This window comes from Perognathus longimembris, chromosome 1, assembly GCF_023159225.1.
Source record: "Perognathus longimembris pacificus isolate PPM17 chromosome 1, ASM2315922v1, whole genome shotgun sequence".
Lineage (NCBI taxonomy): Eukaryota > Metazoa > Chordata > Mammalia > Rodentia > Heteromyidae > Perognathus > Perognathus longimembris.
In genome coordinates this window covers 39,263,648-39,501,931 of record NC_063161.1, presented here as the reverse complement: position 1 = coordinate 39,501,931, position 238,284 = coordinate 39,263,648, and the positions used below count along the sequence as shown (strand labels likewise).

At 37.0% G+C, this 238,284-nt stretch overlaps 2 protein-coding genes and 1 long non-coding RNA gene across 3 annotated transcripts; 2 read left to right on the top strand and 1 right to left on the bottom strand.

The window, feature by feature from the left end:
- Positions 1 to 14,494: 14,494 nt before the first annotated feature.
- On the bottom strand, positions 14,495 to 40,728 carry LOC125361665. The gene is made up of 3 exons (XR_007212976.1): positions 39,759 to 40,728; positions 27,787 to 27,788; positions 14,495 to 14,548 (listed from the first exon to the last, which is right to left on the bottom strand). It is a non-coding gene; the product is annotated as an uncharacterized LOC125361665 (long non-coding RNA).
- Positions 23,126 to 75,521, top strand: Lemd3 (LEM domain containing 3). The gene is made up of 13 exons (XM_048360238.1): positions 23,126 to 24,690; positions 51,123 to 51,160; positions 55,041 to 55,107; positions 58,480 to 58,547; positions 64,967 to 65,046; positions 65,132 to 65,277; positions 66,468 to 66,569; positions 66,673 to 66,775; positions 67,852 to 68,030; positions 72,072 to 72,153; positions 72,902 to 73,007; positions 73,100 to 73,178; positions 73,390 to 75,521. The coding sequence occupies exons 1-13, from the start codon at positions 23,139 to 23,141 to the stop codon at positions 73,551 to 73,553; spliced, it is 2,766 nt and encodes a 921-aa protein (XP_048216195.1). The 5' UTR covers positions 23,126 to 23,138; the 3' UTR covers positions 73,554 to 75,521.
- A 14,320-nt stretch (positions 75,522 to 89,841) lies between these two features.
- Msrb3 (methionine sulfoxide reductase B3) lies at positions 89,842 to 206,246 on the top strand. Its single transcript, XM_048360229.1, has 7 exons — positions 89,842 to 90,005; positions 116,279 to 116,405; positions 134,628 to 134,736; positions 136,353 to 136,430; positions 157,045 to 157,073; positions 199,126 to 199,223; positions 206,013 to 206,246. Exons 2-7 carry the CDS (start codon positions 116,330 to 116,332, stop codon positions 206,178 to 206,180), a joined length of 558 nt encoding a protein of 185 aa, XP_048216186.1. The 5' UTR covers positions 89,842 to 90,005; positions 116,279 to 116,329; the 3' UTR covers positions 206,181 to 206,246.
- Positions 206,247 to 238,284: the final 32,038 nt, after the last annotated feature.

Sequence of the window (238,284 nt, the reverse complement as noted above, 5' to 3'; positions counted from 1 at the left end):
GAGGACAGCTTGGGAGACATCATCTCAAAAAAAAGTTGGGAGTGGTAGTGCATAACTGTTATCTAGGCTGTGAGGGAAATGTAAATAGTTGGGCCACAGAGCAGGACTGGCTAGGCCAAAAATAAGACCGTATTTCAAAAATAACCAAAGCAAGAAGGACTGGAGGCATAGCTTGAAAAACCTGCCAATCAAGCTCAAAGCCATAAATGTAGATCCCAGTAATACTAAAAGAAAATCTTAATTTAACTTAAAAAATGCATGTTTTAAGAAAAGATTGAGATGCTACTTTTCATTTAGGAACTCAATACAGACTTTGCTTTTTCTTCGCCAGTTCTGGGACTTGAACTCAGAGCCTGTGTGCTGTCCCTGATCTTCTTTTGCTCAAGACTAGTACTTGAACAACAGCACAACTTCTGGCTTTTTCTGAGTAGTTTACTTGAGATAAGAGTCTCATGTGCTTTTCTGCACAGGCTTGCTTTGAGTTGCAATCCTTACATCTCAGCCTCTTGAGTAGCTAGGATTATAGGTGTGAGCCACCAGCACCCAGCTAAGACAGACTTTTTAAAATGTTAGGTTTCTGCTAAAATACCAGGATTTATCCTAGGGTAATAATTAAAGAAGCAGGAAAATATTTATGGGCAAGGTTATTCTTTGCAGCACAATACAAAGGCAAAATCATTAGAAACAAGGCACATGCTGAACAAAGGGAGATGGATGAATATTATGCAAGTATGGATTATTAGCTACAAGGCTATGTTGACTATCCTGTGAAATGCTCATAGTACAGTGTTCAAATGAAAATAAGATGTAACTCTGTGCTTAGCAAACATCCTTATTTTTCATTCTATTTGGATGAGTATAATCTAATTGAAATGAAATTAGAGAGAGTGGCTTATGTGACAACCAACTGCAAACTGCATTCAATTTGCAGGTATGTTTGTACTTTGAGTGACAATTTTGAACCACAGATATAACTCAAATTTAGATTTTTTTCCCCTTTATTTCCACCTTGTTCCAGTTCCAATACTACATTTAATAATAACTAAAAACATGCTTAAATAAGGACTCAGATTTATAACCATGGAATTAATTCTTCATATCATAACCCCGTTTTATATAACTCCTTTTAACGATATAGATCTCCCAAATCTTTACTGAATGTCTGCCCCCAAGGAATTCACAGCCTAGCAGGGCACACAGGATTAAGTGCAGAGCTCTGAAGAAAACACAACTTGGAATTACCCCATCAGAATTTCAGTCTGGGCCATGTCATAACCACAAGTAAGCAGTCCGTGAAATTTTTTGCAGGAGATGTGGTAAGACATAAATTATAAAACTCAATTATGCAATCAGGGAATCATGAAAATCTTTTCTCATCAGGGTCTGAATGTTCTGTTGCATGTATAATAGTAAGTATATGTTTCCTGAGTTAGAATTAACATTGGTTTATCCTTTAAATTCTCCTTTTCAGAACAGACTTATGCATTGTTCTATGCATCTGCATAATTGTAAGAGTTTTATCAAATTGGTTACACAGAGAATGAATATTACAAAACCAGAGTTGGTGGTTAAAACAGGGGTGGCATTATCCTTAGAGGGGAATATGGGTATCCTATGCCTGCCTCTTAATGAGGGTGGGTTTCCATGATGAAGACTGAAAAGACTGCTTTAGAATGTTGTTAGTAAAAAATGCAATATAATAACATGGATACGAGCCAGAAATAAGATAAATAAAAATGATACAATAGGAAGATGTCACAATAATGAACTATTACCATCAAACTGATATTGGCTGTAGGATGCCAGTAAACTCGGTTGAAGGATAAAATTGAAATACCATATTGAGGGCTATTAGTAACTATGATGGAGCGAGACTTCCAGATCAAATATTTCGCTTTTATCACAGCATCTTACTATTCCAATTATTACATATTTTCATTTTCACTGAACCAACTGTGTATCCATATAAATTTCTTCTTGTCTTTTTCTTTTTTGAGGTGCTGGAGATCAAACACAGGGTCTTCTGTATTCTAGATATGCATTCCATCTCCAGCTCACATGCCATCCCAATCCTCAAGTGAAAATGTTCAATTCTTTTCTTTGCCTTGTTCTTTCAGAATATCTACCTGTTGCACCTCATTACCTTCCCATACAGTGTACCTCTATAGCTGGCCTAGACAGTACTGCCTGTGTTTGAGTACTACTTTTGACTCCCCCATTGGTGCCTAACCCTTATCACAGCATGCCAGATGTGAAGAATAGGAAATCCTAGGGTCTAATTTCTTTGCTCTGGCTTTGAAACTGACACACTCAGCTGTTGAAGTAAAAAATCAATCTCAACTTCTACCAAAAATGATGATGAAAATATGACAAACTTTTTCTTCCAATTTCCCATCACATTAAACAGGAAACGAAGTTAAGTGAAGCAAATCTTCTATGAATATATGGTCAAATAGAAGATATAATCAGTTTCTGTTGAGAAACAAACTAATACCCACCTGTAAATAGAATTTTAAGTATTATAACCACAAAACTTGATGATTGTTCGTGGACACAGTGACTGTGACTCGGGAACTAAAGTCGTTGAGGCGCCACTCATCCTTAGTTACCTAAATCATTTCTTATCAGGTAGAGGAGCAAGGGAATGACATTCTCAGGTATCCAAGCAGCTAGAAACTAGATTACCTTCCCAAATAAGTGTCCTAAAAGCCTGCTTCAGAAAGCTAAAGTGTCAACATCATTTAAACTCAAGAAAAGAAAATCGGTAGCTAATTGAGGTGATCAATAAAGTAAGTTAATTATATAGATAAATTGAATTTATACAGATGGTTTATAAATTTGGAATAGTTAATAACTCAAGAAAAGAAAATCGGTAGCTAATTGAGGTGATCAATAAAGTAAGTTAATTATATAGATAAATTGAATTTATACAGATGGTTTATAAATTTGGAATAGTTACTTGAAAGAAGTAGTTTAGGTTATATAACACAAAGACAACGATGTTCTAAAGGAAAAACCAAACCAGCCTAGAAGGGAGAAGCTTTAACAAAGAAACTCAAAGCCCTGGTGTTACCCGCTTCATGTAAGGGGGTAAGGAGATGATGAAGGTCTAACCATGGTTTAACAGAACTTCCACTTTCTTAATTATTGCAAAGAGAAAAAAAGAGAGAAAATGAATTGTCTGTATCCAAGAAAAGAGGAGTTTAAAACCCAGGAAATATAAAAATATATTTTATTTCTGTAAAAATATTTTCTATCATTTGCTGTTTCCCTTGTTTTTTTCTGGGTAAAGCAACCATGCCCTCATCTTACTCTCACCATAGACTTCAAGAACATTGTTGATAGGGCTGGGGATATGGCCTAGTGGCAAGAGTGCCTGCCTTGTATACATGAGGCCCTGGGTTCGATTTCCCAGCACCACATATACAGAAAACGGCCAGAAGTGGCACTGTGGCTTAAGTGGCAGAGTGCTAGCCTTGAGCAAAAAGAAGCCAGGGACAGTGCTTAGGCCCTGCGTCCAAGTCCCAGGACTGGCCAAAAAAAAAAAAAAAAAAAAAAGAACATTGTTGATAGATGATCTTATTAACTTTGAAGAAACAACTATCTCATTGAAGCTGGGTCAATCAGAGAGCGTCACCATTTTCTCCATCCAGTCATAAACTACTCCAGCTGGTAGGCAGGTAGCCTTGATTACTATGGTTTTGTAGTGAGTTTTAAAACTGAAAAGTGTGAGCCTTCTACTTGGTTTTACTTTTTCCAATGTCATTTTGTCTACACAGGGTCCCTTTGCATTTCCAAACTTTAGGATAAGCTTGTAATTTTTTTTCTTCTTTATTGTCAAAGTGAAGTACAGAGGGGTTAGTTTCACATGTAAGGCAAGTACATTACTTATCCAACTTGTCACCTCCTCCCTTATTTTTCCCCCATCTCCCCGCTCCCCAGTTCCCTCCTCCCCCATGAGTTGTACAGTTTATACCAGTTGGTTTTGTAAGTATTGCTTTTTCAGTGGTTTGTCTTTTTATCCTTTGTCTCTCATTTTTGGTATTCCCTTTCCTTGCCCTCGTTCCAATACACGTCTATACATTATCTGGGGTACTAAGATCAGTTACAGTAATAGCAGGAGTAAAATCACAGGAAGGGAATTTGAGAGAGCAAAAGTTACAGTTTCACTAGGTATGTTGAAATTAACTACAGCAATGATATACCACTTATTTCCATAACATGGTGTTCATTTCACTTAGCATTATCTTATGTGATCATATGGGCATTGCTATCGAGCTGTTGTGCTCTTCTGCTATGTTATCCTAGATATGTACTACTTATTCCCTACGAGGGAAACCATAAGGTTTATGTTCCTTTGGGTCTGGGTCACTTCACTTAGTAAGATTTATTTCCAAGTCCTTCCATTTCCTTATGAATGGGGCAGTATCATTCCTTCTGATAGAGGCATAGAATTCCATTGTATATATGTACCACATTTTCTTGATCCACTCATCAGCTGAGGGGCATCTGGGTTGATTCCATAAGCTTGTCATTTTTTACAAAAAAATTTTTTACTGATATTTTGGGAGACAAAATTGAGTTTGTAGATCAATTTAAGTCCTCCCTGCTATATCAGTTTAAATTTCCCCTTTAGTCAGGAGTTATTAAGGTGTTATTTATTTTTGTTGTTTCTCTGTTTTCATTACAATATGATTACAGTGTATCCTCTATTCAAAATCCACTTTCTAAATAATGATCTAAAGACAATTAAAATGATAATCACATATAAACACATATGTATCTGTAAATACATAGAGTATATATAGTACATTAAATTCTCATATAAGTTTTATTCAAGGGACTGTTTACAGTTTTTACTATTTTGGTTCTTTTGATTTCTAAGGAGTTAGGTTTATTTTTCTCTTTTGTGGCTTCACTGCTACTTTCTTTGCATACTTACATTCTGATCCCCTTTCTTGATACATTCCTATTTACCCATCTCCTATTAACTGCTAGTGATCCTTTACCTCAATCTACCATCAAGTGACTACAACTTCATGTCTCTCAGTTCAGATTACTAAAAGAGACAAATTTTTTATCTGAATGAATAGCAGACTGCCTGGCTTTGTGTGAGTTAATCATCTTTGGTCAAATCAGCTAGGGTAAGAGCTAGAGGTATAGGTTAACTGCCTATCCCTTTGAATGCAGTCAGTTATGAAGATTAAGAAAGGAGGTAAATTTGGGAGTGCCCATAGGTTACACTTTTATTTTTTTCATTTTATGGAGTTCATTTAAATAGGGATTGTGCCTTTGTGTTCCTCTCCTAGGAGTATCCTCCTTTAGTCTCACTATGTGTGAATGGCAATACATATAATTTCGATAAAATAAGAGTATTCCCCATAAGAGTATATCATTGGGTAAATGTATAGCTTGGAAATTAGTAGTTATTATCTTCCAAGAAACACCTAATAGGATTGGGAATGTGGCTTGGTGGTAGAGTGCTTATCCAGCATGCATGAAGCCGTGGGTTTGATTCTTCAGTACCATATAAACAGAAAAGGCTGGAAGTGGCTCTGTGGCTCAAGGGGTAGAGTTCTAGCCTTGAGCAAAAGAAGCTCAGAGATAGTGCTCAGGCTCTGAGTTCAAGCCCCAGAACTGGCACCAGAAAGAAAGAAAAAGAGATAGGGGGAGGGAGGGAGGGAGGGAGGGAGGGAGGGAGGGAGGGAGGGAGGGAGGGAGGGAGGGAGGGAGGGAGGGAGGGAAGATGTAATATTTCCTACTCACTAAGGATACATTTTCTCACCAAAGAAGACCTTGTTTTGAAGTAGTAATCCTGATTCTACTTGGAGTTGTTGGCCCCAGAGAAGCTGAGAGCTCATTTGTGTTTTCTCTGTCATGTTCTTGGGTTTCTTAAACTAGAGTCCAAGGATCATGTGCACTAAATTCTCCTGGGAAGATGCTTAGAATAGAGAAAGCTTCTCGATCTACTGAATCAGAATGTCTACAGAACCTGAAAGCGTGGGAGGAGTGGGCATCTGCATTCTAACATCTTCTCTAGGTAATTCTCAAGTACATTTGAGAGCCCACACTATGAAGTTGCTGAGGGAAGATTACATTTGTCTTATTTTAGGATTATATCATTGACACATGGGAAATAAATGTGTTGGAAAATCAATACATTATCATCTCCTATATCAACACATACATCTGATCATATCCAAATGTGTAACTGTGAGAAGGCTTAGTTTAAAAGTATTGATTAAATTATATCTTATGACTATAATACCAAGTTGTTTCTGTTAATCATTAAGAATACTCATAAAATAGCAAAAATTAGCGCATTATTGTAATACTCTTAATTTGGTACTGGGTTTTTACTCAACTCTTCATCTCTAGCCCTTTGGTTCTCGTTGTTTTTGAGACATTATGGTCTCCTTTTTTTCTTTGCCAGAGCTGGCTTATCATAAGTCTTGCTATTTATGCTCATACAGTGTCCGGGATGGCAGGTACACACAACCCTGCTAGATTTTTTCAGTTGATAAGGGTCATGGAATGGTGAACCCCCAGAGTCATAAGGATTACTTGTGTGAGCCACCATTGCCTGACTCACTATTATAATACTTTTAATAGTTTGAGTTTTCCTTCGCTTTTTTGGTGTGGTTGTGTTTTACTGTGTAATCCATGTTGGTTTCAAAATTATAATCATTCTATTTCAGCCTTCTGAATGCTGGAATTGCAGGTGTGTGCTACCATGCCTGGCTCTTTTGCTGCCATGTTAAATCTTTTTTTTTTTAGCTCACTTTCCCATTCTTCTTCTCTAAGTGGCATTTTTGTGTCCTATAGAATCCAGTTAATGACTGGATATCCGACTATTTTGAGATAGAAAACATTTGTATACATTCAAGCTTCCTATCTCCCCTCTCTCTCTCCCTCCCTCCCCCCTCGCTCCCTCCCTAACTCCCTCCCTCGCTCCCTCGCTCCCTCCCTCCCCCCTACTCTCTCCCTCTCTCTCTCTCTCTCCTCTCTCTCTCTCTCTCTCTCTCTCTCTCTCTCTCTCTCTCTCTCTCTTTCTCTCTCCCCTCCTTTTCTTTTGATGGCACTAGTGTTTGAAAATTAGACCCTCACCTTTGCTTGACTTGTTTGCTTGACTGGTGCTCTACTGCTTAAGCCATACCTTAAGCCTGGCTTTTTGCTGGTTATGTTGGAGATGGAATATAGCAGGTTTTTCTGTCCAAAGAGGGCACCCCTCCATGTCTCAGCCTCCTGAATACCTAGAATTACAGGCATGAGTCACCAGGCCTTGGCTGTTATTCATTTTTTCTTAGTTCCTTACTTCTACAATTCAAAACTTTAGAATAAAAAAACAAACACATGACTATGAGTAGGGACGTAAAACATAGAGGCTATATAAATAATTTGGAAGTCAATTCCTAGTGATTCCTCAAGATGGAGTTAGGAAATAGCCTTTATCTTCTTGTAAAATAAAAAGTGCTGATTTTATACTATTGTAGAACAAATATAATAGCAGGATTATGTTTTTTAATTTGTATTGGTATGAAATTCTGTATTTCTGACAGTCATAAGCATTTTCTTTCCTGTGTTATCAAGCCAAAATGTTATGACATTGGAGAGAGAAAAGCATGTTCCAGTTTTGCTCTCCTCCCACCTACTAGGTAATTTCCCTGTTTAACACAAGTCTTTCACCTATATGAATCATGTCCCAGCTTAAAATATACCAAAAATCCAGATATCTCTATTTTCCTTCACAACTATCATTCTGGTATGAAAAACTCAGCACTTGGCTGGATTACTGCATTAATTTATCTGACTTATTCTTCTATGCTTTCATCATTGCCTATTCTCAATGTGCCAGAATATTGCTTTGGATATGTATGAAATGTAGTCATATTTTTACTTAAAGCACTCCTCAGGGCCCTTAAACCTACCTACTCAGGTATTGGCCAATATCTTTACAATCACCAAAAAAAAAAAAAAAAAGACCTTACTTACTGTAATATATGGTAATCATGCAATAATTTTAATTAAGTAAAGGAATAAACTTAAAGAATCATTAATTCTCCTTATATTTAAATCAATGTCCTAATTTGAAAAAGGTACTTTGAGGATATGGCTTTGAGACTTGTAGTCTTGTAAATTTTCTCTACATAAATTTTAGTTATTTTAGTGCTCTTAAAATCTGGCACCACAATGTGATCATGGGGCTCCAACTTTTGTATAACCAGGGTTTACATAACCCAGCCTTTAATCGTCACAGCCTATGATTTCATTAGCCTTTTTTTTTTTGACAGCATGACATACTATTGGATTGTATTCTGTATTCAGTTAACAAAAGTGTCCATGTCTTCACCTAGAAACTGACATTAATTCAAATTACTCTCTATACTTAAGCAGTTGGCATTTTGAAACTATGTAGGGACTGACCCAAAATTATCCTCTTTTATAAAATTTGATTATTTTTGTTCATAGAAATTTGCATGAATGCCTCTAACTATCCAGTTTTGCTACTATGGTAACATGGTTATTCGTTAGTTTTTTCAACCATTACATTTCCCATCAATCTTTATCTTTCAACTGATGTGTAACATGGGAAGTTTTTTTAGCTGAAGTTGATAGGCCACTTTAGTGTTTTTTCTAATATGACTAACTGTAGAAACAAAAATTAAAGAGGATTACGAAGGTCTGGTACTCTATTTTTGTGATGTTAGAGAAATAAACTCTACTTCTTTATTTGGTCAGCTATTTAAAATGAGAAAGGTGATAACTTGTGTTTGTTATTCAATAGCATTATTTAAAAGTTCAGTGAGGTCATAAGCATTCCAAAAGCATGTTGATATAAAACACAGAAAGGCTTGCAGAAACCATAACTTGAGTTACAATCAGACTAACTTCTCTTATTCTGCTACTTGTTTTCTCTTCTATGGAAAAGAGAGATTGGTATGGAAGCTAGCATACCTGAGTTCTAATTCTAATTTTCTCACTAAATGAGTGACTTTGGACAATTAATAGAACTCGAAGGCCTTTATTTCCTAACATAAAAAGCAGATGAAGGGCTGGGAATGTGGCTTAGCAGTAGAGTGCTTGCCTAGCATGCATGAAGCCCTGGGTTCAATTCTTCATCACCACACACAAAAAAAAGCTGGAAGCGGTGCTGTGGTTCAAGAGATAGAGTGGTAGCCTTGAGCAAAAAAAAAAAAAAAAAAAAAAAAGCCAGGGACAGTACTGAGGCTGAGTTCAAGCCCCAGGACTGGCCAAAAAAAAAGAAAAGAAAAGAAAAAAGCAAATGAATATATATATATATTTTTTTCTAAGATGCTTCTTGGTTCTTAGAATCTTTAAATATTTGCTACAGTGGTCCACTCAAAAATTACACAGAACCAGGCACCAGTGGCTCACACCTGTAATCATAGCTACTCAGGAGGCAGAGATATGAGAATCATGGTTCAAAGCCAGCCCAGGAAGGAAAGTCTGTGAGACTCATATGGCCAATTAACCACCAGAAAAATGGAAGTGGTGCTGTGGCTTAAGTGATACATCACCAGCCTTGAGCTGAAGAAGAGCGGCCAGACCCATAGTTCAAGCCCCATAACCAACAAAGACCAAAAAAAAAAAAAAAAAAAAAACTACACAGATATTTTTATAAATATGCTTTTATCAAGGCGTATTTCTGGTGACTTTTACAATGGTTGTATTTCAAATAGGAACAGAGGTGCCGAATTGAAAGCAATCAAGGTTTAGTTCAAGTAATTCAAACAACATTTTGAGCTCAGCTAGAATTTTCTACTAACTGAACATAGGTTTTGTAACTCACACTTCCAACAAAAACTCCTAAGTTGTTGTGTTTTTTTTTGGGGGGGGGGGTCCTGGGGCTTTAACTTGGCTGAGGACTTCTGTGAGCTCTTTTGCTCAAGGCTAGCACTCTAGCACTTTGAGCCAGAGTTTCATTTCTGGTTTTCTGGTGGTTAACTGGAGAGAAGAGTTTCATAGACTTTCCTGCCCAAGCTGCCTTTGAACTGCATTCCTCAGATCTCAGCCTCCTGCATAGCTAAAATTATAGGCATGAGCCAGCAGCATGGGGCTTGTGAGTCTTAATAATAATAATACATCTTAATTAAATAAAATACCTACTCTTCTTATATGAAACTTAAAAACTGCAAGTAGTATCGACAGTAAATTCTTTCCTTTAGGAAAAAAGGAATATTTGAACATTTGTACCCTCAAAAAAGTTGTGAAAATAACTAAAGTAATTAACAGTAGAAAATGATGATACACTTTGATATCAACTCCCAAAAATTTTTTTGGTTGGTTGTGGAGCTTTAACTTTGGGCCTGGGCATTGTCCGTGAGCTCCTCAGCTCTAGGCTAGTGCTCTACCACTTGAGCCATAGCATGGTTTTCTGTTGGTGATTTAGAAGATCCCAGACTTTTCTGCTTGGGCTGGCTTTGAACCACAATCCTCAGATCTCAGCCTCCTAAGTAGCTACTATTACAGGCATGAGCCTTCAGCCTGGGCTCAAATTCTTCTTATATGAATCTTTGTTTTTCTTTCTTTGTTGTTGCCAGTTCTCAGGCTTGAACTCAGGGCCTGGAAGAAGAAAGGAAGAGAAGAAAAGTAAAGTAAAGAAAAGAAGAGGACATATAAAGGTAATATAAACCAAAGATTAAGAATATTATAAAACCTAAACTTGGTGATTCTGTATAGCTGTTTCAAGTGAAATTCTCAAAGCAAAGATGACATGAAATTTAAAGGATTTTGTTGAAAAGAACACACAATCATAAGCTGAAGTGTTTAGTTCTCTTTGTTTTTGCCATGGCCCACATGAGGAGGGACAAAAAGCTTTAGTATTAAAACACCTTTTGGAGGTCTGTGGTAAATGACAGGTAACCTTCTTTCCTGTCACTCCTTGAATGAAAAGAGTCAATGTAACAACAGACTATATTCTGAAGAGAGAGAGGAAGAACATCAGGAATTGCAAAAGAGATGACAGGAAGGCTGAAAGGCACAGAGTCTAGAGAAAGAGAAAAACTGTGCACAATAAAGAGAAAGCAGCCCACAGCTCCAATCCTGGCTTCTGGGGTAAAGGTAGTGTGGATGTCATCTAGGTAGCCCTGGTAACAGCAGACAGGTAGTCCTAGCCTCAGGACAAACCCACAGTTGCCTAAAGCCTTAAGTTCAGCAGGGAGATTTGGTATTACAGTGACTCTTTGTGGGTGGCAGATTAGGACTGAAGAAGAAAAAACCATCATTTACCACACCTCAGAGTGTTATAGCCTGTTACAGCTGGGTGTCATCTTAGAGGGGCCTATTATTTGAGAGTGAGCTCGTATGGTGCTATGAAATCAAGGCACTATCACAAGTCAGCCTGGGGACACCCTACTGTGTCTGGGTGAGAAAGTGCTATGGAAAGGCAGCTGTGAAGAAGAGCAGATCACACCAGGACTGAAAACCTTAAGCAGTAGGGTAGTCAGCTATGAAAGGCTCAGTAGTCAGTAATACCCCCTTCCCTAATCTGTAGCAAAGTTTGAGCCTTATTGCCTGAGGATTATTGCCCAGACTGAGCGTCCTGAGCCTATGACTAGAATATTTGTTTTGGTTTTTGTTGCTGAACTCAGAGCTCCACCCTTTAATCATGTACCTAGTACTTTCTGCCTTTGTTGCTTTTCAGTCTCATGTCTTTGCCCAAACCATCTCTAGGATGATACCCTCCTTCCTACATCTTCCAAGTAGGTGGGATTACAGCCATAGCATGTGGCATGGATCTCTTAGTTACCTGTCTTCTCTCTCCTGAAAGATCATTTACTGATGGACAAGATTGGAAAGCACTGAGACCAGCAGGTAGAATGCTGGATCCCTTTATTTCTCCCTTTCCACTGCAGCTTTCACTGCTCTGTTTGCTTCCCTCACTTTGATACACTCAGAGGGTACCCCTAGATTTATACATTTGCAGTCCTTAAGTGTACAAATTGGAAAATCTACAGCCAGTGGGAACCTTCCTGGCACATAGGCCACGGTGCTAGAGCTAGCACCGGTTACTAGATGCACAGAAAGGAAACTTCTAAGGAAAATGTAGCCCTGAAGCTGACAATTAAACCTTGACAGCCTCAGCTGCCAGCACACATAGAGCATCAGCCTGAACAAATAAGAAATACAATAGACTCCAGCTCTGACTCAATACTCCACTCCCACCTAGCTGATTCCAATATTAGAGAACCAGAAAGAAGCTTTTCCAATTCTTTTATTTTTTACTTTAAAATGTATTATATATTTCACTACTATACTTTTCTTTTTGGCAGTGTTATGGCTTGAACTCAGGGCCTGGGTACTGTCCCTGAGCTTCTTTTGCTAGTGCTCTACCACTTGAATCACAGTACTACTTCCAGCTTTTGTCTGTTTATGTCCTACTGAGGAATCAAACCCAGGGTTTCATGCATGCTAGACAAGCACTCTACCACAAAGCCACATCCCCAGCCCTACAAATTATTATTTTTTGGGGGGGGAGGGGCTTGGACTCAGGGCCTGAGCACCATCCCTGGCTTCTTCCTGCTCAAGGCTAGCACTCTGCCACCTGAGCCACAGCGCCCCTTCTGGCCGTTTTCCATATATGTGGTGCTGAGGAAATCGAACTGAGAGCTTCATGTGTAGGAGGCAAGCACTCTTGCCACTAGGCCATATTCCCAGCCCCCTACAAATTATTTTTAAAACTTTTCTTTTGATTTCTTTGCTCATCTTTACTTTTTATGTGTGCATTTTATAATCCTTAGGTAGTTGTATAAAAGGGTTTCAATTCAACATCTCAACTTTTGAGTATAATGCATTTTGATCAATGTTACCCCTTCCTTCATTCTCCCCTCTCTCCTCCAATCCCATCCATCCCTTTACGTTAGCTAGTTCCAGTTTTACCTATGTGCATTGACTATTATAACTGCGTTCATTTACCCCACCTCTCTATTCATCTCCTCACTTGTTTATCTTTATGTAATTTTTAAATTTTATAATGATTTTTAAACTTTCTTGGTTTTTACTTATTTTTATTATATTCTCCTATTTATCTTTTACTTTTATTTAATGTTGCTACTTTCTTCACTTTCCCTGCCTCATCATTTATTTCATTAATTTTTATTATTACTTTATCTTTACTAATTTTTTATCTTTGTAGTTTATTTTACATTAATTTGTCATTCTGTTTTCTGTGGTACTAGTAGTGTAGTAGTTGGATTTGGCTGATTTTAATTTTCTTTCTCTGTCTGATTTGTTTTGTTGCTGCTGCTGATACACAGAAGATTGTTCTCTCCGTGATACCAGGGATGGAACCCTCATAAGAAGGCTGTTCTCATAACTACAAAAGCAATACTTGCAAAACTGTTTGGTGTAAGTGAACTGAACACCTGGGGGGGGGAGGGAAAGGGGGGAGGGAGGGGGGCATGAGGGACAAGGCAACAAACAGTACAAGAAATGTATCCAATGCCCAACGTATGATACTGTAACCTCTCTGTACATCAGTTTGATAATAAAAATTTGAGAAAAAAAAAAGAAGGCTGTTCTCTGAAAATACCCCCAAGTAAAGGCTGCAGAGATGTCCATCCCAACATACAATCCTAAAGTTCATATGCTAAGCTCTAAAGAGCCAGTAGAATCCTGAGCAAAATAAGCAATGCTGGAAATACCACAATATGTAATTTAAAATTGAACTATTAAGCCATAGTAATAAAAATAGCATGGTACTGCCATAAAAAAGACATGTAAACCAAAAGAATAACATAAAAATATAGATAACTTTTGAACAAATGATGCTGGGGAAACCAAATATGCATATGTGAAAACAAGAAGCTGATGCCTATAAAAGCCAATATAAAAGCCAATATATAAAAGCCAATTCATTAAAGACATTAATATAAGACCTGAATTTTGATGTAGGCACAGGCAAAGACTCTCTAAATAATAGCACAGAAATAAGAGCAAGTATTCAGATTGATACAAAATGGAAAAAACGAGATTGTATCAAATTTTAAAAATTTCTGCACAGCAAAGAAAACAATGAACAAAGTGAAGAGACAGTTGACAGAATGAGAAGAAACAGTTTCCAGCTATTTATCTCAAAGTTGATATACAGAATATATGAAGAACAAAAAAATTTAATACTAAAAGAGCAAATAACTTAGTCCATAAATGGGCAAGTAAACTGAACAGATCATTTTCCAAAGAAGTACAAATGGCCAATAAATGCATGAAGAAATGGTTGCTCTCATTAGCTATAAAGCAAGTGTAAGTTAAAACAACACTGAGATTACATCTCAGCCAAGTAAACCAACCAAAAAAAAAACTAGCTATGTTCAAGGAAAAAGGCAAAATATTTTTTTTTCCAGTCCTGGGGCTTGGACTCAGGGCCTGCGCACTGTCCCTGGCTTCTTTTTGCTCAAGGCTAGCACTCTGCCACTTGAGCCACAGTGCCACTTCTGGCCGTTTTCTGTATATGTGGTGCTGGGGAATTGAACCCAGGGCTTCATGTATACAAGGCAAGCACTCTTGCCACTAGGCCATATCCCCAGCCCTGGCCGTTTTCTATATATGTGGTGCTGGGGAATTGAACACAGGGCTTCATGTTTATGAGGCAAGCACTCTTGCCACTTGGCCACATTCCCAGCCTGCAAAAGAATTTTTATATACTGTTAATCCAGCCACTATGGACATCAGTATGGAGTTGCCTTAAAAACATGAAAAGTGAGAATATGTATGATTCAGCTATGCCATTGCTGGGTATATATCAGAAGATATATGTCAATGCATAATAGAGATACCTGCATGTTATTGAGGGCACATTCACATAGTCAATTCATGTAACTATCCTATGTGCCCACAACAAATGAATAAAGAAAATGTAATATACATTTTTCAGCATTAAAGAATGAAATTGTCATTTGCTTAATCATCATGTTAAGCAAAATAAGCCACACTTAGAAAAACAAATGTCATTATGTTTTCTTACTATGTGGAATCTAGATCAAATAAAAGACAAAACCATGAAAGTAAAACGGGTACTACTTGGGTATAGGAAGGGGTTCAGGGAATAGAGAGGGAATAACAAAAGAGGGCAATGGAGGGATAAATATAACCAAAGTAGATAATATGCCTGCATGAAATGTCATAATAAAATCCATTACTTTGAACAAGTAATGCTACTATGAATAGTGCAATTCATTTTTGTACAATTATGTTAATCAACAACTAAAGGAGAAAGCAAATTACCTTTTCCTTTTAAATTATATCTAGAGCAGATGGAGCTAAAATCCTCTGTGTATACTTATACTTCACACTCAATTTCTAGACTCCTATCCTAATATGTTGCCCAAAAGTCTTAATGTCACACAGTAGCATATAGTATCTTTCTAATTCTTTCAATGCATTTGTATTGATTATCTACTGTGATTAGGACAATAAATACATAGTTGGAAAGGATGAAAATCACATAAAGACACAGACCCTAAGGAATATAGAATTTAGAGGCACAAATAAGGTAAGTACCCAAATACCCAAAATAATATATACAATAATAACTGCAAGAAAGTGTTTTCACAAAGTTTCATGGCTTTACTCCCACATGCAAGAGATGAAGAGGGTAAAAGTGTTTTAAAGATTGGATGATTCACCCTGTGCTATGCAATCTACTCACTTGGGAGAGCAAGATGAGCTAGAATGAACCATAAACTTAGGGTGAGACAATGGAGGAGCAGTTTGGGATTTCAGTCCTTATTACTTTTCACAAAGGACAAGTGGCAGAAATGTTTTGAAAGATCTTTAGTTTGGGCATCCATAGAGTTAGGATAATAACACTTTCCTGGTAGGGTGGGTGTGAAATGCAAATGAGCTTATGGAATGTTTTTGTAAACTAGGAGGCATTATAAAGGTTTAAAAAAGGTATTACTATACATAACTAGCTGTACAATCAGGAACTGCACTTATTCCTGCCAACTTTGAGAGTCTTGTCCATCAGATGTTAATGTGTAATAGTCTCCATAACTTTCAGCAAATGATTTAAGCCATTCTGCTCACTGCATAGAGTAGAATATAATTAACCATCATGGCATAGTCTGTTGTTTACTTGCTTACTGTGATTGGTCCTCACCTGTTTGAGTTATATATAGAAAAATAAAACAGATGCTCTCACTAAAAACTTTCTTGACTAGTTCTCACAGTAACATGGGATAAGAATTTAGTCCAACATTTTTCAAGACCATGTTGTATTTTCAGTCTGTTTATTCTGGCTTCTTCCTTAGAAGTGTTGATTTAAGAAAAACAAACTAGTGAACAGATCCTTAAGGCACTCTAAGAGAACTTAAGTGATAACATCAACATAATATTATGCCACTTCTTTGATCTGCTACAAAGTTAAGTGATATATCAGATTTATGTTTATGAGTTTTCTTTCCAATTGATATGTGTAGCAACAAGGTGAAGAAACAGGTAAAATGAAAATGATTTTGTTCTTTTCCATACCCTATTACTCTTTAGGGTGTAGAAAAGCGGTAACTGGGTTTATTTTTTTACATATATTATTATGTGACTTAAGAATTATCTGACTGTGTGAGTAAAGTCAGGTAACCTTCAACTTCTTCAAAGCTGAAGACCCACAAAACATACTCATTAGATTGTCAGAGGCAATTTTACCATAATACAATTAATTTAATGCAAAAGCCCAAAAATCTGAATTGTGAGAGCACGAAAAGCTGAGCCTTGAGACCCAAAAGGATTGTGAGTTTGGAAGACCTTCTCTCCAGTTTCAAGGAAAGGTCAATCAGTCCAGGCTTAACAGGAATTGAGATTTCTAGTGTGGGTATGGGCTAGTTCTACTCTAAACTTCCTGAGATCCTGGAGGTAGACTAAGGTTTATGCAAATTGTAAACTGTTTACCATTTAGCTTTCATTCCTAATATAAGTATGTCCTCTACCACTTGTATACAAAATATTGTCACCTGTTGATATGTGTGTGTGTATGTGTGTGTGTGTGTGTGTGTGTGTGTGTGTGTGTGTGTGTGTGTTCTAGTCCTGGGGCTTGAACTCAGGGCCAGGGCACTGTCCCTGAGCTTCTTTTGCTGAAAACTAGCACTGTACCACTTGAGTTACAGTGCCACTTTTGGCTTTTTCTGTTTATGTGGTATTGAGGAATGGAACCCAGGGCTTCATGCATGCTAGGCAAGCACTCTACCACCAGGCCACATTCCCAGCCATGTGATAATGTTTATATTTTACTTTCTGCACATACATCCCTATATGAAACCAATAAAAACCTTGGTGAATGGAACCTTGAGATCTGAAGCTGGAGGAAGGCCCAGGATCCCCTGAGTACCAGTTGCCCTGGTACTCCAAACCTCAATTCCACAATTCAGTCTCAGTTATTGCCTTGGTCAGGGTTCTGGTGGGTTAAGGGGCATGTGCAGGTTTTAACTTTAAGACAGCTAAAAAATTAATATCCTAAGAAGAAGACAGCATAGTAATTTTTTAAAGCAAGGCACATGAAAATAAAGTTGGGCATTTAGATGGATCTAGCAATGATTTAAGTTACAAAATATATGAACCATGTGTGGGGATGCATGACTGCTAACTCAGCTACTTGGGGGGGGGGGGCAGAAGCAGAAGAAGGAAGACTTTAATACCAGACTGGAAAAAATAATAAGACTGTCTCAAAACCAAAACACAACTAAAGTACTAGGGGTTTGTATCAAGTACTAAAACACTAACCTAACATATTGCTCTGGATCCAGCCATCAATACTATATTAAAATGTATGTATAGCTGGGTACAGCTGGCTCACACCTGTAATCCTAGCTACTCCAGAGGCTGAGGTATGAAGATCATGGTTTGAAGCCACCCTGGGCAGGGAAGTCTATGAGACTCTAACCTACAAGTAAGAACCAAAAGTCCCAGAAGTCTAACTGTGGCTCAAATGGTAGAGCACTAGCCTTGAGCACAAAAAGCTCAGGCACAGTGCTCAGACTCTGAGTTGAAGCCCCAGGACAGCAATCAAAAGTGTGTGTGTGTGTGTGTGTGTGTGTGTGTGTGTGTGAAATACTTGCTAGGACTGTGTCACAAATTCAAATCTGAACGTTTTAGCGATAATCTCAAAAGGGGGAAATGCTGCAAGTATTATAGTCTATTTTCTGTTCTTATATCAGAAGACTGGAGTCTGGGAAATTTATAAAGAAAGGAGACTTATTTAACTCCCAGTACTCCATAAATGGTAGAAAAAAACCAAGAGCAAGAAAGCACATATAGAAGATAAACAAGAGTGGTAGCTATACTTTTTTATAATATCCTTTCTAGGTAACTAATCCATGGTAAGAACTCATTTCCAGGAGAGGACATTAATGTGTCATAAGGGCTCTGGGTAGACCCAAACACCTCTCACTATACCTTCCTCTAATACTTCTATATTGCAGAATTGAGCCTTAGCATAAGTTTGGGTGGAAATACACCATATTCAAACCTTTGCAGTTCTAAGAAATGCCTTCTAACTAAGTTTTGATTTCCTTATTTAAAAGCTCTAGGTGCTGGGACAAGTCAGCACGTGCTTAGCTAATTTTTATCTTAAAAAAAAACATAAGGTTTTGTAATTTCTCATAAAATTCAAGATAGACTTATAATCTGTTGCTTTACTCTGAAGTACATACCCAAAATTATTAAAAATAAGTATTCAAACAGATACTTGTATATTATTGTTCACAACAGCATTACTCATAGCAACCAAAAATAAAAGCAAGCCAATATAATACATACATACACTGAAATATTATAAAGTCATGAGAATATGGCACTGATATACATTATACCATGGAATAATCTTGAAAACATGCTAAGTGAAAGAAGCCATAAAGCAAAGGTCATATAATGTTCAATTCTATTTATATGAAATACGAATAGCAGTTAAATTCACATAGACAAGAACTAGATAGGTGGTTGTTGGGGTTAGAGGGAGGGGTAAATACAGAGTGATGGTTTTAATGGAGAAAACATTTTGGAACTAGATAGAGGTTTCCTCAGTCAAATATTTGGAACCTAGGTGAGATTACAATCCCTGTTAGGTATGCCTTAAATTACCCAATCTGAAAGGAGTAAGAGTCATTAGCAAATGAGAAGAATGTCAGAAATGTCTGTTTATACACTCAAGCTAAGGGGAATTTCTTTTTTTTTCAAATTTTTATTATCAAACTGATGTACAGAGAGGTTACAGTTTCATACGTTAGGCATTGGATACATTTCTTGTACTGTTTGTTACCTTGTCCCTCATGCCCCCCTCCCTCCCCCCTTTCCCTCCCCGCCCCCCCCCGAGGTGTTCAGTTCACTTACACCAAACAGTTTTGCAAGTATTGCTTTTGTAGTTATTTCTTTTTTTTTTTTACCCTGTGTCTCTCAAATTTGGTATTCCCTTTGAATTTCCTACTTCCAATACCAGTAAACACGGTTTCCAATATACTCAGATAAGATTACAGAGATAGTGTAGGTACAACCATAGGAAGGTGATACAAGAACATCCTCAATAATAGAAACTACACATACACATAGGACGTTGAAAGTAGTTACAACTGTGATATAACAATTGTTTCCATAACATGGAGTTCATTTCACTTAGCATCATCTTATGTGTTCATAAGGGTATAGCTATTGGGCCTTGTGATGCTCTGCTATGGCTTGCTTAAACCTGTACTAATTATTCCCAATAAGGGAGGCCATAGAGTCCATGTTTCTTTGGGTCTGGCTCACTTCACTTAGTATAACTTTTTCCAAGTGCTAAGGGGAATTTCATACCCAGATAGTTTACCCCATTCATCATGCTCTCAATATCTTCAGAGATAAAGGTTATTTTTGTAGACCAAATGAAATCATGTATACAAATGTTCTTGTATACTTATATAATGTAGTTAATATTGTTCCTAACAGGTGGCAATAACATTTAACATGTAAGCAACCTACTTGAATGCCACTTTTTTTTAAAATAGTTTTTATAAGGGCTTGGCTGCTGCTGCTCTGTGTGTGTGTGTGTGTGTGTGTGTGTGTGTATGTGTGTGTGAGTAATAATGTTTGAATTCAGGAACTCATGCTGATCTTGGGCTTTCTTGTGGGAGTTGTATCACTTGAGCCACATTTCCAGTCCAGAATTTTGCTGCTTAATTGGAGATGTTTCTACCTAGGCTGACTTTGAACCTCAATATTCCAGATCTCAGCATTTTGGCTAGCTAGGATTGCAGGCATGAGCCACTTTGCCAAGTGTTGATGGCATTTTGTCAGGGCATTAAGGGATATTGACCATTGAGAAATGCTAGCAAGAGGCTAGGAATCCAACCAGGTTACACTGTTTCCTTTTATACTGGGGTTTGATCTTAGGACCTCTCACCATGGACAGGTTTTCTGAGTAGGTCCCCTCCACCTTTCTCCATGTTGTTAGTTTCAAGTAAAGGTATGGATGGCAGCCTAGTAAGCCATTGACAAGCCTGCCTGCCTCCCTCTCTACTCTCCTTTGCTCCATCACCTTCTTCCCTCCTTCCCTCTTGAATGTCATTTTCACACACCAAATTTATCATAAATACGAATTGTTTCCCAAATAGAGAATATTGTCACTTTTTTATTTTGCCAGTCCTGGCTTGAACCCAGGGCCTGGGCATTGTCCCTGAGCTTCTTTTGCTCAAGGCTGGCACTTAAATGGTGATTTAAGCCACAGCACCACTTGTGGCTTTTTCTGTGTATGTAGTACTAAGGAATCAAACCCAGGGCTTCATGCATGCTAGGCAAGCACTCCACCAGTAAGCCACATTCCCAGCCTGTCTACATTTTTTTTAAAGGAATAAGTCGAGGTTCTTAAATTGAGAGCCAAAGATTTGCCCTAAGGCACATAACTTGGAGATCATTCATTCTTAGTTCACTCCAAATCTTGTGAAACTCTAAATGTTTGAAATAACCAAGAACTGCGTTTACCAGAACCTTGATTTTATTAACTCTTATGTATGATTACTATTTGGGGAAAAGTTTGAGCACTATTATTTCTCTGTGCTAGTAGCATTTTATGCTCTGTATTGGAGTCATGCTACCAAAATACAGGCAATGCTTGGTGCTAAGTATATGTGAACCTAGTCTCATTTAATTCTTAAAAGCCTTCTGAGGAAGGTATTTTGTATATATAGAAATGAGGACTGAAAAAGACTGATTTGCTCAGTTTAGACAGAGATATAAGTAACCCAACAATCACTGGTGGAAGACATTTAAAGGTTCATGAAAATCAAGGCTGAATAGATAGACCTTTATGGTTCCTACCTGAAGAGCCAAAAAATGTGAAATAAATGTTGAAGTAAGAACAAAAGACACAGGACAGTGTCCCTATCTTCAGAGCTCTCAGCTTAACAATTTTGCATAGGTCCAACCAATTTGTAATAATTTGATTTCCTACCCAGATAGCTAGGGCACTAAATTTTGTGTCATTATCATAATCACAACTATAACATTATGCCAATCATTTTCATAACTGCTTATGTCATTGTTTCAAGATGTTTGTAATTTTTAGTCTGAATATGAAAGTTTTTTGAGGACATGGCATGATTTGGTAGAAGTCAAAATTTGAGGCTAAGTATTTTTCTGCTGTTGTATTAGGATGTTGAAAAGCTAGTATTTATGCATTTGGCTAACACTTTCCTGAACAAATGTATATAGTAGAATAAGATAAAGTAATTCTGGCAAAAATATTGTAACATTCAAAAAAATTGCCTGTCTTGGGGCTTGAACATAGGATTTGGGTGCTTCCTCTGCACACTTTTGCTCAAGGCTACTGCTCTACCACTTTGGGCCATAGCACCACTTTTGGTTTCCTGGTGGCTAGTTGGAAATAAGAGTTTCATGGACTTTGCTGCACAGGCTAGGTTTGAACCATGATCCTCAGGTCGCAGGCTCCTGAGTAGCTAGGATTATAGGTATGGGTCACCATCACCCAGCTCTTTCAGATATTTTGATAGGTGCTGACTTACGGCTGCTAAGATTCAAGATGTGCGAAGGACTTTCTGCCAGTCTCAGAGAAAAGAGAACCCGTCTTTACCTCTCCGATTCCTTAGAATGTCCAGATCCTAATGCCTTTTTTTTTTTTTTTTTACTATGTGGAAGTTTATCCACCTAATCAGGCACAGTTCCTATGTCAAAATATCCACCTCATACTCTTATAATTTACAATTCATTTACTCATTTAACAAATGTTTGTAGAGTTTCTACAAGTGCTGTGAATAAAACCAAAGGTTCCTCTGTGCAGGAAGCCAACCATTTAAAGAGATAATAAAATCAACTAATGCATGAGCAAATAAAGTATTTTAGTTAATAACTAAGCAACTATTGTTAAAGAGGTGTTAACGGAAATTAATAGGATGGGTGTATTTTTCTGTCATAAAATGAGGCTGATGAAGGCTTTCATTTCTTAAAATGATGACCTTGTGAGGTCATCCCGTTTTTTTCGAAAAGGAAAACCGTTAATAACTTAATAACCAACTAGTGGGTGAAGAGCTAGTAGTGTTGAAAATTGTATTGTGACAGACCTATCCCCTATCTTTTTGCAAAGTAAGAAAAAGCAGCCAACATCACTGCTTTTATTATTTTTTTTAAGTCAAGCTGATCTAAAATTGAAAGGGGAACCAAGAGTCAGACAACAAAATCACCCATCTGGTGTGGCTCTCAAAGATTTTTTTCATCTCTGGGCTTCCCACACCAGCAGGAATCTGGAAACGAACGCCATCGACTCCGAAGGCAGATTTTTCTTTTTCCACTGGTCGCTGCCCGGTGGCAGAAGCCTGGGAAGAAGAGGTCAAGGTGTGGACGGCTCCCGTGGATGGATGAATGGCTGGCTGTTCCAGAGCGGCAACCGAAGCAGACGGCCCGCAGCCTCGAAGGCGCGCGGGCGATCCGAGGTGAGCGCCCGGCCAGATCGCGGCGCGAGAGGATCGGCGGGCGGCGCGCGCCGCTCAGGTGGCCGCTTCCCGCTCAGGTGAGCGGGTCCGGCGCCTCCCATTGGCCGAGACGCCCGCGGCGCTGGGCGGGCGACGCAGCCGGGTCTAGTTCAGGGTCTAGGGCGGCGCGTCACTTCCGGTAGCGCGGAGCTTGTAAAACACCCTGGAGAGAAAATGGCGGCGGCAGCAGCGGCTTCGGCGCCTCAGCAGCTCTCAGACGAGGAGCTTTTCTCTCAACTCCGTCGTTACGGCTTGTCTCCCGGTCCCGTGACGGAGAGCACACGGCCGGTCTACCTCAAGAAGCTGAAGAAGCTTCGAGAGGAGGAACAGCAGCAACAACACCGGTCCGGGGGCCGCGGCCACAAGACGCGGAACAGTAATAACAATAACACGGCGGCCGCCACGGTCGCAGCGGCGGGTCCGGCGGCGGCCGTGGGTATGGGGATCCGGCCGGTGGCGGGCGATCTCTCCTACCTGCGGACCTCTGGGGGTCTGGGCCGGTTGTCGGCCTCGGGCCCGGAGAGCCCCGTGGCCGGGCCCGGCGGTGCGGCGGCCGCCCCCGCGGCTGGCAGCAAAGTGCTGCTGGGCTTCAGCTCGGACGAGTCGGACGCGGAGGCCAGTCCCCGGGATCAGGCCGGCAGCGGGAGCGGGAGCGGGGCTGGCCGGAGGGATCGGGCTGCACTCCAGTACCGCGGGCTCAAAGCGCCGCCGGTTTCCCTGGCTGCCGGCGAGCTGACGAACCCCATCCCTGCCGAGCGCAGGAAGCCCCATTCGTGGTGGGGGACCCGGAGGCCTGCGGGTCCGGATCCGCAGACCCCATCGGGGAAAGACGGCGCCGGGGAGGACGTGGAGGAAGACGGGGATGACCGCGAGGAGAAGGGGGACCCTGAGGCCGAGGAGCCACTCTGGGCGGGCCGAGCCGTGAACGGCAACCGGCTTCTCCCTTACTGCTGTCGGGAAAACTATTCGGACACGGAGGAAGAGGAGGGTGACGACGTGTCTGCTGCCCGACAGGTATTATTAAAGGACGACTCCCTTTCCCGGCATCGGCCCCGCAGGAGCCATAGTAAGCCTCTCTCCCCGCTAAATGCTAAATCTACCGGCAGCCGGCTGGAGACCTCAGCTCAGGGAGGGGGAGGACTGGCGATGAATGACAGGGCGGCGGCTGTCGGGAGTCTAGACAGGAGCCGCAACCTCGACGAGGCGGCAGTGGAGGCGGGAGGTGGTGGCGGAGGAGGAGGTGGCTGCGATCAAGTGGACTCCAGCCCCCTTCCTCGGTACCGCGTTGGCGCTAAGAAGCTGGCCCCGACCCTGCCCTCTCCACATCTTGACCCGGACTCCACCTTGGATGCATCCACAGGCTCTCTTAAAACCAATAACCATATCAGCAGTGGGGCCTTCAGCATGGACTCCCCCAGGATTTACCCCAACAGCCTCCCTCCCAGTTCCACTGTGGCCGCCCCTGCGTCACTCAGGATCAATCACGCCAATCATACGGGCTCCAATCATACCTACCTGAAAAACACATACAGCAAACCCAAGCTTTCCGAACCCGAAGAGGAACTTCTGCAGCAGTTTAAACGCGAGGAGGTGTCCCTCACAGGGAGTTTCAGTGCTCACTACTTGTCCATGTTTCTCCTAACTGCTGCCTGCTTATTTTTCCTAATATTGGGACTGACTTACCTAGGAATGAGAGGGACAGGAGTATCCGAGGATGGAGGACTCAGTAAGTATTGAACCCAGTGGGTCAGGTAACCAAGGAACTTTGCATTAGTGCACTCAGCCATTTTACATGTGGTCACCTTTACCTGCAAGAACGCAGTTAACACCGTTACAGCAATGCATGTGTCATCTTCCTTTAAGAAGGAACAGTATTAACATTATTAGAATATATCTCAAGTATTTCTGCATGATGTATTGTGAAATTCAAAAGAACAAAATGTTACTAGGCTGTTACAGGAGGCATTTGCGTGTACGTGTATGAGTTCATTTTCTTTTAGGCTTAAATAACTGCTGATGCCAGTTATTCATGACTTGAAACATTACACATTGTCAAGCAGCATTACAAATGCAGACTCCCCCCGCCCCCCTGCAGATTGTGGTAGGATTTCTAAAAGGCAATGTACTGTCTCCTAAAGTTCAGGTTAAATACTTTGTGGAATGCAGTATATGTATAAGTAATTCTGTGATTAGAGAGTAGAAAAATAGCAAGGTGTTGCCTTGATTGGTTTCCCATCCAAAGCACCTTCCTTCCATATTAAAAAAAAAAATGTTGTGTATTGCAATACAGGAACTTCTAGTCAGATTTAGTTGGGCAGTTTCGGGGCCCCTACAGTTTGCCTGCTAAGTGACTGCAAACAGGGATACTCATTCAGTCATTAAGTTAGCATAGCTGTCGAAAGTTAAATTATGTCTTTAAACACAAATATAGACCATCTTGTGTTCTGTGAAGGAAATAACAGTGGAGTAATTGGTGTGCTCGACTTTAGATTTAGATTGGATGATCAGAAGAATGTACTATCTGATGAGAGAGAGAGAGAGAGAGGAAATACAAATGGCCTTGAAGAGAAACTGGCAGTGATTACAAGGGGAAAGACTTTGAATTAAGCAAGAATCCTTCTGTAGGTTAGTGTGGTTGGAACTTTCCTAATCTATAACAATGCTAATACTAATTTTATGCTTATGACAATGGAAAGAAAGTGAATTAGTGTACAATAAATTACTGAATAATTGTCTCTTGGTTTTAGTTCCTTTTCCTCCTTTCCTCTGAAGATTTGCTGCTGTTTTCTCCTAATGTGAATTCACCATTCATGATTTGTAAAATCATGATTTTTGTAAAATTGGCTTCTTATAAATTTTATTACAGAATAGAGTGAAAGATGCAAAATCATGTAAGCTTGGATTAGCTATAACCAATTCCAAGATAGTTACATGATAGATTCTTACAATGTTGCTCAGTTACAGGAGTTAAAAGCACAGTGAAATCTAGCTCTTAACTTTAATTGGTTCCCTGAGAACAAGGGTGATGTGTCCTGTTCAGATATTTGTGAGGGAAGAAATAAGGGCAATACAACAAGTAAAGTTCACATCCACTAAATGACATTACCTATCAGCAGTACCTAGCTGCTTCTCTTTGTTTCTCTAAAAACTACATCTGTTCATTTTCTGTGATCTAAGTGCATACATTGTCTCATTTAGTTTTAACTCACAGACACAGATGGTTTTAGTCTCAAGTTTTGGACAAGGATGCTGAGACTCAAGTAAGTTAGGAAATATACCTCCAATTGAAGATTTAGTTTCAGAAATTTTTTTCTAGTGATAAAGCTAATTAGCACTCCAGTGTATCATTTGTAGAGTGCTTTCTAGAAAAAGATACTTTACTAAAAATAATTGAGCATTTGGTAGGACTTTATATAGAATTAACAATGAGTAAATTCTCAGTGTGACTCATTTTTTAATCGCTATTAAGGTAAATGGCTAATATTTTGTTATGAAGTAAAATTTTAAGTAGAACAGGATAGGAATACCTTGATTTTTGGTACTCCTCTGACATCCATATGGAAACATAATAAAATGTTTGTTATGGTAAATGTTAGGTAGGGATATTTGGAAGAAACAGTGGCTCATAGGTTAAGAAGATGGAGGTTCTTGGACTATGATCCTTACTCTCTGAGCTTCATTTTTATATGATAAATAGGAACAATAATATCTGCTGTCATAGAGGTTGTTTATTAAAACTAGGTAGATATAATTGAGAAGCTGAGATGAAATACTACTAAACTACAGTGTAGTGAAATACTTGTATTGTCTGTAACTGAATTTTAGTAGTACATTTCTTACCTATTTAATGCTTGGTCTGCATTGACTCCATCAAATACATATTGTAGAGATAGGTGCAGAAGTTGGAATCCGAGAATAGTGATAACCTGCCAGGTACTGGTGGTTTATGCTCGTGATCCCAATTACTCAGGAGGCTGAGATCTGAGGATTGTGGTTTGAAGCCAGCCCAAGCAGGAATGTCCATGAGACTTTTATCTTCATTTAACTGCCAAAAGCTGAAAGTAAAATTTGCTCAAGTGGCAGAGCAAAACTGCACAGGGGCCACACCCAAGTTACATTCAGACCCTGCACCCAAAAAAAAAGTACTTACTTTATACTTAATAGTTATGTATCCTGATGGAAAAAAATGCCTCCTATATTAGTTAGTCTAGTTGCCTAACGGTGCTAGGATTTCAAGAGTGAATCATTTTCATTCCTTATATTTATGTGTTCTGAACCGTTTGTCCTATTATGCTTAACCATAGGACTCATCTATCAAATAGTATGTTTAAGAAAATAGTTTTGCTTTGAGTAATAATTTTATGAGGAGATTGTAGGTTATGTTTAGTGAGCTTTTATTGTTAAAATTGTGCATGACATATAATAGATGAGTCTTTTAAACCTTAACCATTTTCTTTGAAAAATTTTTTTACCAATATTTTGCTAACTTCTACTAAGTCTTTGTTTCTATATCTGTAAAATTAGGGGATTAGATTAGATAATCTTTGATGTCTTTACAAACTCAAGGTTTAACATTCTATCTTTGGCCTGTCAAAACAACTCAGAGATCAACCTGTAATCAAGTTGTTTGTCCCACAGGTAATCATATCATGACAACTCACAAAAGGATTTAAAAAGGCAGAATAGATTATCTTAGGCTCATATGATCATTATTTAAAGACTATTCTTCAGTTACAAAATTCATGCTTTTTGTAGCAAATATGAATGGAGATGAAGCAAAAAATTTATGGACCTACATGCCCCTCTACCTGATTTCTCACACTCCTGGTATATGTGAATTTAAATGTTAGGTCTTTTCAAAACTTGCTTATTGTTTCTCTTATAAATACATTTATATCTATTTTCCTTCACCTTCAGGTGCCTACTATGTGATAAGAACTATTTTAAGCAGTAGAGGGAATAGACAACGATATGTAGTGGTGTCAAAGATGAAATGTCTTTTTCAGAGGTTACAGAAAAGAGTCTAGACAAACATAAGAATTTCTGTTAGTGAGAGGAAATGGTACTAATAGTTCTAGAAGATAGAAGTGGAGGGATATGTAGTGTCTTCATAGTTTTGGCAGACCTCTGAGGAGGTAACATTTGAACTGAGTTATAAATGACTTGCCTGACACAGCCATTGAAAAGAATAGCATTCTGGCAGATGTAACAGCAAATACAGTAACAGACTATCATGGTGAAGGATCTAAAAGAGAATGGCCAGTGTCCTAGGGGTATAGTGAATGAGAAGAAGAATGGTGTGCAATAAAGTCATAGGTTTGGCATGAACCAAATCATAATAGACTTAAAGACCTTGAGGTCTATCAAAAGGAATCTGAATTTTATGTGAATTGTACTATTCATATTAGACAACTTGTTTCTTCCCCTTCCCTTTTTGGTTATACTGGAATTTGAATTCTGGGCCATACGTTTGGTAAGCTGGCAGTCTCCATTTGAGCTAAGCTCCCAGCCCTGCTTTATATTGGTTACTTTGGAGATGGAGTGCAGCAAACTACAGTCCTCTAGATCTCACCAGAGTTGAGCTGCAACTTGTTTTCTTAACATTTTTATCATAAGCAATTTCTCTGTGTTCTAATGTTAAGTACAAAGATACAGTTTAAAAATCTATCTCCACAGGTCTCTTTCTCATTGTATAAAATGCTTAAGTCTCTCCTATCCAAAAATTGTTCCATTCTGTTCTGTTCCTCTTCTTGTCAGCCAAAGCATTCATTGTATTTTCTTCCAGCTCTTTTTTTTTTTTTTTTTTTTTTTGCCAGTCCTGGGCTTGGACTCAGGGCCTGAGCACTGTCCCTGGCTTCTCTTTGCCCAAGGCTAACTCTCTGCCACTTGAGCCACAGCGCCATTTCTGGCCATTTTTCTATACGTGTGGTGCTGGAGAATTGAACCCAGGGCTTCATGTATAGGAGGCAAGCATTCTTGCCACTAGGCCATATTCCCAGCCCTTTCTTCCAGCTCTTTACTGTCTGATTTAGCTTTCTTTCTTTTTTGCCAGTCCTGAGGCTTGGACTCAGGGCCTGAGCACTGTCCCTGGCTTCTTTTTGCTCAAGACTAGCACTCTACCACTTGAGCCCACAGCACCACTTCTGGCTTTTTTTCTGTATATGTGGTGCTGAGGAATCAAACCAAGGGCTTCATGCATGCTAAGCAAGCACTCTACCAGTAGGCCATATTCCCAGTCCTGGTTTAGCTTTCTTTACCAACCATTTCCATAACCTATCTCCACAGTTACTGCTTAGTTTCCTTTCTACATTCCTTTGGTACATTCAGTGTTTTGACAACTCCCTTCATGTAATTCTTCTTTCCAAACTTCTACATCAGTAGTCTTAATTTTGATATTCCTATCTGCCTGTGTTTTAAACATCTTTATTCTATAGAACTTTATTTTGGTGTTTATTCTCTTTTAGAAATTTATTTTTTGTTTAAATAGTTATACTAAGGTTTTCAATGTGTCAATTTATGAGTATATCTGTGCTTAAAACAACTACTTATGTAGCATTTATGTTAGGTATTACAAGTAATGTATATATGCAAATACTATACCATTTTGCCATGGTATAAACCATTTTACTTCAGCATCTGCAGATTTTGGTGTCCTCTGGTGCCTTGGTATCAATTCTTCATATGCTGAGGAACTGTTGTACATATACAGTGATTAACTCGTTTTTTAACTCAGCAACTAGTTTTCTACTCTGTACCTGCTAAGGATATTGAAAAAGAAACTCATTCCTGCAGAAGGAGATTCATTAAGAACTGTCTTCACTTAAGAATAGTCACAGAAAATAGTTAAGAAGTACATAGTATATGATGTGATGAGTGCTACATTTTTATAAAAAGAGAGAATGAAATCAATCAGAGGATCAAAAGCTCTGAGTTCCAGATTTGGACTTTATTCTGTAGGTTGAGCAGTTGTAATCCACAGAGGATTTGAAGCAGAGAACCCACATTATCAAATTGGTCTTTTAATGAACAAGTCCTGTATATAATGGGAGTTGTGAAGGTGGAGTGAAGGAATGTGATGATAAACATTGGTAGTATAGAACTTGTAGGATGTCTATAATGGAGGGTAAAATAGTATCAATGAATGAAATCTGTCTGAAAAAAATGTAGTTGGTAACTATTCTCTTTGTTTTCTGTATTCAGAGTCAGAGTCTATTGTGATCTTGAAACTGGGTGACAGAATTGAGATACCATTTAGAGGAATTGGAGCTGTTGAAGGGTCTGGTTTGGGGAAGGTAGTATAGAGATGATTTTATTGAGGATATATTTATTGTCATTAAAATGAGAACATTCTGTAGTATATTATAGGAACACAGGTTGCATGAAGATGAGAGATAAGTGCTGATGTAATCAATATTAGAATACCATTTAAATATTTCTTTTTTACATGTGTTTTAAATCTAACAGGATACATAGGGATGTTTGATTTTTTATGGCTTTAAAAATATTTTTACTTTTCCAAGTAATTATACAAAAATTTAGAATTTGGTATATGAAATTAACATGTATTTAAAAAATCGAAAAGTAATTATTGATTTCTCATTCTTGAAGTAAAAGCTGGTAATTTTCAGTTGATTACTTTTTTTTTTTTTTTTTTTTGGCCAGTCCTGGGCCTTGGACTCAGGGCCTGAGCACTCCCTGGCTTCTTCCTGCTCAAGGCTAGCACTCTGCCACTTGAGCCACAGCGCCACTTCTGGCGGTTTTCTGTATATGTGGTGCTGGGGAATCGAACCTAGGGCCTCGTGTATCCGAGGCAGGCACTCTTGCCACTAGGCTATATCCCGAGCCCCCAGTTGATTACTTTTTAAGAAAAAAAAATCCTAGACCTGTAAGGAATAGTCCTGTGAACCCCAAAAGTTCACATATACCAGTTTGATGATTTAAGAAATTAATCTACTTAATGAAAATAGTTTCATTTGGAAAATTTTCCTAGAGTAAAATTAGAAATCATCATATTGAAAATTTGGGGATGCCCACGGAGCCTAGCTTGAAAAAATATTGGAATAGAGAACCTACTGCTGACCCTTCTACTTGTTAGCTTTTTTTTTTTTAACTACAGATAACTTGCTAGTTATTGTAAACCTCAGTATCTTCATCTGTAAAGCAGTTAAATGAGACTTAATGAAATAATGCGTATAAGGTCCAATATGTGGCACCTAGTAATAAATAATAATAGCTAACCCTTGTATAATACCATATAGCAGTGAGCTAAACTATTATTTAATCCTCAAGCAATAGTGCTTATCACATTTTAGAGATAAACAGTGAGAAGTACGGAACTTGCCTAGGATAAAGTAGATAGTACTTATGTAAAGTATTGGAGCTCAGGTAGTAGCTTTTAGCCACAATGCTAAATTGCCTTTTTCTGTGTGTAAATATACCAGGATTGAGTATATCGTTCATTTGATTCTTTTTTCTTTTTCTTCAAAAAAAGACTGTGTTTTCCCTTTATACTTACATTTGTTTTAATGGAATGAAGCATTCTGTAATTCCAGAGAATAACATTTTAAAATTTTGTGCTTTTGTGATTCCTCAAAGTTGTAGTAGTTTTTTGTTTTGTTTTGTTTTGTTTTTTTGTCAGTGATGGGGCTTGAACTCAGGTCCTGGGAGTTGTCCCTGATTTCTTTCGCTCAAAGCTAGTACTCTACGGCATTGAGCCACAGCTCCATTTCTGGTTTTTGAGAGGTTAATTGGAGATAAGAGTCTTTTGGGAACTTTGCTGGCTTTGAACCATGATCCAGCCTCCTGAGTAGTTAGGATTATAGGCATGAGCCACTGGCACCCAACTTAGTTGTAGAGTTTTAAAATGGTTTCTTCTTAGTTTGTAATTATTCTATATTAAATTTAGCAGCTGAAAAAACATTTCATATAAATAGGTAACTCCAGTACAAAGAGATATTTAACCTAGTTCACACGTAGTTTTAAAAGAAGTACACTTTAAACTGTTATAAATCTCCTTCAAACTATGTGATAAACAGTAGCAGTAACTGTGAAAATATCTTTCAATTGCCGTATTGCTATTCTGATCTCAGTTTAATATCACTTGAATTTTTGAGGATGTAATTTGGGAACACCATCTAGTATTAACTGGTAATTGTTATAGCAATTATTAGGTTGTAACTTTAGATTTTGACTATATTCAGAATTTGTTTCTAACATAGATTTAAAGTGAACGAGAAGCAGTATAGTTGAGAGGTTACTTAGGATTTTGTTCGTATCACACTCTGTTGTTTAATCGGAACCATACAAATGGCACCAAAACAAAAAAAGGGGCCATTTAACTTATTTAATATTCTTTATATTTACTAAGTGTTGTAAAAATAATTTCAAAGAGTTGACTAGGAAGAAAATATTTGGGCTTAATTATTTGATTATCTAATATTCTGTAGTTAAAACTTACATTTTAAGCTGGGCACCAGTGGCTCATGCCTGCAATCCTAGCTGCTCAGAAGACTGAGATCTGAGGATTGTGGTTCTAAGCCAGCCTGGGAAAAGACTGTGAGACTCTTATCTCCAATAAACCACTCAAAAAAACGTAAAGTAGAGCTGTGGCTCAAAGTGGTAGAGTGCTACCCTTGAACAAAAAAGCTCAGGACAATGCCCAGGCCAAGTTTAAGCCCCACGACCAACAAAACAAGAAAATTTATATTTAAAAAATTGTGGTCCATGAGTTTGGCCTAGTGGTAGAGTGCTTCCTAGCATGCACGAAGCTCTGGGTTCTATTCCTCAGTACCATATACAGTGCCAGAAGTGGCACTGTGGCTCAAGTGGTAGAGTGCTAGTCTTGAGCAGAAAGAGCTCAAGGACAGTGCCCAGGCCCTGAGTTCAATCCCTAGGACTGGCAAAAACAAAACAACAACAACAACAAAAAACAACAAACTTGTGAATTCTTTAGAGCAGTGTGTTGCTATCAAGTGGCTAGCTAAAGTTTAGAAATAAGATTTAGCTCATTTGTCCTGAACTTAGTGATACATGTGCATCATCACTTAATCTCTTGACCTGAATGTGACATGAACAGAAAAAAAAAAATCCCTTAGGAACAAGTATCACATAGCAGAAAATGAATTTTGTTTTGCAGCTAGAAAGCCCATGTACATATGTGAATTTGTTGATTGTGGCTAATCCTGGAAAACACATTGTACTTCTGTAGGAATTCACCAAAATACAGTTCTCAAAACTTATTTGGGCTAGGAATATGGCCTAGTGGTAGAGTGCTTGCCTCTTATACATGAAGCTCTGGGTTTGATTCCTCAGAAGTGGCACTGTGGCTCAAGTGGCAGCGTGCTAGCCTTGAGCAAAATGAAGCCAAGGACAGTGCTCCGGCCCTGAGTTCAAGCCCCGGGACTGGCAAAAAGAAAAAACATACACACAAAAACTTATGTATAGAGATTGCCACTAAAGTTAATTAAGAGAGGGAATGTAGTTTCTTGTATATTCTGTTCAGAACCTTGGTTAAAGTCATCTTTCTTAATGACTTCCTGGGTTTATAATGATATCTCCCATGGGGTTACAACTTCCTGTTTGATTTAGTTCCTGTGAAGCAACATTCTTGAATTTCTTATCATTCACTAAGTTATTTGCTGAATACTTTGTGTGCCAGAAAATGTCATATTTTAGAATTATAGGAGTGATAGTTAACTTAGACTCACTGTTCCTCTATCCATCAGATTGTAGTTTGTATTCTCTTCCTAAATATGCAGTGACTAACCTTCAGGCTTGGGTTTGATTATCATACAGCAATGTTTGGAATTTTGTGAAAAATTTGTGCACATTTGTGTATGCCTTCTGGTAAAGTTACTGCAATGTATACTATACATAAAAGAAATGGTTGGAAATTTGCTGTCCCTGAGTTTTTTTGTTCAAGGCTAGTGCTCTACCACTTGAGTCACAGCTCCACTTCTGTCTTTTTTGGGGGGCTTACTTGGAGATAAGAATCTTACGATGGAAGTGTGGCTCAAGTGGTAGAGCACTAGCCGTGAGCCAAAGCAGCTCAAGGACAGTACTTGGCTCTGAGTTCAAGCCCCAGGACTGGCCAAAAAAAAGAAAAAAGAATCTTACGGATTTTCTTGCTGGGGCTGACGATTCTCAGATCTCAGCCTCCTAAGTAGATAGGATTACAAACACATGGTACCTATGCCTGACATAAAATCAGACAATTTTAATTGAGATACTCCAGTCTGTTTTTTTTTTTTTTTTATAAAGAACTAGTATGGTATTCTCTGTATAAGTGCTTTGAAGAAATTTGAAATTATATGTAATCTGTACTTTTTTTTTTTTGGCCAGTCCTGGGCCTTGGACTCAGGGCCTGGGCACTGTCCCTGGCTTCTTCCCGCTCAAGGCTAGCACTCTGCCACCTGAGCCACAGCGCCCCTTCTGGCCGTCTTCCATATATGTGGTGCTGGGGAATCGAACCGAGAGCTTCATGTGTAGGAGGCAAGTACGCTTGCCACTAGGCCATATTCCCAGCCCTGTACTTTTTTTGTTGTTGTTTTGTTTTTGTTTTTTCAAATTTTTATCAAACTGATGTACAGAGAGGTTACAGTTTTATACGTTAGGCATTGGATACATTTCTTGTACTGTTTGTTACCTTGTCCCTCACACCCCCCTCTCTCCTCCCCCTTAGCTCTGTACTTTTAATACTGTAAGTTATTATTGTTCTGATATAGTTATAATTTAAGCTATACATGTACAGACTTTGTGATGTTGGTATGGTTAATAAGTTATAGTAGAACTGGTTCATTTTGTAGTCCATATCAGTACTTTCAAACCTTTCTTGTAAACTGAGCAGATAAAAAGAAGTTGCTTTTTCATATTACTTAATTAGTGTTCTTCATGTTTCTACAACTGAAAAGAAACTTCTCTTTGTGTAGCTATATTACTATTATTGATAATAAAACAGAACTCGAAACTGAATTTTAGCCTTGCTGACCATCAGAACGTAGATTGGCTGATAGGAAAGTCAGAGCTGTGATATTTTACTTCAAAATGCAGCACAGATTTAAGACAGAAAACATTTCCTAAGAATGTGTACAGATAATGCTTGTAGTTGGTAGGAAAGAAAGGCTTGTCATGTACTGTTCCACTATTTTATAAAATAGCACAAAGTGCTCTTAATATCAAGGTGGAAAGGTAAGATATGTTTCTGTGAATGAACAGTAGTTAAGTGGAGGTAATCAAGAAACTGGGAGGTATAAACTAAAATGGATTTAATGAACCAGAGTATTTAAACTAGAAGGTATTTAAACTGCATTAAGCTAGAAGGTATTTAAACTGCATTAAGCTTGTTACTTTCTCTTACTTAGCTGGGCATCTGTGGTTTATACCTAGCTTTTCAGGAGGCTGAGGTCTGACAATTGTGGTTCAGTAACGGCCTGGGCAGACAAATCCAAGAGACTAATCTCCAACTAACCAGAAAAAGCTGGAAGTGAAGGTGTGGTTCAAGTGGTAGAGTACCAGCTTCGAGTGAAAAAGCTGAGCAAGAGTACAAGTTCAAGCTGGAGTATTGGCAAACACAAAAAAGCCAAAACATAACAAGAACAAAAAAGTTTGTACAGAGTACATAATGAAATTTTCATCTGAAACTTTAGCAATAATGTGGTTTGTTAGACCAGAGCTGTTCAGTAGAAATATACAGACACTTCAAACAGTTCTTCAAACAGTTCCATAGTTGCAAACATGTTCTCTTTCTCTCTCTTTGTCTCTCTGTCTCTCTGTCTCTGTCTCTCTCTCTCTCTCTCTCTCTGACACATGTATTTGGTTAGCTTTTAGGTTTAGCTTCCACATATGAAATAAATATGGCCTTTCTCCTGAACTTGGCTTATTTTTTTTTTTTTTTTTTTTTTTGGCCAGTCCTGGGCCTTGGACTCAGGGCCTGAGCACTGTCCCTGGCTTCTTCCCGCTCAAGGCTAGCACTCCACCACTTGAGCCACAGCGCCGCTTCTGGCCGTTTTCTGTATATGTGGTGCTGGGGAATCGAACCTAGGGCCTCGTGTATCCGAGGCAGGCACTCTTGCCACTAGGCTATATCCCCAGCCCTGAACTTGGCTTATTTTTAACATGATGATAACTACTTATACATATTTACCTGCAAATAACTTAATTTCATCCCCTCCCACTCCGACATAGGGCTTTAATTCAAGGCCTGGATGCTGTCCCTGAGCTCTCCTGCTCAAGGCTAGTGCTCTACCACTTTGAGCTGCAGCTCCACTTTGAGTTTTCTGATGGTTAATTGGAGATGAGTCTCACATATTTACCCGCCTTAGCAGGCTTTGAACTGCAATCTTCAAATCTCAGCCTCCTGAGTAACTAGGATTATAGGCATGAGCCACTGGCACTGGCTAATTTCATTCTTTATAACAGAATAATACTCCATTTTGTATATATACATTTTTATGTCAATTATCAGTTGTAGGGTATATGGGATATTCATATTATCTTGGCTGTTGTGAATAGTGCCTATTGATTTGTTGGGAGTTTAGTGTTTTGAGCTCTCCATATATTGTTTATTAATCCTTTGTCAAAAGTATAGTTGCCAAAATTTTTCTCCCATTCTCTAGATTGTGTCCTCAGTCTAGAGACTATTTCCTTTCCTGTGCAAATGCTTTTTTTGTCAATCCTTGCTCTTATTTGCTGGACAATTTGGAGTCCTGTTCAAAAAAATTATTGCTAATAGTAGTTTTTAAAATTTCATGTCTTATGTTAAGATCATTTATCCACTGTGAATCAGTGGTACAGTCTTCTGCGTGTGAATATGCAGTTTTCCCAAGAGTAATTGTTGAAGAGGCTGTTTTTCTTTTTTGCCAACATTTGTTTTGAAGTCCTTTATCAAAAACCAGATAGTTGTAGCTGCATGGAATCATTTTTGGGTCTTCTATTCCATTGGTCTTCATGTCTCTTTTTGTGCCAGTATCCTGGTATTTTTGTTACTGTGACTCTAGTATAGTTTGAAGTCTGGTATTGTGATATCTGCAGCATGACTATTTTTGCTCAAGATTATTTGGCTACTTGGGGGTCTTTTGTGCTTCCATGTGAATTTTAGGATTGAGGTTTGTATTTCTGTAAAGAATGACCTCAGTTGGACTTAGATGAGGATTGCATTGAATTGGTTTTGGTTGTACAACCATTTTCATGATAATAAGTCTACCAATCCATGAGTCTAGGAGGTTTTTTTTGCCAGTTCTGGGGCTTGGACTCCGGCCCTGAGCAGTGTCCCTGGCTTCTTTCTTGCTCAAGGCTAGGCCCTCTGCTACTTGAGCCACAGTGCCACTTCCGGCTTTTTCCATATATGTGGTGCTGGGGAATTGAACCCAGGGCTTCATGTAAGGGAGGCAAGCACACTACCACTAGGCCATATTCCCAGCCCTTTGGGAGGTCTTTCTTCTAATTGAAGCTGTTGTGTATGGGATTGTTTTCTTGCTTTTTAAAAAAAAATAAGTTGTGGCTGGGAATATGGCCTAGTGGCAAGAGTGCTTGCCTTGTATACATGAAGCCCTGGGTTTGATTCCCCAGCACCACATATATAGAAAATGGCCAGAAGTGGCACTGTGGCTCAAGTGGCAGAGTGCTAGCCTTGAGCAAAAAGAAGCCAGGCACAGTGCTCAGGCCTTGAGTTCAAGCTCCAGGACTAGCATAATATATATATATATATATAAAAGGTGATGGAAGGGGGGTACAGGTACATAAGGAAATGAGTACATTTCTTTTAAACACTGTTATTCTCCCTCATTTTCTCCCACTTACCACTCCCCACTCCCCTTTCCTGCAGCTTGTAAAGTTCATTTCTAACATAATATCTAGTGGGTATCATTGTTGAATTAGTTCACCCTATGTCCTGCTGTTTCTGTGATTATCTTGCCCCTCAATGGATCAGATAAGCTTATATACAAGACAAGGGTGCAGAAAAAAAGGAGAAATAACTTTTACCAAAACATACATATATATAGATATATACCACATAAAACTTTTATCAAAATAACTAAGTTATTGATCAGCACTCAGAACCAGAAAAGATTCAGAGAGCTCCACACTTATCAAAGCAGGAGCTGTGAGCTTTTATATTTGAACATTAGAAGGAAAAGAAATTACATTTGCTTGGTTTGGAAGGTCCCTAATTAGAATTTAGCAGGTTCTAATTGGTTAAGCTTAAGTTTCATTTTGCTGTTTACTTAAAATTGGGTTTTGGTTTGCATATAGAGGAATACTGCTTATAGTGACAGTCTTAGTTTTAAAAACCTCCTTATTTGCTTTAACAGTAGTGCTATTTCCTATCTCAATGTTAAGTTTAGGTTTTTATTGGCTATAGTAGCCAAATAGATTTGTTGTGAGAGATTGATTATATGTCTCATTTTTTAAAGCACTCATTCACATATACTTACTTGTATTCTCCAACTGTATAACATATTGAGCTTATAGAAGCTAACAGTAGACATTGTATGAGAATCTTAACATGGTCTGTTGTGTACTATCTATTCAACCCATTGTGTTTTTTGTGAAGCATGTTTTCTACTCTCAAAGCTCTGGATATAACCAATGCAGCAATGAAAAATCTTATTTATTCAGTTTACTATATGTTATTATGGCTTAACTTGTTTTATTCAGTAATACTGTTTTCGGCTTAATGATGACATACTGTAAAGCTTCTTAAATGACTTTTCATCTGTATCTGTTTCCTTCCAGAGCTAAAGTCTAGATAGATGTAACTTATAAACATTTTCATGATGTAACATTTCTTGTAAATTCAATGATAGAAATTATTTAGCTTCAGATATAGTTCTTATATTTGTTTTGGTTATACTTTGCTTTATTTGCTTTCTCTGTTTCCCCTCCCCCCTTTTTATTTGGTCTGCCTAGGACTTGAACTCTGGGCCTGGAAGCTGTCCCTGAGCTTTTCAGCTCAAGGCTAGTGCTCTGCCACTTGAACCACAGTGCCACTTCTGGTTTTCTGGTGGTTGATTGGATATAAGAGTTTCATAGACTTTCCTGCCCAGGCTGACTTTGAACTGTGATCCTCAGATTTCAGCCTCTCGAGTAGCTAGGATTACAGGTTTAAGCCTTCGGTGCCTGGCACCCTTTTTCTTTTTTTAAGTCAGAACATTGGTCCTTACTAAATTTGATGAATGGGATGAAAATTACCATTTAGTTTTTTCAGTCATACTCATCTCTTTGTTCTTCTGAATTTTTTCTTCTGTTTTAGTTTTTATATGTCTTCCTGCAACATAAAACTAAACTAGTGATAATCATTTAAAATGTTAAACATATGTATTGTAATTTAGAACATCATTGCTCTAGACTCTGTTTGATATTATAGTAGAATACTTGGACCTTGAGTTGTTTTATGAAGAAAAGAGATTTCTTACCATTGTGACTGCCAGTAGGTAAAAGATTAATGAGTTTGTATCTGAAGAACGACCTTCTTGCTGCATATTCCATAGCAGAAGGTGGACGAGCTAGCAAGTAGGAACATGAAAGAGCAAGAGAAGGTTTACTTGTTCTTAAACCTACTCTGATGAAGAATCCACTCCCAAGATAATCACAGTCATTCAGTTATGAAGACAGTCCTAATGCCCTAATTACCTTCTAAAAAGTCTTACCTCTTAGTAGGGTGGTATAGGAGATTCGATTGCCAACATATCAACATAAACCACAACCATTACTAAGTGAAAGACTTATTGTATTGAATTGTATGGGAAATTTGAGTTGCTTTATTGCTTTGAACTAGAGGTAGGCTTTACAATGGACCCAGATCACTTTTGTATTCCCTAATTCTCCTTAAGCAGTATTCATTCAGAAGAGACCTTGTTGTAATGTAGTTTCACTTGTAATATTATAAAGTAAACGTTGAGGAAATGTTATAGTCTCTAGTATGTAACAGTTGTTTAATGTCTCTTAGAGCAGTGAACTGTCATCAAGTTTAATAAATTACAGTATTTCATTAGCATAAATTCCTCTGGGTTCCACACTAGCAGTTGCACAGATGCTTGGTATTATTTATAGGTTTGTGTCTAACCTTTGCAGGTTGTCTTGTCTTTAGATTCCTCTTCACTTGTCACCGTGTAGTAGCATAATTCTTTAAGTGACATGTGTATGAAAATAGTTTTTAAGAAGAGAACTGCAGATTGCCAAGATTTTTGGACATTAAATAGTAGAGTAAGAAAAAGCTTCATGATTTAAATAAGCAGTCTACTCTTTTGCTTTAAATTATGTTCATTATATTACTTTTTTTTATTTCAGCACTGAATAAACAGGGGTATCTTTAGCTGGCAAAATTAGATGGAGGCAACAGCCTAATTATTTAATCTTGGATTTTTTGGCCACTGAGATATGTCTTTGTGGGAGAGGATAGGAAACTCATTAACTTTTATTTCCCATTTTAGTGTGAGTTGTTATTTTCTTGTGGTGTAAAACTCTTAGACTAAATCTTTTTTTTTTAATGACAACTTCAATTTCATTTATATTCATGAATATTTTATTCATATAAATCAAAGTAGTGTTATGAATCATTGGTAGGTAAATTCCATACAACTCAGTAAGTTATTGTAGAAATTAACCTGTGAACATTTGAAAACTAGGACATATATTTTGGCTATTTTTAATGTTGTTTCCTATTTTAGTAAACAACTTTAAATCCTATTTGCATTATTATGTGAGTATTAGAAATACAAGTATTAGTGCAGCCTTTCTAAAAAACCTTATATCACTATAATATTGATTTTTTTTTTTTTTTTGGTAAAGGAGGAGCTTTTCCATTTCACTTTTCTATTTTTGAAGAATTGACCTACAAAAAAAAAAGAATTTAAGAAAAATTTTAATTGTAAAGGTGATGTACAGAGGAGTTACAGTTACATAATTCAGGTAATGAGTACATTTCTTTTTTTTTTTTTTTGGCCAGTCCTGGGCCTTGGGCTCAGGGCCTGAGCACTGTCCCTGGCTTCCTTTTGCTCAAGGCTAGCACTCTGCCACTTGAGCCACTGCGCCACTTCTGGCCGTTTTCTGTATATGTGGTGCTGGGGAATCGAACCCAGGGCCTCATGTATACGAGGCAAGCTCTCTTGCCACTAGGCCATATCCCCAGCCCAGTACATTTCTTTTTGAACAGTGTCACCTCTTCCCTCAAGAATTTTTTTTGTTCAGTAGTAAACTGCTGCTTTAAAAATTGTTTTTTAATTGCTCTTTGTAGATACATATTTCTTTCTTTTTTAAAATTAAATTTTCTTATCAAGATGATGTACATAGGGGCTACAGTTACATATGTAAGGGAGTGAGTACATTTCTTGTCAAACTTGTTACTTCTTCCCTCGTTTTTCTCCCTTCCCTCCTTCTCAGTGCCTCCCCCCACCTGAGTTGTACAGTTTGTTTACCACATATTGTCTTGTATGTATAGCTATTGCATTGGTTTGCCTTTTATCCTTTCTCTCACTGTTTTGATGTTCCCCTCTCCCCTTCCCTAATTCAGATAAACATATATACAATACCCAGGGTACCAAAATCAAATACAATGACAACAGGGGATAAACTACAGGGAAGAAAAACTCAAGCAAAGAAATAATTTCACATAGTACGTTAAAAATAACAACAATAAAAAACCACTTGTTTACATGTCTTGGAGTTCATTTTGCTTAGCATCATCTTATATGATTATATGTACATGGTCATTGAGCTATTGTGATTCTCTGCTAGGTCTGTCCTAAACATACACTAATTATTACCAATGAGGGAAACCAGAGTCTATGTTTCTTTGGGTCTGGCTCACTTCACTTAGTATGATTTTTTTCCCAAGTCTTTCCATTTCCTTACGAATGGAGCAATGTCATTCATACAGAAGCATAGAATTCCATTGTGTATATATACCACATTTTCTTGATTCATTCATCTACTGAGGGACATCTGGGTTGGTTCCATATTTTAACTGTGGTAAATAACGCTGCAGTGAACATGGTTGTGCTGGTAGCTTTAGTGTGGCATGTTTGTGGTCCTTTAAATGAATATTTCTAGATTTTGAAGTGGTCTTCCACAGATCTCTGATATAATTTTTTTTATTTTAAAACTTTTTTTTTTTGCAGTACTTTTAGTTTTACAACTAAACTGAGTGGAAGGCACAGTGATTTCCACTATGTCCCCTACCCCTACATGTGGATGACTTCTCTTTTATCCCTTATCAACATGCCTCACCAGTGGTACAGCTGTTCAAATTGATGAACCTGGATTGATACATCATTTTCATCCAGAATCTTTAGGTCACCTTAAGGTTCACTCTTACCAGATATGTACATTCTAAGCATTTGACAAATTTTAACACATTTTTCCACCATTGTAGTCTCATTCATCATTCATAGTAGTTACAGTGTCCTAAGGATCCTCTGTGTTCTACCTATGTATCCCTTCCTCCCCTACCCCGAGCTTCTTGGCAGCCAGTGCTCTTTTTACTGGCTCCATCTTTAGCCTTTACTAGAATGTCGTGTTATCAGATAACATACAGGTTGTTGGTTTTTTTTCCGACTTAGTAATATGCATTTAAGCATCCACTGTATTTTTCTTGTGGCTTCAAGCTCCTTTTGTTACAATGCTGGATTAACATTCCACTATCTAGATGTATCACAGTTTTATCCACTTACCAATTGAAGGACATTTCAGTTTCTTCTAAGTTTTGGCAGTTATGGAAAAGCTACTGTATAATCCATGTGCAGGCGTTTGTATGGAAATACTTTTTACTCCCGATCAAGAAGCATGATGGTTGGACTACATTGGGAGAATATGTTTAGTTTTTTAAGAAACCACCAAACTTTCTTCCAAAATGGACATGCCATTTTTCATTCCCACCAGCAATGACTGAGACTTTCTGGCTGTTCCATGCCTTGTCAGCATTTGATGATATCAGTATTCTGGATTTTTGGCCATTCTGAAAGGTATGTGATGCAGTGGTTTCTCATTATTTTAATTTGCACAGTAACATACAAATTGGACATCTTTTCTGTATTTTTTTTTGTGAGATATCTGTTAAGTTCTTTGACTTTTTAGGTAAGTTTTCTTATTGTTGAATTTTAAGAATTATTTGTATACTATGTGTAATGATACTTTATCATATATTTTGCATGTGTTTTTTTATGCTGTTTTCTGCTTTTATTCTTTTGACAGTGTCCTTTGCAGAGCATAAAATTTTAGTTTGAACGAAATTCAGCTTCTCATTTATTTCATAGGTCATGCTTTTGACATTACCTATAAAGTCATTGGCAGACTCTAGGCCATCTTGATATTCCTCTGATCTCCTAGGAGCTCTACAGTTTTGTGTTTTCCATTTAAGTCTGCGGTCCATTTTCAGTTAATTTGTACTGAGGGCATAAAATGGGCCAGCTACATACTAAATACAAAATGATTTAATTATTCCCTTTTCTGTCTTCTGAAAGATTATAATTATAGGGAATTGGTATAAATTCTCTTATATTTTTGGTAGAATTTACCATTGAACCCATCTAGACATGATGCTTTGTGTTATGGAATGTAATTTATTATTGATATAATTTCTTAGCTTGGACATAGTCATTTTTTTTTCTGTTTCAACAGATTCTGTCTTTTAAGAAATTAATTCCATCTTGGATATCAAATTTGGGGACATACAGTTCTTAAGTTCTTCTTCAAATGTCCATAGGATATATAGTAATGTCCATTTTCATTTATAATATTAGTTTGATACTGTGTCTTCTCCTTTTTCAACCTGTCTGAAGTTTTTCTGAGTTCATTGATCTTTTCAAAGAGCCCAGTTTCCACTTGTTTTACATTTTTAACATCACTGATTTGTGCCTTAATTCTTACTGTGGTTTTCTTCTGTTTACTTGGACTTGTTTTTTAAAAATAATTTTTCTAAGGTATAAGTTTATAATTGATTTTTTTTATCTTTTTTTCTTCCCTAACACACTTTACGGGAAAAATAAATTTCCCTCTAAGCACTACTCGTGGTACGTCCCACATATTTTGATCAGTTGTGTTTTTATTTTCACTTAGTTCAAAATGTTTAAATTTGTCTTGAGATTTCTTTTTGACTTGTGTTATTTTGAAGTATGTTATTTAATCTAAAAGTGCTTTAGGATTTTCCAGTTTTCTTTCTGCTTGTTGTTGATTTCTAGTTTAATTCAGCTGTGATAGGAAAGTAGATATTGGGTTTCTTAAAGTGTGTTTTATGGCCCAAAAAGAGATGTGTCAAATGTTTTATGTGAATTTGGGATGAGTTAATATATTCCGCTGTTGTTAGATGAAATAATGTGTAGTTATCCCTTATATCCAGTTGATTTGTGTTGTTATTCAGTTCAACTATGTCCTTACCCACATTCTGCTGGGTAGATTTATTTTGTTAGAGGAATGTTGAAGTCTTCAATTTAATAATGGATTAATCTTCCTCTTCCTTGCAGTCTTTCCAATTTTTACCTCATGTATTTCCATTTTAAGTTGTTAGGTACATGCACATCTAGGCTTATGCTATATGAAGAATTATCCTCTTTATCATTATATAATTCCTCTCTTTATCACTGGTATTTTTTACTGCTCTGAAGTGTGTCATATCTGAAATTAATACTCTGCTGTCTTGCTAACTAGTCTTAGCATAGCTTTTTTCCCCTCATCTCTTTACTTTTTTATTTACTTGTGTCTTTATATTTAAGTAGATTTCTTGTAGACAGCATATACTTGGGTCTTGCTTTATGATTTACCTAGATCTTTTAATTAATTCATTTTGACTTTATATTCAAAGTGATTGTTAATAGAGTTCCATTAATAGCTATCATATTCTTTTTGTTTATTGAATTTTATATACTGCTTATATTTATTTGTTACTTTTGTTCTTTGTCCCTGTTTTCCATTTGGGAAATTTTTTTTTTGTTATTTTGCTTTTGTTTTGCTTTTGTGGCCTAGGTTTGTCTGAAACTTGGTAGGTAGGTAGAACACATTGGCATTAAACTCTCCTGCTTTTGCTTCCTTTATGCTAGGTTTATAGGTATGTAACATGGAACGTTCTTTTTTTATTGTGACCAATAACTGTGAGATTGAAAAGGAATATGAAGTTCTTTTTCATATTAAATAATAAGAACTAATCAATACTGGCAAATTTGAAAGCTAATTTTGATTTTTATTTTATTGAATATATTGTCTTTTGTGTGTGTGTGTGTGTGTGTGTGTGTGTGTGTTCTTAGTAACAGATACCAACATGTGAAGCTTTTTTATCTTAAAGAATCATGCACTAAAAAAATAGTTTAGAGAGGGTATTGTTGCTTCCTTAAAGTAGGCAGGTAAAAGCTGGAAGGTTCATGAGAAATGGAGAAATTTTAGAGTTCTGGCTCTTTTCTCATTCATTCATTGTTCTTAGATTTGTACCTCTATACTCCAGATAGGTGGGATTACAATGGAAAGATTATGAGTAGAACAAGGATGATACCAAAATGTACCTTGGACAAGTTATATAATGAGCTCTAGATAATTTTATTTGTTTGTTTGGTTTTGTTTTTTTGCCAGTTCTGGGGCTTGAACTCAGGGCCTGAGCATGTCCCTGGCTTCCTTTTGCTCAAGGCTAGCACTCTGCCACTTGAGCCACAGCTCCACTTCTGGCTTTTTTTCTATGTATGTGGTGCTGAGGAATTGAACCCAGGGCTTCATGTATAGGAGACAAGCACTTTACCACTAGGCCATATTCCCAGCCCGCTAGATAATTTTATTATAATTTGTTCAATATACAATAAGTAAACTATGCCTATCTTGTAGACTTAACTTCTATTTCTAAAAGCCAGAAAACAAATGGGCAAAATTTTTGTTGCAAAAAGAATGCCCTGCCTTTTCCACTGTATCCATTTTTAGATCAGTCTGGCTGATGGCAAAGTATAGAGATGTTTGGTACACAGGTGCACTGTCTAGCAGCTGTTGGAAATATTCCCTCATCCCCTCTTCTATTCCTTTCACCTTCTTCACATGTAATTATGGCCTGGTTAAACCATTAATGCTAAAGATGGGGTTTGAGAATTTGAATGTTCATGAAGAAGTACAACCCAGAGTCATTCAGGCAGATGAATTTAACTGCCTGGATGACTTTAGTTTTCTTAAGACCAAAACCTATCCTTAACGTCACAGAGTTAAAATTGTGAGAAGCTGCCTTTGGAAGCCCATGTCTATAGAGTTTATAGCCCTTTAAACTGAACTTCTTTTGGAAAGGGCTTATCTTTATTTCACAGTCTTGTACAACTATCAAAATCAGTGCCACATAATAGATATTTGATACGTTTGTGAATCTCTTACATTGCAAGATAATTCAAGTGAAAATGTTTAGATGTGATAAGGTACTGTGTTAGAAATTACAGCTTAGAAAACCTCATGGTAAACTTCCAAACCAGTGCTCCAGTGAATGGAGCACTATTGCAAGAGAAAGTGCTCTAGTGAACTTTACCATGCATAGTGCACTACCGATAATATCTTCCCAAATTGAATTAGAGAACTTATATTAAAGAGACATTTTTCCTTACCTAAAAATCAGCCCATTATTTTTTATCAACTGTTTTCTTGACCCATCATTCATTTTTATTTTATATCATAGGAGATTAAAAAATCTGAAAGCTTCCTTAAAACAAGAGGAAAAGCATTTTGTGTTGTTCTGTAATGAGAAGGACTCATGTACAGAAGTTTGAATCTTATCTCTTTGAATCCCACTTTATTAAACTATATTTACCTTACAATTTGATGTGCCAATATCTCTGCTCACAAGAATGAACTAATGCCTTCTTTAACATAGAGATATTGTAAGGATAAATTAGGTACTTTGGGGGTACATGGCAACAGTATATTCCCTGGCACATAGTAAAAACTCAGTACATGTAATTTACTTTTTTTTTCTGCAGTGGAGAGGGTTGTATGCTGATCAGAAGTACAATATCTTTGTGGCATTGATGAGACTGGTCCACTAAGAAATGGGGTGGGCCTTCAGATTTCCTTATATTCTACTCACCCAGTATCTTCAAGGTATTGAGATAGGAAAGGATTTTTGTAGTTTTGTTTGGGGGAAGAAACAAACACCAAATAATTAAATCATAATATATGGTGACCATAAAGAAAATGAGAATAAATACATAAGAGTTCTGAGAAGAGTGAGGTCACATTAAGTTAAGTAGTTACAGATTCTTCATGGTTTTATCATAGCAATAAACTGAGACCTCAAGATAGAATGAAGGAGAAGGAAAACATTCAGGTATGAAGACCAGACAGATAGAATTTTTTGGAGGAAGTATTTTTGTGCATTGTGTCTTCCAAATGCACACAATAGAAAAAATGTAAGCACAGAGTGAAGCTCTCTGTGTTGATACTGAGAAAACTGAGGGAAAAAATCATAAGTGTGCCAATTGCTGTTTTCTTGGATACATAAGTAGCAAATCATTCATTCATCTACATTTAAATCTGAAGGTAGGCCATACCTTATTACTTGGGCCTTTGTTTCAAAGCATGAGCCAGATAACAGATTCCAGGTTTGAGTTTTCTCCCTTAGAGAAATAAACAAAAATGTTCAAGCCCTACAGAATCTGTAGAATCTGTACCTGATGGCTTCTTAAATAACCTTACCAATTTCACTTAATTTCTCATTTCTTGTTTTCTCATCTACTCTTTCCAGCCATATTGACTTCCTTCCATTCTGGGAGTGACAGGTCAGAATTGCTACCACTTTACAGCCTTCATATACTTTACAGTCTTTTCAGATATGCACATGAAATAGTTCTTGTGCTATCTTATGTCTTATTTAAAATTTCTTTCTTCCTCCAGATATCAAGCATTATTTCTTTTGTTCTGCATCCAAAGCACATAGAATCAGATGGCATACTGTGTGTTTTTAACATTTGTTTGTTCACTGTCTCTTTGAACCTCTGTATAACATAAATTCCATGAGGAGCAAGGATGTTTTGTTGTTTTTGTACCTTTATTCACCACCAAATTTCCAGACACGCACAAAGTAAATATTTGTTAAACTATGTTTCTTCTGTGCTGTAAGAGAATAAGATCAATGTAGACTTTCCATTTTGGTTATTAGTAACAGAAAATGAAGTCTTTCTGACAGATCATCAGGGTTTTTTTTTGTTCATATAAACATAAGCTTTGAAGTGTACCAGCCTATAGAAGTGTTCACTATTTTTCTTTATCTGGAATTTGATAATGGCTTATAGATTTGATTTCAGCTTAAAGATATGCTAGAAAGTACACTTCGTAAAAGAATCAGTAAAACTAATAATGGTTTGAAATTGGTGAAGTTTAGAGAAGGATAATTGATATGTGTCTTGTTAAGTTTCACAACAATTAGTTCCTTGAGGCAAAATGTGGTCTACTTAAATAAACATTTTAGGAACTTCATTTTTAGTAATTTGGCTAGATTAAAGGAAAGATAAGTCAGACTATTAAGAAAAGTTTGATATATTAGAAATTTTGCAGTAAAAAACCAAAATAGTGGAGAAGAAATTGATAAACTGGGAGAAAAGGCAGTAATATAAAGCTGTTGGAGGCATAGGCTATATGACAATAACAGGTTAAAAAATAACTTTTAAGTATATGCCTTCAGGAGATGGGAGAATACATTTTGAAGTACCACCTTGGCATTACAATTTCAGGATGTGATAAGAACTATAATCTAATTTTGGTCTCTTGAGGAGAAACTGAACAATAAGGAAGTGGCAAAATTTTGCTGGCCGCTTCCCTTGAAATACTGTTTTTCCCTTTTTACAATTGTCAGTTTGGGAGGTAATGTTACATACTTTCACTAGAGGTGACAATAATTATGGATGAGATTTATTTTTTGTTTTTAGAAATAGTAAAATTTAGGAAAAATTAGGTAAGTGAAAATACTTTCAGAAATGTGAGGACTTGTATTTTACTAGAGTAGTTATTTTTGGTGACATATCCTTCTAAAACTACCTCAAGGATATTTTACTTCTATTATTAATTTAGTAGGTATGTCTGTTAATTTAGGAGGTGACAGTATCATTAGGAAATTCTTTTCACAGAGGTGCATAGGACACAAAGTATCCTCTTGGCCATTTAGATGTTAGTCTCTTAGCCTAATATATTAGAGGCAGAAATCTAGAGGGTAACAAAGGGCTGAGCAATATTTTACAACAAAACTATTGTTCTCAGTAGTCTCATACCTTCCCAATTGGTCCAAATATACCCTCCTCCAGCTTCTTGCAGAAGTTAACCCATTTACAGTATTAACATATACAGAAAAAACAAAGTAGATTTAGCCTAGGTGGCACAGACAACATTTCCAAGTACTAATACTGTGCTTGGCTCCAGTAGTATGAATGTGACTAACACATGGTCCCTGTTGTGAGACACTCAAAGTAGAGCAGTCTTGTCACAGAATATCTGAAATTTAGTTAAGCTTTGATAGAGATAATTGAAGAGCTGGCTTTCTATTGATAGTGCTGACAAAAATAATTTTGAATAAATCTGAAAAAGTAGTGTTTTCTGACCTTATCTTTAAGACCTGTTTTCCTTTTAGAAGTTCCTTTTATATATTTTAAAAAATTGTCCTTCATATAAAGAACAAGCAAAATACGTGTGTTTTTATAAAATATTGTTTGGCCTGTTTCTTGAAAGTCCATTGGTAAGGAACTTGGGGTAGCATATTAACCTAAATATAGCTTCATTTCAAATTGTCTAAAATTCACATTAAAATTAAACATGTTAATAAACATTTTTTTCATTCTTTTGTCTTGATTTTTTAGCACTCTATTTCATCTTTAAGGACTTTTTTTTGAAATATTTTCTCTAACCTTAAATCCTTTTATTGTGTAGAGAAATGGCTAAAAATCCATTCTCAAAATCTCTTTTGATAGCAGGATATATTTTTTCCCTAGCCTTAAAAAAAATTGTACCTTAGTAAACTGTTCTCTCACGTGAGCTTTCTTAGAATAAGGCAGTTCCTGGTTCCTATGGGACTTCCTGTTTTCTCAAATAAAAATAGAAAAGCATCTCAGAAAGGAAACCTGGTCAGTGTGAACTACTTTGTAAGACTAGTCTAAATAATAACCTGGATTATATGGTCTGTATAAAATATATAAAAGTTTTAAATATTTGAGATAATAGTAGATTCTGTCTGAATAACCATGTGATATATATTTAGCTAAAAACTTGTTTATATTTTGGAGATGGGGCTAAAGAGATTGTATGAAATCCTTTTTTTGTAATTTAATACTTGGTTGGAAATAAAGTATTTAAATTTTATTGATCTATTAAAGTTATTTTTTAATACTGAGACCTAATTCTTAGCTAGTTTATTTTGCCAAATGTTAGCAAAGATTAAGAAGGTTTGTTTTTTGTTTTTAGTTGGTCAGGGGCCTTGAACTCAGGGCCTGGGCACTGCCCCTGAGCTCTTTTGCTTGATATTAGTACTCTACCACTTTGAGCCACAGTTCCACTTCCTGTTTTCTGGTGGTTAATTGGATGTCAGAGTCTCACAGAATTTTCTGCCAGGGCTGACTTTGAATTGTGATCCTCATATCTCAGCCTCCTTAGTAACTAAGATTACAGATGTGAGTTACCAGTGTCTGGATGAAAAGATTTCTTAATCATTTTAAGTTGGCATTTTAAGTGAAAATTCAATTTAAAGAAACTTAGAGTCAAGTAGTTAACCAGTCTCAGTTCACTAATAATAATAATGGGTAGTATGTACTCAGAACATGGTAAATGATAGACATTATACTAAGCATTTCATAAAGATTTATCTCATTTAACCCTGACAACTATATAAAGTAGGCATTATTGTTATCCCTACTTTATAGAGGAGAGAAAACACATTTGAAGATATTAGCTTAAGGAGATACTGCTAAGCTGGAATTTGAGTTCAGAGCCTCTCACCAGAATAACTTGCTCTCAGTGGTTATGAAGTAAAGTACAAATTCAAGTGTGATTGGTAAGCATAGAAGTCTGAAAAGAAAAATACTACCCCAACTTTATCTTTTAGGTTTTTACTTTGATTTTGTTTTTGCATATTTTTATTCAGCTTTAGCAATGTACTTGTTGGCATTTTAGTGCTTATTTGAATTTTTATCCTTAAGTGATGCTAATAGCTCTTTTTTTTTCTTTTTTCCTTGATAGTAAAAAATCCCTTTGATGAAACATTTGGAGAAATACAAGTAAGTAAGAAAATACAGATATTTTATATAATAAAACTCTTAAGATACTAACAACTAAAATTACAGACATTTTTAAGTTTCTTTTGGTTTCAATACATGTTCGTATTTTGAATATTCCATAACTTATAAAATTAAATCTGTTCCTCATTTTCTTCTAAGAGCTGAACTGTTTATTAATGTGAAGCCAAATGTCAGGTAAACTGGAAGTCATCTTACCAAATGGCATGTCCTCTGTGTAAGGTCTTATATTTAAAGTCTACCTGTTGTCTTAGATTGTTGACTGTCTTAGCATTTGTTATCATCTTTGTCTTCATTTTGTCTTTTTTTGTTGGGTCTTTTTTTTGTTGGGCTATTCAATCATGAAAGGATTGAAACAACAAATTTATTGATGTTTATTTAAGATTCTTTTTCTTTTCAAAGGATGCCATAAAAATCCATTTTAAACCTATATGTATTTAAATTAAAATATTTCTCATTTGCTACATTGTAGGAACTTGGAAGGTCAATATAATTTTGATGGTTCATATCTATTATATATGTATATATGTGTATATATATATAAAACATTTGTTCATTTTTTTATTTTAGGAACTAACATTTACTTAGAAATCTGTTGTACTGGATAATGTATAATAAAATATAATCAGATCCAAAAGGTGGAATTTTGAAACAACAGTGTTCAGCAGTACTCTATAGTGACATTTATTTTTAAAAGGTCAACTTTATTAGTTGCAATATTGACTCTACAGTGCTACAGTATTATGAATTTAGTACAGTATACTCACTGAATAAGACTGTTTTCTTTGACTTAATTTCCCCCATGGCAAAACTGATTAATAGTAGTAATTATAATGAAGATAATGGCAGTTCACTTACTTCAAGTTCTTACTCAGTGCCAGGCACTATCCTAAGAGTTTACAACAATCCATTATCATTTAATCAAAGATATAATACAGTTGAAAATGTCCTTGAAGAGAAAACTAGTTTAGGAAAGAAGAGGGAATTTATTTTTTGGGGGTGGAGGTGGGGGAGCCAGTCATGGGCCTTGAACTCTGGGCCTGGGCCCTGCCCCTGAGCTCTTCAGTTCAAGGCTAGCACTCTACCACAGTGACACTTCTGGTTTTCTGTTGGTTAATTGGAGCTAAGAGTCTCATGGACTTCTCTTCCCGGTCTGGCTTTGAACCTTGATCCTCAGGTCTCAGCCTCCTGATTACCTAGGATTACAGGCATGAACCACTGGTGCCCGTTGAAGGAAATATTTAAAGGAAACAATATATGGGAGAATTTGTTAGACTCTCACCTTTTTTTCATCCCTAAAATGAAATGACTGTTTTAGCATAATTTGTGGATCTTACTAGAACAGACCTTTACAATGTAACTAATTTAAATTATAATTTTTTTTTTTATTTAATGCAAGGTCACTTATAATGTGTTTTTATCTATAGGTCTTTAGCAGAGTGATAGGCAATAGTTAGACTTAAGTTGAAATATTAGAAGACAAACTGAGAAGCATCACATCACCAGTAATAAAGTAACTTTAAATATTGATTTGTGTAACTTCAAGTTCACTGTTTAATACAGTATACTAGGTACTTTAATTGGACCAAGACCTTTATTTCTGTTGATCTGTGCACTTAGTAACATATTATAAAAACCTTACTTAGACCATAATTCATTTGACCATTTGGTATAATTTGTCTCTTACATAACAGTATAGACCAATTGGGTTAAATTTTCATCAGAAAAATAATTCTTGTAAAGAATTATAGTTAAGTTTTTTGAATGCTGAAATTCTTTGTATGAGGCTATATGTTATGTGTATGACAACCAGTTTTGTCTGGATAGGTTTGTTTTTATTTATTTTTGTACTTATCCAATTCAGATCTATATATCAAAAGATTGATTTCTAGGTCTCTTGTGTTCATTAAAGATGTAATGACAAAGAACAAATACCGGATGTTCAAATTGTTTTTTTGTTTTGAAAGAAAAGTGTGAATGGACATAATCAGAAATATAAGACAAAAATGAAATCAGTCTCTTTTCTGGATCAGAACCATACTTCAAAACTTTCAGCTACTTTAATTCCTTAGCTTAATCAGATTTACCTTACTTACCATAAATAACCCACACTATCATTGGAACTCTTGCTTATCAAGTACCATATTGAACCTTTTCATTGAAAATCATTTTGTAATATACTGTGTCATAAATACATAGCTTTTAGAATCTTGGATTTCAATACCCTTTACTTTTTGAAGTCTGATTTTGATGGTTTGGAATTTGGTCAAAGGAAAGATAAGAACTGAATTGATTCAGAATCCTGTTGACATAGAAGTGGAAGCCTGGGGCAGTGGGGAGAAAAATGGAGTGTTTAGAAAAATATTAGAAATCAAATAGTCAACTGAAGCAATAAATGTTTTATTTCTGCCCATCATATAACATAAGAGCAGAGACTTTATAGGATCCTAGAGCCTTCAATGAATTTTTCTTTCCTATTATTGCTGAGTAAAACTGCATTAACAAAAGCTTGTTAGTTGTCAAATACAAACTTGTCCTCATTCCCTGGACATACATAATAAAAATAAATAGATGAAGTTGTATGTCATAAAACACATAAATGTTACTTTCCTAATGATTTAATCTTGCCTGAATTTGATCCATGGCCATATTCATCCAGAAGTCCTGTTTTATGAGGCACATCAGGAAGGAAGGAAATAATAAAGACACAATCCTGATATGAGTTTCCAATAGTGTGATAAGTTGTAACCCTGTCTCTTAGCCTTCCTCATCATGTATATTGGTCTATCTTAGTTGCAGTTGCTGTTATTTTGAAGGTATTATTATTTTAGACTTCTTGGCAGGACATACAGACTGTACCATTGCTGTACTCCCTTTGAACTCCTTTCTACTTTCAGGCCATACTGTATATTCTGTTACTAGTACTGTTCCTAACTTGCACACGTTATATTTACTTACTTTCTTTCTCCCAAATTTTCAGAATGAGGTCACATTCTTTGTCCTGGTATCTAGAGCTCTCTGGCACTTAATTCAAACACCTTTTCCTGTAATTTTCTGACAGTTAAACTAGGCTGCCAGCTGTGTAAGAAAAATAACCAGTGCTGTCATGCCTTCATGCTTTTGCTTATAATATTCCTTCTGGTTGGAGTGCTGGTCAATTTCTATCCTTCCTTCAAACCTAACACTAGTCTCTGTTTCAAGTGGATCTTTCCTTCTCTTCCTCTTCTGTATTTTCATTGTACTTTGTAATTGCAGTAGAACACTTCATATATTTGATAATTCATTTTTATCCTTGAGAACAAGAGTCATCTTTTTTATTGGGTTTCTCACTTTGCTCTTGGAGAACAGTTTTTAACTTCTAGCTTTTAACTGCCTTGAATATTTGCCTTATCACTAATAATTTTAATTAATTAAATTCTTATTACATTTCTAATTTAATAACTACATTAATAGTTAATACTTTTGTATAGGATTATTTTAAAAGCTTAGGAAAGGATATGTGTCTATCTAATAATATTCGTGCCAACATGAAGGGAAGCTTGATGCAAAAGATCCTACCAGAACAACCTATAGAAGCATACTTTGTATATAGAGAGGGGAGTTTATTGTATGTGAGACCTTTTGTTAGCACTGATCTTTGTGCAGATTTCTTATGTTCAAGAAAGTAAAGCATTTAAAGTGATAACATCTAGATTTTTTAGATTAAAGTTCTTTAAAACATAGGGGCTATTATTTAAAAATGAATTTTTGTCTTTCAGATTATGTAGTTTCAGTGATTTTAAGTTCACTTCCTATTTTTCTTTTTTAAGAATGACGTTTTTCTTGAAATTTGATATTTCATAATAACTTCTTTTAATTTTAGGAAAGTGAAAAAAATCTTATGATGAGCACATTATACAAGCTTCATGATCGATTGGCACAGCTTGCAGGTAATTGTCTTATCACTGATATTCTAAAAATGTTTCATTAAATTTGCTATGTTAAAAACAATGTTCGTAGAAAGTCTTTCCTAAGTGCAGTGTTGTATTGTATTTGTGGAATATTTTTCATATGTTTTTATTACTTGCAAAGACTGGTGTATATTTTTCCTATCTGCCACATATATTAGATATTATATATACATTTTCCTATCTACCATATGTATTGGATATTATATGCATCATGCATAAATTATATGTGTATTTGATTATTACACATATTTATGTATATAATATGTAGTATTACATCATTTTAAAGTCAACCAAATCCTTCCCCTTTCCCCCAAACATTTCCCCAGTATTGTGGCTTGAATTCAGGGCCTGTTGTTCTCACTCAGTTTTCATATTCACAGCTGGCACCCTACTACTTGAGCCATGCCTCCAGCTTGGCTTTTTATTATTTTGGAGGTGGAGTCACATGAATTTTTCTGCCTAGGCTAGCTTTGAACCATGATACTTCAGTTTCAGCCTCTTGGGTAGCTAGGATTGTAGGCATGGGCTACCAGCTGTCATTTTCTCTATATTTTTATTATCATCAATTACTTGAATCAAGCAGGTTTCATCTTGACATATCTATAAATGTATAGAATGTACCTTGCTCAGAGTCACTCTGCAACTCCTCCTCCTCCAAGCCAATTTCTTTATTATGTTAATAGTAAGAAAATAATAGTAACACCACTAATAGTAACAATTCTGAGTGTTTAAATGTCAGTTGATTTGGGTAAACAATAAACTAATTGAAATCTTGGATTAACTATATCAATACATATTTTCTTCTGATGGCTGGATAGACATCGTTTTCTTGGGCAAATACATTATCCCAGGCTAATTTATTGAATTTGTTGTACATAAAATAGTACCAAGTTTATCATCTGTAAGCTGCCATGGCAGCATATCTGTGTATTACCTTCTTAACCTTCTGAAGTTACTTTACCTATAATCCAAAAGAAGAGATGGATTACCTTCTTATAAGCAGTTGTAAGAAAATTAAAATGGAGTCTGGTTTTAGTGGTACTCACTTGGAATCTCAGCTACTTGAGAGGTGCAGATTAACAGAAGATTGTGGTTTTAGGCCAGCATAGGCCAAAAATTTAGGGACCTCCTTAAAGACACAGGGTAAAAAAAGACAAACAACTACAAAAGCAATACTTGCAAAACTGTTTGGTGTAAGTGAACTGAAAACCTGGGGGGGGGGGGGGAGGGAAGGGAAAGTGGGAGGAGGGAGAGGGGGAAGGGACAAGGTAACAAACAGTACAAGAAATGTATCCAATGCCTAACGTATGAAACTGTAACCTCTCTGTACATCAGTTTGATAATAAAAATTTGAAAAAAAAAAACAACAAAACTATAATCCCAGCTATATGGGAGATGTAGGTAGGAAGATTGCAGTCTGAAGCCAGCCCCAAGCAAAAATGTGAAACTCTATCTGAAAAAAAGTAACAAAAAGCCTAAGGCCCAGAGTTCAAACCTCAATACTATGAGGGGATGGGAGAAAAAGGAAGTTTTCCAGTATTTTTTATATAACATCCTTTTGTGGAAACCTGATTGTAAGTAGAAAACTAATAGATAAATGAGACATTTCTCTGTTTTAATAGAAATATTTAGTATCCGAACAGTTCTCCATCCTCTCACCTTTTTTAGTTTTCTTGATTTGGATCCTTAAAACCTTTTTTTTATATTGACCTAATGGCTTTTATATTTATGTATTACAAGCTCATACATTTAGTTATGCACCTAGAAATATGTGAGGAAATCCTGACATTGCTAATACAAGCATTTATAGCCATCTCTACAGTGTTGTTTTATGAAGTATAGCTCTAACACAGTAGGTCAGCATAATCTGAGTTGTGTATTAGAGTTCCTTTTGTATTGTAGGGGTTGGTAGGTTTTTTCTTTGAAGTACAAGTTAGTAAATATTTTAGGTTTTGTGGGCTATATTGCCTCTCTGATGCAACTAGTCAGTTTTGCTATTATAGCATGAAAGTAACCATAAATACTATGGAAATTAATGAGCTTGACTGTATGCCAATAAAACTTGATTTATAAAAACCAGCAGCAGGCCAGATTTGGCCCTGTGCTGTAATTTAACTTCTGCTCTAGATTTACTGAAACTGATTATCTGAGGATTCATTGTAAAGTTTGAGGACTTGTTTACATAAAAGATACTCTTCCCTTCTTATAATAGTCACCCTTAAAGTCTGACTTCTTGAGCAACAATAAAGAAAAACATGGTTACTTTTATTATAGAAAATTTGGTAAATTTCCTCTAATTATTGTACTTTATGTTGAAAATCCTTAAAATATTTGGAAGAAACAGAACAGGGAAAATTATAATTTAAATTCAATATGAGGAAATTTAGCCTGAAGGAAAAGCCTTGAATTTTCTTCTTAAAAACAATTACAAGAAAAGACAAATAATCGTTTCCCAAATTTTTGTAGCATATCCCATTGTAGAACCGAAATCATACATAGAAACTTCTATCTAATTTTCCTATTCTGTATTAAAACAATACTTTAGGGATGTATGTGTCTTGTTAAAGATAAGCTTAGTTATACTCTGAAAATCAAAGTGTTGAGTACAATAATAAGTTCAGAATTGCTAGAGTCCTTGAATTATTGGCTTTATGAATAGATGTGCTGTGCTGAGCTGGGTGCTGGTGGCTCAGTCTTGTAATATTAGCTCCTTAGGAGGCTAAGATCTGAGGATCAAAATTCTGGCAGGAAAATCTATTAGACTCTTATTTCCAATAAACTACTCAGAAAGCCGGTGCTGTGGCTCAGGTGGTAGAGCACTGGCTTTGAGCAAAGGAAGCTCAGAGACAGCACCTAGGCCCTGAGTTCAAGCCCCAGGACCAGCCAAAGGGGGAAAAAAAAATAGATGTGCTTACAGCATGGCTTCAGTGGTATAGAGCCAGCTGAACAAGCACAAGGCTGATACTGACAAAGAGAAAACGGAGATAGAGATAGAATAGATATGTAGCACAGAGAATGTGTTGAATTTTTCTCCTTTAGGAATAATACCTGTAGAAGGCTTCCTTTGTGCCAAGGTCTTTTAAATAGCTGATCACTATAACAGGATGTTTACATTGGTTTACAATGAAGTTAGGAGCTTATAAGGTAGAGTTTCACTTAAAGGTATTGATTTATGTGAGGATTACTGCTTATTTAGGTTAGTTATTGGAATTCTTGAAGAAAATATAATATTCTTCTTTACTGTTTAGAATAAAACCTATAATTGTATACTTTTTAAAGTGAGAATTGTATTTCTTTTCTATTGAACAGCATTTTAGTGATTGAATATTAATAATATGTTAATCTTTCCAGGAGATCATGAATGTGGCAGTTCTAATCACCGAACACTTTCTGTCCAAGACGCAGCTGCATACTTAAAAGTAAGCAGTAAAATTAGAATGTTAATAGATTTATTTTTAAATTTTATATTTAAAAATTGCTACTTATATTAAAAGTATTTTGCATTTATTTTAATTATGAGGTTAAAAGCTTGGGGTTGCTGTTTGGTGTAATGTGAATGGATAAAATAAAGTAGAATTACTTGTCTTTTTGTTTTTTAAAAACATTCTGTTTAGGGCTGGGGATATAGCCTAGTGGCAAGAAGTGCCTGCCTCGGATACACGAGGCCCTAGGTTCGATTCCCCAGCACCACATATACAGAAAACGGCCAGAAGCGGCGCTGTGGCTCAAGTGGCAGAGTGCTAGCCTTGAGCGGGAAGAAGCCAGGGACAGTGCTCAGGCCCTGAGTCCAAGGCCCAGGACTGGCCAAAAAAAAAAAACAAAAAACATTCTGTTTAAGGGAGCCGGGCATGGTGGTGCATGCTTTTAGTTTCAGCTACTTAGGAAGCTGAGGCAGGTAGATAATTTGGAACCCAGGAAAGGGAGGAGAAGGAAGGAAGAGGAAAATAGTAGTAACAGGGAATTTGAGATATGTAAGTAGCATGTTAAATAGCAAGTGAGAATTCAGTCATTTATTATCATCTATTCTAGATCCCTTTCATCCCACTGTACTATGAGAATTTGCTTGTGAATTAAACTATTATTAGTAATCTTTGGGAAATTCTAGATGAAAAAGAAAGGCACTAGAAGATTAAAGATGAGTGGATATCATTCTGTTTTCTTAAAGGGGAAAATGGAATTTGGAAAACATACTAGAAAGCTTTATACCAGTACAATCCCAAAAGAATAATAAGGATGTGAGTACTAGCAAATAGAAATGTTAATCCTTACACGCTGGTTTGTGTGGATTCAGTGTGAATGAATCATATCATACAAATATAATTTCTCCCTTTTACTTCTCTTTTAAAATATTGTGGTTAAAAAAATACCTTACATAGCTGAGCACTGGTGGCTCATGCCTATAATCCTAGCTATTTAGGAGGCTGAGATCTGAGGGTTGTGGTTCAAAGTCAGGTGGGGCATGAAAGTCTGTGAGACTTTTTTATCTTCTGTTAAAAAAAAAACAACACAATAGGAAGCTGGAAGTGGAACTGTGCCTTAAGTAGTAGTGCTAGCCTTGAGCACAAATGCTCAGGGACAGTGCCCAGTCACTGAGTTCAAGCTCCAGGACCACCCCCCCTCACACACACACCCTCACATAAACCTACCCTACTGTCAGATAAACTGTGCTTCAAGTAGTAGTGCTAGTTGTGTGAACAAAACCATGACTCATTGTACAGCACTTCCTAGTTTTCTCCTTCCCAGACTCTTGACATCACCATTCTACCTTCTGTTTTGTTTTTTTATTAGTTTGACATTAGATACTCAGGTAGCTAAAGTCATGCAGTATTTTTCCTTGTCTGATTCTTGTTTCAGTTCACAGAATGTCATTGAAGATTATTCACATTGTATGACAGTGTTTCTTTTTTTGGCCAGTCCTGGGGCTTGAATTCAGGGCCTGAGTACTGGTCCCTGGCTTCTTTTTGCTCAAGGCTAGCACTCTACCTCTTGAGCCACAGCGCCACTTCTGGTCCTTTCTATCTATGTGGTGCTGAAGAATTGAACCCATGGCTTCATGCATGTAAGGCAAGCACTCTACTGCTAAGCCTCATTCCCAGCCCTGTATGACAGTATTTCTTAAAGATATTCCTTTCATCTTTTGGTGTTTGTATGTCTTCTTCGGAGAAATGCCATTTAATGTCCTTTTTAGAACTGGGTTATTTATTTTGCTATTGATTGCAGGAGTTCCTTACATATTTTTTGAATCCTTTATTAGATGGTTTGCCAATCTGATATCCTTTTTATATGGCTTACCAGTGCTTTCATTCCATATATTGTATTTCATTCTGCTTTATTGTTTCCTTTGCTGCCCATAGGCCATTTAGGTTGATGTAGTCTCTCTACTTTTGCTTTTGTTGCCTATAATTTTGCTATCAATTTAAGAAACCATTGCTCATATCCTGTGCCATGAAGTTCTCCCTTGCCCCTCCCACTTCCATTCTCTGATGCTTGAACTTAGATCCTGGGCACTATTCCTGAGCTTTTTCACTCAAGGCTAGCGCTCTACCACTTTGAGCCACAGCACCAATTCTGGTTTTCTGGGCATTAATTGGAAATAAGATTTTCTTGGACTTTCCTGCACCATGCCTGCTTTGAACCATGATCCTCGGATCTCAGCCTTCTGAGTAGCTAGGACTGCAGATATGAGCCTCCAGTGCTCCTGGCCTTTCCCTTTGTTTTCTTCCAGTAGTTCTATATGTTCAGGTGTTTGTTTTTTTTAAACCTTTAATCCATTTTGAGTTAATTATAGGATGAGGGTTCAGTTTTCCAAAAATCATTTGTTAAAGAGAATGACTTTTCCTATCCTGTAGTCTTAGTTCATTGATCAGATATAAGTGGTTTTAGTTCTGTTCTGTTCTGTTCTGTAGCCTATATACCTATTTTTATGCCAGTATGATTTATATTTTGCCATAAGTTAAGTTAGAAATTTTGAAGACTCCAACTTAATTTTTTTTCCCCTTGTAATTGTTTCGGCTACTTGGGACTATTTGTGTGTTTGAAGATTTTTTCCCCCTCCTATTTCTGCAGTAAATGACATTGAGATTTTGATGAATTTTTGTATGGATTTCTACTTCTTTGTGTCTTGATTTCTTTTGGCAATGTTTTCTATTTCTAGTATAGAAGTCTTTCACCTCCGTTTAAGAGATAAATTTACTTTCTCATTTAATTGCCTTAAAATTTTTTTTCTTCTGTATTTACTCTGAGTAGGATTTCTAATACTGTATTATGTTGAGGTAATTTCCTTTTATTCCTAATTTGTTGAGGATTGTTTGGGGTGTGCTTGTGGGGCTTGAAATCAGGGTCTGAATGCTGTCCCTGAGCCTCTTTGTGCTTAAGGCTAGTGCTCTACCACTTGAGCCATGGTGCCACTTCCAGTTTTTGAGTGGTTAATTTGAGATGAGTCTCATGGGGACTTTTCTGCTTAGATTGGCCTTGAACCGCTATCCTCAGATCTCAGCCTCCTGAGTAGCTAAGATTACTGGCTTGAGCCACTGGTGGCCAGCTGTTGAGGATTTTTGATGCTGTTATTGTGTTGATTCCTATCAAATGCTTTTTCTGATTCTATTTTGGTAAATTCTGTGTTTATATTTTATTTTTTATTAAGAAAATATCTGTGCATCTTTATGGGATACATGATGATGATTTAATACCTGAATACAGTGTGTAATAAGTAAGATTAAAAGTAAATAGTGGTATAATTTTTATCTTTTATTCTTTATGTGTGATGCCATTTTTATTTTATTTTAACTTCAGTGCTATTCTTTACATGGTTTATAGAGTTCATTAGGGAAGCCATTTGTGCCTAGAGCTTTCTTTGGGGGGAGAATTTTTTTCAATTCATTCAGTTTTTTAAAAATCTTGATTTTTTTTAAAGGCTATCCCTTTGTTTTCTTTGACTGTTTTCCTTTTTTTTTTTTTTTTGGTGGAACTGAGGATTGAACTCCAAACCCGATGCTTGCTCAGATTGATTGTGTGGTTGGTGCTCTACCACTTGAGCCACAAAGGAAAATGAAAGCCACCTTTGGCCATGCAGCCATTACTTACTAGATATTTCTTGAAAGTCTAGCCAGATACATGGCCATTTGGAGGAGGAAAAAAGACAAATGAGAGAGGGCTGATGGTCTGGGTGACAGGAGATAAAATTAACTTTCATAAACTGAAAATGAGGCCAAGTTGAGTGCCTTGTCTAGGTCACTAACTTGCTGCTTTTTTCTTTTTCCTTTTCTTTTGTGGTCTTGGTACTAGAGCTTGAACTCTGGGCTTTTAGCTTTTTCACACAAAGCAGACACTCTACTACATGAGCCACACCTCTATTTTGTCTTTTTGCTGGTTCATTGGAAATAAGAGTCCCCTAGATTTTCCTGTCCAGGCTAGTTTCAAACTAAATCCTCAGATCATAGCCTCCTGAGATGCTAGTATTCCAGGTGTGGAACTATTGGCTCCAGGCTAACTTGCTTGACCTTCAAGATGAAGGTCACCTGGCCCAACTTTGGTGTGAATGGATACTGTCCAGCAATGCCTATCGTCCCATGATGGAGGCTGTGGGCAGCCAGAAAGGGGGTCCTTAGCTTTAAGATGCCCACATATTTCAAGACTGAAAACCATGCACTAGGGGCACACACACCTGAGGACATTATTTTGTTTGATGAACCATCCTTAAGTCCTAGGATTGTGATGTATGCTGTGCACTTAATATATAGTTGCATTCAGTGTTACAAAGATTTTGTTGAGGGTATTATGTTTGTATTCATCAAAGATATTAGTGCATAGTTAACTTGTGGTATCTTTGTCTAGCTTTAATATAAGAGCAATGGCAATATCAAAATGATTTTGGATGTCTTCCTCTTCAGTTTTATTTTGGAAGAATTTGAGATGAGCTTCAGTTCTTTTTTAGTAAAGTAAATAATAAAATTTGAAATAAATTTGTATTGCTTTTTTTCTTAATCTGATTGAATTTTTTGTAGAATTAATTTGGTTTTACTGTTTTGTTTCATTTCAATTTTCTGTTTCATTTCCTTCTCCTCTAATGTAGTTTCTTTTTATTGTGGTTTCAAAAGATCTGATATGATTATAGTCTTCTTCAATGTGATAGGTGACCTGACATATAAACATAGAAAATGTTCCAATTTTACTTGATAAAAATATGTATTGTGGTTGGATACAAGTGGCTTATGCCTATAACCCTAGCTACTTAGGAAGCTGAGATATAAGAGCCTGGTTTAGATCCAACTGGGACAGATATATGCGAGAAATTCATTCCCAGTTAACCAGAAAAAAAAGCTGGTATGAAAGTCCCAGGCCCATAGTTCAAGCCCCATTACTAGCACAGACCAAAGGAAGAAGGTAGGAAGGGAGGGAGGGAGGGAGGGAAAGGGTGTACGTATACTTTTTGAGTGGAATGTTCTGTATGTCTGTTCTGTTGGCTTATAGTATTGTTCAAGTACTTATGTTTAATTTTGTAAACTTGTTTTTGTTTATGGAAAGTTAAGAGGTCCCTCTAGTGGAGTACTTAGAAAATACAAAACTTATTTTTTTTTTCATGAAAAAGCATACTGGTTATGTTAAATAATGGAAGCACTGTATGTTAATTTTTCTAAGAAATGATGTAATGAATGTTGGTTCTGCTCCTAAATTACCTTTCAAACCTGAAGAAATTTTTGACATCTTTGAACTTACCAGTTGTGTGGCTTGAACTCAAGGCCTGGATGCTGTTCTTGAGCTTTTGTGCTCATGGCTAGCTCTATTACCACTTTGAACCATAGTTCTTCTAGTTTTCTGGTGATTAATTGGAGATAAGAGTCACAGACTTTCTTGCCTGGCTAGCTTTGAACTGCACTCCTCATATCTCAGCCTCCTGAGTAGTTACGATTACAAACGTTAGCCACTGCATCTGATCAAATGCAAGTTTTTCTAAAGAAAAAAGTAGAATTGAAGTAAAGATTGACTTATTGGTTCTAGTTAGGGTTTTCGAGATGATAGGTTTGATGTATTCCCTTATTGTGATAATGAAGCATCCAGTTTTTTCATTTGTTCATCTGAAAATAATATTCTATTAAAAATGATTAACTCAGCCGAATGCTGGTGGTTCACACCTATAAATCCTAGCTACGCAGGAAGCTGGGATATGGAGGATTGTGGTTTGAAGCCAATTCAGGAAGGAAAAATCCCCATGACTCCAGGCCCAAAGTAACCAACAAAAGCAGGGCTGAAAGTGTAGCTGAAGTGGTAGAGTCCCAGCCAAGCCAATAAGTTGAGTGAATGGGTTGGGGGACTGGAGGAAGGAGATGAATAAATTCACTTATCACACTGATACAAATGATTTTTAAAAAATGACTTTTAGTGGCTTGGCATGATAACACATGCCTGTAGTTTCAGATATTGGAGAGGCAAAGGTAACAGGATTTTGGTTCTAGGATTGTGTGCCAGCAAGAGCAAAGTTAACATGAGACCCTATCTGAAAACAAAAAACACAAAAGCTAAAAGCAAAAGGACTTGGGCTGGGTTGAGATAGCACAAGTGCTAAAGTGCTTACTTTGCAAGTATGAAGCCCTGAATTCATCCCCACTGTTGCAAAAGCAAAACAAACACCTTTCAAACCTATAAAAACAATGAAAACAAAAATATAGCAAAATTTAACAGTGGTTATTTTAGAATAATGAGAAATGGTGACTTTCATTTTTCTTTAATATTTCAATAATGAATCATACATTTTAATTTACTATATAGCAAAATGTATTGTAGGCAACTTAAACAGTCAGTTGAATATATGAATACTTATTTTCTCTATTTCTCTTATTAGGATTTAGGTCCTGAGTATGAGGGTGTGTTTAATACTTCATTGCAGTGGATTTTAGAAAATGGGAAAGACGTTGGGATAAGGTAACAAATCTGATTTTCACATTGGCTATTTTGTACTTTAAAAGTAATTTTTGATTTTAAGTTTTACCTTTATTGTTTTAAATAGGTGTGTTGGTTATGGTCCTGAGGATGAATTAACAAACATAACTGATGTACAGTTCTTACAATCCACAAGACCACAGATGTCTTTCTGGTGTCGTTTTCGACGTGCATTCATTACTGTAACCCATAGGTTATTATTGCTGTGCTTAGGTAAGTTATTAGGATAAGAAAGATTTTTAGTTGCTGTCTAGAATTTTTTTTGGTGTGTCTGTATTTCATTAAATACCAGAGTTGAGAGAGGAGTAAAGAGAGAGGGAGAGGGGTGAAGGGGAGGAGAGAAGGAATGAGAGAACAGGAGAGAAAGGGAAGAGGGGAACGGGGCAGAGGAAGAGAGCAGAGGTAGGTAGAGGAAGAAGGAATAGAGGGGAGGGGGAAGGAGGAAAAGGGAGAGAGATAGATCTGTGGACCTGTCCCAGTGAACTATAGCACCACCTCTTAAAGTTTGCATAACTTCTCCAAATAGTGCCACCAGATGGTAATGTAGGCTTTAACACATGATCTTGATGGCGACATTTTATATTTCAACCATAGTAGTAAAGTTGGAGAGTTTGTTTCTAAGGGTTTTGAAAATAGTAATATAAGGAAAATCATCAAATATCAGAAAATCATCAAAATATCAGAAAAAGAGCAAGTATAGAAAATAGAGTTGGAAAGTAAAAACATTTTAGCTTATTTCAAAGATCAAATATAAGCTAAGCTGCCGTAAAGTACTTTAACAGAATAATTTTTGAGAATTAAGTTTTTTATTTTATGTTATTGAGTTTATGTTTTGATTGGTGATAGGAATTTAGGGGAAACTCATGTCTTGCTTTTTCTTCTCTGTACTTTAAAAATAATTAACTTTAAGATGTAGTATTTAGGGCTGGGGATATGGCCTAGTGGCAAGAGTGCTTGCCTCGAATATATGAAGCCCTGGGTTCGATTCCCAAGCACTGCATATACAGAAAATGACCAGAAGTGGCGCTGTGGCTCAAGTGGCAGAGTGCTAGCCTTGAGCAAAAAGAAGCCAGGGACAATGCTCAGGCCATGAGTCCAAGGCCCAGGACTGGGTGGGGGTGGGCATGGGAAGATGTAGTATTTATCAGTTTAATGCTGTAAAAGAGAAATGTGTTTATCAGGGAAATGAGTTTTTTATAGAAGTAAAACTAGAAAAATTTTAATGTTTTTTCTGTGATTTATGTATATATATGTACATATTTATTTAATTCAAGCCACTGTATTAAAGACTTGTTCTACTATTACTTTAGGGCAGATTAGACATTGATTATATAAGCTGTATTCAGTGTTACTGAAGCCCATTGACTATGATTTTTTAAATGCCAAATATGTGACTATTGCAGGTATAGTGATGGTTTGTATTGTTCTGCGTTATATGAAGTATCGTTGGACAAAAGAAGAAGAGGAAACAAGGCAGATGTATGACATGGTGGTAAAGATTATAGGTATATTTCCCAAAAATTAAACTATGTCTAGAGTACTTATACAATAAACTACAAGATAATGTCTTGTGATTAATTCATTTGTAATGTTGTCTTACATTGTCAGATGTTTTACGAAGTCATAATGAAGCTTGCCAGGAAAATAAAGATTTACAACCTTACATGCCTATTCCACATGTGCGAGATTCCTTAATACAGCCTCATGACAGGTGTGTTCAAAGCACTGTGAGTTGAAATAAGTTGGGATGTAGGTATCTTGAAACATACCAGATTGTAATTCTTCTCAGATCTCTTTTGCTGTACATGTTTTTTTTTTTTTTTTTGGCCAGTCCTGGGCCTTGGACTCAGGGCCTGAGCACTGTCCCTGGCTTCTTCCCGCTCAAGGCTAGCACTCTGCCACTTGAGCCACAGCGCCGCTTCTGGCCGTTTTCTGTATATGTGGTGCTGGGGAATTGAACCTAGGGCCTCATGTATCCGAGGCAGGCACTCTTGCCACTAGGCTATATCCCCAGCCCCAACTGTACATGTTTTTAGTATTAGAGTCCTTTTCTATTAACGGAGTCCTTTTCTTTCTAAATTCTCTTCTATCCACCAGCTTTTAATGGCATAATAACTGGACTTCTAAGTCATTTTTTTATCTTACACATTCTTTTTCCTTGTTTTTTTTTTTTGTTTGTTTGTTTTGTTTTGTTTTTTGCCAGTCCTGGGCCTTGGACTCAGGGCCTGAGCACTGTCCCTGGCTTCTTCCCGCTCAAGGCTAGCACTCTGCCACTTGAGCCACAGCACCGCTTCTGGCCGTTTTCTGTATATGTGGTGCTGGGGAATCGAACCTAGGGCCTCGTGTATCCGAGGCAGGCACTCTTGCTACTAGGCTATATCCCCAGCCCCAGTACACATTCTTAATTGTCATCATTTTCATCTTTTTTTCTTTAGTCTTATCTTGAAATGGATAATAGCAGTGGTGTTTTACTTTATCACTGAAGCTTTTTAAGTAAAAACTACCTTTTTGAAAATGGAAGATGATACCATATCCTAAAGCAGTATTCTTAACTCCAGTAGCATATCATCACCATTTCTGGCTTAGAAAAAGAGAAAATGTATATGCATGCTTCCCTTCTAAAGACAAATTCAGTAAATCTTAGGTAAAGAAAAGGCATTTAAGTCACCTCTTAAATTTTAATGATAAGAACAGGCAGAATTAACAGTAATCATTACTTTAGTTATTTACACTGCAAAAGATGACAGGCATGATAATAATAAAATTATCATTTTATTCACATAATAGGAAAAAAATGAAGAAAGTCTGGGATAAAGCTGTTGATTTCCTTGCTGCTAATGAGTCTAGAGTACGAACAGAAACTCGAAGAATAGGTGGTACAGATTTTCTAGTTTGGCGGTGGATCCAGCCTTCAGCATCCTGTGATAAGATATTAGTAATACCTTCCAAAGTATGGCAAGGTCAAGGTATGTATTATGATTATTATTGTGTATGTGTGTTTACCAGTACTATGGCTTGAACACTGGGTCTTTGAGTGCTTGCTCATGGCTGGCACTCTGCCACTTGAGCTCTACCTCCACTTCCAGCTTTTTGCTGATTAACTGGAAATAAAAATGTGAGGCTTGTCTTCCTAGTCTGGTTTTGAACCTTAGTTCTCAGATCTCAGCTCCTGAGTAGTTAGGTTTATAGGGATGAGCCATTAGAGCCTGGCAGCCTGGCAAATATGTATTTTTAAACAAAACAACAACAAGAAAAGGTATATAAATAAACAGGTATAAGTGATTTTTTTTCTTTTCTTTTTTCTTGTTTTTTGTTGTTGTTGGTATGGAGACTGGAACTCAAGGTCCTACACTTGTTTGACTTGCTTGTTCTACTGATGTTCTACTATTTGAGCCACACTTTGCTACTTTTTGCTGGTTAATTGGAGATGGAATTTTATAGAATTTTCTGCCTGGGTTAGATTTGAACTTTATTCCTCATAAGAAGTTTTATTACATAGTACTATAATAATATTAATGTTTCTTTGAACTTGCCTCTTTTGGGGGGGGTGGGGGCCAGTCCTGGGGCTTGGACTCAGGGCCTGGGCACTGTCCCTGGCTTCTTTTTGCTCAAAGCTAGCACTCTGCCACTTGAGCCACAGCACCACTTCTGGCTGTTTTCTGTATATGTGGTGCTGGGGAATTGAACCCAGGGCCTCATGTATAGGAGGCAAGCACTCTTGCCACTAGGCCATATCCCCATCCCCTTGCCTCTTTTTATTTAAAGCAATTAGTATTATTTAGCTGCATTCATTTTGTCTGATTTCTCTGCAAACAACACATACAACTTGTTTTACAACCAATTTATATTACATATAGATGTCAGCATAGTCAAAACTTTTAGCTCCCTTTCCAGTTTTTGTTTGACTCCCTCTTCTTACTAAGATTCCCCACCAGCATATCTACCCTTTTTAAGTATCTCTTGTAGTTATTTTTCCATACACTGATTGTTGATTTTGCTAGTCCTTGCACTTGAACTCAGGGCCTGGGCTTTTGCCCCTGAGTTTCTCTGTTCTCAAGGCTAGTGTTCTACCACTTGAGCCACAGCACCACATCTGGCTTATTGTGTTTATGTGGGACTGAGGAATCAAACTCAAGACTTCATGCATGCTAGGTGCACGCTACCACTAAGTGACATTCCCAGCTCTTTCCATAGATTTTTAAATGTCTGTGTAGTTTCAAAATAGATGCATATAGGGAGTTTTGAAGATTAGTTGCTTCGTATATTCAAACCTCTTGCTATAAAAAAGCAGAAAAACATGTAAGAAAATAGTAAATAATCTTTTTTTTCTACAGAACAAGTTTGTCAATATTTACTAAGCATAGGATTTGTAAAAAAAAATTGTTTTGGGATTGTAATTTTTAAAATCCCATTATAGTGGTATAACAGGGTCACACCTATAATGCTTTCTACTCAGAAGGCTGAGATCTGGAGGATTGAGGTTCAAGTCCATTCTGACCAGAAAAGTCAGAGAGACTGACTACAGAATAACCAGCAAAAACCAGTCCAGTGTGTGGTTCAAGTAGTATAGGGCCAGCCAAGCAAGCTGAGTTCAAACCTTAGTCCTCACCTCGACCCCTAAAAAAAAAAATCCAGCCCCTTTTTTCTCTAATTTTTCACTTCCAAATAGCTTAACTAATAAAGTACAGCCATGGCATAAAAATTATGCTTTGGTGTTGCTAAAACTCTCAACAAATTATTTCCTTTAAAGACTAGCTCTTTTTGAAACTTGCATTTTGGAGCTTTGGAATACCACTTTTTTTTTTCCTTTTCTTTTCTTTTGCCAGTCCTAGGGCTTGAACTCGGCCTGAGCACTGTCCCTGGCTTCCTTTTGCTCAAGGCTAGCACTCTACTACTTGAGCCACAGTGCCACCTACCATCATTTTCTGTTTATGTGTTGCTGAGGAATTGAACCCCGGGCTTCATGAATGCTAAGCAAGCCACTAAGCTACATTCCCAGCCCTCTTTTCTTTTTTTAGTCTCTTCCCTCTGGTCTTTTCTTCAATTTGTTTTTTTCCTTTGAGATTTTCTTCTTTTTCTCAACCTCTAGGTGTTGAAGTTTCTCCAGGCCATCTTGTCATTCTGCCTTTTCTTCTTAAACTATATCATGTGACTTCATTTATAGTGTGTGCATTAATTCAAATTTATATCTAAAATTTTATTTAATGGTCTGGTTTTCAGATGAACTGAGAACTTATCTTTTTTTTTTTTTTTTTTTTTTTTTTTGGCCAGTCCTGGGCCTTGGACTCAGGGCCTGAGCACCATCCCTGGCTTCTTCCAGCTCAAGGCCAGCACTTTGCCACCTGAGCCACTGCGCCCCTTCTGGCCGTTTTCTGTATATGTGGTGCTGGGGAATGGAACCTAGGGCTTCATGTATGGGAGGCAAGCTCTCTTGCCACTAGGCCATATCCCCAGCCCCAGAACTTATCTTTTCTAAGAGATGGCCACCACAAATTTAACAAGAGTGATATCTCCCATATTCTTCCTCTATTAATAGTAATATTCTTCAGTTCATTCTAGCATAAACCTACGAGTCGTCCTTAATTTCTTTCTTATCCTCATTCAATCAGTATGTTATGTCAGACTCTTAATATGTCCTGATTCCATCCACTTTTTTTTGTTCAGTCATGTGGCTTGAACCTCAGGGTCTAAACACTGTCCCTGAGTTTTTTCACTCAAACCTAGTACTGTATTTGAGCCACAGTGCCACTTCTGGTTTTCTGGTGGTTAATTGGAGATAAAAGTCTCATGGCATTTACTTCCTGGGCCAGCTTTGAACTGTAATCCTTAGATCTTAGCTTCATGAGTAGCTAGGATTTCAGAGGTGAGTCACCAGCACCTGGCTTTCCATCTGCATCTTTTTTTTTTTTTTTTGCCAGTCCTGGGCCTTGGACTCAGGGCCTGAGCACTGTCCCTGGCTTCTCTTTGCTCAAGGCTAGCACTCTGCCACTTGAGCCACAGTGCCACTTCTGGCCGTTTTCTACATATGTGGTGCTGGGGAATCGAACCCAGGGCTTCATGTATACGAAGCAAGCACTCTTGCCACTAGGCCATATTCCCAGCCCCCATCTGCATCTTTTAATCTGCACTATTGATTTGTCTTCTCCATCTCTATGATCTTCTTCTAGGGAGCAGTAATAATCTAACTGGTCTTTAATTCATCTTTGTATCTACCAAATTGGTTTTCCTCTTTAACCGTTAGTTTTAGTTATATAAGTATAATTTTTAAATGTCTTATTATGCTACTCATATTACAGTATTGACCTGTATGATCCTGTATTATCTAACATCTCTCTCCAGGTTTATCTTTATTCTTTGAACTGTAGCCACAGTGATTAGCTTTTATTCAATTGATTGTACCATGATAAGGAGTATACACATATCATCTGTACTTGAAATTTCCTTTATCCTCTCTTCATCCTGCGAATTTTAACTTTAGTTCAGTTCCAAACATAAAATTTACCTTGTTAGGAGAAAGTTTATCTGATAGTCTTGGACAAAGTGGTATTTTACAGTTATCAATATTTTCATTTCTTAAAACTAATCACAATTATAATTCCTTGGCTTGATACTGTTTATCATTAATTCCTAACAGAACTATAAATTATGACATCAGTGATTATTATAATCCACTAACATTTCACATAGGGGTCTGGCTCATAGTAAAGCTATATAATGAATTTTTTTTTTATGCCATCCCTGGAGCTTGCCTCAGGGCCTTGAACACTGTCCCTAGCTTCTTTTTGCTCAAGGCTAGCACTCTGCCACTTGAGCCATAGCGCCACTTCTGGCTGTTTTCTATATATGTGGTGCTGGGGAATTGAACCCCGGGCTTCATGTATACAAGGCAAGCACTCTTGCCACTAGGCCATATTCTCAGCCCATGAATATTTTTTGAATGAGCTGTCTGATTATCTTTTAACAAAGTGGAACAGTGTGAAGTAATAAAGTGAATTTGTTTTTTGTAGCATTTCATTTAGATAGAAGAAATTCACCGCCAAATAGTTTGACACCGTGTTTAAAGATTCGAAATATGTTTGATCCAGTTATGTAAGTATTACAATTAAGCATGCATATAGATATATATGATTTGCTTGGAATAGTTGAGTGAAAAATACATAGTATTCTTATAATGCTGTCTATAACTGAAAATTAGTTTTCCTTACAAATTTCTAACTATAGGAATATTATGCTTTTCTTCTATCTTTCGTTAAATTCTAAGCAAAGATTTGACCCAAAGACACAGATGTATAATGATTTATAACACTTTCCTCTCTCTTTGTATTCACTGTGAATCCTCACAATATAGATAAATGCTTGAGGCAAATTCATGACAATGAATACCTTTTACTAAATGTAAACTGCCAATATTTTTACCTGTGTAGATAATATGTATGGAAATATGTGCTTATATAAAATTTCCAATCTTGAATTGTAAAAAGAAAAAAAATCCCTGTAATAGGTAGACATTTTCCTCTTCACGTATGTTGTAAATTTTTTTGCCAGTCCTCGGGCATGGTCACAGGGCCTAAGCATAGTCCTTGCTTCTTTTTGCTTAAGGCTAGCACTCTACAACTTGAGCCACAGTGCCACTTCTGGCTTTTTCTGTTTATGTGGTGCTGAGGAACCGAACTCGGCTTCATGCATGTTGGCAAGCACTCTACCTCTAAGCCATATTCCCAGCCCCAGTACACAGGATTTTAAGCATTCCAATGACTCAGCCCCTTTGTTCTGCTGTTGTAAAGGTCAATGAAGACTGAGTGGGAATATTGTTGACTATTGTTTCTGTTAATTTTAGGGAAATAGGAGATCAGTGGCACTTGGCAATTCAAGAAGCAATTTTAGAAAAATGCAGTGATAATGATGGCATTGTTCACATTGCAGTAGACAAAAATTCACGAGAGGTAAAGTAACTTCTAGTATTGAACTCCCCATTTTGGATTTGTTGCTATTAAACTAAATTGTTATTTTTCTTTCTTTCTTTTTCATACCACAGGGCTGTGTATATGTTAAATGTCTGTCTCCAGAATATGCTGGAAAGGCTTTTAAGGCATTACATGGCTCTTGGTTTGATGGTAAGAAATTTGAGTATTACAAAGATTTTGAAAAAGTGATTATGATTTCATATTAAATGATACCAGATTTTATGTTGGAATTTGGGTTAGCACTTTAAGTAAATTTTAGTTGACTTCATATTTTGTGTTCATGAGTTTTTAATCACAGTTAATATTCTCCAGCTACTACATATTTTTACAGGTCTAAAATACTATTTTTATTTTACAACAGGGAAATTGGTTACAGTAAAATATTTACGACTAGATAGATATCATCAACGCTTTCACCAAGCTCTTACTTGCAACACTCCCTTGAAGCCATCAAATAAACATATGAACTCTATGTCTCATCTTCGCCTTCGGACTGGCTTAGCCAATTCTCAAGGAGGTTCCTGAAAAGACTTTCTTCACCCCTAGGACTATTATTTACAATAGGAAAATTCCTGTTTGGCTTCTTGTCTTCCTTTTTAAGTGCTTTTTGTATGTAATATTTTTATTGCAGAATACAGCTCTATTTGAAGGCTCCAGAAAATTTAAGGTTCCAAAGGAATTTAGCAGTGAGGCAGTAATGCTAAGTAGATAGAATAATTGCTCATTCAATTTTAGGAACTCAGTTAAGCCAGTGCGTTTAAAGTTTTGCATGAGGAATCCTGACTTTATAAAGCATTTCAAGATACGGTGGTTATATATTTGCACCAAAAAGTGTTTAGGTAACCACACAAAAGCATGGTGAAGAGGCTTTTTTATATTTCCATAATTTCCTGTGAACTCATTTGAATTTGTATACAGTCACCAACATAGTTCCTTGAAGGCTAATGTGATAGACCTGTTAATTTCCCAATTTAACCTTAGGTTTCTATTGCTTGTAAGAGATTGATTTGCTCCAGCTGGAATATGGGAAAATGTTTTTGGTTTTAATGGCTACGTATACCTTTAAGGGGATGATGTACATGTACTTCAACTGGCTTTTGTATATATGTATAAATTCTGATGGTAGTGAAAGTCGTGTTTTATGAGGATGTCTGCATAAGCAGTAAAATAAGCTTTCTATTTTATTCATAATCTAATTTGTGTATATATGTATGTGTATATTTGTGTATGTATATAGATGTGCGTGTATATACATATATAGATATATGTATATGCACACGTAAATATGTACATTTGGCTGTACTATCATAGATCAAACAGTCAAACACCTGGAAGTATTAGATACAAGTTTAAAATATCTTTTATAGATTTTATATTAAAATGTTTGAGTATGATTTGGGGTGAAAAGTTCTGACACCAGTTGTGTGGATTCAGATTTATGTGAGCAATAAAGAATAATTGGCAGATGGTGAAAAATATTTTGTGAAAGCTGTATTTATTATAAATTCTAGGGCTGTGACATAGTACTATTGGGATTAAGTCATTTTCCCAATCTATTTATAATTTAATGAAATGTTAATGTCCCTATTATATAGCAAGTTGAAATCGGGGCACATTGTTGCAGCAAAATGAATTAGGCAAATTATACATGAAATTTTGAGTCTTAAAAGTTTGCAATATTGTAATTGCAGGAATGACAGTTGGTTTGTGCCTCAGTATTTAATTTGTTTCCATAAAGTTACTTTATTACTGTTTATGATTTCAGATTAAAGTAGTTTCTGAGCAAGGTTTACTTGTAATCTAATCATAATTGGCTTTTTAAATAAACTGTTGATATATCATTGTCAGTCCAAGTGAATATGTGAAGCAGCTGGAATTATACCAAGTTTTGTTTAAAGTTGAATTTTCTTTTTGTTTCATTGTATGTGTGTTGAATTTGCAGCATGAACTTGCACAGATAATGCACGTTTTCTGGTTAAGTAAACATGATGCACACTATTCTGTAACAGAAAACCCTATTGTGCCTTACCTATGTGCTTTTGTGGGCACCATGTTTATGAAAAATAAAAAATGAGTTGTTATCTGAAGAGAATAAATTTTAAATTCTCAGTTTATGTCTCAGATTCTAGTGTGTGAAAATATAAGTATATAATATATAAAGTAACCAATTTTTCTGTATTCTATGTGCATCCTAATGATTTATCTGAGCTTAGTGACCCCCATCTTGTAACCTGTTGCAAGAATGAATGTAAAAATAATTGTGGCATTTTAACAGGTCGCCTTTTGATGCAGATGCATCTTTTTCTTGCTTCTAAACAATATTTTATGTAAACATTGTACATTTATTATTGTAATATGTACTATTATGCAGTTTATTTTACCTGGAACTGTTAAGCCGACCAAGATTCCTCCCTGCAAGACAGTTGGGAATGTGTATAATAATTAGACATTTGAGAAGCTTTGAAGCTTGATGTAATCTGTTACATGTCCTGTTTTAAAAAAAAAAAAAGAAAAACATTCTGATTAAAAAATACTAGGTTTTTTAAAAATGTGTCTTCAATTTTAAAATAATTTTTAAATACCTTGTGTCTATTTTTTTCTTACTAAGTTATGTGCCTTTAACTCTCTTTCATTTGGGAATCTCTGACTACTTACGTGCTTATAAAGATGAAGACCCTAATGTTCATCTTAATTATTTTCAGCATCTTACTTTTTCTTTATGAAAGTATCTTCAATCAACTTTCAAACATTTGGATCAAAGTGGGACAAGAATATATGTCAGCCACATCACTAAATAGTGTTTAGGTTAGCTACAGGTTAGCTACAGACTTTCTCAAAGATGTTCTCAAAGGCAATTTTGCACAAACTTTTATTTCACCATAGACCAATAAAAGCAGCTGTTGCTAGCTGTTTTGGATAGCTAGGCTATATATAGTCTTGGTGTTTTAATCAAGCAAAAAGACTTGATAGTCACATGTCAGAATAAGTTTGCTAACAAATTTGGCACTATTATACGTTAGGATAAAAGATAAACATACAGCCCAGTATTTAAGACTGTCACAGTATGAGCAAAGATTTGATGTGTCACATTCCCAGTAGTACCTTTTTTTTAATTAAGATTTGCCTAGCAGTTCTGTCTGTTCTTAGTGACATCAGATTATTATAGGTCACCTACATGGCTTCTTCACCCTTTTCTCCTAGACCTATCTCGGCAAGTCACTTCTTGCAGATGACTCATCAGAGGATGTTAAATCAAGCAGAATTTGACAGCCACTCTATTGGGAAGGATGCTCAAAAACAGGTACTTAACAATTAAGAATAACTACGAACTAGAAGTTGTGGTTGGAAGACACTCAGTGTTCATCCAGGAAACTCATTCTGCTTGCCCTAAGGCCCCATGGAGGAAGCTTCATGTCTAGAAAAGGTTTCTATACCTGAGAATATCTATTAGGGACCCAGCAGGGTAGATTTATTATGCTAATCTTAGATTTTAAAACCAACTGGACCTGTGTACTTAGATTGACTTCTTTTTCCATATGTCGATATTAGTGACTTTAACACATTTATGAAATTTGAAAGAGGGTAATTTTAGAGAGCATGGGAAAAACTGCAGAGAAATAGTGCTCATGCTGCATGTGTAAACTCTTAGCAGTTGGGGCTGAATAATTAAGTTCAAGGCAATAAGTAGAAGTAGGAAAGGCAGACAATATTAGTTTGTCTCATAGGGATCTAGGTTTACTTTGGTTTTTGGCATTTAAAGAGAGTTCAAGTGATAAATAGATGATTTACTAGGAAAAATATAAATAAAAGGCGCCTATAATCCTATGTACTTGGGAGGTTAAGATTAGAAGACTCAGAGAAATCAGCATAGTTAAAAAAGTTCACAAGATCGTATCTGAGTTACTCAGGAGGCTGAGCTCAGAAAGATCAAAGTTCCAAGCCAGTGTGGGGGAAAAAAAGATAAATATAGATGAGATGCATATTTGCCAGACCTCATTTCAACAGAAAAAACTGATGACACATGCCTATCATCCTGAATAGTGTAAGATAGGTGAGGCCAGTCATGGTCCAGACTGACCTTGGGCAAAAAGCAAGACCTTATTTCAAAAATAACAGCAAAAATGACTGGAGATGGTAGAGTACCTGAGTAGGAAACGGAACCCAGAACTCAAACCTCAGTACTGCCAAAAAGCTTTGGAGAGGCTGGAGGTATGTCTCACTAATAGAATACCTAAACCTGGCAAGTGTGAAACTCTTGAGTTCACACCCACCAAAAAAGAGGGGGGGAAAAAAAAAGAAAAGTTCCTCAAAGAATAGAAAGGAAAGATTTAAATAATATGAGTTAAAATTGGAAAAACATGATCAGATATTGAAGGAAGAATTAATGTAATTTTCTAATGTAGCAAATAATCTCTGACCATTTGGAGAAGATGAAAGATGGTAGGATGGATTTTGGTAATTTTGAGTTTGAGGTGCCTGTAGAATCACAGGCTTTATGTCTATATATCTTTTGTATCTGTATCTCATTTTTCTACAAATGCAAGAAAAATTCCAACCAATTTTGAGAAATCAACCACAAAACATTATGTAATCTTATTTTTTAAAGTAGAGATTCATCTGAGTCCCTCTTAGCACTTTATCCAACTATGTCCTGTAACAGAAACCCAAACTAAAGCTACTTGATCTATATTTAGATTTTATAAATTATTAGAACAAGTCAACATAATTGAAATTATTTTATAATTCCAATTAATGCAGATTGAAACTGCAGTTCTTCGGATGTAGTAACTGAAGTTTATGCAGTAACCATGCCAGTGGCTGCCATACCAACTGCAGGTCTTGACCAACTCATGTCTTCAACCCTGATCTATCTTATCTCAATTTTACAAATACCTATGATTATTGGCCAACCCTAGTTCTTATGGTTGCTTTTTTTGTTTGTTTATTTTGCATGGTAAGGGGCCTCAAGTTTTTGTCTGGGCTAGACTTGGGCCGTAAGTGTTCCATCTATGGCCCCAACATATCTGGGATTATAAGTGTATATGACCATGCCTGGCTCAATTGTTGAGGCAATCTTCCATAATGTTTGTTTATGCTTGAGCTGGCCTCAAACTGACCTCCATTTCTTGTATAACTGGGGACTACCGTTTAAATACAGACTTTTAGTGCTATATGTTTCCTTGTATGCACTGTTAAAGCTGCATCCTGTAAGTTTGGGTATATTGTGTATCCCATTTTTGTCATCTCAATACATTCCAGTTTCCTTTATATTTTTTAGTACTTCAGAATGTAGTTTTTCATTTTCATATTATTTGTGGATTTCACCAATTTGTTACTAATTTTAAATTCCATTCTATATTGTTTGAGTACATCCTCTGATTTCAACCTTTACAATCTAGGGGTTGTTTTGTCACATAGAATATAAACTATTAGGAATGTTACCATGTAGCTGTGAGCAGAATGTGTTGACACTTCCAGATCACTAGGAATCAAGAGATGTGTTGGGCCACCACTGGTCTCACATGGATGTCATTGTTTTGTCCTTTTGTGTCTTTTCTGGCCTCAGGATTGCCTTCCCTTATTACCTGATTAGTAATTTTTAAAAAGGCTTTTTTAAATGCTTAATCTACTATAAAGGGTGTTTCATAATTAGATTTTTAAGATGTTTTGTGCCACTGTATTCTGGAAATAAGTGATATTACATAATTCTTTACCTCTATCTTCAAGAATTATTTTTACTGTTAGTAAAAACAAAGCAATAACTGGCTATTGGTGCCTGATTGTTCAACAGGGAACACTGTTTTTGATGGTGAGTTGATAGACAGGTGTACAGATATTCCTGGAAATAAATTCAGCAAGAAAAAATGGCAGCACCTATGTGAGGAAAACTTAGATCAACGAAAACAAACAGAGGGATATATTACTTTTCCCTGATAGAATGAACATGTTCTTTATAGAATGTGCCTTTTCCTTTATCAAAGGGCTTAATACAATTCTAATGCAAGTCCCAAAAGATATCATTTCTAAGAATTTTAGGATATCAACTAAGAAAACAAGAAAGGTGTTTTTAAATTTGAAAGTGCTAAATAAGAATAGACTGACCCTCTCAGATATTAAAGCCAATTAAATCTATGCAGAAATTAGCAAGAATGTGTTAACAATGAAGTTAAAAGTTTGTAGCCAATGAGAGAATAAATGCCTGGAAACAGGAATCACATTTTCATCATAGTTTCACTACAACTTTTAATATGTTTGACTAGCATTATAAAATTACATAAGTTTTAGACATAACAAAAGTTAGATTAAAAATAGATTAAATTTCAGAAGTGACTTTTTGGTAACATTTTTTTGTTTTGTTTTTTGCCAGTCCTGCAACTCTACCTCTTGAGCCACAGCGCCACTTCATGTGGTGCTGAGGAGTCGAACCCAGGGTTTCATGTATGCTAGGCAAGCACCCTACCAATTAAGCCACATTCCCAGCCTGGTAACATTTTTTTGAAAGTATGAAATGATAATTTCTAAAATGAGGCCCTGCCTCATTTTTGCAAAATGGCATATTTTTCCTTTATGCACTCCATCTTTTTGTTGTCAACTTTCCTTCAGAGACTGGACTGGGCTTGGCAAACTCCCTGTCAGTGCTCATGACTTCAGCAGTTTTCTGTTATTTTTCTTGACTTCATGGAATCCTTTGCACTTTGAGAGGCTTACAAGTTTTGAAATGGTTTTGTATTGCACTTACCTGGTATTTTGGTCTGACAATTAGGAAGACATTGGCAAACATTTTAACAATGGACAAGGCATATTATCTGTGCAGCAGATAATATTCACTGAGATGTTGACTTTTTGAAGAGTACTTTAAATTTTTATTTAAGAAGTTGTACGAAGGAGTTCCCATTTAACCAAAGCAGTTTATGAATACAATATATCTCAATCACTGTCATCCCTTTTACCATTCTTACCCATCTTCCCTCCACCCACCCTTTTCCCTCATTCTTCTTAATTTTGTAGGATACACATTGGATTCTTGACTACGTTCTTCCCCCTTTTCCCCTTTGTATTTTACAGGTCCTGGGGCTTGAACTCAGGGACTGGGTGCTTGTCCCTGAGCTTCTTTGGCTCAGGGCAAGCACTTTACCACTTGAGCCACAGCACCACTTCCAGCTTTTTCTGAGTAGTTTATTGGAGACATAAGAGTCTCATGAACTTTTCTGTCTGAGGTGGCTTTGAACTGCATTCCTCAAATCTTGGCCTCCTGAATAGCTAGGATTATAGGCATGAGCCACCAGTGCCTGGCATCTCTCACCCTCCTTTTTTTTTTTAAGAATATTTTCTGTGATAGTCAACATAAGTGAAGTAATATAGTTAATAAATACTTAAATTATAAGGACTCTGATATACAAGAACTAAATAAAAGTGCCTTATAAAATTAGTGGGAAAAGGGAATCTTTCAATGAAAGTGAAAACATCTTAAAAGACTAGTTGCAGTACTAGATCTATGATGTTACTTGTGCTAGGGTCTGTGGTTCCAGCCTCCATAGAAGAGGCCCAGACCCTCCCACTTACAGTAATATAGAGGATCTTAATGACCTGGTATTTCCACAATATGGGAATCCCTCAGTTTCCTTAAAGAAATTTGACTGAGAAGGTATTGGATGCAAAAGTTTCATATGTTCCAATAACAACACATTCAGTAGTGTTCATCAAGTTCTATATTCTAGGGCACACTATAAAACAAGGGAGCAGGTAGATGGTTTCCTGATGCTTATTTGTGTGTGTCAGGAGGGTGCCAGCACTGGAGCTTGGGCACTATCCTGGAGCTTTTTCACTCAAGCATGGTGCTATACCACTTAAGCCACAGCTTCACTTCCAGCATTTTAATGGTTAATTGGAGATGAGAATTTCACAGACATTACTGCCCAGGCTGGCTTTGAATCATGACAGATGTCAGCCTTCTGAGTAGTTAGTAGGAGCTGCCAGTACCCAACTTGGATGTTTATTATTTTCTTCAGAGATCACTTTATTTGGCAGACACAGGTTCCTCTCTATCACTAGCACATCACCAGAGAACAGACCTCCCAAGTGATATCATGAGTGGGTTACAGACATGGCACTATACTAGCTTTTAGAGAGGCAGCATGACTTGGATAGTGGAGCTCAAGGCATAGTCACCTGCCATATATAAACCACTTCCTCCATTTAACCACACACTGTACAATTATCCATTCCCTGAGGACCAGTAATGTTTTTAAAAGGTTGGGAAATACTGTTCTAAGCAATGAACTGGGAACAATGAAAAGGTGAATATCATTATGCAGTCATTTAGTTTAGTCATTTAGCAGGGATGAAGAGGCACAGCTGATTTTTTTTTCTGATTCTTTGAATTCATGACAAATTCTATTTTTGTATTAGACTTTATGTCAGTCTCTTTATTAACTCTCCCACACATAACCAGGTAAGTTGTAGGAGGAATGAAGAGTTCAGAAATAGTGGTAAAATAACTAAAAGAAAGAGAAAAGTGTTTTATATGAAGGTAACCACAAAAGCAAACCATAAAGAAAAATATTACATCTTGTATTACAATAAAATTACTCTTATACACACAAATCCTGAGAGTAAGTTGAAATAAAGGGGATGGGAAATATTAGCACGTAATAATAGTCTAAAATATTCTCACATGAAATGACAAATGATATCAGGACTTGGTTTACAAATGAAGAGCTGCAAGTGGCCAGTAAATATGTGAAACATTTCAGCTACAAAATTAAATACAAGTTAATAAATCAATTCAGAAAGGATTTTTGCATATTAAACTTGATTACCGTTGATTGGTGTGTGATGGCATAAACATCGCCATAGACCAATTTACCAACCTGTAATAAAAAATGTACTATTCATACCACTTAACCTTATTTTTTAATTTTTAGGAATTTGTTCTGAAGAAATTATCAGAGATGACATGAAGATAAATGAAAGTGATGTTTACTGAAGCTACATATTGTGATAAATTAGGAGCAACCTAAATCTATAAATATGAGATTAACAATGGATTATCATATGGATTCCTGGGAGATTATTAAAATATGTCTGAAGAATATTCAAGACATGAAAAATAGTGTCTGTGTGATGCTTACAATTGTATATACAGTATCTCAAGTTTATCTCATGCAGGGCACTCACTTGGAAGAGACACTTATTTCCTCTGGCACCCGCAAACATGAAAAGTGACACTCAAGATGTAGATTTAACAGAAGGCTCTGGAATGAAGCTATGATAGCCTCAGAACCAGAGCAAGTCTCTAAAAAGAGACCAAGAGAAAGAAGCTGGTCTTCATTTTAGGTTATGATTTCAATTCCCAATTCCAGCACTGTCCCAAAAGCTAAAATAAAAAAAAAAATGATTTCAAGTGTTTACAATTGGTTGTTCCCCACTGGAAGAAGAAAGCATCAGTACTGTGGCAGAAATTGGCATTCATACAGGCAGTCAGTTTATTTTTGTAACTTTGACTACATGTTTAAGGCGCCATTGATTTTTAAATGTATGTTTCTATCTGAATGGACAAGAAATGTATTCATTACCTTAAGTATGTAACTGTAAGCCCTCTGAAAATCATCTTGACAATTAAAAAATACATTAATGCATTATACATGATTAAGCTCATGTGAAATTCAAATACTTAATGACTTAAAAGTTTTAAAAAAAAAAGGTGAACTGTGCTTAGAAGGAACGGAACTTATTTTAAACATAAAATTGGAGGAACTATTCAAAATTTAGCAGTGGACACCTGCCGGGCTAAGCTCTACCTCCTTCCGCGTGGAGGTCCTGGACCTGTTTGCCTCTCCGTGTGGTCCCCTATAGCCCTCAATGCATATCCTCTTACCAGTAGGAATTGACTGCGGGGGCGAGGTCCACGGATAGCCTTGGTCAGCGTGTGGTCGCAGGACACCCTGCCCCCTTCCCCATAGTTGCCAAGGAAGACAAGGACGCATTGACTCCCGGAGAAGCCTCAAGGGGCATTCTGGTTTATTCGAAGGAGGGGCTAACAGTCTTATACCAGTAATGACATGTGAAGGAGAGGGACTGGCCAGGTGCTAACGATAGGCTAATGAGCGCGTCCATCATGATGATGTCACAGACCTTCCCGCAGCTCCGCCTCTGGCTCAGCCAGCGCCATCACGACACACGTGCTCACCACCCGTGCTCACCACCGAGATGCAAGATGCGGGGGCTGGTTTGGCTTCGAGGTGGGATGGGCCACTAGCAGCCGCCCCAGGTCTTAAAGGAATAGCCATCCCCTACAGACACCTATTGAATTAATTCATTACAGACATCTAAATATTTACCTAAATTAGAATATCTTCACTCTGTTTTAAAATCTATCTCAGTAAGTGCATTTTGAATCACTGCCAACCTTTGGTAATGAAACTTGGACTTTTAGAGTTTTATCATTTCAGCACTTTGGAAAATGGTCATGTTTGCCTTGGTCAGAGACCCATGAGTTTTTAGACTTAGCAGGTATATAATGGTATTCCAAAACATCCTTAGATTCTTGCTTACAGAGGGTGAAGACAAAAGAAGGAGTTGAGGTTAAGAGCTCAGCCTAGGGAGTCAGCAGTGCTTATGTTTCAGTTTTGATATATAGTGATCCTGTGTGATTTATTAAAGTTATTGTGTAACTTCAGTCAAGTTCTTTAAAGACTAAAAATCAGTTTATTCATTTTTAAAACTAGTACTTGTGCTGATGACAGGATTAAATGAAATACTATAAAATGCCTGCTATATAATATCATAGTTACTATTTCTAAGCTGATCTATGAGGCCACTTGGCAGTAGGATCTATTTTTTGCCGCTTTTTGCTGTTCCCCCTTTGTGGTTCTTCACAATACTCACTTGGAGAGAACTGAAAATGTATCAGCTTGTGAGGTTTTCCTTTTTAAATCTTCCCTACTTCAGTAAGTAGAAAAAGGGCTGCCCTCCTTTCTAGCATGACTTTGATGTATCAAATAGAAAGGGACCAAGGTGGATGATTCTAGGAATACTAGATTAGTTTGACATGAGAAAGTCAATATAATTTGTCATTAACAAAATAGATGAAATAAATGACTCTCACAAGCAGTAAAAGCATCTGCTAAAATTAAAAAAATACATTTTTCACAATTCTTAGCAAACTAGGATTTGTAGTTGCTAAATCTGATCAAAGGTATTTATCAAAAACCTACAACAAACATCCTAATAATGCATAATTTTGTTATATTGGGTAATTAACATATTGATGCCCAGAAGTCCTATTCTTTTATTTCTGCAACTTGTTTTTCACTATTAACTCTTTTTCAAAACTATTCTATTTGTTTTTGTTCTTTTGGAACTAGTGTATTCTCTCTTTTTAAAATTTGGTTTGAAACAGTATACTTTATCTTTCATCTCCTCTAAATTATTTTACTGTTTTCTCCAACTGCTCTGTCTAAAATGTCTTCCTTGTATGCTTAGTGCTTTTGCTTTGAAAGGGTTAATATTGCCAGGTCTGGTAGCACAGACCTGCAATCCCAGCATTTGCAGAGTGGAGGCAAGATCAAGAGTTCAAGGTCCAACTACTCAGAAGACAGAGACAGGAGGTTCACAGTTGAATTCCAGCCTTGGGAAAAAGCTGGAACCCCCATCTTAAAGAAGAACCCGGTGATAGTGGAACATGTCTGAATCCCAGCTCAAGGTTAACCCAAGCAAAAGCAAGAGTACCTGAGTACTAACGAGCAAAAGGTGTGAGCCACTTGGTCCATTACCTGAGAGCACCCACCTGTAAGTGACACCACATACATAAACACCCCCACTCACACAGAAAGAGTTCAAGGCCAGCCTGGTTTACTAAAAAGGGGGGGACGGGCAGATGAGGAAGAGGGGGAAACAAAAATATCAGTTTCTTTTTCTTCAATGTAACACAGATCAGATCTCAAACATAACAGTTTTCAAAATTACCCTCCTTGGAACTAGAGTAGTGTCAGTCTCAGTCTGACAGGAGTGGACCAATTGTGCATTCCAGTGGCAAACTAAATCAAATGTTATTAAAATGTTCCTGTAATAGGTAATGCTGGTATAATATTTTAATCACAAACATCTTAGCATTTAATTTCACATGATGTATTCCTTGGGGTTCAGGTGCCTGACTGCCCTACTTGGAAGACAACAGGGGAACAGTGGAAGCGAGTGGGTAGCAGACAATGTGCCAAGAGCTACACACCTCTAAATATTCTTGGGACTTGTAGAATCTTAGTCGCAGATTCAAAGAGCTAGTTGATGGAAAAAGCAAAATGGCTCCAAGTGCTTTTCTTTGTTTTTCTCAAGGACTGCTCAATACATTTATGCAATTATTTTAGTTATTAAGCCGAATTTCTGTGTGCATGTATCAGTACTTGAACTCAAGGTCTCAAGCTTGGCTTTTTTGCTCATAGTTGGCACTATATCACTTGAGCCACATCTTTACTTCCAGTTTTGTTTTTCTTTTTTTCTAGATACTTGAGGATAAGCGCCTATCACAATTGTTTGCATGGGCTGGCTTGGAATTATTATTCTTAGATCTCAGCCTCTGAATAGTTAGAATAGGTGTGAGTCACTAGTGCCTGGACTGAAAAATGCACTATCACCTGGCTTATGAAATAAAGATTTTGGTGGGAAAATATTGCATGTGTAATTACAAATTTGAGGGAAATATATTTACTTTTATGTTCATTAAATGTATTAAATCTGGATATAATAAAGCATATACTCTGGTATTTGATTCATATACCAAATTCCTATTACTCAGAAAATTATTAAAGATTAATCCTGATAAATACTGCTGTTATCTAAGTTCATCATGATGAGATTAAAAATAACTACTTTTAAGAGAATAAAGTATTGTAGCACTCTCACTCCCCAAAGGTGTGTGTGTGTGTGTGTGTGTGTGTGTCCTTGGGGCTTGAATGCAGGGGCTTGAACACAGGGCCTGGGTGCTCTCCCTGAGATTCTTTGGCTCAAGGCTAGTGCTCTACCACTTGAGTCACAGTGCCACTTCTGGATTTTTCTGAGTAGTTTATTGGAGATAGTTTATTGGACTTTTTTGCCTGCGCTGGCTTCAAACCATGATCCTCAGATGTCAGCCTCCTGAGTAGTTAGGATTACAGCTGTGAGCCATCAGTGCCCAGCTTTCCCCAATGGGTTTTAAACTCATCAACTGGTTTTAAACAAAATGGTATTCTATAAAAGTTCGTTGAATATGAGTACTTTGAATATATTGATATATAATAAATAAATATAAGATATATGTATAAAACATAATGAATATATAATAAATATACAATAGAATAAATATCAAAGTATATGTTATAAAATAAATAAAAATATATAAATTATACATATTAGAATATATAGTACATATGAGTATAGAAGTGGTTCTTGATATGGTGTAGCTTCTGAATAGTAGCTTAGCCTAATATGTCAACTCTGCACTCGGAGCTAAACCAAAAGTATTTGATAAAAGCTCATTGAATATGAGCACTAACAGCTTTTCTTCCTCTGGCTGGGGCTTCTGAACAGTATCTAGGCCTAATGTGCCCATTCTCCACTTGGAATTGTTGGCATCCATTCAATTCCTTGGGTCATATGGAGAGGGCATCTTGAAGCTTTGTGCAGTGGTCAGGGGATTTTATTAAGGAGTCAAGAGCAGCATGTAAGAGAGAGGTTATGGCGTAGATACCGTGCTTATACATCCTTTTGAAAAGGGCTGCTCCAAGCTCACCCCACAAAAAACATCACAGCCTGCTGCTTTATTTAGCATAGCTGGCTATGCTCTGTTGCATGTGACCCCCTTGTCTTAGTCACAGCTGAGGTAGTAGTGGAGAGCAGGCATCTGGCACTTGGGTTGGCCAATTAGGTGGTGTATTGAGATAGACTCAAAGAAGAATGGTAATCGAATTTTCTGATTCTTCCCACATGGGGCATTTAATCTTGAGATACATGAAGACAGCTATGGGAGCAGAAATGGAAAACCAGGCAGAGGGACACAGAGCAATTTGAATTGGTTGTGCAACTTGAATTTGTCCTAAAGATTCTAAGCATATTTCATGCGGATTTGTAGCAGTAATACACTAAGCTGGCTCTACTGCCCTGAGAGTCACTTAGTTCATCTTTTTCTTCCCAACTCTGACTTCAGAGACATTAGATTGGTAGGCATATTTATGCCACAGGTCATCCTTACACTCCTGGGTCCAGATCTGGTTGTTAAATGTCCCCCAGCACATCACTGGGGGAATGGAGGGATGGTATAAGAAGTAGAAGAAGTAATAACTTCTACATTGTCCTTTGTTAAAACAAACAAAAAAAACATCAAAAACTAGTGTTTGGTTAAAATAATTATTACTGAGGTCATAATGAAAAGGAAAGTAGATAAAGCTTTGTGAGATATGTGATTAAAATTAGTGAGTGGTTAAACTACAAAACTCACAGGGTGGTGGTCTCAAGGCCACACCTTTCCTGTACCCTCTAGCTATCAAAGGCAGAGGCCCCATCTGTAAAACCCAAAAAGGATGACTAGACAGGCCAGTTACGTTTCTAGTTTTATCTCCACAGGTACTCAAAGTAACCTGAGTGCATGCCAGTGACTTAAAACCACTCAAAATCAGGGAACACAGTGTTTGAAGGCCCCTCTTTTTTTAATCTTGAGAAAACAGAACAGATTAATATTGCAGAAAATTCTCCCTCCCTCCATCCCTCCCTTTCTCCCTCCCTCCCTCCCTCCCTTCTTCCCCCTCGGTATCTGGACTGAGACTTGAATTCTAATACTATTGCACTTTATTTACCCATGTCTCAGTCTCCTGTATAAGCGGGATAAAAACAAGATCACAGGTATTTGTAAGAATTCAAACGAGATACCATAAGTAAACATCTAGTTCAGTGTCCAGCACTCAATTACCTCTAGTTTGGTTTTTTTTTTCTTCATTCCTTAAGATGTTTAAGTTAAACCTTTCGAATACCTGTTGATGGTGGAGTCTTGCCAGGTGCATCACCTCTCCACCGAAATGAACACAGAATTAGGTTATAATGACTTAGCATCTTTAGAACGTTCTAGTTTTGTATTTAATATTTTAAGTATAGGCAGAATTATTACCCTTTGAAAAATGTTTTTCTCTGTATATAGGGAAATCCTACATTCCAGCCTAAAAGTGGCTGTTCTCATGTGATTTATTTTTTAACATTTAGACTATGGGCAAAGAACTGTGCTAGGCGTTCTTGAAATAAGAAAAACAGATGTTTATTCAACATTTAAAAAAATACGAGGAAAGTGGGAGAATACTGAAGTTTCCTAAGTATTTCCTTCCAACTGTCCAGGTTCTAGGTTCCTAACTGGTTAGATTATGGGTTATTTAACATCCCTATTTGTTGTATTCAAATTTCTTTGCCATTGGTATACCCAGTTCCCATTATCACCTTGTAGTTAAAAGTGAAATCTTCCCATTTGCCATAAATTATTTATGGGATGGGATTTTATTCCCCTGCACCACATGTTTTAAGGAAAGCCATTTGCGAATGGACTTGTTTTTGGCTATGGGCCTTAATACTTTGCCAGAAATGAATTTGTTTTGAAATAAAGTTTCTGATGTTCAAATAAAGCATTTTCAAACAGTGTGGTGTGCAAATTATCATCACTTCTGTGCATGTTATAATAATCCACATTCTAAATCTGTTTGACATTTGCCCTTAAGTGTTTTGCATCAATAAATCATTTCTCTAGCTTCTTAATATATCCAGAAGTAAACATGTAACATCTGTCATCTTCAGGTCTTACCCCAATTGTTTGAGTAAAAAATATAGTGATTAAGACATAATTATGTTGTCTTGAAAAACTAAGGGTCATTTGGACTTGATTACTCAAGGAGTTAGGGCCAAAGAAATGTCAAGCAAACACATAGGCTCGGGCTTGTCATTAAACATCTGGGGGTTGAGGCATTGGTCACCAGGCAGTAGCACCTTTTGGGTAAATTTCAGTGTTGTGTTTTAGGCAATCTATAATAAACACATGACGAACCGTATGTGCTCAGGGAGAAAAACAAAAACCAAAAACAAACAGGCTGGAGATGGAGCGGAAGGTCGGTGGTAAAGTTCAGTCAGTAGCTATTGGAAAAACTTGTTCAGACACACAGCCTTCCTCGCTTCCATATATGGTGCTTAAAACAAGTTAGGGAAGAGCCCCTTTGCAATTCCAAGAAAACACACACACACACACACACACACACACACACACACACACACACACACCCCTGAGCCTCAGTGGTATTCTGTACTCTAATGCGCGTTCACGATGTATAGCAGATGGGCTCACTCTGCGTATAGGAACTGGAAGTGCCGCTCCCGTCTGACTTTCCCACACTTGGGTATCTTGCCAGAACTTTTCATCCCCTGACTACCGTAGCTCCCAGCTCCCGCGGGTCCGGGGCTCCGTGGCCTCGCTCTGGGCGCGGGTGTTTCTCTTTTCCGCGCTCTGAGGGTCTCGGGAGGAGAGGCGGAGGTGGGTGCTCGGCTCCCTCTCGGGCCCCGGCGTTGCGCCGGGCTGACCCGCGGCGGCCGGATCGCACCTCCCGCTGGCGCTCGGGGTCTGGCAGCCCTGGCGCGCGGCTGCGGCGAGAGAACAGAGGAGGAGGAGGAAGAGGAGGCGGGAGTTGGCGACCGCCGAGGCCCGGGCAGCGAGCCCCGTCCACGGCCGCGGCGCTCCGCGTTCCTCCCTCGCGCGTCTCCCATGCTCATATTTGGACTCGGCCGCCGGTGCCCAGGAATTTCCCGTCATGCCTCCCGCCGCCCCGTCCGCCGCCCGGAGCTGGGGCGGGAGGAGGGAGGCTCGGACCGCGGCGGCGGCGGCGGCTCACGGGCCTTCCATGCGCGCTCGGCGGACCCTCCCGCGCCCCCTCTGTCTCGGCCTCCTCGTCCTCTGCCTGGCGGCCGCCACCGCACACTCCGGTAAGTTCGGGCACCTTTCCTGGCCTCCCCTCACCCCTTCCTCCCTCGCTGAGTTAGGGGGGTCCCCGCGCGACCCGGACGCATCCCCACAGCTTCTTGCCCGGGACACCCCTCCCTCCACCGAGGAGGGGCGCCGGCGAGGGGCTCTGTGGAAGGAGCTCAGGGCTGCCTGGCGAACCCCCAACCTCAACCCCGGCCGCCGCGAGGCGCCTGGCCGCCGCGCTGACACCTTATCCCGTCCCCAGAGCGAACCTGAGCCCGCGGGCGCGGCGGGGAGGGGTCCCGCAGGGTAGCCCGCGACAGGCCCTAAGCGGGCGGCTGCCCCAGCTCCAGAGGGCGCGGGGCCCGCCTCAGGGCGCGTCCCAGGGTGGGGGTCACTCGGGAACCCCACTCCCCGCTTGCCGCTCCACGCGGTTTCCTCCCTCCCCCCGCCCCTGCCGCCCTGATAACGGGTCCCGGGCGTGGGAACGCTTCGCCAGGCCCGCGTCGCCGCCGCGCGTCGCACAGGAGAGTGGGGGCGCTGGGCGTCCCGAGGGGCGCGGCGCGGGGCGGGGAGGGGCGCTTCCAGGGTGCGCAGCCGACGCCTCGCGCCCTCCGCCCCGCGACTCCTGGCCAGGCTTCCGCGGGCCGAGTGGCATAGCCTAGGCCAAAACCAAACGGAACCAGAGCTTGCCAGGTACCCCTTCTGATTTTCTTTTAAGCAGGATAATAATAATAATAATAATAATAATAATAATAATAATAATAATAATAAAAAGAGCACCCAAGCGTCTACTTTTTAACTTCTGTACGGACCGTTTGCAAGCCAAACTATGCGAGAAGAAAATAAAACTAACTCCCTGCCCGGCTAGGTGTCTGTTAGAAACCATCAAGGATAGCAATTCTATAGCCTAACAGTTTGCAATGAGAATTTTCTTTGACTAATACAGAAAGTATTAGAGATTTTTTTTTAGAGTACATTTCTTCTCGAAGAGAGGAGCTTTTTCTTCTTTTAAAATAGACGTATCATAAACTTACTTGAAAAGTACATGTGTGGGGTTTAAGGTAGATGTGAAATTGCACGGACTCCCATTTGTGATGAGGAGTCATAAAATTCTTGTTTTTTTTTCTAATTCTGTCTAGCAAGGAAAAATGGAAATGATTTTTTTTTTTTTGTCTGAGACTGGGACTCGACCTGGATATCTGATGCTTTTACTCAATGGCTGGTGCTCTGCCACTTCCTCGAACCCCAGAAATAATCATTCTTGAGAGATGAGGTTACTTAGGAAATTTTACTTGACTACTGTTTTGTCTTGTCACCTGTAGTCTAAACTGTCAAAATAAGAACAAGAGCTGGCTAACTAGGACATGCAAATTAGTTGACAGCTGACTCCTGTAAGCGTAGATTATAGTCAGCACCCTTTGGTGCAGCAGAGGTAACAAAAATAGGTTTTAAACGGTAATTTTATCTAAAAATATCCAGTATACACAATTGTCAATTAGAATTAGCAGATATTCATGACATTTTACTAAAGGAACAGTTGAGACATAATAAGAAAGTTCAGCCTCATACTTGTTTCTGAATAATAGTGTTTTTCAAAAAGGACCTACTTTGTATAAATTCATAGTCTAGTAATAGCTTCTGCACCACATTTTGAGAAATGCAACAGGTTCTACTTCTGTATTTTATTGATGGACTTCTAAAAAAAATACGGGGCTGAATGATTGAGTGGATTATACTGAAAGGAATAAATGTTTGCCTTTTTTTTTTTTTTTTTTTTTTTTTGCCAGTCCTGGGCCTTGGACTCAGGGCCTGAGCACTGTCCCTGGCTTCTTCCCGCTCAAGGCTAGCACTCCGCCACTTGAGCCACAGCGCCGCTTCTGGCTGTTCTCTGTATATGTGGTGCTGGGGAATCGAACCTAGGGCCTCGTTTATCCGAGGCAGGCACTCTTGCCACTAGGCTATATCCCCAGCCCTGCCTTTTTTTTTTTTTAATCTCAGCTGTGTCTCACCTAATACTTGTGGTGAAGCAACCCCTTCAAGACCAAAATTCACTGTGTTGTGGTCAGTAATTTTGAACACTTAGTTTGTGTTTGGACAGTTTAAATATATGTTCTTTTAGTCTTGGTCCAGCTGATATATCAGTCTACTTTCTGGGACTTTTTTTAGAGCCCAGTGTCTGGATTAATTTTTTTTTATTAAAGTAAGTAGCTCTTTGACATTTAGATTTTCATCTCAGTGCCTAAATTGCCTATCTGCCAAGATTTAGTATATGTCATTTAGATTTTCCCTTCAATAGCAGAAAGTACTGCTTTTGTCTTAGAGTAAATGCCTGATTGCTCTTTGTGGGTAGTTAAGCGCAGGTCCTAAATCAACACACAGTTTTAAACTTCTAAAATATTCACTAAAGTGGCTGGGAATATGGCCTAGTGCTCCCCTTGTATACATGGAGCCCTGGGTTCAATTCCTCAACACCACATAGATAGAAAAAGCCAGAAGTGGCGCTATGGCTCAAGTGGTAGAGTGCTAGCCTTGAGCAAAAAGAAGCCATGGGCAGTTCTCAGGCCCTGAGTTCAAGCCCCAGGACTGGCAAAAAAAAACCACCCCCAAAATATTCACTAAAATATTAATCCCAATATTAAGTAAGAAAAACTATTTTGGTCAAAGAATAAGAATGTCTAAAGACTATCCCCAAAGTAGAAGTTACCATTTAACAAATAATATAATTAGCATTTATTAACTAAAAGGAGATTTTAAACCACCCAAGAGCAACTAAAATAATGCCTTTTAGTTCTGTCCTAATCTAGACACAGCACCTTTTTTTTTTTTTTTTTTTTTTGCCAATCCAGGGGCTTGAACTCAGGGCCTGAGCACTGGCCCTGGCTTTTTTTTGGTCAGGGCTAGCACTCTACCACTTGAGCCACAGTGCCACTTCTGTCTTTTTCTATATATGTGGTGCTGAGGAATCGACCCAGGGCTTCATGTATGTGAGGCAAGCACTCTGCCACTAGGCCATATTCCCAGTCCCTCACAACACCTTTTGAGTGTGTGCATATCTGTGTAACTAATTTCAGTGAGGAATTTGATTAATTTGATTCTAATGTTTAGCTTCCTTCTCTGCAAAATGATGAGGTTGGATATAGTTTCCATGTGTATTCTAACTCCAGGATCCTATAACGTTGTTTTTGTTTATGTAGCCCTGCAGAGCCACCCACTGCATCTCTTTCAAACTTGTGAATGTTGGTATGTGACTTGCTACACATGTTAAACTGGTCTCTCTATAGTCAGATTAGATGGGTGTGGATCTGGAGAGCGGAGATCTGCTTTAGGATTGTCTTGACACCACATACCTGAATAGATTTCCTTAATAGCAAGCTTGTGTACTTTCTTCCTTTCAGTAGCAGAAAGTACTGCTTTTGTCATAGTCAGTGCCTGATGGCTCTTGGTGGGTAGTTAAGCTCAGGCCCTAATACAATTTGATGTTTAGTTTTGGTCCTTGGTTCCATGTTAAAAGTACCAACCAGGGAAGACCTACAACTTTCTTGTGGTTGGGAAGCCTGTGGCTGGCTACCTGGAATCATTTCAAGTAAAATACCCTCTATTGAAAAGTCCCATTTCATTCTACCTCACAGAAGACTGCATTTCATCTACCTTTGGGATTTCTTTGGAAGTAATTGCATTGGATAGAATAAACAGTAACTTACTTAATTTGCCATTTCTGAGCATTCCTCATTGCTTGTTGTACAGGTATCTCGGGTTTATGTGGAATGTTGTATATTTTCTCCTTCCCAGAAATAATGAATTCTCCTTTGAAGATGTGCAGTCCTTGATTCCTTTATATTTGTTAGCATGGGATTCTGAAATTGTATTTATGGCTTTTAAGAAAGTTGAAGTAAAAAGAAAGTATAGAAAAGGCAGAGGAGCAATGAATTAGTCAATTGACTGCAACAATTCAGTTATTGTTTCATTTAAGTTTCTCTTGAGAATTATAGAAATGAACTTGAGCTAGTTTTAGCAAAAAGAAAGTAAAGAAGGAAGAAAGAATTTGTTGGAAGACTATTGGAAGCCAAATAAAGACAGATCATATTAGGGCCTATGAGCAGGGCCTGGAAAACCTGTAATGTTCCATCTCCAGCCTTTGCCTTTCTTTACTCCACTGTTCTCTCTTTGATGACCTTTATTTTCTTTCTTCCCCCAACACCCACCCTTTCTTATAGTTTTTCAGGATTGAATGTGGGTGATTGGTAACTCCTGAATATTCATGTGTCCCTTAACTCCATATATAAGAAAAGACAAAATTACTGAGCCTTGATCCTAAATTCCTGAGAGGAAGAACCTGATACCTACAGACCCGTAATTGATGAAGGTTTTTTCCTAGGGTCTCTTCCAGCTTTTGAGTTATTTATAATGTATATACAGTACAGCACATGTGTAGTATATGGGGAAGCCATTTACATAGTTTGAGTTTGCAATTCTTACACTTTACATTGTGGGCTTCTAAGTCTCTAAAATGTATGGCTGCTCTCCACTGCACTGTGTGTAGCAGTGTATGACTTCCTCAGAGGCACTGTCAAGGACCTTAGTACAGCTCATACTTGATGGAAGAATGACAAAAAATCGCCTGTGGGGACAAAGACAAATCAGACCACACACAGGAATTATAAGTTTAGTGTGCAATTGGATTGTGCAGACCCTGTCTGGTAACAACTACTCTGTTCTCAGACATGTATTTTTGTGAATTTACTGAATAAATGCTAAGCTGAAATAGCTCATTAGGATGCATTCACTTAAAACTACATAAAGCGATAGACATTCTAATAAAAATACTTTAGGTACAGAATGTGAGTTTAGGCTATTCCCTCTGCCTTGGACTCCTCTCATAAAGGTTGAGGTCCTTAAGGCCTCTGTCAGAATGTATTTTATGGAGGCTTCCTCATTTTGTAGAATTCATAATTTCCTTTTGCTTCTATAATATTTTGTACTTTGGCACAATTTTCACTACTCCATCTTAGAGTTAGATCCGTATGTATTCATCTTTTTTTCACTGGACTATGCGTTCTCTTAATCCAAGAAGATTTCTGGCAAGGCTCTTAATATCCTTTGTCCCAGATATGTTGATTTTGACTTTTCTAATATTTTAAAGCCTTTATGACGGCTTGTTTGCAACTACTATCTTTGCTTGATAGTGCAGCTCAGCTACATTGTTTTTCTTTTGTAGTACTTATCTTACAGAAACACTCTTAATTTCCTGTATGAGGACCAAATATATAAGGGTCTTCCTTCCTTCCTTCCTTCCTTCCTTCCTTCCTTCCTTCCTTCCTTCCTTCCTTCCTTCCTTCCTTCCTTCCTTCTTCCTCCCTCCCTCCCTCCCTCCCTCCCTCCCTCCCTTCCTCCCTCCCTCCCTCCCTCCCTCCCTCCTCCCTTCCCTCTCTCTCTCTCTCTGTCTCTCTCTCTTTTTCTCATACACACAAAGTCATTTTAGGTCTACTGTGTTTGAAATGCTTATAGGACAGTCCTGTGGAAGTGTGTAACATAGGTAGATATATGAGACTAGAAATTGGTACAAAGGGTGGGGAGACATCAAGGCTGGAAATAAAATATGTATGAGTAAGGAGGCCTAAAGAGCAAGGTAAGAAGAGAGCTTTGTTGGCTAGACCAAGAAGTGGGGAAGAGGAGAATCATCATAAGGAAGACAGAATTTGATAGCCCACTTAGCAGGTGGCATTCTGTCTGTGAGCTTTCTTTGTTAAAGGGTTAGTACAGTTGCTAACTCCACAGACAACACATGACAAACATTGGACAAAGAACTTTATCTCCAAAATGACCTAAATAAAATGTAAAACGGTTGCTGCTACTTTCTTACGCCACCTTCTGTGACTTCTCTTTCCTCAGATAAACATATACTTTATGGACACCTTTCATTGCCTTAGTAAGGTTTTTAACCATAAAATGAGTGCTGACATCTTCCTAATCTAAATTTAAAAAATCACTTATGCTGATTTATTTCCCTCCCTCTTCCTTTTCCAGGATGTTTTGCTTGTACTTTCCTTTCAAGTATCACATTCAAGGTTGACCTCCTTAATCCTCTAGAACATGGCTCTGATAGCCTGGGGCAGCATTGTTATCTGGATTGGTACAATTAGGTACATTGATTCAGACTTTCTGATACCTAACTTCCTAAAAGAAAGCCAGTCTTTTTGTTTAAAAAATTGGTGGCACTGGGTAGAACATAGACTCTTATACGTGCTAAGGAAGGATTCTATCATGGACTATGAGTTCAGCCCTTTGGTAATTTGTTTGTTTTTGCCAGTCCCGGGACTTGAACTCAGGGCCTGGGCACTGTCCCTGAGTTTCTTTTGCTCAAGGCTAGCACTCCACCACTTGAGCCACAGTACTACTTCTGGTTTTTTTCTGTGTATGTGGTGCTGAGGAATTGAACCCAGGGGTTCATGCATCTTAGGCAAACACTCTATTACTAAGCCACATTCCCAGTCCTGGGAATTTATTTTTATTAGAGATCTTTATTTACACAGATTGTAGAGGTTTAAAACACCTGGAGATGCCTAACAAGTAAAATACAAAAAGACGGATGGAAGTTCTAACTTCCAGAGCAATGGATATCCTGAGTCTGAGCTTCTGAAACCAGTACATTGTTGATAACATTTGTCTAGAATGGCACATTCATGAACAGCATACAATATCAAGAGTAATTTCTAACTCTAAAAAATGAGAATCCTTTCATATGCTGCTAGTGTGCTTTTAGTAGCATTACTACAGAAGCTCAACATACACTACAAACATCTGTGAAATTATCACAACTTCCTTTGTGTTACTAATGTATGCAGGTAAAAATGTATTTAAAAAGCAACTACAAACATTTATTTATTTATTTATCCCAGTCCTGGGGCTCAAATTCTGGGTGTGGGTGCTGGCCCTGAGCTCCATTTTGCTCAAGGCTGGCACTTTACCACTTGAGCCACAGCACCACTACTGACTTTTCCTGTGATTAATTGCAGGTAGGGTCTCACAGACTTTCCTGCTCCAGCTGATTTCAAACTGTGATCCTCAGATTTCAGTCTCCTGAGTAGTTAGGATTATAAGCCACTGGCACCTGGGTGCCAATGGCTCACGCCTGTAATCCTAGCTACTTAGGAGGGTGGGATCTGAGGATCACAGTTTAAAGCCAGCCTGGGCAGGAAAGTCCTTGAGTCCCTTATCTCCAATAAACCACCAGAAAACTGGAAGTGGCGCTGTGGCTGAAAATGGTAGAGCACTAGCCTTAAGTTGAAGAGCTCAGGAACAGCACCCTGGACCAGAGTTCAAACCCCACAACTGACAGAAAACAAAACATTTAAATAAGACTTTCTAACTACCAAGACATTCTTTTATATTCATAAAATACACTTGTAGAAATTATGTTATAGAATCTAGGGACAATTCGTTTCTTGCTTTGCACATGATCTAGGAGAATCCTAGACTGAACTTCTAGTGACTTGCCATCTCTCTTTAGAATTTATTTGAAAATTTGAGCTATACTGGAATTCTAGACTAAAAGGAAATTTCTTAAAAACATACTTAGCACAGTACTTGCCCATTTTATGCTTTATGCTAAAGCTGTGCTTTCCAGCAGTCTCTGAGGTTACAATTCAGATATGGGACAGAAATACTTTTAAAATATGTTTTTAGGTGTGAGGAGATTACAGTTATAGTGTAATTTTAAGGTGACATTTGGTATATGATTTCTATATACAGTCTACATTCTATATGTATGCATTCTATACATACACATTCTATATACCTACAGCAGTCACTGTTAGACTCTGACTCTAAATTATATAAATCCTTATAGTTACTATTTATTTTACTACAGACAAAAATTCCTTCAGTCCATATGTTAAATTGAAAACAGGCCTATGTTACATGGTAGAATCAATCAAGACATCCCTGGTATAAATCAGAGCCCTATATTTTATGTTTGTTTTTTCTCTTTTGTTTTTATTTTGTTTATTGTTTCTCTTTAGTTTTTATTGTGTCTTGTTGTCAGAGGATCTGAGATTGGATAGAGTTGATGAGAATGTAGTGCCTATTATACATAGGTAGATATATAATCTAGGAGATTAAATAGGCCAATGAGAGAGAGGCCACAAGTGGTCTTTTAGCTCTAGTCTCACAGTAATTGAAAACAAAACAAAACAAAAAAAATGCTCTCTCCCCACCCAAAAAAAAAACCCCCAAAGAACAGAAAATGGCACACTGTCCTTGTTTCTGACTTGAATATGCCTTGTAGTCACCCTGTCTTTGTGAATTAAGAGGGGAAAGAGTTGAGCCAGAGGATGAATACCTATAGACAATGCCTCTTGAAAAATTGCATATTTACGTCTTGTGTTTATGATTCTTGTTGAAATGGCTGCCAGTGCCCCTAGAAGAACATTGAATAATGAATGGGGAAATCAGGTGGATTCTTCAGACCTGTTCTCACCAGTCATAAGTTTCCCAGGCCCCAGTTTTTATCTCTGCAAAATTAATGGATTGAACTGAAAATACCTGATGTTGCTTTTTTGTTTCTTTGTTTTGCCAGTCCTGAGGCTTGAACCTCAGGGTCTGAGCACTGTCCCTGAACTTCTTTTTTTTTTTTTTTTTTTTTCCAAATTTTTATTATCAAACTGATGTACAGAGAGGTTACAGTTTCATACGTTAGGCATTGGATACATTTCTTGTACTGTTTGTTACCTTGTCCCTCATACCCCCCTCCTCCCCCTTTCCCTTCCCCCCGCCAGGCTGAACTTCTTTTGTTCAAGGTTAGCACTGTACCACTTGAGCCACAGCGCCACTCCTGCCCATTTCTGTTTATGTGGTACTGAGGAATCAAACTCAGGGCTTCATGAATGCTAGGAAAGCACTCTTACCACTAAGCCATATTCCCAACCCTTGATGTACCTTTTAAGGTTCTATAATATATGGTTGTCTAAAAATCTCCTAAGTAGCTTCCATAATTTTTTATTTTGGCTCTACCTGGCTTTGAACACACAGTCTCAAGCTGGCTAGGCAAGCATTCTATCACTGAACCACTTTTCCGGCACCCCCTACCTCTTCTTTGTATTGGCTATTTTCAAATAGGATCTTGCTTTTACCCCAGCCATGCATCTGGACTGTGATCTTTCTATATCTATTTTGCTAAAGGTGGCGTGACAGGCATGTGCCACCATGCCTAGCTTCTTCCTTGGAGATGGAGTCTCCTGAAAGTTCCCCCCAAGTTAACTGTAATACTTCTGACCTCAGCCTCTCATGTAGCTGGAATGTTGTACACCAGGGTGCCTTCACTGTGTGACGAGGTCTTGTGAACTTTTTGGCTGGTATGGCCTTGAGCCACAATCCTCCTGATCTTAACCTCTTGAGTAGCTAAGATTATAAGCTTGAGCCATTGTGTCTGGCTAGGCTTCTGTAATTTTAATGGAAATAATATAATTAATAAGTTATATAAAATATTTTCTTGTTATGTCTTGTTCACATTGGACAAGCTGTTTGTTTTGTTAAACTAAGAATGTTCCTTAAGTAATTTAATCTTATGCCTGTAATTTAATCCATAGGTAAAGTTACATAACCCCTTAAAATATTTAGGACTTATTTAAATGATAGATTACATGTATTCAAAGTATCTTATGAATATTTTTTCTAAAGAAATAACATTATACAATAGAATTTGTGTTTGTCTTTCCAAGTTTGTACTTGGAATTGCTTCTTTATGCTTGCAAATGTAGTTCAGAGGGGAAAACCTTTTTTTCAACAGAGAATGGGATTTGCCTCTGATTGTAAAAATATACTTGACTTTTAAAACTGGTTAATCTTACTACTGCAGAAATACTCACCATGAGTATTTGCTAATTTGACAAGTGAAAAAGTTTCTTTTTTTCCAAATGAAGTACTAAGTTTTGTCCTTTTTTTTGCAGAACATTTCACACACATTGAAAAACGTGCATGCTCTCACCTAATGTCAGAATGTAATGTCAAAGGTTCTTGTGTTGCTTTGGTCTGTCTTTGTTTCTTGGGTTCAGACAACCACAGTCCTGAATTTTATGATTTGTATTGAACACAAATGATAGCTAAGAAACTCTTGCTTTCTTTATACTGCTGTGATGGATCATGATTTTCATGTTCAATTTTTTTTTTAAATTTTCATGGCTTATTTTTTTCCTATTTGGAAAAATATACCTTCTTCATTGTGCTTCTAATTAAAAAAATTTTACTTTCAGTTTATGGTTTGGACTCTAGTCTTTTGATTTTCTATGTTAATTTGAACCAGTTTCTTCATGTTTGGGTAACAACATCCTCTTTTAAAAATATGTTTATAACTTTAGATTAATTGGTTAATAATCCTGAACTTTCGACTTTCCAGGTAAATTGCATGTGCCAAGTAATACCTTTTTATTAATTGGGCATGTTGTACTTGTTGATCAGAACTTCCTTTAATGCGAAACAACCAAGGGACACTACATGGGGGAAATAATCAAGTAAAACAAAGTTCTTGATGGTGATCAGAGACTACCCATTTTACCCAAGTCCAAATGACAGAACTTTATCATACAGAGTAAGAATCTCTGGATGCCATAATTTTCCTGTATAGCTTTAGTTTTTCCTACAGTAGTTAGTTTATCATCTTTTTATCCTTCATGGTGTAATTTTTAAAATAGTTTTAGCTTTTCCTAAGCTTTTGGATAATATCCAAATATCCCTTATTTAAAAGCATGCTCAAATTTCTCCTATAAAACAAAAAGTCTTTCACCCAGGGTCCCTGTGATCACTCTTTCACAAGTTGTTTATCTCTTTGCTATTTCTCTTATTTGTCATTCATCCAAAAATATGTGTTGAGCCTTTTTTACATGTTGTTGAGCACTAACTTGTCTCATCCAAGGAGGTGCAGCATAAAGCAGAGAGGCATAAGCCTTGTTCTCGGAGGCTTTCCTCTTCAGTTTGGAATTAATTTGTGCTGTTGTGAAGAACAAGCACTCCGTTTTCTGGTAGGAGCAAAAGAAAGCATTGTTAGAGTTTAGGGTCAAGAAGAGGGGCAGACCATATAGGGTTTTGGGGTTGTTATGAAAGTATAGATATGCTGTGATGAGTCTTTAGGAGATTTTAGGTAGGCATTGAAAAAATTTGACTGACATTTTCAAATCATTCTTTCTTCTGTATAGAGAATGGACTATAGAGACAAGAATAGGAGCAAGTAAACCTTTTAGGGTTTGGTCAGTGAATCAGACAGACAACTAATAATGATTTGAATCAGAGTAGTGGTGGCAGAATTGAAACCTTGCTGATGGACTGAGAAAAGCAAAGAATCATCCATATTAATGCCCTGAAACTTCTTTCAGTGTTTGGTCCTTATCTTTCTGACTTTAGGGTATTAGATACACTAGACATTCACTTTCTAGAAACAGTCCTTTCTAACTGTTATTGTTATATATGCAATCTTAGGCTAGTTATCTGTGTATCAGCTTTTTTACTTGTTGAATAGTTTTTTTTTACTTGTTGAATACTTTTTTTACTTATCATTGTATCTCTATTGTATATAGGTTACTATATGAGTTATGATCATTCAGTGAAATAAGTATATGTGAATTAATACAGCATCTTCAAAATTAATTCACAGTAGCATTAATAACTAACATTGTCATCGTTATAGTCAGCATCATTTTTGTCATGCTGGGACACTTTCCTTGGCTTCTCTGATCTTTCTGTGACTAGTGCTCCTGGTTTCGCTAGGTCTTTCCTGAATATCTCATCTTTAAATTTGAAGCTTTTGGGGGTTCTGACATTTTCATTTCTCATTTAATATATTCTCATAGTCTTACTCTATGGCTTCAGTTCCATCTCTTTAATAACTTCCCAATATCTATCCATCAGCCCAGTTTTCTATCTTGAGCTATAGCCCCTATATCTATTGCCTCTTTGTATCTCCACCATGGACATGTCAACAACAGAATTTCTTTTTCCAACTCAACTTCACCTTGTTTCTTACTAGTAAATAGTGCTGCCATTCATCAAACTGCTTGAACTAGAACTGTAGTCCTAAGTGTTAGGGGGGTGAGGTCAAGGGGAGCAAGGAAGATGAATGGAGACAGGAAGGGTGGGTGAATGCCATCATAATATTCAATGTGTATATGTAAAAAATGGAACAAGGTAAAGGTAAATAGACAATGAAAGAGGTAATGCTAATCAAGATGCAGTGTACTCACAAACTGACATGTTGAATTGAAACCCCTTTGTTTTACTCAATGATAATTAAAATGGTTTAAATCATGTCCTACATCAGTTCTTTTCAATTATTTCTGCAATAGAAATTAATCTCATTACTTTGAGTCTAATGTAACTCCTATCCATTTCATTTATGTTATATTAATCTTTTCTTGTTAGTGTACAGTGGCTTCCAAGATTTGCTTCTGTTAGCTTCATCATTATTTCCTCTTGACTCCTCAATTATACCTCCAGCTATGCTGTTCTACTTTCATAACTTTCAGTGAACTACACCCAACTCTTACCTTGGAGCCACTGCTCATCTCTTTTGAAGCCCTTCTTTTATCACTGTTAAACTTGGTTGAAAAAGCTTTTCTCATGCCCTAAACCTAGCTTATATCCCCCTGTTGTTTAGGATCTTTGCCTCTATGTGATCCTTACTACATTTGTTTATATTGTTTTCCCTTTTTACTAACATGTAAACTTCCAGGGACCATGGCATCTTGTTTCACTTTTTTCCTAGTATCTATTTGTTAAATAGAGTAAGGAATAAATCCAACATGGGCTTGTCCACCCTGGAGAATGAGAGACTTTAGTTTGATATTCACTTATTATTACTATTATTATCTTACTATTTTTACTCTTATTGGCAGTGCTAGGGTTTGTACTAAGGGTCTTGTGCTTGCTACATAGATACTCTACCACTTTAGCCATGCCCCCCAGACTTTCATGCTATAGCTGTACTGTTTTTTTCTTCTTCTTTGTTTGGTTATGGGGCTTAAACTTTGTCTTGGCTTGTCCTTGGCTCTGTCCCTGAGCTCTTTTGCCCAAGGCTAGTGCTCTACCACTTTGAGCCACAGCACTACTTCTGGCTTTTTCTGAGTAGTTTATTGGAGATAAGAGTCTCACAGACATTTCTGCCTGGGCTGGCTTTGAATCACGATCCTCAGATCTCAGCCTCCTGAGCAGCTAGGATGATAGACATGAGCCACCAGCACCTGGCACATTACCTATTTTTAAGTTAGGATCTCACCTACATGCCCAGGCCAGTCTTCATTCACAGATGGATTGTATTTTAGTATTGTTCACCCTCAGATGCTTTCTTTTACTCTTCGATTCCTCTAATACTCTTATAATTACAAACATGGATGGACCTATTTGTATTTATGTATATTTTTATTTTTTATGTTTAGCTTCCACATATGAGAGAAAATATGCAGCCTTTGTCCTTCTGAACCTGACTTATTTTACTTAATATGATGATTTCCAGTACCATCCATTTTCCTGTAACTGACACAACTCCACTTTTCTTTATGGCTGAGTAATACTCCATTGTATTTGTGCATGTACATATGTACATTTCTTGATCCATTCACCTGTTACAGCACATTTGAACTGTTTCCATAGCTTGCCTATTGTGAATAGTGCTGCAATGAACCATTGGTGTGCATGTACTTTTATTGTATCCTGACTTACATTCCTTCAGATATATGCTTTAGAGTGCTGGATCCTATGATAGTTCTATTTTTAATCCTTGAGGAAACTCAAGGACAGGACTTCATATGTGCTAGATTTCTGTTCTTGCTAGGAAAAAGCAAAATAGTATAAAGAGAGAAGCAGTCCAATGCCATGTTCAAGTTGAGCTCACCTTGAAAAGTCCATAGCCTGTCTCCATTACTCATCACATTGATTACAAAATATCCCAAAGAGACTCTTTCTTTGGCTAGAAGACATGGATCTCCTCTTTTGGTTAGATACCAAAGGGAGAGGAGAGTTACTTCAGTATCTTACTCAATGAATTTCTTCAGTTGGAGAGATTTTGTTCAGTTGAAAAACTGAAGAACTCAGTGAAAAAATGCAGCAGTAGAGCTTACTGGACATTGGTGACAGTAACTATACAACTTGTAGGTGGAGACTGGAGGGAGGGACTGGGAGAGAATGAGGGAGCAGAAGACACTGTACCAACGGCAATGTACTCATATAATTCTAATCCCTTTGTACATCACCTCTATAAGAACAATGAAGTAAATTAATATTAAAAAACTAAAGAACTCAGTTACAATCTGAAGATCTTATTTCCTGAAGACACTGGGAACTTCTTGAGAATTAATTACATTCACTGAGCTTTCTTACTGATCTAACAAGTCAGTTTGTAGGCCTAGACCATACAGACACAATGTTCTGATTTTTAAAAAGTAGTTGGGTGCTGGTAGCTCACACCTGTAATTCTAGCTACTTAGGAGGCTGAGATCATGGTTTGAAGCCAGTTGGAGCAGGAAAAGTACAAGAGATTCTTATATCTAATTAAATACCAAAAAGCTGGAAATGGAGGTGTGGCTCAAGTGGTAGAGTGTTGGGCTCGTTAGCCTCCCAGCTCGGGTACTTACTTCTTTCTTTCCACCCTCCCTTTCTCGCCCTCTCCCCTAGCCGTCTGACCTGCAGATAAGCTAGAGTGAAGCAGGGGAGTCAGCGCAGACCTGTCCTGCACGTGGCCTGGCCGCGGATGTGTGCCTGCCTCCTTACCACTAGAAGTCTGACATACACATGCCACCGGGTCAGCTTCTTAGAGCGAACTAACTTTATTGAGACAAGGACGATGGGAGATGATTCCGAGGGGAGGGGTTTGGCCAGGATGTCATAGGCTGAAAGGTATCACCTGACCCCCAAGAGCTAACGTCACTCGAGCGCGCCGAGCCAGGGCGGAGCTGGTAGGAGCCGGGCTGGCTAGGTTGGGAGATGCCTGGGCTGGCTGGAGTTGGGGGCTAGGTGCAAAGGCGAACCCAGAGAGGGCAGCTTGCTTCCGCATTCCCCCAGGGCTTGGGGATGGGCGGCAGGCCTAGGGGCCGGATCCTAACAGTAGAGTGCTGGCTTTGAGCACAAAAACTCAGGGACAGCTCCCAGGTCTTGAGTTCAAGCTGCAGGATCAGCACAAAAATAAATAAGAATGAAGGAAAGAAGAAAGTTAGTAAGGACGAAAAAATAGATTTACCCTAATGGTAAATAAAAATAAGTATGTGTCATTTTTAAGAGCCTAGGGATTGTGACTCTAGACCTAAAGAGAAGTAATTTTTGGAACAGCTAATTTTTTTAACCTGTTTAAGTAAACAATATAAACATAGAGATAACAATATAAACTTTTAAAATCAAGCTACAAGCACAGATTAGGCTGTTTCTGAACATACAGCAAATACTAACAACTTTACATTGTAAGACAAAATTATTCAGGAACTTAATGAAAGGATGGCTAATAAGATACTATAATAAAGTTGGTTTAATTTCAGAAATGCAAGGTTGGTTCAACATACATAAATAAACATAATATGGCATATAAACAGAATCAAGGATGAAAATCATGTGATTATTTTTATTAATTCAGAAAAAGCCTTTGACAAAATTAAATACCATTTATGATAAATAAGCTCTAGAGAAACTAGGAAGAGAAGGATTGTTCCTTAAATATAATAAGGGCCATAATAAACCTATAGTTTATATCATACCAAATGTGGAAAAACTGAAACAATTTCTTCTAAAGTCAAGAATGAGACAAGGGTGTTCACTCTTTCTACTCCTATTCAACATAGTATTGGAATTCTTGGCCAAAATAATAAGGCAAGGTAAACAAGCAAAAGTGATCCAAATAGGATAGGAAGAAGTTGAACCATCTCTGTTTACAGGTGGTATAATTGATCTGTTTTTTGGGGGGAGGGGGGCCTTGGACTCAGGGACTGAGCACTGTCCCGGCTTCTTTTTGCTCAAGGCTGGCACTCTACCACTTGAGCCACAGCACCACTTCTGGTTTTAGCTGTTTATGTGTTGCTGCTGAGGAATCAAACCCAGGGCTTCATGCTTGGTAGGCAAGCACTCTACCGCTAAGCCACATTCCCGCCCTATAATTGATCTTACATTTAAAGAACTCTGAAGATTTCACTCCAAAACTACTAGTGGATAAACACTTGCCAGTTATATCAAGGAATAAACCTAACCAAGGAGGTAAAAGACCTCTACAATGAAAACTATAAAACTTTGAAGAAGAAACTGAAGAAGATAGCAGAAGATGAAAACAAATCCTAATGCCCTCTTCACAGAACTAGAAACATTAATCCTAAAAGTTATAGGACATACAGAAGACTTCCAGTAGCCAAAACATTTTTGGGGATAAAAAGCAATGCTGGAGATATCATAATACCAGACTTCAAACTATACCATGGAATAAAAGTAATAATTTTTACCAGCTATACATCTGAAAAAGGATTAATAACCACATTATGCAGAAAGCTCAAAACACTAAGCTGTCAAAGAATCAACAACTCATTTAATAAATGGGTGAATGAATTGAACAATTTTCATTTTTTAATGAAGTAGTAGTATCATGTATATGATATGGGTTCCGTAAATATTGACTGGATTTATAAATAAAATTATAATCATTTTTCTGGAGATGGCATGAATTCAGAATTTGTTTTATAACTCCTTAGCAGGCCATATGTTTTAGTAGATTTATAAAGGTAATACTGAGAAGACCTGGTTGCAGTATTCTGATTGTTACTTTCAGAAATCTGTTGCAACTATTCTTGCTCAATTTGCTGCAATAGAGCAACATTATGCCTTTATACTATTTGTGTCTAGAAGTGCTAAGACATTGAAAAGCTGTATTTTCTAAGCATTTTCTTTACTCTAAATATATGTGTAAGTTAAGCATATTCCTCAGTTCATTTTTTAATCATCAGATATAGTAAACATTTTACTATACTTACCATATGACAAGCAATATACCAGCCCAACAGTTTCCAAGGGGTACACTGGATTCCTAGACCCTCTCCAGCGATTCAGTCAAAGCCATTTTCATATTAATACTAAACTGCTTTTTTCACTTTATTGATATTTGTATGAATGTTATAAAAACAAAAGTAGACAAAACTGCTGTGTCAAGACATAAAACTGCTGTTATTCTGTCTTTCACCAACATACACATTTGGGAAACATATGATTTCAGTTAAGAATGCTCTTGCCAGGCACTGTAATCTTAGCTACTCGGGAGGCAGGGATCTGAAAGAACATGGTTAGAGAAGAGCCAAGGCAAAAAGTTCCATAAACTTTATCACCAAAACAACCAGCAAAAGGAAAGTTGGAGGTGTAGCTCAAATGGTAGAGTGCCCCCCCTACCTACTTGAAAAAGTAGCAAAGTTTGTACTTTATTAAATTCTAATGGCTGCATGCATATAAAACATGCATATAAAACAATTCTGCACACCAAAGCACAGCTGTCTCCAGGGAAAGCATTTGTGCAATTATTTGAGACACCATTTTGCTTTAAAAAATGATCAAACAGACTATAGTTATTTAGACATGGGTAGATAACAGACATTTTCTAAAAAAAAAAGAAAAAATGAACAGTGATTCTGTTACCTAAAGGAAAACATTGATGGTGTTTATTGTCAATGATACATTTTGAACTTGCAGGTTAAAAAAATAAAATTTTGGAAAACCATGTCTCCTGTGAGTCTGATAGCTTCTCATTATTTAAAGACTTTTGTTGAAATACATGGTAATATTAATGAGTATAATTTGATACCATGTATTTGAAAGATCTATATAACCTAGTGAACCAGAATTTTCCAAATAAACTATTTCTAATGTGACAAAATAATGTGTAATGGTCAATGTCCATTCCAAATGCAAGATAGAAGAAAGGTCTTAATGTAACAGTATGAGAAATTAATTGATATGGTTTCAGTTGATCACTTGTTGACAATGGAAAAGTATCTACAATTATCTGTAGGGGTTATAAAACTAAAGCTTCCATATTACTATTTGTCTGTGAGGCTAAATTTTCTTCATGTATCTGTATCAGTTAACAATATATCACAACAGATTGATGGCAAAAGTAGAAATGAGAAATAAATCCAGTTGTTTTCCGTTAAATCAAACATTAAAGAGCTTTGCAAAAATGTAAAACTCTCCCTGGTGTATGTGTTTGGATAATTTATTTCACTAAAATATTATTTTTATAAATGTACTCAAGCTTTTAGAAAAAAAATGGTTATTTAAAAATTATTTTTAGCTGGGAGCCAGTGGCTCACATCTATAATCCTAGCTACTCAGGAAGCTGAGATCTGAGGATCACCATTCAAAGCCAGCCGGGGCAGATAAGAGTTCAGGAGACTCTTTATCTCCAATTAACCACCAAAAACCCCAGAAATGAAACTATGGTTCAAAATGGTAGAGCTCTAGCCTTGAGCAAAAGAAGCTCAGGAAGAGCGCCCAGGCCCTGAGTTCAAGCCCGAAGACTAACCAAAAAAGAAAAGAAAATCATTTGTAGTTATTATATATATATATATATATTTGTAAATATAAAATAGCAAATATTTCTTAGTTGCAGTTTCCAGTGTAATAGATACTAATAGGTATAACCATATAAACAAAAGTATTTGGAATCTATGAGAATGCTTTGGAGTTAAAAGGGTTCTAGGATTAAAAAATTGAAGAATGGGTAGCTCTATAGATATAAGAATGAAAGAATAAAAATAAAGAGTCCTCCTTCATATGTATTTTCCTTGTTTTCAGCCCTCAAATGTACCCCTGACATTTCTTTTCTGAAAGCTTGAAGAAATTCTTCTGAAATTTCATGGTACTTTATTTTTCCACTGTTAAGGAATTTAGCATATGTCTTATCTTCCCATTTAGGCTAATATATTTTTTGACAGCACAGACTATATCTTAAATTACACGTGCATGGCACACACACACGCACACACACACACACACAATTTCTATGTAGTAGGAACTTAGAAGGGAGAACTAAGTAACTTAAAATTCCATGCCTTAAAATCATTCAACTGTACCCTGGATATCATATATACATGTATTGGAACTAGGGAAGGGAAAGAGAATACCAAAATTGAGAGACAAAGGATAAAAAAGACAAACCAATGCAACAGCATTACTTACAAAATTATAGGGTATAAACCAGCTGTGCAACTAATGGGGGTAGAAGGAAATGGGGAGGGGGGAGGCGGGGGGGAAAATGAGGGAGGAGGTAACAAGTTGGATAAAAAACGTACTCACTCCCTTACATATGAAACTGTAACCACTCTGTACTTCACTTTGACAACAAAAAGAAATCATTCAACTCAGTAGTTTGAAAGACTGAAAAGTCTTAAAAGCTAAGGTTCTCTTGTTTCTTAAAATTAGTACAATTACAAAAGGATATTTGTTTAACCAAAAGCATGTCACCGGCCAATTGGCTATTGATAGTCAAACAGTAACTAAACTATCCACCTCTTTTCACTCAAGGAACAATGGTTGAACATAAACTATGTCAGACACTGTTCTGATAAGAACAATATTGGTATAGAATTTTATAGAAGACACTTCGATGCTGATCTGGGATGAAGTTCCTTCCCTTTGTAATTATAATGAAATGAGAAAAATAATAACAATGTAACTCCCGGGCTGGGAATATGGCCTAATGGCAAGAGTGTTTGCCTCATACATGAAGCCCTAGGTTCAATTCCCCAGCACCACATATATAGGAAACGGCCAGAAGTGGCGCTGTGGCTCAAGTGGCAGAGTGCTATCCTTGAGCAAAAAGAAGCCAGGGACAGTGCTCAGACCCTGAGTCCAAGCCCAGGAATGGAAAACAACAACAACAACAACAATGTAACTCCCTCCCAAACTATATTCTACTGAAAATTTTTTCATTGACTTCAGATTATCTTGATGCTACTGAATTTCTCCTCCTCCCCTCTGCCCCCCCCCCTACTTTATTCTAGTCCTGGGTCTTGAACTCAGGGCCTCAGCACTGTCCCTGAAACACTTTGTGCTCAAGGTTAGTGCTCTACCACTTGAGTCACATCGTCACTTTTTTTTTTTTTATGAGTAGTTTATTCGAGATAGAGTGTCATGGACTTTTCTACCTGGGCTGGCTTTGAACCATGATCCTCAGATCTCAGCCTCCTGAGTAGCTAGGATTACAGGTGTGAGCCACCAGCACTCAGAGTTAATTTCTTTTTATATTGTGGTCATATTCGTTTTTTAAAAAATTATTCTTACTTGATAGAATACAAATTTGTCAATTCTATGGGCTTTTGCACTTTGGGGGAGCATGTTACTACTAGCTTGTGGAGCGGCATTGAGGGAGACAGTTCTCTGAGAGAGATTGATAGTTATTAGAGAGGGATTTAACCTCTTAGGCTGATATTTTAAATCCACTAGTGCAATTAACTCCAATTTTTCTGGAGCTAATTGTGTGTGTGTGTGTGTGTGTGTGTTACTGAGGAATTGAACCCAGGGCTTCATGCATGCTGGGTAAGCACTCTACCACTAAGCAACATTCCCAGCACCTGGAGCTAATTATTAACTTCGTAAATCCTCTGGGTTTTCTGTTTTAGCTTCTGGTATTTTACTGTTCATCTTCTGGGGAAAAAGTAAAAACAAAAATAGTCCACACCAAAAGACTGGTGAACATTTAGTCAAATTTTATATGTTAGAATTTTATTTTTTGCAATAGGGCTTTTAAACCAGGTTGCATTTGCAACTTTCCACCTTTTTATAGAAACTGCTAATAAGTGAAAAACTAAAGATTTTTAGTTTAGATTATTATCTTTAAATGCTATTAGTAGTTGAGCTGGCAGAGCCAGCATTGGAAATGATGATCCTGATCAATCACCTCCATTAACTCAGTAATTTACAGAGTGAGTGTTTGCTCAGTAAATATTGTTATGCACCAGATACTGGGAAATGAAGACTGAAAACGTCTATGTACTGTTATAATCTAGTTGTTATAATCTAGAAGAGGAGGTAATGAAAGCAAATCAGTGTCTTGAAAATTGTCAGGGGCGGTTATCACCTGCTGGGCACTACAATAGGGACTAGAACTGGAGAGGTTAGGAGTGATGGGTGTTGGGAGTTGTCTTCATCCTAGTATTAGAATGAAGACAAGGAGTTAGAAGTAGGAAACATAATTCCCCTTTCTGGGGAATTATGAGCATGTTGGCAGGAATGTGAAGTGAGGTTAAATGGGAAGAAAGAAAGAGTGGTGAGAGAAAGGCTGATGAGTTAGGCAGCAGCTAGATATGGAATTTCAGATCCATTGTTTAAGAATTGGGACTTTGGGGCTGGGGATGTGGCTTAGTGGTAAAGTGCTTGCCTAGTATGCATGAAGCCCTGGGCTCGATTTCTCAGTACCACATAAACAGAAAAAGATGGAAGTGGTGCTATGGCTCAAATGGTAGAGTGCTCCCTAGCCTTGAGCAAAAGAAGCTCAGGACAGTGTTCAGGCCCTGAGTTCAAGCTCCAGGACTGGCAAAAAAAAAAAAAAAAAAAAAAAAAAAAGAATTTGGATTTTATCCAAACAATGTGTTCTGTGGGATAGTGATAGGACAGAAAGGGGCTTTTGTATGATCAAAAAAATTTCAGAAACTTGAGATAAACAAATACATTTCCTAAAGTTCTCTCTGATGTAGGTGGATTGCATTTCCATTCCTGTTTGACTACTAAGCTTGTTTGAAGGCTTAACTTGTGTTTCTCAGGACATGGTTTAGAAAATCTTATGCCATTTTGATGATTTGTAAGTCATCAAAACGTCTTAATTAATGTAATTCAATTTATTCAAACACATAATGTCATACTCCTCCATTAGATTCTGTTCATAGAATTTTAAAACACAAATAGTTTTCAAAATTCTGTATCAGATATTCTAGGAGATAGAATGATGCATGTAGATGATGTAACTATTTGAGTCAGAAGCAATACAAAAACGAGGAAGTGGGCTGGATGCCTTTTCTTCAGGCCTGTGATCCTATCTACATGGCAGGCTTAGATCAGAGGTTCACTGTTCAAGGCTATCCCATGAAGAAAGCTCTATTAGATCCTCTTCTCAGTCCTTAGCTGAATAGAGTGTCACACCTGTCACCCTAAGGTATATGGGAGGCTGAGATCAGAAAGAGCGAAGTTCCAGGCTAGCCAGTGCAGAAAAGTTTTAAGAGATTTCCCTCTCCATGGAAAGGGAATCTGGATATGGTGGTGTTGCCTATGATCCCAGCAAGGAAGGGAAGTCTAAAGCAGTGGATCCCAGCTCAGGTGCACACCCAGGCACAAAACAAGTCCCTATCTCAAAAATGACCAGAAAATCACTTGAGACATGGTTCAAGTGATAGAGTGCTAGCCTAGCAAGTGTGAGGTGGTGAATTCAAACCCTAGGGAGAGACTGAGAAATGAAGAGAAGTTTAGAGAATTATAGATATTCCACTGGTTCTTGTGCAGTGCTGCTTTCTATGGGATATTTAGTGCTAGTGCTAGTTCTTCTTTTGTTTGTTTAATAGGTTGTTAGTCACCACCCAGAAATGTGTGCATCCACTGCTTCTTTTTGGACTAGAAATTATTCTGGCTAAGAGTTTTACCCACCAAGTTCAGGGAATATAATAAGGAGAAAGCTGCCATAGTGACTTAGGAGTGTGTATGTGTGTGTGTATGTGTGTGTGTGTGTGTGTGTGTGTGTGTGTGTGTGTGTGTGTGTGTGTGTAGCTGTTAATTTATTTGTTGCCATGTAATCAACACATTTAAGTTTGGTTAGGTTAAAGTGGGATCATTTCAATTATATGGATCCTTAAGATATAGCCTAAAGAATATATCTTAGAATATATATCTTAGAGAAGTTTGAAAGTGAAAGAGAAGTTAAAGTTGTATCTGGTAGCATAGAAAGATCAAATGCTGAGATCTAGATCCTCCCAGACTTTTTATTACCTTGAATTTCTTATGTTTTTCTCAGTCAAGGGAGATTTTTGGGTGGTATTCTTGAATGAAGTTTCTTTATTATTTATCATTAGCATACTACTTAATATGGAAATAAGAGTGTGAAGAGTGAAATAAAACCAAGGCTTTTCATTACATAGAGATAAGAGCCTTTGGAGTTACCTGGCCTGTGTTCAAATTTGCTATTCAGTCTACTCAGTTACTTAGTGTCCATGCCCTTACTAAATCTAAGACAAAAGGCAAATTGCTTAGCCTCTCCAAGTTTCAGGCTCTACATCTTAAATGGAAAAATTTTTGGAAGATTTTTAAAAATCTGATAATGTGAAATGTTTAGAATTGTGCCTGAAATATCCAAGGGCTAAACCAACTGTTATCTTTAGAATTTCTTTATCTTCTTGTTTTCTTTAGAATAAAACACTGTAGAACTAAGAGCAGTAAATTTTCTGGCTTAAATAGGAATCTTTGGAGAATGGCCTATCATCTATAAAGAGTTGAGTATAAATGGACTGTTAGATTTTTCTAATTCTTACAATTTTAAATATAGAAAAATTTAATTATAGCAAACTTTAAATATAATTTTAACTATAGAAAATACTTGATACATTTAGACTACAATAGTAGTTAACATTTCCTGAACATATTGTGAAAGTCAGGAGTTCCCTGAATGCTTCTTACCAATTAATTGATGTAATGGTTATTTTAGAGTTGAGGAAAATGAGGCTGACTGGATAAATAACTTGTCCAAGGTGACATAATTAATTATGGGCTTGGCCAAGATTCAAACACAGGCAGTCTGGCTCCATAGCTCATGCATATCCATTGTGATCCACCATCTTTAACACAAATGTATTATGTAATTTAGTTCCTCTTATCAATGTGTATTGTTTCATTTACAGTGAACATAAATTAAGTGGAAAACCTTATTAGCTAATTTCAGCTTTAAAATGTTGCATTTTCTGTTCTGGAGAAGAGTTGCTCCTGATGTCACATGCTAGAGCCACAATAACTGCATATTTGTTTGGGTAGGAGTAGAAGATTACGAATTTTAATCTCAACAGGGCATCCAGAAACATGCACACTTTCTTCAGAAATGTCACTTCATACTTCATTTATATATGTCCAGGGTTTTGCATGAGGAATGACACTTGTTTCTGAAACTTACCTGCTCTTTCTGCCATCCTGTGAGCATTAAAATAATTAGATCATGTTGAATCTAAACCTATAAAATGCATTATTTTGTAGGATTTGTATGGAGAATATTGTACTAGACTGTACTTTTTGCGTTCTTTAGTACAAAATGATGAGACTGCTCTCAAATAAATCCCTTAGTTGATGCTAATATGGTACTTACTGGGTCAGCTATTAAAAAAACAAAAACTGGGCAAAACCAAATTGCCACTAGATGGAGCTCTGACTATTTGGGTAGAAAAGAGCAATGCAGTGAGACCATTAAATCACACAGTTATATCATGCTGGAGGGGCCCTGGTATTTGCGGCCCTCGGCTTTAAATTGTAGAAAGCATCTTTGTTCTTTGCCTGACCTGCAGAGTGACATCACTGCCTTTCTTCCTGTGTGCTGGCTTTGACACAAGCCAGATGGCCACAGTGATCGGTAGGCGCCCAGGCTGCCTGGTACAGCAGTTGATGAAACAGAATAGGAAGACGTTTTATGGTCAGCTGCAGGAGCACAAAGAGGCTGCAGCTTGGCTAAGTGATTACATTTGCCCTGCACACTTTATTCCTCACTGAGAAGGATTTCAAGGGGGAAAAAAAGGACATTTTTATTTATAGTGTTGTGAGGTACAGACTTTTGGGAAAAAAGAAGTACATTTTTATTCGGTGTTGTGAGGTATAGACCCCCCCCCCTTTTTTAAAGTACATTTTTATTTATAGTGTTGTGAGGTATAGACCTTTGATCTTTTATTAGTCAGTAGTCTGCTCCAAAGGCATGCTCTCTTTCCCTGCTCTGCAGTCACTCCTGAAAATGACATGTTTATTTATGTTTAATGGTTCTTTCAGGGTGTGCATTGTGATACTTACCTCCCCTCTTCCTCCCTTTTGTCTTCAGTTAGTAACACAAAAATGTTTTAGTTTTGTAGAGAGTATAGTTTGGAGAAGTCAGAGTTCAGGCATGTTAATACAAGCAGATTTCTGTCAGATAGACTCCAGAGTGATTTGGTAAAATATATTACTGTTTATTATGTGTTTGTTCTTCGAGGAGGTCAGAAAAGCCCAGGGAAAGAATTTTAGTTTGGGGTTGGGGGAATGAAGGTGGTGGTCAGAAAATGAGCAAGACATTAGTTTAAATCCATTTTTGGACATGTGGTGATTAAAAGTACTTAAAATGCTAATTTTAAATGCAACATAAGACATTGATGTTAATGGAGTATTTTCTATTTTCATTTAAAGCTAATCCTTACCAACTACAATACTATAAAACACTTTATGAAAAACAAATCTTAAGAACTGACTTTTTTCTAAAGCTTAACATTCAAAACAATTCTGAGATTCTTCCACATTACTCATTTTCCGAGATTTTAGAAAAAATATTTTTACTTCTTTTAATGCTAGGTTATGAGTGTTATTCAGAGAATTTTATCTCAAAGTTATAAATCATAAAATTGAATGAAAGCTCATGTTTTCTATGCTTTAAGCTTATCATTATTTCTAAAGTGAAGTTGCTCAGTTGTGCTTAAGGTTTTTTTTTTAAACTCTATTTTAAACATGAGTTCTTCTAACAAAGGAATTCTTAATAATACAATATTTAAAAGTCTTCTCCAGGGAAGGTAATTTGCAAATCATTGCTAGAAGAAGGCATCACGGTATAAGGAAAGATGATGGACTTGCAATCAGATCTGTCAGGGTTTCTAGTCCTTTTTCTACTGGTCATTGGCTTTTTGCCCTTATGTGAGCCTAGGTTTGCTCACATAAACATTGAGGGTTAAGCCTTCCCAGGTTTATTGTAGGGATTAAATAATACAATGCATATATTAGGCCCCAGACGGTTTCTGTCACATGGTATAAACTCAGTAAGAGCTATTTCTTTCAACTGTTTTAAACTTCAATCTCTTGCAAAATGTGTTCATAGGTAATACAGCCATTTCATAGTGTTTTTATTCATAGATCTAAATAAGCCTGGGTTGAAAGTAAGCTCATTGTCAGGAAAAATAGGCATTCAAAATTTATTAGCACAATGTGTACAATTTCAGATTAAAAATCATAACCATCAACTGTTAAATGAATATGTTTAACCTTTGTGTTGTTGTGGTTTTTTGTTTGTTTATAATTTTGTTTTCCTTTTTCTCCTACTCAGCTCTTGCCCCTGTTCTTTGCCTCTCGTTTTGTTGGTGAAGATATCACAGTGATGTCTGCATTCAACCTGCTGCATTTGGTGACAAAGAGCCAGCCAGTAGCCCTTCGAGCCTGTGGGCTTCCTTCAGGTTGCTGCTTGTTGTACTGTTTGTTGTGAGGGCACTGGTCTGAGTGGGTGTTTCTGCTGGAGGAAATGGTACACCACCACACTTTGCTAAATTTCATTTTCTTTTATTTGGCTTCTAATTTGAAGATGGAAATTGGTTACATATCAACACTCTACTTGGAGTATCATTTCCATGGTCTTTACCATCCTTAGGAAACCCTGTTGAGTTTCCTGGCCCCATATATAATTGTCAGTAATGCTTTATGATATCTTCTTTTTCCTTAGTGCACACTACACATCTGCAAATCATAATATTCATAAAGAGGCTGGCAGTTTTAGTAAGAAACTGGCCAACTCACACAAAATAGGACATTCATCTTGTTAAAGAATAATGAAAATGTTTTCCATTCCACATGTGGCTATTTTTTTTAGAAAAAGAAATAAAAGTGAACAACTATAGTATGATTGTTATTTATTGTCATTAAAAAGAAAAGATGATCTACTTAACAGTGACCAGATAAACAAAACTAATATAACGTTTGTCAAACTAGTTCTTAAATTGGAACCATTATCCTTTTAAAACTGTGAATTCAGGCGTTCAAACATGTGAGACTGAAAGTCTAAAGTTTCATTACTTATCTGTATTATAAGTTAAACATGAAAACCACAAAGGTGAAATATTTTATTTCCTTGATTTTATTTATGTTTCCATTAATGTACATAGCTATTATTATACTAGCTAGAGAATTTAATTCTAGCTTCTTAAACATGTACCAAATATTAACTATGAGTGCAAGATGTTGTGATAAGCAGTTAGCATACAACGATAAAAAAGGTCAAGGTAGTTTTTTTTCAGTTAGTATAAAGTAGAGGAACTGTATGAAAACCTTTGAACCATATGAATTTCTGACTAGATTAGAGGTGATCTGTGTCTGAGATTTTATGGGAGTCCAGAAAGGAACGAGCTTAGGTCTTTTCTTTAGAGTGAAATTTGGATGAATTTAAAATGAAATTGAAAGGGAGAGATTTCTCTGAAGTTCAAGATCCATGGAGAAGATCATTAGCTCTATGGCCACAGAGAGACAAGGAACTTTCTAACATACATAGTAGCATAGGCAAAATATGAAAGAGCAAAGTATGTTCAGAATTATACATGTAATTTACTGTGACATGAGAGGTGAAAAGAAAAGGTAGCCAAATCAAGAAGTGCCTTATAGAATGTTCTAAGGAATTTAAATATGGGAGAAAAGATAGGTGGGTTAATATGAATTTGCATGTTATAAAGACAAGTGATGCAGTGCAGGGCAAAGTCGGTGCTGGTTTCTCGAATTCCATGGTAGCTGAGATGACAGCTTGATTAGAGGGGGTACATTTGTCTTGAAGCCATATTTGGATAACAAATACATTTCATTATTAAAAGTAGATTCTGTTGGTGGTAACATTAGGAGTTAATGAAGCTTGAAGCATGGAGGCCCCAACTAATCTTCTCAATGTCCTCCCCAACATTGTATACTTAATACCGCCACTATACCATACCTGCAAGAGTTTGAGGCTGGATGGTATCATGAGGTTAACAATGTTTGGTACAGGTTGAAAAGAAAAATTCAGGCTGTAGAACAGCAGAGTTTATCAGATGAATTGTAACTTAAGGGAGAACCTCAGAGATTGTGCTGCAACCCCCATGCCAGTTATAACCTTTTCATTGCTCTGCATTATTTGTAGTAATTGAGACTGGGCATATTATCTAATTCCTGTGTGACCATGTTTTTCACTGAAAAAGCCCAGTGGTTGAAAGCACCCAGCATAGTTCTTGAATATGGGATTGGTATACATAGTAGAGGCTAAAATTTTATAGAAAGAATGTTTCATTAGCAGTGTATTTATTGAGATATGACATAAAATTAACTTGTTTTGGAATGAAATTGTTTAATTAAAATATATAAATATTTTTAAATTTTAATGACAAATAGTTCAAAGATAAATTCAACAAAGCTGATGAGTTTAAAGAGGTAGCCACTACCATACAGTGTGTAAGCATACAAATTCTAGAGTCAGACTGAGTTTGAAATCTGGCTTTGCCTATTAGTAGCTGTATGCCTTAGTTTCCTTGTTTATAAAATAAGGATAAAAATAGGACTTGGATGAAAAAAATTACTGTGAGAATTAAATAGATGGGGATGTAAAAGTGCTTAGGATGTTGACTGGCATGAAGTAAGCCCCCTAGATGCAATATAGAAATTTGGTGTAGAAATCCATGTCTATATAGATTTGTATTTTTCCATTATAATAGAATTTTAAGGCACTTAAACATATAGTATCTTCAATTTAATTATTTTTAATTTAATGAGAAACACAAATACACTTGGCACATATGAAATTACTATCTCAATCTGTTGTTTGGTATCTTTCTTTTTCTTTCTTCATTCTGCTAATCCAACATCCAGGTCCTATAAGTATACCACACCATTTATTTTATTTTTCCTGTCCAGTACTGATGAAGCCCAGAGAAACTCTTTATCTTTTTTACCTAGAGCTCATAGACCCATCTTAATCTGACTGATGAGTTGGTTAGAATAGTATTCCTTAACCATTTCAGTACTACTTATTTTGCAAAGTCTTAGGAAAGTCAGTATCTAGAGTTTTCATATTTTATAATTTGAACATAAGCAAAAACTTTTATCATTTATTTCTCTAACAAGATTTTATTCTTTTTAAATTAAATTTTATTGACAAGGTGATGTACAGAGGGGGTACAGTTACATAATAAGGTAGTGAGTACATTTCTTGTCGTATTTGTTACACCCTCCCTCATTTTTCTTTCCCTTCCCTAGTTCAGATAAGCATATATACAATATCCAATGTACCAAAATCATATACAGTGACCACAGGGGGTATGCCAAAGGAAATTAACATAGTACATTAAACATAACAACAACAATAAAATATTTTACTCTTAGACATACAGAAATTTTGAAGAAATTGTAAATAACAATGAAACAAGCCATTTAACCATTTCAAATAAAATTGAAAGGACAACTCCAGTCCTTATTATTTTGTGCAGGTAAAGAGAAAAGAGGCCAAAATTGGAGATGTGAGAAACTAAGGTGAAAGTTTGAAGTCTTGCTTTAATTTGCCATTTTCCAGTCGAAAGTCATTACAACAAAAATGTCTAGGGGCTGGGAATATGACCTAGTGGCAAGAGTGCTTGCCCCGTATATACATGAAGCCCTAGGTTCGATTCCTCAGCACCACATATACAGAAAACAACCAAAAGTGGCGCTGTGGCTCAAGTGGCAGAGTGCTAGCCTTGAGCAAAAAGAAGCCAGGGACAGTGCTCAGGCCCTGAGTTCATAGCCCAGGACTGGCAAAAAAAAAAAAAAAAAAAAAAAAAAAAAAAGTCTAAATGAAGAAGATTTCTGTTTCCTCCTCAGTACTCTATTAGTTTTGAGTATTCAATATGAACTAATTCCAGAACTAAAAACAATAATTGCAACAAGCTCTTTACAAAGCTGATTATAACTGAGTTGACCTGCATAAAGGCCATATCCCAAGAGAGTGATCTATAAGTTTTCAGCTTGCATCCCTTATTTCTTATGTTTAAATAAAACATAATTTTAATTTAAAGCTTATTAAATACATCTGAGTTATGGTTCTCTCATGTTTGTCATTAAAGGTAATTTTTCTTTCTCAGAATTTCTTCTTAATTTCCTATAACTGTTTCTCTTAACTATTAAAAAGCCCTGGAATAGAAGCCAGAAAACTCTTACCGTAGCTCTGTCATTAACTTGTGTGACCTTGAACAAATGAGCAGACCTCTTCAGATCTTGGTCTCTTAATCTTTAAAATGAAGAAATAAAAGTAGATAATTTATTCAGTTCTGAAATTCATGAGTTTTTAAAAATTAATGACTACTTGACATTTAACATTAGGTTAATTAAATCTTAAAACTTAAGTTCCAGTTAATGCTGCAGACTTACAGAAAAGTCTGCAAAGTTGTGATGGGAGGATAGAGATGTTTCCTATTGGAGCATTAGAATTCCTGGCCACTAAATCAGGACTAAAACATTATCTAAGAGATTAGAAAGCACATTCCCCGCCCCCCCAGTTTTAATGCAGAAAAAATTAAGTATAATTGTAGCTCAGACTAGATATCATGGTATTTTTCAGCCAAGTAAGGTTGTTTGTCTAAATAGTCCTAATTATAGTGATAAATTGCACTTTTCTAAAATGCCAGGTGTATAATATATGGTTGTGACTTACTTAACTTTAGGGGCAATCTTAACAGTCTCCATGTATTGGTGAGAAACATAACTCTGAGGTGGTTTATAAAAGTATTTAGATCATAATGTTCTAATGGATGAAGTAGGAGTCTTAAGGAGATAATCTGCACATGGTATTTGAAAGTCATAGAGTTATCATCTGTGTAAGTAGAGCTATGAACTAGGGGCTTATGGTTCCAGAGCTTAGCACAGTGCCTGGCACTTAATAAATATTTGCAAAATGAGTAAACATTTGGGAAGTTTATGTGTAGGTGAAGTTGTAACTATAACAAAGAGTGCAACTTTATTTGAGGCTCCTATATATGGTAAAATTAAAAGTAAATGTCATAGTTTAGCTGGCTTTTGAATTTATTATAAATTTTCTCACTTGATTGCATTAATATAATGCAGTGGATGTCTTAGGTAGGCTTTAAATTATAGTTAACAGAAAATGATAATAGGTAAAGTGCATATTCTCTAGAATTGCTTTTACTTTTTTTCAGGCAATTTGAATTTGGTGATATATTAACTACTTAAGTAGAGGCATATTATACTTACCATAAAAATTAAAAACTGGCTCATTTAATTACATTTTTTGGAAGGAAATGAATATTTTTGTGCTTTACAATTTCCATTTTTAAATAGAAAATACCACATATATTGCAGCAAAGGAACATCTACAAATAAAAAGGACTTAACTTTAAGCTGGCACTATTTCATTAATAGTAACTGGTGTCATATTTAGTTTTAAAAATAATTGAGATTGTTAGTGTGTCATTCACTTCCTGAATAGATCGATACATTAATTTTTAAAAATCCCCAAACTTTGGCTTATAAATGTATGGAACACCTCTATGGGACTCTGATAAAAGCTTTCCACTTTCCAGAAAAAAAATACACCTTAAGGCAGATTTTAAAATGATTTTAAGTTTTGTAGTTAGATCATCTGAGATTGTTCAGGGGTTACTACCTTTTGTTCTAACAGCTACAGAGGAAACCAGTATAAATCTCTGACTATAATACTGTATTTATGATTTCTGTATTGGTGTTACAATAGTACTCTCTCATATGGTTAATATTCTCATTTCTCCAATTTCACCATTCTTATGTGTTCCTTTAGCCAGCTTCTTTGATTTTAATATAAAGGCTTTGGGGAAGACTTTTTTTTTTGCGGGGGGTTCAGTTGTGAGGATTTTACTCTGAGCTTCATATATTATAGGTACACTCCTTCACTCCTTTCCTGAGAAAGGTTTTTGTTTTTTTGAAAGAGAAACAAATAGCTTAAAAACTGGGCATACAAATTTCCACTTATAATTCACAAATTAATTTACAAACTGATTGAATGGTATCCAGTTTGTCCAGTAGATGGCACTAGTTTTTCATCCTTGCATAGTGTGGACGCCTACGATCACCAAGCACATAGGTACATTGTGAAAACTTAAACATATAGAGAATATATACTTAAGAACATATGGATTTACAAACCATGGTTTTTCTGCTTATATTATGTTCAAACAATATTTGTAGAGTGAAAACCTTTTTCCATTTTCAGTAGGACTCCAACTCCCTTTGGTTGGACATTGCATCAAAATGGTCTTTTATGTGTAGACTTTCTATAAACTTAAAACAAGTTTTCATAAATTAACTTATCTTGTATCCAAATAGCTGATTTAACAGTAATTTATAGTTTTATATGCAGCTAAGTTTCCTTCAGCAGACCACCCAAGAATTAAAGAAAATTTTATATTTTGTTTTGCTGTGTTTCAAATTTTTATAGAATCTTGAAAATGTTATTAGTTAAACATGTTGATTGTTAAGAATGAATGTCATCTTTTTTTCATGAATGAAAATTCATTAGGAGAGTAAGAAAAATTGTATTTAAAATGTTGATGAGTCTTAAATTTTTGTGTGGACAATGCATATTAGTTGTGTCTAAATTGTTACAGAACACTCTATCTATATAATAAGGTGTTGGGCATATGGTTTATCAAATGTAGATTTACTTTTTTGTTAAATATCAATAAAATTTCATATTATTCATTAATAACTATAAAAATACACAGCAACATCTGGTAGCAACAGAGTTAAAATGAATATGAACAAAAATTTAAATCTTAGTTTTAAGAATTTCAACAGTTAACAGTGATTATAGAGAATGTAAAATATAGTACTACTTCTGAAAATAATAATTCTACAAGAGGAGAATATGGCCTTTGGGTGAATCACATAAATAATTAGATATTTTTCTATTAAACATGTCCACAGTGATGTTACCAAATGAATCATCGGGAAATTTATTAAAATGAGCTGCTGCTTGCTGTCAATACATACAAGTTTAATGAAGGAATATGTCATGAATGACAGTTCACAAAGTTCAAATGCTTACTAATATTCAACATAGATATTATATGAATTTTTGTTATGAGTCTTTTCAACTTTATAGCTTCAACTTAGACATTTTGTTTAGAGACAGACTTTCTCATGATTACTTTTACTAGATGCATGTTATTTTAAAATTATTTAAAATAGGTTTTATTGTGATATGGTAAAAAATTATGTTCAATTATTTTTTTGCCTTCGTATTTGAAATCAGCTACTAATTTTAAACCCTCGATTTTATTTATTTACATTCTCTTCTAATATTTAGTATATTTGTACTTGGGATAGTTATTTAAAAGTAAACATTGTAAGAATATGCTATGAAATAGTAAAAATTGGTTATTTGATTAATAAGGGTCATACATTTATATTTGCTCAATAACTTTTATATGTGTTCTCTTCAACACTTAGTATGTTTATTACATGCAGATACAAAATTGTCATGAAATATTAACTTAAAACATTATATTATTAGACGAGCTGGGAATGTGGCTTAGTGGTAGAGTAGGGTTTGATTCCTCAGCACCACAAACAGAAAAAGCCGGAAGTGGCACTGTGGCTCAAGTGGTAGACTGCTAGCCTTGAGCAAAAAGAAGCTAGGGACAGTGCTCAGGCCCTTACTTCAAGCCCCAGGACTGGCAACAAAACAAAACAAAACAAAAAACCCCAACAAAACATTATATTATTTGAATGTTAAGCAAGTAAACAAAATGTAGAGTTCTGTAATTTGTAATTTTTTAAGTTTTATTTTGTTGAAAAAAATGTGTGTTGACTCAGACCAATGCAACTGATATACTTGACTAATATCTTACCATTTCTCTATGATTTTAGGTAACATCACAGTCAGTTTTAGAGCCTGCACTATATAATTGGAACTGTGGAAGAAGCAGATTAGAAGTTTATTCCTTATACTTACAAGTTTGTTTCTATTACTAACTTGCTTTATAGCTCCAGGAATTTTTCTTTGGTATCTTTCATACTTTCTAATATAGTTTTATTATCTCAAGTACTTGTGCAAAGGTGTCTTTATTCAACAGAGCAGTTTATGAATACAGTCCATCATGATTTAAGTTTTATATTTTATTCTTATTCTTCATCTGTGAGCTGAGAATTATATAATATTCCTGCCAAGTCTTATATAATTAGAGGTGGTTCTTAGGTTTGATATTAGTGCACAATTCTTAAAAATTTGTCCTGTGGAACCCAAATTTCTGATTACAAGAGAGAAGAAATGGTGGGAAAAGGACATAAAATAAGGCTGGGAAAAGGTGATGGGTTGATCAGGCAAATATTTTTTTTCATTTCTTTAAAATCTATTTTTTAATAGAAAAATAATTGATTTGAAAAATAACATACAGGAAAGCAGAGATTTTTGTTGAACTCACTGTTCGATCTCAGCAACTTGAATTATGTCTGTCGCATAATAGGTTTTTAATAAATATGAGTGAATAAATGGTTGAATGAATAAATATAAATCAATAAATGATTTGAGTGATATCTATCAGCATAATGCTGCATTGTAAGTAATGTGATATTTGTTCTTAAGGAATGTACATTCTAGTGGGAAAGACAGCCACTTTGGGTTTGCAATTTATTATCTATACAATGAAAGGAATTATATTCTTGAGGGCTTTATGAGTCTATATAAACTCTTCTTTAATAGAAGTAAGAAGCATTGTGCTTCTCTGTTTCAAATGGCTTACTAGCTTCTTGGAATAGGATTTCATACAATGACAGTTTTTTTTTTTCTGAAGTATATTGAAGGAATGTGGGAGATGTAGGGTAGGGATGAGAATGGGCTATGGACTCATGGGTTAGTAATAGATGGCATCTTGAAGTACTGTAGATCATGGGATCCAGCATTAGCTGGGTGCATGACCACTTCAGGTAATTTTCTTTGGACCTTAATTTCTTTTTGAGAATTTTAGAAAAAAATTTTTTTTCCCAAATGATAATATGAGGAATACTAGTTCTATTACTTTTCCTATAAAACAGATCACCAATTTGAGAAAGTTCATTCTTTCCTATAAATACACCTTTTCCCATGTTAATGGGCAACTTGTTTTCTTCTCCAGTAACATAATTGTGTATACAAATACCAGGTACTTAAACACATATACATGTGTATATATATGCATATATGTATATATCTGAGCCTAAGAAAGGATCTGAGAAGATCTACACCAAACACATGTAAGCTAGATTTTTCTAGTCTGATTTCACCATGGGAACTTCTCACTCTGCAGGAGGAAGGACCTGTTCATATTTTTTGCAGTTACTCTTACAAATTTCTTTTCTATGGAATGTGTACCAGGTAATCTCATAGTATAAAATCCAGAGAATTGATGGAGTATTAGTCAGAAGAAAAAGATAGAGAGATAATAAGAGATTGAGTAATTTTAACAGAAAAAAGTTATCATTTTCACTCATTTAAAAATTACTGATTTATTCAGCAAATGTTATGCTTGCCATTTAAAAACAAGTTCTAAGAAACAGAACTAGAGGCAGTTAGAAAACATCTAGGAATATTTTAGTATTAATAATTATAATGGGGAGTTGAATAGTAAGTTTGTAGTCTTTTATCCAGGCACATTGCTGGGCATGCAGAGATGCAGAGATCAATATATACATGTGACAATTGTCCTGTAGGAGATACTGCATAATTCAAGGGAAGTTTTGTTTTAATTTCCTGGGTGAAAAAGAAAAATGTAAATTTTTACTTTTCTTCTAGAATCTCTCATATTTTTCTGGAATCAGAGTTGGCTGTTCACTGAGTGGCAATTGCAAACTTATTTTTTTGTCCGTTGTGTTTAATTTAGATTCACAGCTGGTATGGGGCATAATGTATTTGGGAAATTTGCAAACTTGAGTTTTTTAGACAATATCAATTTTATTTTCTTGCTAATAAAATATATGCAATGTTAAACAAGAAACAAAACAAAACAAAACAAAAACCCTCAGCATGGGTAATCTAAAGGAGCGCTTCCTTTCTTCTTGTTCTTTTTTTTTTTGTGGGAGATTACTTCTCATCTACCCACCAGTCCATGCTTCCCAAGGGAGAGAGGGAGAGATTTTTTTTTTTTTGCAAATCTTTTTGATTGCATGTGAAAAGTAGAATGGAAATGAGCCTGTCTGTTTTTAATTTTTTTTTCTGTATAGGCTATGATGTTCTAGTGAAGACCCATTCTAAAAAAAAAAAAAAAAGAAATTAAAAACAGGGAACTTCAACTTGGTTAGACATTTCACAAGCAATCAGATAGAATTGAAGTTAAGTGACTTTCCCTTCTACTGTTGTCACTTGATGATGGCAGCGCTTAAAAAAAAAATAAGGTTTCCTTTTACTCATATTCTTTGCAAGAAAGGAAAACTGTGTTTTGGATCAAGACATGTTTTAAATATTTTTGTAAATGCTTAGCTTTGTGGTCCACATTTTAGTTAAAAAATGATTGTATTAAATTTTGAAGAATTGATAAACTACTTTTGGGTACTCAATGCTGATGAAATGAATACTTACACATGAATTAAGTAATAGGATATTTGTAATGTGCAGGTAGAATACAGAGATGTAAAATATGGCCTCTCTGTTATGGATATTAAAGTGAACCAATCAATGTTTCATCAGGATGAGTGTAGTGATGGACCTCTCCATTGTCTTCTCTCAAGAAAATCATACAGCATCTCCAATCAGATTTCACTACATTGAGGTTAATTTAAGTTATATTAATAAGCTGTAGATATTATGTGGAACACATTTCCTCTTATTAGATTATAGTAACAAACAAAATCGTTTTAAAACTTATTTTTCAGATCTGCATTTTTTCCTCTTCCAAATCAGAGTCTATAGTTTGTCCCAGTTCTTGCCTTTGTAAAATTAACTTGTATAGCTTTATGTATCTCTCAACAGGATAGGAGACTTTCACCATCTTGACTTGTATACAGTTAATATACACTATGCCTGTCTTAATACCTAGGTAGAGTTCTTTTCCTTTCTTGGATCTTCTCTGGAATTCTGACCTAGTAGATACTGTTTCTATGAATATTTGAGTTTTTTATATTACGATTGTAACTCAGCATAGTCAATCTAGGTGTCCTCTTTCCTAACTCTTTACACAAAACTGTGCTCTCCTCAGTCAGAAAATTGAATTTATGGACTGGGGATATGGCCTAGTGGCAAGAAAGCTTGCCTCGTATACATGAGGCCCTGGGTTCGATTCCCCAGCACCACATATACAGAAAACGGCCAGAAGTGGCGCTGTGGCTCAAGTGGCAGAGTGCTAGCCTTGAGCAAAAGGAAGCCAGGGACAGTGCTCAGGCCCTGAGTCCAAGGCCCAGGACTGGCCAAAAAAAAAAAAAAAAAAAAAAAATTGAATTTATTTGTTTGGAACTTTACCTTAGCATCACAATTCTTGATTCATTGTTTATAGTTAATATATAGCTTTGTAAAGTATGGTTCAATATTAGGATCCACAGTTAATATCTTCAAAGAATATACAGTGTGCCTGGATAAACAAAGTAGAACCAACTCAAGATGTTTGAGGATAGTTGCATCTTATTGTGTTTGTCCATGTAACTATTACCTTGCGATTGAACTATACTAGTAATAAGGGAGATGGAAAGGGGTAATGTTAACAAGGTAATATAATTGGAAGAAAAATTTGCTTGAAATTTTTTCTGGATTTAACTTTTTTATACTGCCATTAGGGAAACCAGAGGACTAATCTTATCACTAACCATTAGGACATAGTATTGTTTAATTTCAGAAGTTTGAAATGGAATGTTGTCTTGGAATTGCTTATAATGTCCAGTGAGATTAATTAGTACTCTCTGCATGCATCATTACAACTAAAGCTAATTATAAAATTATTTCATGTGAAGTAACAGAAAAACCAGAAATCATGAAATATGATTAGATGTATAAAGATATAATTCTAAGTCACATATGGAAAAGAAAATCTTTTCTTTAAAAAGAAGTAATTGCTTGCCTTGTAATTCCTAAGAAGTATAGTTTTATATACATCATTGCTAGGGCTTGCAATTCAGATGAAATTAAAATGAAGCTAAATGTAAAATTGAAGATTTTTTAAAAATAGAAACTCAAGGCCCTCATTTGATCATTTCTTTTTTCATGGATGTCCATGTGATTACTCTGAAGAATACATCTATTTAACTGTTTCAGAAGGAAATAGCATTTAAGGACAATTTTTTTCCCTATGCTCATCCAAAACAAATAATCAAAAACATCTATTGGGCATCCTCTTGCACATGACTCCAGTTGAGAATGATGGTCTATAGTCCAAATGAGTTGATATATAGTAGAAAAGGTAAATTAGCATAGCTTTCATGGTGATTGTATAACCAAAGTTCGGCCAGACAATACTTTCTGAGAACTGTTTTGAGTATAGCACTGGGCTAGAGGGACATCCACTTAAGATTTCCCTTGTAAGTAAAAACGGGTAATGCTAAGCAATGTTTGTATTATGATATATAGTAGTAAATTTCCTGTAAGATATGTAGTAGTAAATTTCCTGGCTTAAAAGAACGTTCTTCACATGTCTGAATTGTTTACCCTATTCATATTCAGGTTTTTGCACTTACATCCATATTACTTGTTTCTCTCTGCCTGTGATGTGTGGACTTGTTGAAGTTTTCAACTTTTGCCTGGCACTCTTTACTCTGTGTTTGGAAAGTTCTTCCTTCAGACATCAGCACAGCAAGCTTCTTCTCTTCCTCCAGTGGTTTGAATAAAGACTGTCACCTTCTTACTAAGATCTTACCTTGACCACTCTAAGACTGCAGCCCTAATTCCTAGCACTCTTGATCTTCATTGCATGGCTCTAGGTTTGCTTTTTTTCCTATTGCATACTTGCCACCTTCTAAGAGATTTCATAATTTACCTGATAACTATCAGTATTTCCATCTGTTTTCCTATACCTCTCCTGTAGAAGAAGCTCCATGAAACTATGGTCTTTATTTTGTTCTCTGCCAAGTATTTAGAACAATGTCAGCACATAGTTGGTCCATGAATACTTATTGAATGAATATATTTTACTTAACATAGTACCCGGCGTTCTGTAAACACTCAATGCTTTTTTTAATTGTAAAAAGAGGGCTCATGGTATTTCTATAATGCATATACTGTGCTTGGAGAAATTTATTTTCTATATTACTCCTCCCCCCCCCTTTTTTTTAACTTGTATCAGGGGCTTGAACTCAGGGGCTCATATTTACTCTGTTGATAAAGGCTGGTGCTCTTCTGCTTGAGCCATACCTCTAGTTGAAGCATTTTGCTGGTATTTAGTGGTAGAGTCTTGCAGACTTTTCTGCCCAGGGTGGCTTTGAACCCTGATCCTCCAGGATAGACCTCCAGTTATCAGCCTCCTGAATAGCTAGTATTCAGCTTTTAAAATAAGTTTTGACAGGTTTTATTATTCTATTTTCATACATATATGTGAAGTACTTTGAACATATTTACCTACTCAATATTTTTGATTATTTCTCTTTTTAAAGAAAAGGTCTTGGATCAGTGGTCCTCAAAGTATCTTAAATTGTTTGTAATAGTTTTTTAAGCTGAAATTCATTGCATAACTTGAGAAGAAAGTTGTAGTATAGTTTTTTCTGACAGAAATATGAAAGGAGTTTCAGTCAAACAAAATCTTGTGGAAACCAGAGGCCTGAAGCAAAGTGTCCTGACAGTTTAAATTCTATGCTAATTTCAAGAGTGTTTTTCCTGCATGTAAGAAAAAATTAGAAGAATTAGAGATGTTTCTGCAAGTAGAGAATGTTTCTTCCCCCTAACTTTTGCATTTTTTTCTCTTAAACTTTTTATTAAATTGCTAGAATGCAAGCAAATACAAAATAATTATTCATGACACATATTTTATATTTCATCCTAAAAGTGGATTGATTTTAAATTTTATAAATTTTTACACATTCTAACACTGATAAGCCTGGGATAAATAATTGTTTATGTTTCCAATATGACAGACGAATAACTAATAGAAATTAATTAAATTTTATGGTTAAAGAAATTGAAGTATTCTTTAAATTTTTACCACCTTTAAATGTAGCTTGTAAGAGGTCTAAACATGAACTTTTACTGTTTTAACTTTAAAAAAACAAAACAAGATATTCCTATGCTTTATTTATCATCATGAGAAAGTGTATAATAGATTCTTTTTTTCTCCTGACAACCCCAAAATCTTTGTAGAACCAAAATTAAAATTCTGGGATCTTTAGGTTTAGTTTATTTTAGTTTTTTTTTCTACATTGGAATATAAAATTTATGACTTAAAAGTGCTTTAAACATTTAGGTAACAGATCTGATTTACTTCTTAACAGAAAGTTAAAAGGCCTTTCAACATTTTATAGATATGGTGAGACTCCTGTATGAACCTAGTCACTGACCCTGTGTTTAAGGAATGAATTTAGGGAAAACAAACATTGACTAATGGACAAATGTATTTACTTTTCTGTATATACTGCAGTGATTGTAGTTCTTAAAAGGATAGGTTTTTTAAGATGAAATTTATTGCATAATTTGAGGAGAAAGATGTAGCATTTCTTTTCCTAGACAGAAATATGTGTGGGATTGCAACCAGACAATCTGGGTTTGAGTTGCTATGTCTACTTTTTAAGTTATAACTTCTGTGAGTCTCAGTTTCTATATCTGTAAAATGGTTCCTTCTAGGGTTATGTTCCTAGAAATGTGCAAAGGGCATATAGTAGGATACAAGGTTTGATTTTACTTTCTTCCTTTACTTTCCAGTTTTGCCAATTTATTAAAGATAAATTAGGAAAATACTGGTGTGAGGGAATTATTATAGAAAAAAATTTCCAATAAGATACTGATGTGCTTGGAAATATCTAGTGACTGCCTTTTAAAATTTGATTCCAGTTTTAGAATTCACTGATATTGGAATGATAAGGGGATATTGCATTTATTCAGACAGAGTTTTAGGTAAGTGATAAATGCTTCCAACCTTAAAGCAGCAAATCTGTGAAGGTTGGCAGTACATTGTCGGAGCAGTGATTTAAGGTCACATGATCAGGAAGCTGGAGAACCTGAAAGCAAACTCTTTCTGTAATTTTACTTCTCCTTAAAACAAGAGTGACCAGTTTCCAGACAATCAGCCTTGAGGCCACACATGGAATAGCCTCAATCTAAAAAGATATGTTAGTTACTAATATGCTCGGATTGGGGTTGAGATAGATCTGATCTATACGTTACACTGTAAAGGAGTGGATTATGATTAGATACCAAAGGGGTTATATTACTCCTTCATATTTGTGTTGTACTTGTAGACACACACACTCACTTGTGCCTTCACAGTACAATATTAAAACATTTAAATAAAGGGAAACGTTTTTTCCTCAACATACTTCTAAGCCAATTTAGAGGTCATTCAACAGATGTCACGTATTACTAATGTTAAATTACCTTGTGTAATGAGAAAATTACAGTATCTAAGTGAAGATGGTAAAGGGAAACCATCCAATGAATTACTCTAGAATTTCAAAATCAAATGATACCTTCAAATTAATAGTGGCCACCATATGACTTTAGAAAAGTGAGTCTGATAGGGAACAAGGAAATCAAGAGACAAAAGTGAAGCTTTTTCTTATTTCTATATGTCAATTTGAAGTTAAGCTAGAAAAGCTAATGTAATAGTATAGCTTTCAGTTATCCAAGAAGTACATTATTATTTCACTATTTTGCAAGATATTTACTAAAATATGATTAAATTTTCATTGAGTTATTTAGTGTAAAATTACAATAATTGTTTTTGATAGATAGATAGGTAGAGGAATCATTTTGCTATTAGGTTTACTTTAAAAAGCTTCACTGTTTGAGAATATGACAAAGAATAAAAATGTATAAAATTTGACAGCTTTAAATAATCACTAGCATTTCTTAGGGAACAAACCTCACTTACAGTTAGGAAACAATATTTATATTTAAGGTTGAGAAGCCAGGATGTAGGAAAATTTTGCTAATTTGGAAGATGACCTTTAAGTGCACCAAAACCAAATAATTTGTAGGCTATGACATAGGGCACATTCCTACAAAATTTGTGTGAATACTGCTTTTAGTGGTTCTTGAAAGACAAACAAAGCTGGAATGAAATCTTTATTCCCTTCACAAATAAGATGGAGACTAACAAAGGAATACAGCAGCACTCTTTCAAAGCTCGCCATTAAAACGAGGTCTCTGTAGCACAGTTAATGAGATGGCTCATAGTAGAAAACAATCTGTTTTTAAGAATGTTTAGATCAAAAGTAATTTCTAATCTATGAAATAAAGTCTCTTCAGTACCCTTCATTCACCAGTAAAGCTTTTATGTTTGTATTATTTACTTCAATCAGATGTTTTCAATTTTACCTTTTTTCCCCTGTACAAATAGTTGACATGGTTCATCAATACTGACCAACAGTTTTATTCTTTTACTTCAGAAAAGAGATTTTTGAGAGCGAGAATGAAAAAGAGAGAAACATCTTTGCCTAAACCATTTGCAAGCATCTGTGCTTTAAGCTACTTTTTATGAACACTCCTTAGTAAATGACTCAAGGTAAAAAAGCAGAAAAGCATCCAATGTTAGGAAATTGCAATCCAATACCATGTAATTTAAACCTGCAGTTGCTTCTCTTGTACTAAATGACATACAGATGGGTAGCTTAGTTCTCTCAACTTTGGGAACACAATTGGTCTTTTTGTATGAATGAACATACACTAACAAAAACATTTTAGCAAAAATTGTTCAGTTGTAGTTGTACAGATTTTAATTACCATTTCCATTGGAAAGAAAAATTTTAAACACAATATTTTGCCATGTTAAGTTTTTATTTAGTGAATTTCTGACAAAATTAACAAAAATACAATGGTCCCAACAAAAACAAAACTAACTTTTAGGAAGTCTATAGTGAATTTAGCAGAAACTCACCTATCACAGTCAACTGTTTAAGAAAGAACTGTTCTTCATTCAGGGTATTGAGAAGCTTTCTCTGTAGAACAGACATTCCTCAGGGAAACATTTCTATTTGTTTCTTAGACAATATTTAAAATGTAATTAATAGGTGTCTGGATAAAGCTTGATATATCATGGGGTCTGGTGAGCTGAGCAGCCAACATATCACTTGTGCCAGCTGTTTCTGTGGTTCTTTGCAGGCAGGGAAAGGGTACTGTCCTTTGTTGAAGGTCTGCAGAAGCAGTGTAATTCTCTCAGACCTTGCCAAGGGTCTACCTTTTCTGTTTGCTCTTTTCCTGCCCCCATATTTTCTGATAGAGAATCGATGACTCTGTCTTGGTGGCCCTGATTCTGGAAGTTGATACCCTTCTTCAATCCCACAATCAGAGTAACTGGTTAGTTAATTTTTTCCGTGTTTAATTTCCCTGCTCTCACATTCTGTGATGTTAGATACCTTGAAAGTAAAAGTAGAAAGCATTTCCACTCCTAAATCATATTTCTTTGTATTTCAAAAGAAGTTGGATTTAATATTCAGGAAACTGAGCAGGCTTTCTTTAGAAATTTCAAAACATGGTAAGAAATCTTTACATTTAGGACCATCTGCAAGCTTCTTTTCCACTGTGATGGATGGCAAAGAAAAGCAATTTTACTGCAGAGAGGAATGACTGCCCTGTCCCAGAGTTATATATCTTTTCAATCATTTGTGCAGGTAAAATAAAATACTACATATAAACAGGTGTTGTTTGAACATTTTACTGCAGTCTGTACAGATTGAAATAAAAGCTGCCATTGTTATTAGAGTTGCAGTAAAATTAGTTCACCATTCAAATACACTTAATCAGTGAAGTCTTCCTATATGTACATTGCTAAAGGTCTTTAAATTAACTCCACTCACTTTTCTTCTTTGCTTTAACTTTTCTTGCTTCCTATTTCTTCTTTGTTTAGAACTTCTTGATCCTGTGTTAATAGAAATGCCTTCTCCTATTGAAAATTTTCTATTGAAATTGCTCCCCTTTTAACATGGTAACAACAATCTGTAGAGAAACTTTTATTTCTAAAGACTGTGTAGAACCTGGTGAAATTTCTGATAGGATCACAGAGAAGAGCAATGTCTAGTAGAAAAATATACCTCTAGAGTTTACGGAATAATAAAAATAAATAGGATGGCAGCTAAATCTTCTAGAATGGAAATTAAATGATGACTGTTTAAAGCTATTCAAGATGCAAAATTATTAAATGTAGAGTGATATTTGACTTAATATGCCCATAATCGTATATATAAAGTGTCAATACTTAAAAATAGACTTAAGCTTTGGAAATAATTTTTAATAGGATTTTCAGGGTATTGAGAAATATACAGGGTGCTACCACCATTTTGCGAATATTCAGTACGTTTTTAGTATCACATGCTAACACATTGTCACTTGTGGAATCCACTTGTGGAATCACTTGTATCTTAAGAAATATTGTTTTTAAACTTAGAAAAATAATCAGCTGCCATTCAGGTAAGATTTTCTGGTGCATAAGGGAGTGGTCTGGTCATTGACAAGTGACTGTAGAAGCTGTGCTGTGGCGGCCAGCCAAAGCAATTATTTAGTATTCAAGCTAAAAGGCCTCTTTCTCCCATATCCTCTCTCTTTCCAGGGTCATGTAGGGATAAAAAGAACTGTAAGGTGGTCTTTTCCCAGCAGGAACTGAGGAAGCGGCTTACTCCCCTACAGTACCATGTCACTCAGGAGAAAGGGACCGAAAGGTAAGGTGAGCTATAATGAAATGACATTAAGTAAGAGCTAGTTTTGTCATCCTCCTTTGAATCCTCTTTCTTGCCCATTAATTTAAAGGAGTCTGTGCTTACTTACTAGAGTCAACAAATTAGTATTTCCAAAATGTCTGAAAGTGCGATTGTTTAGGTTAGGACTAAGTTTTATTTGTCCTTTCCTCTGTTTAATGAACACCCTATCTTACGTAAAGTCACAGGGCTTTTGTTAGGGCCTGTTTTAGTTTACAACAAAATGTGTGGAAGTAATAGCGACTTAGGTACATTTTTTGGGAAGACATCACAGTAAGCAAAACCATGAGGGATGTGGAGCTATGCCAGGATGCTGAAATTTTGAAGGTGGCCATTGTAAGTATAGACGTTTTGGCTGCAAAAAGAAGGTAGCATAATTTAGTTCCTTTCTACCCCACTCCAATTTCTTTTTGAAGCACATGTGGAGAAAGTATTTATTGGCTCATTTGTGGTTGGAATGTCAAAAATTTTCAATAACTGCCCTCACATGGCTTTGGTCCTTGGAAGTTCGCCCTAGAGTCCTGAAAAAAAGAGTTTGTTCACTTCCAAGACTGGTTTTAGTGAATAAAGTCTCTCTCAGCTGATTCCAGCTCAAAAGTAACTTGCCAAGGTCCAGCGATTTTGTTGTCCAATTTATACCATGGGGCTTGGCACAAGGCTTTAAACTTACCTCTGATCCAAATTTATTAATGATGTAACTTTTCATTCATGAAAAGTTACTGAAAGAACTCTTTACCACACATGGATCCTTGTTAATAGGCAACACTCTCTTCCTGTCACAGTATCTACTGTTTACTGAACTTACTAAATGTTGGATCTCTGACAAAGTCCACCCTTACTGGACAGTGAGCCTAGTGGTGGCCTCAATCTCAGCTCGGGGGACTTCTACCCATCCTGTTGTGTACATGACTAGGAAAATGATTTAATGCACACAAACAACCAGAGATTAGGTCATTCTTAAAAATTCTGTTTATAAAAAAATTGGACCTCATAAAGCGGGTGAAAGGATAATAAAAACAAGCTGCGGAGCACATAGACTTTTTGTTGGACTAGCACAGCTGATTTGTATTAGCTCAATGACCTCCTAGCCTTTAAGATTGTTAACTTAGAAAAATATTCCCTTAAAGCTGCAATATTCCTTTTCAAACCAAAAAATAAAACTTCCACTCAAAGTCTTGGCTCCTTTCTCCATTTTCTGGTGCATTCTTAGACACTGTAGAATAGCAGAAATCTTTTGTTTTTTATATATATATATAATATATTTGTTTATATTTTTATATATGTATATATTTTTGTGTGAATCTAACTACAGACTTTTTTATACGAAAAAAAGTGTTACATATCTAGGTGTCTCAATTTAACTGAGCTAGTTTGAAGTAGCTATCTGCACATTTTATTATGTAGGTTTGAAATGTATTAGTATTATTAGATTTCCATATGTTTGGTCAATTCTTATTTTAGGACAAAAAGTGCTTGAAAAGATTTATTGTAGAACTGTATTTTAGGCTAATATGTTCTATCCTTGGAAGTAAGACTGGCTTTGCTTAATTTTTTTTGATGATCTGTTTATTGTTTATCAGTGCCTTTGAAGGAGAATACACACATCACAAAGATCCTGGAATATATAAATGTGTTGTTTGTGGAACTCCATTATTCAAGTAAGTATACTGAAAACTCATACATAGGTAAATATCACAAATGGAAACAAATTCATTATTGCTGTACACTTTAGAATCCTTACTTTTTCTGTTTCTACTTCCAAAACAAAAGTAATTTTTTACTTTAATGGTGAATTACTGTTATACACTGGTTGATTTTGCAGCCCTTAGAGCTTTTAAATGCCCAGAATTAACTTGTTTATTTCAGTAATTACTGTATTTGGTAGAGTTGCAGGATTTTGGTGAGCATAGAAGTATTTATGTATTTATTGATTTTTCTACTTTCAAGTGATGACACAAAATGTCTTTATTGGGCTTTGTGGAAGCTTCTTCATATATATTATTCAGATTTAATTATACTTAGCAAGTAGGCTATTCATAGTTCTCCAAGAAGGGAAAAATCTCTTTATTGAAAGTAATGTGAGAAGTCTAACAGATACTCAAAGATAGGTAACAATAGTAGATAATGTGAGGTTAACAGTTTTTACATTAATCTCACATCTCTAGTTTAAATATCTCAAGACTTTACCATAAAATAGGTAGCAAATAGACTTTTTGAACATAATAGTTAATTCAGACAGTGTATTCAGGAGAGCATAGATCGTATTTGGAAAGAACAATCTTTATATAAAAATATATTTATCTAGGTGGAAAAGATCCTAGAAATCCTATACTTCTCATTGGCTTGCCATATTGGAGGTATAAGAAGATAGAGGCCTTATTTGAGTGTAAATGTCATTTATTTAAAAACAAAACTATAGGCTTTCTTAAGGGAAAAATCAATTAATAAGAATATATATTTGCAGTTTGTAAAACTCTATATCTCTCCATAACTGTTTGTCTTTTAATATACTAGCAATTGTAGATTTTTCAAAAATAATGAGAAGTAGTTCCTTAAAAGTTTTGAGAGTTTCAGACTTTCCTTAAATTGTACAGACCTTATTGTACATTAATATTCGTTTGAGAATCTGCTCTAAATTCTTAGGTATTTATTGTTCATGCTAAAAAAGATCCCTCAAATCGTCACCCATTTCCTCTCAGAAAACACATGTCCTTTTATTTCAACACTTTTAGCTGGTGTTGTAATGCTTGATAGAACACTAAAGATAGTTGCTGGGCCATGTTAAATTTGTTAACATCCAAAATGGTAAAAATTGGTCACATCCCTTTGCTTTTTTTGTTTAAGATTCTCCATCTCTTTCCCTATCATGTGGTTCACTAAAGTACTGGATCTAAGGAAAACTTACTGTTTTAAATAAGAAACAGAGTCATTGTAAATGAAGGCTTTAACCCAATGAGATTTTGAATTACAAAGCCTAAAAAAAGGACAGATACGGGTGGTAATCAGGTTTCACATTTGATGTGACATTGCCTCTGTTTCTTTTAGCATTCTTGTAAAGAAAACTTTTTTTTCTAAAATTTTAAGAAATATGGTTTAATGTTCTTATCCTACCTTTTCTCTTTTTAACTGATTGCTTTTCTCTTCATGGTTTCTTATTTATTTTGGGGCGTGAGGTGGAAATCCTTACTTCTTTCCCTTCCTACTGTAGATGGGTTTGCTCATTCGATTGGTGCAGCCATCTCCCTCTAGAGGATGTGTCCCCTGAGTGATCACAATGACTTTCCAGGTACAACAGGGCATTGATAGTTTTTTATTTCTTTCAGTGCTAGGGATGGGACTGAGGACTAGAGTAACTTAGAGTACGGTAACACTGAAATAACACACCCCCCCCCCCAAGTTATACCATTTATTTGATCCTCAACTTTTTTTTTTTTTTTTTTTTTTGCCAGTCCTGGGGCTTGGACTCAGGGCCTGAGCACTATCCTTGGCTTCTTTTTGCTCGAGAACAGCACTCTACCACTTGAACCACAGTGCCACTTCCGGCTTTTTCTATATATGTGGTACTGAGGAATCGAACCTAGGGCTTCATGTATAGGAGGCAAGAACTCTACCACTAGGCCATATTCCCAACCCCCTCAACTTCTTTATATACACATAAATAAATGACGTATCCGAGGGAGTCTGTCATTTCTTCCGTTCCATCTCTATTAGGATTACTACTTCATGAAAGGTGTCACATTTCCCCCCATCCCAAATATTGATTTATTTTCCATGGGTACCATTTCCAGCCCATCAGAGTGATTGTGTAGGAGTACATTACTTCAGAAGAAGAGACCAGTGAAAGCACAGCAAACAGTGTTGGCAAAACTATTAAAGTAGTATTCTGTTTTGCAATGTTCCTGGCACAGCTTAGTCTACCCCTTTGTCTATTGATTTGTCTGTTTCTCTATCTGTTGTTTTCCCATCTTCTCACTGCCTACTTGAGTGGGCTGCCATAAGAACATGTATTAATATGCTTCTTCAAATAGAAGAAAAATGACAGAGATGAAAAAATTAAGAGAATTCTAACTTGATTGATTTATCAGTGAAGATTGGATTTACAAATTACTTCATAAGGGTATATTTCTTCACTTATTAATGACTTAAATATGTAGCTCTAAGGCTTTGATTATATATATATATGTTAGTATGTATGTGGAATATATAAAACTAGAGAAACTTTTATCTTTTGTGGTTTTTTAAATGCCTGATGTGATGTTTTAGTTGTTGATTTAAAATATGCAAGGAAGAATATGTCAGTCTGTACCCAATCAGAATATAAAGCCTACATAGTTACTCATATAGGAAAGTTTAATATCAAGAATTATGAAGAGTAGCAGAAGACTTTAGTGGTGAGGAGTTGGCTAATAAGAAGTAAAGAGCAATTCTAAAGAATACAGGGATAGCAAGCATGACCATTAGGGCTGAGACAGTCCAAGGGAGTGCTTCCTCCCTTTCCTTTCTCTGAGATGGCATGGTCATAGTTACTAGAGGGTGGAGGACTCAAAACAATGATGATATGGCGGCTTGCTGGAAATCTACCTTTTGAAATGTGCCTGAAATCTGCTCTATAGGGTGGTAGGGAAAACCTAGGGCAGGAATTGTCTCAGAGGAGGCAGTCTACTACAAAACCACCTGAGGAGGGGCTACCAGAACAGGTACTGGCCTATGGATCTATGGATCCACTGTGCACTGAAAAGAGCACCGGGCTCTGCGAGAGCCTGACACTGGAGAAAATGCTCCAGTTATAGCCACTGGGCTCTTGGGAAGCTGTGTGTGATAAAAAGACTGGATGCATGAGAAGCTCTTTGCACAGGAGCTGGATTCTAGAGGTTTTTCGCATGTGGAACAAACTATATACACAGCTAATGTTTGAGACTGGAGAAGACACCCAGAGCAGCATAAACCTGGGAGTGGAGGAGTTGTATGTACTACAAATTCTGATTCTAGCAAAGCTGTCTGGGCTAAGGAAACTTGTAGAGCAAGTATGCTCAAACCAGAAAAGAAGAGATGGCTACCTTCTGAGTTCTCTTACATGGACCCTTGATTGACAAAGCTTAATACCATGCTAGCAGACAAGGAAAAAATTTAAAGGTCCCAACTCCATTTTCTCAGAGCAAGCAAGTTACATGGATTAAGAGACCAGAGGAACAAATTCATATCTAGTAAAAAGCATACATTTTAAGATGCTTTTTAGAGATTCATGATAAAAAAAATCTGAAAATCACTCATTACTTTAGTGAATTAGTGGTATCAGACAACCTCTACAAACTGGTTTTAAGCTTTAGATACAAAGTATGGAACCAATTGGAGTGTATGTGTAGTGTTTTTGTTTGCAAATTAAGCACAATAGACTAGAAGATCATTCTGAGAAATAATAAGAGGAAAAAAGGAAGAAGGAAGAAATGAAGTACTGAATTTGAAACCAGTCATATCACTATAGAGTGCTTGTTCCCCCAGCTTTTATTTCTGTTATCTAATTTACACTTATAGTATATGTGTGCACATGTGCATAATCCTCTTCTTTTATTTGAGTGACTTCCTTACAATAAAGGCTATTCAATTATTCTCATTTCATTTTCAAACATATATTCTAAAAATATTCCCTATTTGAACAATATACTGCTTACCAAGTACAAGAACCTCATTCATAGGCTTCTTATAAACCAAATGTGTAATTTATTCCATGGCTCATATTTTCTCCACATTCACAAATTTTACCAAGCTAGTTTATTTCTTATATAATACTACTGACTTTCAGTTAGTAAATTAACTGACAGAAGCAAGAGTGTTCTCACCTCTGGTTATTTGAACTTTCAAAATTTCATAAAGTGAATTTATTACACATCAGATAAACCAGAGAAGGCATTGGTAAAATAACTTAATTCAGAAAATATTTTGGTCATTCATATTGTGCTTTGGTGGATACTTTGCCAGGTGTTGTCAAACAAATAGAATATGTTTCCTAACTATTTTTTCCTGAAGGTACTTAGGGTTTTATTGGCATAGTATGAAAAACATAACAAACAGGTTTAAGTATGACAAAATATTATTAGTACCTGTCAATTGTGTATGTTTGAAATTCTTTCAAGTGTAATGGGGAAATATATGACTGCATTAAGTTGGCCAAGAATTCATAGAAAAGATGAGACTACATTTTACTAGGTAAAGAAAAAAGTTTCATTTTTTTTTCCAAGTAGAAGAACCTGATAGAGAATGTCACATATGAGAAGAGGAATTACAGATAGGATCAAAAGTGGATTTTCCAAGGATATAATGAAGATGGAAAGGTGGTTTATGTTGAGAGTAATGCAAGATATGGCTGGAGCATTATAGGAGACCAATTAGTGAAGTCCTTGAATACCAGAGAAGACATTCTATTTATTTATTTATTTATTTATTTATTTATTTATTTATTTATTTATTTATTTATTTATTTTTACCAGATCCTCAGGTTTATTGGTAGAACCCACACAGGCCACTGGCCCCCTGCAGAGAGCTGCCAGGGAGCCACAGCAGTCCATCTCGCACAGGCAGAGGTGGGTCTTCACTGTGGGTCCTGTGAAGGCCCCACAGAGAAGACATTTAAATTCCTACTTGAGATCTTGTAAATCCCAGAATCTTTTCTTCCTGAAAGCCCTATCTGGTCCTCCTCCCAGGGTGAACTCTCTATGGAATGTCATGTGTACTTCCATCATTGCAATTTCTACTTTGTGTTTGTCTGCCCTATAGTAAGTGATGTCCTAGTAATACTTAAAATAGCTTGCTCCTAACTTTATAATAATTAAATATTTATTTATTGCTCACACATGTGTCTAAACTTTGTTGAGTAGTATGTGGGGAAATATTGAATATAGGAATAGCATGATGAAAATGGAAAATAAGTCATCAATGCACAAAATGGATTTCTGGGTGTGAAAAAAAAAGGTTATGAGTTGTAATGGCCTTAATGGGAAGGTTTTCCCTTGTTAGCTGATAATCTCAATGTTATCAACATGTAACCAGCTCTTGATAATTTTGTTTGGAATTTGGAGGAATCGCATGGAGCATGTAACATTCTGCATGCATTTACTTAGTAGGCCGTGCACTAACTCATTTTGTACAACTTAATTAATGATGAATGTAATCTTACTAAAACAATACCCAACACTTACATAGTACTTAATGTATACCAAGTACTAAGTGCTTCATATAAACTCATTTAATCTTTATAACAACATATGTGAGAGAACTGAGAAAGGATGATAGCCCACGAAGATCACACAGTGAATATGTAAGTGTATTTAGAAGAGTAGTGCTCAAATTTTTTTATAAAGAAGAAAGTTAAGGAATTATAAAAAAATTAGTATTTTATATTGCTTTTTTTTGCTTAACTTCATTGGAACAAATTGAACATGCAGATATTGCAGTTATTTGAAAAAAATGTCACAGCACTTAAGTAGAAAATCAAAGATAATCTCAATCTACTAAGGGATGAATTAAAAGTAACTAGGTCTATCATGGCAGGTCATCAAGAAAGACTCAGTTTCAAGCTGGCTGTTATCCTCAGGGAGGTGTGTGGAATCCTGACAGTGTCTAGGAGTAATTGATATAATTTATTCTTATTTTATTTTCCCCTTTCCAATATAATTTATTTTTACATGCTGACTTTCCATCATATTTGTTCCTCAGGTCATTATATTCCAAATATTTTCCACTTAAAATATTCTTTGTATATTTCCAAGAAGGCTCAGGGCCAGTTGACATGTACAATCCTAAATGTCATCCTTTCTGCCTGGAAATTTCTCTCTATTTCCCCTATATCAAACAGTTGAAACAAAAAGAAGCTAAAAGCAATTGGAATTGTTGAATACCAGCCCTTATATGTCACCTCAGATTCATTATCTGTAAAGTGGCAAAAATAAAACCAAACAAGTATAAAAACTAATGGCAGAAAAATTCCTAGGATATATCAGGTACTTAGCAAATGTTTAATATAAGTGGCTTGACCATGTTTGGGGAATATGTACTATAACAGCAGCTTGAAAAATCTCCTTATAATGTGAGAAAGTACAGGCTTTATTAGAGTCTGTTAGCAGTAGATATTAGTGTGATGAGTCACTATTCCAGCTGTGTAGCTACATTTCAATGGAATTCTGCAGCAAAACTATTCACACATGCTACATTTCACACGAACCTCCTGTGCCATTTTATTCTAGGCTACTAGAAAATTTAAGCCATTTTTCAGCTCTTTAAGAACATAAGCTCTTTCACTGAGAAATTCCATTCCAATGCCACACACAATTTACTCAACTGTGCCACTCCACGTATGCTATTTCATTCACCTCTAAAGGAGACTTTAACATCGAACTTTTCACCCTCGGATACAATTTTCTGTATGTGTGGCAGGAGAGGTCAGAAGAGCAGGGTGAGAAGATAAAGATTTCCATTCTTCCCTTCTACTCAGATCCTACCACCTCAAGTCTTTTAATGCTGTCCACAATATTTACTAATAAGCCATTTCAGTCACTGTGAAATTCTAGGGACAACACAAGGCGCTTCAAGAGTTCCTTTAATAGAACTCTAGCTGGAAATTGCCCATAATTCCAGCAAAGTGCTAACCTTTAAAAAAGTGCACTTAACTTCAAATTTTGAAAGATTTGAATTGCCTGTCACCACATTCTAAATCCTTTAAAGCTTTCTAGTGTAATGAAACTGCTCCAAAATGAATTAGATTCTGAGTGGTGGCTTATACTTAAACTGACTATATTGGAATAATTCACGTATTATTTTTAAGAAAATGTAAAATTGCCTTCTCCCATCACATTGACTTTACTTGTTTTGTCCCCACACACTATAATTTATAAGATAGATATTTGTTTTAAAGGAGTTGCCTTCTGCCTTTACCTTACCTGAAAGCTCAGGTTAAGACTGTGAGTTGAATTGGAACTAAAGGACTTTCTTGAGCAATTGGGCAGACAGAGAACAAAAAAACCCTGTAGTTCTTGATCTGTTAAACCAGGAGTATGGTCAAAGTGGTAGAAAAAAACCCACAAAAGAATAATGAAACAAATGAGACCAATTCTAGTTATGAGAACCATGGCAAAGATTACCCACATTCTAGACAGAAACCTACTGCTGGGAAGAAGGGATACTAGTAGATAAAGGTATCTATTTCAGCCTTAGTACAACTGACATTGGGGGAGGGATATATGTCTAGGCTGCACTCAAACTAGACCTCAAGGTAGATACCCAGAGCATCTTGCCCTCTACTCTTTTGTGTGTGTGTGTGTGTGTGTGTGTGTGTGTGTGTGTGTGTGATCCTCTTCTAGACCTTTTTATGTTTATTTAGTAATTGTTTGGTTTTAGAAACATACTGTAAAGTCACTGACCAAAACATGTGGAAATACCATTTGAATAAAGTTTGTCATTTTATAGACATGATCTCCACTGTTCTCCCTTCCTCCCCCTAACAAGCACATATCAGGGAGACCATGCACCTTTGTTTTCTGTGTTCTAGGCTTGTCTCGCTCAACATTATTTGTTCAAGATCTGAGCATTTCCCTGTGAATGCCATTATTTTATCATTTCTAATCGCTATGTAGTATTCCATTGTGTACAGGTACCACATTTTTTTGGATTCATTCATCTGTAGTGGCTGCCCTCTTCTCTTTAATCATGACCAAAATTTTTTTCTCTAGGCATTAACAAATACCTCCTGGGTATGCAAAGTCATCTCCAGTTAAGAACAACTAATCTAGACAGTCAACAAAATAGATCAAGCCTTGATTTATAAAGTCTGCTGAGTTTTGTAGTCAGAGAGCTTGTACCATCTGCTATTTCAAGTACAAATGTATTCTTGAATGTGGAGTTGGGAAGAGGTGTATAATAAATACATAAAATAGAATTTCTACATCAGGTGCTGGTGGCTCACACCAGTAATTCTAGCTACTTAGGAGGCTGAGATCTGAGGATCTTGGTTTGAAGCCAGCCCAGGCAGGAAAATCCGTAAGATTCTTATCTCCAATAAACTAACCCCCAAAAGCCAGAAGTGGAACTGTGCCTCAAGTGGCAGAGCATTGGTCTTGAGCAAAAGAATCTCACAGAAAATGATCAGGCCCTGAGTTCAAGCCCTAGGACTGGCACATGTGCACACACACAAATAGTGTTTCTAAAATAGTATTTTTATTTGTAAGTTGCACTTAGTTAAGTATTTAGGAAGGAGTAAGTTTGGGGTTATTACCTTTTAATATAATTTATTAAACATTAATTTCTAGAATTTATTTTTAGTAATTGTTATGTTTAGCAGCTATCTTTGAAGGAAATTAATGTTTTAATTAACATTAAAATGTTAGGTTCTTTCAAGCTTAAGCACCCACACTTCTCTCCACTGTTTTGGACTTATCTCCACTGTTGTGGCAATAAACTGTAACCTAGCCTCAAGTCCAAATTGGATTAGGTCTTTTGCTTCCTTCTCCCTCTCAGCTGCTTATCAGAGGATAGTATGAGTTCTCTCTGGAAGATGATTACATCAATCAAGATTACATTATATATATATATATATATATATAAAATATAAGATTTGACGCAAGAAGAGTGACATGATCCAAACAGACGAGAAATAGAAATAACAGATGAAATAAATAGATCAAAAATGTTCCCACACTTTTAAAAACTGTGGAATAATAGAATATAGATGAAAGCTTACCTACTTTGATAAATGTAAATATTCCTGAAACCAGGCTCTAGGAAAAAGACATTATAACTAAAGAAAAAATAAAGATCAATCTGATTTATGAAAAGATGTAAGGTTCTTAAATTAGTGAAAGGAATATAGGAATATGTTGAATGAGTAACATACCATTAGAAGGCAAGATTTATTTCAAGAAAGTACAAATGATTCAATACTGGGACATTTTTGGAAAATAGGATCGCTTTTATATATGTTAGAAGAGATTTTATTTTTTAAAAATCCACAATTTGTTTTTTGATAAAAGCTATACAGTATTTTTTCCTATTCTCTTTAACATTTAACATGTCAACAGAATACTACTAGTATCCCTATAGTAGGGTATATGGGAAAAGCTTAACAAAAATTCTTTTTTCTGTAGTCATACACTCAGTACAACATAATACACAATGCTTTGTAACCAAATGTGTGTGATGTTTCCCCCACATACCAAGAAACCAATCCTCCAGTAGACTGTCTGTGTATACTCTAATTCACTTCTGACACTGTAGACTTGAAAACAGCATCAGAATCCACAGGGTGATGGCTCAGTCCTATTAAGACTACTCCCTGCCCTGATATATCAGTAGCAAGCTTTGGGATTTTACCTGTGTTCCTGACTACAACTAACACCACCCACCCAACCAAGGCTCAATTAGTAGAACTCACAGAAATGTATAAACAGATACTCTTTAAAAGAAGCAATACATATGATCAGCAAGCATAAGAAGTTACCTTTCATGTATTACTAATAAGAAGCTATCAAACTAGTAAACATTTCCAGTAACATCAAATCTGTTTTTGATATGGGTATGGGAAATCAGGACTTTCAAATACTGCTGGGGTGAATGTGAATTTGTAATGCCTTTCAAGAAAGTCATTTAATGTTATGTCAGAAGCCTTAGAATTCTGCATGCCATTGATCTTGTAATCATATTTCTTAAAATCTATGCTAAAATGGTTTTTATATAAAAAGATACAGCTATAAGAATGTACAAAATAATTCTTTATGATAGCAAAATATAATTAAACATTCCAAATAAGGGTCTAGACAAATAAAGTGTGATGGGATATACCTGATATATTGAATAATATGAAAAAGAATACTTAAGGAGCTAGAAAATAGTTCTAAACAAACATTAGTTTCAAAAATATTAACATAATCCTATATTAATAAAATATACATATTTACAAGTTAATGTATGGAAGGCAGCTTAAAAGGTTATGCATCAAATATTAGTAGTTATTTGTGAATGGTTGAATCATAAGTCATAATTTTTTTTAAATTTTTTATTATAAAACTGATGTACAGAGAGGTTACAGTTTCATACGTTAGGCATTGGATACATTTCTTGTACTGTTTGTTACCTTGTCCCTCATATCCCCCTCCCCCCTCCCCCTTTCCCCCCCTGAGGTGTTCAGTTCGCTTACACCATACAGTTTTGCAAGTATTGCTTTTGTTGTTGTTTCTCTTAATTTACCCTTTGTCTCTCAATTTTGGTATTCCCTCTCAATTTCCTAATTCTAATACCAGTATACACGGTTTCCAATATACTCAGATAAGATTACAGAGATAGTGTAGGTACAATCCAAGAAGGTGATACAAGAACATCATCAACAGTATAAACTACAGATACACATGGGATGTTGAAAGTAGTTACAACTGTGATATAACAATCATTTCCATAAAATGGAGTTCATTAAAAGGTTATGTATCAAATATTAGTAGTTATTTATGAATGGTTGAATCATAAGTCATAATTTTTAAAACTATAGTTTTTACTTTTTCTAAAATAAGTCTTCCTTATATATAACCCTTATTTCTGGAGAGGTAAATAGGAGAAATATTTTTTGACGGCACTTGGAATTGAACCTATGGCTTTGTATTTTCTAGGCAAGCACTCTACCACTTGAGTTATGCCCCCTGCTCTTTTGTTTTGGTGTTAAGGTCTTTCTAACTTTCCATAAGCTATCCTTGATTTCTAATTCTCTTGTCTTCAACTTCTAAATAGCTAGTATTATAGACATAGGCCAACATACCAATCTATTACTTTAATATATTACAAATCTTAGGTAATTTATTATAAAATGTTACTTTAGAAGCATTTTTCTACATTGAATTTTATCTTTTTTTCACAATGGTAATTTAAAAGAATGAAGTGTGATTTAATTCCAAATTTATTTTGCGTGCCCAAATTCATTCCCCATTGCCTTTTAGGTTGTTGCTGTTTCTCTCTTTTCTCTCTAATTGGTTACAGTAATGCTATCTGCTAGGGTTTAGATATGGTTTGAGTATTTCCCCCAAGGGTTTTTTTTTGTTGTAAGCTTAATACTCAGTGTGACAATGTTGGGAGGTAGTAGAACCTTTAAGAGGTGAAACTTGGTGGGAGGTGATTGGGTTATTGAAATCTTTTCCTTAGAAGGGATTAATAACTACACGTGGGACGCTGGATAGTTTTCATGAGAGTGGGCTGTTACAGAAAGCACAGAGTGGTCCTTCCCTGGGCTCTGCTTTCCTATCTTGCCATGTCATCTGTCTCACACTGTTGCCAAAATGCCATCTACCGTGTTGTGAAAGAGCCAGAGAAGTTCTCATCAAAGTACAGCCAAAGCTGATACTATGTCTGAAATCTGCAGAGCTATGAGGCAACTAAACCTCCTTTCTTGATAAATTACCCAGCCTTGGATATTTTATTATAGCAATAGAAAACTGACAAATCTAATATCCTAGGAAAGGTGGTTAGTGTGAACTAGACTGCCAAATATTCTGTTTACTTACCTTCTTTTGAGCTCCAGTTACTCTTTGAAATTTATCTCCCTCTTGATCACCATATCCCTCTAGTATTCCCATTGTCTTCCCACTATTTTCATATATATGGTCCTAATCCAAGAAGCCTGGAAGTAATTGATGAAGGATGAGACACCATGGTCAGAAACTTGTATTTATTCCCAAACAGACATATTTTATGAGCTGTTTATCATGCTTGAATTGGGGAACTTAAAAGCAGTCATTGATTGGGGGCTTACCTTATACCAGATATTATGCTAAGCACTTTAAAGAAAAATTTCTCTTTTATTCTTCGTAACATAAATTAAAATCAAAACTCATAAATGGTATGTAATTGACTCCAGGTAACACCAGCAGTTTGGGGTGGAAGTAGGAGCAAAGTTGAGGAAGTAAGAGTTCAGGCCCTCCTTCTTAGCTCCTGTGCTGTAATGTTTCCTGGCCCTGGGCTGATTTGCTAACTCACCATCTGGCAGCGATCACACTGTAGTGTTAATTGGTGCTAATTTTCTGATGATAGACAAGTGACTGTACTTGGATTTTAAAGTGAAGAAAGCTATGATTAAGGTGTAAAAAATGAGGTTAAAGTCACAACTTATCCACTTTACTCTGTATCCTTTTGAATATGCTTCTTAACCTTCTTGATCCTTAATATCCTAATTTGTAAATCAAGTATAATACTCATAGCACAAGGACTTTTGAGAGGATTAAGTAAATAAAGTGGAAATGTTTTGTGATTAAACAAAAAACTACCAATGTGGAATACTGATAGTAAAATGGTATAAGTACTATTATAAATAGCAGCTGGCAGAAGTTAGTTCATCAGTGAAAGGGAGGAAATGCTGCTTATTTAGACTAGAGACCTTAGTTAACTGGATTAAGTGCTGCTTCAAAATTCTGGGAAGCTTTCTGTTTATTGAGTTGTTCATGTTATGGTCACTATTACAGATGAGTATTGATAACTGGTAGCAGTTTGCTACAGGGGATAGAATGGGAAGGAGAGTTGATTTTGCTGGCTTAGTTAAAGAAAAATCTGCTAGGAGATGATAGATTGTTGATGGTCCTAATCTCTCAGAAACTGATTGGCATATATTCAGCACTCTATGGTTCTATGAGACCCTAACTTAAAAAAGTTAATAATCATCCAGGCACCAGTGACTCATGCTTGTAATCCTAGCTACTCGAGAGTCTGCGATCTGAGAACTGTGGTTAAGGTCTGTGAGACTTATCTCCAATTAATCACCAAAAAGCTGGAAGCAGAGTTATGTATGGTTCAAGTTGTAGAACACAAGCCTAGAGCATAAAAGCCCAAGGACAGTGCATAGACCCTGAATCAAGTCCCAGTACACCCCTTCTAACCCCCCCCCCAAAGTTAATAGACATTCTGTAGAATATTCAGGAAAAGAGCTATGATGGTTAGGAGACTAGGAATGATGTCACTTTGAAGAGATTGTCCTTGAAGAGATCAGAATGGGAAGCGACACCATTCACGTTGGGTTAGGACACGCCTATATGACCTCAGCTTAACTAAATTATTTTTTAAAAGCCCTCTTTCCAAATGTCATATTTTGAGATACTAAGGACTAGAGCATCATTCATCATAATGAACTTGGAGGAAGACAATTCAATTTATACCTGAAAATACACTCTTCTCTTAAATACTATTTCTTAGCATCTTGAATTCCTTCTCTACAGATGAAGAGGCTTCATTCTGAAAGCCGCCTTCTCTCTAGAGATGCACAAAAAAACCAAAACAACATTCAATTACCTTAAATGAAACATGCAGGCAGGAAATGATACTGGAATTCAGAGAAGGCAGATACCACATGGTCTCTGGAAGAATTGTAGAGGCTGGGAGCCAAATGGCTATAAGTTTATTTTAGCATAGTTTAATATATAGACTTGAATTTTACATGTGCAAATATGTATCACTTCATAGTTGGCTTTTTCTTCTGATCTCATGTCTCTATTTCACTTTCTTTCATTGTTAGGAACTACAGAAAAGATAAAACAAAAGAAAAACAAACATAGGTAGTTTACTTCTTCATGGAATCATTTGTGTGAAGTATCACTGATTTGCTTACATTCTTTTCCATATTGTATAAGAAGGCTGTTTTTATTTTCTGTTACATTTCCATTTTCTTCAGCTGTTTTTTAAAATTACTTATTCTCTTTTTTCTATATTATTTAGAATTTCACCCCATGTAAGATTTTAACCAGAGTAATAATTCTTTTTGTAATACAGTGCTGATTATTTAGTTAAAATAATATTAAATATAATTGCAGCTGTAGATTGATTTTATTTAACAATATTGATTAGAAAAAAATTACCTTTTATTCTAATATGTACCAGGACCTGGTGTATACACTTTATAATATCATCTTACTTAACAAATGTAAGTTTTAGAAAGAAAATTTATCACCCCATCTGATAGGTAGCAAAATGGTCTTTAGAGTATAATTAACTTTTCTGAAGTCACTTAGGGATAGAAAGTAGAAGAGCTAGAATCTAGCTCTAGTCTTTCTTTTATTGGCCTCCTTTACCATATAGACAGCTGAGAAAAAGAGTATCTATTTGTTTACTACGTATCTATTGTCTAGCACAGAGGTGATTATAAGGGCTCAATAAATATTTGTTGAAAAATGAATAAGGCATCCAGATTCTAAATATATTTTTATATAACTTTTGCTCTTTCATTTTTAAAAATCATTTTTATGTTCTTTAAGATATTAATGTTTTGTAATGAATTTAGACTTTTCTTTTGAACATGATTTATTCCTTTTTAATATTGGCAGTGTTTAAGGCTTTGGCATGCTTTAGTTTAGTAATATTAGCCAAGCAACCATAAATCTGATTTTTCACATGAAAGTGAAAATATGTATAAAACAGTATTTTGTTAAACCACATGATTCATCATACTACTTGTAATTGTATCATGTTTTCAAAGTGGCTTGGCTAAATTCTTGCTGCTCTTTTCTCATGATTATATTGATTTATAAACTTCTGGATTTTTCTGATGTCTTTGGTTTCCAAAAATTATGCATTAAATGGGCGCCTTTCATTCATGTCTTTTTCTCAGCTTTTGATTGTGATAGCTAGCATGTATTTCTATTTTTTAATTAATTGTGATCTTAGTTTGTCTATTACTTGTCTAATTGTACCATCGTTATTATCAAAACATACGATAGAGCTGGTGCCATTGGCTTATGCCAATATTCCTAGCTACTTAGCAGACTGACATCTGAGGATCTTGGTTTAGGACCAGCTTAGGCAGACAAATCCCTGGGACTTATCTCAAAGTAACCAGTGGAATAGTACCAGCTGTGAATGAAAGCTGAGAAAGAGTGTGAGGCCTTGAGTTCAAGCCTTAGTACTGGTATTAAAACATAGATAGAAGGATGGGTATTGGTGACTCATACCTGTCATCCTAGCTACTCAGGAGGCTGAGATCTGAGGATGGCAGTTCAAAGCTTGCTCAGGCAAGAAAAGTCCATTAGATGCTTACCTTCAGTTAACCACTAGAAGACTGGAAGTAGAGCTATGAATGGAAGTGGTAGATCACTAGTCTTGAGCAGAAAAGCATGGGAAAGCACCAAGCCCCAAGTTCAAGATCCATGACTAACAAAAAAAGGTAGGTAGATGGATAGATACACACACACACACACACACACACACACACACACACACACACACACACACACATACACACTCACACACACACACACAATGTAACAGTATAAAAAGTCTTGAAGTAAATAGATAGCAAATAGTCTGTCTCTTCTGTGGTTTTAAAAAAAAGATTATGATAGATTTAAAGAATTGAAATATTCAAGTAAAAGCCCTTGACTTCTTAAATCAGAAAGAACTCTAGAAAATGTCTGATCTGAACTGGAATGATATTGCAGTTCTAAGATAGCATGTTTCTGGTTACCTTTGCCTTTTCCTCAGGATTGCAAGACTACTATAGCAGTTCTAAGCCAATATCCTTTAATGTTGCCTTTGAAGACAGAAAAGGGGTAGAGAATAGAAAAAGAGGCTTTTTTTTTTTTCAAACGAACCTCTCAACTTTTCATGAAGAAAGGACTATAAAAGAAATATGAGGGCTGGGAATGTGGCTTAGTGGTAGAGTGCTTGCCTAGCATGCATGAAGCCCTGGGTTCAGTTCCTCAGTACCACATACACTGAAAAAGCCAGAGGTGATGCTTTGGCTCAAGAAGTAGAGTGCTAGCCTTGAGCAACTCAGGGACAGTGCCCAGGCCCTGAGTTCAAACCCCAGGACTGGCAAAAAGAAAGAAGGAAGGAAAGAAAGAAAAGAAAGGAAGGAAGGAAGGAAGGAAAGAAGGAAAGAAATATCACCAGGAGACTTAAGCATATGCTGTGCATCATAATGCTCAGTACTTATCCTTGAACCATCCATTGACAAAGAAAAGAATAATAAGAAAAAATGAAAGGAAAAATAAAAGAATTCCCATGATCATAAACAGCACAATTGTGATCCCTGATGAGAACATATTTTAGCCCCTTTTATTATTTTTTTTTCAGGGCTGCTCTTAAGAAGGAACTTTATTAAATACCTGTCCTAGCTAGAGATATATCTGGGGTGGGGGGAGACTGGACTTATGCTCCTCTGATTGACGCTTTGCTTTGGTGGTGACTGGCATAGAAGAATAGCTGGTCTGTCTTTTTTGATGGTAATTTGCTTCTGTTTGGTTTTGGTTTTTTGCCAGTCCTTTGGCTTGAACTCAGGACCTGAGCTCTGTCCCTGGCTTCTTTTTGCTCAAGGCTAGCACTCTGCCACTTGAGCCACAGTGCCACTTTCGGCTTTTTCTATATATGTAGTTTTAGCCTCTTTTAAATACTGCAGTTTTGTTATTGAAGAAAAGACAGACTGGATATTAGGCTAAGACAACTAATACTATATGCTACTATAATTGTACTTTTTTTTTCTTTGGCCAGTCCTGGGCCTTGAACTCAGGGCCTGAGCACTGTCCCTGGCTTCTTTTTGCTCTAGGCTAACACTCGGCCACTTGAGCCACAGCGCCACTTCTGGCCCTTTTCTATATATGTGGTGCAGAAGAATCAAACCCAGGGCTTCATGTATATGAGGCAAGCACTCTTGCCACCAGGCTATATTCCCAGCCCCTATAATTGTGGGTTTTTTCATTATGATTAACCAGATGACCCAGTATTTGCATGGATGGAAATGTCACCATGAAACCAATTAATATGTCATTATATGTGTTAATTATAAAAATAAAAGCACCAAGGTACAGTAAATTAAAAAATAATGATATAAACAAATGTAGAATTACAAGAAAGGAGTACATGGTGCTAGGAACTAAAGAAGCTTAACTTAGTCTGGTCACTTTTCTTCCAAGAACTGATAAGCTAGTAAGTGGAGAAAGTTTTAGAAGTTAGATAGGATAGAAGTTAAGGTATACCAAAAGTAGATGATGAGGAACAATTCAAACAGAGGAAGAAATTGTGTTCATATCACTTTTTAAAGGCACATATATATTCACTGCTGTTACTGCTAATTGGGTTGAATGAAAGCATTTGAATTACTTTTTGGAGATCAAAAGGACCCTGTAAGTAGGACCCTGAAATATTATAATAGCTGAAAGTTTTCTGTGCTTCATAAAGACAGCTGGACAAATCATTTAGCTAGGTATGTCCTAGAAAGTCCTTGCTATGGAGTTGCCATATATACTCTAGTTCTTTCCCTCTAATAATCTAGAATAAAGGTTAGGGGACACCAATTGAAACAGTAAGAGCACACTCACTTTTCTGCATGTTTTCTGAAATATTTTTGAATTTTAATTTCATTAACCTATATTTCATACTTAGACAATTCCCATTCCTAAAATGTTGATACAATTATAAAACAATGTTCTCTGAGACTTTCCAAGAACCTAAGAGATGCCATAAATTTTTAAAAAGTAAAGTAAAATAAATATTTTTACTTCAATACAAATAGAACTTTGTAAGTTCAAACAGTAGTTTTACAAGTTTGTCTAGGAAGGTCCAACTCCTATCAACAACTTAAAACCTCCCTATTTTGAAAATTTGCACCTCTACTCTCAAGTGAATGCATACGTTGCATACTTTGATTGTTTAAAAAGTATCAGTGATACCTGTTTTCTTCCTAGTATCTATCTTTTCCAGTTTAAAATTAATGAAATCTTCATTTTCTTGTTCAAACCTCTGAAAGTTTTATTTTAAGCTATGCTGCAGTTTGGATATGGTACCGTTCATGTTTCAGAAGTGTGGTACCCAAGGTGACGGAATTTAGGTGGTAGAATGCTAGAGAGAGGTGAGCCCTCTGCAAGAAAACTGTCCACCAGCAAGGTGGAAATGGTGTGGAAATACTGCCTCACCCAGGGAGTCTGTTTCAATGCTATACTATGGAGGGATTGAGCAAGTTCTCAGCACAGAGCTTGGAGGGAACCCGGCAGAATGCTTACCAGCAGGTTGAACAAGTGGGAGGAGTTGATAAAGTAGGGACTGCAACGACTTTTGCATTAAACATTGAGAAGCTGAGATAAACCTTTTTTAGTAAAGTCTTACTGTAAGGGTTTCAGGAGTGAGTATATTGGAGATCATAAGAAAGATAGATGGTAAGCATAGGATATAATCTATCCTTGTTGTAAATTTGACTGTAAAGTGAGAGAAAGGACAACAAAGCAGTTCACAGATTTGAAGGAGAGCTAAAAGATAAGAAAAAGAAAGAAATCATTTGTAGTGCATATGTGCTGAGCCGAAGAGGAAATTGTGGAGAACCAGCTACTAAAGATAGAGTTGAGTGCCCCACACCTGTAATCCTAGTTATTTGGGAGGCTGAGATAAGAAGGAATGCAATTTGAGGCCAGCTCAGGTAGAAAGATTATGCCATTCCTGTCTCAGTCAATAGCTGCAGTACCATGTGCCTGCCATCATAGTTATACGGGAGGCTAAAACAATGCATTGTAGTTCCTAAATTACCCTAGCAAAATATGACCCCCTTGTCAATACAAAAACTGAGCATGGTGCTTGTCACTCCACTCGTGGTAGCCCAGACAAAAAGCATACCTTTAATCTCAAAAATAACCTGTGCACTATGGGCTGGAGGCTTGGCTCAAGTGGTAAAATAACAAGCACCAAGCCCTGAATTCAAACACTAGAACTGCTGGTGGGAGGAGTGGGGAATGTGTCAGAGAGAGGGAATGACTAATGTAGCCTGCCTTCAGAGTTGATTATAGAATGCGTTTTAGTACACAGGTGGAGGGAACAAGGAGATCAGAATGCTGATGACTTTTATATAATTAAGGAAGGGAAGGGATTTATTTAGATGCAAATGTTTCCCTTAAAAGACATCTGAACACAAGTACCAGGTATATTTAGGCATATTTAATCTACAGAGGCTGAAAAGGCTTCAGTCCAGTGGGGGAGATAGTTAAAGAAGCTAGCAGGATAACAACATATGGTGTCACTGGGGTTGTCATCAGGGATGACACAATCATGAAGGATGAGACTAAGAGTGGAAATGAGTCTACACTTGACATAGGAAGCAGGAACATGAAAGTGGAAGATCTGAGGAAAGGATGGAGCTTGGAGAAAGGCAGCTGCACATTCCAGTGATGGTTATTAAAAAAGTATAGTTGCAGATATATAACATTATTACTATATGTCACAACTATATATAACAATATAACAATTACTTTAACAGTACTTGAGAAGGTTAATTTTTATGACAAAAGAAACTTCTTGCTTTTCTTCCCTTCCCCTCTTTGATGACTTTCCTTGAAGCTAATTTAAGTGAAGAAAGACACTGCTTCTAAAACTTCTTTGGTAATCATGGCATAATTTCAAAGAAATCTCCTGTCCCAGTTAGTTAACTACACTTCCCCAGGAAAAAAAATCAACAAAAACTTTCTCTGTCAATGTAACATCCTTTAACAGGACTCCTGCTGGTTGGTTCTTGTATCTTGCTGTGGCAGCTGTGAACATATATACTATTGATTGTTAATGTGTGATATAAATCCTACTGGAGCATGCCCACTAATTGGTTTGAGAGTTAGATATAGACAATGCTGTCTTGTAGTAGCCTGTGTAGATGGGCCTAGTCATAGGGTTAATTCTGCTTGACAGCACATCAGCAGCATCTTGAGAGTAATTACCCAACAGAAGTTTTCCCACAGCCAAACTGAGAGCTTCAAAGGCTTCTGAATTTACAGCCAGTATTAACCTATATCTGAAACATAATGTTCCCACAAGGGCTCAGATTTTTTTTCTGTCTTATTAAATGTATGGGGTTACTAGGTTCATTTGCTGTGTGCTAAGAACTTAGTGAAAAGATACTTGGTGTTAAATAATTGAAAATCTTTAATAATTAAAAATAGTATAGGTTTTGTTTTTATCATACTGCTGCAATAAGTTAACCTGCCAAGACTAGATGCTCCAAAAAACATAATTTACAGTCTTTTTCTCAAAAATAAAACAAGCTAAAAAGCTACTGACCTTTTATTACTGTACTATCTGTAATTGTATGTACATTTTTAGGGGGCTTAAGGTAATTATGTAAAATTTAAACATTCAAATAAATATATTCTTTTTTTCAAATAAGTATATTCTTACATTTTAGAAAGTCACTTTGCTTCTTGATCTATATATAGAAATACATAATTATACTTTATTACTCTATAAGTGTTGTTCTTTTTAAAGCAATTTTTATATTGTAAAAAATTTGTTTTTGCTTTGTAGGTCAGAAACCAAATTTGACTCCAGTTCAGGTATGTTTACATTGTTATTTTGAGTATATTTTATTTACATTATTCTCTGAAGAGTAACTCATCAAATCAAGAACCATTTTGATTTTAAACAGACTAGAGGCAATCCTTTGTTCAAAACCTTTGTTCAAAAGCCGACCTCAAAGCAAGGCTGTTGGCTGCTTTGAAATATAATTTGAGATGTTCACTCAGGGATTCCTCATACTTCTACAACAAGCATTAAATGCTCTTTGTATGCACAATTTCAGTTTGAAAGCAGAAGTGGGGGTTATACAAATGTGTTGCTCAAGCCAGAATATTATTTTCTCCAGGGGCAAAACATCTTGAATAGTTGGAAATGGTTTCGCAAGTGATTTGTAATCAAATAGAGGTTGATGAATTCATTTAATCCGTTAAGGTGAATTTCAGCCTCGAGAAATAGAAATTTATCTATTACTTAGTCTTTAAAAACTGTATCCGGGCTGGGAATATGGTATAGTGGCAAGAGTGTTTGCTTCATATACATGAAGCCCTAGGTTCAATTCCCCAGCACCACATATATAGAAAACAGCCAGAAGTTGCACTGTGGCTCAAGTGGCAGAGTGCTACTCTTGAGCAAAAAGAAGCCAGGGACAGTGCTCAGGCCCTGAGTTCAAGGCCCAGGACTGGCCAAAATAAATAAATAAATAAGTAAAAACTGTATCATAAGTGGAGTGCTAGAAACTTAAAGTCACCTGAAGCCATTGTTTTGTATCTAGTAAGAGAGAGTTTATGACCTGAGCAATGGAGGCATGTTAGCCTCATTAGATGTTTTCTTCTCATTAAGCATTAATGTATTCAGTCCTTACATTTGACTGTCTTTATATCCTAGGTGAGATGTATGCACTTTGGTTTCTCATAATGCTTACAGGAATTCCCCTATTTAAGATATCAAAGAATTATTCCCTTCGATAGACTGCTAATAGGTACACATTAGTTTGTAAATCTAGGAGAAAAAATTGGCATAAAAATATATTACTTGTTGAATTTGAAAGTATGGTAAGTATGGCCTTCTGAGCTGGGAAATTTGCTTAGTGGTAGATACTTGCTTAGCTTGCATGACTCCCTGAGTTTGATTCCTTGGTACCACATAAACAAAACAAAACAAAAAATAATAACAGGAATCCAAAGAAAATGTGAAAACAAAGTAGCCTCATGTTCTTGTGTGAGTTCTACTGTATCTCATTTTAAAATATTTTGGCTTATTATGTTAACAAGAAACCATGTGCTATAAATTCTTTTTTATAATAGTTAACTAGCTTTATCTTCTATTTTACGATGCAGCTTTATGAATTCTTCCAGTTTGGTGAGACTCTTACACTATGAAATCTATCCCTTTGAATTAGCGAATGCACCTAATTGGGGGACCATGATTTCAGAAATCCTTTTACTGTGTGTGTTTTGTAACCTCTGAATCACATATGCTAGTGATAGTTAAGATAAAACCCCTTTGGTAGGTAATGTTGATATGGTGGCTAAAGTTAGAGGACATTATATCAAGTATTTGACTCTTCATAACTCGCTGAAGGTGACTTAAGGTAGTATTAAGAGTTTTTCAATTTTAATAGCTAAAATCTTTAAATATAAAATGAATGAAATCATTGAAGAATGATGATTTTATGTAAGAATTATATGCCTTTTAAAATCCCTGCCGATCAGGTACTAAATATTTATTAAGAATTCACTTCATTATGATACAATTTAATTCCATACATGTCTACCTTTGGGGTACAAGATCTGGAATATAACTTTTAAAAATGACAAAGTCTACTAGGCTTATTTTGAAGGTAGAACCTGGAAATAGTGTACAAAGCTGAAATATTAGGCTGCTGTTGTCCAAGTCAAATAATTTATGTTAAAATTTCAAACCCAAATTAAAATATGCCACTAAATTTATGTACTTCAGGTTAGTATTTACCATGGAAATAGTTATAACATCTGTACAGGCACACATCTTTCACTCTTGTAACTAAAGGTTTCATACATGGCTTATTTTTTTTCAAGTTCCTATTTAAGAAAAATTATCTATCATGGACAACATCTGTATGTCTTTGAAAATTACAAAGTAATATACTCAAAATCTTATGAGGAATTCTGATTAAAAGTCTATTCTTTTAATTTTGAGTTTAAATATGGGAGAAATTCAGATGATTTCAAATTAAATAATTATTAAGCTCTTTTAGCTTTCCTTTGCGTGAGGAATCATGACAAAGAAAGCAAGAAGTTATTTTGGTATTTTATATCATGCAAATTTTGGTTAGAAATAAAGTAGCATATTTGAACAATTAAATGTATAACTTTAATAGGTTCAGATTTCTTATTGTTTGTTAAATATAGAACATAAATCAGCTCTGTTTAATGTTGTATACAGCTGTGACAAAGTTAGTTTCTTTTTTGTTTTCGCCAGTTCTGGCGCTTGGACTCAGGGCCTGAGCACTGTCCCTGGCTTCTTTTTGCTCAAGGCTAGCACTCTACCACTTGACTCACAGCGCCACTTGCTTTTTCTGTTTATGTGGTGCTGAGGAATCGAACCCAGGGCTTCATGCATGCTAGGCAAGCACTCCTACCACTAGGCCATATTTCCAGCCCCCAAAGTTAGTTTCTTAAATGAAGGAAGATGCCAATCTTCCTAAGGTGGTGGAGAACCTTAAAAATAAATACTATAGTCAATGACTAGCCAGAAAGGATAGGATTTCAAAGTCAAACTATATATGTGTGTGTGTATGTATGTGTGTATATATGTATGAATGTATATATACATGTGTATATATATACATATATATGCTTAGAGCATAGTATTTGTTTGTGAAAGCAAGTTTAGGCTATGGAATGAGAATGGAAAGGAAGGAAAGTTTTCATTGCCACTACATGGTAAAGAAATTAAGTTGTTGAGTATATACCAGATTATTAACCAAGAAAGTAATGTAAATTTTTCTTACCTAATTGAACCTTTTTTCTGTGAAAGTCAATCTACAACCTCCATATTTTTAAAATTTTCTTTTTTTCTTCATTGTCAAAGTGATGTACAGAGGGGTTACAGTTTCACACATAAGGCAGTGCATACATTTCTTATCCAACTAACCTCTATTATTTATTTATTTATTTATTTTGGCCAGTCCTGGGGCTTGGACTCTGGGCCTGAGCACTGTCCCTGGCTTCTTTTTGCTCAAGGCCAGCACTCTGCCACTTGATCCACAGCACCACTTCTGGCCATTTTCTGTATATGTAGTGCTGGGGAATCGAACCCAGGGCCTCATGTATATGAGGCAGGCACTCTTGCCACTAGGCCATATCCCCAGCCCCAACCTCTATTTTTTATTATTTTCATTTATTTATTTATTTATTTTTTGGCCAGTCCTGGGGACTGTACTCAGGGCCTGAGCACCGTCCCTGGCTTCTTTTTGCTCAAGGCCAGCACTCTGCCACTTGATCCACAGCACCACTTCTGGCCATTTTCTGTATATGTGGTGCTGGGGAATCGAACCCAGGGCCTCATGTATATGAGGCAGGCACTCTTGCCACTAGGCCATATCCCCAGCCCCAACCTCTATTTTTTAAAGGCTAAAATTTAATAACGAAATTTTCAGCTGATATTATGATGGGTACCAATACAACAAATATCTATCTAAATTTTACTGTATTAATAATTTGTCACATTTGTTTCAATTTTTTTGCTTAAAATATCTTAAAGTAAAATACATAGCTTATGTTTTCTTCCAGTGCTGGGAATTAAACTTGGGGCCTTGTGCATGATAGGCAAGTACTCTGCTAGTGACTTTCAGCCTCAAACCCTCATGAGACTTTTAAATCCTTGTCTATTGAAAGTGGTAAATTACTTTTAAAGGTTTTTCATCTATTTCAGAAATTTAGGTCATAAAGAAATTTGTTATGGAATGGATATTAATAAATAGTGCATTTACATCCATTTAGAAACTTTGGAACTTCTATTGATGGTGAATTGTCTGGTGAACATTCAACCAGAAAGAGACACTGAATTAATTCTGATCTGGGAATCACAGGAATGTTATATTCTCACTAATAGTTTGGTTAAAACATAAGCAGCGATTTAAGTGTGACATATATGTACTGAATATGTTATATACTAATTTTAAAACTTTTCTGTGATTTTTTTTTCCAGTCCTGTGGCTTGAACTCAGGGCCTGAGCACTGTCCCTGGTTTCTTTTTGCTCAAGGCTAGCACTCTACCACTTGAGTCACAGCGCCACTTCTGGCTTTTTCTATATATGTGGTGCTGAGGAATCGAACATAGGGCTTCATATATATGAGGCAAGCCCTCTACCACTAGGCCATATTCCCAGCCCCTTTTCTGTGAATTTTTAACAATCAACTAAGGTTTGGGTTTGCCAATTGAAAACAATGAGCCTGCTTTCTTTCTAAAGGAGGTTTAAGGTTTTATGTTATTGACAATTTCTAGTTGATGGAGTAGTAATGTTGCTTGCCTAGAATCTTGTGGAGTTGATGATTTTGTTAATAGAGTAAAACAGACTTCCTTTTATGTTCAGAAGTAGGAAGAAACTATGCTCTTCTTCCCACCTACTGAGAAGGGAAGTTAGTTGATGGTGGAGGAAGCAGGGCATTGAGTTTAATGTAGTGATTAAACATGAACACCGTATATCAAATCTCAGGAGAAACATGCTTTTGAAAGAGGCAGAGAATTGTGGAGCATATTGTATGATAGGCTGTATAAACAGAGCCCTGGAGGCCAGTGTGTGGATACAAACCAATTCAATAAAGAACTTACTGGCTTTGCTTTCTGTCATCTGGATTGGGAGGACCACAGTATAACATAGTTTTACAGAGCTGAAGTGTAAACTTTGCTAGATTAGGCTAGTCACCTTTGAAAACTTCATTAACTCTCAATCCACTGCCAAGAGATTTCTCCCCCAAGGTTCCTAGAATGTTAAAAACAAAAATAGAAAATATAATACATTGTGTGTATGTGTGCCATCTTGGCTATTCTGCACATATATTCCTTAGTGAAGGTTTTAGTAATGAGTAGAATAGAAAGGTAACAGGATGAAATGCTGAAAAGGCCCAGAGTGGGTTTCCACAGTCAGATTTCAAGAATGTACATGTCTTTCAAAAAGTAACCCATTTGGCCAGTAGCCATTGGCTCATGCCTGTAATCCTAGCTACACAGGAGGCTGAGATCTGAGATCGCACTTCAAAGCCAGCCCAGGCAGGAAAATCCATGAGACTCTTATCTCCAGTTAACCACCAGAAAAACTAGAAGTGGCACTGTGGCTCAAGTGGTAGAGGCTAGCCTTGAGCTTGAAGAGCTCAGGGACAGTGCCCTAGGACCAACACCTCCCTCCCACCGCCCCCCAAAAGCAACTCATTTGGAAAAGCAGAGCTTTTGAAGGGTAACTGAAAAGAAAAAAAAAGATGTTTTTCTCTTCTTCTGGATTCTGGTTATAAAGCCAATATTCTGGGCCAAATTTATTGATCATGAATATATTTAGAATATTATTTCTTCTGATGCTTACAAGTTTCTAACCTGATGTTAGGGGCAGTCTGCAGGCTCTTTCTTCCTTCTTAATAATCTCAGGAAATATTTGGATGAGAAAATGAAATACCAAGTGAAGTGGTATAGTTTCACGGTCCATAAACATTCAAAACATTTTCTTTTTTTTTTTTTTGTATAGAGTCATGTTGGCTGAGAAAGTGAATAAGCTTATGTTTTGGGCTTGTTGATTCTGGGTTGCCTGGAATAACTATACTAAGGAAATGGGCTTATAGAACACAGCAACTCAGAGTATAAAATTTCATGAAAGCAAATTATGGAGGATTAAGAAACCTAATGAGCATGGTTTAGCGTGGAGGGTTGAGGCGGGAGCTTACTATTAAATAAAGCCCAAGAGTGTAGAAGGTTAGGAGAACCTAAAAGACACGATAATAAAAGGCACAACAGAATATAATTATCCTGAAGGACAGGAAAAAACCCTCTAAGGAACAAAAAGCAGCTAGTGTCACTTTTAGGATCTGTGGTTAGAAAGGAATCTCCCCACCAGGGTGAAAAAAAAATCAAAGACTAAAAACCATTAAGGCATAAAAGCAGTGAAATATAGAATGGGTCTTTAGGGCAGTAGTAGACAGTGAGTTGAAGGGAAGTGAGGAATTCCAGTGTAGTAGAACTAGAGTTCTGAAAGCTTATTCATCAGGCAATTTTCCTAACATAGTCTTTCTAAAAAAGAAAAAAGGAAAAAAAAAACCACCACGGAAATTATTTTCATTTCTGTAAATGTGAGAATATATTGAAAATACTTTTTTTAGCTACACAATTCACTTTTGTCATTTTAAGTTTTATATTTTCAAAGGTTTCATTGTTATGAAACAAAAGGAAATAAAATAGAAATCTCTACATAAGAACATTGAATTCTGTATTTGTGTAACAGCAGTAGAAGTAAAAAAACACTATCTGTTCATTCAACATCTATTTATTGGGTACACGGTATGCCAGATGTTCTATAGCTGTGGAAAGAGTGGATACAATTGCTTCTCTCAGGGAATCTTACACGACTTGGACTATTGTGTGATTTCACATGGATTTCCCTGCATGTTTAACTGAGAGGAGGCCTAACAAGCCTAAACTCAGATCCAGATGGTGAGTTAAAGAGCTCTTGATATTTAAACATGAGCTGTTACATTTTATGTTTAGACAAATTCACCTTTCTTTTTTTTATTCAAACCATATCACTGTGTTTTTCACTTGTGAGTTTTTAAGAGAACAGCTCAATAGTGCTAGTGGTTAGTATGTACTTTTTCTATAGCTTTCCAAAAGGAATGGCATTTCACATTTGATTATCATTAACAGAGATTAGCTTAGAAGAGAACAATGACAAATGCGTGTGAATACTATTTTTTGCATTTATTTGTTTATCCTTAAGGATTAGCCTTAAAAATCAGGTTTCTTCTATAACAGCTTTTCTTGATTGCACAGAAGCAAATAGAGGGCACATAGTGATTTATCTACTTTTATAAACCAACTTAGAAACCAGGAAGCAGTAACTGTAGTAGCTAAGTACTGATGCTTAAATGAGATGGAGCTAAGTGAAGTCTCTACTTTGTGATTTTCAATTGGTTTCCTTGGACTTCATGAGCAACACTGTCACATATTTAAATTCCACATTTTTCTTAGGTAGAATTAAAACATTTAAAACTGAATTTATTTATCCTTCGTTTCCTCTCTCCCTCCCTCCTTTCATCCTTCCTATTCCTATTCCCTTCTTCCATTCCTGCTCCCTACCTTTCCTTCTTCTTCCCTCTTTCTTTTGGTCATATTGTGGTCTGAACTCAAGGCCCAACACTTGCTAGTCAAGCACTCTATCACTTGAGCTGTGCCCACAGTTCTCGTAGCTTTAGTTTATTTTTTATTTTTATTTTTTGCCGGTCATGGGGTTTGAACTCAGGGCCCATGTACTGTCTGTCCCTGAGGTTATTTTGCTTTTGCTTTTTGTTTTCTCAAGGCTAGAACTCTGCCCCACTTTGATCCACAGCTCCACTTCTGGTTTTCAGGTGGTTAATTGGAGATAAGAGTCTCATGAAGTTTCCTGCCTGGGGTGGCTTTGAACTGCGATCCTCAGATCTCAGCCTCGTAAGTGGTGGCTTGAGCCACCAGTGCCCGGCCTGTTTTAGTTTAATTTTAGATAGGATCTTACGCACTTTGCCTAGGCTGTTCTCAAAATGATTTTTCTACCTCTTCTTTTTTGAGTAGCTGAGGTTATAGACACACACCATTAGTACAGGCTTGATTTTCTTTCGGACACAATAATTATTTAAGAAATAGTTCTTCTCATTGATCATGAAGAAGTAAATAATATTCTGTTTATTGGGAAGATAGCTGTGTCACGTAGTAAAAGGTATGGACATAGAAAAGGAAAGGGTAAGAGTTAATTAACTGAATCTACTGTATTAAAATATCATACACTTAAATCAGTTACTTAGTGAAAACACAGAATTTGAGCGATTATATTTTTGAAGTAGACCAGTTCCTTTTTTATAACCTCCTTATTTGAGAAACAAACTTCAGTTGTGATATTAATGATATATAATGATAAAAGTATTTGTGTAATACTTTGCCATATTTAAAACCTTTTCACCAGTTGGCTGCAGTGGCTCAAACCTGAAGTCCTAGCTACTTGGGAGGTTATTATAGGGAGGATCAGCGTTCAAAGCCAGCCTGGGAAAAAAGTTTGCAAGATCCTGTCTCAACTAATGAGGGCAAATGTAGTGGTATATGCCTATCATTGTAGCTATGCCGGAAGGAAGATTACAGATCAATCTGGACTAGACAAAAAGTGAGACAAACAAAATACAAACACAAAAATTCCATGAAACTCTTCATAAATTGCAACTAAATTTGAGCCACACAAAAGTATTTTAAGATACACAGAACTGGACATTGCTGAAAGTGAATTATAAAACTTGTGGGTAGAGATGGGAGAGAATGAGAACAGATGATAGTGTGCGAAAGGGAATATACTTATTTCCATATGTATGTAAAGGTAACTTGCTGTATATCACCTCTAAAACAACAGTAAAATAAACTGGAAAAAAAAGATATGCAGAACCATCTTATCAGTGAAGCAGTTGTAGAAACAGAAATGTTAAGCAACTTACTAAGTCTTTATAGGTATTAGTAGGTATCAGGAGTTATAGCTTAGTACTGTAAGTTGAGTTCTTATGTTTTGGACCAAGTTTTGCTACCACTGATGTTGCACTTAATGACTGGTCTCTTTCTCTAGTACTCTCAGGCTCAGAATACTGTTGACAATGCACTTAACCAATATGTAGACCTTTTTACTTTGACTTAGTGATTAGACTACTTGAATGTGCATTATTTAAGAGATGTCAGAGAATATATTATTATGACATATTTTCATGTAGCTTTTAAGCCAATTGATAGTGAAACATGTCTATAGTTTTAGGGCATTATGAGTGGCTCCAGAAGTAGGATTCTGAACTTTTTTTTTTTTTTTTTGCTAGTCCTGGGCTTGGACTCAGGGCCTGAGCACTGTCCCTGGCTTCTTTTTGCTCAAGGCTAGCACTCTGCCACTTGAGCCACAGTGCCACTTCTGGCCGTGTTCTATATATGTGGGGCTGGGGAATTGAACTCAGGGCTTCATGTATGTAAGGCAAGCACTCTTGCCACTAGGCCATATTCCCAGCCTGGATTCTGAACTTTTAGAAGTAGAACTAAGGGCTTCAAGAGTAGACTTGAAGTGGACATAAAGAAAGAAGGAGAATACTGTAAATACTCACTTAGGGTCAAGCATTAAGGCACAGGTGTCACATGTCTTTGAGGAGGAGGTGAGTTAATCAACCAACCAGAAATGTAGGAGTATTGTTTCCTGGTGTCACTGGGAGTCTATTAAAGGTCTAAAGAATCTAGACTTGACTCCATAAATAATAACAACTGCTAAGATTAGTTTTATGTTTACTGTTAAGTATGTACTGGTTCATTTTATCTGTATGGACCATACATTATTCCCATTTTAGAAATGAGTATAATAAAACATTGGAAAGTCTGGATATTTAGCTCAAAGTCATAGGTCAGTGACAGACAGGGATTTTATCTTGAGTAGCCCAAGTCTAGAGTTGTAATACATCACTTGATTGCAGGCTTAAGAGTTTAATAGTTAATATTTTAATATTAATGTATTTAATTTATTGAGGAATCAGTACAAATATAGCAAGCAAGCTTATTTATAATATCAAAATATTCTATTAAAAGTCCACAGTGGGCTAGATCTCACTATGTAGCCCTTATTGGCCTCAAATTCTCCTTGTCACCATTTTGTGAGTACTTGAATTACAGGTGTTTGCCACCATGCCTGTTTTCTTGTTTTCTGTTGTGATAAGGATTGAACTCAGTGCTTTGCACATGGTAAGCAAGCACTCTACCAACTGTGCTACATCCCAGTCCAACTTTGTAGTTGTTTTTATGTCTCAGTAATATTTTTATTTTTTCTTCTGTATTAGTAGAACTATACTATAAAAAGAATATTTTACAAGAGAATCTTTGATTTTTTTCATTACTTTGTCAGGATAGGAATTAAATATGAATAAATTTAGAATACATTTTTTCTTGATGATTACTAGTCTTACTGGCTCTTTAACATAAAGGTATTGGACATTCAAAATACTGTTTATTAAGAAACTAAGTAGCTAAGCCTATGTTCTACTCAGATGTCACAATTGGTAACCTTACATTCCAGTTTACTTTTGTTTTTGTTGATAGAAAAACATATTTAAGTGATATATTAAAGGCATAATCGACCATGTTGTCACACAATAGTGTGTGATGTTTGCTGGATGAATGATAAATAATATTCAATTTTCAAAGTATATTTTCCCCTTTTAAAACAATATGGAATATTTACCAATAACAAAACAAATATTTTTCTTCAAGAAAAGTAAGTTTTAAAATTTGAATCCATGGGCTGGGGATATAGCCTAGTGGCAAGAGTGCCTGCCTCGGATACACGAGGCCCTAGGTTCGATTCCCCAGCACCACATATACAGAAAACGGCCAGAAGCGGCGCTGTGGCTCAAGTGGCAGAGTGCTAGCCTTGAGCAAAAAGAAGCCAGGGACAGTGCTCAGGCCCTGAGTCCAAGGCCCAGGACTGGCAAAAAAAAAAACAAAAACAAAAACAAACAAACAAACAAAAAATTTGAATCCAAATTCTACTGTAGATTACTTTGCATAGAAATCATCACATTGCGGATAGAAGGAAGCATATTTCTAAAAAGTAACAAGTATAAAGGACAATAAAACTGAATAGCTGAAAATATTTTGTAGTAGAATGTAGATGTAGCATCACAAAACAACCATGCAAAGATTCAAGTTTTATTTAGTAGCAATAGGTTTTTTCCACAAAAAGCATAAGCCTCATTTTTCAGATACTCAAAAATAGCATTTGGATTTTTTCTTACATTTTAGATTTAAATTTATTTCTGTTATAATTAAATTTATTAAGTAAATTTAATTCTTCATCCCCCCTGTGTTGTGTGATAATGGTAGCTAGGAAAATGTATTTTCTTTTTTTTTTTTTGTACCAACACTGTGGCTTGATCTCATGCTTCATGCTCACCCTTGGCTTTTTCTGTACAAGCTTGTCACTCTACCAACTCATAAGCTACTTTTAGCCCTTTGCTGGTTAATTGGAGATAAGAACCTCATGAACTTTTCTGTCTAGGTTGGCTTCAAACCATGGTCTTTAGAGCTCAGTCTCCTGAGTAGCTAGAATTATACTGGTATTAGAAGTTGGAAATTGAAAGGGAATACCAAAATTGAGAGACACAGGGTAAAAAAAGACAAACAACTACAAAAGCAATACTTGCAAAACTGTTTGGTGTAAGTGAACTGAACACCTCAGGGGGGGAAAGGGAAAGGGGAGGAGGGTGGGGAGTATGAGGGACAAGGTAACAAACAGTACAAGAAATGTATCCAATGCCTAACGTATGAAACTGTAACCTCTCTGTACATCAGTTTGATAATAAAAATTTGAAAAAAAAATAGAATTACAGGCATCGGACACTAAAGTGCCTGGCTAGAAAAATACTCTTTATTAAAGCAGCATTGAAGCTTTATTCAAATATAATACTTTAAAATCACTTTTATTAGGCCATTTATACTTTATGGGTTCCTTTGTATCAGATTTTATTTATGTATTTTCTTTTTCAATATTTTGTTGTGTATGTACCAGTCTTGAGGTTTGAACTCAGGGCCTGGGTGTTGTCCCTGAGATTTTTTTTCCCCTCAAGGCTGGCACTCTACCACTTGAATCACAGCACCATTTCTAGCTTTTTTGGTGGTTAGTTGGGGGTAAGAGTCTTACAAGCTTTCTTGTCTGGATTGACTTTGAGCTGCAATTCTCAGATCTCAGCCTACTGAATATCTAGTATTACAGGCATGAACCACCAGCACCCAACATGCTATATAAGAATTTTTAAAATTTATTTTCCATCATGACCTACTTTTTAGTTACTAGTTTTCCTTGAAATATTGTGGGGTATAGGGTTTTTTTTTTTTGGTTTATATTTCTTTATTAGGAAATTTACCAAGTTTTGTGGATTATTTTGTTATTCTAAGCAATAAACTAATATATCCATTTTTTCTAGCTGTATAATTTCATATTTTCTGCAGAATTGTAGAAGATTGCATCTAAAATGTAGAATTGCCTATTGTTTATGGTATACAAAATAATTTAAAAATTACCTCCAAAAGTCCTATTAAATTTATTCATGATAAAATACAACTATTTTTCCAAAAGGTTTCTTTGTGAAACTATCATGCATTTTATGTAGGTTAAGAATTTTGTGAACAAAGAAATATAATCACAGCTAATAAGGAAACAATTTAATGTAATGTCTTCTTATCTTTTGTTAAAAATAAGTTTTTATGGGGTATATAAAATCAGAAGGAAATTTTTATTGAAAGTGATTGGTATTTCATCAATTTGGAAGTTCAGTTCAGCCAAACAATTCCATAATGTTTAAGTTTACATAAGCTGACCAAGTCTTGAGTATTGTCTTGTAAATTTTTTGTTTGTTTGGTTTTGTTTTGCTTGTTTTGTTTTTTTGCCAGTCCTGGGGCTTGAACGCAGGGCCTGAGCACTGTCCCTGGCTTCTTTTTGTTCAAGGCTAGCACTCTACCACTTGAGCCCCAATGACACTTCTGGCTTTTTCTGTTTATGTGGTGCTGAGGAATTGAACCCAGGGCTTCGTATGAGGCAAGCACTCTACCACTAGGCCATATTCCCAGCCCCTGTTTTGTAAATTTTATGGAAGCTACTTATAAATTATTTCTAATGAACTACCATCTAGCAGAAATAATTCCAGGACACAGAAATATACTCTTAGTAGGATATTCTTATATGATCATGATAAACATGAACGAAGATTTGCCTCTCTCTGCTGATGGTTTATTTTATAGCTAACAAGGCCAACAGTGATATTTTATTATTTTGTTTGTGTGCCTTATATGTAACAAAAAATAATCATCCCAGTGTCAGTTTAATTATACAGTTGATTTAACATGATTAAATAGCTAGCTACTGACAGCTACTTGATGGAATGAGTAATAATAAAATAATGGTGAATGGTTACTTTTATTTAAACTAAGAAAATATATAAATAAAAATGCATTGTTAGTGTTTATTTAAAGTGTAAATATCGACAGCTCAATATAGTGCTGAATAACACTATACATTGCTGATAGATGTTGATAGAAATGTTTAAAGGCACAGATTAGTTACATTCTTAAATATAATTAAATTACATCTTTATTTTCTAAGGAATTTTAATGAAAATACTTAGGTCTTTCCTAAATAATTGTTTTGTTGAAATCAAGTGGAATTGTTTTTCATGTATAAAATGATAGGGATTTACTTTCCTATTTTTTATTTTTCTTACTGTAACTTTTTAATGTTTTCTCTTTTAGCATGAATTTTCCTAATTCTGTTTTTTACAATTCACATGAATTTAGTTGTATATAATGTATCACAAATATAAATCATGGGCTGGATTATGTAAAGCTGAAAAGCATCTTGTACTTACCTGCTATCTGCATTTGCTTCTGCGTCAATGAGATTGTTTCACATAGGGTGGTCAGAAGCAGGAAAACTGGTTTAGAGTATATTGTACTCTGTCTCAAATAGTTTGGCAGGGTAATCTAGCATAAAAATGACATGATTAATGACTGAAGATTAAAATATTTTCACATTCTCTTTTTAATGACTACTATCTTAAGTTTCTACCCTAAATTTATAACTAGTAAAATATCACCAGAAAAATATATCATTCATAATCCACTTGAAGTTGTTTTACCTTATCAAATTGTTCCTGTCTTTTAGCCAAAAAAGCATAAATTAAGAGCAAATTTTAACTAAACTGGAGCTTTTGTACTACTTAAACACTATTCATTAAAGTGTTAAGATTTATTACATCTAGCACAAAAGGACCTGGAACTATTGTTTGCTCTTCAGTCAGTATGTACTTAAATTTTTTTTATCTTTACAAGTGGGAAGATCTTCATCACATGGAAACAGGCTGTTGTAGAAAGTTTAACTAGAAATGTTTTATGTGTATAAACAGGTAGTAAATATAGCTTCAAGTGTAATCATTACTGTTGGAAACTTGTCCATAGATTCTAGTTGCTCTGTCTTTTTTTAATCCAGAGATAATAATGTGTATTCATTCTCTGCCATATTTACCTAGAGGAAGTCTCTTTAATCCCTCATTTTTCTCCTTCACTGAGGTTATGTGTAAATACTACATAAAATAGCAAATGGAGAGAAATCTGTTTTCTCTAAAGATAACCATTCATCTTAAACAAAGATATCAGCCTGGCTTTGAAAGGACAATGATAGTATTTTTCTTGGAGGGAGGAGGGCCAAAGCAAAAATATGTTGCAAATTATATGAACTGGTTTTAAATCTTTTTAAAGAAAGAGTCACAGTTTTCTGATGGTTTCTGCTTAGAGGAATCAATTCAGTACCATTCTATGTTGCTTTACAACTGACATACAATTTAATAAAAACTTGCATTGATTTCTGACTGAAATAAAAAGCCAGGATTTAATCAGATATAGAAAAATGTTCTGGTAAACTACATATATGAATTTATAGTTTTAGTACAAGAAAAGGCATAGATTGCTTCCTTTTAATTATTTCTAATTTTAAACCCCCACAAAAATCGCTTACCTTAACTTCTTATAGTATGTGTTCTTTTATTTTTTATTTTTTTTGCCAGTCTTAGGGCTTTAACTCAGCTCTGTCCTGAGCTTCTTTTGATCAGTTAGCTACTACTTGAGCCATGGTGCCACTTCTGGCTTTTTCTGTTTATGTGGTACTAAAGAATTGAACCCAAGACTTCATGCATGCTGGGCAAGCTCTCTACCACTCAGCCACATTCCCAGCCCTAGAATGAGTTCTTTAAGGACCAATGCCTGTATATTTACCTATTATGTTTATCTCCAGCACAAAATCCCCAGTAACAAAATGATTTTCTAATACTCAAATCTTTTTCTATTGAACTTATGGTTTTTAGTATACTATACTATGTTTCTATTTTATTCATAGGAATAACTTAATTAAAAATAACAAAAGGAGAATGGAAGAATTACTAAAAGCCAATAAGCTTTTAAAAAAGTTTAACCAAACTATGACTTATAAAATGCAAATTGTATAAAAATATTTGCAAAAAATGGTGGCTTTTAACAATTGGGCTGGGTGAATCCTTAATATTAATAATAGGAATATCATTGGATATGGTGTTTCTGTAAAACAATTTCTGCTTCAGGAAACTATAAAGAAATCATTTAGAGATAAATGTGAAAGAATCTTATGGTCATGAAACAATGAGCTAACAAAAGAAAACAAAAGGAAAGGAAGATATAAACTGGGTGCTGGCAGCTCATGCATGTAATCCTAGCTACTCAGGAGGCTGAGATCTGAGGATTGAGATTCAGAGCCAGCCTGGGAAGACAAGTGGATGAGACTCTTTTCTCCAATTACCCACCGAAAAGTTGGAAGTGGAGCTTTGGCTCCAGTGGTAGTGCACTAGGCTGCAGCAAATAGCTGTCAGAGATAGTACCCAGGCTCTAAATTGAAGCCTCAGGAGCAGCACAGAAACAAAAATCAAACAATCATTAAGAATCAGATGTGAAATTACACACCTAAATTGCAGCTACATGAGGCAGTGTTAGGAGAATCATAATCCAAGGCTGTTCCCTAAGGCAAAGATCCTGAGATCTTTTTTGAAAAATAAAAACTGAAATTCTTGAAAAGGATGGGGGTTAGAGTGGCACAGTGGTAGAATGGTTACCTAGCAAGCATGAATCCCTTACTTCAAACCCAGTAACACACACACACACACAAACACACACACACAAACACACACACACACACAGAGAAGAAAATGGAATGAGTCCAATAAAAAAGTCAGATTGTGGGGCTGGGGTTATGGCCTAGTGGCAAGAGTGCCTGCCTTGGATACACGAGGCCCTAGGTTCGATTCCCCAGCACCACATATACAGAAAACGGCCAGAAGCGGGCGCTGTGGCTCAAGTGGCAGAGTGCTAGCCTTGAGCGGGAAGAAGCCAGGGACAGTGCTCAGGCCATGAGTCCAAGGCCCAGGACTGGCCAAAAAAAAAAAAAAAAAAAAAAAAAAAGTCAGATTGTCACATTCGGTCTATGTGGCAAATGAAGTCCAAAAGGAAATATACCAAAATGTTCATGGTAGTTACCATTTACATGTAGTAAGATTACAGGTCATTTTTTTGTATTTCTTACAGTCTTAATACTTACTGCTCTAATAATCAGAGAAAAGAAAACATTAAATAGATAGATAGAGTATTTTGAATCACCTCTGCTCCTCACTATCTTGCCTCTGGAAAAATAGAGCAGGAAACTTTGTAAACAAAACAAAACAAAAAACAGTTTTTTTTTTAAATGTCCATAGCTTTCCGTATGTCCTAGTTGTTCCATAACATACTTCCATAATACAATGGAGTTTATGATGCAAAGGAAAGAGAAATGGTTTGCCTCATTTTCTCATCAAACTTTTGAACAATAGGTGTATTGAACTATACAAACTGTTACGGGAAGGAGACGAGGAACTCACCAGTGAATGATGAGTGGATTAAAAGAGAAGGAAGAGAAACAAAAGAACATAAACATTTGTGGCTATAAAAGTGTGGTTCACATCAACATTGGATGGATTTTCTTGTAATAATTTCACTAGGTATTAAGACTAACAGCAAAAACATTGTTTAGTTGAAAGTTAAGGATGGATTGACTCCTCCAGAAAGCGAAAAAAAGTTAATGACAGTAATAGCATATTCTTCTTCAGAAATTGCTCTTGGTTAAAGAAAGAGTTCCAGGACTGGTACTTCTAGCTTCAGACTTTTAATCTGTGACTTTACAAATGTAGACTTATTGTGTGGGTCTTCAGGTTCTGTGTTTTGCTCATATTCATACGAGTGGTACTTTCATATTAAACACTGGACAGTGTATGACATACAGAATACTTTTGAAGAAGTGAATAGGTTAGTTTCCCACCCCCCTCCCAACTTCTATTTATAGGTTGGTTATTCTGAGCTTGAAATGTATTTTACTGTGAAAACAATGTCATAGAAAAGTTCTATCTCAAAGGCAAGTTCATCACTTATTATCCTATAATATACTTGATGGTACATAACAGTTTTAGTGAAGAATTTTTTTAGGATTTAAAGTTGTGACTGGCTGGGAATATGGCCTAGTGGCAAGAGTGCTTGCCTCATATACATGAAGCCCTGGGTTCAATTCCCTAGCCCACATATATAGAAAAATGGCCAGAAGTGGTGCTGTGGCTCAAGTGGCAGAGTGCTAGCCTTGAGCAAAAAGAAGCCAGAGACAGTGCTCAGGCCCTGAGTCCAAGGCCCAAGGACTGGCCAAAAATTAAAAAAAAAAAAAAAAAAAAAAAAAAAAGGCCAAAAGACCTGGAGAAGTAGCTTAAGTAAGCACAAGGCTGAGTTCAAACTCTTAGTAACCAGGCCTAGGACCCGTGGCTCATGCCTGAGCATGACAGGAACCTGAGGTCTGAGGATCACAGTTTGAAGCCAGGCCAGGCAATTAACTACCAAAAAGCCAGAGGCTGAACCCTTGGCTCAAGTAGTAGAGTTCCAGCCTTGAGCACAAAAAGATAAGGAACAGCACCCAAGCTGAGTTCAAGCCCCAGTACTGGCACCAAACAAACAAACAAACAAACAAAAAAGGTTGTGACTGCCTTAGCTTTAAGCCCTTTCAGCAATTTGGAGCAATTTTTAAAGATAGTCAGGTATAATATTTGCCTAAACTGGCTAGTAACAGAAGAGATGAAAATGATTGCTCACAGTTTTACCAGTTGAGGAAGCAGGAAGCCAGTGTTTGAAGTTATCGTCAGGATTGTTGAAGTAACAGAAAATCATGAAAAGTTGAGTTAGAAAATGAACATTTGAGCCAAGCGTTAAAAGAAAATGGGAGAGTATCCTAGGAATCCATAGCTGGAGGGGAGAGCATGATCGAAGACTTTGAAAGTTGATTTTGAGTGATGAAGCTTTAAAGAGCCTGAGTTTTTAGCCACCGTACTATAGTGGTTTGCACCTGGAGTTATTTACACTCACTTTAGCTCATCCTAACTCTGGTAACTAGACCCAACTAGATTCAGAAAAGTTTTTCTTAATCCTAACCACACATAAGGATGACTTAATGAACAAAAATGTATAGAAGCCTATACAGTTTATTCTCCATCTTTGCAATTGGAGCCCAGTCCTTGGGTTGTTTTAGAAGCTCCTTAGATGAGTCCAGTGCATACCCAGAGGAACAAATTGCTGGTTACAGTCAGAAGTAAATCACAGAGTGGAAATAAGGACATCTGTTTTATTCACATTTTCCCTTTGCTTCCAGCATAGTGCTCAACTATCAAAAGCAATTCAGTGACTATTTTCTTGAACGAAAGAACGGATCAAAGAATGAGTGGATTTAATTAACTTTCATTCTATATGTTATAGTTCAGCATTAGGTCATATTTGTGGCCAGTCTTTTTCTAATCTTTATTGGCTCTAGCATCAGACTTATTGCCAGTGACTTCCCTTTATGGATAGTATATTTGATACATAATCTTATTCTCATTTTGTTTCAACCATTTGGGAATTTAAAAATCTCCTTTCTGTGTAAGTTTTCAAATAAGTCTTTTTTCCCTCAAATAAGTGAAGCTTGGTAAATAGAGGACTGTGAATAATTTATTAGATGTTTTTCCTATTTATAAAATAGTTGCAATTGTATTAGAAGGCATATCAAGTTAACAAAAGCTGGGTGTCCCCAGATTTCAATATGTCATGAATACTTCACTTCTTTTTTTGATTAGTAACATTTTTCCTCCCCCAAAAGCCTAGACAAAGAGAACATGAGTTTTCCGTGGGAAAGTCTTGTGTTTTCTTTTTATATAAGTTTTATATATATATACATATATATATGTCTATTCTGTGGTTGAACAAAATATGTCCTCAGTTTGACCATCAGTGCATCCTTTGCACATATGCTACCCATTATGTTCGAGTCTCTTTTGCAAAACTCATAAGTACAAATGAATGTAAATTGGTACTCCTATACATCTGAAAAATTTGTAATCATCACTAGATTTGCCATGCTTAATTTCTCATGAAATTCCTGTTATAATATATTTTTAGATTTCATGTCATACATGCCTATAGAAAGGCAGAAAAATTGTATTAATAATGAAATAGAAGAGTCATTATGTATAGTGCTCTTCTACAATTTAGTAATACAGAAGTTAGCTTGATTATTGATGATATGTTTTATACATATTACATACTTAAGTTTAATGTATATTAAGCATTCAAGATCACACATTTATTTTCAATTGTTTTATATTTCATATTGGGATTTCTGTTTTTTACATTGTAAATATAAAAAATGGATTTATCATAATTGGATTCTATAGAAACAATGTTAGTGCTTGAAAAGAAAATATTAAAGATCATGTGGCCTAACATACTTGTTTTAAAGTAATAAGCTTAGGAAGGGGGCACATGACTAGCCCAAGGTGTCATATGAGAGAACCTAGTCAAGAATTCAGAATTGTGTTAATGAGACCATGCCACCTACATCTATAGTCATAATTTTTACTTACTGTAAAAGCCTTTTTATTTTATTTAACATTTTAAAAATGTCTGTTATTTATCTTTTGAATGAGGAGGCCTGTTCAAGATTTTCCAATTAAAATATTGACAGATTTTCATTAAACAAGAACCATTTTGTTAGCCAAGAGGCTTATGAGTTTATCACTGAGCCTACTCTATTTTTTTTTTTTTTTTTTTTTTTTTGCCAGTCCTGGGGCTTGGACTCAGGGTTTGAGCCCTATCCCTGGCTTCTTTTTGCTTAAGGCTAGCACTCTACCACTTGAACCACAGTGCTTCTTCTGGCTTTTTCTGTATATGTGGTGCTAAGGAATTGAACCCAGGGCTTCATGTATACAAGACAAACACTCTACTGCTAGGCCATATTCCCAGCCCACTGAGTCTACTCCTATGGTTGCTTTTATTGCCTCCTTTATACCTGCATGTTATGTATAGCCACAGTGGCCACCAGACTTGTTAGCATCTTCATGACTATTATGGTCATCTTTTCCTATCACTGAGGAAGATGTAACTTCTTGGCTCTGACTTTGGCTTGCAGGTCAACTAACAGTAGTGCTGGCACTGGTGTCTGATGGTCTGATCTTTGGCATATGTGAGAAGATTGTGGATCTGAGACATAGAGCAGTAATGGCAATGGCATTTGTTATGCAATTATCCTTTCTGCCAAATGGTATGAGGTACTTAGGTGACTGTAAAGTCACAGGGTTGCTGAAACTGAGTAATCAATATGTAGACTTACAATGGCTGTGGGGTCCATAGAGAACTGAATAGAGGCTGAGGTGTTACCTGGTATTCATGCATGCATGACAACAGTGTGGCTCTAGGATCTAGAGTATAAACTAGTTTGTTATAGTGATGGCTTCAATGTCTGAGATATAAGAAGACCCAGGACAGATACAGTGTCTACCTCTGGAGTGTGGGCACTATATCAGGACCACTTCCCAGTTTCTACTGTCTTGTAAGTTTTTGGAGAATGTAACAATATATTCTCATATTGTATTAGCTTCAGTTCTAGTAGATTTTTAAGCTCATCATTTTAGTGAATGTTTGCTGCTTTAGGATCAGGGTTATAACACGTGTGGAGTTGTGAGAGGTGGAACCCGCATTCCTGAACCAGCTCAACAGTGGCCACTTCTTGGGTGGTGGAGAGTGATGTAATCTTAATCTTCCTCTCTGGGGTGGAAACAGCTGATGGCTCTCAGTAGTAAGTCTGACTTCCTGCCTGCCCGTCTCTCTCTTGAGTGTCTGTCTGTTTGCCTGTCTGTCTCTTGTCTCTGCCTGCCTGCCTACCTGCCTACCTGTCTCAGTCTCTCTCTCTCCCTCTCTGTCCCTGTATTGATGTAAATTCTTTAATGGGCCCTCGGGCCATCTCTGGGATCTTTTGTTTGTGGGTGGCTATTTATATTTTGTTTGGAGATGTACACACACTCCCAGTTCTGGGACTTGAACTCATGGCCTGGGTGTCGTTCCTGAGCTTCTTTTACTGAAGGCTATCACATTACCACTTGAGCCACAGCTCCACTTCCGGCTTTTTCTGTGATTATTTGGCAATAAGAGTCTCGCAGACTTTCCTGCCTGGGCTGGCTGGAATCTCAATCCCCATATCTCAGTGTCCTGAGTAGCTAGGATTACAGGCGTGAGCCATCGTGGCACTTGACTTGGAGATTTTTGTTTTGTTTTTTTGATGGGAGGAAAAGACTGTTATCTCCTATTCTGCTATCTTAGTACTGTCCCTATTATTCACTAGTCACTCATTCTTTTAAACACCGATTCAATACTAGTTCTAATGGGTGAACATTTAGTATAAGGGACAATGTAGACTCAGGACTTCCCTAATTGATGAGTCTTTAATATTACAATAAGGAAGTATGAGGCTTCGGAATTAACAAATCTGATCATGTAACCTTTGGTGCAGTTTTTTCCAAGAGTTTCCCATCAACTTCAGGAGGAATAGATTTGTTTACAGTAATAAACAAATAAGTAGGGCTTCTGCTTTTTAACAGTTTACATCTGAATCTGTGTAAGTGTTTAGCATCAAACAAATAAACAGACATGGGGACATCTGATAGGAGCCACAAAGGAAGAAATAGGAAGGTACGTACTAACAGGAATGGTAGAATTGAGTAAGAAGGAAGCTCTAATTTAGGTAGGAATTTCAAGGAAAGCCTCACTCACTAAGGAGGTGATATCTGAGCAAAGTTTTACACTGTGAGAATTCAAACACTGAAAGAAATTAGGGGAATGTCCCCAAGCAGGATAAAAGAGAGGATTTGATATGTTGAAGAAGCTGCAAGAAAACAAGTTTAGTTGAGGCACGAGAGGGAGTGGTTTGAGATGTGTTTGGAGAGATAGGCAGGAGTTGGATCCTGTAGGGGTTTTGTCCCCTTCAAATATTTCTTGAATCAAGTATGTCAAGCTTAAAAACCTTAATTCTGCATATGTTCTCCTTTACTCCGTTAACATTTCTCACTGACTGTATTTCTCCTGGTACTAGAATTACTGCAATATAGTAATTATTACACACTTTGTTCAGTTTTACTAGTAGAATTTCACTTGTTTACAGAGTTTAGCCATATCATAAAGAATTCAGGATGGTATGAACACTGACCAGAGAGGAACCAAGCTACGCATAGTTGGCGAAGAACTCCATCCTGGTTTTTGTCTCTGTGTGATCCAAGACACTAAATAGTGAAAGAAAAGCTCCATGTCCAATGACCACAGTTCATTCTGTGCAGTAGCACAAAGACCACACATGAAAGGGAGAAATTAAAGGGTTTTTTTTTCCCTCCAGAAATATCAGCAGTGGGAAGTTTTCCCTCTCTCTTGGTCTTTCACTCTTCCTTTCTTTCTCTTAATATGGACATCAAAGTATATAACTTCTGGTCTGAGACATGTAAAAGGGTCACAGTGAATACATGTAGGGTAACAGCAAAATGTACAAAACATTCTGCTGCCAGCTGCTGTTGTTCACAACACTTTTGACAGTTAAAATATATCACACATTCTCTTGTCCTTTTAATGTAAACATTTACTAGTTAAAGTGTACTAAAGAATCAAACCAAAATAGAGGGATGCAGACTAATATTTCAGAAGTGAAGCTAAGCACTAGACTAAATTAAATAATTTGCCATCTAACTCATAGTTACATATTGTACATTATACTGTGTTTGTTCCTGGGAAAGATTAAACAGAGGGCTTTCATTGCTTGCTCTATTTTTACAACCTGTTGCTAGAAGGAAATTTAATATAGAACAGACAAATTTTGAATTGGAATTCAGTTGGGAAAAAAAAAAGGGAAAGGTTTAAGGTCAGGGTAGCTTGCTAGGTGTTGATTTTCTTCCATGTTTAAGTCTCCTATGTCTAAAGTCAAGAAAGCAATGCTATCTTTACAAAGCAGTTGTTGTAGATTTCCCCAATTAAAAAACAAAAACAAAAACAAAAACTAAAAACTTGACCTCCATCTTTTACCTGAAATCTGCACCTGTCTTGACCTGTCCCTTCCACACTTTCAGATTTTAACAAATTATATTTAATTGAAGTCTACGAACCTTCAATATGACCCAAATTTGAATCTTGGGATCTACCTGGATTGATTTGTTACATTTTTTTTTAAAGAATATGAAACTTTACTTAAGATCACAGAAAATGAAAATGTAGCATTCTACAGAATGTCATACCATGCAGGAAAGTTTGGTGTTTCCAAAGTTAGCTTTACTCTGAAGGAAAACTGAATAAGTACAGTCCAAATTTGTTCAATTTCCTGTTTTACCTACAGTTTTCTTTTATAATACATAAATTCATGAAACTTCTCTATTGGTGACAATACTTCATTAGGTTACTTTTGTGAGTATTCAGGAGACTTTAATCTTATGAGTCATAAAATTTTTTTATTCCCCACAGAATTTCCTGTGTCTGACTGGAATTTCATGTCTTTGTAGCATTAGCTAGATTCCTTGAAGCAACTTACTTCCTAATGACTATATTCTCCAGGCCTGCATGTAATACCTGGGGAGCTGGGACAGATTGACTCCTGTTTTTCAAGAAAATTAAAAAATTAATCCCTTTTGCTGCCTTAGTCCTAAGGAATTTTCTTAAACTTTTTCACCTCTTCCTCTCGTGATTGAGATGTTTTTACTTGCTGCTAGTGCAACTCCCAGCATTAATTTTCGTGTGCTTTCTTAGGCTTCTTTTTGTATGTTTCTGTGAAGTCAGCTCAGGCGTGATTTGATGTTCATGTTTTTGCCTTCTGTCTCTTCAGGTTTTTATCACTCACTGGTATAAAGGTAATGGAGATAGAGTTATAAATACATTGGACTATTTAGCAATAGAGGGATACTTTAGGATAGTTTTTAGCCTTTTTTTTCATCTCTCCCACTTTTTCTTTCAATTCTTTTTGAAGGAGGTGAAGGTCAGGGAAAGTCAGCCCCATGTTTGTTGCTATTTAAAAAGTCCAGAGATGTGAAGCTGATATTTGGGGACATGTGAGTTTCAGAAATTCTTAGTGATTATTCTAGTACACACTTTGCTTACATGGAGAGCTTTGTCTGCATGTGTTAATGTATTCATATCATCAGTGCCAGCTAAGCACTCTTGATGTGCTCTTTTCAAAGATTCAGCATCCTTGGGATAAACAAAATGTGTAAGACTAATAGAGCACAAACAATAACAAATAAAATTTTCAGAAGCTGATTACTAGGAAATCTTTTACTAGTCTTCTGTATGTTCAATAAATTATCTTTAAGAAATATATAAAGTTTTGTCTACAAGGTTGTATAAATGTTTTTAAATAGCTACGGTCTTATTTTTCAACACAAGGTCTTAATTTTTTTTAATCAACAAAAGTTTCATATATAAATCATAAAAAATCTGTAGGTACCAAGTTAATGTTTTAGTTGGTCAATTAACACATTATTTATTTTGATAGCAGAAGAAAATGACTACAATAATTATTTTATGTTTATGTATGTACATGTAGTAGACACCATTGAGTAACCTATATTCATATCCTTTAGGACAAGTTGAAATGTTAGACTCTTAAGGAAAGAACCAGATTCTGGCACAGGGTAGTTTGGTGGAGAGGAAAAATGAATTGAGTCCAAAAGAAAAAAAAAAGGAAAACAAAGCTTGACGATTCCACAGTAGGGTAAAACAGTTGAAATGTTTTACAGAGATACATGAAACACAAGATAAATTTAAAATCCTTAACTTTATTTTTAATCTATATCTTCCTGTATCTCTTGTTATTCTAAGGTATAAGAATTAACTTACACTGGGAATATGACCTAGTGGCAAGAGTGCTTGCCTCTAATATAGGAAGCCCTGGGTTCCATTCCCCAGCACCACATATATAGAAAATGGCCAGAAGTGGCTCTGTGGTTCAAGTGGCAGAGTGCTAGCCTTGAGCAAAAAAACAAATAAAAAAGAAGCCAGGGACAGTGCTCAGGCCCTGAGTCCAAGGACCAGGACTGGCAAAAAAAAAAAATTTAACTTACGTCTAGCAGTGCAACCTTTCCCCTACCTTTCCTTAACCTCCATCATTCCCTTATGTGTTCATTTGTTTTGTTTTGTTTTAGTTTTTTTGGCAGTCCTGGGGCTTGAACTCAGGGCCTGGGCACTGTTCCTGACTTCTTTTTCCTCAAGGCTAGTACTCTGCCACTAGAGTCATAGTGCCATTTCCAGCATTTTCTATATATGTAGTGCTGAGGAATCGAACCCAGGGCTTTGTGCATACAAAGCACTCTACCACTAGGCCATATTCCCAGCCCATGTGTTCATTTTTTTTTCAAATTTTTATTATCAAACTGATGTACAAAGAGGTTACAGTTTCATACATTAGGCATTGGATACATTTCTTGTACTGTTTGTTTCCTCCTCCCTCAATCCCCCCCTCTTTCCTCCCCCTTTCCCTTTTCCACCATGAGGTGTTCAGTTCACTTACTCGAAACAGTTTTGCAAGTATTGCTTTTGTAATTGTTTGTCTTTTTTTACCCGGTGTCTCTCGATTTTGGTATTCCCTTTCAATTTCCTAGTTCTAATACCAGTATAGACAGTTTCCAATATACTCAGATAAGATTACAGAGATAGTGTAGATACAACCACAGGAAGGTGATATAAGAACATCATCAATAGTAGAAGCTACAGATACACATGGGACGTTGAAAGTAGTTACAACTGTGATATAACAATCATTTCCATAACATGGAGTTCATTTCACTTAGCATCATCTTATGTGATCATAAGGGTATAGCTATTAGGCTCTTGTGATCCTCTGCTGTGACTAGCCTAAACCTGTGCTAATTATTCCCTATGAGGGAGACTATAGAGTCCATGTTTCTTTGGGTCTGGCTCACTTCACTTAGTATAATTTTTTCCAAGTCCTTCCATTTCCTTACGAATGGGGCAATGTCATTCTTTTTGATAGAGGCATAAAATTCCATTGTGTATATGTACCACATTTTCCTGATCCATTCATCTACTGAGGGGCATCTGGGTTGGTTCCATATTTTAGCTATGACAAATTGTTCTGCGATGAACATTGTTGTGCTGGTGGCTTTAGTGTGCTCTTGTTTGTGGTCTTTTGGGTAAATGCCCAAAAGTGGGGCTGCTGGGTCATAGAGGAGCTCTATGTTTAGCCTTCTGAGGAATCTCCATACTGCTTGCCAGAGTGGCTGAACCAGTTTACCATGTGTTCATTTTTTAATAGTTGTTTTTCTTCATTCAGAGAGCAGTTGGAGGACATTTTTATCTCCATATCACTGTTATAGATACAGTGATTTAAGTCTATTCACTTAAATGCTGGATGTTACTAATGATACTTGGACACATGCTTGATCACTAGTGTGAGAAAGTATGTTCATGTGTACTTTCAGTCCAATATTCCTCAATTTTCTTCTCTTATGTTAACTTAAGATAAAAAGATTTTTAGGTATGAGAATAAACTACTGAAATATATCTTTAGTCCATTGGGATGTCTATAATAAGAGAAATAAAAACAAGAAGAGGATGTGGAGAAAATAAAATTCTTGCACAAATAGTCCCAGATTTACAATGGTTTGGCTTATGTTTTTTCGCCCTTAGAGTGGTACAATCAATAGAAACCATTTTTAAAATTTGAATTTTGATTTTTTTTCTGGGCGGATGATAGGTGGTCCTTTGTTCTTTTGATGATGGGCAGTAGCAGTGAGCTGCAGCTTTTAGTTAGCCACATGATCATGAGCAGAAAATAACGAAAATTATAGTGTATTAAACTACAATTTGGAAGGTTAGCTGAATTAAACACATTTCATACTTGGAATATTTTCAACTTAGCATGGGCTTATCTGGACTTAAGTTAGTCAACTTTTTGTTTTTGTTACCATGAAATACCTGGGACACATTGATCTCTGGGAGCTGTTCCAGATCCAGACTCAAACAGGAATTTATATAAGACTAACAAGAATGCAAAATGGTACAACCAGTAGAGAAAACAATAATTTGTATCCTCAAAGAATTAAATACCAGGGCTGGGAATATGGCCTAGTGGCAAGAGTGCTTGCCTCGTATACATGAAGCCCTAGGTTCAATTCCTCAGCACCACATATATAGAAAATGGCCAGAAGTAGTGCTGTGGCTCAAGTGGCAGAGTGCTAGTCTTGAGCAAAATGAAGGGACAGTGCTCAGGCCTTGAGTCCAAGCCCCAGGACTGGCGGGAAAAAAAAAAAAAAAGAATTAAATACCATTATCTTAGGAACAAGCAGTTCTACTTATAAGTAAGTTAGGAGCTAGAGTAGATACTTGTGTCAGTGTTCCTAGTAGCATTATTTACAATAGCTAAAATGTAGAAACAACTACCTATTGATGGATAAATGGATTAACAAAATAGAAAGAAGACACTGGTTTTTAGTTTGGGAAAATGAAAAAGTTCTGGAAATAGATGGTAATAATGGTAGTACAATAACATGAATGTATTTAATGTCACTGAATGACTGAAATGGTAAATTTTATGTTATATAGATTCCACAAAAATATATTATGCACATATTATATATAATGTAATTTTATATACATTCATTTTTACTTAATTTTAATTATTATTCAAGTCCTATATAAGAATTTTGGAAAATCATTATAACTGGATTTTAAAGAGAAGAAAGTTACACTTTGAGATGTAATTACAAAATGAGAGGATGTCTGTTTTTTCTCTACTCTCCTAAGTCCTAATTAAAATAAAGAGCAGGAGCCAGAGTTGAGCTTATGTGGTAGAGTGCTGCACAGTCCTGGGTTCAATCCCCAGCATAGGTAGACAGACAGGCAGGCAGACAGATTTTTTTAATGTAAAATAATGAAGTATATATTTTTTAACTTTGAAAATGTCTACTAGGTAGGATAAACTAGAATGTGATTAAGGGGGGCTACTAGGAGAAGATTTACCATTCTCCTTCGTAAAAAAGTAATATCGGAACTAGTGATGTAGCTCAAGTCATAGAGGGCCTGCCTAACCAGCATGAGGCTTCTGAATTCAGTCCCCAGCAACTAGAAAGAAAACAAAGCATAGTTTTAAGTTAGGATATTACTGTCAGAATCCAAACAATGTATATCTTAGATTAAATATGAATGAACTATCATAAAAAGACAGACACTGAGTTAAGTTCTACTTATTTGTTGCTTAGAAGAAACACAGTAGAAAGCTTGAAAGTAGTTTAAAAATATACTAGACCAAGAAAAATAAAACAATAGTATTACTATCAGAGTGCAATGTAAGCTGAAAAGAGCAAAAGGATGGAAGAAAAATTATCTGACAACAAAAGGACACTACTCATAAAGAATATAATCATATATATGTATACATAAGTATAATATAACTACTAAGTAAAAATATGTCACAAATTCTAAATCAGAATATTAAAAATGAGAAATCTTGATTTTTTTTTAAAGCAAAATGAGTCTTTCTTTTTTATTCCAGAATTTACTATTGTGGGAAAAAATAGAAAAAAATAAAAACAAAAAAATCCAGGGCAATCACTACTTGGAAAACATTTGTTTTACAATGTTATGCATCTCTTTAGTAAATATTAACTTGTGGTTATGGGGTTCGGCAAACCCTCCATCAAATAACACAATGGTGTTTAATGAATGTCATGATGAACTTGATTATATCAGATTGGGTTTATACTTATAAATAAAATTTCTAATATCACATATCATAGATTAAAAGGAAAAATTTGAATCATTTATTATGTATGGGACATATATATTTAATTCCAACACAAATTGTGAAATCTTAATTTTAAAAAATAAATAAAGTGGAAAGCTTTGATACATCTCCTTCAGATTGAGACATGAGTTGTCAGGACCAAGTAAGGAAATAACCAACCAAGTAATACATCAGCATGACGTAGTTGATTATAAGGTACCTTTCTTTCCTTTCCTTTTATCTTCTGGCAGTACTAGAGCAAGTGCTCTAACACTTGAGCCATACTACTAGCTTTCATGTTTTCAGGTTAAAGTTTATTGTTCAAGGCCAGCTGTGTGGGGAATAGTCTGAACAACAAACTTTCTACCTTTGCTTCTCTTGTAGCTAGGATTATACTCATATACCACCATACCCAGCCTAAAGTATCTTTCAAATAAAAGCAGACTTCTGACACACATGCCCACCTTGAGCAAAAAGAAGCCAGGGATAGTGCTCAGGCCCCGAAATGGGGGGGGGGGGAGGGGGGAGGGGAAGCTTTTCTGAGCAATATTCTTTTTCAAATTTTTTTTTCAGGCAGGATGAGTTTTCAGAAATTTAAATTGTAGTAGGTGAACTAGGTTTTAACATGTTATAAAAATACAGTGTAGACCAGTGAAAGATAGTAGAAGATTGATGGAAATAAGTACTTAATGTATATTAAGGAATAAAGATAGAAAGTTTAGAGAGGTTTTAAAGAAAAATATCAAGAGAAGGTTTAGATAATTAAAGGAATTTTGAGATGTAACTCCTAGAACAATCTTATATTTTCACCAGGTACATGTATTTAGAAGGGGGATTATTCTAAAATGTTTCATAGGTACCTAACTAGAAATATAAGTAGTAACTCAAGACACCTCTGGACTGGAATATGATTTCATTTTTAGTCTGGATTGCATATTACTATGAATAGAATCATGCATTTCTTTGAAATCCCCCATCCTATATCTTTCTTGGTTTTCTTAAGGTCAGTTAAGCACAGTAAATAATCTTCACTCAGCAAGCAACCAAATCACCATCTTCCTGTCTGGTGGAACTAATAAATTCTAAGCAAACTCCAAACTCCTTGTGAAGTTTCCTAATGGATGCCTCACTGGACTGAAGAGTTTCTGGATGCAAAATAAAATAATCATCTCAAGTTGAATGTTTTTGGATCAAGGTTACTAGGTTAACACTAAATTTAAAACCATTTTTAAAGACATCTTTTAATGGTGCTTAGAAATTATGGCTAAAGGTCAGGCTGCTACATGTGATATTGCTCAGATCCTTTGATGCTGAAGGTCTACAGCTGACTTCTGTGTAAGATATATATTTAAAAACATTAACTGTGATTTAAAGTAGCAAGAGACAATGTTTAAGCCAGGAAAAATAGTCTTCCTCTTTAGTTTTTTTTTTGTTTTTTTTTTTGTCAAAATTGTATGAGTTCAGTAATTTTATTGGACCTGAAAAAATATTATTAATAGCTGCCTCCACAAAGGGAAGTAGGGAAGCTGGTCCCTGTCAATTCCTGCTTAGAAGTTTCTGAGATTTTTTGAGATTGTAAGAAAACTGTGGATGAAATCCATACCAATTAGAGATCCTGTGTGTTTGGAACCATTTAAAAATGCTATGCAGGGCTCAAAGGAATTAGTAAAGCCTGCTGCAGTACAGCTACATTATTAATCTCCAAAGAGAATAAATATCAGATGTTTACACTACCCAAAGGACACCTCTGTGTTCTTGACAGTCTTTACTCATATTGTCCTTAATAGATTCAAATGCCTTCAGTGACAATGGATAAGGCTATCTTATTTCTTACATCTAAAGTTATTCATGAGCAGTTTAGTAAAAATGCACTACTTTTGGGAAGAAAGAAAAATAAGTCTATGTTGTATTGATATTGGTTAAAAAACAACAACAATTTCCTAACGAAAAAAATCGCATTTTTTTGCCTATTTAAAAAAATGTCTTCAGTTCTACCCAGTGATAGGTGTATGCAAATTAAATTATTCTCTTTCATCCTCTTCTTCTTCTTCACTTCTTCCCTCCCAACTTCCATCTTCACATCTTCCTCCCTCCTTCCCTATCTCCATCTCCCTCTGTAAAAACAAAGAAAAATTATTTTTCATAATGTTGGAAGTTGGGAAGTGCAAGATCAGGGAGCTGACTGAGTCAGTTCCTGGAGAAGGCCTGTTTCTAGTTTGAGATGGTGTTTTTATTTTTAGTAAAACATGCAAAACAAAAACAATTTCCATATTAATAATTTTTAGGTGTGCAGTTCAGTGGTATGAAATAAGTTCATGTTGCTGTGCTTTCATCAGCACCATCCAACTCCATCACTTGAACTTCAAACTATTAAACAATAGCACCTTTCCTCTAGACCCTGGCAGCTACCATTCACTTTTCCTCCTCTATGATTTTGACTACCCTCAGTAGTAAGTGATGGGCCTTTTAACTAAATTTTGTTGTTGAAAATAATGAGATGAAAAAATAAATAAATACTTATTTAATTCAAGAAATATCTCTATAAGCTACAAATTGGGGGTGTGTTAGTAAACAGGCAGTTGTCAAGTATTATAAAATGACAACCAAATACAACTTGAAAAGTAGTCTAAGAAATTTCTTTCCAATGAACCAGTTTGAAAAGAGACTAATTCTGGCCTGGTGATTGGAACTCAGATGGCATTGAAAATGTAGTGGACTTAGCCCATAATCATTTTTGAACCAGAGTTACTAAGCCAGTTAAAATTACTTTGTGTTACATTAACTTCAGAGATATGTATTTTTTTTGTGTGGTTAGGATAGAACTCAGAACTTCACACATACTAGTATAGGCATTCTGTTATGAGCTACATCTCCACATCTCCATTATTTTAATTGTGTGTGTGTGTGTGTGTGTGTGTGTGTGTGTGTGTGTGTGTGTGTGTGTGTGTGTGTTGGTTCTGGGTCTTGAACTTGGGGCCTGGATGGTCTCCTTGAGCTTTCATGCTCAATTTCTAGCTTTTTAGTGGTTAATTGGAGATAAGTCTTGTAGTCTTTCCTATCCTGGCTGGCTTCCAACCACAATCCTCAGATCTCAGCCTCCTGATTAAAGGTGTAAGCCACCAGCCCCTGGCTGGCTTTAGTATTTTTTTTTTTTTTGGCCAGTCCTGAGCCTTGAACTCAGGGCCTGAGCACTGTCCCTGGCTTCTTTTTGCTCAAGGCTAGCATTCTGCCACTTGAGCCATAGCACTGTTTCTGGCCATTTTCTATCTATGTGGTGCTGAGGAATTGAACCTAGGGCTTCATGTATACAAGGCAAGCACTCTTGCCACTAGGCCATATTCCCAGCCCAAACTTTTTTTTTTTTTTTTTGCCAGTGCTGGGCCTTGGACTCAGGGTCTGAGCATCGTCCCTGGCTTCTTTTTGCTCAAGGCTAGCACTCTGCCACTTGAGCCACAGCGCCACTTCTGGCCTTTTCTATATATGTGGTGCTGAGGAATTGAACTCAGGGCTTCATGTGTACGAGGCAAGCATTCTGCCCCTAGGCAATATTCCCAGCCCCTGGCTTTAGTATTTTTATCAGCAAGATAAAGCCATAATATAATTAGATTAGTAGAAAAATTATGATGACTGAAATCTATTCTTAACACAAAATATTGGATTAAGACTAAAATATGTAGTTTTTTGTGTAAAAATTTTAGCTTCTTGCTCAAGATGATAGTCTGAGCATGTTTATTTCTCCTTTCTCCTAAGAGACCTTTAAAAGGAGAATCAGAAAGTGAGGAAGACAAGGGAAAGAGGAGGAATAGCCTAGTGCAGAATACTGTAGCTGAGTAGGAATATCAAGCAGGTAAAGAAGTATAAACAGGGCTAGGAATGTGGCTTAGCAGTAGAGTGCTTACCTAGTATACATGAAGCCCTGGGTTCAATTCCTCAGCACCATATAAGCAGAAAAAGCCGGAAGTGATGTGGTAGCTCAAGTGGTAGAGTGCTAGTCTTGAGCAAAAAGAAGCCAGAGACAGTGCTCAAGCTCTGAGTCCAAGCCCCAGGAATGGCAAAAAAGACAAAAACAAAACAACCAAAAAAGAAATATAAACAATCTTAGGAAAAAATGGTAGGAGTAAAGTACATTAATGGGTATGACTGACTGTAGAAAACTGTAGCCCAAAATATGTATAAGAATTGTTACAGAGATACCCAGCAGAGTTACAGGTTAGCTCAGAACTGGCAAGATGGGGAGCTGAGAAGGAGCTTAACTGACAATCTAAAAACAGGTAGACCAGTTATACATCTTGCTCACCCTTGTTTTTACAAACGGAGTTAATTGATTACCACAGTAAAACAAAGAAAACCATAGAAGACCTCTCTCTTGAGATATTATTAAAGATCCTGTAAGTGCATTGGGGTTGCTTTTGAGGTTCAGGGACTGCAGAGAAAACCATTCTCCTTTAGCATGTGTATTTAGATTACTTGAGAATAAACCATTGTCTGTGAACAAGGACAATGTTCCCAGGCAGCTTTTCTATTTAGAGATAAGACCTACTAAGTAGACAAATGCATATGATCCTCGATTGCAACAAAACATTTATCAGACAAGCAAGACACCTAAACCAGACCTCAATTCTTAAATACAGACTATGATGAAGGATCCTCAAAAATAGAAGAAGCTCTAGGTAGCCTAGCACTTGAAAAAATAAACCAAAAATAAAAACAATTGCCCTAGATGAACCAGAGATATTTTAGAGAATATCAGAAAAAGTAAATTAAGACAACCCTCTAACATACTCTCAGAGGTATTTGAAAGTATATTTATAATAGATGATACTATTTTTGAGGTGGAGATCAGGATGAACACAATTCAAGACAAGTTGGGGCAGACAGATTTGTGAGATCCTCATCTCACCAGTAAAATGTTGGGCACATTGATTAAAGGTGGAAACACACCTGTCATACCAGTTACATAGGAAGCATGCACAGGATTACTGTCCATACCAGCCTGGACATAATTCAAGACACTGCCTACAAAAATAAACCAATAAGGTCAAAAGATATGAGACTGTGGGTTAAATGGTAGAGCATATTCCCAGAAAACATAAGGTCCTGAGTTCAAATTCCAGTTCCTCCTGGGAAAAAAAAACACAAAACAGCCTACAACGTATTGCTTGTTATATAACATTGAAAACATTTAAAATGTTACATCTGTAGAAAATAAACGAGTGTACGTTTTCATAAAACAATTATCTTTGGGGCAGCAAGAGGCATAAAAGTAGGTTAGAGTCTGATCTGGCTATAATTGCACTTTTTTTTTTTGTCCAGTCTTGGGCCTTGGACTCAGGGCCCCAGCACCGTCCCTGGCTTCTTCCTGCTCAAGGCTAGCACTCTGCCACTTGAGCCACAGCGCCGCTTCTGGCCGTTTTCTGTATATGTGGTGCTGGGGAATCGAACCTAGGGCCTCGTGTATCCGAGGCAGGCACTCTTGCCACTAGGCTATATCCCCAGCCCCTATAATTGCACTTTGAAAGAAAAATCTGAAGTAAATATAGAACATAGTGTTATCTCAGTAGTTAATATAGTAACTAATGGATACCTGCTATATTACCCAGCATATTTTTGCATATACACGAAGCACTTGAATTTCAAAACTTAAGAATTGTAGAAAACTTACATATCCATAACTAATAAAATTATGGTGCAAACCCCAAAAGAAAAAGAAATGTGACAGACCATTTAATACTAAAGCAATGAAAAAAAAAGACACACATACTCCCTTTTAACTACCAGTGGCTTTGGATAATGGCAACTGAACCCTGAGAAGAGAATAGAGGCCTAACAAACACTTTAGCTCTGCAGTAAGCTACAGGCATATAGTACAGTAATACAGATACTGTCTGTTAGTTTTCAACACCTAGAATCCATCTGTAATAAAAGGCACAGAAGACTTAATTATGCTTGGTTATTCAAGTGGCACAAAGATCCAGGTAGAAGGAGGATAAGGAGCTAAGGCCCTTTGGAAGAATGGAAAGGCAAATGATATTATCTCACTAAAGGATATTTGTGCATTCCTTTGTCTAGTCATCAGATGATATCATGTAACACCTTTTATGTAGCAGACAGCTTTAAGTGGTTGGCAATAGAGTGGTAATGGCGACCAGAACAAATTCTCTGTGGTTGTTGAATTGACATTCTAGTTCAAGAGACAAACATTTCTGTGTAAGATCTTAAAAGTATCAAAAAATAGGAAAGAAGAAGTAGGGAGATTAGTGTAAGTATGAGTACTAAATCTCCATCTTTCCTAGAAGAAATTAATTAATTATATCTAGTAATACTGCCTAATAGTAAAAATATTCTCTATAGAAGTCATGGTAGACATGTTTTCTGTCTAATATAAGAGCTGTCTAATATGAGAGCATGAGAGCACTTAGCTATATATATCACCGTTGAGGACTTGAAGTGTGGCTCTTGTGACTGAGGAACTGTAATTAGTTTAAATTTAAATTGTGACAGTGGCTAGCAACTACTGCACTGGACCACATAAGTTTAAAATGAATGAGCCTAGAGGTAGCAGCATAAAGATATTTCTTTTAGAATTAAACATGAAAGCCATTAATCATGGTTGCTTGTGAGTAGTGTGGAACTGAAAGGAAAACTTTCATTATGAGCCATCTTGCATTGTTTGATTTTTCTACGGCATGCATATATTTGTTTGATTACTACTTAAACTTTTAGAAGACTAGATTGCAACCAAATGGATCTTTGAAGGGAAGTAGAAAATCATCCTTTTTAAAATGAGATAAAAGTTGTACTGGAAATGTCAACTTAAGTGAGTAATTTGGCAAGAATCGGGGATCTAATTTTTAAGCTACCCTTGTCAGCCGGGGGCTGGCAGGGGGGAGGCTTCCTGGAGTATTTTGTCTTTAGGTAGCTAATAAGGTAAACTATGGTCAGTGAGATGATCAGATTCTAGTTCTAAAAAAAAAAAAAGATGTTACAAAGTTTGAAATATTTAGAATTACAGCACTGTAAAAACTGGTACACAGAGCTGGGAATATGGCTTAGTGGTAAAAGTGCTTGCCTTGCATGCATGAAGCCTTGGGTTGGATTCCTCAGCACCTTATAAGCAGAAGAAGCCAGAAATGGCGTTGTGGCTCAAGTGGTAGAGTGTTAGCCTTGAGTGAAAAGAAGCTCAGGGACAGTGCTCAGGCCCCAGGACTGGCAAAAAATAAAAATGAAAAAAAAATTGGTATACATAAGAAATATGAATCTACCTCCAGCTCTTTTCACCAAATCTATGCTCAAATGTAAATCATTATTAGGTTTTCACATGAGCCCAGCTAGTATTTATTGTGTTCAAACTCATTTCATATGAAGATAACAAACTACTTGTATCTCTGCTTCATTTCAGTAAGTTCATGTTCATGGATAGTTTCTAATATGTTCTGCTATTTACATACTAACATATACTGAGGTTTCTATTTTTTATTTAGGGAACAGGGAAGGATATAGGCACAGTAGAAGCCGTATAGAAGCCGTATACCAGACTTGATCAAATTAAGAAAAGGGAGGACTGGGGATATAGCCTAGTGGCAAGAGTGCCTGCCTCGGATACACAAGGCCCTAGGTTCGATTCCCCAGCACCACATATACAGAAAACGGCCAGAAGCGGCGCTGTGGCTCAAGTGGCGGAGTGCTAGCCTTGAGCGGGAAGAAGCCAGGGACAGTGCTCAGGCCCTGAGTCCAAGGCCCAGGACTGGCCAAAAAAAAAAAAGAAAGAAAAGGGAAATGAGGGTCACACTTTCCAGACATGCTATAGATGGAATTGGCTTCAATTTGTTTATGATCTGTTGCTAATTTAACAATTTGTTTTAAATTATTTTGAAGAGGAAGAGGTAAGAATAGAGGCCTAAAAATGATTTTTTTAGGGAGCAGCTAAATAAAAGACTGAAAACTTTGCCAACACTACGTGTAGGGAGCCCTGGCACTACTCAATTATGGGTTAAAGTAGACTCAGAACAGTTATATGAATCTGCATTATGGTGGAGTAATTATTTTTACTGCAATCTCAAAAGAAAACTCATTGTAGTACATAAATGGTAGCACGCACAAAGGAACTACTTCTGATAACATACTTCTGGTATGTGAATGAGCATGTCCTGGATCGGTTTCATGTTAATACAAGAAGTACTAAGTTATAATTGTATAATTGGATAAAATTGAAGCAGAGTTGTCATATTCCAACTTGTCTGCTTTGGTTCTAATAACTATTTGCTACCTGGAGACAGAAATTCCTTAAAGGAAAAACGTATCCATTGAAAAGAAGTTGTTTTTTGGATATTAGTAAGCTAGTATCTAAAATGTAGTTTATATTCTTTGAAATGAAATGATAATAGGCTTAAAGCTAACTTCATCAGATAGAAACAAAAGACTGCATTGGATTGGGGGGGGTAGGGTGAGCCCACTGTTTATTCAGGTTTTCACATGACTTTTCTTTTAAAAGGTACATGGAATACATCCAAAACAAATAATGTTTTGTTAGATGAGACGACCAGAAGGAAAAGCCTAGAGAAAGGAGGATGGATGATCTTTCTTTAATGTCAAAACTGACATAAACACATCCCCCCCCTTTTTTTTGCTCAAGATAATTTTCTCAACAAGACGCAGATTGCTTCAGTCTTTGCCTATCACCCTTTGAAGCACTTTCCTTATTATTAGCTGTGGGGGCAGGGTTTCCTTTGAGGATTTTTACAGCAGTGAAGAGTTCCTCCTTTAAATACTTTCATATGATGAGGGAATTCCGCTTTCAAAGTGCTGTCATCACTGTAGTTTCTCTGCCATACGACAATTTAATCTTGGGTGAAGGTCTTTCTTAGTTTAATTGTCATTAAGGACTTACCTTTCTGATGGATTCTCTTCCTATAGAGCTTCAGTGTTGGTTTGTTGTTGTTGTTGTTGCTGTTCTGAGTGACTTAGCAAAGCAGTTCAACAGTCCCTTTTGTTAAGCTCACTGGTGAAGTTCTGCTTAGAATTACAGTCTTCAGCATGGTATCTCTTTGCCAATCTCCACTAATCAAGATTTGAGTGACATATCAAATTAGGACACTTTGAAACTGCACATCTTTTTCATTATAAAAGGATCTCTAAAGTTGGGGTGTTTTAAAATGTCTTTTATTTTGAATTTTTTAGTATTTCTTCCAATGTTAAAATGTAATGGTAAACAAAAAATAAACTATTCAGATATCAATAGTTTCCCAGCAACATCCAGATCTTTTGAGAGCTTCCATTCTATTTCAAACTACCTCATAATCCTATATTCTTGAATATAGTCTTCTGGAAATTTTTGTGAGTATTTATCTCAGATAAATAAAATAACTTTATGGTTTAACAACTCACTTGAAAGCAGCCCCCTTTCTTCCAATTCTTTAGTACGTAATTACAATTAGTAGAAAAAAAATAGAATTAAGAAATTCCAGATACAATTCAAGTTTTCTCAATGTCATTGCCTAAGGTTGAGTTTCCAAGTTTTTGTGATAGTTTTCACAAATGAATGTGCATTTGTGTGTATGTAGTGAGAGGGGAGAGGGAAGGAAGAGAGAAAAAGAGCAAGAAAGCAAGAAAGAGGGAGGAATGGAGGGGAATGGAAGGGAGGGAACAGTAGGAGAGGGGTGAGGGGAGAGATGAGAGAGAAGAGAGGGAAGGTGGAAAAGAAGCTAGATTACCTCATTTATACCATGACTCTTGGATTTTGCTCTTGAATAGTTTGGCTCCTAAGTGTAAAAGTACAAGGATCCATTAATCCAGACAGAGCAGTAAACATATTTCATTTGGTGTGCATAGGAGTGGGCAGGCCCTCTGCACTTGAGCCATTTCTCTAGCATTGGTTTTCTGCATTTCTTTTCTTTTTTTGCTGTCATCTTTTTTTTTTTTTGTATTTATTGTCAAAGTGATGTACAGAGAGGTTACAGTTTCATATGTTAGGCCCTGGGTACATTTCTTGTACTGTTTGTTACTTCCTCCCTCATTTCCCCCTCTCCCTTCCCCCTTTCCTTCTCCCCCATGAGTTGTTCAGTTGGTTTACACCAAATGGTTTTGCAAATATTACTTTTGGAGTCATTTGTCTTTTTATCCTTTGTCTCTCGATTTTGATATTCCCTTTCACTTCCCTAGTTCTAATACCAGTATATAGTTTCCAATGTACTCAGATAAGATACAGGGATAGTGCGGGTACAACCACAGGAAGGGGATACAAAAGGATCATCAACAATAGAAGCTATGGTTTCACAAGGCATGTTGAAAGTAATTACCTCATAGGGAATAATTAGCACAGGCTTAGGCTAGTCACAGCAGAGGATCACAGGAGCCTAATAGCTATGCCCTTATGAATGCATAAGATGATGCTAAGTGAAATGAACTCCATGTTATGGAAACCGCTGTTATATGCATTGGTATTTTCAAGGTAAGGTCTCACAGTATGCCTGGGCTAGCCTGGGTTTCAGTCTTCTCTGTGTTTTCTCTTACTGCTGGGTTGACATAATCATACTACTAGGTCCAGCTATTTGCTTCTCCTGTAACTGGGATAACAGGACTACTTCACCATGCCCAACCATTGAATGAGATGGAGTATCTTCAATTTTTAAGCCTGGGATGGCCTCAAACCACAATCCCTCCATCTCCACATTCCAGGTAGCAAGAATTACAACTGCTGTAACCACCAAAACCTACTACTTACTTCCTGCTTGATTGTTCAGAAATGAACAGTTTGTCAAGGAATAAAGTGTGATCTAAGAAAAGAGTCCTAACGTCAAAAAATGTGGTGATTCTGGCTTTGACTCTGCTACTTATACCTCGTCAAGTAATTTATCCTTTGCTTCCCTTATTCCCTGCCAAATGAGTGAGCCAGACAACCCACGTTTCTACCATCCTCAGTGTGTCATAAGTTCTGCTTTTCTACCTATGTTGAGATGCTTAATTACAATGATTGCGCCAATGATTAGGTACTGCAGAGAGAAAGTAGCATGGGTATTAATCTAAGTAAGAAGGGGGTTATTATTACATTTTCATTTCTATTGCCCTCTGAAAAGTGCTATTCTTATTCATTCCACTTGCTTATTTAAGGCAGCCATGTTTAGTAAATGTTTAAGCTGTGATTTTGTGCTGGACACCATGTAGACAGTGAGATTGCTAAGGTAGGCGAGTTTAGACTGTCTTCAAGGTGCTCACTATCTAGTTAGAAAGCATTGAAACCAGTGAAGAATAAGTACAACATGGTACTCAGATCAAGACAAGTCTATATAAGATACAGAGCTAACACATATGGGAAAAGCATGCATGTATTTCTCCATATATATTTTGAATTCTAGAATTAGGAAAATGTATGTTAGAGGGAAGATAGTCTTGTGGTAAACTTAAGACAACTCCTGAGTTTCTGATCTGAAATTTCATGAACTTCTATCAAACAAGTTATGCCACAGAAGGCTAAGACAGAAAACAGTGTTTTTTCTTTTTTTAGATAAATGACTTTATTTTTTAATGTCCTTAAATATTACCACTATGCCTCTCTTAACCAGTTGACCCTTCTGTCATGGAATAAAGAATATCTAAGTGTGCTAAGGAATTGTTGAAAACCAAATCTAGAATATATTCAAGATATTTTTTATGATTTAGAACATAAGGAGAAATGGATTTTCTTAAAAATGTTAGTGAGTCGCTGCGTAATTCATTTGTAAAATATTAGAATGTAAAAGATTCTTCTGATGGTTTTATAGCAATCTTGAATTCAAGTCAAGGAATTGGAAAGCATTTAAAACTCCTGTTGTTAATCTAGTACTGACTGAAAACTACACTTATAGAACAAGGTGAAGGTAGAGTGTGGATGGGAGAATCTTGGGCATGTTGCTTATAAAACTTGGCATGAGTTAATTTGTTTTGCTAGAAACTGGAAATCATATTGTTGAAGTTCACATTCTGTTTTCTTTTAATATGTGTATTAACACAACACACTGTGATTGTAAAAGGTCTCCTCCTTTCTACATGAATAAATTTGGCCTCTTTCATCATTTGGAGATTCAGACTTCAGCTCTGAAACTCCACACATATATTTGGGGGAAATGTGACATCATCTCCCAAAGCTGGACACGTGTACTCCAAACCTGACTCTGTACATAAAATATTTGTGCAAATTGTATGGTCCACTTACCAAAGTTTTATAAAATGTGTATATGTTTATTAAAAAAAAACCCATTAGAATGATTTGTTTATAGAAAATTGAAAAATATACCACTGGATAAAAGGTTTCACTTCAGATAGATGAGGAATGTTGTTCTGTTTATTTCTCTTAGGAAGTGAACAGCCTCTAGTGCACAAAATGTATGCTATGGTCCAGATATAGCTTGTTCTATGAAATGAATTAGATTGCAATAGAGGCAACAGGGTAGTCACCTTTTCATATTTATTATTATTATTACTAATTATTATTATTATTTTACTGGTTCTGGGGCTTGAACTCAGGGTCTAGGCTCTGTCCCTGAGCCTCTTTGCGCTCAAAGCTAGTGCTCTACTGCTTGAGCCACAGTGCCAGCCACTTCCAGCTTTTTCTGAGTAGTTTATTGGAGATGACAGTCTCATGAATTTTCCTGCCCAGTCAAGCTTTGAACCATGATCCTCAAGTCTCAGCCTCATCTAGATACCGGCAACTAGCACCTTTTTATATTTTAATCATCCAAACTAAGTACTGAAAAAGCATGCTTTGAAAACATGTGTGAAATAGTTGAAAAGTTAGCAGCCAAACTGATTGTGTTTTGAAAAGATTACTAGTGCTTCAAGATTGTGACAGCAACTATGAAGACTAGAGAAAGAGTGGTAGCAGAGAGCTTTTAAGAACACTTCAGAAAACAATTGAATGATCTAAGGATGTCTCAGAAAACATAAAACCCCAGTGCAACTTGAGTTGGATATGAGAAAAGGGTTATTCTTAAAATGACTTATATTTGCCCAAAATATTTCTTAGCCTTTTACCTTTTTATTCAAATTGAAAAAAAACCCTGAGTCCTAATGTCAAGGATTTGCTTTATTTGCATTATTCAGAGCTTTTTTTTTTTCCTTTTTGTTGCATGCTAATCCAAGGCTGTGTCTCTTTCCTCTCCATTTCTGTTTCTGTGTTTGCTTTCTCCCAGGTTGGCCCTCCTTCCATGATGTGATAAGTTCTGAGGCAATCACATTCACAGATGACTTTTCCTATGGGATGCACAGGGTGGAAACAAGCTGCTCTCAGGTCAGTTGACTCTCAGAAGTAGCATGGAACTCACATGTGGCTCATTCTACATTGCAAACACTTTGAAGACTTGGTTGTATTAAATGTAGCCGCTAAGGACAAGTGAGTGCTCACAAGAGAGGAGACATGGTACTTCAGTGTTGAAGTGTTTAGCCTGTCCAATGAAATGTCAGTTGCTGGCTTCAACACTATTAAGTGTTATGCGTTTCCACAAGGACCACCAGAGACCCACACCAATGCAAACACAAAAGGAGTCTTTATTGCAAGCTCGAGCTTGATCCTCCGCGCACTTGGCAACCGGTGATGCTAAGAGGCCCTGAGCCTAGGGCTTTCAGCTGTTATACATTTTTTTGGAGGGAAGGCAGGGACCTAACATACATCATGGCATTTTTTAACAAATCAAAATACCGTGGGAAAATTATAAAATAATTCTAAAGCATGTTTGGCGCATTTGGTGGCGGGAAGGTATCTGGAAAGGGTCATTGGTCAGATCAAGGGACCAACGCATTTAAAATTGATTGAGTAAGCCATAAGGGTGTTGCAAGGGGGATACATGCATAGCTGCAGGATTTTAGATGTTGGAAACCACACCTGGGTGGGGAGTTCTGGTAACTCCAAAACTTGCTCTTCTTCTCTGCCCGGTCACTCTATGGGTGTTTATGGTTTTTCTGAGAACTATCTGCCCCAGGGCATCTTTATGGTCTTTACTGGAAAGTGAGGGGTGGGGGATAGGGTTTACAGTAAGGTCAGTTAGGTACAGAATGGGGTCTTAGTACAATATGGAGTTTCCTAGGTCCTTAGCCGCAAAGCAGTTTACAGAAGCAAAATTAGCAGTTAGTAACTACAAAATGATGGTTATAATTCTTAGTTTCTCATAAGTACAATCGTTGTATTTAAGGAGGAATAATCCTCATTTGATTCAGCATAGCGGAAAGTGTGCTGTATTAGGGGTAATCTGAAGATTCCATTATATTGCCTTGCATAACCTGATGTACTGATAATCTCCTTCTCCCTGAAATTCTATGTACCCACCCTTCAGTTATAGTGCCTCTACTTGAAAAGAGGGATCTAAATGTGTTCCACTAAAGTATGGGTGAAATATATGGTTTGTAGTCATTTCCATGTAGGAGAGAATTGGGTGTCAGCTCTAAAGATCAACAAGCTTGCTGTTTCTTCATTCCATGTGGACAGAACAGTCAGTGTCTGCCACCCAAGTACAAGAATAGCACACTGAATTGGAGTGGGTTGTAGATTTTTCCATTTCTTTTGTCTTCTAGTTTTCTTTTTCTAATTTCCTTAAGATTTTTTTCTTTCCTTTCTCTTGTGAATCCTTTTTACCTTGACTTAAAATCAATAATAGTTTCCCTACTAGAACAACAATTTGTTTTCTAATTCCTACGTTCTCATTATTAGCAATGTATTTTTTTTGGCTCTTTTTGTCCAATTCATGTAGTGTCTTCCATTTTCTTCTTTTTCTTTTCTTCTTCCTCTCTGTTTTTTTTATTTGGTGGGTTTTGTTTTTCTGATGAGGAGATGGTAGGAAAATTCCTCTGGTTTGATTTTTCTTTTAAAAAATTCTCACATTTTGAATTCACATGGCTTATCTTTCTCTGGAGTAAGTTGCATCAATGTGGCATGTGTTGAGAACAACCTATTATATACTTTATCTTATAGTTATTCTCATTTGAATGTGTTGTGTGGAATACCTCTTTCTTGTAGTAATGGTGGAATATCTAAATACATCCATCATTTTATTGACAAGTTTCACAAATGAGCTGCGTCAAGTGTTCAGGGATGAAATCAGTAGTGTCAATCTGCTTCCCTGGCAATACAGCAGTATTACACATCTCTGCATGTCCCTAGCTCTTGCTTTCATATTGGGGCTTTTTAAAAAATCTTGTTTTCCTTTTAATTGTGACAGATTACACCATTCTTCCAGTGAGTTGAACTTTATTTGTGGATAAGGACTGTAGACAGGTTGAAGTGGATAGCCTACTGCCTCTTTAGAGTATATGATAGTTTTTCCAGTGATTTTTTTTTTTTAGGTAATCATGCTTTCAATAATTTTTCGAGGATGTTAAGATTCATTCAGTCCTATCACCATATCCCCAATTTTATAAAGTTGGTCATTCTAAAAGAACTGCCATGTAAGTTCCGGAACCTAGCACACTGCTGATAATAGGGAACAAGCCAGGGAACAGTGATTCTTCACGACCGACTTGCTACTGATGAAGGAAATAGGTTATACCATTTTGTTGTGGGCGTATTTGTTTCTTTTATTATTCTACATACTGAATCAAAGAATTGTATTCTAATTATTTATCTAAGAGGATCCTGCCATCCTCCTGCCACTCCCAGCCTCCAGAACTAGAAATTAAAGCTGAGTCTCACATATGCTAGGCAATAGTATATTGTGAGTCCTTTTGAGGCAAGTTTGCACTAACTTTTCCAGGATAACTTCAAACTTGTGATCTCCCTGCTTCGGCCTCCTAAATAGCTAGGGTTACAGGCATGTGTCACTATGCCAGCCAAAGAGGATCTTCACCTTAAGTTGTTTTCCGTGGTAAGCATATGTGTTGTCTCCTTGGGCACAGGGAGAATTGCCTATTAAGTTTCATTTATAAAGTGTCTTCCTTAATTTTATTTATATTTTCAGCTTGTGATAAAATACGTTGCTTCTCATTTTAGTTTCACTGACTACTGTGAATAATTATTTGATGGCTTTCCCTAATCCTCCAAGCTCAGTCCATTAAGTAGCACTTTGTCAGGAGTGCAAAGAAGTAAGATTTGCATGGTTGAAGCAATAGTTCAGGGAAATCCCTCCTGAAATATTCAGGGAATGTTTCCTTCTCCAGATCAAAATTCTGGACCAAATGGGAGACTAATAAATCATTTAGCTTTCTGTAATAATCTTTAAGGAAACCATCAGATCCCTGGGTTTACCCTATTTGGAGACTATTTTGTTACTGCTGCTAATGAATACTCAAGTCTATGGTTGAGTCCCTTAAGTTTGTTTTATCACATTATTAATTTATCCTAAGTTGCCCAAATCAACAGAAAGGTAAATAACTACCAACGCAAAGTGTTTCTGAACTGTTAAGCAGGTCAGTTTTTGGTGACACACCAAACCTTATTAATCTTGTACAGATGACAACTCATATATTGCTGATGATTAAAGATACCTGTGTGTTCCAATAGAGTTTCAGACTCACAGCCCATATCTCTTTTTCTTGATTTTTTTCCAGTGAAGTCATAATGCTAAACTGGTGACTTCACAATCTTTTCCTTGGCAAAAGATTAATATCACAAGCACAGAGAAAAAAAGCCCCTACTGACACACAACTGTCTTCAATAACAGTGGGAGAAAACAGCATACTCATGGCAAAGTAAATTGCTTTCCTTCTTAAAACTGTTTTCTCTTTCCCATCCTGCCCCATGCGCCCAAGTGTAAAAGCCCTGCTTTGAAAGTGCTTCATGCTGTAGATCAAACACTTAAGAGAAAATGATAATAATAAAGCCCAAACATCCTAGGAGCAGTGAGGAGAAAGCCTTGTAGGACAGTAGGAAATGCGTCAATACAGAAATATTTGTGTTTCTTATGCATACAATTGAGAATTGCAGTCAGATTTTAAGGAATTATGTTAAATTCGATGCTCAATCACTTTCTTAGGAGGTCTTTTCCCTGGGTTCTCTGAAGGCTCTTGCCAACATTTCTGAGTGGGAGGCTTCAGTGATTAAAAACAAATCCTTTAGGATTTTTTTTCTTTCAAACATTTATCTCACATCTTTTCAGAATAAGGACTACGATATTCAAGTGTATATATTTACCTGTAAAATAAAGAACAACTACTATTAACAACTTTCAAAATACACAGTAAAGATACTATCCTGATCTAAATCATTAAAATCAGGTTTCAGAGTTTTCATCAGGCAACCAGGTCGTTTCAGTTACAACCAGGTGTGCTGAGAGATCTCAACGAATTGCCAGTTGGCTGGGGCCAGGGAGGCAGAGCTCACGGGCGGCTAAGGAAACAATGCATCACTGACAACTTCCATTCATCATTTCAGCCTTTGGCCAGGGCTAGAAGCTGAAAAGAATGGGCTCCATGTGCCTGCGCCCTTTTGAAAAGAAACACTGCAAGTAGTCACTTATGGAAGCTGGGGCAGACTTGGGAGGAAGCCCAAATGGGCACTATGTTATCATCTTCCCTTAAATGGTCTTGCCCCTTTGCAGGTAATCTTTGGGTGGCACATAGAGAAACTTACATCTGCTGCCCAGTTAGTAACCTAAGCCTGGTGTGAACATTTCAGGACATCTTGTGACAAGCATTTCATTTTTATGGGACTCCAACCTTATCTGAGGATTTCCTTACACCATCCCTAACCATGCAAATGTGTTTCACCACCTTTTCCTAAATAGATTTTCTTTTCCTCCCTTTCTTTTGCTTTTGCTTGTATTAGGAATACTTTTAGAATGGGCATTTTCCTTCTCTTTAATCAGAAAGTTAGCTTCAGATTATCAAATGAAATTACAGATTATAAACTAACTCAGCTGAACAGATTAAAGTTCTATAATTTGGAGTTCTAAAAGATGATGTGACAATTGAAGACTGAATAACTTGCTCCTTAAATGGCTTCTGTTAAATAGCCTTACTAGATCATTGGGGGAGGGGAGGAGGAGTAATGTAACTAGAATTGCTTTCTTAATACTCTGAAGAAGACAGTATCATTTGTTTTGCCCAGGTAGCTATATTTTGTCATTAAACATGTGAGTGGATGCAAATGTATGCCTGTCTCAGGTTTTTATGTATAAACTTCACCTTTCAAGTGCTGAGTGACCCAAGTGCCAGAGCTGCACAGGAGATCAATAACTGTGCACAGGCTGGTCATGGAGAGCACTGGTTCCTAGTGGCGTGCACCCTGGTTGTCTCGGTAGGCAGAAACTGGTATTTTCCTGTATTCGTTTTTTGGGTTAGCATATGGATTTTTCCCGCTGTATCATAGCTGCTGATGCCTGAAATTTTGGCCTCAATTGTTTATAGAAAGGAAAAGCAATCTGAGCTGTCAGCTTTGATACTACCTAAACCTACATAGAATGTGGTAAAAATAATGCAAGATTTGTTTTTTTTTTCAAGCCTGTTTCATATTTTCCAGGTAATAGATCAAATCAGTTCAGGGTTCACTTTGAGTTAATAAGCTGACATAGTATGTTGGCAGTAAAATATGAATATACTTTTAACATGGAAGTGCCTTATAGCCCAAGTTGGTATTTGTGCTATTTATTAGTAACTAGGGAACCCTATTCAAGAGTTCTTCCCATTGTAAACGAGCATCCTTCACTCATCCTTTCACTCATTGCTGGCATTTGGAATCTCAGCCCAGGCCCTTGTCAATACATACTCTCTTCCCCTGCAATTTACCAGTGTTTGATGTACTGAACCAGGGAGTTAATAAATCATCTGTAGGCCTTTTCTGCCACAATTGTACCTAAATCTTGACTCTTCCCTTTCCCTGAAATAGTCTTCCCTAGAAATCTACTCTCTTCACATCCTCATTCTAGAGTCACCAGGGAAGGCCTTCACTGAATCTTGGTACTTCCTCATCCTTTTCATACTTCGCATGTTCCTTTTTCCCTCATTAGCAATGAGTTCTACCAATCAGACTGTACCCTTTGTTTGTTGTTGTTCCTTTTACTGGAATATAAGCTCTGTGAGTTCAGGGATTTTTGCCTGCCTCTTGGGTCCAAGATAATCCATGTAGCTCTATCAGTGTCCACTGAAAGAATGAGTGGAAGTTGTTTACCCTAACCTTTGGTTTCTCTGTGGCATGATGAATGGTGTACCTTCACAATCTGTGTGAAGACAGTATGCTAATGTCTCCATCTCTCTTCCAAGGTCTCTGCTCAGCAGCAGTTGGGAAACATGAGAGTGTATCCACCATGGCAGCAGTCAGTTGTGGATTTTGTTAATAGAGCCAGCCTTTGTGACAAAGCTTTCTCTGGACCAGATTTCTCTTATACCTCATCTCTCCTTTTATCTGAGCTCTGGGCCTTTTCTCCTTCCCTACATTTTTTTGAGTCATTAATAGCACCAATTTTAGCCAGGCAACTTCTTTCTTCTTGGCACACTGTAGTTCATTTGAGGAAAGAAGCCAGCATGACACTCCACCTATTGGGACCCAGGGAAAAGCAATTGTGTGGGCTAGAGACCTTTCCATTAGTTACACTCACAGGCCTGGTGACCATGACATAAATCTTCTAAGCCTTGCCAATGCTTCTCTGGGTCCTAAGATCATTCGATGCTTGTCTGATGTTAAGTTTTACTGCCCATGAAAGCAAACATCACCTCTGTCATGGCCAGTTAAACAGTATCTTTTACAGTGGACTTCTGCATATCTGAAACCTACCCATCCAAAGCCAAAAGTAATGCCAGGGTGGAGGGAGAGATTTTATTCTGCCATGTTTCTTACAAGGGGAGATCAAGGGTCAATTCAATTCATAAAATTACTGCAGACATTTTTCAGCTTGTTGAGAGACTTCACGGATGAAAGAAAATACAGTGGCTACTAAATGATTTCTGATACACACAATGCTAGTGTTTCTTATTCTCAGCATGTGGTACAAAGGCTACTAGAAACCATCTCTGCCCTTATTGACAGGTAGATTAAAAATCATCCAGGATGCTTTCCATCATTTCTGCACAGATATTTAAACTGCTTGCTATGCATTTCTTTCTAAGCCTGCTTTGTACATGCTTCTCGAGAACTTCATGCATTGTTCTTCTCTTGCAGTGTGGGGCTCATCTTGGGCACATTTTTGATGACGGACCTCGTCCAACTGGCAAAAGATACTGCATCAACTCAGCATCCTTATCTTTCACACCTGCAGACAGCAGTGGAGGGGAAGGAAGCAACAACGGTGTCAACAGCCCAGGCCCAGCAGATAGAGCAGAGCTGTAGAGAGTGTGGCATACCATGCGAAACAAAGTGTACTTAATGCACTGCTTATTAAAGAAATCAAACTTGTTTTATCTTAATAGATATATTTTTTCAAAAACTATATAGGGGTAGTTTTATGCTATTGATATTTTCTCTTCTTTTGCTTCAACAGAGGCCCTGCCCATCTATGTATTTTGCTATTGACTAGATATGAAATTTTATAGCTTTTGCAAATGGAGAAAGCTTTGTGAAATTTCTTCACAAGCCAGGTAAATAGTCTTTGGCATTTTCTTTGAGCACTTGCCTTCTTTTGTGTTTTGATGCATCCCCTTCCCCCCCCTCCCCTCCCTTCATTGTGTCAGAAGATGCTTATTCTTCAGACCTGCTGGTCAGGGAAGTGAGCAGGGATTGGAGGTGCTGGGCCTCTGCATACGTGGCACCTGAGATAAGGATGTGATATCTTGGGAGACTTAGCTTTGTGGAAAGTTTGAGCTAAGGTCTTTTTTCCTTCCCTAAAGGGGTGTGAGGGTCTAAAGTCTTTCCTTATGTTAAATTGCTGCCAGATCTGAGGGGGTGCACTGAGTGTTGTGGCAAAGAACTAAGCATTGACTCGCAGTTAGGCCTTCATTTTAGTTTATTATTTTATTTATTTTGTTTTATTTTATTTTCCATTTGAAAACATTGGAATGTAAGACAACTATAAAATGTTGAGCCCCATTTTGTCCAAAGTTCACAAAGGAGAACACCTGCCTGTTGCCTTTTATAAGACTTTCTTTCCACACCTAATACCAGCTGCAGCTGGACGGGTATTTGGTAAATTCCCCTATGTAAAATAAAATACCAGGGACAACACACTTCATCAAAGCAGCAGAAAGTGAGAGAACAGAGAAGAGCAAGCATAAAGTTGAACACTATGAAAAATACAATGTTGGGCAGAAAAATTGAAGGGATACTCCAAATAACAGCTATAACCCAGTGGGGACCTTGAACACTGAACTTCAGGTGAACTGTGGAAAGACATTGGGCATTAAAACCAATACAGTGAGGCCTGAGTTTGATGCTGGGCCCTCATCTGCTCTGTGACAAGCCATGTAAGCCTATTTGTGCCTATTTCTTCATTGATCAAAAAAGACTCATGATATATGTAAAATGTCTTGACACTCTCAGGGCAAAATTACTATACTGCTATACAAGTAAGACAAATGTTATAAAATCATTTGGTTCTGGTTCTAATTGCCTCAGAGCTGGAAGCATAGGCATTTGAAATGGAAAAAGAACACAGGTTGACTTAAGTTATGGTTACGAAAACAGTTGGGCCAAGAACCAGAAATTTTTGTTTCTAGCAATACAGCTAGCTTTACATTGAGAAGCTCTGTTCAGCTGTTGTTTTTTTAACACTTTATCCGGTAGAATGGTATCAGGGTGTATAAAGTCTCCATAGGTATGAACAATGGTGATAGAAATGGATACTGTGGCATCCAGGTATGAAAGTACAATGTGTTTGTAGCTTTGAGTGCTATTCCTGAAATGCAGTGTTAAAAATATCTTTTTAAATCTTTCATAGTTTGTGAAGACAGATATGAGGCTTTTGTTGTTGTTGCTGTTGTTGTTGTTGTTTTCTTTTGTTTGGTTGTGGGTTGTTGTTTTTTTGTAAAACACCAAAAAAGGGATTTAACAATTATAAAGACACAATGATGTATCTAAATATCTAAATATAATGTAAGACTGGCCATGTCTAGATTCTCCCCATACCTCGGTAACAGTGTCTCAGGGAGACCCTTCACATTTGTCCACTCTCCTTTGTCAAGCAATCCCAGAGGACTTACGCTCAGATTAGTGGACAGAATCCAAGCAGATGCTTCCTTTGCCCCACACCATTCACCTCAGACCCTAAGATCATTCTGAACCTCGTAAGCTTTGCTCTCCTCTAGGACTAAGGTATAAGGTTTAAGACTAGACAGACCCTCAGTGTCTAGACAATCCTAAAAGTCTTCCCAACTTCACAATGACCCAAAGATCCCATGTAGGGTGCTTAAAGAAGGGAATGGATTCCCCACAGCCTTGTCATAGCCTGTTCTTAATCCTTCACAGAGGTCCACACAATGCTTCCCCACTCCCAGCTGTGTGGTTGGGTTGGGGTAGATGAGAAAAATAAATGAAGGTCTCTTCCTTTTCCCCAAAGACTCTAGGTTGTCATTGTTCCTTCCTCTTTTATAGTAGGATTTAGCATTTCCCTCAAAAAATAGAAAACAAATAGAAAAATAAAAACAACTCACTGTCCTTTTGTTGTCTTTTTTTTAAAAGGAAAGTCATTTGTTTTTCTAGCACCAACTATAAGAAAAATGTAACATATATTGAAGGGGGAGGAAGAAGGGTGTATGCATATGGTTTAATTCCACCTTGCTTTTGGGCTTAAGTGGTATCAAATTTCAGTATATTTCTGTCTTATGTTAAAGAAATATATTACTAAATGTCAGTGAGCAATAATGTCAGCTGTCAAGCACTAGATTTATTTTTGCAGGATATGGAGTGCAATGAACTGAGTCAATACAGCGAGGTGTATGTGATCTGTGGGAATTATGCCATTTAGCATAAGAAATGCATGGGACCTTTTCTTCCAGCTCTTTATCATTGGATGATGCTGAATTTTTCTAGTAAGCAGAAACTATGAACATACAGCATGGATCTGAAGAAAGCAGAAATAATCTAATGTGGTAGAGAACATTTCTGTGTATTTATTAAACTTTTACTTCTTAAATACACTTAAATTCTTATTGCAAACAACATACCTGTTTGGAAACCTTTCCATTTGTGTTTAAAATGCCTTGCTTTAAATATGAAAAGAAACAAACGAAAGAGGGAGTATTATTTGTTTTGAAGGTCTAATGTTATTCTTGACTTTTCCTTTGTAATAAGTATTCTTCGGATCAAAACTTTTAGAAAAATTAAAAAAAACCTTTCCTATGTTTGTTGTATATGGAAGTTGTGTAATTAAAAACTTCTTTATAAAAATATCTTTCTCTTTTCTGATTCACAACATTTTCTCTTATTTCTATTTATTATTGAATGGATTATTCGTGGGAGTTTGCAGTAGGCTGCTCTCTTTATCTCCTTGCTCAGTTGGCAGGTCTGTCCTTGGTTTAGACAGAGGCCTTTTTCTAATGTAGCTTTGGGAAGTTGGGCTCTTCATAAACCAGACTATGAAAAAGGCCTGTAGGAAAGGAAAACATTTTTAGACTCACTTGGTCCTTATCTTTTCACAGCAAAATCCTATCTTGGGTGTGTTTTCTGCTTAACATGTGAGTTTTGGTTGGGTGCTGGTGGTTCAAGCCTGTGATCCTAGCCACTACACAGAAGGCTGAGATTTCAGCATGGTAGCCAGCCAGGCAGGAAGCCTGTGAGACTCTCCTCCCCAATTAACCAGCATAAAAGCTGAAAGTGGAGCTGGAAGTCAGGTGGTAGAGTGCATACCTTGAGCAAAAACGAACACCTCAGCAATAATGTCTAGGCCAGAGTTCAAGCCCTAGGACCCAGAAAAAAAAAAAAAGACAAGAGCTTCAGAGAGTTCTATTATAATAACTGCATGAGTAAACATGCAGGATGGTTGCTCGGAAAATATGTACAGAGCTTTTTCTGCTCATGGATTAGTTTTTACCTTGAAAAGTAATCTCTACAAGATAGGTTTCTATATAATATTTGTTGTTGAAATACTTGGTTTTTAAAACATTTATTTTGGACAAGAGATGGGGAGTAATTCAGAATGCTTTGTTTTTCAATCAATTTCTGAAGTCATTTGCCTGGGATCCTGAAATGCAAACCGGCCGCCTCATACATTGGACCTCAGTGCACTGCGTCACATCCTGTGGGCCTCAGATGGCAGTGTTAGCTTACCTGGGAAAGCTCTGGTAATGCAAATGTCCAGGCCTCATCTGAGTTGGTACCTTAGCAATATGAGCTCTTAGCAAATCTTCTGTGTGATTTTGGTGCTTCTTCAACTGGAAAACCATAATTATGAAACTTGTCTTGCGAAGGTTGAAGTAGTATATGCTTTAACTGCTCTGATTCACAAGTGGCTTGCTGTCATTACTGCTTTTCTTTCTATAAGGACTGGTCAAACAGTGTTCCCAAAGCTTCATGCCTTACTAGCTGTCCTTAAACTACCTAATCACTTAATCACTGCCTGCATTTCTAGGCAAAACCTGAGTGTCCAGAAGAGTTTATTAGGACCTTTCTAGAGCCACAAGATGTCAAGGGCTCTACCTATGGTAGAACACTTACTTAACAAGTGCAAGGACCTGAGTTAAAACCCTAGTACTGTCAGAAGAAAAAAAAAAAAAGATTAGAAACTAATAACCTTACATTTACTGTCCTGCCGTTTGAAAGACCCAACAGAGAAAAACAGCATTTCATCATTAAAAAAATTGATATGACAAAACATCATTTTAACTATTTTAAGTATACATACAATTCAACTTGCATTAAGTAAGTTCAGCTAATACTACTGTCCATCTTCAGGAGTTTTGCATCATTCCATACTGAAATGGTACCAATTAACAATGTCCTGTGTTCTGTTGCCCTGGCTGCCTGGCAGGGGACACCACCAGAATTTGATTTTGGTTAAGTACCTCATGCAAGTAGAATCATACTTTTTTTGTCCTTTGTATCTGGTTCATTTCATTAAGTCTAATGTTTTCAAAGGTCAGCTGTTTTGTATTATATGTCAGAATTTTCTTCCATTTTAAGTCTGAACAGTATTAATAGTTTTTAATTTCATCTATCAAGTTAGCCACTGCAGGACATTTGGGCTGTTCTGGCTATTTGAATAATACTACTTTGAACTTGGGTGTACAAACTATATATACATATATGGACTTTTCTGTCTATTTGAATAATACTTTGAACTTGAGTGTGCAAACTATATAATTGTGTGTGTGTGTGATCTTTCCCAGATTTTCAATTTCCTGTGCCTGTACTTGCTGCTCATCACAACTACCAGCAGAGCAGCAGCAGCAGCAGCATGGGTATCTTTTATTTTTTTATTCTTATACCAGTCCTAGTACTTGAACTCAGGTCCTGGGCAGTGTGCCTAAGTGTTTTTGCTCAAGGCTAGCACTCTACCACTTGAGCCCAGCTCCAGGACCAGCTTTTTTTGCTGGCTAATCAGAGATAGGATCTCACGGACTTCCTACCCAGGCTAGCTTCAAATTGCTATCCTCAGATCTCAGTCTCCTGAGTAGCTAGAATTACAGGCTTGAGCCACCAGCATCTGGCTAACATGATGTTTTGAACCTTTGCAAAATCTTCTAGAAAGATCCCATGCACAGGAATTTCTGTTCTTTTTTTTTTTTTTGGTCCGAAAATTGCTAATATTACTTAATAATACTACCTTAATAATGATGTGTTCTAGAAGATGCTGGCATACAAAAAGAAAGAAAAAGGTTGAATTTTAAAACTGCTGCTAGGACAGGCTGAGATGCCCTAAATGATTTCCAGCCTGTGCTCACTGAGCACATTCAACTGGTGGAGGGCTCATCATTTTGCTATGGGACCAGGAAAGAATATTCTTGGCAAGAAATTTTCCATCTGATTCTTCCCAGAGGTTAGTCTTGTCACAGGCCAACCTTGAGAAGCCCTGGCTGAAGATGACTGACTATAGGCTCTAAACCAGGCAGCTCTAGTCTCCTCCACCCCAAATACTTCAAAAAAGCTGCCCTGGGATCAAGGAGCGTTTATGAAACCATCATGAAACAACACTATGGTAACTTGAGAACTGGAAGCCGATCTCATCCCACATGAGATTTCCCCCAATTCTTATTATATACGACACTAACTTGTCAGATTTTGGGAGGCCAAGGGAACCACCTCATTGTGATCTTAAAATTTTTACCACTTCACCCTACACCGTCCACCCCACAATGCCCAGCAAACAAATTCACTCTTATTATCACCTATGCTTGGCAGGAAATCAGCAGAATTTTAAAATATTGATGTCTTTATTTCTGCAGTGAGTTATTATTATTATTATTATATGACAGTAGTTATACAGAACGGGATTTCATTGCTACATTTTTACATGTTTACGAAGTCCCAGCAGATTTTCTGGTCTAAGTAAGTAGGAAAGTCAATTCATAATTTTTAACCGCCCAGGACCTGAGTTCAAGTAGTAGGACTGGTATAAGAATAAAAAAATAAAAAAATTAAAAAATTAAAGATACCCATGCTGCTGCTGCTGTTTAGTATTCATTGTTTTGTTGGGATAAAGGTGTAGAAGTTTACATAATTAAAAGGCAAAGTAAGAATGGGTATGTGTCTTAGCCTAGAAGAGAGCTGTAGGAGTTAAGATGTAGCCTTGAAGTTTCATTCCCAAAGCTTATGATTTCACCATAGGGTTTCTTTTCACCTTATGGAAATTGTGTACTAAATTATTCCTGTGTTAGTAACTGGATTTATTATTATCTGTGCAGTGAAGTAGATGGTTCTTTCCTCATTTTAAAGGTGGTGGCACTAAAGCTCAAAGTAGTTCAGAAAAGTTACATGGTCTAGCGCAAATGGAAAGATGCCCAGTTCACAACGAGCTGTTTCCAAGGCCAGTTGGGTGGCACGCAGTTATCTCAGCTATACAAGAGACTTACCTAGGAAGATTTTAGCCATGTACCAGGTAAAAGTGTGAGACCCAAATGAATGAATGAATGAATGAGTGAATGAAGAAACTTCTTCCAAAGAAGGAAGCTGACTGCTCTTTACTCAATTGCTGGTAAGATTTAACCTGGGCACAAAATGTTTTATGTAATTTTTAAATTTATTTCAGCTTAACTGAATTTCCCCTTCTAAAATATGTGGTATCAACTTTATTTCAAAGAAAGCTAATTAGGCACTATATGCTTCGAATTCTTTTCACTTTGGTGATGAAGAATTACTTTTTCCTCTTTTTTTATTCCTAAGAACTAACTTTATACTGTGATACTACTTTTTATGTAATTATAACTGCCCGAAAGAAAATTAAGCCTATTCTGGATGTATATTGAAAAAGATAAAACAGAAAGAATAGATGTAATACTGAGATACATTTGACCACAAACATCCAGTTTGGGGCACAGCCGATCCGATTAGTTATTTCCTAGAAGTAAATAAAAAGCAATAAAGACACAGAGCCTGGGTGGTAGAGGTAGAGGTTAGGGTGTTCTTACCCTAACTGATGTCATGGAAGAAACCGAGGATGGGGGACACATTCCTGAAGGCTGTAAGCACACCCAGAGCATGTCTGCAGGGCATATGAGGAGTCTATCCCAGGCGCTGATGCAATAAAGAGGTTTGTTTCTGTTTGATTACAATTGGTGACAGATTGATAACTGCAAAGGCATTCAACATTGAGGCTTTACCTTCTTTAACACTAAGGCTCGTGAAGCTAGTCAGGCATCTGGTGTTTGTTAGATGGCTGTGTTGCATCATCCTTGATTGCCGGGGAACATCTAGTATCTAAGCGATTGGAGAGAAGACTATGGGGGCACAAAATGGCCTCATCAGGTTTACATCTTCATTACTGTGCTTCGCACATACCTGCTTCCATCTGGAAAGAATCTCCAGGTAAACCTCTTGGGCTCTTTCTCAAAAGAGTAACTGTAATTATTAGGGTTATACCCAAATTCAACTTACAATAGGTATGTGGCTGAACTTCAGCCAAAATCCTGTGCCTGACTAAGAGAGATTTCCTTTTTTTTTTTTTTTTTTAATTTATTTTAAATGTCCAATTACCTAGGAGGGGACTTTCCCCCACACATGTGGCCAGTAGGGTTCCTAACTCTCTTTACCCAAGGCTTCTATTTATGTATCCATGACAAAGACAAGAAGACTTTGGGGATCAAACAGAGATCTGTTCTTCACCCGTTTTTGTTTTTGTTTTTTCCTCAGTCCAAGTATTTGTCCTCATTTTACTTTATTTGAATGAAGTAGTTGTGTCATGTATGTAAGTAACTAGATTTAATTTTGTGCATTACAAACATGGTATTATACTAAATTATCTCTGGCTTGCTTTCATGCAAAAATTTCTGATTCATTTATCTTCTTTCCTCCTCTTTTTTTTTTTTTGCGGGGGGGGGGTCTGTCATGGGGCTTGAACTCAGGGCTTAGAGCTCTACCACTTTGAGCCATAGCTCTACTTCATGTTTTCTGGAGATAAGATTCTCACAGACTTTTCTGCCCAGGCTGGCTTTGAACCATGATACTCAGATCTCAGCCTTCTGAGTAGTTAGGATTACCACCAGCACATGGCTATCTTTTATCTTCTTGTTTGTCACATTTAATTAATTTTAATACAGTGTAGTATTTCTTTTTAAAATAGATTTTTCTGTTAATGGACATTTGGGTTATTTGTATGTTATGCATTACGACATACAATGCCATATAAATTTTTCTTTATGTAACTCATTGTATACGTGTGTATTAGTTTTCTATTGGCATTACAATAAATTACCACAAATTTAGTGGCTTCAAATAGTAAAAATTCATTTTCTCTTACACTTTTTAAGTTTTATAGGACAGAAGTCCAACATGGAATTCTTTGGACTATGATCAAGATGTTAGTAGGAGTCTATTCCTTGGGAGATGCTAAGAGAATTATTTCATTACTAACCCTTGCAGTCCTCTCTTCAGTCTTTGGGTACAGCCTTTCATTTGTGAGCCTGAAACTGGACATCCAATCCTCTATTGCCATCTCTGAGACTAAAGCTACTAGAAAAAAACAAAAACCCAACACACAACTGGTTACCAGGAGCTGCAAAATTATACAAGGCAACATTCAGAAAACCAGAAAAATCATTCCACCTCAGGGTGCCTAACCTTAATCACATTGGCAAAGATGCTTTTGTCTTATATGGTACTATGTTCACAGGTTCTAGAAATTGGGGTGCCAATACCTTTGAGACAGACCATCATGGCATCTACTACAATAAGCAAAGGATGATCTATGTCATATCTCTAGGATAACATAGTGGGTTCATAGTCTGTGCCTTCTTTTCTTTCCTCTCCCTTTTTCATTTCCTTTCCTTTCTTCTCCCTTTTTTCTTTCCTTTCCTTTCCTTTCCTTCCCTTCCCTTCCCTCCCCTCCCCTCCCCTCCCCTTCCCTCCCCTCCCCTCCCCTCCTTCCTTCCTTCCTTCCTTCCTTCCTTCCTTCCTTCCTTCCTTCCTTCCTTCCTTCCTTCCTTCCTTCCTTCCTTCCTCCCTCCTCCCTCCTTCCCTCCCTCCCTCCCTCCCTCTCTCTCTTTCGTGTGTGTGTGTGTGTGTGTGTGTGTGTGTGTGTGTGAGTGGTGATGGTACTGGAGATTGAACTCAGGACCTCACATTCTCACTTGTCTTTTTCGCTCAAGTTTGACACTCTACCCTTTGAGCCATAGCTCATAGCTCCACTTCTAGCATATTTGTTGGTTAATTGGAGATAAATCTTTCAGACTCTTCGGCCCAGGCTGGCTTCGACTATCCATCCTCAGATCTCAGCCTTCTAAGTAGCTAGGATTATAGGCTGTATTTTCAATTTTACAGAAAAATGCCAAATCGTTTCTTCAAATCATCCAACAATTTCACCAGCAGTATGAAGGAATTTGGTCTTTCTTTCTTTTTTCCAGGGCGGGGGAGGGGGGACTCCTTTGCATTGGAGAATAATTAAATGTTTTATTTTTCATGCTAATCTTTCTTTTAAAAGTTTTTTTTTATTGTAAATGTGATGTACAGAAGGGTTACAGTTACATAAGTCAGGTACATTGAGTACATTTCTTTTTGAACAGTGTCACCCCTTCTTTCATTTTCCCCCAGTTTTGTCCTTCCGGTCTCCCATCCCCCCAAGTTGTATAGTTCATTTCCAACATAGTGTTTAGTGATTATCACTGCTGATAGATTGTATGCTTAGACCTATTTATTTATTTCCAGTCCTGGGGCTCGGACTTCGGGCCTGAGCACTGGCCCTGGTTTCTTTTTGCTCAAGGCTAGCACTCTACCATTTGAGCCACAGAGCCACTTCTGGCTTTTTCTGTTTATGTGGTGCTGAGGAATCCAATCCAGGGCTTCATACATGCAAGGTGAGCACTCTACCACTAAGCTATATTCCCAGCCCTAGACTTCTTTATTTTTAAAGTCTAATAGGTGAGGCATTATTATGGGTTTAATTTGAAGTTCTTTTTATTATTGCTGATGTAGTGGCAGTCTTTACTGTGTGATTGACATATATGTGTCCTCTATTGTGAAAAGTTCTTATCTGTGTTATATGACCACTTTTATGTTGATTATCTTTTTAAAGGAGCTGTTAATTGATGCATTTGGGGAAACAATCTCTTATACTTGTAGTAACCCAGTATTTCACTCCCTTTGTTGCTTCTCTTTTTGTCTCTAGTGAACAGTAATTCTTAGCTTTAATGTACTCAGGTTTATCAATGTTTTCTTCCATGGTTGTCACTCTGTTTCATATTTACTGTGTTTGGAATGGTGCCCAGCACCCAGTTAAACATCATAGTGTTAATGGAACTCATTGTCGTGGTGCTGATTTTAAAGTTATTCTGACTTTTTATCACTAAGAATATTGTTGGTATAGGTTGGGGATAGATTTACTAAACATGTTCCTTGTTATCATTTGTTTGTAAATAATTTTTGTTTGTGATCATGAATTGTTACATTTTATTCAATGCTTTTTTAACCTCTATTGAAATCACATCATATCTAGTTTTTAATGTATTGTATTTATTTACATGCATAAGTTTGCCAATGTTGAACTGCTCTTTTAGTTCCTAGATTAATTTGAATTGGTATAATTGATCTCTCAGTACCTTGACTGGCATTCTGATATCTGGGTGCATGGATGAGACTGCTCTATAATTTTTTCTTTTCATTATGTCCTTATATGATTTAGGCATTAAAAGTGTCCTACTCTCCTGCAATTGGTAAGGAAGCATCCCTTCTTTACAGAAATAATTTGTTTCTTATAGTTTGGTAGGTTTCAACTGTGCTTATATTTGGACTTAATGCTTTCTTTGTGGAGTTATTTTTAACTATTATTTTCATTGCTTTTTAATTAACATTTCATTATTATTATTAAGGAATTGTACAGAGGTATTACCACTTCATAAGTCAGGTTATGAGTATATTTCTTTTTTTGGACAATGTTACTCCTTCCTTTACTTTTTCCCAATTTCCCCCTCCCATCCCAGCTCAGAAGTTACATAGCTCATTTGATGTAATTTCTTTAATGGTAATAACACTATTCAGACTTTCTACCATCTTCAAACTCATTCCTTAATTTAGAATCCTGTCAAAACCAATTGCTCACAGTATTTGACTTATTGCAGCCACTAAGTAGTTCATATTCTCAAACAGTAGCCTCTTCAGCTTTGGGATCCTTTCCAGTCAGAGGTGGACAGCTGCTCACACAAGAGGGAATATTTGGCTTAGATAAGATTTTAGACGTTTGGATTGGTGATCAAAATTGGACGCTTCTACCTAACCCATGTAGACAGAGCCTTCAGAAGAGAAGCCAGAATAAACATCTTCTTTTCATGGAAATTATTCTAGAATTTCTGTGTCCTTGACCTTTACTTCTATTGGGATTTTTTAAAAATCTCCAAAGAGATCTGTGAGTAAAGACATTCACATTTACTCTGAATGGGTTTTGATAAGTTCCTATCACTTTCTCTAGGATTGTATGTCGTTTGATTCTTATCTTGTTCTTGAACTTGGCTTTGTCTCCTCAAGTCAGAGCTTTCCCTCTAGGTATAGAAGATTGGATCCTTAGTATTATTTTATTGAATCCCTAAGGGTATAAACTTTCTCACATTATTTAAGGAATATTTTGTCTGGTTGAAAGAAAAGAAATAATCTTAACTTCCTTTAAATATGATTTCCATCATGAAAAATTAAATTTTCAAAATGTGTACCTGCTTCCAGCTCCTTGGTTTACCAGCCTGAAAGATGAGAAACTAAGTAAGCATCATTTGATATTTATGTAAGTTTAGACTTCCCAACTAAAAAGTATTTTCCGGATGTGACCCTGTTAAAGTTCTTAAATTTCAGAAGGAAATTTGCCAGTTATGTTTAAGGTAGGGTAGGAAGAGTTTTCTAAGTAAAATACTTTAAACAAATGGTGAAAAAAAAAACCCCACCTATTTCAAAACAACAAAAATGTCAGCCATAAAGATGGACAACATTTTTCAGGAAGCCTGCCTATCTATCCTTTGCAAATGTTTTTATATCAAATAACAACCCATTCATAATCTGTTATTGAGGAGACATCCCAAGGTTACTGAATGGAAATATGCTAAATATGTTCTGAAATTCAACCCAACAGAATCCCAACATCTAAGTTCATTCATAGGAAGGCATTCAAAGGCAACAAGATTTTTCATAAAATATGTCCATGAATGCTGAATATTGTCACGGTTTCTCAGGAATTCTCTGCCTGCTGGAAATCTATCCAACTAGACTTTTAACCACCAAGAAAAAATAACAATAATAACTTGAAATTTAAAATAAACATTGCAGGAAAAATACTATAGCTCTCCCCCCACACACAACCCAAAAGGCAGCAGCAGGAATGTCATAAGACTTGTAATTTGACACAGATTTATGGTCCTGTAATTTACAGTTGTGCCACTGACTGCTGGGTTACAGCAGACCAGTGTGGGTGGAATGGGAGAAAGATGGCTCTCCAGAAGCAACACATCCTCACTCACATCAATTATTCACTGATGTGCGAATGACAGGAATGAGAAACAGCTGGGTCATGTTCCCATCTGAGTGTGTCACTTATTGTTAAATACAGAACCTGAAAGTACTGATATTGCCACTTGGACTATTATTTTATTTTGAGAGAAGAGTTATCTCTGCATTTTTGCTCTTCATTCATTTTCTCTTTACTTGCCTTGTTCAGCAAGTGGGAAGGCAGGGCATTTCCTCCACAGTGCTAAGGTGAGCTGCCCCTCATTGGCAGCTGCCTTATTGATCCCACATTCCACAAATGACTGTGTTGGGTGAGATGGTTGCCAAGATAGGCAATCTAGATGACAATGAAAACAGCTATTCTTTTTACTCTAAATTGAATCATTTATTTCCTGAAACCATCTTGCCTCTCTTTAATTTAGCTGTAGCAAAACAAACCACAAGTGACAAGGTTTTCACTGTGGTTTCCTCAGATGTTGTGGCCATCCCCATTTGGCTTCTTAAGGGTTTTACAACAGTTACAGAAGCAGATTGGGAGGGGGTATGCAACAACAGAGAGATTTCAGGACTGTGACTCTACTTAAGTCAATAAATAAAACTTATTTGACAAGAGGAGAAATGTTCCGTAAGCTACAGGAGAAGTTCTAGCTCATTCCTATTTATAATTCAGTAGGACAACTTAAAATTTCAAAACACATAGTGCTTTCTAGACTATTGAAGTCTTCCATGGTCAGAAGTAATTTACAGTGGGTTGCATAATGAAGAACTTCAAATTAGATATGCAAGGGTGGAGTTAAGCAAGTGCTACAAGCAAAATCATCTGACTGTTTATTGTTCAGAGCTGGAGTGCTTCCCAGAGATTCATGTCTTCAGGGCTTGTCCCCAGCTGGTGGGGTGGTTGAGAGGTGATGGATTGGGTAATGAAGATGTGAACCTCATCAATGGGTCAGTACACGGATGAGTTCACAGCTGAACAGGCTGTTGGAAGTTGGACCTAGTTGGGGATGTTGGGTCATTGGGGGCTTGTCTTCAAGAAGCATGTCTTGTCCCCACTCTCACTCTCTGCTGGCTGCAATTACTCTACCACATCCTTGATGGAGCCACTTGCTGTTGCTCTGCCTCCCCACAGGCCGATCCGTGAAATGGTGAGCCCTATGCCTTTTATCCATTTAAATTATTTCCCCCCACCCTCAGGGATTTTCATTACAGGGATAGAAAGCGAATCCAGAGGATTTGTATTTTTGTAGCACTTGCCTTACAGGTAGCTAGCAGTGTACGTAGTGTCTCTCTTATTATTTACCAAACCCTCTCATTCACGATTGCATCAAGAAGCCTTAGAATGTATTTAGGAAGGATAACTCTGCAGCCAGTCCAGGGTGGATTCTGGCTCTCAGTTCTGCCCATGCAAGTGTGCTGTGATCCCAAGCTGTTAACTTATTTGTTTTTATTCCTCTGGAAAATGGTCACATTTTGTAGTGTCAGGAAACGGGCCATTCATTCATTTTATCACAGGACTGTTCACAAGCTAATTTAGAGCCTGAAGCCCTAGAAACTTAGATCCTGCTTGATTTCTGACTATCTGGGGCACATATTCTAACTTTTGCCTTAACGGAGCAGGGAACAAGCCTGATATTGATACTTTCGCCTTAGGAATAGTAAACAAAACAAAACAAAACAACAACAACAACAACAACAAAACAACAACAAAACGGATGATAACCACACTGAAATTCAAGGAAGCTTTTCTACTGTGTGTGTGTCAAACACTGCTATCAGGGCCTCCTAGGCATGAGCTCATTTATGCCTCAACATGACAAATCCTTGTAATTCATGTCTCCATTTTACAGATGAGAAAACAGAGGTGCAGAGAGGCCAGTCCAGCCACGGAGTGGGGCCAGAGAGAAGGATCCAATCAGACTACCTCCTAACCTTTTCCCTCTCCTGTGGTGAATATATTAGATCATCTATTATGCAGCAGTTGAGGAGATCAAGAACTACTTTCGGGCAGATTTTGTTGCCTTTTGAATCCTTCATCCTTTCAAACTTTTCAGTTGGCATGGCTCTCTGCTCATAAAAAGATGTTTCATTTACTAAGACGTGACTTCAGAAGCCTTCTGACTGCCCCTGCCAGCCCCCCCTCACGGGGAACAAAGAGTTAACGTGCTGACAGTGCTTCCTGTGCGGGTCCAGCCAGCAGCCGTTCATCACCCTGGCGGCCCTTTCATCCTGACAGCTTTCCTTTCACTCAGGGGGAGCAGGGAGGGCTTGACATGGGGAAGCAGGAAAGTCTAGAGAGAAAAGGGTCTTGTTTGTTTCCTGGGTGGATCTTGCCTCCTTCTTGGCAGGCCTCCAGGAAACGAGTCTTTTCCTGTCCTGAAATGTCAGGGAAATAAATCTCTCTCCAGTAGAATAGACCTGAGAGAGGCCGCAGGGGAGACACATGAGTTCTGTCAGGTCTAGAGACGTGGCTGTCAGGGTGGTCAGTGTATGGCCTGGGAGGTTGCAGCCTTTGGCTGGAGCCAGAGGGATGTGTGTCAACAAGACCTAGACCCAGTGAAAAGGAAGATGATGTCAGAGAGGCCTTTGAGCCCAGGCCCTGGCAGCCAGGGTGGCGCCCATAGGCAAAGAGCATACTAAGGTTTATCTTTCAGGCTTAGGAAGAAAAAGAGCAACCATTCAGAGCATCTGCAAAGGGCAACCTCAAATGCAAACGCAAACATAGGGGAGACCAGCCCAGCTCCCCAGGATCCAATCAGGACTTTCACATGCAGACTTTGAGAGAGGAATAGGAGGTGGCAGGAACACAAAGCGACCACCAGGAAGAGCAGAAAGAGAGGGCAGAGCTGGAGTGGGGGCTGGGAGGAGGAGTGAGGTTCCTCATTGGATGTCCTCCATTCTGTCTGCAATGGGAACAAGACAATCCACTCCCACAGGTTTGTCTGGTCAGTGTATGTAGTAATCCTGTGTATCCCAGCGGCCATGCAGGGAGGGCACTGCGTGCACTGGGGACAGAGAACAATGTGACTTGTTGGAACTTGGTGAAGGCATTGATTCTCCTGGAACCTGAAGTTGACAACTCTACACTGAAGCCATTGCATCCTATATTGGGACTGCGATGGATGAAAGGCCCTGTTGGGTTTGGTGATTGCTCAGATTGGTGATTCCTACCCCCTCTCCCAAATCTTTGAGAGGCTTCTACCTCCTAACTACCGGCTGTCAGGCTGATTTTCTTGTCAGGAGCAGCCCTCCATTGTGGGTTCAGTCATGTGACTTCCTTGGACTAGTGAGATGTTAGCAGATGTGACACAAACAGGGGTTTACTGTGTGCTTGTGCATCTGGGCTTGTGCTGTGTGTTTCCATCGTGGCTATGAGAGGATGCATCTAGTATACAGTTGCTGCCCAGAGCCCTGCCAAGCCATGACACTGTTTGAAACCCTGCTTAAAGCTGGACTACTTTCTTGAACTTTATCATTTTGTGAGCTAATAGAACTTCTTTTTGTGTACTCCATATTAAATCAAACTTCATCATTGGTAACAGGCTCCAGTTAGAGTGGAGAGAATAGAATAGAGACATACACAATATTTGTATTTACACACAGTAGATATGAAGAACACACAGAAACTTAGGAGGAAGAGGAGGCTGATTTATTTAGTTCCTCAGGACTTGGGTCCTGAGATAGAGATTTGTGAACAGTTTAAGAATGAATGAGTATGAATGGAGGAGAGAAGCAGAATGGGGCCACTGGAGAAATGAGATTTCAATGGTTTGGTAACTAGAGGCCTCAGCATTTCCTGTGGGGAAGACTAGAATTGGGCTAGCTCTTCAGATTTGTCCTCATGGTTACAAGAGAGGCTTTAACTAGGTACTAGAGGTGAGCATCTCCCTTCTAAGCCAATGGCAATTCCTACAGAGGAATATAGCTGTGAATTAGTGGCTAGTACCTGTGGGAGCTGGAGGATTGAGACTTGTGGCCCTGGAAGAGGGGTCATGCTCTGTCTGGACTGCCATAGCGCCCACCATAAGGGCACTAAGACATCATCTGATGCTGGGAGATGGATGAGTTCTGGCTGAGATTAGCAGGATGTCATTTACCCTAGCATTCTTTTGCCTTCTTTTGCCTTGCATTACCTATAAGGGGGCATTAACTAATCTGTCAACAATTATTTATTTAATTACAGAGCCATAAGTGTGGCAATAACAGTTTCTTTCATAGTCAGATAAGGTTTACTTCTCAGGAAGATGAGAATGGAAGGCTGGGTGCTGCTGGCCTGTAATCCTTGCTACTCAGGGGGCTGAGGTTTGAGGATTGTGCTTCAAAGCTAGTCTGGGCAGAAAAGTCCATGAGGCTCTTATCTCCAATTAACCTCCAGAAAACCAGAAGTGGCACTGTGGCTCATGTGGTAGGGTGCTAGCCTTGATTTGAAGAGCTCAGAGACAGTGCCCAAGATGAGTTCAAGCCTCATGACCAACAACAACAACAAAAAAAATGATAGTGGACTAAAAGGACTGTCAGGTTCTCCAATGTGCAAGTTGTCATGGTGAGAGTGTCCAGAAATAAAACCTTTCCCAGGCTACTAGATATTGCAAAGGCCCAGGAATATAGGATTTGGTCCCCAGAGCTAGTTGGCATCAACCATGTTGGGAAATGGGATCTGGTGTCCTTCTAAAGCTTTTTGAATCTACCTTGTTCTCCCTATTCTATCTTTGTCAATGATGTGCCAGGCTCCTGGGTACCAGCTTAAATAGCAACATGGAAGGGGAACTCATATTTACTAATCTTCTTGCTGAGAAATTCTTTCTTGCCTTTTCAATGCCCTTATGTAGAAATGTGTTACTTACAATGCGTAAGTATTTGGGGTGGTAGGCATAGAAGCAGGAAAAATAATAATATTTGTGGCACATCATAAATCCACAGAGACAGGGGCACTGAAAGTGGCAGAATTAAGACTATGGAAAGCATATGGGGTTGGCTATGAGTAGGGCACTATTGTGAAACACTGGAGGGCTGTGCTCTTAATCCTAGTGTGCAGTGTGGTACAGAGAGTGATCAGGACTTACACTAGGAGGGCACCAAATTCACATGAGGTTAGTATTTCATGTTAATCGTTTTGACATTTCCAGACTTTGGCTAATATTGGTCCCCATTCTACATCAGCCTATTTCCTGATTCACATGAAAAGCAAAGCTGTTGAATGGCCCATCTCCACTGATTCTGGGCTTTTGCCAAGCTGTAGGATTCCTGGGTATGGGGAATCACAATTTTTATCTATTTATATTTTTAGCTATCCTTTGTGAAAGCAATAAGTATTTCAAGAATCAGAATGAGGCTGGGTATAGCTCTTGTCTGTAACCCCAGCTATTGGAGAAACTGAATTCAGAAGACTCACAATCTGAGGCCAGCAACAAGCAAAAATAACTAATGCAGAAAAAGTGTAGGAGTTCAAGCCCAAAAGAAAGAGACAAAAGAAAAAAAAAAACAGAAAGAGGATAGTTTATTAGTTTTCTTTGTAGAATTTTTTTTTTTTTTTTTTTTTTTTTTGGCCAGTCCTGGGGCTTGGACTCAGGGCCTGAGCACTGTCCCTGGCTTCTTTTTGCTCAAGGCTAGCACTCTACCACTTGAGCCACAGCACCACTTCTGGCCATTTTCTATATATGTGGTGCTGGGGAATTGAACCTAGGGCCTCATGTATATGAGGCAAGCACTCTTGCCACTAGGCCATATCCTCAGCCCTGTAGAATTTTTTTTTACTATCTTTAAGTAGTTGTATAAAGGAGTTATGCTCACTAAAGCAGTTTGTTAATACAGTGCAACTTGATCAATGTTACTCTTAACATTCTCACCCATCCTTCTCAACCCATCTCTGCCCTTACTTAATTTTAGGTTATATATTGAATATTTCTTGCTATTTAACAAACTAGTTTATGTGTACATTGCCTCTTGACCTGTGTCACCACTTCAACATCTTCACTACCCTTTGACCCAACCCTTCTCTTATATTTTTCAATTCTGTAGTGTATACAGTGAATTCTTGCTTGCATTCTCCCCACTCCCTCCTTCATGATTCTGCCTCTTTCCCCTCGGCCCCATTGTCCCCTCTTGCAAGTACCCATTTCCTAGGTACTTTTCTTTACAAAAACTGTGAAGTACCCCAAAACAAGTCTTTCAGTAAACAGCTAAGAGAAATATGAATAAAATTATAACATAGGTTCAATATCCCTAATCTCAAATACTAAGAACTAGAAGTGTTTCAGATTTCAGATATGGGGTGGGGGTAACACTGTGGAATTATTACAAAATTCATAGTGAAACATGCTAGGGATAGAAGCCAAATCTAAGCACAAAATTCGCTTGTATTTCATATGTACCTTATACATAGCCTGAAGGTGATTTTATGTAATAGTTTTTGTGCACCTGCATTGTGAGTGTCACCTATCACAGGAAATCAGGAGTGGAATTTTCAACATGTGTCATCATGTTGGTGTTTCATAGTTTGAAGCATTTTAGGTTCCAGACGTTTGGATTGAGAATGCGTAGCCTTTACTAAAAGGCTAAAGAGTAAAATTTTAAATAAATGGAGAGTCATATTTCAACAGAGTTTGATGGAAAGGCTCAACATTGAAAAGATGTCAGTTCTTCTCCAACTGACCTATTAATTCACTGGAACTTCAGTCAAAATAAGAAGCAGTTCTGATTCACCAGTAGGTGAATAAGAGAAGAGAGTTGGGTTAATAAAAGCAGCATTTCTAGTCTCTTTCCCGCTGAGCTTTATTTTTTGGGTGGAGCGGGGAGTAGCAGAGATACCCCTTCAAAGCAGCACACACCAGCTGACTTTCCATAAAAGATAATAGCATATCCTAGCTGTGACTCTGTGACAGTGGGTGTCTCAGGGACTCACTACCACCACCAACAGCTGGCTTGCCAGGGATGCTTGCTACTAAGCTAGGAGACACCTTCAACAGTGTCAGTGTCCTCTGTTGATTGAACCACATGGCACTGGAGTCATTAGGATCAGAAATGACCCTCACTTCTTGCATTTGTTGAAATAGAACAAAGATCACAGTTACTCTCTTGATAGAAAGACAGTGAATGCATTTAATGTGGAAGATTAAAACATGTATAATTCATTTATTTCCAAGGCTAATGATGAAGTGGAAATACTCTTTAAATCATAAAGATAATTAATATATAGCCTTTCTTCTTTCCTCCAGAGAATTCCTCTGCATTTAGAATCAAATATATGAAATCTACACCCATTCAGTGCCCTTAACTAGATCCAGGAGATATCCGAATGTTTTCTTTTGCAATGTTGATAGATGCTAAATAAATTTTTAAAAAACTCCATTTGGGTTCTTGTATCTCATACCTGTAATCCTAGTTACTCAGAAGGCTGAGATCTGAGAATCAAAGCCAGCCAGGACAGGAAGGTCCCTGAGACTCTTATTTCCAATTAACCAAAGTGATAAGGAGCTAGTGTTGAGGGAGAAAATATGCTCAAGGAGAGCACCCAGGCCCTGAGTTCAAGCTCCAGGACCAGCACACACACACACACACACACACACACACACAAGTCTACAACGGTAGTTCAAGAGCATTGATGGAATCAGTTATTATATTTATTCACTCACTCACGATTGTTTTTGAAAAGTCCAGGAGAACAGAGTAGAAGCCAGGAAATTAGAAAAACGCAGCTATGGTGCAAATCTTCAAAAGGCTTAAGTTAAGCAGTCCTTTCAAATTACTCTTTCTCACTGTCAGTTGGAAAGATTTGGGGATAATTGTATAAAGCTGAAATATATAAGGACACACACACACACACACACACACACACACAACTTAACAAAGCAATTTGAACTTGAAGATGGAGCTGAGAAAAAGGAACCCAAAAGACTGGTCCACAGATGGTCACTGTGTTTTGCTCAAATGTATTGCCTGCCAGGACCCCACACAACTTCATTTATCAAAGGTCTTCAGCTTGAAAGAGAAATTGTGGAGACTTCACGTACTCCAGCCCAGAAAGCCGTGTGTGTGTGTGTGTGTGTGTGTGTGTCTGTGTGTGTGTGTGTGTGTGTAATGAAGGGGTTAAGGCTATCCTGTTGATGCACATCCAGAAGGATCATGGATGGACAATTGGATGAAATTTTGATATTATTTTGAATGATCTGGAGAAAAGAGTCCAGAGGACCTTAACCATCATGAAGAAAATGTCCTGTGGAGTTAGAAGTTGAAAGGGAGCATCAGAACTCCCTAGTAACGATCTGAGAAGTAACACTGTCAGAAAATAAGGAAATAAAACCTGTGCCAAGAAAAAGCCAACTGGAGTCATCTCAGAAAACAGATTTTGGTGTCTTGGGTTGAGAGTAATCTGGAAAAACACAGTGACAGATGTGATGTCGGAAGATAGTGACAGCAATCAGGATGTCTCTTCCTCTAGCTGCCTGTCTAATGTATGCCTTGAAGTTATGTCACCCAAGGGTTGTATATGGTCATGTGATTTCCCAGTCACTTGTGGTTGACTCTTCCTTTTTACTATCACTGCCAGTCTCCCAGTCTCTCTGGTGACCAGATCCAAGTTCTTGGGTTCATTTAGACTCACATTTCTGCCCTCTGCTTTGGTGAGAAACTCGTACATTTGGCACAGATAAAGTCAGGTGCCATTGGCTCACATATGTAGACTTAGTTACTCAGAGACTGAGATCTGAGCATCACAGTTTGAAGCCAACCCTGGGCAGACAAATCTGAGACACTTAAGTCAAACTAATCATCAAAAAGATGGAAGTGGAGCTGTCTGTCAAGTGGTAGACCTTGAGTGAAAAAGCTAAGTCAGAGTGTGTGAGGCCCTGAGTTCAAGTCCCTTTACCACCAAGAATGGGGGAAAGGGGGGGGCAGGATATGGAACTCCCCTGTCCTGTTGCAGGAATACCTATCCTCCTCCTCCTTCCCCCCTCCTCCCCCCTCCCCCCTCCTCCTCCTGCCCCTTCTCCTCCCCCTCCTCCTCCCCCCTCCTCCTCCTCCTACTTCCTTTCTTTTGCCAGTCCTGGGGCCTGAACTCAGGGCCTGGGCACTGTCCCTGAGCTTTTCTGTGTGTGGTACTGAGGAAGGAACCCAGGGCTTCATGCATGCTAGACAAACACACTACCACTAAGCCACATTCCCAGCCCCACACCTGTCTTCTTAAGTTGAACAGAGATATTTACAAGTGCTCAGGGACTTCACTACCAACTTTCTTCCTCCTGACCACCAGAACAGATTTGAAAAAACAGAACCATTTGCTTCAATAATTTCTTTCAGAAATCACATTCATGGCTAGGTTTGCCATTCATTTTTTGCATCAAGAACTTTATGAAGTGGAAATGGCTGAACTCATCTGGCAAGGCTTTCTTGAAGTCAGACGGCTAGCTCCCAAATCCCCCAGGTGCGAGGGCTAGGTTCTCCCCAGCACATTCTTTCCAATAAATATTCCCACCCTTGCCCTTTTACTCCCGCCGCCCAGCCGCTGCCCTCTCAGCGCCTGCAGCTTTCCACCTTGGCTCTGGCACCTCCAGGCCTGGCTACAGTCTTCCAACTCCAGGATGACCTTGGCTAGGTGCCCGCATGGTCATTCTTGTACAAGTAGAAAATCTTCAGCACGGTTTTCTCCATTTGGCCTCTTGGCAGAACTGGTATTAGAAGCATCTGCAACTCCCTGCTGACCCTGAGCAAAGCAAGAACTCTTGCTAAGCAGAAGCCCATGTCTATTGAATTGAGCTTGACCTTTGGTTACCTTGACACTGAGACCACACTGAGGAAAGTGGGAGCTTGGCCAGTTTGTGGCAATCTCTTGGGCTTGGTTTGTGTCTGTGGGTGTGAAGCGCTCTCTCTGACATTTCCTTCCTTCCTTCCTTCCTTCCTTCCTTCCTTCCTTCCTTCCTTCCTTCCTTCCTTCCTTCCTTCCTTCCTTCCTTCCTTCTTTCCTTCCTTCCTCCCTCCCTCCCTCCCTCCCTTCCTTCCTTCCTTCCTGTTTCTTTCTTTTTCTATCTCTCTCTTCCCTTCCCTTCCCTTCCCTTTTCTCTCTTCACTCCTTCCTCCCCTCTCTGTTCTTTTTTTTGTGTGTGTGTGCTAGGTTTTTTTTTTTATTGTTGTTGTTTTGTTTTTTTGCAAGTCCTGGGCCTTAAGCTCAGGGTCTGAGCCTGTCTGTGTTCAAGGCTAGTGCTGTACCAATTGAGCCATAGCACCACTTCTGGCTTTTTCTGAGTAGTTTATTGGAGGAAAGAGTCTCATGGACTTTCCTGCCTGGGCTGACTTTGAACTGCAGTCCTCAGATTTCAGCCTCCTGAGTAACTAGGATTGCAGGTGCTGTGCTAGAGTCTTTTGTGTGTGCTTATATGCCAGTCCTGAGGCTTGTACTCAGGACCTAGGTGCTGTCTCTGAATTTTATGCTCAAGTCTAATGCTTTACCACTTGTGCCATAGCTTTTTTTTCTGACATTTTGGTGGTACATTGGAGATAAGAGTCTCAGGAATGTTCCTGACCAGCCTGGCTTTGAACTGTGATCCTCATATCTCAGTCTCCTGAGCAGTTTAGGATTATAGGCATGAACCACCCATGCCTGGCTCTTGCTAGGTTATTTCATTCCCTGCTGGTGTGCTACCAATTGAGCCATACCTCCACTCCTCTGACATTCTCAGTAGACTGCTCACCTCCCACACTTTGGGGCAAAACCCTCACAGGTGTTTGTTCTCATGTTCCTTGGTAATCCACCCAAAAGATATGATTTCACGTAATCACTGTTTAGCTCACAGTTTGCCTATTTGAAAGTTATTAATTGATAATTAACTGATCCAGCCACATCAGATAGCACTGGCAGGGAAGCACAGCATGCCAGCAAGTTAGATTAAGAGTCAAGCTGGAAATACTTAGATTTCTGCTTTGTTCTTGATGATTACCTGATGGCAAAGTCCTCTCATATAATCCAGAGATGGCAGATTTTGCCTCACTGATAAGAGGAAAGTGAATGGGGAATCTAGAAACAACTCCAGGTGTTGGTGTCACACAGAACTGTAATTAAAGAGAGCTTTGGAGTTGTCTAGCTGTGTGACTCTAAATCTTCAAATCTCAGTTTCCTCCCTGGTAAAATGAGGGACCCCAGTTCCTACTGTTTGACCTAATTAGAAGAATTAAATGAGATGAAGTTTGATGGTTCTTGTCTTGACTTCCATACTGTCTTTGGTTCTGACAAAGGCTTCAGCTTTCTCAGGAGTGGGTTGTGTGTTTTATGCATCTGTTTTCTATCTCCAGCTTGATTTCCTTGTATCTCTAGTCCTTTCTTCCTTTATCTAATCACTCCTTTGCTGGCTACTGCTCATTTGTGTGACACATTATAAATGTACAAGCTAAAGGTTCCAGGCCAATTTCATGAAGGATCTAGAAACTTCTCTGGAAGTTTTCTTGGATAAATTCACCTAATTTGGTGATTCCTTAGCCATCCATATCATGAGTTTTAAGGGTGCCAGATGCACATTGCATATTCATCTGATCCCTATTCCTGAGTCCATGGCAAACATTACTAATTGATCACACATTTCCCTACGAGTAAGGACAGAATGTCAGCGTCACTTTGAGCACATGATGCCAGGCAACCATTGTCATTTGACTAGTGCAATTGGTGGGATTGGAAAAAACCATTAGTATTCCTTAGTACCATTTTTTTGTTTTGTTACTTCTCTTGGATTTGTGAACATTATCTTCTTATTCTAGGCATCTTTGGTCTGTTCTATTTATGGAACAAAGAACTCAAATATTTGGTGTGGAGTGACTGGAAGATTCTCAGCAACCTTACATATGTGATGGGGTAGAAGTGTCATTATTAAAAATAGCAGCAGCATTTCTCTGAAACAGGCCTGTGTATTTTCCATGAAAACTCATCAGTGGTCTAGAGCAGTTTTTTGGTCCAATAAGGGAAATACATGTGCTCAGTTATAAGCACAGGTGAGCAAGAATTAATTATCTCTATCTTAGAAAGTAGTCCTAGGGCTGGGGATATAGCCTAGTGGCAAGAGTGCCTGCCTCGGATACACGAGGCCCCAGGTTCGATTCCCCAGCACCACATATACAGAAAACGGCCAGAAGTGGCGCTGTGGCTCACGTGGCAGAGTGCTAGCCTTGAGCGGGAAGAAGTCAGGGACAGTGCTCAGGCCCTGAGTCCAAGGCCCAGGACTGGCCAAGAAAAAAAAAAAAAAAAAGAAAGTAGTACAAGAGATGTCTTGTCTTTTTTTTCTGAATAATTACTTATTTATTGTCAAAGTGGTGTACAGAGGGGTTACAGTTTCATATGTAAGGCAGTGGGTACATTTCTTGTACAATTTGTTACTTCCTTTAATAAAAGAGAAAATTAATTCAAAGTAGCCCAAAATATTATGGTAACTCTAAAGTTATGGTAAACAATGGTTCTGGCTTTCCCCCTTAAATTAAATTAGTAGTCACCAGAAGATAGGAGAATGGGTACAAGGAAGGGAGAAATTAGATGACAGGGGCATCAAAGCACAGTTAGACAGGCGAGTGTTATATGACACTGTTTTGTAACCACAATCTGTAACAATTTATTATATATTTCAATTTAACTAGAAGAATCTGACAGTTCCCAATATATTGAGATGATAAATGTTTGAGGGGATGGAAATGCTGAGTATAATTAACATTTGATCATAGAGAGCGTGTGCATGCACACACACTATATATGTATATATAATTATCATGCTGTATTATATAAGTACATACCAATATAATGTAATTTAAAATAAGTAAATAAAAATTAATACTTATAAATGGATTTGTTGAATGGTAGCCCCTCTGTACAACTTGTTAAAGGTGATACAAATTTAGTTATAGTTTTAATAATTAATACTGATTTCAGCTGTTAGAAAGGACCCTATTAGAACTTGTTTCTCCCTGTTGTTGAATCCTGAAGGTTAAAAATCTGAAGTTATGAGAGTGGCTGACTAGCAAAGAGCTTTCTTTTTACCATCTTTAAATTGCTGTGATGAACAAAAAGAAAAGAGGCTGTTTCACGTTAATTAAATAAAATATAAGACACCCAATTAAATTGACTTTTAGAAAATTTATCAATAATTTGGAATTCAGCACTGGCATCTGCTGTTTTAAGCAAGCTTGGGGTTGTTTCCAGGCTAGTGTTTTGAGGCACTCCCCAGTACCTGCTTGGTGAGTATACCAGACTTCAACCTAGGCAATGGATGCATCTTTTCTTCACACTGCCTCCCAACCATGGCTCAGGAGTGAGATGGGCAGTGTCCTCTCCTTTCTTTCACTATGCTTCTAACTAGGTCCTGTCACATGTGAGTGGTGGGTCTTGGGGTTTCAGCGGGGATTCCAATGGAGCAGAGATGGAGCATGAAATGGAGACAGTTCTGCCTATATCCATCCCTGCTTATCCCTTCTCCTCTGCTCCCTTTTCTCCTCAGCACCTCCAGGAATTAAATGTAGGCTCTTCTTCACCCTGCTACCACCTGTTACAGACTTCAAGTTCTCCTTGAGGTTGCCTCATACCACTCCGAGCTGAGGGAGGCAGAAGCCGGGCTCTTACTCTCTATCTACTCTTTCTTCTTTGAGGTTTTGCAAGGGTTTGACCTCTAATAAAACCAGGAAACAGGCAGAGAGTGAGATATACCTTCCTCCTCTCCACAGTTCCTTCTCTTTCACTGGTGGGCTCCTTGGAAGGATAAACAGTATCTGGGGGATGATTGTTGGACTATGCAGATATGAAGGACTGAAATAGCCTCCAAGGATGGATAGGAGAACCCAGATTCCTGCCTTCCAGATGTTTCCTTATAGGAGTGGAGGGTGTGTGGAATGAAGCGATGAGACCTTTAGTTTTAAAATATTTACAGTTCAGTGGCATTTCCAGAAGGCTTCTTGGTTTCTATTTCTTTCTTATTCTTGGTTTCTATTACTTTCTTTTCTTCATTTCTATTACTTTCTATTCTTCTTCATTTCTATTACTTTGGCATCAAAGCCCCTCTGACGGTTTGATTTTTTTTTTTTTTTTTTTTTTTGGCCAGTCCTGGGCCTTGGACTCAGGGCCTGAGCACTGTCCCTGGCTTCTTCCCGCTCAAGGCTAGCACTCTGCCACTTGAGCCACAGCGCCACTTCTGGCCGTTTTCTGTATATGTGGTGCTGGGGAATCGAACCCAGGGCCTCATGTATACAAGGCACTCTTGCCACTAGGCCATATCCCCAGCCCCCCCCCCCCCCCCCCGACGGTTTGAAAGCCTCATCTCTTGTCCTCTTTGTCTCAGCTGAGTATCAGGATTTGGAGTCAGCTGTCAGCTATCCAAGGGCAGGTGAAGGCAGGATGGAGACAAAGGCATGAACTCAAAGAACTACCATGTAGCCTCCCAGAGAGGGGCTCTGTCTGATTTCCTGTGGATTTTTAGCCTCACTTTTAATACGTGATTGTCTGTGCTTCTGCAGGAAGTTAGGGTTCCTCTGAGCACTTCCAAAATGTATTTCTGTACTGCTTCCTGCCAGTGCTGAGGGCAGGCATACTTCCCCGTATAGCTTGATTTTCCTTCTTTGAAAATCAACCCCAACAATCTCACAAGTACAGTTTCTTGGTATAAAACATATCTTCCCGACACAGCATCCTTCTCATGTGTACCTGCTAATTCTTTTGGATTGTTTTTAGGGGAGATACAAGCATAATTCTGTCATTTCTCTGATTTCTTTCTTGCTTACCTTCTAAGGCATTTCCAACTAGGCTTTTTTTTTGAAGTTATTAATTTTTTATTGTCAGAGTAATGTACAGAGTGATTACAGTTTCATATATAAGGCAGTGAGTACATTTCTTACCCAACTTGTTACCTCCTCCCTCATTTTTCTCCCACTAACCCCCCTCTCCATTTCTGTCCCCCATTAGTTGTACAGTTGTACAGTTGTTACAGCATATAGTTTTGTAAGTATTGCTGTTGCATTGGTTTGTCTTTTATCCTTGTCTTTCGATTTTGATGTTCCCTTTCTCTTCCCTTGTTCCAATACACATATATACAATACCCTGGGTACCAAAATCACTTACAGTGACATCAGGGATAAAACCATGGGGAAGAAAGACAAAAGAAAAAGGCATAATTTCACATGGTATGTTGAAAATAACGATAAACCACTTGTTTTCATTTTGCTTACCATCATCTACATTTTACAATTTTACCACAACTGTAACCCCTCTGTACATCACTTTGACAATTAAGAATAACATTTTAAAAAAAGAAAAGTTAAAGTTCAGCAAAATAAAAAAACCACTTTTATCATTCATACGTATAAATTGTAGTGATTTGTTCTGTCTATTGGTGTCTATGTCCTTATCATACTCTGGTGCCAGACAATCTAAGCCTTGTTCTAAGCCTTGTAACAAGTTGAACAAGAAATGTACTCACTGCCTTACATATGAAACTGTAACCCCTCTGTACCTTTCTTTGACCTGAGATAGCTTTTTGCTTGTAAGTCCGTGTGTACCTTGCATGGTGTCCTTTAAAGTTCAAACATGGCTTAAGGTAACTGAGCAGTCTTCCAGTGATCTCATATGCCCTTCGATGGATGGGGAATACGGTGAGAGAGAGGCATGCTCCAGGAAAGAGTGCTGGGGGAACCTAGGCCACAAATGACCTTGTCATTGATTATAAAGGATTTTGAGTCTCTGCTTCAGAGCTCAGGTGAGCATGTTTTCGCAGATACAGAAAGAAAAGGAGATTCTTCAAGGCACAATGGATTCCACCCAGATGCACAGAAAGGTCTCTGGGATTTCTCCAAGATCTGTGCTCTGCTGGTGAAGTTTCCAAGAGACATTATCTCAGTACATACCATTTTAATAAAGAACACTTAAGGACAAGGCATATGGAGAACATGTGCACTCTACATAGTTACTATAGGTAAAAAGAATTCCTCCTGCTCATGGTAAAACCCCAGTTGCTTCATCAATGTGAATTTATTGCCATTAAATCTTTGCTGCGTTTGGTGAGAGGTGTAGGTTGAGTAGTAACCATCCCACCCCTGTAAAGTTTCACATAGGTCAAACTGTCATGTCCCACACTGCTCACTGCCCAGTGTGTTGGTGCTATCTCTGTGTTTGTCTGTATCTACAGATAGACTGTTGTATCTATGTTTGTCCAATGATGAGCTTTCTTCATGCATAGGAAATGCCAGCACCCTCCTCCCCCACTCTCATTGTGTTTCTACTGATGCTGTAAGATAAAGGCATCATCATGACTGTTAGAATTCTCCTCTCAGGAAAGGTGTTACCTGACTGGCTTTTCTTACTATCTAGAGAGAGTTTGTTATTATCCTCTGCCCCCATTTCTATCTAGTGGGATTGTGGATGGTTTCTAGTCACAATCTAACCTCTTGCCACATCTAGAGCTTGTGGTACCTCATTCTAGCTTGGAGAGAATCTGCCCCGCCCCCCACAAAACAAAAACCCAAAACATAAGACACATCTTGGATAGAGGCTCAGAGGCTTTATTTATGATGATGATGATGAACAAGGAGAAACAAATAAAATAATAATAATAATAAATACTACTACTACTATTACTATTCTGGGTAAGTCTTCACTAGATCTGAAATTTTTGGTTTTGCACATTACAAAATTGAAGGTTTGAACCTAGTGGATCCTTTCCAAGATCCGCTTTTCATTCAGGATGCTTCTCTAATTAACATCTGCAAAGGTATTACATGGCCTGCCTTTTCCTCTAGGGGCATATAATGTGTTTCCAACACTGGTAATACTTTAGCATGTGTACTGCTTATCTTCATCTTTGTTCCTCCAATTGGTCATTGGCTACTACCATGCACTCTGTGTGAAGTCAAGCAATACGTGTCTAAAGTCTTACATTTAAAGTGAACCACAAAATGCAACATCATAACAACTAACATTTATCCAGCATGTCCTATTTACTTTCTGAGTCTTTAAGCCTATACATGTAAAAAATAATTTACAATTTAATTTTTATAGATGCTCTGTTAGGTAAGTTCTATTATTTATTCACATTTTTGCAGATGAAAAGGCCAAGCAAAACAAAACATGAAGGTGATAATTATCTTGCCCTGGCACATAAGGGAAGATAACAGAGCTGAGATTCAAACACTAACCTTGGAGTCTGTGCTTTTGGCCTCTAGGGTAAACCTACATCTTCACAAATGGTTTTATTTTGTTTTTCCAGAGCCCCAACTTAGTTTAGATCTCCCTAGAAAGCGTTTCCAAATGTAATGAATTTCCCAAATGTGAGTGACCACAGCAACAATTTACCTGAACACCTTGGAGATATGATGTAACTTAGGATTTAAGTTATATGCAAATCTATGTAACACCAAATTATCATAAGGATCTGAAATTGGATAAGCCTGATGTTCAATTTCCTGGAATTGTGGTATGGGAATTCCACCGCAAGAACCCAAGAAGCTACATTCCAAGAGGTTGAATTGGGAGATTTTATTAGAAAGCCAGAGACTGTGCCGATACATGTCCCTCGATAACTTGCATCCTCGAATATACCTAACGTGGTTAGAAAACTGAGCCATGAGGGTAGTAAAGCAAAGAAAGAGCAGAAAAACAATCCCAACAAACCTGACCAACTCAAATGGAGGGCTGAAGAGGGATGCCGTTGTGACCTGAGCAGAGTCAGCAGACAGGAAGCATGGAGCTGCGGCACCTGAGCTGCTCCAAGCCTAAATATATGGTCCTGGACAGGGGGCAGGGTACCAAGGACCTCAGAGAGTCTCCTGAGTTCATGGCACAGGATTGTCAGCTCCAGTAACCTATTGTCCTGGCGCTAGAAATTGAGGCACGCCTCTACCATGAAGACAAGATGGAGCCAATTAGGCTCAATTCTCTATCACCACCATGTGGACAAGATGGCATCAGTTAGGCCCAGTATCCTTATTTCAGAAGGAACTACAGAAAGACATGGTTGCTACTGCAGGTGGATCTGGATGAGCGAGAGGCCTAAACTTCCTCCTTCAGAACTTGAAAAGACAGAGTGTTGCTTTTCTCCATAAATGAGAAATGCTGCCAGGTTAGGCAGAAAAAGGCTAACTGGTGGGTGTCTTTAGCACTGTTGTGAGGCTAAGGCTGTAACTGAAGTCTTTCCTGTTTTAAATGTAGTTCTTGGTTTAATTCGAACCCAAGAATAATTCTTGCAAAAGGTTTTCTTCCCCATCCCCCTGTCTAGGTCTAGGGCACCTCACTTTGAGCAATTCTCCTGGTGCCTAGCTAGCCCTTTGCCTGCTCTAGGGTAAGCACTCAATAAATAGGTGTTACTTCATGGCAAAATCGATCAATCCAGCAGTGATTTTTCACTTTGCAAAAAAATTCACTGCAGGGTTCCTTGAAATGGCCAGCTCCCCCAGTGCATTTAAAATGTGCTTTGATTTATAGGAAGTGGAGGTACAGGACCACATCAATCCTGTAAAGTGAGATGCATGTGCTGCCGGGTTCCCACTGACCCAGCAGCTTGCTGGCAGCTCTCCTCTGCCAGCCTGGAATGCGCGCCAGCCGGCTTGGCTCTCCCTCCTTTATCACAAAGGAGCTCATTTTGTGAATGAACAGCACTGCCAGCAGCAAGACCGTATTCCTGGTGACCTTTGCTTGGGGATTGGATTCCTGCCCAGCAGGGAGGCAAGGCCTTAGAAAAAGGTTAGTTTGGGGAGGGCCTCAGCCTGCTGGGCTGAGGTCTGGGGAGGGAATTGCTCTGAGGATTTTCCTTTTTTTTCTTTTCCTGAATCAACTCGAGCAGACAACCTTCCTGCCTGGGTAGTCTTCTCTCTGCTTTGTCTGGGTAGACTGGATTCTGTTCAGCAGGGAAGTTTTATTGCCTCTGCTGCTCTTAACTTTTTTTTTCCTTTTCTATTTTGTAGCTGTGAATAAAAATCATTCCAGTTTTGTACTGTTCTGTCCCAACAGTAATTCTGGGGTATCATGAGATTTTTCTTTTGCCTCTTCCTCTCTGCCTGCCCCCCCTCCTTCCCCCACCTCTTCCTCCTGCTCACCATGGCTTTCGCAGTTTGATGTTTTTTAGGTATCAAAGGAAGGTCTCCAGGAACCCTGCAACTAAAGACTTTAATGAGGACCATGCCCACGAAATCCTGGCTGCCAAAGACATGATGGTGATTTATATCTCTCACTCACTCCCGAACAGCGAGAGGACTATTTGTAAAAATAAAAAAGCTGCTCATATGGAATTAAACAAGAGCATAGCTGCTTCCTTCCAGACCCCGGGAGCTTAACAAAGAGCATCCACACTCTGTTTCCAACAGCACATGGCTCAGAACTGAGATTAGTCTTCCTGTCACATAAAGCTAAATCCTGTTAGCACAGGCAATGGTACATATTCCTCCCCGTCGGTGGAACTTAAGAAGCTCAAGGAAAAGTATGGATGTGGTTCAGCAC

What these genes read in the sequence shown, in the direction of transcription:
- Lemd3 (XM_048360238.1), top strand. Translation starts at nt 23,139, where the DNA reads ATGGCGGCGGCAGCAGCGGCTTCGGCGCCTCAGCAGCTCTCAGACGAG. An exon ending in ATCCGAGGATGGAGGACTCA is followed by an intron (nt 24,691 to 51,122) that starts GTAAGTATTGAA and finishes TTTCCTTGATAG; the next exon opens with TAAAAAATCCCTTTGATGAA. An exon ending in CAAAGTATGGCAAGGTCAAG is followed by an intron (nt 68,031 to 72,071) that starts GTATGTATTATG and finishes TGTTTTTTGTAG; the next exon opens with CATTTCATTTAGATAGAAGA.
- Msrb3 (XM_048360229.1), top strand. Translation starts at nt 116,330, where the DNA reads ATGTCTGCATTCAACCTGCTGCATTTGGTGACAAAGAGCCAGCCAGTA. An exon ending in CAGGAGAAAGGGACCGAAAG is followed by an intron (nt 134,737 to 136,352) that starts GTAAGGTGAGCT and finishes ATTGTTTATCAG; the next exon opens with TGCCTTTGAAGGAGAATACA. An exon ending in TGTGGAACTCCATTATTCAA is followed by an intron (nt 136,431 to 157,044) that starts GTAAGTATACTG and finishes TTTGCTTTGTAG; the next exon opens with GTCAGAAACCAAATTTGACT.